At 40.4% G+C, this 288,358-nt stretch overlaps 6 protein-coding genes and 1 non-coding gene across 12 annotated transcripts; 3 read left to right on the top strand and 4 right to left on the bottom strand.

Moving 5' to 3' along the window:
- The first annotated feature begins 2,753 nt into the window (after positions 1-2,753).
- CEP97 (centrosomal protein 97) lies at positions 2,754-28,416 on the top strand. 2 transcript variants are annotated; one of them, XR_006265824.1, is made up of 12 exons: positions 2,754-2,874; positions 5,111-5,253; positions 5,993-6,151; positions 7,061-7,162; positions 8,562-8,675; positions 9,226-9,392; positions 15,805-15,969; positions 16,856-16,980; positions 17,647-18,421; positions 21,742-21,817; positions 23,477-24,739; positions 26,096-28,416. XR_006265824.1 is itself a non-coding variant. In XM_043448919.1 (11 exons), the coding sequence occupies exons 1-11, from the start codon at positions 2,832-2,834 to the stop codon at positions 24,179-24,181; spliced, it is 2,574 nt and encodes an 857-aa protein (XP_043304854.1). In that variant the 5' UTR covers positions 2,754-2,831; the 3' UTR covers positions 24,182-28,416. The 2 variants fall into 2 exon arrangements, 1 of the variants encoding a protein (XP_043304854.1); XM_043448919.1 differs by having other exon boundaries at positions 23,477-28,416.
- An 8,680-nt stretch (positions 28,417-37,096) lies between these two features.
- On the top strand, positions 37,097-96,732 carry NXPE3 (neurexophilin and PC-esterase domain family member 3). 5 transcript variants are annotated; one of them, XM_043448858.1, is made up of 8 exons: positions 37,097-37,226; positions 41,534-41,711; positions 44,555-44,773; positions 45,565-45,771; positions 75,697-76,451; positions 79,580-79,653; positions 91,935-92,141; positions 95,218-96,732. In XM_043448858.1, the coding sequence occupies exons 4-8, from the start codon at positions 45,679-45,681 to the stop codon at positions 95,766-95,768; spliced, it is 1,680 nt and encodes a 559-aa protein (XP_043304793.1). In that variant the 5' UTR covers positions 37,097-37,226; positions 41,534-41,711; positions 44,555-44,773; positions 45,565-45,678; the 3' UTR covers positions 95,769-96,732. The 5 variants fall into 5 exon arrangements, with proteins under 5 accessions (XP_043304793.1, XP_043304791.1, XP_043304794.1 ...); XM_043448856.1 differs by lacking the exon at positions 44,555-44,773; XM_043448859.1 differs by lacking the exon at positions 44,555-44,773 and having other exon boundaries at positions 45,601-45,771.
- Positions 47,319-47,679, bottom strand: LOC122428762 (non-histone chromosomal protein HMG-14-like). The gene has a single exon (XM_043448863.1). It carries the CDS (start codon positions 47,677-47,679, stop codon positions 47,374-47,376), a length of 306 nt encoding a protein of 101 aa, XP_043304798.1. The 3' UTR covers positions 47,319-47,373.
- LOC122428761 (ubiquitin-like) lies at positions 63,986-64,417 on the bottom strand. The gene has a single exon (XM_043448862.1). The coding sequence runs from the start codon at positions 64,415-64,417 to the stop codon at positions 63,986-63,988; it is 432 nt and encodes a 143-aa protein (XP_043304797.1).
- Positions 83,872-84,388, bottom strand: LOC122428763 (signal peptidase complex subunit 1-like). Its single transcript, XM_043448864.1, has one exon. The coding sequence runs from the start codon at positions 84,275-84,277 to the stop codon at positions 83,999-84,001; it is 279 nt and encodes a 92-aa protein (XP_043304799.1). The 5' UTR covers positions 84,278-84,388; the 3' UTR covers positions 83,872-83,998.
- Positions 96,733-121,625: 24,893 nt separating the features above from the next.
- NFKBIZ (NFKB inhibitor zeta) lies at positions 121,626-132,864 on the top strand. The gene is made up of 12 exons (XM_043448875.1): positions 121,626-122,055; positions 124,235-124,374; positions 124,867-124,897; positions 125,013-125,122; positions 125,218-125,993; positions 126,813-126,918; positions 127,417-127,563; positions 127,759-127,822; positions 128,112-128,281; positions 129,196-129,306; positions 129,434-129,601; positions 131,472-132,864. Exons 1-12 carry the CDS (start codon positions 121,767-121,769, stop codon positions 131,523-131,525), a joined length of 2,166 nt encoding a protein of 721 aa, XP_043304810.1. The 5' UTR covers positions 121,626-121,766; the 3' UTR covers positions 131,526-132,864.
- A 9,253-nt stretch (positions 132,865-142,117) lies between these two features.
- On the bottom strand, positions 142,118-142,222 carry LOC122429026. The gene has a single exon (XR_006265895.1). It is a non-coding gene; the product is annotated as a U6 spliceosomal RNA (small nuclear RNA).
- Positions 142,223-288,358: the final 146,136 nt, after the last annotated feature.

The raw sequence follows: 288,358 nt of genomic DNA on the forward strand, positions 1-288,358 counted from the left end.
TGGCGTGCTGCAGTCCGTGGGGTCACAAAGAGTCAGACACGACTGAGTGACTGAACAACAAACCTTCACATAAATCACAAAAAATCACATTAAAAAAACATAAATCAGATTAAAAGCTTTTTATTGTAAAAAAGGCACATTTTCAAAATTTTTACAGTGTCAAAATTCTTTAGATTAATAACATCTTAGTTTTAAAACTTTGAAGTTGTTATACTCACTTCTTTCAAATATAAGTTCTCACCCTAATTAGAAAATCTTTTTTGTCAAGAGAAATGGCACTATCCAAAATGTTGTTCCAGTTTTCTGTCTGCCTAGTCTCTTAACTTTGTGTTATCTAAACTTGTACATAATACTCTCCTGAAACTACTCTGGAAAAGGTTACCATCTACTATTCCAACAGTCTCCTTCCTACCACTACTCTGCCTTTCAATTCATCCTTGTCATATGAGCAGTTTAACCTTTCTGAAACACAAGTTTCATTTTGCCAGTCCCTCAATCAAAAGCACCAAGTGAAAACTAGTGGCATGAATAGTGGGAAGAAGGGTCAGGCCAGGTTATGGTTGCCCTAGAAAGTTACATTTCGAGAGGGAAGTTTTTGAGGAGGGGATCAATATGATAAAAGGTGTTGTTTTACTTAGATCATGCTAGTAGCAATGGGCAGATGAATGAGAGATGGGGAAGATGAGTCAAGGCAATCAGCTGTTGCAGAGATCAAGTATACTGCGCTCATAGGAGGGAAAGTCTCTCTTGTGGGGTCTGAGCCGGCCAAAAAATGCTGCCTTGTTGAGAAGTTCATGGAGTTGTTCAGTAGAATTCTCCAAATTGCCTGGAGAGTGCAGTGCAGGGTTTAAGGAATACACAAAATGAAGCAATTTAGTTAAAGTGCAGCAATTTGATTTTGGATGCAAAGGCTGAAGTACAGAAGTGTCTGTGGTATGATTATAAAGTGTTGCTGGTTCACTTGGGCATGTGAGACTATGCCCAGGGACTATGGCCGCTCTCTTTAAGACCTAGGACTATACTCAGTTAACCCCATAAAGTGAGTTCTTTGGCCCTTTTCTCAGGAAACCAGGTCAGACAAACCAAACAAAACTCTGGTTCTGCTATTTCTGTAAACTAGCAGAAACCTGCAGTCCTCAAGTACCTTCTGGGCTTCCAGGAACCCCCTCCCAAGTCATTACCCTGCAAAGTTGGAGAGAATTGTAAACCCTTTCTCGTTCCCTCCCTAGAGACTCGCCTCAGACTTCACCAACTGTTCCAGGGAACAAAGGTTAGTAGGAGAAAGAATTCAGGCTTACATTTTTCTTATACCTGTATCGTAAGACTGTGCTTTCTACATAAGGGGGTTCTTGATTAGAAGGAAAAAAATTCCTAGTCTTAATTCCCTCTTGAGAGCTAGGAAATTTGTCTTCAGACTAACACAGTGGGAAACAGGGTTTATTTTATTTATTTAAAGTTAAAGCAGCTGTAATCAGAGAGAAGGAGGATCCAGGAAGGAGGGAATGCTCACAGAGTCAATTGTCTGGAAACCTAGAAGCATGAGTGACGGGGATTTTTTTCAAACAGAAATTATCAGAGATGTTGGACACGGCTGTCTCAGAAAGAAGAAATTCAGAATAAAGATTGCAAGAGGGGGTGAAAGAGTGGGTAGTGGGAATTGGAAGCGCCACATTGTCGGGCGCTATCAGATTAGCTTCATTACCACCTGTCTGCACCTGCAGTCTGTGCTGTCTTTTCATCTTCTACTTCAGAACTGTTTCGAGTCTACCCATCTTTTAAGCCTTAGCTCCATTTCACTTCCTCCTTCAAGTCTTCTCTGAAGATTATAGTTTCTGTTTCTTTCTCCATTCCCTGAAAGCTTATTGAGTTCATAGTTACAGTCACACTAGTTAGCATGTTAATAGTCATATCAAAAGTGTAAGCCTACTCCCCTACAGTAAGGCGGTGTAATTTTTTTAGTTTGGAGACTGTACTGTAAATTTCTTTTGTATACTGCTTGGAAACATTCTGGGTTTTATGCTTATTAAAACGGGCTTCCATGGTGGCTCAGACGATAAAGCGTCTGCCTACAATGCCAGAGACCCAGGTTCAATCCCTGGGTCAGGAAAATCCCCTGGAGAAGGAACCCACTCCAGTACTCCTGCCTAAAAAATTCCATGAACAGAGGAGCCTGGTGGGCTACAGTCCATGGGGTCACAAAGAGTCGGACACGACTGAGTGACTTCACACTCACTCACTCAATACTTATTAAATACACTTCTAGGTCTAAAGTTCTGTCAACTATTCAAGAACAACTACTTAAATATTTGATACTGTATAAAAGCTTCTATCCCAACATGCTTTAACTAAATTTTCAAATAAGATGTATCGATTTTGACTATCTCAACAAAATCGCCTGTAGCAGAGTTGAACACTTTGAATTTATTCAGAAATGTCAAATAAAGGGGGCAGCACCTCCCTCCGCCCCCCCCCCACCCCCCATTGCTAGACTTCTAGCAATAAGTCCTCAAATTCGGTCTGCATTGAGTAGGGACCTTATAATCATTCCGATGATAAAAGTGTCAAATTCCGAAAACATCTAGAAAAGAGAGTGAAATGATCTTTTAATAATAGTTTGCCTCCCTGCCAAATTAGGGAGTTGACCAGGTTTCCCAAACTCACTGCGGCTCAGATTCTAACCCGGGTTTCGCATCATTAGTTGCAGGCAGCCAATTGGGCCGTTTGGGTGCCGTGCATCCTGGGAGCTGTAGTCTCAAGTTCGCCCCTCCCGACCACTAGCTCCACCGAGCAGCCGGAGGACGGTTGCCTGGTATCATCAGCAAGCGGGAAGTATGGCGGCGGCGCGTGCCGCCGCGGCTTTACCTACGGGAGAAGGTAAGGCGATCCCCATCCTTGGGTGCCAAGGTTTACTCCAAAGAACTGAATTAAATAGTTGCCAGGTGGCGAGAAGAAGACTAGGTTTTTTGTTTTTTTTTTTTTTTAGAAGACTAGGTTTAATGGATTCAGTTCTGGACCAGTTCTTTTGATGCACAGTTGTGGGCTTCGCAGAGGCGCGCTGCCCTCTGGGAGTTGTAGTCCCTTAGGCGCTGCCTCGCTCTGCGGCGTCGCGGCGCGGTCCAAGCAAGGGACTACAAGCCCCCAGAGACCTTAGCGCTACGCGGCGCCGCGAGTCCCGCGCTCCTGAGGATACCTGGTCTGCGGGTTTCTGGCTGCGGTGACCGTTCTTGGATGTTTACGTTGAGTTCTGGGTGCCCAGGTGAAAACTGTAGGATCTCCCCCTTTCTCTCAGTTCCTAGAACGTTCAAGAAGCCCTCTATCTAACAGTTCCCTAGATTGACGTTGGACCCTTTCTTGGAAGTGTCCCAATGGCCGAGATAAAATCTGGGGATTATTCAGATCCCACAGTTCACCACCCCTTGTTACGCAGACGGGATTCTGGGATCTAGTTTGGGCGCTGCCCAGCGGAGCGCGGGGCGTGGGTGCTTCCGTGGGTGCTGTGTGAGCGGAGCGCCTTTGTTTTGGTTACGGCTCGGAAGCTCTGGGTCACAGGCAGGGCGGGGAGGGTCGAGGCCCTTTTCCACCGCTTAGATCTGGCTCATTATGTGGGAGAGAGGGTCGAAGAGGTGTTTTGATCCCTTTGAATTGTGTGCAGAGGCTCTGCATTTTCCTGGGACGGTATATAGCTTTCATCAAACTCTTAAATACAATGACCACCTGTCCTGCCAAATGCTAGAAGCCTTTAGACAATGGAAAAACGTTGATATCCTTCTGGAGAGCTATCTTGCATAATTATTTCCCACAGTAATCTTAATCTGGGTAGAAATTTGAAATTGGCAGTTTCTCTGGCCCCTCCTCCCTCAGATATCTGCTACTCTTAAACTCCACCTCCCCAGTCCACCGAGGCAGTGAATGTACTGATGATAATAGCAGTTAACATTTATAGAGCACTTTTTATATGAGCCAGATTATGTTCTGAGTGTCTTTTTTTTTTTGAACATTATCTCATTTTCTCTGTAACAACATTATAAGGCAGGTATTATTATCATTCCTATCTTAGTAGAAAAGTGAGCCCCAAAGAGATCGATAACTTGCCCAATAAACCACTGTGTTTAGTGGAGCCAGAATTTGAACGTCTGTTAAGGATACCAAATCATGTTATTGAATGCTGTGTGCCAGGAATGCGGTTGAGTGCTGTTCATAGGGTTTCGGTTTTCATCTCCATATCAATGTAATGAAGTAGGTATATTATTCCCATCTTGTAGATAAGTCAACATAACTATACTTTGATTTTCAAAATAGTTTGGGCACTTTATGGTATACTGGTAGTTAGATTGTAAGCAGGTTGATCTCTATCAAAAGATTAGTTACATCTAAAAAAAATACTGTCATTACTTAGGCATAAAATATGGAATAATAGTTCACATTTAAATGTGAAGAAGCCCAGAGTATTTAATAGCATGCAAACTTGAGTTGTTATTCTTCACTTGCTCAGTCGTGTCCCTCTCTTTGTGACCCCATGGACTGCAGCATGCCAGGCCTCCCTGTCCTTCACCATCTCCCAGAGCTTGCTCAAACTCATGTCCATTGAGTCGATGATAGCATCCAACCATCTCCTCCTCTGTCCTCCCCTGCTCCTGCCTTCAGTCTTTCCCAGCATCAGGGTCTTTTCCAAGAGTCAGTTCTTCCCATCAGGTGGCTAAAGTATTGGAGTTTCAGCTTCAGCATCAGTCCTTCCAGTGAATATTCAGGACTGATTTCCTTTAGTTTGATCTCTTTGGTTTGATCTCTTTGCAGTCCAAGGGACTCTCAAGAGACTTCAACACCACAGTTCAAAAGCATCAATTCTTTGGCGCTCAGCCTTCTTTATGGTCCAACTCTCACATCCATACGTGAATATTGCAAGTCTAGGTATAATTTGATACTTCTAAGGGAAAGGGAATAATTCATTCTGTAGTCACTTAAAAATTGATTGCTTTAGTTTTAAAATCTTGATATTTATTATGCCCTAGTGTTTTCTAATTCTAAATGTTTAAGATTTTATGAGTATGATTTTATCTCTATGCTCAGCATTGTATTTGTGTTTTCTAATAATTCCCCTTCTCTTTTCAAGGGTCAGTGGTCAATTGGTCAGGGCAAGGGCTACAGAAATTAAGCCCAAACTTACCCTGTGAAGCTGATATTCATACTTTGATTCTGGATAAAAATCAGATTATTAAATTGGAAAATCTTGAGAAATGCAAACGATTAGTACAGGTAGGTATTGCTATGTGGGGGAAATAGTTATATAAGACCAGTTTATTATTATACAAAATAAAGCAGTAAGATAACAAATGTAACTCTGTAAGCCTAGAAAGTAGTAGGTATTGGCTTAAATTAAAAAGAATTAATAGCTACAGTAAATTTAAAAATAAAATAAGTTAGTAAAAAATTTAAAAATTAATTTTTACAGGATGACTATTAAATGATAATTTTAAAATTTCTCCGGAAGATTAACATATTTTTGCCACCTTTAAAGTAGACTATACAAAGAGCATTTGTTAAAAAAGAAAACATTTTATGTTGGCTAAATAACATAACGTTTTATGTTACACATGGTGGAGGTAAAGAGTTGATTCATTCGTTCTTTCATCATTTATTCGACCCTTCTTATGTGTCTGACATTTTGTTCTAGATTTTGATGGAGACAGTGTAAGGACTCCATTGTTGTGGAGTTTACATTCTCAAGTAGTTGCTGTGTTGAAGATATTTTCTTTTAGTACTTGGAGGAGGTGTGGGATTGTTCAACTTTATCTGTATTTTCTATTGCTTAGGAGTGACAGCAATAATAAATAGTTACACTGCAGAATATTTAGACAATATATGTGAAAAGTACAAGCTGAGTTTATATATTTGGGAATATTTGACCATATAAACAAATCTTTTTAACCACCCTAATAAGAAAGTAATATTTATATTTTACTCCTAAGAATAATGATATGTTTTCTTTCCTCAGTTGTCAGTGGCTAATAATAGGCTGGTGCGGATGATGGGTGTGGCCAAACTGACCCAACTCAGGGTGTTAAATTTGCCTCATAATAGCATTGGCTATGTGGAAGGCCTAAAGGAACTAGTTCATTTGGAATGGCTGAATTTGGCAGGAAATAATCTCAAGGTGAATTCTTTCTTTCTTTTTTAGCAGTTTTTTTTTTTTTAACTTCATAAAAGTATTTGCTATGAAAAAGGAATTTAAGCAGTAGAGAATTCAGTAAAATACAAAATGAGAGTATCTACTCCCATTCCCCAGAGACAATTTCAGTTACCATAAACTAAAAAAAAAACACAAAAAACTCATTTTGAAAATTCATGCAGAATTAAGCTCTGTGTGCGTGTTTAATGGTACAGTGAGGAATATACTGTTTAAAAGTCAGGAGCTCTCAATTCTGGGCCTGCTTCCACCACTTAGTAACTATCATTTTGGGTAAGTTAATCAGTATTTCTGTGTCTTTTTTTTTTCTTTGTATTTTTTGTTTTCTGTGTCTTATTTTTTGATACTGTAGACAAGGGAACTGTATTAAATGAAGAGAACTGACTTATCAAGCATGTAAGGTTTGCCCTTCTAACCACCTTCCCTGTTTTAAGTCACTCATGACAGCCTATAAAGCAGGTACAATCTTTATGTGTGCTATATAGATGAAGAAGCTGAAGTGCAGAGAAGTTAAGTAACTTGCCTAAGCTCACACAATCAAGAAGTTGCTGAGCCAGGGTTTGAATCCAGACAGTTTAGCCCCAGCGTTAACTTGTAAACTCTATGCTATATCAGGGGTCATGTGTCATCCCTGCTTCTTCAAGCTGTAAGTATCTAGCATGATAGGGCCTGCTCTAGAGGGGTAATGAAGGTAGAAACTTGCTCTGTGACAGTATGCCAAATTCTGCTGTCACTGCCTTGTCTTCCTCTTGCTAAGCCCTGCTCCTCTGCTTCTGACAATAAGAAAGAAGGAAGAGGGTCAGCTACAAGGAAGTAGGGAAGACTTTCATTTTTTGATTTTGTGTGCATGAAATAAATTTCCTTTTCTTGTCATAGGCCATGGAACAAATCAACACCTGCACCTCTCTACAACATCTCGATTTATCAGACAATAACATACCCCAGATAGGTGATCTGTCTAAATTGGTATCACTGAAGGTAAGTGTGTTTTCTATGTCATTTCTGAAATTTTATACTAACGTACCAAGAGAAAGTGACCTAATTGATCTGTATATAGATCTGCAAGAATAAATTGTGTTCATTATGATAAAAATTCTATTAGTATACCAGAAATTAAGTATGAAACTTTTTGTTGTTAATTTCTATTACTGATTTACTTTAACTGAAACTGGTCATTGTAGTTAAAGTTAATGCTTATTTACTGTTCAACAAACATGATGAAATTCCCTTCATGCCTAGTCTATCAACATTAGTAGCTTTAGTTTTATAGCATCAATAGTGCATAACATGTTGGTGGGGTTGAGAGTAATCAGTCCTGTTTGACACTGAAGATGGCTGTTTCCTTTTAGTGGTAGATATTATTAAATTATCAAAATCTAACCTCACTTTAGAAAATTATAGCCTATTGCACTTTTTATGGAGGGGAATGCAGTAAAATAAATATGTAACAGTTGGAATCAACAGCTTCATAAAACGTGAGTAGGCTGTTTCCATATTTTTACTCCTTTGGATATCATTAGCATGAGATGAATTCATTAAGCCTCAGAAATAGTATTATTAGCTCAACTTTTGCCATTTTTTTTAAGCAGAAATCATTTTTAGCAACAATTACTCTAAACAGTTTGATGTAGTCAGATACTGAGAGAATTCAAATGAACTAAAAATGATTGAAAGTTTTTTGTTTTTTTTTTTCCTGCAATGGAGGCATGATTACTTTATCAGAATCCTGGTGTTGAGCGTCTTCCGTTTAGTTTTCATTGTTGCTGTCTTAATTTGAATTTGAGTCAGGTTTATCCAGTACATTCTACCTTCCTCAAGAGAATATAGTTGCAAATCATAGTTTCTGGGTTATCTCTCGCTTGTGGAAAATTTGCTTTCTACCTGATTGTTTCTCTTTTTGTTGTTGTTTTGGCGGCACTCATTATATCTTATTTCCCTAACCAGGGATGGAACAGGTACCCTCTGCAGTGGAAGCCAGAGTCCTAACCACAGGACCACCAGGGAATTCCCTGTAGCTTTTTGTTTCAATGAATGTTTTCTTTCACTTTTCTCACCCTCTATTTTAATGTTTTAAAAGGAAATGAACAAGTATGTTGAAAGTTGCTCAAGTTTAAATAACTTGCAACATGCCTTTTGCTAAACTAAGCATATGTTCTTTGGCAAATCTTTAAACTTTCTTGAACTTAGAATAAGGATGTGAAAAGAGAGCTGGACCAAATGGCCACCTAGGACCCTTTTAGCATTAACAGTCTTTGATTTATGTGTGATGAGAAGTTATAATAAAATCACTTTCCTTTTGTATACATAATTTTGGTTTTATCAAAATAGACTAGTTTGTCTATTTCCGTTTGTAATTCATTGCATTTTTACTTTCAAGACCCTGCTTTTACATGGAAATATCATCACCTCTCTTAGAATGGCACCTGCTTATCTACCCAGATGTCTTGCTATACTTTCTTTGGCGGAAAATGAAATCCGGGACTTAAATGAGGTAAGATTTGAGGGTATCTTATGGGATCCCGGGAGCTGGAAACTCAGGAGAGATGCAGGAAAAGGTGGTGAGCTCGCTTTAGATGAGCATCTTGGAGGAAACTGCTATCAGGATGAAACACTTGGCTCCAGAAGACTATTATTTTTCTTTCCACTTTTATTTAATGTCAGTAGGTTATTAAGGCTTAATTTCATTTGTAATGCTGTGGTCTTCACTCCACTGGGAAGTGATTGTTGGTGGAGGGACATCTACATTAAAGGGGTTAATAAGGCATAGTCTGTACCTTTTTCTGGCTTCTATTATGTTTTCAAAATAGGGTTCTCTTTGCTAGGAAGCAGTGCTTTCTAAAGGACTTTGTGTAGCAAGAACAGATGGCCATATTGTTGGAATTTTTGGAGTCAGTGGATAATATAAGAGTGTTACTTGTCACTTTTCAAAACAAGAGGGAAATTGTTGCATTCTCAAACTGCCAGAGATGTGTAATCAGCGGAAGCCCTGTGCTTGCCACTGAGCAGTCCGTTTCATTCAACAAAGATGTTCTTTGTTGCAGGTCTCTTTTCTGGCATCCTTAACTGAACTGGAACAGTTGTCAATCATGAACAATCCATGTGTGATGGCAACACCTTCCATCCCAGGGTTTGACTATCGGCCATACATCGTCAGCTGGTGCCTAAGCCTCCGAGTCCTAGATGGATATGTGATTTCTCAGAAGGAAAGGTGAGTGTGACCCCTTTAACGTCACATTTATCATGGAAATTAACTGAAAAGCTCATTTCTAGCTTACTACAAATTAAGAAGCTGAATATTGCTTGAAATATGAATTTAGAAATTAGTCATTAGGGCAGTTATATAGTAGACTCTGTGCTGTTCATGTAGGATTTTCTCTCTTTTCTAAAAAAGGATAATAAGTAAGTATCAGTCTTAGAGGTTGGGTCTAGTGAGTTTAATTTCATGCCCCAGATACAATAAATTGAGTTCTAAAGATTCTTTTGTTATTCAGTTGTTTGGGGCTTGGAGCATTTCTCTGTAGAAACCATGTTATGGGTGCTGTGTAGGATTTTAGATCAGTCCCACAAAAACTTGCATCCATCATATTGTAAAGGCACTATTAATAACACCTTGGGACCCAACTACTCTTTTTTTTTTTTTTTCTGTGAACAGTCCGTTTTATTTTATTTTATTTTTTAATTTTTTTTTTTTATTAGTTGGAGGCTAATTACTTCACAACATTTCAGTGGGTTTTGTCATACATTGATATGAATCAGCCATAGATTTACACGTATTCCCCATCCCGATCCCCCCTCCCACCTCCCTCTCCACCTGATTCCTCTGGGTCTTCCCAGTGCACCAGGCCCGAGCACTTGTCTCATGCACCCACTGCTGGTGATCTGTTTCAACGTAGATAATATACATGCTGTTCCTTTTCGAAACACCCACCCTCACATTCTCCCACAAAGTTCAAAAGTCTGTTCTGTATTTCTGTGTCTCTTTTTCTGTTTTGCATATAGGGTTATCGTTATCACCTTTCTAAATTCATATATATGTGTTAGTATGCTGTAATGTTCTTTATCTTTCTGGCTTACTTCACTCTGTATAATGGGCTCCAGCTTCATCCATCTCATTAGGACTGGTTCAAATGAATTCTTTTTAATGGCTGAGTAATATTCATGGTGTATATGTACCACAGCTTCCTTATCCATTCATCTGCTGATGGGCATCTAGGTTGCTTCCATGTCCTGGCTATTATAAACAGTGCTGCGATGAACATTGGGGTGCACGTGTCTCTTTCAGATCTGGTTTCCTCAGTGTGTATGCCCAGAAGTGGATTGCTGGGTCATATGGCAGTTCTATTTCCAGTTTTTTAAGAAATCTCACACGTTCTCCCAATAGTGGGCTCTGTACTTAGTTTGCATTCCCACAACAGTGTAAGAGGGTTCCCTTTTCTCCCACACCTCTCAGCATATTTATTGCCTATAGACTTTTGGATAGCAGCCATCCTGACTGGCGTGTAATGGTACCTCATTGTGGTTTTGATTTGCATTTCTCTGATAATGAGTGATGTTGAGCATCTTTTCATGTGTTTGTTAGCCATCTGTATGTCTTCTTTGGAGAAATGTCTGTTTAGTTCTTTGGCCTATTTTTTGATTGGGTCATTTATTTTTCTGGAATTGAGCTGCAGGAGTTGCTTGTATATTTTTGAGATTAATCCTTTGTCTGTTTATGCAGTTCATTTTATATCAATTATATTTCAATAAAGAACTTTTTAATGTTAAGGTATATCATTTTTTACTATTTCTTGCTCAAATCAATTCTTAATTAACCAACTATATCATTGTGTTTAAGATGCCAACAGAAATCCCTTGCATTCCTATATACTAACAATGAAAAAACAGAAAGAGAAATTAAGGAAACAATACCATTCACCATTGCAACAAAAAGAATAAAATACTTAGGAGTATATCTACCTAAAGAAACAAAAGACCTATACATAGAAAACTATAAAACACTGATGAAAGAAATCAAAGAGGACACAAACAGATGGAGAAACATACCGTGTTCATGGATTGGAAGAATCAATATTGTCAAAATGGCTATTCTACCCAAAGCAATCTATAGATTCAATGCAATCCCTATCAAGCTACCAACGGTATTTTTCACAGAACTAGACCAAAGAATTTCACAATTTGTATGGAAATACAAAAAACCTCGAATAGCCAAAGTAATCTTGAGAAAGAAGAATGGAACTGGAGGAATCAACCTGCCTGACTTCAGACTCTACTACAAAGCCACAGTCATCAAGACAGTATGGTACTTGCACAAAGACAGAAATATAGATCAATGGAACAGAATAGAAAGCCCAGAGATAAATCCACGAACCTATGGACACCTTATCTTTGACAAAGGAGGCAAGGATATACAATGGAAAAAAGACAACCTCTTTAACAAGTGGTGCTGGGAAAACTGGTCAACCACTTGTAAAAGAATGAAACTAGAACACTTTCTAACACCATACACAAAAATAAACTCAAAATGGATTAAAGATCTAAATGTAAGACCAGAAACTATAAAACTCCTAGAGGAGAACATAGGCAAAACACTCTCTGACATAAATCACAGCAAGATCCTCTATGACCCACCTCCCAGAATATTGGAAATAAAAGCAAAAATAAACAAATGGGACCTAATGAAACTTAAAAGCTTTTGCACAACAAAGGAAACTATAAGTAAGGTGAAAAGACAGCCCTCAGATTGGGAGAAAATAATAGCAAATGAAGAAACAGACAAAGGATTAATCTCAAAAATATACAAGCAACTCCTGCAGCTCAATTCCAGAAAAATAAATGACCCAATCAAAAAATGGGCCAAAGAACTAAACAGACCCAACTACTCTTTATGAAAGTGACTGTGGGAAAATGCATGCAGAGTTCCAGTTTGGAACTGGTAGCAGACATACTGATTGGTCCTCACCTTCTAGCTATGAAGCAGCGAAAGTGGGAATCCCCTTTCTTTAGATCATTGATGATTTCTTCAGCTCAGAACTGGGACCCCTGCATGATGGGGTTTCTGGAAGCTGGCACATGACCAGTGGGATCAGAGCTATGGGGGAGGTAAGGATCAAGGTTGTAGACAAGAAGCGGTGGAGTTAGAGAGGATAGTGAGAATTGAGATGACTTTATCCTCATCACTGCCTCCTTCCACCTCCTCTTTTCACTGCATGTGTATGTGCATTCATGGGCTCAACACACGTCGTACTCTTCCTCACCGTATTGTCCTTCTGTTGCAGAGACTGATAGTCACTTGGCGAGGGTTTCCGATGGGAGGAGGAGTGGTAGATACTGACAGGGTTTTCCTTGTCTTTCTCCCTTCTGTTTTCATCTCGTTGTGAACAGGGTGGGGCAGTGAGGAATGGCAGGCAGGAGCTACACCGTGGAGGTGCTGGGGAAGGCTGACGTATGTCAGCTCTAGTTTGCCTGCAAACAAGTGTGGCTTTTCATTTTTCTTTCAGTGACTGCTGCTGTGTTCTCAAACACCTTGTTTTGTTTCAAACTTGGTTAATTCTAGAGCTGGAATATGGATTTACTTGGACTTTCTTTTTGGATTTTCTTTTAAGAGAAAGACGTTACCAGATTTTTCTAGGGGAATAGGACTGGTAACATTTTCATATGTGGGAGGTATCAGGGTGAGATGGGTCGAGAGAGTAGGACTGGTAACATTTTCATATGTGGGAAGTACCACGGTGAGATGGGCCAAGATAAGGGTTTGGCATAAAAAGAGACCTGGGAGGAGAAATGAGACCTGGTCAGGAGAGACAAGAGAAGGCTTCGCATCTTTCCCTACCACCCGTTAGCTGTGTGGCCTGGGCAAGTGCCTTAACTTCTTTGATCTTTAGTTTTCTCATCTGTAAAATCTGGTACCTAACTTTCAAGTATGCCCTGAGGATTAAAGATTGAGGATTAAGGATAAGGATGCTTTAAGGATAAGGATTGAGGATTAAGGATAAGGATGCTTTCCCAGCATCAGGGTCTTTTCAAATGAGTCAGTTCTTCCCATCAGGTGGCCAGAGTATTGGAGCTTCAGCTTCAGCATCAGTCCTTCCAATGAATATTCAGAACTGATTTTCTTTAGGATTGACTGGTTTGTTCTCCTCTGTGCAAGGGACTCTCAAGAGTCTTTTTCCAACACCAGAGTTCAAAAGCATCAATTCTTCAGCGCTCAGCTTTCTTTATAGTCCCAACTCTCACATCCATACATGACTACTGGAAAAACCATAGCTTTGACTAGATGGACCTTTGTTGGCAAAGTAATGTCTCTGCTTTTTAATATGCTATCTAGGTTGGTCATAACTTTTCTTCCAAGGAGCAAGCGTCTTTTAATTTCATGGCTGCAATCACCATCTGCAGCTATTTTGGAGCCCAGAACAATAAAGTCTGCCACTGTTTCCACTGTTTCCCCATCTATTTGTCATGAAGTGATGGGACCAGATGCCGTGATCTTAGTTTTCTGAATGTTGAACTTTAAGCCAATTTTTTCACTCTCCTCTTTCACTTTCATCAAGAGGCTCTTTAGTTCTTCTTCACTTTCTGCCGTAAGGGTGGTGTGATCTGCCTATCTGAGGTTATTGATATTTCTCCCAGCAATCTTGATTCCTGCTTGTGCTTCATCCAGCCCAGCATTTCTCATGATGTACTCTGCATATAAGTTAGATAAGCAGGGTGACAATATACAGCCTTGACTTAGTCCTTTCCCTATTTGGAGCCAGTCTGTTGTTCCATGTCCAGTTCTAACTGTTGCTTCCTGACCTGCATAAAGATTTCTCAGGAGGCATGTCAGGTGGTCTGGTATTCCCGTCTCTTTAAGAATTTTCCAGTTTGTTGTGACAGCATGTAATTTAGAAATAGTTTAAATGTAGTATTTTAGAATATCTGTATAATCACCATTGAAAAGAAGACTAGAATGTAACCAGCACTGCAGAGGTCTTCTTTGTCCCACTCATCATAACTCCCCTCCCCACTATAGTGACTTTTTGATAATTTAGAAAGATTATTTTTTTTCCTTGTTACTATGGAGCTCCTGCCAGAGTAGCTAAAATTAGAAGAGCAATATGTTTAGTTTTGATGGATATGTAGAGCAATTGGCACTCTCATTAACTGTACTAGAAGTATAAATCATGCAGCCACTTTGATAAACTAACAATATTTACTGAATTTAAACGTATAAATACCCTATGACTCAACACTTTGACTCTGCTATATACCCTAGAGAAATAGGAGCTTATGTATGCCAAAAAAAAATGCATAAGCATGTTCATAGCAGCCTTATTCATAATCACTCCAAACATAATCACTCCAGCCTTATTCCCAATCACTCCAATTTGGGAGCTATGTGGGACATTTGGGAAATGTCAGTCTGTAAAGAAATAACTACAGTAGTGTTATCACATCTCAAAAAATTTAACAATAATTCCTTAATAACACCAAATATTAAGTGCTTACATTTAGTCCTCATAAATGCAGTTTTTAAATAGAGTTTTGGAAACTGGTTCCAAATAAGGCCATACATTGTAATTGCTTGACGTATTTAAAATATTTCTTTCTTGCTCTCTTTTTCAGTATCTTAAAAGTTTACTGTTTATTGCATGCTGCATGGGTTGGCTGTGCTGATTTGGTCCTTCTCCCTTGGGGTCTTGCGGTGTGATCACAGTCAGGGCTGGAGTCATTTGAAAGGTCAGCTTGGCTAGAGGTCCGAGACGATGCTTTCAGATCTCCCTATGGGCCCCCTGTCTCTTTGCTTTGCTTTCTTTTCTCTTTTTGGTTATTGAAGAAATCAGGTTATTTGTCCTACAGAGTTTCCTACTGTGCTTACTTTGCCATTTGCTGCGTCCCCACGTGCTTTGACGTACTCTCCCCTTTTGTGTTTTCTGTAAATCGATAGTTGGAGGTGGAGGTTTGATCAGATTTTTGTGGGGGCGAGGACAACTTTTTGGGTCCTGTTGCGAGGCACATGGTATCTGCTTGTCTCTTATGTTGTGAGTATCTATTAACGATCAATCCCTAAATCCATTAATTCATTGAGAGTTGCAAAATGGTGAAATTTTAATTCTATCATTCATTTTTAAATAAGCTGGAATACTTCTGTGACGTAAGTATTTGGTTACTCATTGATATAGTTTGTATAGGAAAGATGGAATTAGTAATATTTAATTCTCCCCCCTTATCAGTTTTTAAAAATAATGAGATGGTAGCTCACTAGCATCCTTCAACTGTGACCAGTTGGCTTTAAAAAAATTACCATTATGAACTAATGGATTTAAACACAATTTATGTATTTGGTACTTCAGTTTGACGGTGAATGGAGGGAATAGTTATTGCTTCTTTGAATGTAATTTAAAAATATTTGGAACCATTTAGTTCAAATCATTGGAAGTGCCCCTAAGCAAGAAAGAACGTTTAAAACATTACAGGAGTAAGGAGAGTGAAGCAGAGGATAATTTTTCTTTTTAACTTGAATGTTATTCATGAAAAACATCTAGTGATGCTGGAAAGGCAAATTAAGAAGTTAGATCATTATTGCTTGAAAATGTATCTTGTCTACCCCAGTGCCAGCCCTTCTTTCTGTCCCCCAATTCCAGTTTAAAAGCTGAATGGCTGTATAGTCAAGGCAAGGGGCGAGCGTATCGGCCTGGCCAGCACATCCAGCTTGTCCAGTACCTGGCTACAGTCTGTCCTCTCACTTCTACACTGGGCCTTCAAACTGCAGAGGATGCCAAGCTAGAGAAGATTCTGAGCAAGCAGAGGTAAGCGTGTTTATCCGTAGTGGCTGATGAGACCTTCCTGCAGAGTTAGTAGGATTGGAGCGAGTGCTGCAGCCGCGTTTCTGGATCCCGGGGGCCCTGGTCACCGCAGCAGTCCTGCGGAGGAGCCAAACCATGCAGTGCCATCTGGCTTCCTCCCCAGCAGCTGCATTGCTTGCTAGTCATTTCCTGAGTGGGGGAGAGCCTAGCAGCCTGGCAGCCTGGGATTTAAAATAACTTCACTTGTTCTTTTAATGTGGGTGTTTCACATGGGCTTTAAAACACTCACGTTGTAGAGACTTCGCTGGTGGTCCGGTGGTTAAGTGTCCGCCTGGCAATGCAGGAGACACAGGTTTGATTCCTGGGCCCGGGAGATGGCACATGCGGTGGAGTGCTCAGCCTGTGCCCACCACTGCTGAGCCCGAGCTCTGCAACAGGAGAGGCCGCGTGCAGCCAGCAGCCTGCGCCCCAGGGCAGAGAGTGGCCCCCGCTCACCACAACCGGAGGAAGCCCGTGCGCAGCCACAAAGCCCCAGTGCAGCCAAAAATAAACGATAACTAAAACTCTTAGAAAAACCTTAAAAGAAAACACTAACGTTATATAGCTAGAAGCATTTTTAGTAGTCATTTCTTTCATCAGAGATCCTGTCTTTGAAGGTTTGTGTGTGTGTGTGTATGCTTATGATGGTGTCTGACTATGTGATTTAAAAATAAACTTAACATTTCTCCCCATGAGACTTTGTAATTTCAAGGTCATTAAAGGTATGTACTTTGAAAACCTTGTAAACTTCTCCCTTCTTGACATTGTTTTACCTGTCGAACAACTGAAGGAAGCAGAGAAGCTTTCCTTTTTGATTTGTGTTAAATCACATGAGGTATTCTGATTTTAGATTTCACCAGAGGCAGTTAATGAGCCAGAGCCACAATGAAGAGTCGTCTCCTGTTGAATCAAGGGCATCCCTTGTGCCAGAGCATTCCAGCCCCATTCCAGATGGCCAGGTAGTCCCAGAAAGCGGTAAGAAGTTAACTGATCTCCGGTCCCTTTTTGTTTGATCTATTTGGTATCATAAAACAGGAAACAGTACATATTTTCAGAATGTTTTATTTGTTAGCTCAAGTGAACATTTGGATCTTTTATTTTATATATAAAGGTATAATACACAAACGGCAGCTTCCCTTTTGGCTCAGTGATAAAGAATCCGCCTGCCAATGCAGGAGACGTGGGTTCAACCCCGGGTCGGGAAGATCCCCTGGAGAAGGAAGTGGCAACCCACTCCAGTAGTCTTGCCTGGAAAATTTCATGGACAGAGAAGCCTGGCAGGCTATACAGTCCATGGGGTCATGTCACAAAAGAGTCAAACACGACTTAGTGGCTAAACAACAACAATATACACAGACATATATAACTATTAAATGTCTTAATTTTTGAAAACATTCAGAGGACTGCTACCTTTTGACTTGACGTAGTACTTTGATTATTTTTATGATTATTGCAAGAATTAAGTTTCTTAAAAATATTTGGTTTGATATTTTAAGGCATTTTGGAAGAAATTACTGAAAGGATTTCACTGCCTTTTACTATATTTCAGGGATTAGATTTTATTAAAGGGATACAACTGAAAAAAAAAAATCCCTCGTTAAATACTTAATGTTTCCAATGATATTCTGTTGATTGTTTTAGAACCCGTCATCCAAGTCAATTCTTGGGTTGGGACAAGCAGTCATGATGACCAGTCACATGCTGTTAATAATTTTCCAACCTCTGTACACACTGCAAGATACTCTCGAAATGACCTGCACCTGGAAGACATCCAGACCGATGAGGACAAGTTAAATTGCAGTCTCCTCTCTTCAGAGTCTACTTTTATGCCAGTTGCGTCAGGACTCTCTCCAGTATCCCCTACAGTGGAGCTGAGGCTGCAAGGCATTAACTTGAGCCTAGAAGATGCTGCTGCTGCAGGTGAATCTGTGAAAGGGCCGGAAAACCAGGGCTTATCAAACAAGGAAGAGGAAAAGGCGTTGGGGGCTGCAAATGAGAATTCTGTTCAGATGACAAAAAGCGCAGTTGGTACAGAGGTAAATGAGAAAGATGGACTGTTGCCGTATCCTGAGCCAGCGGTCACCAGTGCCGGCTTGAAGGATCCCACCCACAGTCTTACGACTTTTTCTGAGTCAGTTGGACACAGTGTCTTCCATATGCAGCCAGGCAGTGAAGAAGCCAGGTCTCAAACAGCTTCAGAGAAACTTCCCTGCAGGGTGTTAACCCAGAAATCTGTTCCTCTGGGACAGGATAAAGTTGCCCTCCAGAAATTGAATGAAGCAGCCACCAAGCTTCAGGCCTGTTGGCGGGGCTTTTATGCCAGGAACTACAACCCACAAGCTAGAGACGTGCGCTATGAAATCCGTCTTCGTAGGATGCAAGAGCACATTGTCTGCCTAACCAGTGAAATAAGGAGGTGGGTGAGAAGTTTGTTTTAAGGCTTTTACTGTGAAGGTGCTGTTCCGTTGGTCTGGGGGCGTCAGACTCTCAGCGTTGATTCAGAACACTGAATCACCGCTGTTGTGGCTGGGACACTTCCCATAGCATGCTGCCGCTCTAGGTTTGTCTCTGACACGGTACTGAAAGCAGCTTGAGAGCAAGCACTGCAATATGTGCCTGCGTATCTAGTGCCGAAACTGGAACATGAATGCAGCGTAGCAGTAAATGTCGGATGAAATCCATGCCTTCTGGACATCTATGTACCTAAACACAAAAGCTACAGAAAATGTAGGAAAACTGAATGAGTATAAAAATGAGAAGATGAGGACGTCTCCATAGAACCCAGTAGATGACATAAGAGTTAAGGAAAGTAGTAGGAACTTAGAAGGGGTTAAAATTTGGGGGCTATGGTGGAAGTTATGTGTTCATTCTGTGGCTTACAAGCTGTCAGGACTGTCCCCCAGGGAAATGAGGATTTCCTAGATTTATTCTGAGTATCAGCACTGCACCTGTCAGTACTGACTGATGTTATAAGTGGGAAAGGAGGAAGAGTCAAAGAGACTGAGAAGGGACAGCCGGGGTGGGAGGAGAACTCGGGGAGAGTGTCCCAGCTCCAGCAGGGCCCTGTTTCAGGAGAGAGGAGAGGTGCTGGAAGAGGACCGAGAACTGTTACGCTAGATTCAGCAACCCGCGGTGACTGTGTGTGGAGGTCCCCCAACACGATCCCCAGGTTTGATTTGCAAAAAGGACTCTTGACTCAAAAAAGCTATTCTTTATGTTCCTGTGTATTATGGTTGATTGGAGTGAAAGGAAATAGATGACAGTCAGCACAGGAAGGAGACACACAGGGCAAAGTTCAAGAGACCAAGCAGAAGCTTCTAGCTGTCTCCTTCCAGTGCCGTTTTACATGTGGGCTCAGTTCTCGAAGCAACAGTGCGTGAAAACACATATGAAGTATCGCCAACCAGGGAACTCGCTCCAGCCTCGGCATCTGGGGTTTTTATTGGCAGCCAGTCACCTGGGTCAGTCCATATTACTGACCTTAACTCCTCAGACCTCAGCCTCCACTCAAGGTCAAGCTGATGCCATTGTAGCCCAGGGTCTCAGGTGAACCAAGCTGGTATTCCCCATAAAGCACATGGCTGGCATAAACCAACGGTCTCAGAGGTACAAAGGTGCTCTAATCAGGCAGGCTATTCCAAAGGTGTAAAGGTTATCTCATCTCATAAGCTGGTCAAGGCCAATCCTGTCTTTAGGATGTTTGCACATTTCTGTCCTGCTCACTTAACCCTTTCCTGCCCAGTGAGCTTGCTAAGAGCAGCTTCAGCGGGTTAGTGGGATGCAGTCAGTTTGGAAAGGACTGAATAATGAAAGAGAGGTGAACAGTGAGCACGACCCGCTTCGGACGAGGGCTGCCGTGAGGAGGAGAAGGGAGCAGGTGGTTGCCAGAGGAGAATCTGGAGTTACGAAGATTATTTTTTAAAGATGGGAGACACAGAGGAGGTTTATGTGTTGGTGCAAATGACTCAATAAGGAAGGAAGAACTGATGGTGCAGGGCAATGAAAGAAGCGCAGGACGGAAGTTTCTTGGGAAGATGAGAGAAGAAGAGGTTCGGTGCACGAGCGGAGGGGGTGGCCTGAGGCAGGGGCAGGTAAGGTGGGAGGTATCGACAGTGGGGGATGCGGAAGTCCTGTCGGATGGGCGCGCCTCTTTTCTCAGTAATAGACAAGACGCGGTCAGCACTTGGAAATGAGGGGGTGAGGATGTGAGGGGTTGAAGGAGAGAGGTGTGAAGTATGGAGTATTTATCTTAAAGTGAACTTACACAGGGAATGGAGAATTGCTGGATAGTATGAGGAAAAACTTAAAAGTGTAAAGCAGTGAGTCAAACTGTGTGATTTTTATCAGCAACTCTCAGCTGTTCTATTCTCACTTTGGACCCGGTTCAGCCGGGAGTGGGTTTTTTCCCCAGGTGAACATGGTAGGGGAGAGAGGGAAGATCAAGGGAGCTGAAGACATTTTGAAGGGAGATGATGATAGTGATAGATCTTGGAATTTGAATGAGGTAAAAGGAAAGACAGGAGAAAGACGTCGTTTGTATGGTGGTCATAGATGAGGACTGGACGTCCAGGTTGTTGCAGATTGTGGCAAGAACAAGTGAACTGAGAGGTTTGTGCTGGTGCTTGAGATCGTGTTTTTAAGTGGTGTAGTCAAAATACTTGAGTCTAGAGTGGGACTGACATGACTTAGCAACTACACCGCCACCCCTACCAGAGTGGGACTGAAGATGATTGTTAAATAGAGCGTCTGTGTGAATGTCAAGGGCTCCAGAAATGACCAGGGGAACAGGGCAGAGAAGAATACTAGTGCTGAGGCTTCAGTGGATGGAGGCCGATAGTGGGGGGAGCTCAGTGCTTGAAAAAGAGTTTGGGGAAATTTAGCAGGATGGCTGGAGTGCTTGGAGGAGGAAGGTTAAGAATCATTTGTAAACAGCAGTGGGAAGCAGTGTTCCGACCCTGATGTATAAGTGAAAAAAATAGCTGCCACTTGAGAGGGCTACAGTGCCCTTGGAAGTGCGTCTGATTTGGTCAAGGAAAAGTTCAAAGAAGAAGCTGAGTGTATATACAGGGGTTTGCTGATTTTAATTCAGGAGTCCCACATGGCGCAGTAAGAAGTCTTGAGGGGCTGGAGAAAGTAGGTCAGAGGTTCAGAACAAAATGGGGTGACTTTGAGAGATACTGGACAGCTAAGGGAACCCTAGGTTTGTGGTAAGTTTTAAGTATGGAGGCGGGGACAGTGGGCCCACAGTGAAACTTTAATGAATGAGGGGAAGTTATGCACAGGAAAGTCTGTTGGTGATAGCAAGGAGTGTGTCAGGGCCTGGAGCAAACAGGGGTGTGAAATTTGATGGGATTAGTCCTGCTGGTCTCTTCAAAGAGGAGGCCAGTTCTCTTCTCTTTGAAGCTGTGATCCTGATCCTTTCTGCTGCTCTTGCTCCTTCTGTGTGTTTGGCTGCGAAATTGAGGCCAGATAAAAAAGAGCCATTTAATATTTTATTTTTCAGTACTGGCTGGCAATACTTTGTAGAATCAGTATAATGTGAATTTCAGTCACATCTCATTTGGCTTCTATGTTGGGTCATAGTTTAAAAGTAAAGTTTCACTTAGATATTCTAAAAGTGGAAAGCACTTATTAGATTATTAATCTGTTTACACTGTATATGTTTATTTGTCATAATAAGAAATATAATTCAAAGCCCCCTTTCTTGTGTCAGTAATGGACTTTGAATTATTGTAGATTAAGAAAAGAAAGAGATGAAGAACGGATTCAAAAGTTTGTTCAAGAAGAGGCTGTCAGATTCCTTTGGAACCAGGTGAGCCCCTTCCTGCTGACTCACCTACTGTGTAAATGAAGAAAAATTCTAGATTTACTGAGATAATCATAGAACAGTTACAGGTAAGGTAGCACCCTTTCTCAAGGTTAAGGATGTGGTTTGTGTTCACTGCCACTAACTCTGAACTAGGACAGTGAATTTTGTTACATTTTATTTAATCTGAACAAAAATATTTTCATAATTTTGACCAGAAAGATAAAGAACTATAACACTGACGGAAAGTGCTAAATTGAAGGATATTGGACAACTATCCAATAGATATAAAAGGCCCAATTTAAGTTTCAAGTAGCTGTCTTGTTTTATCTTTTAAGACTATTTGAATGAAAGATGATTGAAACAGTGTGTGATGGCTACAACATGCATGTCCTAAAAAGTCCACATGACTTCCAGGTAGAGAGTTTGAATCCTGAAATAGCATGCTATGGGGACAGTTCAGACATTGGTTTTACTACTATTGTATTGTTCTCGATGATTATTCCTTGGAAGTATTTTTAGAAAAGGATTTGTTATAATAGGATTTTACCTATACTGTTATTTTTGAAAATACATAGTAAAAGGTCTGGGAAGATACATATCAAACTACTATCAAGGATTACCTTGAAGGATAGTCTAAGGGAAACTAAAAAATTCTCTGTATTGCTTTCTTGTTGCAGACGTTACAGTAAAACTCTGAGGTTCTAAGTATACTTTAAAAATGTAAAGGTCCGGGAATCCCCTGGCAGTCCAGTGGTTAGAACTGCACCCTTCCACTGCAGGGCCGCATGTGTTTGATCCCTAGTCAGGGAACTAGGATCTCACAAGCTGTGTGGTGTGGCCCAAAAAAAAATAAGAAAAAGAGGTAAAGGTCGTATTATCAAGAACTCCAAGAATTTTTAGGTATTTTAGAGTTGTGTATACTTCATTGTTAGGTTTTCTTTCCCTCTCTTTTTAAAATAATTAGTTTTTGGTGGTGCTGGGGCTTCCTTGCTGCAAGAGGGCTTTCTGTAGTTACAGGAAATGGGGGCTGCTCTTCATGGCGGTGCCCAGGCTTCTCATTGACGTGGCTTCTCTTGTCGCAGAGCACAGGCTCTAGGCACCCCAGTTCCAGGAGTTGTGGCACACGGCCTCTGTGGGGTGTAGAATCTTCCCAGACCAAGGATTGAACCTGTGTTGCCTGCATGGGCCGAGGGATTCTCATCCACTGTACCACCAGGGGAAATCCTACGTTGTTTGTTTTTAAAAACTCTTATCTGAAATGGGTATCTAGCATGAGACTTCCATTTTCGAGAATCTGCTCATATTAACAGGTTCTATTGTTATCTTGTTAAATAGGCTTCAGTGTATTGAGAACCTTATTGACCCCTTAGTCAGCTGTATGTGCGTTATTGTGCTTCTGATTATCTTTGTAGTAGGAGCAAGTGAATTGCTTTGGCCCATCCCTGCTTTCCTGCTTTCCAATAATGTGAACCACTTTTGCCAACCAGGTCTAAGCTAGGGGGGCTGTGGAAAGGATCGGGGGAGTCAGGACATTTCTGACTCCAGTTTTGCCATCTGCCGTTTACCAACTTCCTGAGTGTAGGGGGAAAAAAACCTCAAAGGACAGTTGTAAAGTAGGCATGATTTATATTTTGTAGTGAAACTGTATCCTTTGGTTTGCAGGTGAGGTCTCTACAAGCTTGGCAACAGACTGTGGACCAGCGTCTAAGTTCCTGCCATATTGACGTTCCCCCTATATCAAGTACTCTGGTGCCATCAAAGCCTCCTTTATTCACCCAAAGTCAGGAGCCATCTTCTGATCAGAATTCTGATTGGTTCATTGCTCCTGATGAAGCTCCTCAAGAGAAATCCTTACCAGAATTTCCAGACTCTGGTTTTCATTCCTCCTTAACTGAACAAGTTAACTGTTTACAGGATTCTTTGGATTTTGAAAAAAGTTCCACAGAAGGTAGTGAAAGTTCCATAATGGGGAATTCCATTGACACTGTCAAGTACGGCAAAGAGTCAGACGTAGGGGACGTTAGTGAAGAACATGGTGAGTGGAGTAAGGAAGGCTCCAACAACGAGCAGGATAACAGTCTGCTTGAACAGTATCTAACTTCAGTTCAGCAGCTAGATGATGCTGATGAGAGGAGACATCTTGATGAAGGGATGGGAGATAGTAAGCTTCACCTACCTCGTTCCCCTGAAAAGCTGGACGTCTTATCTGATAGCGCTTCTGCAGATGTCGCTCGTGGCGTATCTCCTGCTTTGCAATGTGAAGTCAGCCAGACACCAGAGAACTGTGAATTGAATGCGGAAGTACAGGGGCAGCAATCAGAATGTGATTCTGCATTCCAGGTGTTGCATGTTGGTGTTATTGTGTAGCATGTCTGGTTGCTTGAAAAGCAGAAGTCTGTTTAATTAAAGAATATTTTCAGTTGGCTTTTTTGAGGGGGGGGAGAAGAATATTTCTCCCAATTTTGTTACTATTTCCACCCCCCCCCCCCCCCCCCCCCCCCCCCCCGCAACCTAGGTACTGAGCTAAATCTTCGTTTTTATTTTGTTAACTTTTTATTTAGCTATAATGTATCAAACAATATTTATATTGAAAGCCACATGCACTTTATTAACAACTAAATTGCATCAACAGTGTTCCTATGTTTTGATGTATTCATTTCCTTTCAGAAATAAACTAGAATACCTTAAAGGAGATAGAAATATTACCTTAAAGATACCAATAAGAGAATTTTAATTCTTCTGTATGTGAGAAAGTTAATTATGTAGTGAGGAATGCAATTTGCTACAGTAAATATAAATGACAAATACGAGGATTGTGAACTGTTGAAATTTGCCAGCCTCTTTGGAGAAAGAACATGTGTTTTTAAGCCTTTTTCCTCCCTATGAATCCACGAAAGACTTCTTGTAAGCAAATAGGAAGAAAAGGTAAGATGGTAGGATTTTTCAGTGGGGATAATTGTTTCATGGAAAACTTTAATGTTATGTATCAATTTTAACATATGAAGCAGAGTTTTCTGTCCAGAATTAAAGTGAAGCTTGTTTTAAAGGCAACACAAGAATTTCTGTTAGGTATAGACTCCATTCACTTGGGATAATATCCCAGCAAACATTTATTATCTTTTCATTTAGTGATTTTTTTCACCCCATAGATAAGCATTTCCTGGTGGCTCAGTTGGTAAAGAATTCACCTGCAATGTGGGAGACCTGGGTTCAATCCCTGGGTTGGGATGATCCCCTGGAGGAGGGCATGGCAACCCACTCCAGTATTCTTGCCTGGAGAATCCCCATGGGCAGAGGAATCTGGCAGGCCACAGTCCTTGGGGTCACAGAGTCAGACGCGAGTGAGTGACTAAGCCCGTGCCCAGATAAGCATTTATGTGCCAATATATTGCCAGAAATTAATGTACACTTTCTTTGTTCATGCTTTATATTTGCTTATATATTTCAGCAGAGGCCCATGGTCATTTACTTCACTCTTGACCTCATAGAAAAGAACATTTAAAATAATACCAGTGGTAGAATAGGAATGACATTTTTTATAAGGACTATTTTCCATCTAAATCTGAAAAAGTGCCACATTTGGAAGACAACTTAATGGTGGTAAAGAAAAAATAAACCTCATTTATTTCTTTATTCATTAAAAAGAATACATATCTGTAACGCCAGGAAGAAACGATAATATTGTGTTTGAATGTTAATAAATGCATTTGCAAATCAAGGATAATTTTTGGAAGCTTGAGATTCTAATCTTTGAGAATGTTCTGATATCACTGAACACACATATCTGACCTCCCCCCAGTCTGTGTGTGCAATGATTTAAAACTATGGCAATAATTAAGTGCTCTCTAAATTTAGGTGCTAATTATGTATTCATTATTCAGTTACAGTCACTAGGTCCCCTTCTTTGAAGTTACATAAAATAAAAGCTGATCCTTCCAAGAATAAAGTCAGGGATCACATATTATACTATGTTGAGAGTTAGAAACATTTCTTCACTGTGGGTAAGATGTACTTTTCTCGGTTTTTAAATATGTAGCACTCAGGTTGAGAAGACTTGGATTTCATTCTCAGAAATCCAGAATCTCTTGCAAAGGAAAGATTTTCTGTCTCTTATACACAAGTAGCAGTCTTACATTCAAAAGATTTTCCCTAGTGAAGCATGTGTAACATTGATGTGTGTTAAATAAAAACAGAATTTTTAACTTTGTGAATAATGCTGATTATCTTTTGTGAATGATTTTTAATTTCTTCTTAAATCTCCCCTATTTTTCTATTTTATAGTTAAGAGCCTCATTTGCTGCCCGTAGTTGGACAAGGGAAAACCAACTTGCACTGCACTAGTACCAAAGTGCTGCTTCATGGTGCATTAACTACTTGTTAATTTCTCATAAAAGCTCCTGAAATGCTGTGGTTCAGTATTACCTAGTAGGTTTCTGCCACTGTCTCCGCCCTCTTCTTTTTTGTTGAGAAATGGCAAAACACAACTGAATTCATTTGAGCATTAGCATTTACAAGCAAGATTCCCTTTTTTTACCATTGCCTTGTTTTTCTAGCCCATAAATGGTATTCAGCATACTTTTCATTTGAAATTGGCAGAATATGATAATGACTAATATCCTACTCTTCATTCTGTTTAACTTTACTAGTGTTTTGAAGTGCAAGAATATTAAGTAGCCCCCAACCTTAACTGTACAGATTATCTTGAATGTAAATAGCATGAAAATAATGTATATTTGAATGCAGGAAAACTGTGGCATAGATAATATATTTTAATAGGTTTACAGTGTAATTTAAAATAATTTATTTAACCAAACTTATTTGGTTTTAACTCTGTGGGCTTTTCATTGGTCTGGCTGAAGAGGGAACGGGCCTCGTATGGTTTGGGGAGTTGAGCTTTACCACAGCATTTGTGTTTTTCTAATAGGTGTTTAGTTCAGCTGCGCTATTTTAATTCAACTCTCTTGATTTATGGCCAATTCAGTATATCAATTAAATATTTCTTCAGAAGCACAGAATCATACCATGTGAGAATTTAAAGGACCTTAGAGATTGTCTGTTCTAATCTCTTTGTTTTAAAGATAAAACTAAAGCACAGAGAACTTAAATGACTTCTCTGAGGTTATAGCTAGTTTATAGGAAAGGAAACTGTGGGAACTTAAAAGTTACTGTGTTCCAGAACTTTATTATACACGTTCTATTATTCCTTATTTTTAGTAAGTCAGTAGAAAGTCTACATATTTTTCATTTTCTTTGAAAGCGAAAAACTACTTCTAAGAGAGCTAGAGCTCTACCACTCAAGGCAGAGTTGCTTGTAGAAAACAACTGATTTGTTCAGAACCCTGAGTGAATTTTCTCCAAGAAATGTGATTTGATTAAAGTGGTTTTTAAAGAGTAATGCAGTAGAAACTAACATTTGGAAAGAATAATTACATCTTGGAGTCTATTTCATTGAAGACAAGAAGTATAACAGATTGCTGAGATATATAAAATTTTCTAGTGAAAAGCTAGTTTGATTATATTTCATCTTCAGTTTCTCAGAACAACAGATGTTAAAGTTTAACTCTCCTGATATGCAAAAAGCTTCAGTCATGACAGTTGATACATAAATAATATAGTTTGGTTTTATAAATTCAATTATAAAAGGCTTTATAATATGCATGTTTTTAGGAAAATATTTAGCCACACAGTTGTTAGTATATATGGAGAACACTTTATTCTTGAATATGTGGGTGCCATTCTTGAGCGTGTATTTATCTTTTGTTTTGGATTATTTTAAATGTATAAACACCATAACAGTGTATTTTCTTGTTAATCTACTTAAGATAGGTCTAGCTCCACTTTTAATAAGTATTTTCAGAAACAACATGGACTTAAGATATAACTGTCTCCCTTTAGTTAGTTAGTTTTTTTGGCACCAATTCTTCGACTTGGATTTATAACAATAATATAGAATATAAAAAAATTTTTTTTCTGGAGAATTAAGACATAGTAAAAAGGGAAAATATAAAAAAAGAGTCTGGTCAGTTTCCCACTTGCAAGTGAAAAGTGAAAGACTTGATTATTTATTTTGCCACATAGTTATTGTAATATTATAACTTTTAAATATATGACCTCCTGATTTATGAAATAAAACAAAAATGGTCTGTAAGGGACATTCTAAGCATTTTTAGTGATACTGTTTTCATTGATCACACCTATTGTGCCATATTAAATTTAAAAGTCAAGTAAACAGAGTAATCCTCACAGCCCTGGAAAGAAACAGATAATTAGTTGTCTTTTAAAAATGAGGTGCTTTTTATTTGTGAATGAGTAGAAATCACACTATAATTTAATTTCTTAATTGATTTTAGTGGATCGCAGGAGTCACTCTGGAGAGGCTTTGTTCATTTTCTGATTAAGTTTGAGTGTTTTGTAATCATTTTACTGTTAACAATATGAGTTTAAAAATAACTTGACTTTTCACTATTTTTAGGTTTCTCTTTAATTTTATTGTAGAAATAGTAGATGATTTAAAGTGGTTGTGGATTGTTTAATGAAGGTTTAATTTATATTGTACTTAATTTGTATTTGAGTTTCTAATTCTAAATAAAAATTTGCATATGTGTTTGAGTGATTCATTTGTTTATTATAATGATTAGTTGTGTGGTTGTAAGAAGAGGAAGAGACTCGAGATTTTTTTCTTTTGGGCATGTCCAGCAGAAAGGCCATTTGAAGACACAGTAAAAAGGCGGCCATCTGCGAGCCAGGAGGAGAGGTCTCATCAAACACCAATCCTGCTGGCACCCTGATCTTGGACTTCTAGCCTCCAGAAATATGAGGAAACAAATTTAAGTCACTCAACCAGTGGAATTTGTTTAAGTCACTCAGTCAGTGGAATTTTGTTATGGCATCTTAAACACAATGATATAGTTGGTTAATTAAGAATTGATTTGAGCAAGAAATAGTAAAAAATGATATACCTTAACATTAAAAAGTTCTTTATTGAAATATAATTGATATAAAATGAACTGCATAAACAGACAAAGGATTAATCTCAAAAATATACAAGCAACTCCTGCAGCTCAATTCCAGAAAAATAAATGACCCAATCAAAAAATAGGCCAAAGAACTAAACAGACATTTCTCCAAAGAAGACATACAGATGGCTAACAAACACATGAAAAGATGCTCAACATCACTCATTATCAGAGAAATGCAAATCAAAACCACAATGAGGTACCATTACATCAGGATGGCTGCTATCCAAAAGTCTACAAGCAATAAATGCTGGAGAGGGTGTGGAAAAGGGAACCCTCTTACACTGTTGGTGGGAATGCAAACTAGTACAGCCACTATGGAGAACAATGTGGAGATTTCTTAAAAAACTGGAAATAGAACTGCCATATGACCCAGCAATCCCACTTCTGGGCATACACACTGAGGAAACCAGATCTGAAAGAGACACGTGCACCCCAATGTTCATCGCAGCACTGTCTATAATAGCCAGGACATGGAAGCAACCTAGATGCCCATCAGCAGATGAATGGATAAGGAAGCTGTGGTACATACACACCATGGAATATTACTCAGCCATTAAAAAGAATTCATTTGAATCAGTTCTAATGAGATGGATGAAACTGGAGCCCATTATACAGAGTGAAGTAAGCCAGAAAGATAAAGAACATTACAGCATACTAACACATATATATGGAATTTAGAAAGATGGTAATGATAACCCTATATGCAAAACAGAAAAAGAGACACAGATGTACTGAACAGACTTTTGGACTCTGTGGGAGAAGGCGAGGGTGGGATGTTTCCAGAGAACAGGATCAAAACATGTATATTATCTATGTTGAAACAGATCACCAGCCCAGGTTGGATGCATGAGACAAGTGCTCGGGCCTGGTGCACTGGGAAGACCCAGAGGGATCGGGTGGAGAGGGAGGTGGGAGGGGGGATCGGGATAGGGAACACATGTAAATCCATGGCTGATTCATGTCAATGTATGACAAAAACCACTACAATATTGTAAAGTAATTAGCCTCCAACTAATAAAAATAAATGAAAAAAAAATGAACTGCATATATTTAAAGAAACAATTTGATGCATTTTGTCACATGCCCATAAAACCATCACAACAGTCAAGAAAATGAACATACTCACCACCCCTGAAAAATTCCTCATATCCTTCATAACTCATCCTTCTGCTTTGGTTTCTTTTACTCAGCATAATTATTTAGAGATTCACCTGATAGTTCATTCCTTTTTATTGCTGAGTTGTATTCCATTGTATGTATTTGCTGTGATTTGTTTTTGAGTTCTTCCAACCTTAAAAGTTTTCCTCCAGCTTTATTGAGAACTAGTTGACAGAACATTGTGTGAGTCTAAGGTGTACAATGTTTTCACAGTGAGGTTAGTTAACATATCCAGAACTTCACAGTTAGAATTTTGTGTGTGTGTGTGTATGTGTTGAGAACTTTTGAGATCTATTCTCCTGGACTTTCCTGGGGTGCATTGGTTAAGAATCTGCCTGCCAATGCAGGGGACATGGGTGTGATCCTTGGTCCAGGAAGATCACACATGTTGCAGGGCACTAGACCAGTGTGCTGACAACTACTGAGCCCAAGCACCCTGGGGTCTACTCTGCAACAAAATAAGCCACCTCAGTGAGAAGCCCCAACAGTGCAACTGGAGCGTAGCCCCTGCTTGCTGGAACCAGAGAAAGCCTGCATGCAGCAATGAAGACCCAGCAGAGCCATGAAAGTGAAAGTCGCTCAGTCGTGTCCGACTCTTTGCAGCGCCATGGGCTACACAATCCATGGAATGCTCCAGGCCAGAGTTCTAGAGTGGGTAGCCTTATCCCTTCTCCAGGGGATCTTCCCAACCCAGGGATTGAACCCAGGTCTCCCACATGGCAGGTGGTTTTTTTTTTTTTTAACCAGGTGACCCACGTGGGAAGCCCAGCATAACCATAAATAAATAAATAAATAAGATCTGTTAGCAAGTTTCAAAGAGTTTTATGGTATCATGTTTTAACGTTTGAGCTAATTTCAAGTTAAGTCATTTCGAGTTAATTTTTGTGAGTGGTGTAAGATAGGGCTTTGATTTCATTTTTTGGCAAGTGGATATCCAGTTTCCCAACATCATTTATAGAAGAGACTGACATTTCCCTATTGAGTACTCTTGGTTCTCATCAAATCTTAGTTGACTGTATATGCATAGGTTTATTTCTGGCCTCTCAATTCTGTTCCATTGTTCCATATGTCTTTTTATGCCAGTGACATACTGTTTTGACTACCACTGCTCTGTAATCAGGAAGCATGATGCCTCCTCCTTTGGTCTTTTTTTCCTCAGTTTTGGCTTTTGGGGTTCTTTTGTCGGTCCATGTGACTTTGGGGATCTTTTTTTTCCTATTTTTGTAAAATAACACCATTGGAATCTCATTAAGGATTGCAATCTGGATGGCTTTGGGTAATTTATCATTTTTAATATTTATTTTTCTTTCTTTGTTCGGCTGTGCCAGATCTTAGTAGCAGCATGCAGCATTTTCGATCTTTGTTACGGCATTCGGCATCTTCAGTGGCGGCCTGTGAACTCTTAGCTGCAGCATGTGAGATCTAGTTCCCCAACCAGAGATCAAACCCAGGTCCCCAGCATTGACTGCGTGGAGTCAACCACTGGACCACCAGGGAAACCCCGGGGATACATTTTTAATATTGTATATCCAATGAGAAATTTTCCTAGTTATGGTCTTTATTTTTTTCTTACAAAGCATTTAGTTTCTGGCATATTGTAAGAATTGACATTTCAAAATTAAATTATTCCATGGAACTTTTCTGGTGGTTCACTGGTTAAGAATTTGCCTGTCAATGCAGGGGAAAAGGGTTCAGGGCAACGAGGCCCATGCGCCACAACTACTGAACCTGAGCTGTCGGGCCCCAGAGCCACACCTACTGATGCCCACACGCCCTAGAGCTCATGCCCCACAACAAGAGAAGCTACCACAATGAGAAGCCTGCCCATAGCAACTAGAGAGTAGCCCCTACTCACCACTACTAGAGAAAGCCTTCACACAGCAATGAAAGCCCAGAGCAGCTATAAATAAAATAAAAAATAAAGAAACCCAAACCTATACTGCACCATTTCAATTTTTATTTCTCTAAAGTGGAGACCTTAAAAAGCTCTTATAAAACCATTCAAGTACAAAATACGTCTGAATAATTTCTCCCTGTAATCTTTGATAATTTTCTTATCCATACCTAACTCAATAGCAGTTTTTTGTTTTATTCTTTTAAGTAATTCAATTCTGAGTCTTTCTAAAGCACTCAACTATTTGTTTTCCAAAGATATTTTCTTTTTACACTTGATTTCAAAGGTTCATATAATAGACCTCTATATCATATCATTACATTGCATATATTTTAACATTTTAAGTGTCATAAACTGGTTGAGAAACCGAACTCAAGTTGCTGAAAGTGGAAGCACATGCTCTGGAGAGAGGACTGAAAGCAAACAGCAGAATAAGATTCTTCCAGATTTAGATTAACTAACAGGGCTGACAGGATATCCTTTCAAAATGCAGTAAATTGAAACTGACTCTCAATTTGGTGATTAGGTGGACATCGGTAATTGTTTTAGATATATCTGAATCAATAAGAGTGTTGTTGTTCCATTTCTAAGTCATATCTGACTGTGACCCCATGGACTGCAGTGGTTTCCAAACTTTCTGATAATCAAAATGTTGGGGGGGGCAGTTCATATTGCATGATTCTACATATATGACATTCTGAAAGAGGTAGCATTATAGGGAAAGAAAACAGGATTTGTGATAGCCAAGAGTGTGGGGGGAGAGGGAGGCTGCAAGTGGGAATTTTTAGATGATGAAATTATTCTGTACGGTACTGTGGTTGTGGATACATGATTCTAGATATTTGTTAAGACCTCTACAGTAGTACACAAAGAATGAAGTTCCACTATGTGCATTTTTTTTCACTATATGCATATTTTACTCCCCAAATCTCAACTAGGATATCGGGGAAGGGGGTGTCTCAGGATGAAGTGAGGACTAGGATGTAAAAATCTAACTGTACTATAGATGAATGACATAAACTCCCTGAGAGAGAAAGAGGGAAATGACGTAAGTAACTTTGGAAAATTGTTTTGTGTAGTGTAAATATCTTAGTCTGTTTGGGCTGCTATAACAGAATACCACAGACTGAGGACCTTATAAACAACAGAAATTTATTTTTCACAGTTCTGGAGGCTGGAAATACAAAAACAAGGCATTTAGTGTCTGGTGGGGGCTAGCTTCGTGTTTCACAAATGGCTATTTTCTCACTATCATCACATGGTGGAAGGGGTAGAGGAACTCTTTGGAAAGAGTGGAATAAAGGAATGGATGTTGAGTCTGAAAAAGGGAAAAAATATTCCCAAACAAGGCAAAAAATTCAGCTGAAGCTGTGAGCTTTTATTTCTTGGAAAGGAAGTGTTCCAAGCCAAAGCTTCATGTGTGAAAGACTGCCCTTCCCAACAAGAAGTAATTAAGGTTAAATGAGGTCATAATGACGGGGCCCTAACCTGAAGAGAATGGTGTCTTTATAAGAGAAGACGACACCAAAGAGTTCTCATTCTCTCCGCCATGTAAGGACACAGGTGTTTATTGTGTTTATCCATAAGCCAGGAAGGGAACTCTGACCAGGAACTGAATCAGCTGCATCTTGAACTGGGGCTTCTAGCCTCCAGAATTGTGAGAAAGTAAACTTCTGTTGTTTAGGCCACTCAGCCATGGTATTTTACTGTGGCAGCCTGAGCAGATTCATACAGGTACCAAACACCTCTTCTAGTCTCCTACCCGTGGCAACATCCTCTCACTGTCCATGGTGTTTTGGAATAGGGTGGATGGTATCCAATGTGACAGCAGTCACTTATTTTGAACAATGGCTTGGTGGCTCTTGATGCCCAAATTTCATGCACTTGTTCAAAAGGAGGAAGCACAACAACTGAATTAGGAGCTGACATGGGCTCAGGAGGACTTATGCTGCAAGTTTCTAACATTGCGTTTCCAACTCTTTGTGACCCTATGGGCTGTAGCCCACAAGCATCCTCTTTCCATGCAATTTTCCAGGCAGGAACACTGGAGTGGGTTGGCATGCCCTCCTCCAGGGGATCTCCCCTACCCAGGGATCGAACCTGCACCTCTTACATCTACCTCACTGGCAGGCGAGTTCTTTACCACTAACACCATCTGGGAAGCCCCAGATTTGCTGGTGAATATCAGCAAATCTTGAGGGATCTCAAGTTAGCTGCATCAGAAACAGCCTTAACTTGCTTTTGTTTACTAAATTTAGGCTCCACTCTTTGTTTCACTTAGAGAAATAAAGTTTAGTAACTAGCATCTAAACTGTTTCTGTATGTAGGTCAGAAATGACTAGGTCCTTTGCTTTCATATCAAAAATACAAACCTTATGTTCTCATTTTTTTCACAGCTCAAAGTTAGATTATCATAAATTCGACATTTTGAAATTCCTTATGCTAGGTCATAACCTGAGATTAGGGAATTCAAGAGGAAGAGATTTGGGATACTCTCCTAGGTACTTTTCATTTGTTTTCTCACTTATTTCTAAGAGCACATAGTATTGCGCCTAATTTACAGTTGAGGAAAGAAACTGAGAGAAATTAAGTAATTTGTTTGGCATGGCAATGCTGGTAAGAGACAAAGCTGTGAATTAGACTCATTCAGGCTAGGATCCAAAGTGCGTGTTTTTTGGTACAGTGGGATTCTGCCTTACACCCAACTAAACGCAGAGTTCCAAAGAAGAACAAGGAGAGACAAGAAGGCCTTCTTCAATGAACAGTGCATAAAAATAGAGGAAAACAACAGAAGGGGAAAGACTAGAGGTCTCGTCAGGAAAATTGGAAATATCAAGGGAAACTTTTGCCCAAAGATGGGCATAATGAAAGATGGAAACAGTAGAGATCTTGTAGAAGCAGAAGAGATCAAAAAGAGATGGGAAGAAAGCATGGAAGAACTGTACAAAAAAGATCTTAATGAACCGGATAACCACAATGATGTAGTCAGTCACCCAGAGCCAGACATTCTGGAGTGTGAAGTCAAGTGGAACTTAGGAAGCATTGCTCTCAATAAAACTAGTGGATGCGATGGAATTTCAGTAAAGCTATTCAAAACCCTAAAAGATGATGCTATCAGAGTGCTGCATTCAATATGTCAGAAATTCTGGAAGACCCAGCAGTAGCCACAAGACTGGAAAGCATCAAGCCTCATCCCAATTCCCAAGAAGGGAAGCACTAAAGAATGTTCAAGCCATCGGACAATTGCACCCATCTCCCATGCTAGTGAGGTCATGCTTAAAATCATGCATGCTAGGCTTCAGCATTATGTGAACTAAGAACTTCCAGATATCCAAGCTGGGTTTAGAAAAGGTAGAGGAACCAGAGATCAAATTGCCAATATTTGCTGGATCATAGAGAAAGCAAGGGAATTCCAGAAAAACATCTACCTGTGTTTCATTGACTACGCTAAAGCCTTTGACTGTGTGGATCATAACAAACTATGGAAAGCTCTTAGAAGAGATGGGAATACCAGACCATCTTACCTGTCTCCTGAAAAACCTGTGTGCTGGCCAAGAAGCAACAGTTAGAACCCTGTATAGAACAATTGATTGATTCAGGACTGAGAAAGGAGTACAACGGGGCAACTGAACAACAGTTCACCAGTTCTACATTGGGAGTATGGTGACTTTGCCGTCAGAGATCTTTTAAGAATCTAGTAGTGACCGACAGGCATCTCTGGTCCTTCCCACTCTTTCTCGTGTCTGTAATAACTGTAAAATACCGTTGTTTTTAGCTGCTCAGTCGTGTCTCTTTGCGACCTCTTGGACAGCAGCACTCCAGGCTTCCCTGTCCTTCATTATCTCCAGGAATTGCTCAAACTCGTGTCCATTGAGTTGGTGATGCCATCCAACCATCTCATCCTCTGTCATCCCCTTCTCTTCCTGCCCTCAATCTTTCCCAGCATCAGGGTCTTCTTTTTCAATGAGTTGGCTCTTTGTGTCAGGTGGCCAAAGTATTGGAGTTTCAGTTTCAGAACCAGTCCGTTTTTCCATGTCTGATTCTCAGACTGTAAAATATAAGATAACTCAAATGCCTTGGGGTTATGAGTGCCTATGTGACTGGGGGTTAATAAAGATCACTAAGGTGGTCCCAAACCATCTAGAAGTCAGTATGTCCTGTTTAAGTATTAATATTTGCCACTTGCCAGATAGCCAGACTGGGAAATACAGGCGTCAGGGAGTCCATGTATGGAACACAGGACTTAATCAGAGCAGAAATCTATCACTTTGGGCTGTGGATCCTTAGGCACAGAGGAAACGGAAATCACCTTTTATGAGTACGAAAGGCTGATCCTCGAGAAAGAAGAAAGAAATGGTTACTCCAGAAGAGGTTGCCTCATGTAGAACCTCCTTTTATTTCAGTCACACGGGTCACTCATGCATACAGGCCTGCCTTGAAAACTTTTGAATGAGCACATAGAGTCCATTGTGGTCAGAAAATGTCAAATATTTTGACCTTGAGACAACAGTCTGGGCAGTCCGCTTTTGGAGCCTGCCTTTTTCTGGGCTGAACTTGGTTAACCCCACAGCCCTGTTCTTCTAGCCCTGAGGAATACAGCGCAGCCCCGCCATCCCTTCAGGTTTCTTGAGCAATTGCTTCTGTCTTCGAAGCACTCCTTTCAGTTCCTGAGTTTCACATAGTTGCTGCGGACGTTTTATGGCTTAGAAGAAAGTCCAAAATAGGATTACGTGGTTTTTCGGTGGGGGTGGTAGTGGTGGTGGTTAGTATTCAGGCCTTTTCGCTAGGTCACGTACAAGGAGAGTAAAAGCAACGCGGTTGTTTTCAAGGAAAAGAAAATACGTCGACTAATTTCAAGTAAGGGAAGATTCAAGGACCAGCCTGCTCTGTGCCCGAGCTTGGCAAACCCGTGAAGGGAACAAAACATTGCGCCGCTGAGCGCAAAGACGGCCCAAGTAGGGGCATCTCTAGTTGCACTCTGGGACACTCTGATGTCCGAAGGCGACAGGAGCCGGGTCCCGATAGTGGGCAGAGCTCAGATCAAAGGCGACAGCAGCAGGACGCCCTCGCGAGGGACGAAAGTTGCACGGGGCTCCGCGGAGGTCACCTCTGCGTCCCGGCTCTGGGGGACGCTCCGCGCTCCGAGGCCGCGGCTGTCAGTCAGCACCCTCGGCCCCGCCCCTCCCAGAGCTGGACCAATCGCAGCCGGGGGTCGGGGGTGAGGCGACGCCGCGGGGCCAGGAAGCCAGGGCCGGGCGGCCTGGTGCTGCGGCTATTGAGCCGGGTGTCCGGGTCCGGGGCAGCTGGAGAGCGCGCGGCGGGAGGCCGGACCTGGATGGAGGTGAGTGACGGCCTGCGGCTTGTGCTCCAGCGCCGGGATGGGCCCCTGCCGCCCGAGCGAACCACTGCCTGGCTCCTCCCGGACGCCTCTCGGCTGCTTTTCTCCGCGCTTTGGCTCCCGAGCTCCCGGCCCGATGCAGACGAGCTGCAGCCCCTGGGGTCTTGGCTGGGGTACCTGAGCCTGGAACGCGAGCCTCCGGCCCAAGGCACGGCAGACTTGGGGCTGGCCCGGAGTAGCTCGAGCAGCAGCCGGTCCCGGGGCGGGGCAGGGCGCTAGCATCTCCATCCTCGGCTTTCTGGACTTGCCGCAATACCCGCGGGAGCAGCCGCAGCGCGGCGGAGCCCAGACTTGGGGGCAGCTGGAGACCCTTTCCCCTGACACCTTTTCTGAGCGAGTACCGAACACTTGGAGACGGCTCCCTTCTCAGCCCCTGACTCCAGTCTCATCGCTGCTTTGAGCCCCAGCTGCCTTTTGGCTGGGTGTCTTCTCAGGCGTTGGATTGTTCTGGTTTTACTGTCGTTTTGGGACATCAGATTTATTTAGGTCGCTTGGGTAGAGTGTGACTTTTACAAGGTGTGATGTGGAGGCTCAGCCTGGCGTCTGCACCTGATCAAAGACCACCAGGGTGGTGGTAAGAGGGATTCTCAGGCAGGATTCATATAAAATTTGTAATTATAAAATTTCCCTTGTTTTCGTTATTTATTCTAACGGAGGATTGTTGCCGCATTTCCTAAAAATAAAGGAGCACACTGTTCTGATGGGTCCCCCTCCTTACTGGGGTTAATTATCTGTTGGAACATCAGCGTGTGTTGAAGCTGGCGGCTCTCCCAGACCGTGATAATCAATTGTCTCAATCCACGCAGTAAAACAACACAGTGTTCCTCCATAGCGTTTGGGCTCCGCTTTCCTTTGACTGTGTTTAATACCTTCTTTGTGCCTGTTATCCTCACGGTCTCTCTGGGCCTAATGCAGTGCTATTATTTGTTTCTGAGAAAGAAAATGAAGGGACATATCACTGAAGTTGGGTTGGCTGTCCCCTCTGCCCCAAAATCGAATTGTCCTGGAGGGACAATGTAAGTTACAATCGAAACATCATTTCAGAAAGGCCATCCCGGACAGTTTGTACAAATGGCACCCTCTGGCCACTCTATACCAGTGATTCCCCTACCTGGCTGTGTATTGTAATTATCTGCAGATCCTAAATAAAAAGCTGTTTCTCTGGCCCTACTCCCGTGGATTCTGATCCAGTTGATGGAGTGTTGTGCAAGCATTGATATTTGTATAAGCTTCCAGATAATATTAATGGGCATGCAAGATTAAGGACTACCATGTTTTAATAGGGCATTAAAAACATGCCCTATTTTCTTCTTACAGCATATATAGCTTTGTGACTTATTTGATTTGGGTACTTCTCTGTCCTGTGGTTACCCCCACCACCACCACCCCTCCCTCCCAGAGAATTATGAAAGCATTAGTGCTGCTTTAAAAGGAGAAGAGAAGGCCTAGGTGAATCAGCATTTTGGACATGTGAAGTGGGGGTACGTGGGAGAGAAGGGGTCCGTGGAATGAAATCAGAAAGCAAGTCCTGTAGATGTCTGTCCTTGTGCAGACTTCTGTCTCTGCTTCATTTTTTTCAAGGACGATCTCATTTGGTTGACCCATCATTTTCATGGTCTTGGATGAGTCTCCAGTTTTTTCTCTAGACATCGCCCTGTTAAGTTTCAAAGTCTTACTCAATACCCTATGAAATACAGCTGCTCTTTGGAGAGTTTGAACTAGGAGAATTCAAATATAGGTATATTCCGTGTAAGTTGTCTTTTGTATGGGCGTCCTTGTATTCCAAATTCTATTTCCAGATATCTTGCTCTGATAAGTACATTTATGTGGCTAGCAGGTCAGAGTATTTAGGATGAGGACTGTCCCAGAAACTGGATGTGTGGTTGTTCAGTAATACACTGTTTTTGTGAAATGGTTGTCTAAGAACATTTGCCCTCTAGAGTGTGGGGTTGCTGCCTCATTTTCTTTTTAGTACCAAACTCAAGTATTTCATTTGTGTGACTGACGATTGTAATTCCAAGTGAGATGGGAGTAGGAAGTCAGATGTCATTGTTGTTCAGTTGCCAAGTCATGTCTGACTCTGGGACCCATGGACTGCAGCACGCCAGGCTTCCCTGTCCTTCACCATCTCTCTGAGTTTGCTCAGATTCATGTCCTTTGAGGCAGTGATGCCATCCAACCATCCCATCCTCTGTCGTCCTCTTCTCCTGCCTTCAATCTTTCCCAGCATCAAGGTCTTTTCCAATGAATCAGCTTTTCCCATCAGGGGGCCAGATTACTGGAGCTTCAGCTTCCGAATCAGCCCTTCCAATGACTATTCAGGGTTGATTTCCTTTAGGTTTGACTGGTTTGATCTCCTTGCAGTCCAAGGGACTCTCAAGAATCTTTTCCAGCACAGTTTGAAAGCATCAGTTCTCTGGCGCTCTGCCTTCTTTATGGCCTAACTCTCACATCCGTACATGACTCCTGGAAAGACGATGCTGCTGCTGCTGCTGCTAAGGCGCTTCACTCGTGTCCGACTCTGTGCGACCCCGTAGACGGCAGCCCACCAGGCTCCCCCGTCCCTGGGATTCTCCAGGCAAGAACTCTGGAGTGGGTTGCCATTTCCTTCTCCAGTGCATGCATGCATGCATGCTAAATCGCTTCAGTCGTGTCTGACTCTGGCGACACCATGGGCAGCAGCCCACCAGGCTCCTCTGTCCACGGGATTCTCTAGGCAAGAATACTGGAGTGGGTTGCCATTTCCTTCTCCCAGAAAGACCATAGCCATGACTATATGGACCTTTCTTGGTAAAGTAATGTCTCTGCTTTTTAATATACTGTCTAGATTTGGAGAAGGAAATGGCAACCCACTCCAGTGTTCTTGCCTGGAGAATCCCAGGGACAGCGGAGCCTGGTGGGCCTCCGTCTATGAGGTCGCACAGAGTCGGACACGACTGAAGCGACTTAGCAGCAGCAGCAGGTTCGTCATAGCTTTCCTTGCAAGAAGCAATCATCTTCTAAATTCTTGGCCTCAGTCACCATCTGCAATAATTTTAGAGCCCAAGGAGAGGAAATCTGTTACTGCTTACACCTTTTCTCCTTCTATTTGCTGTGAAGTGATGACGCCAGATACCTTGACCTTGGTTTTTTTAATATTGAGTTTTAAGCCGGCTTTTCATTAGGTTGGGCTTCCCTTGTGGCTCAGCTGGTAGAGAATCCGCCTGCAGTGCTGGAGACCTGGGTTTGATCTCTGGGTTGGGAAGATCCCCTGGAGAAGGGAAAGGCAACCCACTCTAGTATTCTGGCCTGGAGAATTCCATGGACAGTCCACGGGGTTGCAAAGACAGGACTGAGCGACTTTCACTTTCACTTTTCATGAGGTATCTGACTTCCTAAAGCAGAAGTGGAAGGAAGTCCAGTGCCTCCGACTAATGGCAGCCAGTATAGGTTTGCCACAGGTCATAAGGAATTTAGTTTGGCACATAAACAGTCTTAATCAAAATTTGACAAAACAAACCCAGCAGATCGTGGATTTCACTTTTTGCTTGTTCTTTGAACATATGTATGAAGCGTGAATAACTGTGTTCTAACACTTCAGAGAGATTTGGGAACAGAAGTGCTCAAGTTGAGAGTCCTCATGGAGTGATCACAACTTTTAGATGTGTCCAGTACCTCTTGTTTTCTCTAGTGGTAGGATGGAGCACTGAAGTACATGATTATTCTACTCTTTAAGAAAAGTAAGGACCTGCTGTGTAGCACAGGGAACTCAGTACTCTGTGATGAGTAAAGCCTATATGGGAATGTAAAGCCTATATGTAATGTAAAGCCTTTATGGGAAAAGAATCTTAAAAGGGGTGGGTGTATGTATATGTATAATTGACTCACTTTGGTGTATACCCGAAACTAACATGACATGGTACATCAACTATACTTCAATAAAATTAAAAAAAAAAAAAACACAGAAACATACGAAGGTTTTATCTGTGATTTATATTTTTTCCAATTATATTGCTATTGATAAGGTTTTGACCTTCAGCTCAGATCTGAGAGTGGTTTGCTCTGTGTAAGTTTGTGAATATAAATAGCCAGGTCTTTTTTTTTTAGTGCTAGGAAAGGAAATGTTCCTATCCTTACTCTACCCACTACTTTGTACTGAAGTTGTTGTACATCTCTTGCTTTAAAATTGTATCCTTGATTTCAAATATATTTTACTTTACTTCATTTTCAGTATCTTCAACCTGTGTTTCATGTACTTATCTCTGTTGCAGCAGGAAGAATGGTATAGAAATGAAAAACATCAACACGTGCTTTGAATGTGACAAGAAAAGAATAAAGGCTCTCATGATTGTTTGAGTTCAGACTTTACACTGGAAGGAAAGTAAACCTTAATTTCTTAGTTTCAATAAGTAGCTCTTCTTGGGAACTGGAAACTTCCAAAAAAAAAAGGTAAATTAAAGTCAATGATATATTTTTATTTTGGATTTGATCTTGGAAACTTTTTAGAGTCATTCCTATCTAACAGTATTGTTCTTACTCAATTCTAAGGCAATTTGAGATACCAAATAATGTTTCCCTGCTCTCTTTGCAAATAGATTTCTTGTTATAATGCCTAGGTTTTATATTTATAGGGAAACCCCAAAAATCTGTTAGAGATTTCTTTTTTCACTTTGGAATCTTTCATTTTAAATTTGTTTTCTTGTATCTGATTTAATGCTTTATTTCTCCTTATGGCTGCTTTTTAATTATTGCTTTTAGAAACCAGCTTGATTCTTTGTATTTGTGATTTCTGTTTCCTGGTGGAGATGAAGGAGAGAAACAAAACCTGCCCAAAGATGATAACTATCAACATTTTAGTATATGTCTTTTTAAAGAGCGGTCTGGCTAGTGCACTGTAGGCTGTATCTGCTTAGGTGTACAGATGGATCTTTCAGTGTCAGGATTCCACCTACTTGTAGCAGGAAGTAGGTCTTTTCCTGGCAGGACCCTCCATGAGGATTTTCATCAGAAGTCCCTGCCCGTGAGGGGCTTCTTGCATATTTGCATGGCTGCCTGTAAGGCCTTTTGTCCCTTTAGCTCTGAGGTCTCCAGGCCCCACCATCCTTCTGCGCCATTGCTGTGCTGCTTCTGACCAGCTTGAGCCATGCTGACATCCTCTGGCCTCCTGGCCCTCGTGCAGTACATGGAACACGGCTGCAGTGGTACGGCTGAGCTTCTCTGCAGTATCATCCTTGGTCTTCTCCCTCTGGCCATCAGGGGAACCTGTGGTTCTTACGGCCAACTCCTTGAGAAGGGTTTCTGCAGAGGAGCAGCTGGGGCCCTGGTGACAGAGTTATTTCCTTTATTTCACAGTCATTTCCTTCCTAGAATCTTCGGGCATTTCAGGGTGGGTAGGTAGCTGAGTTTTGGAGAGGGGCCGGTGTTGGGAGGCCATGAAATGCTTAAGTACAGTCTTTCACATTACCTGGCGTCTCTGTGGAGGTGGCCAGGAGTGGGAGATTTATTTCTCTTTAATTTAGGAGGGAAAGGCCTTTTACCTAATATGAGTGTAAGCTTTGCCAGGAGGATTTCTGGCACTTGGTACAGTGTGCAATACACAGCTGTTGTTTAGTTGCTCAGTTGTGTCCGACTCTTTGTGACCTCGTGGCCTGTAGCCACCAGGTTCCACCGTCCATGGGACTTCCCAGGCAAGAAAACTGGAGTGGGCTGCCATTTCCTTCTCCAGGAGATCTTCCTGACCCATGGATCAAACCCGTGACTCTTGCATTGGCAGGTGGATTCTTTACCACTGAGCTGCCAGGGAAGCCCTCGGCCTCCATAATTATTCATTGTGTGGATTGTTGAATCAACATATATCCTGCAAAGAGCTGAGTACTGGGAAGGAATCAAAATGTATGGTACATTGTTATCCTTAAGTTGCTTTTCTTTGATATATAGTTTTTGTTTTTTTAAATATAGTCTTTATTGGTATAGTGTAGTTGGGGAGACTAGAAAGACATACAAATATAGACATCAGATGAGAAGTGGAAAAAGTAAGTGCTGTGGGAATTCTGAGGATGGAAAGCATATTGGAATAGCTTAACCTCATTTCCTTTATGACGCTGGGGTGAGGAAGGGTTGTTGTCTGTCCTTGTGGTGTGGGAATGGGAACAGATTAGATCAGAGGAGTAGGGGAGTGAGGGAAGAGGGGGCTTGCCAGGTCCAACACAAAAGGGGGGAGTGTTGGTACAACTGAGGTATCCTGAGGCCCTCTGCACTGCGATTATGCACCCTCTTCACCTTGACCTCTTTACCCTGCTTTCCACGGAAATCATCGCTGGGAACAAAATACTAGCGTCTTCACTGCTTACCTATACCATAATAGCAACTGGGGAGAGAGTTTTAGAAATGATTACATGGAAGAATATTTAGGAGCAGCCTGCTCTCAAATCCTCTGCCTTCAGCAGGTGTGATGAAGGATTAGGGTGACCTGTTACTCCTCACGCTTAGCTTTCATCTCCTCCATCTTTAGGGCGGTGTCTTTCCTTTTGTGCCTTGTTGCTCAACTGAGGGGGCATCAGAGCTGCCTATGGGGCAGGGGAGCCAGAAACCAAAGGGTGTTTGCTGTCTCTTGCCATCCAGAGGGATGGCATTCCTGTTTTCCAGAGGTTGTCAGAATGGTTTGCACCTAATCCCAGAACTCCTTATAAAATCACAGGTTTTCCTCTTGTTGTTGTTTAGTCATTAAGTGACGTCCAACTCTTGGCATCCTCACGGACTGTAGCCCGCCAGGCTCCTCTGTCCATGGGATTTCCCAGATAAGAACACTGGAGTGGGTTGCCATTTCCTTCTCCAGGCGATCTTCCCAACCCAGGGATTGAACCCAGATCTCCTGCATTAGTAGGCGGGTTCTTTACCACTGAGCCACGAGGGAAGCCCATAATTACTGTAGTAATGTAATAAAATATAAACTGGAAGGGAAGGGAAGTGATTTTATTCATTTAGACCTCTTTAGAAAATTAACACGTGAATTTTGTAATCTCTAAGAATCTGAAGATGTTCTTTGCTCTCTTAAAAGTTAAAACATAAATAGGAAGCAGGAGAAATATCTCTATTTACATGAAAACCTGGAGCTGGGTTTGAGTAAATTGTCCAGATGTGGAGTAGTTCCTACTGTGCTCTGGCTCTTTGCTTTCTCTTACGACTCTGGGCCTTGGGTAAGGTTAGGGAAAAGGAAATACAGTGTCTTTCCTTTTACTCCACCCTAAGCTGTCATAACTGGTGATCTGTTTGCTCATCTCTCCTCTTTGAAGGAATCCTTTGGAGAAAAATGTGCTTTTTAAATCCACACCAGTTGCTCTTCTATACAAAGAACTCTTAAAGAGACGAAACAGAAAAGAAGCAGATCAGACTGAAAGCTCATCTTCAACTCAGAAAAGCAAAGACATGGTTTTTTAAAATTTTTTATTGAAGGATAATTGCTTACAGAATTTTGTTGTTTTCTGTCAAACCTCAACATGAATCAGCCATAGGTATACGTATATTCCCTCCCTTTTGAACCTCCCTCCCATCTCTCCCCCATCCCACCCCTCTACGTTGATACAGAGCCCCTGTGTGAGTTTCCTGAGACATAGAGCAAGTTCCCCTTGGCTATCTAATTTACATATGGTAATGCAAGTTTACATGTTACTCCTTCCATACATCTCACCCTCTCCTCCCCTCTCCCCATGTCCATAAGTCTGTTCTCCATGTCTGTTTCTCCACTGCTGCCCTGTAAATAAATTGTTCAGTACCATTTTTCTAGATTCTGTATATATGCATTAGAATACGATATTTGTCTTTCTCTTTCTGACTTACTTCACTCTGTATAATAGGTTCTAGGTTCATCCACCTCATTAGAACTGACTCAAATGCATTCCTTTTTATGGCTGAGTAATACCCATTGTGTATATGTACCATGACTACTTCATCCATTCATCTGTCAGTGGACATCTAGGTTGCTTCCATGTTCTAGCTATTGTAAATAGTGCTGTAATGAACAATGGGATACATGCGGCTTTTTCAGTTTTGGTTTCCTCAGGGTATAAGCCTAGGAGTGGGGTTGCTGGGTCATATGGTGGTTTTATTCCTAGTGTTTTAAGGAATCTCCATACCGTCTTCCATAGTGGCTGTATCAATTTACATCCCCACCAACAGTGCAAGAGCATCCCCTTTTCTCCACACCCTCTCCAGCGTTTATTGTTTGTAGACGTTTTGATGAGGGCCATTCTGACCGGTGTGAGGCGATATCTCACTGTAGTTTTGATTTGCGTTTCTCTAACAGTGAGCGATGTTGAGCATCTTTTCCCGTGTTTGTTAGCCATCTGTGAAGACATGGAGTTTTGAGGAGTGAGAGAAGCCATGGGTCGGCCATGGGTGATCAGGACACAGCCCGACAATGTGGATCAACTTCTTCAGACTGCGGCTGTTCTGCTGTCTGCTCGCAGCGCTGATGGTGGTGGCGCTGGTCGTCAATGTCACTCAGGTGGAGGTGAGTCCTCAGCACGCTCCTTCGTAAGTAAGGGAGCCACGTCGGGGGCTCTGGGGCTAATGAGTCTGGAAAACATTGATCATCGGGAAGCTAATCCTGGTCACAGTTCTTGTTTTCATTTATTCAGTAAGTATTTGAGTGCCTTCCATGGTTATACACTGTGCTAGTCACCAAGGGTGCAGTGATTTCTTCACTGTTGTTCTAATAGCTCATATTCTAAATGCATGGGAGAAAATATGAGTTATAAGTAAGCATGGAATATAATAACAAATGATAATTAGAAATTGTGAGACATACCGTAGAGAAAAGAAAGTGGGTTACTGTCTCCCACTCTTTGTGACCCCATGGACCGCAGCACACCAGGCTTCTCTGGCCTTCAGCATCTCCCAGAGCTTGCTTAAACTCATGTCCATTGAGTCATTGATGCCATTCAACCATCTCATCCTCTGTTGTCCCCTTCTCCTCCTGCCTTCAATCTTTCCCAGCATCAAGGTCTTTTCTAATTAGTCGGCTCTTCACATCAGGTGGCCAGAGTATTGGAGCTTCAGCTTCAGCATCAGTCCTTCCAATGAATATTCAGGATTGATTTCCTTTAGGATGGACTGGTTGGATCTCCTTGCAGTCCAAGGGACTCTCAGTAGCCTTCTCTAACACTACAGTTCAGTAGCTTTAGAGTGATGAAAGAAAGCCTTTCAAGGAGGGGACGTTTCATCTGACTCCTGGAAAAAAAATGAAGGAGATTTTCGGGGGAGGGAGTTCATGATGAGTGTTTTATTTATATATTTATTTTTTTCTTTTATAACTGAGATTTTATTGGTTGTTTTGAGGATCACTACACAGACATTTCAATTTGTACACAATTCTTCACATACATACCAGAAATCTAAAATATCATGTAGTTGTGATTCTTAACAGTTATTCCAGTGACTTTGCAGCTTAAAATTTGGAGCAAACTTTCCTTAATAGGATATCCAGTACCAATATCTTCAAATATTGATATGTTGTTACATCATAAGTCCCACTGATCCACAATTTAATATCATATACACTATATACCCAAACTGTCAATCGTTCACAGCACATTAACCAAGTTACTGGGAAAACTGGACTACCAAGACCAAAGATGTTATAGTATAGTGCACAAAACTCTGACCAGGAGAGCCAATATCAAAAAGTGGTTTGCTGAGGGAAATAATTCTACCAAAACAATATGGGAAGAGAAGTAATTTAAAGTGTTCAAGACATTAAATGCACAACTGACTCCAAACTGCCATTTAGTATGCTTTTGTATTATAGGATATAAAAGCTACCCCCCATCTATGGAATGTTAAGCTGACACCCAAGACAATCAAAGCCTGCCATATCCAATATCCCACTATTTTCTGGTTGTACAAAAAAAATAAACGACCAGCAAATTATTTCACCTCTTAAAAAAAAAGCATTTATGCTTAAAAAATGAGATGAGGTGGGATTCCCTCCTTTTTAAAAATGTTTCTAGAGCTACTAAAAAAACGTGCATTTACAAAATAGTTGATAAAAATATTCCCCTGGATTGTACAAGAAGGGAGACAGGGGCCACTGACAGGACTGAGTGTGTGGTTATTAATCAGACTTGGCTTCTTTCTCTTCTGCTTCATCAGAGGCTGGGCTCTCCTCGTTTTTAGTCTCTTCATTTTCTGCAGGCAAGTCTTCTTTAGTCTCGTGGTTGGCCACTTCCGCCTGTTTTCCCTTTGCTCCTCTTTTCCCTTTTGTTTGCACTTTTTTGTCTGAAGATTTGTCCTTTCCCGCCGCCTCTTTTGGCTTCGTTTCCACTTTTGCAGGAGCCGGTTTAGCTGACCACCTCGCCGATCTCCTCTTGGGCCCCTCCTTCGCCGCCCCCTCGGCGGAGCTGACCTTCGTCCCGGGCATCGTGGCGGCGGGGCGGGCGAGAGCCGGGTGCCCGAGGGCCGCGGCCGCTCCTCCGCCGCCCGAGCTGCTGGGACCCGCGGCGGCGGTGGAGGATGATGAATGTCTCAAAGACTCTGTGTGGCTCAAGGTGGGGACCACATATTATGGAACCCTTACAGCGCCTGGTGCCGAGAAGGTATTTAGTAACAGTCCCCTTTCCCCTTCTCTGCTAAAAATTCCCTTCATGAACTCACGTATCACCAAAATTTGTGGAGTGTTTCCTATCTAAAATGATGCTGTTCTTTTAATTTTGTTGGTTTGCGGTACTTCTCAGGTGACAGGTCCGAGTTAATTCTGGTATCTCTTTGCTCTTTGGATTCTGCTCTGCACCGACTGTTTGTCCAACATCCCGGCCCTGTGGGAGTTCAGGTTACTGGTCTCTTATCCTTTCAGGAGTTTCTTTCCCCGGCCTCCGGCAGTTTGCTTACACACATAGGGCTCTCTGCAGATCTCCTGAGCTCTCTGTGTGTGTAGCTCTCTTCCCCTGTTACTTTCCTAAGGATTCTAATCAGCTTGAAGACTCTCAGCGCCATCTCCTCAATTTAGGGGGTTCACCAGGCTCCTGCTGGGTTCTGTCCTGCTGCTGCAGGCTGGAGATGCTCTCAAGGCTGTCAGCAGAGGGCAAACACTCACAGGAATCATCTCCTATATTTCCCATCTTTCAGGTTGTCAGCAAAGGGCAATCAATCATAGGAATCATTTCCTTTATTCCCCATCTTTCAGGCATCATTTCTTTTGTTGTCTAACGTATTGTGTCTGGGGAACCACTGTTTCAGGTGGAAGAGTAAATCTCACCATTTCTCTCTCTTGGTTGCAAGCAGAAGTCTGGGGGACTTGAAACTGAAGGGAAAGACTTAAGCTGGAGAGATTTCATGGACCAAGGGGAGCTGGAGAGGATGGGGCCCAGAGCACAGATGGAGCACATACGGTGATGTAGGATGAGGGACACGCTTGATAGTGTGTGTTCTTGTTATCATTTTATTATCAGCTGTGTACGGGGAGGTGTGTTCCTTCCCCTGACGTAAGAGGGAAGATCGTCATAATGGGTGGCAATGTGGATACATCTGTTGCTGGAAGGTGAGACACTGAGGGAGTTCTTGTCTAGAAGGGAGGTGGAAGGTGGGAGGAGGGTGGTGCCCAGAAGACTGGCACAGATGGGCTTGAAAGAATGGGAGTTGGGGATGGAGCTTGATCCTGCAGGATGATAGAGGGACGGTGACTTCCAAGGTCACACGTGTGCGTGGTGCTTATCTGCATTGGTTTTGTGAGGGTGTGTGTTTTACCGCATTCAACAGCCTGGGTGTAAGAATAGAGAAGATGGTTGTGTATGTCCAGGAGGTCTCGGATGCCTAGGGGGTAGGAAAAGGGAGAAGGAGAGACTTGAGAGGGTAAGCCATTCATTCGTGGGTGCTCAGGCCTGTCCGACTCTTTGTGACCCCATGGACTGCAACCCACCAGGCCTCTCTGTCCATGGAATTTTCCAGGCCAGAATACTGGAGTGGGTTGCCATTTCCTACTCCATGGATAAGCCATAGTCCACATCATTAATGTTACTGCAGTCAGAAAGGAATATTAGGAATTATTGTTAGAAACCCTTTTAATAGTCCTGCTGTGGTTCCTAGAAACTTTTGGAGAATGTCCACTCACAGCTCCAACTGTCTGCATGAAGACAAACCAAACAATAATGGAGAAGGGAGGTGGCAAGTAAGAAATGATGTAGGATGGTTTTGATGTTAAAAATTATATAAACAGATCTTTTTTGTGGAGTGTGGTGCAACACTTTGCCTTGTCTAAAGATGTCATCTTGTCCAGGCTGAGAATGTTGTCATGACTTTTAAACCATTCAGTTTATTACTGTGACGTTAATAGTTAAGCCTGGGGTGTGGGGTGGGGAGTGGGAAAGGCTTGGCTGTCTGCCATCCCTTAATCCCTAGTCCATCCTAGGCTTCTGATCGTGACTGTACTTTGCTTGCAATTAGAGTATCTGAGCATTTTCTAAAAAGTACAGACTCAATTTTAATTAAAAATATCACATAAGAAAATTAGCCATTACGGTGATGAGGGGAGAAAAAGTGTCTTCAAGTGTGCCACATTCAGAGCTGGTTAAGATATATGAAACACACAAATACTGAATGCAGCAAATAATCTTTCCATCGGTAACAGGTCTCCTCATGTTTTGTTTCACTCTCAAGTTAGTCTTCTTTATATTGTATATGGGGAGTGTTTTGCAATTTAAGAAATAAATATTTCCTTTGTCACGATTATATTTTTACTTAGTTTTCCAACATAAAATGTGATTAGATACTTTAAGCTCTTCCACTTCTGAAACATTAATAAATATTTATTGAATGAAAGTTGAATATATTAAAAATAATTCATGGGGCTTTTGAAAAATGCAAATCCTAAGACTTCTTGCCTGCTCCATCTCAGCTGTATCATAACACAATCCCCACATTTCCTAAGATTTGGTTCAAATTCGGTTATATAAGTATAGGGACAAATAAAACCCACAATCAAGCAAAACCCCTCTAGTGAAGTGATTGTGTATAGAACAACTACTATAGTAAATTCACAGATTTCTGAATTTCTAAGTCTCTGAATGTCATGTTGGTATAAATGGTAGGCTGAATAAGGCCCCCAAAGATGTCAGTGTTTGAATTTCCAGAAACTATGAATATGTTGTCTAGTAAAAGGGACTTTGCAGATAAGTTGAATTTAAGGACCTTGAGGTAAGGATATTATTTAGGATTATTTGGGTGGGCCCAATATAATCATGTGGGTCTTTACAAGAAAGTGGCAGAAAGGTAGATATGATATGATAGGTAGATATATAATCTACCTGGATATTAGATATTAGAGTGGATATTAGAGTGATGTAGGTAGAAACCATCCTCTCATATCATATATGAGAGGGAAGTATATGTTTCGATATCTAGCAGAAGGTTGTAGGGAGAATTCCTTGTTATTTTTCCGATAAACTCTTATTGAGCATTGCCTGTATTTGTTTTTTCCTTATTTATTGATATTTTAAATATATACGTTTTCTGATTATGAAAACAGTACCAGTGTTTTAGGGCTTTTGGCTGCAAGTAAAGAAGGCTGGTTCAATCTGGCTTTAATATTAAGGAATAATATTCACTTAGAATAGAAGTCAGGAGGTAGGTTGGGCATAGTTTAGGCTCCATTTCTCTGTAAGTCTCTCAGCTGTGCCCTCCTTCGTGCATTATCTGTGGCATCCACTTTCATGGTTGGATTTTACCTTTCTGCACAGCAGCAGGTAGTTGCTTTCTTACACACGTCCAGCTTGAGATACAATTTTTTTCATTGGCAAGTAAAATCAGAGAGCTGTTCCCAGAGTACTGGTGATGTCTGGATTTGGGTGCATGCATCCTTCAGAATCCTCCAGCAGCTTTTCATAGAATACAACTGGGTCACAGGCCCATTGCTGAACCAGTCACTTGGGATTATTCTTTGCACAGTCAGGCCCACCCCTGAACTGAACTGACAGGTCAGTAAATAGCAGTGAAACGAATGTGGGACAGGCAAGCATCGGGTTCACTCCAGTCCACGCCTTAGAGTGGCTCCAGGAATGACTGCTGGTGTTTCCTCTGGGCTCTGAATTTTAAAATATGGCAGACCTTGATGTTGTCCTTGCCACTGACCTAGAGTAGAGTTATCATTTAGGAAAATTAAGCAAGTTGACCTTTTTGCATCCTTTTGTATTCATCATTTTGGCTGCACTGGGTCGTAGTTGAGGCTTGAGGGATCTTCAATCTTCGTTGTGGCCTGTGGTATCTTTAGTTGTAGTTTGTGGGATCTAGTTCCCCGATGAGGGATTGAGTCTGTCCCCCTCTGCATTGGGAGCTTGGGGCCTTAGCCCCTGAACCACTAGAGAAGTCCCTCGTTTTAAGTAAAATCCAGGTGACTTGGGCTTCCCTGACGGCTCAGACAGTAAGGAGTCTGCCTGCAATGCAGGAGACCCAGGTGTGATCCCTGGGTCAGGAAGATCCCCTGGAGAAGGAAATGGCCACCCACTCCAGTATTCTTGCCTCGAGAATCCTGTGGACAGAGGAGCCTGGCAGGCTACAGTCCATGAGGTCACAAGAGTTGGACACGACTGAGTGACTAAGACTCTCACATTTCAGGTGAGTGGCACCAAGTGTATGGTGATTCTTGGACTGGGCTGCATGGGTCAGTCTTCTGGTCTTGAATTGGCAGCTTGTGGCTCCCCAAGGAACGAGAGTGACTGTGGGAGAGGAAAGGGGGAGAAACAAAGGAGAAGGGGGCATGTTGTGAGCACGCAGCACGTGGTTTGGTCCTCAGTGTCTTCTCATGGCCTCACAAGAACTGCAAAGGAGAGGGAGGCTGCGGTATTTCCTAAAAGGTAATCAAAAGGCAAGGGAACCTTTCCTGTTTTTAAAAAGTTGAGATATAATTGGCAGACGAATGGATAAGAAAGCTGTGGTACATAGACACAATGGAATATTACTCAGCTATTAAAAAGAATGCATTTGAATTAATTCTAATGAGGTGGATGAAACTGGAGCCTATTATACAGAGTGAAGTAAGTAAAAAAGAAAAATACCAATACAGTATATTAAATCATATATCTGAAATTTAGAAAGATGGTAACAATGACCCTCTATGCGAGACAGCAAGAGAGACACAGATGTAAAGAACAGTCATTTGGACTCTGTGGGAGAAGGCAAGGGTGGGATGGTTTGAGAGAATAGCACTGAAGCATGAATATTATCATGTGTGAAATAGATCACCAGTCCGGGTTCAATGCATGAGACAGGGTGCTCGGGGCTGGTGCACTGGGATGACCCTGAGGGATGGGATGGGGAGGGAGGTGGGAGGGGGGTTCAGTATGGGGAACACATGTACACCCATGGCTGATTCATGTCAGTGTATGGCAAAAACCACTACAATATTGTAAAGTAATTAGCCTCCAATTAAAATAAATAAATTAATTAAGAAAAAGAATAAAAGATCTGCAATTAAAAAAATTGAGATATAATTTACATATAATGTGTAAGTTTTAGGTGTGCAATGTGTTGATTTGATACATTTGTATATTGCAATATGATTACCACTACAGTGTCAGCTAGCTCTTCTTTCTTATCACTTAATTACCGTTTCTTTTATGGTGAGAACAGTTAAGATCTTGTCTCTTAGTAGCTTTGCAGTTTATTACATAAACTTATTTATAGTGATACAATAATACAGTTTTGTTGACTATCCTCACTATACTGTGCCTTCCATCTCCAGGATTTATTTATAGACCCATTGCAAATTTGTACCCTTAAACACTATCTCCCCAATTTCCCCATTCCCTAGCTTCTGGTAGTCACCATTCTATTCTATGTTTTTATGAGTTCAGCTTTTATTAAAAACACTTGATTCCATCTCCCACCCCTACCCCCACCCCCCGCCCCACCCCGGCCACACTGCCTTACAGGATCTTAGTTCCCCAAGCAGGAATCAAACCCAGGTTTCTGTTTAGAAATTCACTGAGAGACAAATGGGCATTCTTTTATAGATTACAATATTTTTTCCTTTGGCTGCTTTTTTAGGATTTTCTTTTTATACTTGTTTTTTGACAGTTTCATTATAATGTGTCTTGGAGAAGATCTTTTTGCATAGAGATAATAGGTTCATCTATTAGATTTTTGAATTTGGTTGTCCAAGTATATCCCTAGGTTTGGGAAGTTCTCAACTATTGTTTCTTTATATAATCTCTCTGCCCCCCCCTTTTCCCTCTCTCAAACCATGATTATTCTAATATTTGTACACATGATGGCATCCCATAGAACATGTAGGCTTTCTGTGCTTTTTTTCATTCTTTTTTCTCTTGTGTTCTCTTATGATTGGGCCATTACAGAGTTCCTGCTCCCTCACTCAGTCTTCCATTTGATCTCTTCTGTTATAGATGATCTTTATTGCATTTTTCATTTTATTCATTGAATTTTTCAGCTCCAGAATTTCCATTTGCTGCTTCTTTATGATTTCTTCCTCTGTAAATTTCAGATTTTATTCATGTATTTTTTTAAAAAGTTGTCTTTGTTGTAATATAGCCCATTGAGTTTCCCTGAACAGCTATTTTGAATTCTTTTTTTTTTTAATTTTATTGATTTATTCTTGGCTGTGCTGGCCTTTGCTGCTGTGAGGGGCTTTTCTCTCGTCGGGGAGAGTGGGGCCACTCTAGTTGTGGTGCGTGAGCTTCTCATTGCAGGGACTTCTCTCGTTGCGGAGCACCCAGCTCTTGGCTTGCAGATTTCAGTAGTTGTAGCTCCTGGGCTCTAGAGGGCGGGCTCAGAGGTTCTAGTGCACGGGCTTAGTTGTTCTGCGGCATGTGGGATCTTCCCGGATCAGGGATCAAACCTGCATCTCCTGCATTGGCAGACAGACTCCACTGAGCTACCAGGGAAGCCCAGCTATTTTGAATTCTTCATCAAAGGCTAAATTCTGTGCCTTTGAGCTTGGTTATTGGAGGATGATTGTTACCTTTTTGTGATGATGTGTTTCCTTGATTCCTTATGTTCCTTGTACATTTGCATTGCTGCTTTCACACTTGAAGTAGCAGACACCTTCTCCTGTCTTACTGGTTCCCTTCAGATGGGGTAAAATGTTCATCAGTCCTGTTTTAGCTGTGTGTTTTGCTTGCTCTCACATGGGTGCACACTTACTTTCCACATCTTGCTTCTTGTGACACAATTCTTAAGCTTTTCTTAAGACCCACCAGGCTAGCCGCTGTTAACCTTTTGTTTCCCAGAAAGAGGCAGTATAGCTTAAATTTGTGTTTCTCTCTTGCCCAAAGAAACTGGTCTGTTTTTGTGATAGAGTTCTGTTTACAGAGTCTCACTTGCGGCCTCATTTGGCAGCATACACAAGGAGCCGCTGGCTGCAGGGTGTGCGGAGGTGTGGGTTTAGCACACAGAGCGTTGGGGTTGCCGGTGGGCTCTGTTGCAAGATTATTGGCTGAGGCATTAGGCTTGTGGGCGGACTTCCTGCCCAAGTCCTGAGCACACTTAGCAGGAACTGTGTCCCTTCGGTGCCCTTTGATGTTCTTACCTGCCTCTTCCCTGAAGCCCTCCCTCCCTGGGGTCCTGGAGGTCCCCCTTTAGTCCTCGGGGTGCTGCTGAGTTAAATGGGTTTCTCTCACAGCAGGGGTCAGTGGGCACGCACTGGCCACTCTCCTCATCCCCCCTGGACGCGGATGCTACTGGGTGCTATAGCCTCGGGCTTGTTGTGTTGGGGGAGGGGCAGTGCTGGCAAAGTTCCTCTTACCCTTTCAGTTTCATCCAGACTTGTATTTTTTCTTTCTTTCTGGAATTCCTCCTTGGGAAGGCTGAATTTCTACAGATTCTTTCTCATCCCTTGGTATTCTCCTGGGTCACCACTCTCCAGGGTCTCCCTGACTGTGGCCAAGAGGGGCTGGGACAGGTTCGCTGGCTGTGCTGACAGCCCCAAGGTTTATCTGCCTGTTACTAGATACGCATGTGGGCGAGACTCCAGCCAGGGCCCTGCGTGTGGTGCGGGATCCCACAGTTCCCACAGAGGCAGTTTTGGTTTTGGGTGGGTGCCACATTTGTTGTTAAAAAGGGGGACAGAAATGGAGGAAATGTCTTATGCCACATCATGATGCTGATATCAACTCTGCTAGGGAAACATTTTCAAAGTCATTATTATCCTTTTTAATAAACAGATAATACTGGGTATTCTTTTAAAATGGAGGAGCCTAATGAAATTTCTTCCAGTTGAGAGCGTCTGCATGTACACATAGAATGAAAGAGAAGTACAGGATCTAAGAACATCATTAAAAACCCGTCGATATTTTGGGATTACTTTTTACCTTGTTTGAGATTACGTTGACCGTGCGTAGCCTTTTGAAGTGGTTTGTCACAGATGGGGAGCCTGAGGGCTTGTTTAAGTGGTTTGTAATGGGTAATAGGTTGAGAGTAATTGTTGATTTTGTTTTCCTTTTGTTTTCTCGTGCAATTTAACGTATTGCATAATGTAAGAAGCAGTTTCCTGGGTTAGGTAACTAAAAAGGTTCTGCATCCAGTTTCCAGTGTGTGTTGGGTACACCAGGCAACTCTTGGACACCAGCAGCGTGACCTATAGTTCTACTCAGTTCTGACGCTGTAACTGAGCAGGACCCTTTGGGGCCTTCCTCGCAGACCCCGCCACCTCATGGCCTCTGCCTGCTTCCTGTCTGCAGAAAAGCTGTAGTCTTCCCGGCCTTCGCTGAGTCACAGAAGTCTGGCCCAAGAATTAATGATTGAAAGGATGTGAACACATAGTGATAGATGTAATTGCTGGGCCAGGAGAACTGATAACAGTCTAAGCAGTAAATCGGCCAGGTAGCAGTCACAGAAGTTTTAGTTCCTCCCTGAAATACGTGGATAACATGTATAACAATCCGATAGGCATTCCTGAGCTGTTTTACAGATTGCTTAAAACCCCCTCCAAATGGAAGAAGTTGACTATTTGATGACCGTGGGCTTACTGGAGCCTGAAGGTTGATAATGTTAACTGCTGTGACACCACCCTGCTATCATACCATCAACCAAGCGGAGAATTGTGTATGAGCTGATAACATCCCCTGTGACTCCCTTCCCCCACTTTGCCTTTAAATATTCTTCCCCGAAATCCGTCTGGGAGTTGGGGTGTTTTTGATTATCAGCTGCCCTGGACTCCTAGTCTGGCGCCGTAACAATAAACACTGCAGTTTCCTTCCCTGCAATCTGATGACAGTAGATTGGCTTTACTGTGAGTGGGCGAGCCTGAAGATAGCATCCAATCCCACAAGTTAAGGTCTTAGTCCTACAAGACTCCCCCTCCACCCCCTACTTAAGATGCCAGTCACCAGACTAGGTTGTGACCTGTGCTTCTAAATGACTAGCTGTAGATTGGAAATTCCAACAACTCCTGCCTTGGCTTCAGTTAATTTTGCTAGGACAGGTCACAGAAATCCGAGAAACATTTTTTTAAATTATTTATTTTAATTGGAGGATAATTTCATGACAGTATTGTGGTGGTTTTGCCACACATCGACAGAATCAGCCATGGGTGCACATGTGTTTCCCCATCCTGAGCCCCCCTCCCCACCCCACCCCACCCCACCCTACCCCACCCACTGGGTTGTCCAGAGCACCGGCTCTGAGTGCCCTGCTTCATGCATCGAACTTGCACTGGTCATCTGTTTCACATATGGTAATATACATGTGTCAGTGCTAGTCTCTCAAATCGTCCCACTCTTGCCTTCTCCCACAGAGTCCAAAAGTCTGTTCTTTACATCTGTGTCTCTTTTGCTGCCTTGCATATAGGGTCATCGTCAACATCTTTCTAAATTCCATATATATGCATTAATATACTGTATTGGTGTTTCTCTTTCTGACTTACTTCACTCTGTATTATAGGCTCCCGTTTCATCTACCTCATTAGAACTGACTTAAATGTGTTCTTCTTTTATAGTTGAGTAATGTTCCACTGTATATATGTACCACATGCTTATCCATTCATTTGCGATGGACATCTAGGTTGCTTCCATGTCCTGGCTATTGTAAACAGTGCTGTGATGAACATTGGGGTACATGTCTCTCTTTAAATTCTGGTTTCCTCGGTGTGTATGCCCAGCAGTGGGATTGCTGGCTCAAATGGCAGTTCTATTTCCAGTTTTTTAAGGAATCTCCACACTGTGGTCCATAATGGCTGTACCAGTTTGCATTCCCACCAGAAGTGTAAGAGGGTTCCCTTTTCTCCACACCCTCTCCAGCATTTATTGCTTGTAGACTTTTTGATGGTGGCCATTCTGACTGGCATGAGATGATACCTCTTTGTGGTTTTGATTTGCATTTCTCTAGTAATGAGTGATGTTGAGCATGTTTTTATGTGTTTATTAGCCATCTGTATATCTTCTTTGGAGAAATGTCTGTTTAGTTCTTTGGCCCACTTTTTGATTGGGTTGTTTGTTTTTGGGGTACTGAGCTGCATAAGCTGCTTGTATATTTTGAAAATTAATTCTTTGCCAGTTGTTTTGTTTGCTATTATTTTTTCCCATTCTGAAGGCTGCTTTTTCACCTTGCTTATAGTTTCCTTCATTGTGCAAAAACTTTTAAGTTTAATAAGGTCCCATTTATTTATTTTTGTTTTTATTCCCATTACTCTGGGAGGTGTGTCATAGAGGATCTTGCTGTGATTTATGTCAGAGTGTTCTGCCTATATTTTCCTCTAAGAGTTTTATAGTTTCTGGTCTTACATTTACGTCTTTAATCCATTTTGAGTTTATTTTTGTGTATGGTGCTAGAAAGTGTTCTAGTTTCATTCTTTTACATGTGGTTGACCAGTTTCTGAGAAACACTTTACTCATTTTACTTACAGGATTACTGGTCTATTAAAGTAGATGAGTAGTTATGGATGGGAATATAGGTTTGTGAAAATGTGGATTGACTGCTAATGTGTATAGAGTTTCTTTTCAGGGTATGAAAATACTATAACTGTGGTGATGGCTAATCCAAATTATGAATACACAAAAATCTCATAAATTGTTCACTTAAATAGGTGAATTGTATAGTATGTGAATTATACCTCAATTAAACTTAAAAATAGAAGAGAAAAAGATTTCTGGTCTGTTACAAAAAGCTGTAATTCAGAAACAGCCAGAGAAAGAGCTATACAGGGCAAGGTGTAGGGGAAGGGCATAAGGGTGCCATCATGGCCTGAATGTACCATTCTCCTTGAATCTCCAAGTGTTCACCAAGCTGGAAGCTCTCCAAACCCCATCCTTTTGGGTTTTTATGAAGCTTCATTCCATAGGCATGTTTGATTCATCTGTGACTGATTCAGCCTGCAGCCACACTCCCTTTCCTGGAGGTCTGGGGTGGAACTGAAAGTCCCAACCCTCTTAGCACGGTCAGTTCTGACAACCAGCTCCCATCCCGAGGTATTTTCCAAAAGCCACCTCAGTAACATAAGCTCCATTGTGGTGGAAAGGGGCTCATTAGGAGTAACAGGACACACATTTCTCTTTTATGACTCGAAAGAGTTTTCAGAAACTGGACACAAAACCAAATATTATAGCAAAAGATTTCTCATTTCTCTTATCATTAAAAGTCTAAGGATTTTGGGAGCTGTGGGCCAGGAACTGTGGATGAAGACCAAATGTATATTCCTTACAGATCACAATATTGGAGGTACATAATTATTTTCCCTGTCCATTTGTTCAACCACCTTCTATTTATCAGGGAAATAATTAATGAAAAGTATAAAACACTCGAAAGACTAGAGAGTACATAAGTACTTAAGTACACAATTGAAATTCCTCCCCAGTCTTCAGAGTGAGTGTAATTTCTTGGATGTAACTGCTTGTTTGTAATTATGTGGGTGGTTAGCACTGATTACACATTGCATAGTTACATCTTGATTTGTCAGCTTTACACTGTACCTGCTGACCTTTCCACATCAGGCAGTGCAGTGTGGGTGGTTAAATAAAAACACAGACTGAAGTCAGATTCCTTGGGTTCTGGTTCAGGTTTGCTGTTTATAACCAGTGTGACCTTGGGCAAATTATCAAGCCATTCTTTGCCTCAGTTTCCTTGTCTATCAGATGGCCTAATGTCAAGACTTACCACATGGGATAATTTAAATGTTGTATTAAAAGATTTTTATAAAGTCTTTAGAAAAGAGTGTCTGGCGCTTAGGTGCTTAGTAGATATTGGTCGATGTTGCTGTCCCTATTAAAGATAATGAAAGATGAGGTCTTCTGCTGACTCACACTTTCTGTCACTCTCTTTCTAAAATTTGTAAAATATATTTTCTTCTGTGTATCAAATAATGTACTTAGGCCTTTTCTTTCCCGAATAGTGTTAGATAGTACATCTTAACTTCCTCCTGTAAGTGAAGAAGAAGGGCACTTCTACATTATGTTACATTTGACTCCTGTTAGCTATCATATTACTTCTGCATCATCAGGCTTTGTAATCTTTAGTTTTATTGCTCTAACTATAATTCAGGATAACATACATTCTTTATGGATTGATTCTTATTCTTAAAAAAAATACGGCATTCTTATGATCATGCAAATGTTACCCAGGATAGAACATGATCCTTTGAGACCAAACCTTTATCTCTTGATGGAGAATGTCCCAAGCATCAAGGTCAGATGGATCCTTTTTACCCAGTTCATCAGTTGCTTATTCATGCTGCATTTTAATTTGCTTTATATTTTAACCATGACTTTCTTATACCTCTTCTTGCTTTTTCTGGAGGGATAATTGCCTTTTTTTTTTTTTTTCCTGATGAGAGGAAATACCACCTTCTATAGCATATCATGAGGATCTTCCTTCATATAATTTGTTGAATCCATTTGCTTCTTCAGGGCATTTTTTTTCCCCCTCTCAGAGCCCTCTGTCTTCCTGTTTCAATGTTCACTGATTATTATCTTGACCTGTTGCCCAGCTGTTGTTCTGAGTTTGGTTTTCATTAAGTTCCTGGCTCATGTCTTTCACTTCCTTGGATTTTTCTTTCCAATTTACTGGACTAAATCTTCAAATAATGTTTTTCTGAAAGGGCACATGGGAACTAAGCTTAGATGTCTGAAATGGTCTTTATTTTGCCCTCTTCTTTGATTTATATCTGGGTTTAGAATGCTGTATTCAAAACCCTTTTCCCTTAGAACCTTACAACTTTGCTCCACAGTCTTCTAGCATCCTGTGGGGTAAAAGACAAGGCTAATGCCAATCTAATTTTTGTTTTTTTATTTAAAAGTATTTTTTATTGGTAATGTTCTTCTTTCTGAAAGACAGAAGAACTTTTTTTCTTTACCTCTGAAATTTTACAAGGCTCTAATGTGAGGTCTTTTTTTGGGTATAGAACTTTATTGTTAAACAGGCAGATCTGTTTACTAATAAGAAAACAGTTTAAACATCTGAATTTTAGAGACAGAGCATAAAATTTTGAGATACAAAATACTAGAAAGCCATTGTATTGTACGGTGTGTAGAGCAAAATGTCACAATATAAATGACAATTAATGTCCAAACTAGAAAAGACTGACGTGCTTTTAAGGTCTTGTCTTCTAAGCAGGAAGGCCAAAGTGAGGATTAAGAACCATTTCTAAGAAAGTGTAAATCATGGTCTTCAGGAAGCCCTGGAATTCTATTAAAGTACTTTCATATATACTTGGGATAAATCCTATTTGGTCATGGTGTATAATTCATTGTACACATTGTTGGATTTGATTTGTTAATATTTTGTCAATGATTTTGCATCTATGTTTATGAGGGAAATTTGTAGTTTTCTTATAGCGTCTTTGTCTAGTTTTTGTGTTAGGGTAACGCTGGAAAGAGTTAGGAAGTACTCCCTCTGCTTCTGTATTCTGACCGAGACTATAGAGAATGGCTACAATTTCTTTCTTAAATATTTGATGGAATTTATCAATGAACCCATTCTGGGCCTGGTGGTGTCTATTTTGAAAGGTCTTTAATTATTGATCCAATTTCTTTATTAGAGATAATAGGCCTGTTCGGATGATCTGTTTCTCCTTGCATGAATTTTAGCAGATTGTGTCTTTCAAGGAACTAGTCCATTTCATCTCAGTTATCAAATTCGTGAGTGTAGAGTTGTTTATAGTATTCCTTTGATTATCCTTCTAATGTGTATGGGATCTGTGGTGATGTCTCTTCTTTCATGTCTGATAATAATGATTTGTGTCCTGTCTTTTTTCCTTAGCCTTACTTCAGGCTTATCAATTTTATTGATCTTTTCAAGAAACTGGCTTTTGGTCTCATTGTCTTTTCTCTATTGATTACCTGTTTTCAGTTTCATTGATTTCTGCTCTAATTTGTAATTTCTTTTCTTCTGCTTACTTTGGACTTGATTTGCTTTTCTGGCTTCCTAAGGTGGATGTTTAAGTGATTGATTTTAGATCTTCATTTCTAATAATGTGTATTCAGGGCTGTAAATTTCCCTCTAAGGCCTACTTTCACTGCATCCACAAATACTGAAAAGCTGTTTTTCCATTTTATTTTAGTTAAAAAGATTTTAATTTTTTTATTGATGTTTCTTCTTTTGACCCTTGTGTTATTTAGAAACGTGTTGTTTAATCTCCGGGTATTTTGGAATTTTCCAGCTGTCTTTCTGTTATCAATTCCATCTTTCTTGTTTAATCCCATTGCAGCCTGAAGGCAGACATTATATGATTTCTGTATGATTTCTTTTCAGTTTTTTATAGTATATTTTATAGACCCAGAATATGATCTATTTTGGTGAATGTTTCATGTGAGCTTGAAAAGAATGTGTCTTCTGTTGTTGGATAAGTGGTTTATAGATGTCCATCATATCTAGTTGGTGGTTGTGCTGTTGAGTTCATCTAAGTCTTTACTGACTTTCTGCTTTTTGGCTCTATCCATTTCTATTTTTTGTTTGTTTTTTTGGTCATGCTGTGTGGCATGTGGGTTCTTAGCTCCCCAACCAGGGGATCGAACCCATGTTCCCTACAGTGGAGGTGCAGCGTCTCAACCACTGAACCACCAGGGAAGTCCCAGATCTGTACATTTCTGATAGTGGGGTATTGAAATCTTCAATTGCAACTCTGAATTCATCAGTTTTTTTCTTTCAGTTCTATTAGTGTTTACCCTACATATTTTGACTTTCTCTTGTTAGGTATATACATGTTAAAGATTGTTATGTCTTCTTGGAGAATTAACCCTTCTATTATTATGTAAAATACCTTTTTTTTTTTTAAATTTATTTTTTGGTTGCACTGGGTCTTTGTTGCTGTGTGTGAGCTTTCTCTAGTTGTGGTGAGGCACTCTTCATTTCTGTGTGCAGGCTTCTCACTGGTGGCTTCTTTTGTGGAGCACAGGCTCTCGGCCTCAGCTGCTCTGTGGCATGCGGAATCTTCCGGGATCAGGGATTGACCCGCTGCATTGGGCAGGCAGATTCTTACCCCACCATATCACCAAGGAAGACCCTGTGATACCCTTGTTAATCTCCGACTTTCCTTGTTCTGAACCCTACTCTGAGGTGAATGTAATTCTTCTGATCTCTTTTGATTAGTGCTGGCATGGTCTATCTTTATCCATCCATTTTCTTTTAATCTATATATGTCTTTCTATTTGAAGTAGATTTCTTGTAGGCAACATATAGTTGAGTCTGACAATCTCTGTCTCCCAATTGATGCATTTAGATCATTGATGTTTAAGGTGATTATTGATATAGTTGGATTCATAGCTGTCATACTTGTTACTGTTTTCTATTCATTGCCCTTGTTATTTGTTCCTGTTTTTACCTTCAGCTCTTTTTCTGACTTTTGTGGTTTTAATTTAGCATTGTATAGATTCCATTCTGTCTCCTTTCTTAGTCTGTCAATAACGCTTCTCGTTTTAAGTGGTTGCATTAGAGTTTGAAATATGCACTTATAACTAGCCCAAGTCCACTATCGAATAATACTGTACTGCTTCATGGGTAGTGCAGGTACCTTATTAATAATAAAATGTTATTAATTCCTCCCTCCTGTCCCTTGTATAATTGCTGTCATTTATTTCACTTATAAATAAGCACACATGTACACACACACACACACATATAAATGTACATGGTCAAATACACTGTTGCTGTTATTACTTTGAACAAAGTTGTTATCTGTTACAGTTAAAAATGAGAAAATAGAAGTTTTTTATTTTACCTTCAGTTATTCCTTCCCTGATGCTCTTCCCATCTTTGTGTAGATCTGAGTTTCTGACCTATATAATTTCCTTACTTCTGAAGAGCTTCTTTTAACATTTCTTGCTAGACAAGTCTACTGGCAACAGAGTCTCTTAATTTTTGTTTGCCTGAGAAAGACTTTCTCTTTCACTTTTGAAGGATGATTTTTCTGGGTACAAGATTCTAGGTTGATGACTTTTTTCTTTCAATGTGTGAAGTATTTCACTCTACCCTGTTCTTGCTTGCATGGTTTCTGAGAAGTCGGATGTGATTCTTATATTTGCTTTGCTAAAAGTAAGATGTTTTTTTTTTTTTTCCCTTTTGGTTTCTTTCAAGATATTTTTTTTTTTTTTTCTTTCAAGATATTTTATCTTTGATTTTCTACAGTTTGAATGTAATATGCCTGGATATAGTTATATTTTGTATTTATCCTGGTTTATGTTCTCTTTGCTTCCTGGATTGTTGGTTTCGTATCTGAATTCTTTTTTTTAATGTTAGCTCATGTCTTTATTCACCAGTATACAATTACTCGTCTTCTGGCTTGTTGAAACAGTAGGTCAGACAACACTTGCCACAATAATGGCTGTCAAAATGATGGCCATAAAAACTCCAGTACCGCATTCATCTGAGGGACACTCCCGGTGAAGGTGACTGATTTTGCCACGCTCATCCACCTTATAGTATTTCAGAACAGCCAGTTTAACCTTCTTCCTCTTACGCTTGTTCTTCTTGTGAGTGGTGTAAGACTTCTTCCTCTTCTTAGCACCACCGCAAAGTCTCAACACAAGATGCAGAGTGGGCTCCTTTTGAATGTTGTAGGTCAAAGTACATCTATCTTCCAGTTGCTTGCCAGCAAAGATCAGTCTTTGCTGGTCAGGAGGAACTCCTTCCTTATCCTGGATCTTGGCCTTTACATTTTCTATTGTATCCGAGGGCTCTACCTCAAGAGTGATGGTCTTCACTGTCAGGGTCTTCATGAAAATCTGCATCTTGGCGGTGGTTCCACTGCAGATAGCGGATCCGAAAGGGTGTCTGACTTTAATTTGGGGAAATTTTCAGTCATTATTACTGCAAATATTTCTTCTGTTATGTTTTTCTGATCCTTTTGATATTCCTATTTGTCATATCCCACCGCTCTTGAATATTCTGTTCTCATTAAAATTTTTTTTTTTCTCTTTGCTTTTTAGTTTTGGAAAATTTCCTCAAATTCAGAGATTCTCTCCTTAGCTGTGTCCATTCTGCTAGTGAGCCTTTCAAAGACATTCTTCATTTCTGTTACCATGGTTTTACTATCTTGATTTCTTTCTTTGCTTTTTTTTTTTCCCCAGTATGTCCTTTTCTTTCTTTCTTTTCTTTTATTGAGGGGAGGGCCTTGCTGTGTGTCTTCTTAAATCTTAGTTCCCCAACTAGGGATTGAACCCGGGCCTTCAGCAGTGAAAGTGTGGGGTCATAACCATTAGACATCCAGGTAATTCCCTTGAATTTCTTTCAATTTCTATTTTTCAAAGAAAAGTTTTATATTTACAACAAAATTGAGAGGAAGTGTTTTATATCTGGATCAGCCTATGAATAACCAGTGTTGTTACTGAACTGGCCCTTGTGGCTCTTATGATTGCAGGGTGCCCTGAGCATTAACCATCAGGAAACTGGGGGGAAAAAAGAGCAAGGTGTATTACTCTTAGGTCCTGGAGGATACATGGCATGCCTGGGGCCACACACCTAGGTCATGGTAGAGAAAAAGAGAGAGAACATGGGCCTGAGGTTGTTTTTATTGGGCTCAAGGATGGGCGCCTAGAGTCTCATGGGTTTTTTCTTTATTGATGAACTTAAAACACAATTAGGAATATAAAGCATGGGAAGAGAAAAACAAGTGGCCCAAAGGGTCATTTGTCTCAGTCAACCAAGATCCCTAAAACAAAGAAGCCTTGGGGGCAGGGGAAGAGCATGGCTCTTTACATCTCATCATGTGAATGTCTTGACAATCAAAGTTGAAGTCAGACACTTGCATTACAAAAGAGAAAATACAACTCTTGGGGCTTACACTGCAGAAGATTACAGGTAGTTACCATACACTCTGTCTTGATGTATGCATGGCCTCCCCTCTCATTATCATCACTCACTGGAATGGCACTTCTTTTTAAATTTTAACCAAGGCTGAACCTACACTGACACATCATAATCACCCAAGGTCCATAGTTTACTTTAGGATTCACTCTTCAGTTCAGTTCAGTCGCTCGTGTCTGACTCTGCAACCCCATGGACTGCAGCACACCAGGCCTCTCTGTCCATCACCAGCTCCTGGAGCTTACTCAAACTGATGTCCACTGAGTCAGTGATGCCATCCAACCATCTCATCCTCTATCGTCCCCTTCTCCTCCTACCTTCAATCTTTCCCAGCATCAGGATCTTTTCAAATGAGTCAGTTCTTCACATCAGGTGGCCAAAGTATTGGAGTTTCACCTTCAGCATCAGTCCTTCCAATGAATATTTAGGACTGATTGCCTTTAGGATGGACTGGTTGGATCTCCTTGCAGTCCAAGGGACTCTCAAGAGTCTTCTCCAACACCACACTTCAAAAGCATCAATTCTTTGGTGCTCAATTTTCTTTATAGTCCAACTCTCACATCCATACGTGACTACTGGAAAAATAGTTTTGACTAGTGGACCTTTGTTGGCAAAGTAATGTCTCTGCTTTATAATATGCTGTCTAGGTTGGTCACAGCTTTTCTTCCAAGGAGCAAGGGTCTTTGAATTTCATGGCTGTAGTCACCATCTGCAGTGATTTTGGAGCCCCCCAAAATAAAGTCTGTCACTGTTTCCATTGTTTCCCCATCTATTTGCCATGAAGTGATGGGACCAGATGCCATGATCTGGTCCCAATTTTCTGAATGTTGAGTTTTAAGCCAACATTTTCACTCTCTTATTTCACTTTCATCAAGAGGCTCTTTAGTTCTTCACTTTCTGCCATAAGGGTGGTGTCATCTGCATATATGAGGTTATTGATATTTCTCCCGACCATCTTGATTCTAGCTTGTGCTTCCTCCAGCCCAGCGATTCTCATGATGGACTCTACATAAAAGTTAAATAAGCAGGGTGACAAAATACAGCTTTGTTGTATTCCTTTCCCAATTTGGAACTGGTCTGTTCCATGTCCAGTTCTAACTGTTGCTTCCTGACCTGCATACAGATTTCTCAGGAGGCAGGTCACGTGGTCTGGTATTCCCATCTCTTTAAGAATTTTCCACAGTTTGTTGTGATCCACACAGTCAAAGGCTTTGGTGTAGTCAATAAAGCAGAAATAGATGTTTTCTGGAACTCTCTTGTTTTTTCAATGATCCAGCGGATATTGGCAATTTGATCTCTGGTTCCTCTGCCTTTTCTAAATCCAGCTTGAGCATCTGGAAGTTCACAGTTCACGTACTGTTGAAGCCTGGCTTGGAGAATTTTGAGCATTACTTTACTAGCGTGTGAGATGAGTGCAGTTGTGCGGTAGTTTGAGCATTCTTTGGCCTTGCCTTTCTTTGGAATTGGAATGAAAACTGACCTTTTCCAGTCCTGTGGCCACTGCTGAGTTTTCCAAATTTGCTGGTATATTGAGTGCAGCACTTTCACAGCATCATCTTTGAGGATTTGAAATAGCTCAACTGGAATTCCATCACCTCCACTAGCTTTGTTCATGGTGATGCTTTCTAAGGCCCACCTGACTTCACATTCCAGGATGTCTGGCTCTAGGTGACATCCATCATGATTATCTGGGTCATGAAGATCTTTTTTGTATAGTTCTTCTGTGTATTCTTGCCACCTCTTCTTAATATCTTCTGGATTCACTCCTTATGTTATACATTCTATCAGTTTGGACAAATGTATAAGGATGTCTGCCAATCATTATAATTTCAGCTAGAGTATTTTTCCTTACTTAAAAAATCCTGTCTGCTCTGTCTGGCTTTTTTTTTTTGGTTTTTGATTCCTTCTTGGGGTTTTCACCTCTTTCTTTACCTTGCCCATTATTTCTTGCACGTTGTTTGCTTTTTCCATTAGAGCCCCTTAGCATATTAATCATAGTTGTTTCAAATTCATGGTCTGATAATTCCAACATTCTTGCCATTTTTCAGTCTGGTTCTGATGCTTGATCTGTGTTTTCACACTGTGTTTTTTTTTTTTCCTTTTAGTATGTCTTGTAATTTTTTTGCTGAAAGCTGGATAGGAGGTACTGCCTAAAAGGAACTCCAGTAAACAGACTCTTCATGATGTGGAGATGAAATGTGGGGGAGGTGAAGCATCTTATAATCCTGTGATCTTCAGTCCTTTAATGAGTCTGTGAACTTCAGAGCTGCTTCTTAGTCTCAGCCCCCCACCCCCCCACCAACTCTTAAATTGGATGGAATGTTTAGAATGGACTGGTGTTGGGTATGTCCTTTACCTCAGTTTGGTTAGGCTCTGATAAAACCCCAGTAGGTTAGGCTCTGGTAAAATAGTTTTTCTTGGGGGCAGGCCTTGTTAAAAAAAAAAAGAATAGAATCCTCTGACATCTAGTAGTTCCCCATCCACAGTGTCACCTTCTGTGGTTTCAGTTACCCCTGGTTAACTGTGATCCGAAAATATTAAATGGAAGAATTCCAGAAATAAACAACTTACCCATTTGAAATTGTGCTGAGCTGCATGATAAGCTCTTGTGCCGTCCTGCTCTCTCCCACCCAGCATCCTCAACCACTGACATCATCCTGGCTGAGTACAGGATCACCTGAAGCAGATGACCCTGCTTCTGACATTATTACCGTCAGAAGGTCAGTAGTAGCCTGACGCTGCGTCTCGCTGCTTTTGTCCTTCACCTTGCCTCCTCTCATCACATAGGGATTTTAACCTTTTACCTCATCATGAGAAGATGGAAAAGTACACCACGATTGGATATTTTGAGAGAGAGAGAGAAACCACATTCATGTAACATTTTTTTTTTCCCCTGGGTGATGATTTTTTTTTAAAATTTTTTTTCATTTATTTTTATTAGTTGGAGGCTAATTACTTCACAACATTGCAGTGGGTTTTGTCATACATTGACATGAATCAGCCATGGAGTTACATGTGTTCCCCATCCCGATCCCCCCTCCCACCTCCCTCTCCACCCGATTCCTCTGGGTCTTCCCAGTGCACCAGGCCCGAGCACTTGTCTCATGCATCCCACCTGGGCTGGTGATCTGTTTCCCTATAGATAATATACATGCTATTCTCTCGAAACATCCCACCCTCGCCTTCTCCCACAGAGTCCAAAAGTCTGTTCAGTACACCTGTGTCTCTTTTTCTGTTTTGCATATAGGGTTATCATTACCATCTTTCTAAATTCCATATATATGTGTTAGTATGCTGTAATGATCTTTGTCTTTCTGGCTTACTTCACTCTGTATAATGGGCTTCAGTTTCATCCATCTCATTAGAACTGATTCAAATGAATTCTTTTTAATGGCTGAGTAATATTCCATGGTGTATATGTACCACAGCTTCCTTATCCATTCATCTGCTGATGGGCATCTAGGTTGCTTCCATGTCCTGGCTATTATAAACAGTGCTGCGATGAACATTGGGGTGCACGTGTCTCTTTCAGATCTGGTTTCCTCAGTGTGTATGCCCAGAAGTGGGATTGCTGGGTCATATGGCAGTTCTATTTCCAGTTTTTTAAGAAGTCTCCACACTGTTTTCCATAGTGGCTGTACTAGTTTGCATTCCCACCAACAGTGTAAGAGGGTTCCCTTTTCTCCACACCCTCTCCAGCATTTATTGCTTGTAGACTTTTGGATAGCAGCCATCCTGACTGGCGTGTAATGGTACCTCATTGTGGTTTTGATTTGCATTTCTCTGATAATGAGTGATGTTGAGCATCTTTTCATGTGTTTGTTAGCCATCTGTATGTCTTCTTTGGAGAAATGTCTGTTTAGTTCTCTGGCCCATGTTTTGATTGGGTCATTTATTTTTCTGGGATTGAGCTGCAGGAGTTGCTTGTATATTTTTGAGATTAATCCTTTGTCTGTTTCTTCATTTGCTATTATTTTCTCCCAATCTGAGGGCTGTCTTTTCACCTTACTTATAGTTTCCTTTGTAGTGCAAAAGCTTTTAAGTTTCATTAGGTCCCATTTGTTTAGTTTTGCTTTTATTTCCAATATTCTGGGAGGTGGGTCATAGAGGATCTTGCTGTGATTTATGTCAGAGAGTGTTTTGCCTATGTTCTCCTCTAGGAGTTTTATAGTTTCTGGTCTTACATTTAGATCTTTAATCCATTTTGAGTTTATTTTTGTGTATGGTGTTAGAAAGTGTTCTAGTTTCATTCTTTTACAAGTGGTTGACCAGTTTTCCCAGCACCACTTGTTAAAGAGGTTGTCTTTTTTCCATTGTATATCCTTGCCTCCTTTGTCAAAGATAAGGTGTCCATAGGTTTGTGGATTTATCTCTGGGCTTTCTATTCTGTTCCATTGATCTATATTTCTGTCTTTGTGCCAGTACCATACTGTCTTGATGACTGTGGCTTTGTAGTAGAGTCTGAAGTCAGGCAGGTTGATTCCTCCAGTTCCATTCTTCTTTCTCAAGATTACTTTGGCTATTCGAGGTTTTTTGTATTTCCATACAAATTGTGAAATTCTTTGGTCTAGTTCTGTGAAAAATACTTGATAGGGATTGCATTGAATCTATAGATTGCTTTGGGTAGAATAGCCATTTTGACAATATTGATTCTTCCAATCCATGAACACGGTATGTTTCTCCATCTGTTTGTGTCCTCTTTGATTTCTTTCATCAGTGTTTTATAGTTTTCTATGTATAGGTCTTTTGTTTCTTTAGGTAGATATACTCCTAAGTATTTTATTCTTTTTGTTGCAATGGTGAATGGTATTGTTTCCTTAATTTCTCTTTCTGTTTTTCATTGTTAGTATATAGGAATGCAAGGGATTTCTGTGTGTTAATTTTATATCCTGCAACTTTACTATATTCATTGATTAGCTCTAGTAATTTTCTGGTAGAGTCTTTAGGGTTTTCTATGTAGAGGATCATGTCATCTGCAAACAGTGAGAGTTTCACTTCTTCTTTTCCTATCTGGATTCCTTTTACTTCTTTTTCTGCTCTGATTGCTGTGGCCAACACTTCCAACACTATGTTGAATAGTAGTGGTGAGAGTGGGCACCCTTGTCTTGTTCCTGATTTCAGGGGAAATGCTTTCAATTTTTCACCATTGAGGATGATGCTTGCTGTGGGTTTGTCATATATAGCTTTTATTATGTTGAGGTATGTTCCTTCTATTCCTGCTTTCTGGAGAGAGAGTTTTAATCATAAATGAGTGTTGAATTTGTCAAAGGCTTTTCTCTGCATCTATTGAGATAATCATATGGTTTTTATCTTTTCAATTTGTTAATGTGGTGTATTACATTGATTGATTTGCGGATATTAAAGAATCCTTGCATTCCTGGGATAAAGCCCACTTGGTCATGGTATATGATTTTTTTAATATGTTGTTGGATTCTGTTTGCTAGAATTTTGTTAAGGATTTTGCATCTATGTTCATCAGTGATATTGGCCTGTAGTTTTCCTTTTTTTGTGGCATCTTTGTCTGGTTTTGGAATTAGGGTGATGGTGGCCTCATAGAATGAGTTTGGAAGTTTACCTTCTTCTGCAATTTTCTGGAAGAGTTTGAGTAAGATAGGTGTTAGCTCTTCTCTAAATTTTTGGTAGAATTCAGCTGTGAAGCCATCTGGTCCTGGGCTTTTTTTGCTGGAAGATTTCTGATTACAGTTTCTGATTTCCTTGCTTGTGATGGCTCTGTTAAGATCTTCTTTTCTTCTGGTTCAGTTTTGGAAAGTTATACTTTTCTAAGAATTTGTCATTTCATCCAAGTTGTCCATTTTATTGGCATAGAGCTGCTGGTAGTAGTCTCTTATGATCCTTTGTATTTCAGTGTTGTCTGTTGTGATCTCTCCATTTTCATTTCTAATTTTGTTAATTTGGTTCTTCTCTCTTTGTTTCTTAATGAGTCTTGCTAATGGTTTGTCAATTTTGTTTATTTTTTCAAAAAACCAGCTTTTAGCTTTGTTGATTTTTGCTATGGTCTCTTTAGTTTCTTTTGCATTTATTTCTGCCCTAATTTTTAAGATTTCTTTCCTTCTGCTAACCCTGGGGTTCTTCATTTCTTCCTTCTCTAATTGCTTTAGGTGTAGAGTTAGGTTATTTATTTGGCTTTTTTCTTGTTTCTTGATGTAAGCCTGTAATGCTATGAACCTTCCCCTTAGCACTGCTTTTACAGTGTCCCATAGGTTTTGGGTTGTTGTGTTTTCATTTTCATTCATTTCTATACATATTTTGATTTCTTTTTTGATTTCTTCTATGATTTGTTGGTTATTCAGAAGCGTGTTATTTAGCCTCCATATGTTTGAATTTTTAACAATTTTTTTCCTGTAATTGAGATCTAATCTTACTGCACTGTGGTCAGAAAAGATGACTGGAATGATTTCAATTTTTTTGAATTTTCCAAGACCAGATTTATGGCCCAGGATGTGATCTATTCTGGAGAAGGTTCCGTGTGCACTTGAGAAAAAGGTGAAGTTGATTGTTTTGGGGTGAAATGTCCTATAGATATCAATTAGGTCTAACTGGTCCATTGCGTCATTTAAAGTTTGTGTTTCCTTGTTAATTTTCTGTTTAGTTGATCTATCCATAGTTGTGAGTGGGGTATTAAAGTCTCCCACTATTATTGTGTTACTATTAATTTCCTCTTTCATACTCGTTAGCGTTTGCTGTACATATTGTGGTGCTCCTATGTTGGGTGCATATATATTTATAATTGTTATATCTTCTTCTTTGGATTGATCCTTTGATCATTATGTAGTGTCCTTCTTTGTCTCTTTTCACATCCTTTATTTGAAAGTCTATTTTATCTGATATGAGTATGGCGACTCCTGCTTTCTTTTGTTCTCCATTTGCGTGAAATATTTTTTTCCAGCCCTTCACTTTTAGTCTGTATGTGTCTCTTGTTTTGAGGTGAGTCTCTTGTAGACAGCATATATAGGGGTCTTGTTTTTGTATCCATTCAGCCAATCTTTGTCTTTTGGTTGGGGCATTCAACCCATTTACATTTAAGGTAATTGTTGATAGGTGTGGTCCCATTGCCATTTACTTTGCTGTTTTGGGTTCACGTTTATACAACCTTTCTGTGTTTCCTGTCTAGAGAAGATCCTTTAGCATTTGTTGAAGAGCTGGTTTGGTGGTGCTGAATTCTCTCAGCTTTTGCTTGTCTGTAAAGCTTTTGAATTCTCCTTCATATCTGAATGAGATCCTTGCTGGGTACAGTAATCTAGGTTGTAGGTTATTTTCTTTCATTACTTTCAGTATGTCCTGCCATTCCCTTCTGGCCTGGAGGGTTTCTATTGATAGATCAGCTGTTATCCTTATGGGAATCCCTTTGTGTGTTATTTGTTGTTTCTCCCTTGCTGCTTTTAATATTTGTTCTTTGTGTTTGATCTTTGTTAGTTTGATTAATATGTGTCTTGGGGTGTTTCGCCTTGGGTTTATCCTGTTTGGGACTCTCTGGGTTTCTTGGACTTGGGTGGCTATTTCCTTCCCCATTTTAGGGAAGTTTTCAGCTATTATCTCCTCGAGTATTTTCTCATGGCCTTTCTTTTTGTCTTCTTCTTCTGGGACTCCTATGATTCGAATGTTGGGGCATTTCACATTGTCCCAGAGGTCCCTGAGGTTGTCCTCATTTCTTTTGATCCTTTTTTCTTTTTTCCTCTCTGCTTCATTTATTTCCACCGTTTTACCTTCTACCTCACTTATCCTATCTTCTGCCTCCGTATTCTACTCCTGGTTCCCTCCAGAGTGTTTTTGATCTCATTCATTGCATTATTCATTTTTAATTGACTCTTTTTTATTTCTTCTATGTCTTTATTAAACATTTCTTGCATCTTGTCAATCTTTGTCTCCAGGCTATTTATCTGTAACTCCATTTTGTTTTCAAGATTTTGGGTCATTTTTATTATCTTTATTCTAAATTCTTTTTCAGGTAGATTCCCTATCTCCTCCTCTTTTGTTTGACTTGGTGGGCATTTTTCATGTTCCTTTACCTGTTGGGTATTTGTCTGCCTTTTCATCTTGTTTAGATTGCTGTGTCTGGACTGGGCTTTCTGTATTCTGGAGGTCTGTAGTTCCTTTTTATTGTGGAGGTTTTACCCAGTGGGTGGGGTTAGATGATTGGCTTGTCAAGGTTTCCTGGTTAGGGAAGCTTGCGTCAGTGTTCTGGTGCGTGGAACTTGATTTCTTCTCTTTGGAGAGCAATGGAGTGCCCAGTAATGAGTTTTGAGATGGGTCTATGTGTTAGGTGTGACCTTGGGCAGCCTGTATGTTGACGTTTAGGGCTATGTTCCTGCGTTGCTGGAGAATTTGTGTGGTATGTCTCGCTCTAAAACTTATTGGCTCTTGGGTGGTGGTTGGTTTCAGTGTAGGTATGGAGGCTTTTGGACGGTCTCTTATTACTTAAAGTTCCATGTAGTCAGGAGTTTTCTGGTGTTCTCAGGTTTTGGGCTTAAGTCTCCTGCCTCTGGATTTCAGTTTTATTCTTCCAGTAGCCTCAAGACTTCTCCAACTATACAGCACTGATAATAAAACTTCTAGGTTAATGGCGAAAAGATTCTCCCCCGTGAGGGACACCCAGAGAGGTTCACAGAGTTACATGAAGAAGAGGAGAGGGAGGAGGGAGATAGAGATGAGCAGGAGGAGAAAAAGGGGGACTCAAGAGGAGAGAGACAGATCTACGCAGTTGTCTGTTCCCAGAGTGTTCTCCGTAGCCCAGACACCCACAGAGATTCACAGAATTGGATTGGGAAGAGAAGGGGAAAGGAGGAAATAGAGGTGTTCTGAGGTAGAAAACGGAGAGTCAAGATTGGGAGAGAATAATCAACACACTCCTGAATAAAAATGGGAACTGAATATTGGATTCTTAAATGTCCACAATTTATATCATATACTGAAAAACAAAGATTAAAAATCTAGAGCAGAGGTTAGACTCTTAAAAATACTATATTAAAAACAAAAACCAAAACACACACAAAAAATTTTAGAAATATATATGAAGTTCGGTTTAAAAATAGGACTTCTCTTTTTTTTTTTTTTGTAAGGTTATAGTGTAATGAAAATGAAAATTAAAGAGTAGTAGAGGAGTAATAGAGGACTTTAAAAGGAAATAGAGAAAAAGGAAAATAGAAAATAGAAGAGAAACAGGAAAAAAAAAACAAGAAAAACAATTTTTTTTCCTAATTAAAAAAATTGTAAAAATCTATGAAAATGAAAGTTAAGGAGTAATGGGGGAGTAATAGGGAATTTTAAAAGAAAATAAAAGAGAAAAAATAAAAAAGAAAAAAAAAAGGTAAAAATATATCTAGGAATTTCTCTGGAGCTGTTGCGGTCAGTGTGGGTTCGGTTCAGTTTCAGATAGCTCCTCGTTCCAGCTTACACTTCTCGATATCTACAGGCCCCTTCCGGTGTAGTCGGTGTTACCTCCTTTCGAAGACAATGGGTTGCTTTTCTGGGCGCCTGATGACCTCAGCTAGCAATCAGAAGTTGTTTTGTGAAGTTTGCTCTGCGTTCAGTTATTCTTTTGATGAATTTGTAGGAGAGAAAGTGGTCTCCCCGTCCTACTCCTCCGCCATCTTGGCTCCTTCCCCACATTCATGTAACTTTTATTACAGCAAATTATTATAATTATTAGTTTTATAATTATTATTAGTTATCATTGTTCAGAGCTTCCCTAGGGACTCAGATGGTAAAGAATCTGCCTGCCATGTGGGAGACCCAGGTTCAATCCCTGGATTGGGAAGATCTACTGCAGAAGGGAATAGCTACCCACTCTTACTGTGCCTAATTTATAAATTAAGCTTTATCATAGGTATATATGTATAGGAAAAAGCAGTATATACGGAGTTTAGTATGACCCACAGTTTCAGCCATCCATTGGGGAGGCCTTGGACATATCCCCTGAGGATAAAGGAAAACTACTGTACTTCAGAGTGATTCCTTTCCCCCATCTCCTTCTGGAAGCACCAAAGGGATTTTTCTCTGATATTTGCTGTGAAACCCTTATAAAACTGGTGAGCTGTGGTTTTTTTTTTTAAACAATGTCATCCCAATAAAGTTTTTTTTTCCAAGTAAGTTTTATTAAAATTTAAACTGAAGCAGGGATTTATTTGGTTGGCGTAGGGAGATTTGTCATAGCTGTGGTTTCTGTTGTTTGTGTTTTTCTCTGCAGTACTTGGACCACGAGACCGCTTCAGCCACGTTCATAGACAGTGGTGGACAGTTCGTGTCCTCCCAGGTGGTGAGAAGCAGCCGGAATCCTTACTGCGGCTATGAGCGCCAGATCCTGTCCAGCCGGGAGCGCCTGGAGGAGGACTCCTTGTTGGCCGCCCTGCAGTGGCAGGAGCCGGACGTAGGCCCAGTCCCCTTTCTGAAGAGCACCGATCCTTCTTCCAGCTATTTTGTCATCTTGAACTCTGCAGCCTTCTTCAGGGTGGGAAGCCAGCTAGAGGTGCTGGTTCATGTGCAGGATTTTCAAAGAAAGCCCAAGAAATATGGCGGGGACTACCTGCAGGCCAGAATCCACTCCCCTAGGCTCCAGGCAGGGGCCGTGGGCAGAGTGGTGGACTACCAGAACGGGTTTTACAAGGTCTTTTTCACTCTGCTCTGGCCAGGTCAAGTTAAAGTGTCCATATCTCTGGTCCACCCCAGTGAAGGCATCCGAGTTCTTCAGAACCTGCAGGAAAAGAAACCAGATAGGGTCTATTTCAAGAGCCTTTTCCGGTCAGGGAGGATTTCTGAAACTACGGAGTGTAACGTGTGTCTTCCTGGGAGTCTTCCCCTTTGCAACTTCACAGACCTCTACACTGGGGAACCCTGGTTCTGCGTCAAACCAAAGAAGCTCCCTTGCAGCAGCAGAATTAACCATTTCAAAGGCGGATACCTGAAGGGCCTCCTCACTGCTCCAGAGAATGCTTTCTTCCAGAGGTATGTGCTCCTTGTCCTAGGTGGGGATTGAAGAGTCCCTTTCCACTGTCTTTGTCCCACTTAGGAGACTTTCTTATTTTGGTTATGTGCTTCTTACATCTCTCTCAAACTTGGCCCAATTCAGGAGAGGTGGTAAGAAAATAAAGGTTGATATTTTGTGATTAGTATGTTTATTTCAGGGACTTGCCTGGTGGCTCAGATGGTAAGGAATCCGCCTGCAATGCAGGAGACCTGGGTTCAATCCCTGGGTTGGGAAGATCCCTTGGAGAAGAGAATGGCTACCCACTCCAGTATTCTTGCCTGGAGAATCACATGGACAGAGGAGCCTGGCGGGCTACAGTCCATGGGGTTGCAAAGAGACATGACTGAGTGACTAATACACATACACACATATGCTTATTTCAGTTCAAATTAAATACCTTAAATTTTTGTTCTTTTACCTTAACATCTTTTGCTTCAGAACTACATAGCATGTCTGTAGCTGTATAAGCAAGATCACTTATTCACAGAACAGATAAAAAAATCATCTAAGAACAGGGCTACTAGAGGTCTTAACAGTCAAGCTAACATTTTAGCTTCATGTCTCAGAAACTGAAAAAAGTCTTAAGTGTCACATTATTTGTTATTAAAATCATATAAACATTTATTGATAGGAAAAGGTAGGAATATGGTAACATTGCTGGATTGATTTAATGATAAGCATGAAGATTGAAGGCAGGAGGAGAAAGGGATGACCTAGGATGAGACATTTGGATGGCATCACCGACTCAATGGACATGAGTTTGAGCAAGTTCCAGGAGTCGGTGATGAACAGGGAAGCCTGGTGTGCTGCAGTCCATGGGGTCAAAAAGAGCTGGACATGACTGAACTACTGAACTGAACTGAACTGATGGGAAACCAGGAATATCACAGCGAATTGTATTTTTCAAGGTAATAGCTATTGAAATTTTTGCATTATTGAGCGCATATTCCTATTTTTGAACATAGGTATGAAACTTTTTCAGTATAATGATCAATATATGGCATAATATGCAGAAGGAAGTATATAGAACCAGTATGGGGTAAAATTTCCATTTTCTTCAACATTACATGCGTGTGTGTGTGCATGCTCTGTCGCCTCAGTCGTGTCCGACTCTTTGCGACCCTATAGACAGGACTGTAGCCCCCCAGGCTCCTCTGTCCATGGGATTCTCCAGGCAAGAATACTGGAGTGCGTTGCCATGCCCTCCTTCAGGAGATCTTCCCGACCCAGGGATCGAACTTGAGTCTCTTACGTCTCCTGCATTGACAGGCTGGTTCTTTATCACTAGTGCCTAAAATAAAATAACATTCCTAAGAAATAAAAAAGGTAGAAAAATTGCATAGTCAGAAAGTATAATTATTTGAAAGAATGTAAACTGCTTTTTATTTTTAAATGATATATATACTTTAAAAATATTCCCTTGTAGAGGTGGTTGTTGTTGTTTTAGTTGCTAAGTGGTATCCATCTATTTTGTGACCCCGTGAACTGTAGCCTGCCAGGTTCCTCTGTCCATGGGACTCTAGGCAAGAATACTGGAGTTGATTGCCATGCCCTCCGGGGGATCTTCCCGACCAGGAATCAAACCCACATCTCCTGTATCTCCTGCATTGGCAGGCAGATTCTTTACCACTGAGCCACCTGGGAAGTCCATGTAGTCTGTAGCAGCTTCAAAAATAAAGTTCTGATTTTTTGTTTTTCCCACGGTCAGGTTTTGGTGGCAGAAGTTTAAATACATTATTTGCTAGACCCATGCCATGCTTTCAGAAGCCCAGCAGAGGGCGCACTGCTCCCGGTATATTTACTGTACTAGTCTTCCTAGGGTTTTTTTGTGTGTGTGTGTGTAGCTCAGTACAAAAGGTCTTTGGTTTTATTTTTTAATTAGGCACATTATTTATCAATAGGAGTGGTAAGGAACCCACCCACTAACGCAGGAGACATAAGAGATGTAGGTTTGATCCCTGGGTTGGGAACATCTCCTGAAGGAGGATGTGACAACCCACTCCAGTATTCTTGCCGGGAGAATCCCATGGAAGGAGGAGCCTGGTGGGCTACAGTTTATAGAATTGCACAGAGTCAGACTTAGCATTTACACACACCATGAGCAGATTATTTTATTTCTGTGTACTTTTTGCCTCTGTATAAAGAGTGTCCAGTTACCCCCTTTTAGGAGCATGTTGTCAATCTACCTAGGGGCTTAGCAGAGTGGAAGAAGCATAGCTTGTAATTTACTGAAATGTCATGTGGAAAAAAAGTGGGGAAGAGTTTAGAGAACTAAGTTAGTGTAAAAATTTTCTAATGTTCCTAACACCAAATCCTGTTATTAAAACCAGAAAACACCCGTGAATCCAGAAGGATAAAATAATGTCTGTCTTTGCCTTTACTTGCATATCCTGGATGAGGCTGGCTGATATAGTAGAACCAGCCAGATCTGTAGTAGAATCACATAAAAAATTCTACTTACTTAGAAGTTTGCTGGGAAAGTGTTTGAAGTGGCATAGGTTTTTTAAAACAAAACATTTGACAGAATCCTGATATAGATTTTAATTTTTGCAATTTTACTCTGTTAAAAATCCGAAATTTTGCATTATGCTAACTAAAAAGAAAAAGAGAAAGATTGACATTGATCGTTTGAGGGATGGATGAGTCCCCAGTTAGGATTCCTCTCTAGGCAAGGCCTAAGGGATCTGACTTAATGCTCCATAATCTTGTAGCCTGAAAACCAAGTAGTGACAAAGTAGGCATGGTCATCGGTGTGAGCCGTTCTCTGAGCCCAAGGGATTAAGTGATTCAAATAGAATCTGTTATTTTGGAGTTTGCAACCTAAGGGTGAAGCAGTGAAAAATTAAGAACCTGTTTAATTCTTATTCAGTTTATGTGTCCGTATAACCTGCTTATTATAAGATACCTAATTTATTAATTATCAGTTGTATGAATTAGCATTTATAAGGATATTTCATCTTTAGAAAGCTCTTTGAAATCCCATCTATTTAAAAATTTGCAAATAAAGATGCATGTTGAAAAATAAATGTTCCTAAATTTAAATAAATAAATTAATTCCTTAAATTAAATAAATTTGAGCTTGTACTCTTTTTATTCCTCTTTCAAGTGGTGTCAATATCAAAATGCCAATCAACTCCAGTGGACCTGATTGGGTGACTGTGATCCCCAGGAATGTAAAAGGTAAAGAGGAGCGAATATGATGATTTGTTGTTTTCTTGCTCGGTGTGTTGAGTCTCTGTAGTTTCCCTGAAGATATAAAGCCCCCCTTTAATTTGCCCTGGTTACTACTGGGCGTGGTTTGTGTTCTAACAAAACAACCCTTCCAGGTGATTCTGATCCACCTGGATCAGATATTAATTAAGATATTATTAAGAGTAAGAGGATGAAATGTAGAAGATGAAATATATGTGTTTTGTTTTTTGCAGAATAGTTATAATGAGCTATAGTCACTTGTATAAAAGAAGGATGAGCATTATTTTTTAAAAAATTTATTTATTTGGCTTTTGTCGGGTCTTAACTGAGGCATGTGAACTCTTAGTTGTGGCATGTGGGATCTAGTGCTCTGACCAGGGATCGATCCTGGGCCCCTTGCATTGGGAGCGCAGAGTCTTAGCCCCTGGACCACCAGGGAAGTCCCAGGGATGAACATTATTAAGGAGCTTACGTATTGGAAGGTGGTCACCCCTTTGGCTCCGATCAGGTGCAGAGGGAAGGTGAGGTCCTTTTAGCTGTTGAAAGCTTGTATGTGGTATCCCACAAAGCAGAGAGTGCAAGCGCTAGTGCCACAAGGATGAGGTGTGGAATACACGTGAACCTACAGTGTGAGTATCGGCCACACACACAGCTTGTGTAAGTGGTGGGGAGGAACTGCGGAGCCGGGACCGTCTAGAGGCGGCAGCCTCTCGGTTCCTACACGTGGCCGATAGGCAACGGTGTGGACCCAACACAGCCGGGTCAGAAGATTTTTTTTTCCATCAAAAACCTGAAGTCTTAATTTTTGAATGTGCATCTCCAGATTTCAAAACATTGGCATCCTGTTAAAAACTTTAAAAAAAAAATATTGTGTGGGCTAAATAAAACTTGTGGTCTCGATGCAGGCAGGACCCTGCCAGTCTGTATTTCTGGTGTTCGCTGTCAGTTGCCACAAGAAATCCCCATCTTTTCCTCATGAAGAGCTGTATTCGATTTACTTGAACCCAATGAGTTCCTAATTTTAGAGGATGCAAATGTGAAACATCATGAATGGAAATTGCTTTCCTTTTATCGGCCAGGCCTTCCATTCCACAGTCGAGATGTCAGTAAACATGATATCCCCCAGAGTACTGTATCCCTTACACACTCACATCTGTCACTTCTGGAGGCTCTGACCCACCAACACGTCTGACCCTCTGTTCCACAGCCCTGGTTGTCTAGCTCACTAGTTTCAGTCACTAGTGAGGCTTTTGATGGGTTTTTAGAAGATGAAAGAAGTCATGAATCAGTAGGAGCAGGGTACCCTGGCTTGGATGGGTGCCCTGTGACCCTGTGATGTCCCCAGTGGTCCAGTGGGATGGTCAATGGGAGGAGCTTTTAGATGGTTTGCTTGCACCTGACTGGTCTTAGAGTTCAGCCAGGAAGTGGTCGTGGCTTTGTGCAAGGAGAAATAGGAAGGCCTTCTTAAATGAACAGTGCAAAGAAGTAGGGAAAAACAATAGGATGGGAAAGACTAGAGATCTCTTCAAGAAAACTGGAGAGATCAAGGGAATATTCCATGGGCAAAATAAAGGACAGAAATGGTAAGTACCTAACAGAAGCAAACAGATTAAGAAGAGATGGCAAGAATACACAAAAGAACTGTACAAAAAAGATCTTAATGACCTGGATAACTGCAATGGTGTGGTCACTTGCCTAGTGAAGTGAGTGTGAAGGCAAGTGGGCCTTTGGAAGTATCACTACAGACAGAGCTAGTGGAGGTGATGGAATTCCAGCTGAGCTATTTCAAATCCTAAAAGATGATGCTGTGAAAGTGCCGCACTCAATGTGTCAGCAAATTTGGAAAACTCAACAGTCGCCACAGGACTGGAAAAGTTCAGTTTTCATTCCAGTCCCAAAGAAAGGCAATGCCAAAGAATGCTCAAACTACTATATGATTGCCCTCAGTCTGCTTGCTGATAAGGTTATGCTCAAAATCCTTCAAGCCAGGCTTCTAACAGTACATGAACCGAGGACTTCCACGTGTACATCTTGATTTAGAAAAGGCAGAAGAACCAGAGATCAAATTGCCAACATTTCTTGGATCATAGAGAAAGCAAGGGAATTCCAGAAAAAATCTACTTCTGCCTCATTGACTATGCCAAAGCCTTTGACTGTGTGGATCACAACAAATCGGAAAATTCTTAGAGATGGGAATACCAGACCACCTTATCTGTTTCCCGAGAAACCTGTATGTAGGTCAAGAAGCAACGGAACTGGACCTGGAACAATGGACTGGTTCAAAGTTGAGAAAGGAATAAGAGAAAGCTTTGTATTGTTACTCTGTTTATTTAACTTATATGCAGAGTACATCATGTAAAATGCACGGCTGGATGAAGCACAAGCTGGAATCAAGATTGTGGGCAGAAATATCAACAACCTCAGATATGCAGATGGTACTGCTCTAATGACAGAAAGTAAAGAGGAACTAAAGAGTGTCTTCATGAAGGTGAAAAAGGAGAGTGAACAAGCTGGCTTAAAGCTCAACATTCAGAAAACTAAGATCATGGCATCTGGTCCCATCACTTCATGGCAAATAGAAGGGGAAAAAGTGGAAGCAGTGACAGATTTTCTTTTCTTGTGCTCTGAAATCACCACAGATGGTGACTACAGCCATGACATTAAAAGACACTTTTAATTTCATATTAAAAGGCAGAGACATCACTTTGCCAACAAAGGTGCATATAGTCAAAGCTATGGTTTTTCCAGTGGTCATGTATAGATGTGAACTTGGACCATAAAGAAGGTTGAAGAATTGATGCATTTGAATTGTGGTGCTGGAGAAGACTCGAGAATCACTTGGACTGCAAGGGGATCAAACCAGTCAGCCTTAAAGGAAATCAACCCTGAATATTCATTGGAAGGACTGATGCTGAAACTGAAGCTCCAATCCTTTGGCCGCCTGATGTGAAGAGCCAATTCATTGGAAAAGACCCTGATGCTGGGAAAGATTGAAGGAAGGAGAAGAGGGGGATGACGGAGGATGAGATGATTGGATAGCATCACTGACTCAGTGAATTTGAGCAAACTCTGGGAGATAGTGAAGGGCAAGGAAGCCTGGCATGCTGCAGTCTGTAGGGTTGCAAAGAGTCTGACACAACTGAGCCACTGAAGCAACTAAGATTTTGTTTAGAGAAAAGAAAGATTCAGTAACCAGTAAGGCTTTGATGGGTTTTTAGAGGAAGAAAGAAACCATAAATCAGTAGGAGCAGGGTACCCTGGCTTTGAGAAAAGTGTTTCAGAGCAGGTCAACAACTGGAAAGAAAAGAGAAGGACAGTTACTTTGTGTAATAAATAACAAAGTCCAGCATGGGGGAATGTCATCGATGTTCAGCCTAGTGACCAGCAGAGGGCGCTCAAAGATCCTCAATGAAGGGCTCCCAGTCTTACTCGTTTCATTGCTTTTCCCTCCGTCCTTGCCTTCCTCCCTAATTCCGCCATTCCCTTTGTCCTCTTTTTAAAATGTCTTGTTTTCTGTTTGTTTGAGACTTAGATAAGAGTCGTGGAAATAGTACCAAGTTCCTGTGTAGACGTCACCCAGTTTCTCCTTATCGCTGACTTCTTAAGAAATCACAGCTGTGCCTGGTCGCTTAGTCACGTCTGACTCTGCGTTCCCATGGACTGTCGCCCTCCAGGCTTCTCTGTCCATGAGGATTCTCCAGGCAAGAATACTGGAGTGGGTTGCCATTTACTTTTCCAGGGGATCTTCCTGACCCAGGGATTGAACCCAGGTCTCCTGCATTGCAGGCAGATTCCTTACCGTCTGAGCCACCAGGGAATCCCAAGAATACTGGAGTGGGCATCCTATCCCTTCTCCGAGGGATTTTCCTGACCCAGGAATCGAACCTGGGCCTCCTGCGTTGCAGGCGGATTCTTTGCCAGCTGAGCTACCAGGGAAGCCCAAGAAATCACACAACACTTAGCGAAAATAAGAATGGAACATCCGTGTAACATTATTGATTAAACTATTGGGTTTTATTTGGATTTCATCAGTTTTCCGACAGATGTCTGTTTTTTGGTTCCAGAATGCAGTGCAGACCCCACATTGCATTTAGTTGTACGTTTCCTTAATCTCCTCACTGGGGCAGATCCTCAGACTCTTGTCTTCCATGACCTTGACACTTCTGAGGAGCACTGGTCAGATATTTCTTTTTTTTTTTTTTTAGGTGGTTTTTAGCTTATGTTTTATATATGAAAACAATTTAGCTCATGTCACACAAAACAAAAGCAGGTACAACAGTGAAGATGAATCGTGAAAACCAGATCAATTATTTTTAGCATGTCTCTTAACTTTTCATTCCCCTGGCTTCTTGTCTTCTGTGTTTGAGTCTTGAACAGGTAACCACTTGAGGGGGTGCCGGCAATAAATGGGCCATGGAGGAAGTGTCAGTGAACACGAAAAAGCAAATCCAGCCATAACTATATAGACAGTCCACCCGAACTGTTCAGCCAGATACCCGTAGATAAATCCAACTATTGCAGAAAAAAGAATAATTCCCTGAAACATCTGTTCAGCTAGCTTCTGGCCCTTGTAATCCATTTGCGTGGGCAGTGAGCTCAGATGCTCCAACATGTCTGGTTCTGAAGGCGGGCGGCAGAGCACGGGCAGCCGGGACTCAGGGATCCTAGGGTCCGGGATCAGCTTCTGCTGACAGGTCCAGTTCCGTGGGCCTGACGAATGGAGGGTTCCAGATATTTCTTAGACTCTGCCTGAACTTGATTTTGTTTCATGTTTTCTTATGAGTGGGATGAGGTTATGCATTTTTGGAAAGAATAGGACAGGCATGATGCTGTATCCTTCTGCAGAGGTACATGATGTCCATATTGCTAACGATACCTTGATCACCTGGTCTCAGTGGTGTCTACCAGGTTTTCCACTGTAAACTAATTATTTTCATCTTTGTATTTACATGATATTCTGGGGAGATACTTTGAGGCTGTGGGAGGCTAAATAATGGCCCCTAAAGACATTGTTGTTCAGTTGCTCAGTCATGTCTGACTCTTGGCGACCCCATGTCCATCGAATCAGTGATGCCATCCAACCCTCTCATCTCTTCGGTCGTCCCCTTCTCCTCTGCCCTCAATCTTTCCCAGCATCAGGATCTTTTCCAATGAGTCGACTCTTTACATTAGGTGGCCAGAGTATTGGAGCTTCAGCTTCAGCATCAGTCCTTCCGGTGAATATTCAGGGTTGATTTCCTTGAGGATGGACTGTTTTGATCTCCTTGCAGCCCAAGGGACTCTCAAAATGTCCAGATCTTAATCCCTCAAATTTGTGGATGTTATATGTCATATGGCTAAAGAATATGTTATATGGCTAAAGAAACTTTGCCAGTGTGATTAAGTGAAGGTTTTTGAGCTGGGGAGAGAGTATCTGGATTATCTGAGTGGGCCCTAAACGCAGTTGCAAGTGTCATTTTAAGAGGGAGGCTTCCTACAGAAGACAGAAGGCCATGTGAAGATGGAAGCAGAGAGAGATTTGAAGATGTCATGACCTTGGCTTTAGTAATGGAGAAGGGGACCATGAGCCACAAAATGCAGCTCTAGAAAAGGCAAGGAAACGGATTCTTCCCTAGAGCCTCCAGAGAGAGTGTGGCTCTGCCCACAGCCCGGTGATACTGAATTTGGAGTTCTGGCCGTCAGTTCTGTAAGACAATACATTTGTGCTGTTCTCAGCCCCTAAATTTGTGGTAATTTGTTACAGCAACCACAGGAAATTAACAATACAGAAGCTCTGTAAAACATTCTGTGCTTGTTTAAACTTTCATCTCCTGACTTTAGCATTCATCACCCCGTCGTCCCTGTAGCAGTTACTTCAGTTCTAATGATGACCTGTGCTCTCTCTCATTCTTAAGACCTTTATTAATTGGAATTTTTTGTAAGGAAGAGTTGTCCCTTCTTTATCATTTATTAATTTCATCAATATAGGCTCATGACTATTTCAACTATTTCTTTGAGTTATAATCCAATTCAATTGTTGTTCAGATTGTTCCAGTTTTGGTAATCAGGAACTTTTTTAGCTTGACTCTGTGCCCTTTTGACAATGCTTTCATTCTTTTAATTAATTATTTCTTTTTTTTGAGTGCTTCCTTACTCTCCGAAGGCACTGCAAGATATTTCAGGCCCATTTTGTATTTTCTTTGCCTAGGCCATGGAAGGGCTCATAGTCTTTCTACTTTTATTATGTCCACCTATGAATCCTATACTTTGAAGATTTTATTTTCCCTGTGACATGTTGATATTTATTTATTAATTATTACTATTATTTCGACTGTGCTACAAGGCTTGTGGGATCTTTTTTTCCCCCTCTTTTGGTCTCGCTGCACTGTGTGCAGAATCTTAGTTCCTGCCCCAGAGTTCAAACCCTGGTGACAGAGTGGAAGGATCCTCGCCACTGGACGGCCAGGGAATTTCCTTCTCTGTGTGTGGAATTAACAGTCCCTTAGTTAATTGATTTTCCTCCTCAAGCAGTCCCGTGGATTACCAGTGCCACGCCCCTGCACGGACCTGGTTCCAGCACGGAAACAGAACTTTCAGTCAGACTAGACTACCTTATAAGCCCAGCGTCTGATTTCTGACAGGCTTTCCCAGGGTCAGAATTGTTGCTGGATTTTTACAAGCACCAGCATTGTGGTCCTCAGACCGCTAGCCTAATGTCTCCGACACTGTGATGGCTTCTAACCTCATCAACAACTTAACTAGAGCTCATGTGTTAGGGGGAGCGTAATGCAAGTTTAGTATATAACTAGATCTAATAACAATAGAATAAATATCAACATCTTTATAGCTTTCTACTGTTTTTCTCTATTGAAATGTGTCTTACAGGCAATAGGGCACACAGATATGAGGCATATAGCACAGTGGAGTTTACATCTGTGCGTATCTTTGTAGGGTGACTCCCAGTGATCCGTGCCCTTCAGTTGTATGACAAAGTTGACTTAAAAAAATGGGAGAGAGATTATCCTGGGTGGATCTGACCTAACCATATAGGTCCTTAACAGTGACCTGGTTCTTCTAGAAGAAAGAAATTGAAAGCGTGAGAAGGATTTCAGGCGACAGAGATTCTTCATTGCTGGTTTTAAAGATGAAGGAGGCTACCGGGCAAGGAAGGCAGGCAGCTTCTAGGAGCTGAAGGTCATTCCCTGGTGGACAACCAGCAAGGAAAAGAGAAACTCAGTCTGACAACCGAAAGGAACTGAATTTAGCTAACAGTTTGAGTGAACTTGATAGCAGACTCTTCTCCAGAGCCTTCAGAAAGGAGTCCAGCCCTGCTGGCATCCTGATTTCCATCTGTGAGATCCTCAGCAGAGAACCCCGCCATACGCACAGCCCAGACTCCTGACCTGCAGAGCTGTGGGAAGATAAAGGATCCTTGTTGTGAAATGTAATTATTAAACTTTTGTGCTGGGTCTTCGCTGGTGTGCACGGGCTTTCTCCAGTTGTGAGCAGGGGCTTCTCTTGTTGCAGTGCTCGGGCCTCTCGTTGCAGAGCCCTGGCTGTCGGCGTGCGTGCTCGGCAGCTGTGACGCATCGGCTTAGTTGCTCCACGGCACATGGAATCGTCCCAAGAGAACCTGTGTCCCCTGCACTTGCAGGGTTCTCATCCACTGTACCACCAGGGAAGTCTGCCCCTTCTTTTTAAGCCATTAGGTTTGTGTTGACTTCTTGCATACATAGCAATAGAAAATGAATTAATCAACTACTACCCAGATCAAGATATAGAGTGTTTATAGAACGTCCAGCATATTTCTAGCACTCTAGTATAGCCCCTTACGGTGAAAAATGCGTTTCCGCACATCGTAGTATTGAATTTTCACAACAACCCAGTAAACCAAGGTCCTCAGATATATAGATGACACCACCCTTATGGCAGAAAGTGAAGAGGAACCAAAGAGCCTCTTTAAAGTGAAAGAAGAGAGTGAAAAAGCTGGCTTAAGCCTCAACATTCAAAAAACGAAGTTCATGGCATCCAGTCCCATCACTTCATGGCAAATAGATGGGGAAACAATGGGAACAGTGACGGACTTTATTTTCTTGGGCTCAAATTCACTGCCAATGGTGACTGTGGCCATGAAATTACAAGATGCTCTGCTTGCTCCTTGGAAGGAAAGCTATGGCCAACCTAGACAGCATATTAAAAAGCAGAGACACTACTTTGCTGGCAAAGGTCTGTCTAGTCAAAATGGTTTTTCCAGTAGTCATGTATGGATGTGAGAGTTGGACCATAAAGAAAGTTGAGTGATGAAGAATTGATACTTTTTAACTGTGGTGTTGGAGAACTCTTGAGAGTCCCTTGGACTGCAAGAAGATCAAACCAGTCAATCCTAAAGGAAATCAGTCCTGAATATTCATTGAAGGACTGATGCTGAAGCTGAAGCTCCAATACTTTGGCCACCTGATGCAAAGAACTGACTCATTGGAAAATACCCTGATGCTGGGAAAGATTGAAGGCAGGAAGAGAAGGGGATGACAGAGGGTGAGATGGTTGGATGGCATTACTGACTTGATAGATGTGAGTTTGAGCAAGCTCCGTGAGTTGGTGATGGACAGGGAAACCTGACATGCTACAGTCCATGGGGTCACAAAGAGTCAGACATGACTGAGCGACTGAACTGAACTGAAACCAAGGTCCAGGTCCATTGAACTTAGGAAATCAAAGGACTCGTATCCTACACATTGTTGTTGTTTAGTCTCAAAGTTGTGTCTGATTCTCTTGCAACCCCATGGACCCTATCCTGCCAGGCTCCTCTGTCCACGGGAATTCCCAGGCAAGACATAACACCCAGCAGACCTGCTATCATTCGGGAAACAGAAGCCCACTCCTACCACCGTTTCAGTAACGAAATGTAGGTCTCTATAAATGGTGCCACCTCTGCCATCTCCCATCTCCTCAGCTCCCTAAGAAACCTTGGCAGGTCACTCTGACTTGCTTTGTTTACCTTCAAGAGATATTTGGACTAGCATTCTCTGAGGTCCCTTTCAACACCTGAATCTACAGGTATTTCTACCTCAGATGGCATTCTTAGCCTTCCTGTGTAAGATGCTTAGCTTTTAGGGAAAAGAAAGAAAAATCAAATTCTCAAGGTTTTGTAGGGAGAATTCAAGGTCCAGTAAAACCTTTAACCACCGGAATCAGTAAGGAGCTAAGCCCTCCTGAGTTCCCAGCCCCGGACAGGATGTGGCCGGACAGCTGGCCTCACCTCCCGGAGGCGGCTCTCCTAGAGTTCCTAGGCGGGAATCGATTGCCTCCATTTCTTCTTCATCTTGTCCTTCTTTCCCCTCCTTAGTTCCAGTTCCCTGCCAGGAAAATAAAGGGACCTGTGTTTGTACCTACGCGTCCCCACCCTGACTTCACACAGCGTGCCTCTCATACTGCTCTTTCTAAATGGTTTAGGGAAATGTATGTCTGCCCATATTTCTCATTTGGTCCCATTTGTGGCCCAAATAGCCCTTATTATGGCTAATGAATGATATGGAATGATGCTCTTTGGAGGAAAATTTAAGCTATGGGCTTTTAAAGAGAAGCCAAGACATTTTAGAGAAGTAGGGACCTTACTTGCAAATAATCAAAACCATCCCTTCTGATTTTGCATAAAAATCTTTTATGTCTTATAGCCACCTCCGTATAAATTGCCTTCATCAATGTTCAAGATAAACATAAAGTTGAGCAATAACTTGTTTATGTTTTTTAATTATTTTTATTCCACTTTTACAGTACATTAAGGGTTATATTATGAATTTAAGGGGCTTTTATATCTCAGATAGCTTACGTGAAAATTCTTTCTGAGCTCCAAGGAACGCTGACTTTTTACACAGTTCAGACTGCTTGAAATCGTTAGTCAGGAAATGTTTTTGTCCCAGTTGGCCATAAGAGGGCAATGTAGGTACACACATTTCTCTTTAAAATTACCTTTTGTTATCTAGTGCTGCATGTTTAAAGAATTAATGTGAGGTTCAGTAATTGATTTGCTTTGCTTGACTTAACTGTGATAGTAAATATAATTAACATTTGAATGGAAATGGTAATTTTTTCCGGTGTGATATACATGTTTCTTTGTACACTTACTTGGCACAGAATGGCTGAGTGTAACCTGGCGAAAATTGTGACTTTAAAATCACTTTTGATTCCCTTTCCAGTAGATATTTTCTTTGGGCCCCAGGTGTGTGCCCTGGCCTGTGTAACCTTGATGTGTTGATATAATGAGGAGCTTTGAGCAAGATGTGATGACATGGTAATCATCAACATGTAGCATGTTGAGAAATGGCTTTTGAATAAGCCAAACAGATGTTTACCCTACCCCCCAGTTTTCTTTGATAATCACATTTGCCAAAAAAGCATTCACAATGCTGTTTGCTTTTCAATTTAGACCTTGAGCCTGCAAAGAATTTGCAGATGCCTAAGAAAAAGGATTAAATATGCACCCCCCTGTCAGTAGGGCATCTTCTTTGAAGGGAATAAAACCAAAATAACTTTGAGTAATATAGATACTATCAAGAAGTCAAAGAAGGGGGGTGGCTCACCATGAAAGAGCCCACGTATGCAGGAGACGTGGGTTCAGCCCCTGTCCTGGGAGGATCCCACATGCCACGGGGCGGCTGAGCCTGTGTGTGCCAGAACTATGGAGCATGTGGTCTAGGGTCCAGGAGCCAAGCTAGAGAAAAGCCCGTGCAGCGGCGAAGACCCAGCACTGCCATAAATAAGTAAATAAAATAACAAATGAACTGGAGCAAGCAGACAGGCATTGGAAGGAGGTAGAATTTTTTTTTTTTAATAAAAAAATCAAAGAAGCTGAAAATAGTCACTAGCAGGAGACTTACTTAAATTTCCATTTCTAAGTCATATGAGCACTTGGATTTTGAATTGTGGTTTAACAGGTCAGACTATAGAATTGCTGGATTATGATCAAGATTTGAACCTTGGGGTGTGTAAGGGAGTGATATAAAATGATTGGTGGTTTTTGGAAGATTATAAACTTGAATGATAAGTGTTAGAAATGAATAAATGGACACTTTCCGGGAAAAAAACCTAAAAGAAAATGGCCGGTATCCACAGACACCTTATTTTGGGAGGTGATGTAGCACAGTGGTTAAGAGCGTGGGCGTGGGGGCTCACCGGCTTGGATTAGATCCTGACTTTGCTACTTGCTGGCTCTGGAACTGAGGTCAAGTTACTTAACTGTTTTGAAAGGTAGGGCCTATCTTGAAGGGTTCTCATGAGCGTCCTATGAGATAATACATTTAATTGCTCAGAACAGTGTCTGGTGCAGAGTAAACTTGCAGGAAATATTAGGCATCCCTGTGGAAGCATGTAAAGTGCTCTGTTTCCACTGAAAAATTCCAGTGGCATTTTCTGAGGGAGGTGTTTGGTAAGAAGGGTGTTGGCTGTCACTGTGAAAGGTGTCCTGGTGCTTGTGTGATCGTGTGTAACTATGCTACAACCATGAGGACACACTGCTGATGCAGTTTCTTTTTTTTTTTTAATTTGGCCACACTGGATCTTAGTTGAGGCATGTGAGATCTAGATCTAGTTCCCTGACCAGGGATGGAACCCCAGCCCTCTGCATTGGGAGCACGGAGTCTTAGCCACTGGACCCCCAGAGAAGTCCCTGATGCAATTTTATTTTATTTTATTTTTGCAATTTTAATATTATTCATCGTGCATAAGGACTTTTGAACCTTTTGTGTGGTGGAGAGTAATTCTTTGGACCTTGTGTCATTGGTTTGTTTTCTGTGTTCAGCGATGGTTTTCTGAGTTAATATTTGATTGTGGGAGCCATTGATTGAAACTTCTGAATGAGCTGAGAAACAGTAAGGTCTAATACTGCCATGCATATGTAAAATATGAATTTAAGTTATTACTTGCCTCACAGGCATTTGAGTGAGCCATAACTCCAGGCAGTGCTTAGATCTACACATTTCCTTGGTTTTTGCCTGCTTTTATTTTGAGAAAAACATGCTTCATCAGAGGGAATGCTCAATGTCTCCTTTCCCCTTCTGCCCACAAACATCCTCACACCCATTTTAGATCTTCCTGTTTTTGTGCAAAGGAGAACTTTTTGTAGGAGAGGGAAAGTCTGGGATTTCTTTGAGATGTGACAGCCGGAAATGTCGCCCATAACCAGCAGGCTAACAAACATAAGAGCATAATTGTGTTTTAACTTGAAATATTTTTTATGTGTGATTTGTTGGAAGGGAATTTCAGAATATCTTCTTTTTTTTCTTTTTTTCCAGAAACCAACAGCCTAGGACTATCTCAAGGTTTAGGAACTTTTCCTTCTGGTTATTATTACAAAGATCAGTGGAGGCCCAGGAGGTTTAAGATGCGCCAGTTTAATGACCCTGACAACATTACCGAATGCTTACAGAGAAAAGTGGTACATTTCTTTGGTGACTCGACAATCAGACAGTGGTTTGAATACCTCACTACATTTGTTCCAGGTTGGTACTTTGCTTTTTGTTTCGTAACTCCCACACATATAAGATCCAGCTCTGAAATAAGCAGAACCAGCCCGGTCCCTGCAGAAAGGCATCAGGTGAGGGAAAACTGCCTTCTCCGAAGGACTGAAGGCGGGTCCTAATGCTGGAGAGATGAGAGAGAGTTCCTGACCCGTGGCGGGGCTGGCGTGCATCCACGCAAGCCCTGGCTGCCTGTTGCAGTTCACACCGCTGACGAGCCGTGTGACCCCGGACGAGTCATCTGCTTCTCAGGGCGTCGTTCAAGCGTGCGATGCGGCGCCGGACACTCACCTCTCAGGTGTCGTCCCTTCTGACCTTCTAGGCTGTGAGATGGGAGCGAACATTTCCAGTTGTTTCTCTCCTAGTTCTGTTTGGTCCTGCTCCAAGTTTATAATCGATTTAAGTGGAAGGAGGCAGACAAACTGTAGTCCGATTTACTGTACCCAGGCAACAGAGTGCCCCTGTGTCCCCACTGGGCGGTCCACGTGTGACCCTGGGATGAGCTGCCTCTCACCAGGGGAGTCTGGCCAGTCCAGCCTTCCTAGCTTCCTGGTCTCGCTGCTGGGCTCTGGGCAGCTCTTCAGACTTGGAATAAACCCTGCTTGTTGGAGGGCCGTCCCTTCCTCTCAGGAGGCCTTTTCCTCTTCCCAGAAAGGGTGTGGATAGAGCGAGGAGGGGCGGATCCAGGGCAGCAGGACTGAAAATCCTGCTCGGAGTTTACAGAGCTGACGAACAACTTTGTGGGAACTGTTTTTTTTTTCATTTTAAATTAATTTTTATTAGAATGGAGTTGATTTACAATGTTTCTACTGTACAACAAAGTGAATCAGCTATAATGGACACACAGCCTCTCCTTTTTTAGATTTTTTTCCCATTTAGGTCCCCACAGAGCACTTCGAGTTCCGTGTGTTATACACTAGTTATCTATTTTATTATCTATTGAATTTACTATTTTATTATCTATTGTCACTAATTATCTGTTTTACACAGGTAGTGTATGTCAATATATATATATTTGTCAATCCCAGTTTCCCAGTTCATCCCACTCCCCCATCCCTCCTCAATAGCTGTAAGTTTGTTCTCTGACATCTGTGTGTCTGTTTCTACTTTGCAAATAAGTTCATCTGTACCATTTTGTGAGAACTATTTTTGATGGCTGTTTGTGGACAGGACGTTTCACAAAACAAAATCCCACAGTTGTGAGTGGTTGTGTGTGGTGTTTTTCATTTTTCTCTTCTGTTTATTACATCAACCTAGTTTCAAGTTTCCTTTGAAGGAAAGGAGGAAGTAGATATGACCCCCAAAAGTAGAAAATGAATTATGATTTTGCTTTGCTTTAAAAAAAAAAATTGAAACAGACATAGCAGAGTTCTAGTTGATAAAGGACCAGTTAAGCAGAAGGGAAACCGTTTGTATGGCGTGATGCTAGGCACAGTTTGGTGCTGACCAGGCGGGGCCCCCCAGCAGCTGGTATTTAATGCTTGGTTCTTAAGTTCTGATGAGCTCAGTATTTCCTTTAATAGCAGTGATCACATTGAGTGTCTTGATCATTTTCCACTGTAGCCTTTGCAGACAGATTTTTGCCTGATAAAGCCTTGTGTCAGGGCTTGATCTTAATCTGAAGAAAGAATGGTAAATTGAGCTTTTATGCAGTTTAATTGGGGCCAAGTGCTAAGTAGTAATGAGAATGAGAATTAGGTATGAGAATCTGGAAGAAGAGCCTGGGTGGGACCTCATGGGAAAAAAAGTGAAACCTTAACTTTAACCCTTAAAAGTAAATAATAGGGGACAATTATTGTTTGATGTTACTTCCTCAGAATTGACTGTAAACTCCTTGAGGGCAAGGACTGCGACTTACCCATCTGAGCATTGCTGACTTTTTTTTGTTAAGCTAGGAAACTTATTTATTATTTTACTTTTTTTTCCTTTTTTTTCTTTTTGGCCATGCCATGCAACATGTGGATGTCAGTTCCGCCACCAGGGATAGAACTCCTGTCTCCTTCGGTGGAAGAGTGGAGTCTTAACCACTGGACCACCAGGGAAGTCCTGCCTTGCTGGCTTATAACACATTAGTGCTGGTACAGAACAGATGCTTAGGCAATATTAATTCAGTTGGGTTGCCAATGGCTGCTTAATCTGGTCTGTGTAAGGCACTTGTAGGACTCTTTAGGGATATGACACAGATCCTCTTTCCTCATGGGGCCAATGTTCAGCTGTGAATTATACAGCCTTTTTTAGGGGTAATAAGGGAGGATCATCACTGATTCCTGGAATCATCAGAGGACCTGGACTTGGAAACCCAACTTAGATAAAGGGGAGGGAGTGAAGGGAATTCTCACTTGTGCTTCTGTCTTTGTTATGACACAGAGAGAAGTTTTCTAAGACATTAACAGAGTTTTCCATGCATAGGGTGAAATTGAAAGTCAGAAGAAGCAAGGTTGCTTCTTTTTTTTTGCTTATTATAAAAAGAGGTATTTGGTTACTGTTATGTGTTTGTTAAAAAGCCAAAAGTAATAGTTTTTGACCTGGAAGAAATATTTATCTGTTAGAACAATAATGTGTAAATGTCAAATTGATGTTTAGATATTCAACAGTCAGTCAATGCAAACAGGAAGATTTCTTGGCCTAACAGTTAGAGGTAAACAGGTTATTTTGCTTCTGGGGTCTAGAATCTGTTGCTAATGATATTACTTGTAATTTCATGCTTATGGAGCGACTTAATAAATACGTTAGAATAAAGGTCCACTGAAGCCAAGGGGGGGGCACCAAGGTGAAGTGAAATAAGTGTTTACATTTGTATTGCACCTTTTTGTTGTTTTACTTTAAAAAAAAATTCTTTTTTAATTGAAGGATAATTGCTTTATAGAATTCTGTTGGTTTCTGCCAAACATCAACATGAATGAGCCATAGGTATACACATGTCCCCTCCCATCTCTCTCCCCATTGTTGTTTTACTTTTATTTAAAAAGATTGTTCTTTGAAGCCACTAACTAAAGAATAATAAAAGTATATGGCTTTGTTTAACCGTTCTTATGCGTCTGGTTTTTCCTTGTTTCAGATTTAGTGGAGTTTAACTTGGGTAGCCCCAAGAATGTGGGTCCTTTCCTGGCGGTGGACCAGAAGCACAATATCCTGCTCAAATACCGCTGCCACGGCCCACCCATCCGCTTCACGACCGTCTTCAGCAGTGACCTCCGTTACGTGGCCAACGAGCTGAGTGGCATCGTGGGAGGGAAGGACACCGTGGTCGCCATAGCCGTGTGGTCTCATTTCAGCACCTTCCCCTTGGAGGTGTATATCCGGCGGCTCAGGAACATCCGTCGGGCTGTGGTCCAGCTCCTGGACCGAAGCCCCAAGACTGTGGTGGTCATCCGGACAGCCAATGTCCAAGAGCTGGGGCCTGAGATTAGCCTTTTCAACAGCGACTGGTATAACTTTCAGCTGGACACCATCCTTCGGAAGATGTTCTCAGGGGTTGGAGTATATCTTGTTGATGCCTGGGAGATGACCCTGGCCCATTATCTACCCCACAAGTTACATCCAGATGAAGTTATTGTGAAGAACCAAGTGGACATGTTCTTGTCCTTTGTGTGCCCCTTGGAGACCTAGCCTGCCAGAGGGGACTGGAGGAATCACGTTCAGTGACCTTCTCTCTCACCTACACTACAAAAAGATAAACTTTTTTACACAGGTGGCCCTGTGGAGAGATGGCTTCTATATGTATTTAAAATTTAGAAAGGAGCTGGACTTCATATAATCATTGTAAGGAGCTTAGAAAATGCAGATTACACTTATATCTACCTATAGGATTTTTTTCCTATCTTGACTTAGCCACGGGTGAGCCATTATTAACAGCATATACACACTATACTGCCCTTGTAACCAAAGATACTAATGAGTGTGTCTGAACTAGCTTCTCTTGGCAGGGGATATTACTGTGCTATGAAGTGTGAAAAATGTTCTGACCTAAGTGGAAGGGGCAAGTTTGGTTGGCAGTGGACTGTAGTTTATTTGGTAAAGGAGCATATTTGCATGAATAGCATAATTGGCCCACCTTCAGCGGAGGTGAACTTAACCCCAGGCGTGCAGTCAGCGGCTCCTGTGATACATTGAAGACAGCTGTGTCTCAAGAGTTTCTTTTGATGATCCAGTTTTTTTTTCTGAATTACTTGAAAAGGCCAGTATCCTTGGTCAGAACTTTCTAATAAGAATATTTACAGTGTCCAACTTTAATCTGGAAAAGAAGCAAAAGGGAAAGCTGAAAGCAGTGTATATAAAATTGATATTTGCATTGGGTGACTGTTACTTACTTGATTCAGCTAAGGATGAATACTTATTCTAAAATAACCACTTTTGGAACTGAAAGGGAAAATATATAAAGGCAGCTTTATTTTTGTGTTCTGAAGTTTGAGGGTTTTAAGAATTGACTTATGTAAAGATTGCTATTGTTTATTATAAAGTTGTGCAAAGTATTTCCAGCAATACCGAGTGTTTCTTTTTTGGTTGTTATTTTGAATTGCATACCCAAATTAGAAATTAAAATCTAATTAAAAATTAAATTTAGGTATTGAAACCTGTGAAGGGTTGATTTGGGCATAACGTAATGCTTATGCTTGGAAGTAAAAGGTGCTATTCTTACTGGCTACCTTAAAATAATTGAATTATCAATTTTATCTGACTGTCTTTATCTTATTAATTTTAAATAAGTTTAAGTTAATGTGTGGCCACTTAGTCCTCTTTTCTTTTTGAAAAGAGTCTAGTTTTATTTATCCCTAAAGGAATGTGTGATGGACATGGATTTGGGTAAATTCCGGGAGATGGTGAGGGACAGGGAAGTCTGGTGTGCTGCAGTCCATGGGGTTGTGAAGAGTTAAACACGACTTGCAACAAAGGAACATATGAAGAAACTGGGGAGGCTTCAGAAGTGAAGAAAAATGCCTAATGCATGAAAAAATACACTCAGAGAATGGGTCAAAAAATCTGAGTTTTTAACTTAAAACAGAGATACTGAGATCTTCCTTTCCTAGCCTTGAGGGCCAGCTTCCAGTTTATAAAATAAATAAATATAATTTTAAATTATTTTCTGAGTCTGAAGTAGGCCAGGTAGTTAAATATATTAATATAGTTGAATTTTAATGGTCTTTAAGCTTTAGAGTGTTTAATGATCATTTATTTGATCAAAATGCAGAATTAGGGAAATTGTGGAGTCAGCCTTAGTGGCAGACATCTGAGGATTCTGATGCAATGGTGGTATTCTACATTTTGAGAAACACTGAGGGAAGATAGAACTAAGGAAATAATATTTTTTTGTCTTATTTTAGGGGCTTTTCCCATAACATTTAGTTCTGATCAGGATCTAATACTGCAGGTAATATTAGCTCCCTTTTATAGATGAAGAACTTGATTTTGGATTTGAACTAAGGTGCATGAGAGTCCATAGCCCTTTTCAAAAGGAACTTTTTGGACTTTGTAAACTTTTATTTTTCATGAAAGAACTTTGGAGCATTTTCTCAACTGTCACTGGAAAAGGCTGAGTCATGTCTTCCTAGGAGAATTTCAATTTCCACTGCCCCTGCAGAGCTTTGGAGTGATGCTACTTATTTGTATAAATGATTTCATGTGATCTCATCTAGTTATTTTTTGATTTAGTGACATTATGTCCTAAAGATTTGATGACACAGTTTCTTAAAGTATGCTCATTCATTCTGTCCTTCTAATTTGTCTTTATACACTCATGTGGAAATTTAAAAAAATGTCTAAGTGGGAAAAAAAAAATGTCCAAGTGGGGAGTTTGGAATATTACCTAGGCCATTTCTAGATACAATATTTTAATTTCTTCTGAAAAGTTTAACTTAAGCCAATACCACAGAGTTGTGACTGTTAGCATGCCAATCAAATAATATAGTTTATTTTAAATATATATTTTCCATTGTAAGTATAAAGGATGTTAAATATTGAGTTGGCCATGGAAAAACCTGAACGAACTTTTTAGCTAACCCAATATAAAAAATTATGAAATCTAGAAGAAAAAAAACCTATGGATAGGGTCCATAATTCTATCGTCTGAATGCAATGAGCGTTAGCAATTCGGTTTGATGTCTTCTAGTTTTTTTAAGTCACAGAGCTGTAATCACAGAGAACATGTACTTTGTATCTCTTTTTAAATTTCACATATAAATAGTTTCCATGTTGTCATGACTTAATTATAAAAGTCTACCTAACAGTGTAGCTGAGTGATATCATTATATACCTAGCTTGGCCATTCAGGTTTATAATAAAATATTAAAACAGTGGTTTATATATAGTTTATGTATGTATGTGTGCTTAGCCGCTCAGTCTGTCTGACTCTTGGCGACCCCAAGAACAGTAGCCCGCCAGCCTCCTCTGTCCATGAGGATTCTCCAGGCAGGAATGCTGGAGTGGGTTGACATGCCCTCCTCCTCCAGATACATATGTGGCTTATATATATAAATGGGGCTTATATATAAACAGTGGGTTAAAATGCTGATTTTTATTTTGGAATGACAGTGTTAACTTCACTTGTTGGGTCTTCTAATACTCTAGAACTCAAATGATTGATTCCATGCTACTTGTGAAGGGGAGACTCCATAATAAAGCCCTTCTGTGCAAATTATATCCTATGGAAGTTAAGAGTAACTTTTCTTTAGCAAATATGTTTGGTGTTCCAATATGATCCATTTTTTTTTTACCATTCTGAACAACCATCATTTTATTAAATACCAATTGACTGATCCTTCCCAGCTTCAGGTTTTAAGTGCTGCATCAGGGTGCTTGAGAAGCACGTGGAAGGGAAGCCTCTATATCTGTGTGTTACATGCCAGAGGTGAGTCTGTTTCCTGGCTATATTAAAGGAAATAGCAGTTACCCAGAAAGTATTCGGAAATAAATACCCAAGGGAAACAACAGAAGTAAGACCTGCCCCTTCTGAGCCTGCGGTCCTCCCTGCCCCCCTAAAAGCTGCTCAGCATTAGCATTATCTTCATAGATCTAGCTTGTTGCTCAGGCCATAAGTCCACCTGAAGTGTATTCTTTCCCTTGTGTTAAGCAGTATTCTCTCCAGGGTTTATGCCTACAGTGGAGTGCATTTGTCTGCTCAGTATGCAGTAAAGAAATAAGATATGGAAGGTGCTTTTTTTCTCTTTGAAAGTGAAACTACAGCCCCAGAGTTCAAGGGGTGCCTAGGAACCCTGGGGGAGGTGGGGGGTGGTAGAAAGCAAGAGGGTGGTCCAGGGCAGCAGTTTGTGGGATACAGAAGGTACAAGGGCACAAGATACACTTCAATTTCACTTTGTCTCCAAAGTGCACTTACAGTCTAACTTTCTAGAGAAAGTGTGAACTTAAGTGTGTTATATTTTGCTTTTTATTCCCAGTAGTAGAGTCCCCCTGCGGATGCAGCAGACAGTTTGATCCTTGAGTGGGAAAGATCACCTGGAGGAAGAAATGGCAACCCACACCAGTACTCTTGCCTGGGAAATCCCATGGACAGAGGAACCTGGAAAGCTAAAGTCCATGGGGTCACAAAGAGTCTGACACGGCTGAGCGACTGAGTGCGCACATGTGCACACACACACTCTCTCTCACACATTCTTCCTGAGATGAGAGGAAGTCGGGCTTCTTTCAAGCTCTGCTGTCTTATTAAAGTTTTGAGGACCTTCTGGGGTTTAGGTCTAGATGCCCATTCCTGTTGGAGAACCAGACATTTCCTGTCTAATTCTAAAGCTGGATTGTAACAGGGCGTTGTGGGGTTGGGGGTGAGGTTGACCATACCCAGATGACAGTAGAAAGTATCCCTCAAGAAAAAAAAGCCACAGTGAAACCAAACGTCCAAGAAGAAATCCTTTCAGAGTTGCCTAATAGCTCATTCTCTGTTTAAATTCATTCCGCATGAAAATGTTCCCGTTAGAGGAACACTGTTTTACTTACATCTCAGGTTCCTTGTCCTTTAATGTGTCGATGAAGGCGGCAATAGGGACACTGCTTTCCGATTGCCCTGTTTGAAAAGCTCGGTTGTATAAAGCACCCCCCTTCTCCCCCACCCCCGGCCCATTCAGGGGGCTGTTCAGAAAAAGCCAAAGAAAAAGAGAAGGTGGATTTAAGGAGGTAACTCTAATGCCCGGCTGTAACTTCACTGAGACGTTTTCAAAAGGCATCCCCAAGACAAACGTTTTATTCACAGATCTGTTTCTGATTCCCCTGCGCAGTTCCAGTCCAGGTCTTGGAGCCTGCCCTCGAGGGGAATGTCCGTGACTTGGGTCAGTACCTTTCTGGCCTGGGAATTTCCAGGGTGCAGAAAAAAAGTCCACGAACTGAGTCCTTGCTGCTCCCTTCCTGCCTCCTCTGCCCCTCCTCTGTGCCCACGCAGCCCCTTTTGAATGAGCGTCTGACCGTGTTCTGTAGTTCAGAAAACTGGTCCTTCGCTTCCCCCGCCCCCAGCCCTTTCTAGAGCAGTGAGCGGCAAGCCAGCGCTATAAAGGGGGCCGGGAGAGGGGCTGGCCGCCTCCAGCCAAGAGGTCAGCCACCGGGTCCTTAGAGAAAAAGACTGCTTTAGCTGCTGCTGCTGCTTATCATGTAACCTCAAAAGGAAACTGATCATCTTTCTCATGCTCTCACGTACTTGGGTTATTATCGCTGATTACAGCTGGAAACAGTTGATTTGCCTTTACGTATTTGTATGCCTTGACTCTTCAAACACAAAGGTATATTTTTATTATTTGATATTTAATATGAAAAAGTCTCTTAAATGATGATTTTTTTTTTTTTTTATTCTTTTCCCCATATCCAGATTCTTTACTTTGGAGTCACTTTCTGATACTTGTTTGGGGGCAAGATATTAGGGGGCAGGTATTTTGGGGAAGGACAACCTGGAATGTCTTTTTAGTTTGGTGATGACTATGAATTGTGTCTGTTCGTCTTGAAGTCAGGAAAGACTAAGATGCTGATGGAGGAGGTGGATAGAATGGGTGATGAAAGTACCATAAATCTAATGTACAATCATTTAGTTAGCCAGTGAAATACAACTATGATACTCCAGGGTAGCAATCTCCCAGGAGGTTTGAGTGTGGGTTTAGTGGTCTATTTCTCACCAAGGGTAGGCATAGAGCTGTATCTTTATGGAAAAAATATTCTGAATAGATCAGAATGTTATATAGTATGTAATTCTTACGTTACCTTTGTAAATTGAAAGACACGCATTTCCCATTTTATGAATGAAGGAAACCTTGAAGTTTGATAACTTGGCGGTTCCTCCAGATCTATTACACTCTGGGAATTTATATGAATAAAAATGCATTTCTAGGTAGGATGGATTGAGAGTCTCTTCATGAGGATTAGTGAACTGGCCATTATGGGGTGGGGGTGTCTCAGAGGATGACATTTATTACATAAATTTTAAGCACTTGGAAATATATATATTCCCTCACTTTAATCTGGCATCTAAAAAAATACATTATTGATCAGGTGGGATCAATTTTTGTTTGGGTTTTTTTGTTTGTTTTTGCCTCTCTTGTCAGTAAGTTGTTTAGACAGTAAAAGGAGAGAAAAATTTCTGAGGCTTATTCACCACCCTCCACAATCCTTGATAGAGGCGATCAGCCACACAGATCATCTAAATGTTCAGATAACCCTAAAGTCTTTTTATTTGGCTTCAGAGCACAGTGTCTGGTCCGCCACCCCCCTCCATTATAGTATCATTTTGCTTTGGCTAAAGATGCAGTTGGTTAGGGTACAGACGCTGTAGAAGAGACAGTCTGGGAAGAGTTAGCACAAGAAGTGGGCCCACAGGGGTTCTCTAGTGGCCTGGCGGTTAGGATTCCAGGCTTTTATTATTGCGGGGGGGTGGGGGTGGGCCTCAATTCAATCCCTGGTGGAGGAACTGAGATCCTGCAAGGTGCACAACACAGCGGAAAAAGGGAGAAAAAAGAAGTGGGCGCACAGCAGAACATCATGTTCAGCGATCAGCGCTGTCCATCCTGGCAGGGAGGTGATGACCATGCTCGGCACAAGTTAGTGGTCCAACTTCCGACCTTTCCTCATTGAGGCAAGCCTCTGTCATTCTGTTTTGTCCTGAAAGGAGTCCAGAAACAACAACAAAAAAAAGTCCTCTGAGACGTTAAGGACCTGCTGAGAGCCCTGCTGAGGGGGAAGATTTTCGAATGATTCTGAGATCCAGGGTGAACTGCTCCTGAAACAGCCATTTCCCTTTGGCTCTAAGATGACACTGATCTGGTGGCCTCTTGATTTTCTCCCCAGGTTAACAGGAAGATCAGGAGGCTGGCTTCACCTTTTGGCTTTCTTGACCTGATGATGAACTCCTGATGGTGAGAAAGGTGGATATTCCTCATTCCAGATGTTACCTGGGTCTTGACTGATGTAGTCAAAGTGGGCAGTGGGATGTTTTCTAAAGTCTCTGTGATTCTTGGATTTTTGAGCTTGCCTCAAAGTTATTATGAACTTTTTAGGCGTTTTACTGTGATTTCTTGTGAACTAAGATTTTTTTTTTCTTTTTTGGTGGTTCAGCATCTTTTTAATCAATTTAAATTTCCACTATTTTCCACGAGAGGAGGACGCATGCATATATCTAAGAGGGGAATTCAGCTCTCTGATGACTGGCAGTTTCGGGGTTATGTAATCTCACAGACTCAGAGAGTACCATGCTCCATACGGTTTTGGTGAAGCCCGTCATTAGAGCTAGCATGCGTGGTTTCTGATTAAAGCACTTCCTGTTCCTTTAATTTGGGACGCACTATGAGGTAAAACACTTTCCTTCCAAACTAAGTGAATGAAAGTATTTTACTGCTGCTTTCGGGGAGTTCGTGGATGGGGAATTAACATTTATCAAACACTCATTTAGGGAGAGGACCAACAAGGTCTCATTGAGCTGGCACAATGGCATCAGTAGCCTTATTTTATAGGTGAGGAAAGTGAGGCTCAGAGGGATGGACCTTGGGTTCAGGGTCACCCAGATCCTAAATGGCAGAGCTTGAGTTCAATCTGAGGGGCCTTGTCCCCACAGCCAATGCACCAGGCCCCTGGGATATTAGCGGAGGAGTAATGGAAAGGTGTCAGCCTCTTTCCAGAGTCCTGACTTCCAAGGGTCCTTCCTTTTCCTTCACTCATACCTGGCTACAGTCCACTCCCTGTCCAGATCTAACTGCTCATTAGTTATGGTAGTTGATAAGCGCCATGACCCTTTATGTTTTAAGAAGACCACAGGAAAGTCTTTCAGACCTCAAAGAGCAAAGCAATAGGGTGGAACTGATGGGAGTGGTTGGACTACAACTTGGAGAGAGGCAGCGTCTTACTTATCGAGCCGTTTTTGGACACAGCAGCTGGAACTGTAAAGGAAGTGGAATCCAGCTGCCTGTTCACGGGGCTCCTCTCAGGATGTTTCCTGCCCTGCTGGAAAGCTAAGGCCTGGAGGAGCATTCCGAGTCACACTTCTGGTGAAGGGCCCTCTGCTGCTGCTTCTGAAGACAGAAGCTGCGGGCACCTGGCGAATCCATTCACCTTCCCTGCTATCACAGAGCGAGTTAACTACCTGATCTGACTTCTTTGTATGTGGGGATAACCCCCAGGGTGGAAAATTCCATGCTTTGTATCTGCTTTTTCTTTTCTAATTTTTTTGCATGACTCTTTTCTAGTTTGCTTTCTCTATAGGGTCCATAGCATAGGATGCTTCGTTGTGTCTGACTCTTTGCAGCCCTTTGGACTGTAGCCCACCAGGCTCCTCTGTCCATGGGGTTCCCCAGGCAAGAATACTGTTGTGGGTTGCCATGCCCTCCTCCAAGGGATCTTCCCGAACCAGGGATCAAACCCGTGTCTCTTGTGTCTCCTGCATTGGCAGGTGGGGTCTTTGCCACTAGTGCCACCTGGGAAGCTATAAGTATAGGATGAGTGGAGTCATAAATAAATCTACTTGGATGGTTAAAAAATAAAATGCTGTGATGAATTGAGGAAGAATTTCAATAGCTGTCTTTTAAGGCAGTGTTTCTCAAAATGTAACGTGCGTAAGAATTACCTGGCGATCTCACTGAACTATAGATTCTGTTTCGGGAGGTCCGGGGTGGAGCTGGTAATGCTGCCTTTTTTAAAAGCGTGGAGTACAGTTTTTACAACGTGTGTTAGTTTCTATCGTACAGAAAAGTGAGTCAGTCACATGTATATATATGTCTCCTCTTCATTGTATTTCCTTCCCATTTAAGTCACTACAGAGAACTGGGTAGAGTTCCCTGTGCTATAAGGCAGGTTCTCGTTAGTTACCTGTTATATACATAGTAGTGTATATATGCTAATCCTAATCTCCCAATCCCCCCTCCCCCTCCCCCCCTCCCCCCTTGGTGTCCACATGTGTGTTCTCTATGTATGTGCCTAATTCTGCATTTTAATAAACTTCCACGTGATGCTGAGGTTGCCGGTTCCACACTCTGAGTTGCAAAATTATAAGTCTCCTTAAATTATAGGTAATAGAAAAATTATAGAGTTTGTCTGTAAAATCCACCTATGTCATTTTACCATGTATAAAAATAAATTATTTCCTGGTTATGTTAAACAACAATGGTAATGCTACCTACTCTGTGCATGATACCCAATATCTGAATTAAACTTCCTCAAAATCCTGTTAATCAATTAGATGTTATATCATCTATACAATGGCAACTTCTAGATACTCGAAGACATTGAAAATGAATTTCTCACTTTTTGCTTAGACGTTTAGTAGCACGGGTGAGCCTGTTGCACTCCCAGCCCTCTGACTATTTCAGTCAAATTTGCTGGTTATCATGGCACCCATTTTTTAGAGTGGCTAATACTGCAATTATGCCTCTTCAAAGAGGGTGATGTTGTATACAAGAGGGCAAAATAGATTTTTGTGGGGAATATTTCAGGTAGCACAGTGGTTTGTGACCACTGTACATAAACCGACCGAGAGTATACTTGTGGTTTTAAACTTTCATCAGGAGATAATTAGGGCAAAAATATCTGTAGAGTTCCGTAGTGGGTGTGATGATGAAAGAAAGGTTGCGACACATAGCTGCTAATGGTCTTACACATACTTATTCAATTGAGGTAAAAAAAGCTTTCCCCTGACCTGTTGTCTCTTTGTGTCTGCGCCAGTGCCATGGAGGGTTAAAGCACCAGCTTCCAGAAAAGAGAGGATTCCTTTTATTTTTCCATATTTATTTATTTTAAGAGCCTTTTCTTTTATCATGAAATGTTTTTAATATTTTAAGAAATCGTGATAAAATATGCATAACATAAAGTTTATAATCTTAACCATTTTTAAGAGTACAATTCAATGGCATTAAGTACCCTTACACTGTTATACAATACAAATTTTTCATCTTCTCAAACGGAAACTTCACATCCGTCAAACCATGGCTCCCCATTTGCCATCCCTCCCCCAGCCCTTGGCAACCTCCATTCTACTTTCTGTCTCTATGAAATTAACAACCTTAGATACTTAATATAAGTGGAATCATACAATATTTGTCCTTTTGTGACTTGCTAATTTCACTTCCTGATATCCTTACGGTTCATCCAAATTGCAGCCAGAAATTCCTTTTAGGCTGAATGATGTTCAATTTTATGTACATACGCTATTTTGTGTATCCATTCTTCCCTGATGGATACTTGGGTTATTTCCACATTTTGGTTACTCTGAATAATGCTGCAGTGATAGGCATATAAATAATCTGCTTTTAGTCTCTGCTTTCAATTCTTTTGGGTGCATACCCAGAAGTGAAATTATTGGATCATATGCTAATTCTGTTTAATATGACCATTTTCTATAGCAACAGTACCAGGATGATTTTTAACTCATGTTGTGCAGTGTTTGGCCAAGTGCGGTGAATATGACAGAAAGGGATATGAAGTTCAGAGTAAATAATCTTCAGAATAATTCAGCACCATGACTATTACATCAGCCTCTCCAACACACTCACCCTTACATGTTCACATATTACAGTGTGTGTGCTTACAAACAAGTGCACGGCTGGGGATTTAACACACATGGATCAGATCTTTTTGCAAATGTGGACCACTTGAGTGGAATCCTACATTTAAAAGAAATCTCGGAAGGCTTGTGGGAGATTTAAAAGGATCAGAGCTACAAAGGCAGTCTACAGATGTGAATGGAGACTAACCCGACCGAGGGTAGGAATTACAGGAGTTTGGATTTTCATTCTCCTTCCCTTCTTCCATCCCCTTCTCTCACCTCTGCAGCATATATGTGCAGTCACTCCATGAATTTTGGTTTAACAAATAAACCAGAATGGAAAGAAAAATGAGAGAATCATTTGTTTTCTAACCTTTGAAAAACTATTTTGAAGGCTGTAAGAACTTGCTATCTTATATCTCTGTCCAGGGTAAAGGAGGTGGGTTTAATTAGGGGTGGAAGACAAGGGTTGGAGATATGGAAAATGAGCCCTAGGCAAGGCTGCTGAATTTACCCTTGGCATCTCCAGTGTCAGGACAGAGGAATAGAACTATCTGAAGGATGGCACATGCTGATGTACCTAATGTCAGAATCTAGGGATGGCCCCAGATCGCAGCCAAAATGTTTGTAGCAGGAGGAGGTAGAAGGTGTGATGACAATAGTTGCTAAAGAACATGCTCTCTTCATCCCGATCCTCACTTGTGTGTTTGTCAATTATCTGGGTTTCATGTCATTCATCTTGTGGGAGAGCTTTCTTAAAATGAAGATAGCCTTTTTAAGAAAGGTGACTGTTTATATCTTAGTGTAAATTAATTTTGAAATCCCTTCTTGAAATTTTACTGGAGGAGGAGGGCACCGAGACTGCCCTGATCAGATTGCAGACACGGGGTGAGATGCAGCGGCAGGAGAGCAATAACTCCCACGTTCTCAGGTGCCATCCTGTCCTCTAGGCTAGGGCTCCAAGTGTGACTCCATGAGTCTCCTCCTCCATATTCTCTTCAAGTTGTGCTGCTGGTACAAACAGGCCACCAGCCTATCATTGATTGAATGATAACCAATCAACGGAGCTTTGGAGCTTTGAAAATGGAGCTTTGAAAAATGGGTATCAACTACAACTATCACAACTGAATGTATGCTATGCGCCAAGAGTTGTGCTAGACATGTCATATATACTACCTCATTTAACCTACATGCTGACTGAATTCAGTGATGTACCCATTTTATGGATGAGAAAACAGAGTCGTAGAGAAGTTCATTAAAGCTTCATGGCTATTAGGTAAATGAAGCTGGGATTTGAACCCAGGTTTGTTTGCGTTATGCTTTTAAGCAAGGGGTGAAGAATATCACAGGCAAGAGTTCTAGCTTGGATAAAAGTCTGGGATGAATTAGTGTGCTGTTTTCCAGCATCATTTTTAAGGACTGCATGTTGAGTAGTAGATAGATTATGAACAGATAGTGCATTAGTCTGCTCGGGCTGCCGTAACAATACTACATCCTGGGCAGCTTAAATAACAGAAATTTATTTGCTCACAGTTCTGGAGGCTAGAAGTCCAAGACCAACGTGCCAGCAGGTTTCTCCTGAAGCCTCTCTCCTCGGCTGGCAGAGGGCTGCCTTCTCACGTGTGCATATGTGGCCTTTCCTCTGCACACACATCCCTGGCTTCTCTTTCTCTTTTAACAAGGACTTCAGTCAAATTGGATTAAGGCACATCCTAATGGCTTCATTTTAACTTAATTATCCCTTTCAGGGCCCTTATCTCCAAATACAATCACTCTAAGGTCCTGGGGTGGGGGCTTCAGCATAAGAATTTGGGGAGTACATAATTCAGCCCATAACAGATCTGCTGCAGCTGGATTTTTGATGAAAACCAGGCCTAGGGATTTGGTTTTGATGTGGGAGGTCATGGGGTCCAATTGTGGTTGAGCAGGGCTTTCCCAGACAAATTTCCAGCTGCTCTTCAACGTGATACTTGTGAGAATGAGGACTATAGGATATGTGGGGAACATTTGAAGAATGAGTACCAATAGGTACTTTTTTTTTTTTTTTTTTAACAGTGGAATGAAGGAGCAGAAAGAGTGGAAACATTAAGTCCTCTAGATGTTTCCAGAAAACTGATGAGAGTCTTGGTGAGGGCTAAAGGAGTCCAGGGGGAGTTAGGTTGGTTTTAGTTTTGTTGATTTTACTCTTGTCATCATGGATTTAGAACTCAGAGAAGAAGTTGGAGCTGGAGTTAGGAATCTGGAGTTTTTAATACAAGTCAGTGTTGACCTGTGGAGTGGGGAAGCTTGCTCAGAGTTCAAGACAGGAGACAAGAACTCTCAGATCGTAAACTGCTTTGCTGTCACATAGATTTGGAGGATAATACAGAAGTTTTCCAGGACCTCTTTGCCTAAAATAGCATCTCTGGCTCTCTACCTTTGCCTTGCTATGTTTTTCCTCATAGCACATTATCACAGCCTGGCTTATTTTTCAATTTTTTCTTTTTTGGTTGTGCCACATGGCTTGTGGGATCTTAGTTCCCTGACCAGGATAGAACCCTGGCCCCCAGCAATGGAAGTTTGGAGTCCTAACCACTGGACAGCCAGGGAATTCCCCTTTACATTGATATAGCTGTTTTATTATTATCTGTCTTTTCCAGTAGAATGTAAGCTCCATGAGAGCATAAGCTATTTTTGTCCAGGACTGAATTCTCAGTACTTGGAAGAGGGTTCAGAACATTGTAGGTGCCCAATAAATATCTGCTGAAAGAAGCTATAACTAAGTTAAATTTCATGTCTAATAGAATTTAAATTGATGACAGGTTGCTAAATATTGTCTTTTTTATCTTTTCTTAAAATATTTTTCCTTAACAAGTATCTTTAGATAAATATACACACTGGCACATATATTTGAGAATCTTGAAATATATAGTTTAAAATTTTAGTTTTCTTTGTGTTTATCCTTAAATTCTACTCTCCCCGGATCATGATCACGTAGTCCCTTCTCTGCAGTGGCATCCCTTTATGAGAAAGTAGGAGTGACTTTTTAAAAAAAATCCAAGTGTTTCAGCAGTCTGGTTCCTCTTATCAGATTATCTGCTTGCATCTACTCTCTCTGCTGTAATTTTCATAGAAGGTTCCTGTGGAGTCTTTGGCTTCTGTCATCATCTCTTTTCCTTTTACTCATCACACCTGTATTTACAGATTCATCTCTCGGTGGACCTATGTAGGTGCCAACAGTCTGTTCAGACTTCAGTCTATTGCCTTTCTCTACAATTTTCTCCAGAAGGGCTGCTGTTCACGGTACTGTGTCTCATAAAATATAGGTCGGCGCGGCATTTAAACCAAGTCCAGCCTACTTCTCTTTTCTAAGAAATCATAAATCAAAGGTACCTGAATCTGCTTGTATTTTATACAGATGAAGTCTTATTAAATCTAATTCCTCTTTTTTAGGTAGTCTGAGTGGTATAAATGGCACTAGAATTATTGGGTAAAGTAATTTAGAGTGATAGTTCTCCAACAGATCAGGAATTCTTCCTTAATGGTCTATCAAGTCACTGGGGAGGTGTTTTCAAGGGCCATGCAACCCTATTTTGAAGACTAGTTTTCAGAGAACATGTTACTAGTGGGAGTATATCCTACCTCTCAGGTGTGCTGGGGAAGGAAGGGGTTGAGAATCAAAGATTCTGAGGGTGAAAACATTCAATAATAGTAGTTACTCTTAATCTTATCAGTATATATAAGTATTACTATATTGGGTCTATTATTATTTTTTATTTTCAAGGGTAATGATGTCTTTCCCTGACACAATCTAGGTTAAAGTCTCCTTCTCAGTTCTTAAACATTTTTATAATTAATCTTTCTATCTGGTACATACTATTGTCCTTATTATAGAAATTCAAAATAAATCCCTGTGAAAAAACCAAGCCCCCAACTATTTTCCCTCCCCAGAGCCCCCAAACTTTAAGTTTTAAATTCTGAATCAAGAGTTCTATAAGTAAAATTCTTCTTGATAAAATTCTTCCTCATAGAAGACCCCAATCTAATTTGACAGATATGTGTCACCTGTGTTTAAAAGGGAAGAGAAGATTATGGCCATGAAAATTTTAAAAAAGATAAGTCAACATATAAATCCATCCTGTCAACATGTTTATTAAACAGCTGTGTACTAAGCACTTAGAAGTATGGTATCCTATTTCTCTATTAACAAGGCATTATTAAGCTCAAATTAACTCACCTTTCAAATTTAACCTTTTCTTCTAGGAAAAGAGAAGGTTCAAATCATTACCTAAAAGAAAGTGGAATAATGTTTGGGAGTCTCTTAGCTTCACATCTTTGCAGATGCACAGGGGCCAATACCTTACACAAAGGAAGAGTGAAGGGTTTTTCTCTCAAAAGTCTTTTTTGCTTAATGACTTCAGATTCCAAAAGTCAACGATGAAATGTTCAGTTCTTTGGGCTGCATTGTCTTCAGATCTTTTTTTCTCTTTAAAAACTAATTATTCCCCTGAAAAGAAACAAAGTTATTTATTTATATTACAATGTGAATGAGTTTATCAGGATATTTTAAAATTTTTACTTTATATTGAAGTATCACTGGTAGCTCAGATGGTAAAGAATTGGCTTGCAATGCGGGAGACCTGGGTTCAATCCCTGGGTTGGGAAGATCCCCTGAAGAAGGGAGTGGCTACCCACTCCAGTATTATTGCCTGGAGAATTCCATAGACAGAGGAGCTTGGCAGGCTACAGTCCGTGGGGTCGCAAAGAGTCAGACATGAGTGAGCGCATCTCACTTCACTTCATCATTGATGAACAACGTTGTGTTAGTTTCAGGTGTATAGCAAAGTGATTCAGTTATCAGCATCTTCTTTAAAAAATTTTATTTATTTTGTTTTTGGCTGTCATGAGTCCTTATTGCCTCCTGGGCTTTCCTCTGGTTGCAGAAAGTGGAGGGCACTCTGTAGCTGCAGGGTGGGCGTCCCACTGTGCTGGCCTCCCCTGTCTGCAGCGTGGGGTCCAGGGCATGCGAGCCTCTGTCTTGCAGCGTGCGGGCTCGGCAGCTGCAGGCTCCAGGGCGCGGGCTCAGTAGGAGCTGCACAAGGGCTCAGACACTCCTGGGCGTGTGGGGTCCTCCCGGACCAGGGATTGAAACCACGTGTCCTGCATTGGCAGGTGGACTCTCTTCTACTGAGCCACCAGGGAAGTCCAGTGTTTTGTTCTTAAAAGCTGAGCTAACTTCCCAGAACATGAAAGTTTTTTTTTTTTTTTATAGTAGGAGGTTATATAGGGGAGGATAATTCTGGACTATGTGTTACTTTCTGGAATCTATAGATTTGTGCAGGAAAAGAGTAGCAAGAAGGAAAATGGAGAGAAAAAGGGGAGTTTGGTGAAGACTTCTTTCTTCATCATTCTGTTTTAGGCAGCTCAGATTTTAGTAACTTTCAAGCAGGCAAGAATGGACAATAGTCCTACATCCACTATGTATGATGGTGGTTTCTTTCATATATGTGGAAATGAAATATCTGAGTTGTCGACAAGGCAGAGAAAGCAGAGGCAACCACAGAACTGGTAGTTCTCTGTCCTTTTAGACAGAGCATACCTTATATTTCTATTTTGGATAAAGTTCTATTTTGTGTGTCTATTTTGGATAAAGTTCATTATTATAAATAGAAACCAGGAAACACCCTCATGAACTAAGAACAATTTATGGGTGAATTTCAGGAGAGTGCCCTTGCATTATGTGAGTCTGGATCATTACTTATTAGATACTATAGTATATCGGCTGAGCCCTTCAGGCCAACACTGATCATTACTCCATTGTACACAGCAGATAATTTAGCACGAATCATACACACATTTATAGCATGTGAATATCTCCTCAAAGTCAATGGAAAAACATTTCATTTCTCTGGAAATGAAGTATTCAAGGGGAAGACAAATTTGTTTCATCTTCCAGTTTACATACTGGAATTTCACCCGTTGCTGGCCTGGAAGGCATTTCAGGGCATTGTAGCACTGCTGTGATTTAGCCTCTGTCACCGGTGTCTAAATTGGCTGAGATGTTTAGCTGTGTGACCTGGCTTTGCAGAGCAGCCTCTTCTGCCCATCTCTCAGACACCAGGCCTCGGGTACTCACGGGAAAGCAGTAGAGTTACTTTACATCACGGACATCGCAAGTGCTCAGAAGATATTTGTGAGACCAAGTGGAACATGGCACCTTCTATATATACTTTATGTAAGAGAAAGCCCCAGGGAGATGTCTCCAGGGACACTCCAGCATTAATTTTTCCTGGACACAATCAGTGCATAATATGCAAAGTTGCGCATACTGCACATACGGTACTTAAAGGTGTTCCAAATTCATTCCGTCAGCATTGAGGAGTGTTTCAAGATGTGCAAATGTTTCACTAATTCATCCTCATGATGATTAGGTTACTAGACAGGTAGGTTTGCCTGCTTTGAGAAGTTTCCTCAAAGGAAATATAAAGGTGTACTATGCTTTGCTATCAGATGTTAATAATTTGCTGCAAACAGGACCCAGGAAATTATCTTCAGAGCCAATTTTTTCGTCTTCCCAGGCCAAAAGACACAAAATAGTGTTACGTCATTTGTAAGGAAGCAGCTTGTGGCTCTCCATAACTCTAGCTCTCTGGGCCATAGCCTGGTAAGTCAGATGCCATATGGGTGATCTATTGGGAAGTATTATGAGTCTCAGTAGAACTGAGAATATGTATCTCAGTAATAGTATCTTGAGTATATGATACTACCAGATAGAATGTTCATGTTTCTGGATATAAGCTCCATCAAGACAGGACTTTTTGTTTGAAGCACCTAGTGCCTAGAAAAGTGCCTTCCATTTAGAAGGCAGTATCATATTGAAGAATAAATGAAAATTTAAAATATATGGTCTAATTTATTCCTCTGCATCAAAAAATCTATTGAATACCCAGAAATTTAGATGTTTCTTGAGATGTTCAAAAGTGTTTTACATTGATACAGAAATAATACATTGCTATTTTTCAGAGAAATCATAAAAAAATCACCGTATTAGATAATATGATATCTGTTTTGAAAACTCCTGAAAACATTTTATATTCTTTACAAAGTTGATATGAACCAAAGAATCCTGGGCTAAGACAGCTGAGTTTTTTTAATTTGGAAGATACATGAAATAGTTTTATAGTAACCCAGGTGCTGAGAATGAAGGGGCCAAAGCATCTATTTTGATGTCTGTGATGTTGCACAAAAGTAATTTTGGAAGCACTTACATTTGTTTCTACCGATCAATTAATGTACTATGTAACAGGTTGTTGGCTGCTTACAAGGGATACATGCCCTGGGAATGTATAGTGGAACAGAAGGGACAGACTCACCCAAATGGATGATTTCAGCGCAGCTTAAGAGCTGTGATGGAGCTCTGTGCCGGGATGCAGAATAGGGGTCTTTATGCCAGTCTGGGAGTGAGAGTGAGGGTGGGAAGGAGGGAAAGTCAAGGAAGGCTCCAGGGGTGTTGGATATTGATCTGAGTGTTGGCAAAGATGAGTATGAGTTGGCCAGGTGAGGAAGAGTAGAGAATTTTGTGCAGAAGGAACAGCGGAAGCAACGTCCCAGATCTGTGAGTGACTATATTCAGTTTGGGGCTTCCCAGGTTGGCTCAGTGGTCAAGAATCCGCCTGCCAATGCAAGAGCGTTAGACGCTCAGTTGTGTCTGACTCTTTGTGACTCCATGGACTGTAGCCCACCAAGCTCCTCTGTCCATGGGGTTCTCCAAGCAAGAATACTGGAGTGGCCAGTGCAGGAGACACAGGTTCAATCCCTGGGTTGAGAAGATCCCCTGGGGTAGGAAATGGCAACCCACACCAGTATTCTTGCCTTGGAAATCCCATGAGGAAATCCCAGACAGAGGAGCTTGGTGGGTTACAGTCCATGGGGTCACAAAAGAGTTGGACACAACTTTGCAACTAAACAACAACAACAACAAATATTCAGTTTGAGGATGCTGCAAGTAATGAGGAAGACGAGACTTGTAAGCAAGGCAGGGCTTGGACAGCTGCCATCCTAAGAAGACTCAACTCAATGCTAAAGATGACTGGGAGCCATTTGAAGCATCCTTAGTGGAATAAAGACCTTTTTAGATTTGGGTGCTATATGGCATGCTGATGGCAGTCTGGAGGATGGATTTTAGGTGGACAAGGCTAGATGGGTAATCATTTGGCTCAGGTGAGAGACAAAGTCCTGTCTTGGACAGTTTAAATAGAGATGAAGAAGAGAGGAATGTTCCAGAGTCAGGGGTTCAACAATTATTTGTTCAATATGGAACCATTAGTTTGAATGATATATTGCCTACATCCTACTAATAAAACAAAAAATCTTTACTTGCTAATTTATGTTAAAAACTATAATTTCTATACTAGAAAAATAGTATTTTTAAAAATTATTGATTGATTGACTGATTTGACTTTTGGTTGTACTGGGTCTTCCCTGCAGTACACGGGCTTCTCATTAGGGGGGCCTCTCGTTGCGGAGCATGGGCTCCAGGGTGTGTGGGCTCAGTATTTGTAGCTTGTGGGCTCTAGAGCACCAGCTCAATAGTGGTGGCACAGGGGCTTTGTGCCCCAAGGCATGTGGGATCTTCCTGGACCAGGGATCGAACCCATGTCTCCTGCATTGGCAGGGGGATTCTTAGCTACTGGGCCACCAGTAGTTGGGAATTCCCAGAAGAGCAGTATTGTTTTCCATTTTTGTAAATCTCTTAAGGTCTGACTTTACAGAAGACAGAGTCTCATAGCTTTCTGCAGTTATAGAAAGGAAATTTGTCCTCATACAGCTATGCATTTGGAAAAGGAAGAAATGTTTTAATAGTCATTTCAGGTAATTGTAGATATTCTTTTTTAATATTATACCAAAATAAGTGGTAACTCCTTAAATGATAAATGCAATGTGGAATCTGAAACCATATCATGAACCATATTTTGTACTCTGATACAATTAATATCCATTGGTCTTTCTTTCCCCTTGAATGGATCTTTTACCCATGTGTGATTTTCTAAGTTTTGTAATGACAACTTCCATTGTTCATTTGGAAAATATTAGTGAATTGAGTTACACAAATTTTGTAATGTTGCCACCTTTCATTATGTAATACATAAAAAATTGTATTTGTTAATAACATATCACTATTGACCTCATCAAAAATGTCTTCAAATATTGGGAAGTTCTCAGGCTCAGGTTGTTAGAAGTTTCCCAAGTTCTAATTTTCATTTGAAGGCTTGAATTTTATCACTGGGAAAAAATACTGTCAGTTGTTTCTCGACAGTCTTGCTTTGTTCATAACGAAAAAAATCTGACAAATACCCAAATCTGAATAACCTGTTTGTCAGTCAAGTAAAATTGGTGTTCCATGTGAAACAGTGACCAATTAGCTCTCAACTCAAACAGTATTTGATTAGAACGAATGGCAACGTCATATCATTTCATTCAACCTAACAGACCAAATGCCTTTTAGACAACTGTCATAAAATATTAAGGATACATGTATTTCAAGGGTCAAGTTTTTTTTTCCCATGATCTTTTTTTAATTTAACATACATAGTACATGATGTAAACAACTAGCATAAAATTCATAAAAATCCAATTACCCTATGCATTATCAGTTTACTCCTGATACATTCTTTCATTTTCTCCTTAGTATCATTGTTCTATTTTAACACTACATTGTTTCTGTTAAGCACTTAAGAGGCTTATCTTTTTATTTAGGAACACTGCCCCAGTCTTTTTTTTTCTTTCCTAATGTCATAGCAATAGCTATTTTTATCACTGTCTTGCCCATCCTAACCTTCCTCACACTAAAGCAAAAATATTTTTAAATGCTAAAAATGCATAAAATACTGAGCTCTAATACTGTCTGTCATGTATATTGAACCTACTACTATTCTGTGTTGCCATAAAAGATACTTATAACCTACTGCACCAGCTGCTACAGATGTGACCAAGGCCAAGTGTGCAGTGTAGCCCAGGGCATCTGTTCTAAACTGACGGGCCTAAAACATAATCATAGCTTGCTGGTGGAGCTACATGAGTAACTACTGCTATGAAAGGAGTCTTCTGAAAACAACAAAAACAAACTAATTTGACTACTTTTATCTTTTCCCAGCATATAAAACAGTTATAACACTATTTTAAAGTTTTTCCTATGTGAAATTTCAAATAATTACATGTAAACTTACTGGGAAGGGAATTATTTAAAGGTGGGAAAAATAGAGGCTAAGTTTAAAAGTAAAATTTGAAAAAGTAGTAACTGCTGGATGTACAAAACACATTTATGGGCGAAACAATGGTAAATAAAGCAGAGCACACACTTCCCCTCTTCCCGCCCAAGTTTTAATAAAGTTAGTATTTATTACTGTTTCATCTATGACTCCTTAAGTGAAACTGGCTTCTCCCCCCTCCCTTTTTTCTTCTTTTTCTCTGCAAATGGGTAGCGGTGAAGAATACAGTGATGACTAGCTCATTTTGTTGTAAGGCACCATTAATTTTACCCACCATTGCTTTTGTACCATCAGTCCCAATGTCAACACAAATGTTCCAGGATAAATGATGAAATTAAAACAATTATCATATACTTCAAATGACTTAGTGCCTCATGTTTGTTGTCATCATGTGTTCATATGAAAGATCTTTGATGATTAACTGGTGCTGATTCCCGATGAATATATTCGAGATAGCAAGTCCAGACAGTTGGCAGATCTGTCCATTTCTGAGACAAAAATGCAATTCTGCAGAAAAGGATCAGTCTGCAGCCAGATCTTTAATTTGATGTCACTATAACATTGGCAAGTGGCCGAGCCATGGTTTCTTTTGCTGACTTCTCATCTAGAAGGTACCCAGCAAGCTAAACTCCACCAGGCTTTATTGTTCTCTCGCTTCTTCAGCTGGTGCAGTTACAATAACTTACTCTGCAAGATACTTCACTGGCTTTTTCCCTCCAGGTTTGAAGAGCTGCACCAAATAATTTTTTGGCTTTTCAAAAGTTTATTACATCTACATTTAAAAAGTCACTGCCTCTTTTTAAAACCCTGAATGTCTGGTCTAAAAATAGTAGTAAAAAAAAAATAGTAGTACCACTTAACTGGCACCACATTACTATGCAAAATGCTCTATCGTATAAGACACAATCAGGTAAATTATTAACATCTATCAAAGAAAAGACAGCACCATCAAGTTTTTCCTTTTTTTTTTTTTTACCTTACAGATCCTTCCAGTTGCTTTGGAATAGATTTCTTCCTTCCATGAGAAAGGGAACTCTCTGATCGGTCATTTTCACCTTTTTCTGTATCTTCAGATATAGACAGTGCATCTGAGCCTTGAGGAAATGTCTTCTGATCTCCCTTTCTAAAGCAAAAGATTGGGCTCCAGACTCAGACAGATAAGGATTTTGATTTCTTCTCCACCTATGATGAATGGCATAAACTAAGCAAATTCTCAAGGGCTCATTTTTCAAATATTGTTTCTGTGGTCAGGAATCTGGGAGTGGCTTTGAAAGAGGGGTTTCTAACTTGAGGTTACTCATACAACTACCTTCAAGATGTTGGTCAGTGCTGTGGTCATCTGAAAACCAGACATAGAGCTAGAAGATCTGCTTTTAGAATGGCTCACTCATATAGCTAGCAAGTTAGTGCTGGCTGCTGGCCTCAGCGGACTTTCCCAGAAAGTCCTCGTATGTATCATGGTTGGCTGTCTTCACAGAGTGCATGTTCCACTGTATTTGATCAGAACAGTGGCAGTGTCATATAACTCAGCCTAATAGACTAGAGTTTATATTTCAACATTTAAATAAGCATTTAAAGTTAATTTTTGTAGTGATGTTAACAAATAACCATTCTTGATTGTGTGTTGGAGGTTGTGGTCTTTTAAAAAATTTATTGTATTATTTAATTTTTTATTATTAATATTTATTTGGCTGCACTGGGTCTTCGTTGCCGTGTCTGTGCTCTGTCTAGTTGTGGTGAGTGGGGGCCACTCTGTCGCCCTGCATGGGCTTCTCTTGTTGTGGAATGTTGGTCCTTTAATGGACCGGAGCCTGGTGGTGTGGAGTCGACGATGAGAAAGTGAAAGAAGGAAAGAGGCTAATATTCCCTGGGTTATGCAGCCAGCTTTCTTTCGTGTTCCAGGGAATCAGCCAGAAAGAGAGAGAGAGAAAGAAAGAAAGAAAGACACGGGGACCCAAGCTCTGGTGGAGCAAAGGTGTTTTAATCAACATGGTGTGGGCATATATACTGTCTTACAAGGTAGTTATTCTCAGCAAAGATAAAGATTAAAATTGCAGGCTTACAAAACATAAGGCGATCCCTATTAAAGAGAGAGGGTTGTAAACAATCACTTTTACTGTAATGGTTCATAAGAAGGAAGAGGGTACTTATCACCGTATTGAAAAACTAATGAAGGAAATGCCTGGATTCCTCAGCCCCGGGAAAGGCTGTGCCTCTCCTCTTAATTCCTGAATATTCAGGAATTAATAAGGAACAGAGGATTCATGTCAGATCCAAAACAGCACACAGGAAGCCTCCTGTGAAATGCTTCCTGAGAGTGGGACACAGGCTCTAGGGAGCGTGGGCTTCAGTAGCTCTGGTCCAGGGGCTTAGCTGCACCAAAGCCTGTGGAATCCTCCTGAACCAGGCATCGAACCGGGGTGGTGGTCTCTTTAAGCAGTATGATTGCTTTGATGTTTCATAGAAAACTTTGAACGTTTATTTTGAAACATTAGTCTACTGACCATATTTATCTATATTAATTTCCCCCAGAGGCCATGATTTTGAAGCTTGAATTTTTATATATCAAGTGAAATGGGAAATGAATTTAAGGGGAGAAACAATTTTGTAAAAAAAAAATTGCCATGCATTTATTTGGATGGCCATTTATGGCCTTTATGATACATAAAATTTTAGTTGGAAGGAAAAAAAAGGAAACATTTTATTGAGAAAGTCTGATATCTCAGTTGAAACATCCTTTAAGTGATTTTGGTTTCTGAGGAACTGCAGTTACTGAAGCCTTGTATTTTCTTTTTTTTCATGGCAATTAAGCATAGTTGATTTTATTTTTTTACTTTTTTCCATTTATTTTTATTAGTTGGAGGCTAATTACAGTATTGTAGTGGTGCCTTGTATTTTCTGCAGCTACATTTAAGGGAGTTGTTTCCTTTGATTTTTTAAAAAAATTTACCAAAACCCCAAAATTGGCAGGAGAGAAAGGCAGCAAGAAGTTCCTGGGACAATGCAACATCCGGGAGAAACAAGGAAATGTTTACTTTGGAGCCCCCCCCCCCGTCTTACAACAATTCAACAATTGAGTTCAACAATTCAAGCCCAGTGTCTCCCTCCTCCCCCGCCTCCGTTACTTCTTCCTCCTGGGACCCTAACATCCGACTTTCCCTGACTCCCCTGTGATCTGAAGCTGGCGTTCCTCTTCACATGATCATCTGGCCCCAAACCGCAGCCTGACGGGGGCCCCTCCATTGCTGCCCGTCTCCAAACAGCTCCACCCCTGCCTCCCGCCCTAGTAGCCCGTCTCCAAACAGCTCCACCCCTGCCTCCCGCCCTAGTAACAAGGCCTTGCTCTCTGTTTTCTTTCCATCTACTTTCTTCTTTCTCGCTGCCTCTGCTCTAGGGTCAGGCTGGCTCTCTCTTGGGCCATTACAGCGGTTTCTAATCGCCTCTGGGCCCCTGAATCTCACCTCCTCTGACCTGCTCCTGGATTAATTTTGCCCGCCCCAAATTCTTTCATGTTCACTCAATGTTTATTAAATAAAGACCAAGTGTGCCGGTCTGTCACTGGAGGTGCAGCACCCAAAGGCACCAACCGCTTACATTTAATGTTAGCATCTTCCCTTGACTATCCGAAAAGGGACTCTCTTTTTTCATCCGACTTCTTTTCTTAATTCTTTGCTCATGTTGTTTCCTCTTCCAAGAAATGCTGTGAGTTGAAACCTCACTCATTTTTGGGGGTCTATCTCAGATGTCACCTTCTTTTGCAAAGATTTTCCTGAGGACCTTACTTTTCCCTTCACTAGATATTGTCTTTCTTTTTAGGATATTCACTGAACTTAACTTTGTATCCCTCATATTTAACCATAATCAGTTTTTTTTTTAATATAGTGTGTACTTACCTTATCATTCTTTCAGGATTATAATGTACTTGAAAGGTCAGACACACTCATTCATCTTTTGTTTCCACTAACGCCTAGCCACGGTTTTAGCAAGTAATTGGACTTCAATTAAAAAAAAAAAATTGGGCTTCCTCGGTGGCTCAGTCGGTACAGAATCTGCCTGAGATGAGGGAGACCTGGGTTCAGTTCCTGGGTTGGGAAGATTCCCATGGAGGAGGAATAGATTACCCACTCGAGTATTCTTGGGCTTCCTGGGCGGCTCAGTTGGTAAAGAATCCACCTGTAATGAGGGAGACCTGGGTTCGATCCCTGGGTTGGGAAGAGCCACTGGAGAAGGGAACGGCTGCCCACTCCAGCATTCTTGCCTGGGGAATTCCCATGGACAGAGGCGCATGGTGGGATGCAGTCCATAGAGTCCCAAAGAGTCATCCACGACTGAGTGCCTCAGAGCAGCACACACAAAAAAAGCTGTGTAACTCCACTGAAGTATTTTTAAGACAGGAAACAGCAAAGTTCCTGTGTTTATCCGACACAGTGGACACTTAGGCAGCATAAATGTAAATACAGACAGATACAGGCGTGTATATTTATCACTCTGCTAAGACGTCTGTGTCTCAGGATTGAAGGATACAGGGGTGTAGGCCAATGCTTTTTATTCCCAGTCGGCACCAAAAATGTTGCCCAGATTATAATTTGAGGACAGAAAAATGGCTTCAACATCTCTTTCCGTTTGGGATTGGAGACCCGGCCAAAAGGCATGTTGGCAAACGCTTACTAAGTTGGGCAGAGGCGGGCCCGTGTGCACCTCCCGGCGGCGCCGGGGTTGGGGCTGGCGCGGGGTTGGCGCGGGGTCGGGCGCTGGGCGGCGGGAGGGCTGCGTGGCGCGTTTCTGCCGGCACTTCCTACTCCGCGGAACCGGGCCGACCAGTTCCCAACGCCGCCTCCTGCCTCTTAGCCCGCCTTTGCGGGCCAGGCCCACGTCGCGCGCCCTCTTCCCCGGCGCCGAGGCCGGGCTGGGGGCGCGCCGAGGCAGAGCCGGTCCGGGCATCTCTCGGCGGGCGGCCCGGGCGGGGGGCCCCAGGGCAGGGGACGCGGGCCGGAAGGCGGGAGACGGCCCCCCGGCCGGGTTTCTAGGTGAAGGGCAGGAAAACAACCGGCCGGGCTGGGCGGGGCCGGGCGGGCGGGGCGAGGGCGGAGGGCACACATTGCTTCATCCTGTACATTTTACTGGAAACCGGGCGCATCCGGAGGAGGGGCCGGGAGGCGGTCCCGACGCCGCCAATAGCCCCGCGGGACGCGGGAGGCCGGCGAGGCGGGGACCCCCGTCTCTCCGCCCCTGGGCTCGAACGCCGGTTAAATAGTGGGGCGCTCCGGGTCCGCGCCCGTGCCCGCGCCGTCCTCTCGCCGACATCCCGACCCCGTCGGAGCTAGTGCCATAGCCACAAGCGGGAGGCAGCCGCGCGCAGCGAGCCAGGGGCGCAGCTGTTTGGGGTCCCCGAGCGCCGAGCCCGGGAGCATGATCGTGGACAAGCTGCTGGACGACAGCCGCGGCGGAGAGGGGCTGCTGGACGCGGCCGGCGACTGCGGCCTCATGACCAGCCCGCTCAACCTGGCCTACTTCTGCGGCCCGTCGCCGCCCGCCGCCGCCCCCGGCGCCTGCGACGGGGGCTGCTCGGCGTCTGGGCCCTCGGCGCCAGGCTCGCCCGGCTCTGACTCCTCCGACTTCTCCTCCGCCTCGTCCGTGTCCTCCTGCGGGGCGGTCGAGTCCCGGCCGAGAGGCGGCGCCCGCGCCGAGCGGCTGCAAGGTACCCACCGGCCCCGGCGGGGCGACCCCCGGACCCCGTCGGCCCACGCCCGGGGAGGGGGGTGGTCTGGGCTGCCCGGCTGTGAAGTACCCCGGCCAGAGTTTAGCGGGGGTTCTGCGCCTGCCTTAGCGGCGGTACATGATCACACTGGTCGTCATTCTTAGGCCACGACTGGATGCCTTGCCCTGTGCTGGGCGTTTAATATCCCTCGATGCCCTTTGACCGTCTGTGAAATCCGGCTGCCATCGGCTGGCCTGTTAGCTGGAAACACACGGCTCTGATATGGGGGGTGTAGAAATGGGCCACGTTGGCTTTTCTCTTTGTTTTCTTCTTTTAAAAAACACCTTTATTAAGCTATAATCCACATACTCTGGCGAGGTTTTGGAGCCGATGTAGGTGTACCTTTTTCTCATGGCTGTTTTAGTGAAAGGCTGTAGCGGGCGATAAGGGTTTGAGTGCAAGGTTGAAGGTCTTGATTTATTTCTTACTACGTACGTTATTTGTGAAAATTTTTACGTAGAAGGACTTTATAAAGAAAAGAAACGGATATTATCAAGATGTGAGACGAAGCTGGGCTGAAAACCAACGTACACCTCGAGTTTGATTTTCCGAAGCCTGCCCCGAATTTCTGCGGTCTTGTTTTTGTTTTCTGTGCTTTAGAGTGGTTGAGTTGTATGTAGCAGAGAAAGGCGTAATGTTTCCGGTCGTCCGCTGTGAATTGTTCGTTTCTTTTCTTAATGAACGGAGTTGCATAATTTGGGGGAAAACAGGATGCCACTGTGGGTAAACCAAAGAACGTCTAGATAAATCTCACATTTTGGAAAATGTAATCAGCATGTTTTAAAGAACGTTCCCTTTCAGGTGTTCCCCGCTGCTAGCCATTCCTGTTTTGGTTGCGTTTTAAAGTGTGATTTGTCATTTTCATTTAAAAAAGTGATTCAAACCACTCGACTTTATAAATGCTTTCTGTATTTTGAGTGTGCAGTAAATGCTAAAATTGTATGTTTATGTAAACCTTTTCCCCCCTCCTCATTTGGCCTTCATCTGGCTGAAACTATTTTACTAGTTCTTTGGTTTACCATAGGGGATTTCTGAAACTGAATTTTTCTCCTTGTGACGTTGAATTTTTAACTGTGTCATTCCAGAGAGATGCTGTGTTAGATTCTGGCAAAGTATTTCCGGACTTAAACGTAAAGCTGGCTGTTTAATTTACCCTATCATTGAGTTGTTTCTCTCATATGTTTGATTACACACACATATATATATGTTTAAATTATGCCTTGTTTTTTGTCCCATTTTATTTTTTCTGCTCTCGGTGTAATTGCTGAATTATTCATTTCCTGATCTGTGTGTGTTTACTCTGTTCAGCTCATCCCAAGAGGTTGTGACATGGTAGAGGTCAGAGTGGAATGCTCTACTCATGTGCTACGTTTTAAAGTGTATTTGAAGCTTAAATATGAAATGAGATTATTTCCTTTTTACTTAGAAGGCCTCTGTGAGCAATTCCGTAAACAGTCGGTGAGGGGAAATCCTGTGTGTGTATATGAAAATGTGTTTAAGCTTAGTGAATTTAAAGCAGCTTTCTTGGCATAGCTGAACTGAGGGAAGTAATAAACTAAGACATTATTAATTGTTAGGCTTTGGTAAATTGTTTTGTGCCTTCTTAGGTGAGTGGAATTGATAGACTTTTAAAATTTCTGTGTGGACAGAAACCCTTTGGTTTGGAAAGCTAAAAATTCATCATTTAGCCATTGCTCTCCCAGGTTTTTTTTTTCTTTTCTTTTCTTTTTTTTGCTCTTCCAGGTTTTTAAAAAATCTAGAATAATTACAGATTTACGAGAGTCAGGGTGGCAAAATCTGCAGTCCTCTCTCATGCGTATTTAGGGCTGAGAGACAGAGAACTAATTTGGGTTTATCCCTTGTTTCTGGGGACCCCTGAAATGACATTTTTATGAGCTTTAATTCCTTAGGGTGCCTGGTGGGGAAAGGTATCAGGCAACGTAGAATCCTTCAGTAGGGCTGGGGGCTGACATTTCAAGGTCATTGGCCGGGGTGAATTGAAGAGGCTTTGTGGTCTGTCAGTTGGGAACTTTATCACGTTGGACAGCTGTGCGTTTGAAGTTACTAATATTCATGTCTTTGAAGACACTCACTTGGGATATGTTTTTGTTTTTATCAGTTGAGCCCCATATGGGGGTTGTAAGGCAGCAGAGAGGACCCTTTCAAGGTGTTCGTGTGAAGAACTCGGTGAAGGAACTCCTGTTGCACATCCGAAGTCATAAACAGAAGGCTTCCGGACAAGCTGTCGATGATTTTAAGGTGGCACCTAATCTTATTTGTTTTGGGTTGGGTGGCAGGGGGTCAGTCTGTTAGGGTTATTACTTTCATAGACCACAGAGCACAAAGGACAGAGAGCATGTTTGTCCTGCTCTCTGCTAGATTCCTGTCGCTGGGCCCAGCGCTGGGCACTTGGCATGTGTGCAAGAGAGATTTAATGAATGTGTAAATGAAGGCAAGTTAGGGGCAAGGAAATTAATGTGGTTCAGTTAAATGGAACATTTTGATTAGAAAGGGAAAACTTAAGTGGCCTTATTAATTTTATCTTGACCCAAGTTGAATGAGGTGAAAATGCAAATGGGGGAAGTTGTAAGGTCGGATGGAAATTAACATAGAAAAGAAATACTGTTAGAATGATGTAGCATAGGTTCATGGCAAACCACAAAGAGTGGTAGAGATATCTGTTTATTGATACATGTTAATCAGGAAACCATTTATCACACACTAAATTGGAAACGTTTTTTTCCCTTATAGAACCAAGGTGTGAACAGAGAGCAATTCACAGGTAAGGGTTACCTCTATTTATAATATTATGGAGGCTCTAGGGTAAAATAGTACACTGTGATAGGGGCAAAATTTTGTGAAGTAAAATGGTCACAGATTCCATGTTCCTTTCTCAGGTACAGAAGTGAAGAACACAGTATCATATAGTGGGAAAAGGAAAGGCTCTGATCCTCTGTCTGATGGACCAGCTTGCAAAAGATCAGCCTTGTTACATACCCAGTTTTTGGTATGTCTCACTGTTTTCCTCTGAATACCCTTCAGAAATTATTTTTGGAATAATTTTGGAAGAGAATGTGCAACTTCCTTTTTCTTGCTTTCCAGACACCGCCTCAAACACCCACACCCGCGGAGAGCATGGAAGATGTCCATCACAGCGATTCCAAGCAGGACAGCTGTGCCGATCTGCTTCAGAACATTATCAACATCAAGAACGAATGCAGCCCGGTCTCCCTAAACACTGTCCAAGTTAGCTGGATGAGCCCCGTGGAGGTCCCTCAGGGGTCCCCCCACGAGCAGTGTCAGGAGCTCCACAGAGGGCCGGTCTTCTCTCCACCTCAGAAATACCAGCCCTTCCAAGTCGGCAGCTCCCCACACGTGATGGATCAGGCTCCCGTGTACCAGTATTCACCACAGAACCCGAGCGTGCAGCCGCCGGCCCAGCACTACGCCCACGGTCCAGCCCTGGAATACAGCCCTTATTCCAGAACTGCCCAGTCCCCCAGCTATGAGCCACACTTGTTTGGTCGGGAACCACAGTTCTGCCTGGACCAGAGTTTTGCACCCCTCCTAAGTGATCCCCGGGAATCTGAGAATATTGCCATTCCCCCTCAGACTGTTCCCAGCGTTCAGCAGCCAATTGACACCCACCTACAGAATTTCAACCTGATGCCACCAGGCGCCTGTGAGGCCCTGGCAAGGCCGGATGCAGGCTCTGCCCCTTTAAGCACGCCGCTGCCCTTCCCGAACCTTGGCGGAAATCCAATGAACACCACACAGTTAGGGAAATCATTTTTTCAGTGGCAAGTAGAGCAGGAAGAAAACAAATTGGCGAATATCTCCCAAGACCAGTTTCTTTCAAAGGATGCAGATGGTGACACGTAAGTGTATCCTTTTATGTCACTGACCTAATTTGGTAAGCCTTGGTTGTTGGCCAAGGTGGGCACAGGGGTATGCCAACTTAGGTCTGAGTAAGTGATTGGCTAATCTAGTTGACTAGTGGAGGCAGAACGATAGCTCATATTTCAATGAAGAGTTTTCTTTATGGATTGTTTTTTTTTTTTTTTTCCTGGTTGAACAAATTACCTGTTCCAAATTAATAAAAATGTATTTGGCCTCTTTGATTTTGAAAGATTAGCACAGATTATGTCTGTAGAGCAGTCAGTTAGATCATAGTTGGTTGGTCATGATCAACCGTGAGTTGATTTGTAGGTTGATTACGGATCTGTCCTCACATCTTTGTGAACCTGGGCAAATTGTTTAAGCTCTCTGTACTTTAGTTTCTGGGCATGTAAAATGGTACTATCTTCCCCATTGGGATTTTATGAACATTAAAAATGTTGGATTTAATGCAATCAACATGGTACTTGGCGTACTTCTTTCTGGTAACCTACTTCATCTTGTAACACAGATGGGTATTGTCAGCATAGCAGAAAAGACAAATTATGCTCTGTACTGTTTCGTTTTTCATGCTGTTTATGGGGTTCAGGAGATAGTGAAGGATAGATAAGCCCGGCAAGCTGCTGTCCATGGGGTCACAAAGAGTCGGACACAATTTAGCAACGGGACAGCAATAGTAGCAGCTGTTTCATTTGAGTATACCAGCACATCAAGAAAGGGGCTAAAGGAAGAATTTTTTTTAAAAGATGAGCTCAGTGAAATCAGAAATAATTTACCTCTTTTCCTTTTCTTTCCCCCAGGTTCCTGCATATTGCTGTTGCCCAAGGGAGAAGGGCTCTTTCCTATGTCCTTGCAAGAAAGATGAATGCGCTTCACATGCTAGATATTAAAGAGCACAATGGACAGGTGAGGATGTTTTCTTTTTTAATTAATTTTTTAACTGGAGGAAAATTGCTTTCAATGTACTGAAGTCTTTACAGGAGGCTTCAGTACTTCTTGAGCCTTCCTCCCCTCCCCCAGGTAAGGATCTCAACAGAGGGACATGGCAAAGGTGTGGTCAAGATGATAGCTGGTTTCATATTCCAGTGTAGATTATTTCAGAGTTCCAGACCAAAAGAGTTGAGTTAATATTAACTTTGGGATGTTGACTTTGTCACTGCCAACCTTGAAGTTATTAACGTTAACTTTGTAGTCATTTGACCAGAGACTTAAGGAGGTGTAATAAAGCCTCACCCTAAGCTTATTTTAGTTTCCTTGTATTACAGTATCCTACAGCTTATTAATAGGATTTATTTTTTCTATGTGGGTCTTTTCCCCTTCAGTCCTAGTTTAGGTTCATATTCCTTGTTGTGATAGTTTTATAATTTTCAAAACATCTATTTTTTTCCCTCTGCACGTCCGCAGAGTGCCTTCCAGGTGGGAGTGGCCGCCAATCAACACCTCATTGTGCAGGATCTTGTGACCCTCGGGGCGCAGGTGAACACCACCGACTGCTGGGGGAGGACGCCCCTCCACGTGTGTGCCGAGAAGGGCCACTCCCAGGTGCTTCAGGTAAGAGGCAGCAAGCCAGGCCCCCGTGACCACAGGGCCACAGAGGCAGGGCTTAGAAACCAGAAGCTGGGTGCAGGTTGCCTGTTGCAATACTGTCTTCTGAGTGGACCTGTTCCTTTCTTGGGACACTTGTAGATAAGTATTTGGGAGCACTTGTCTTGTGCTGAGTTAAAAGTCTACTTTTAAATCCTGCAGGCAATTCAGAAGGGAGCAGCAGGGAGCAACCAGTTTGTGGATCTGGAGGCAACTAACTATGATGGTAAGCAGTGGGCATGTTACTGGGTGAAGAAGCATTCAGAGAGCGGGGCCCTGTAGTTCCAAGGGCATTAAGTTCAATACCAAGAAGGAAGGGAGTTAATGAAAGCCCGGATATTCTACAGATAAAGTTAGCGCTAAGACCCAATGGAGGAAATCCTCAGATTTCCCTAGTGGTTCTTGTGGAGCCCATACACAGGTCACATAGATGCTACCCCCAAGGTGAGTAATTACAGAACAACTAAAAGAGTTGATGGGAGGCTTGACCTCTGCTTTCTTAAACTTTTTTCTAGGCCTGACCCCTCTACACTGCGCAGTCTTAGCCCACAATGCTGTGGTGCATGAACTCCAGAGAAATCAACAGCCCCACTCACCTGAAGTTCAGGAGCTTTTGCTGAAGAATAAAAGTCTAGTTGATACAATTAAGTGTCTGATTCAAATGGGAGCAGCAGTGGAAGCTAAGGTAAATTCACAGAAGAGTTTAGACATGGATGTGGGAGAGAAGTGGTTATAGCAGAAGAGCTTGTTCCCAAGTAGAGATTAAAACTTTTTCCTCTTTTTATTTTCTCCCCCCACCTTTTTAAAAAATTAATGGAGTGAGTAGCAATGTATGGATAGTTAAGGAGCTTAGATTTTAAAAGGTCACCTCATTTGCTTTCTTGATTTGTGTTTAATCTATGGCTTCTCATTCAGAAAATCATTCAGCTGTGCAATGAATTTGTTTTTATTTGAAAGGAAAAGAATATGCTTGAAACTGATACTTTCATCTTGGCTTCAGTTGTCATACACAGATAATAAAGGCATTGCATTTCGTAGGGGTTTCGTCATTGTTGTGGAATCTGGACTTAATCTTCTGTTGTTTTAAACTGGAAAATATTTTGTTATCTTTAAATCTGAGGTTTTTTTACTGAATATCTGCTGTGTGCAAGACACAGAGTTAGGGGCTCTACGGGAAGATGCCTAAATCATAAGCCCCTTGGGTCCTTGGGGAGCTTACTGTCTAGTAGAAATGGTGAGAGAGATAGCTAACTATAAGTCTACAGGATGGCCACCTGGAAACACAGGCAGATAACGCAGTAAATGGTTTCTTGTACTATATTACTGCACTCGATAAAACAGTGTAGTCTGTTTCTACATTTTATGGCACCTGGTGTAGAAGGGTAGATGTGATAAGAGGCATGTAGGCAAATGCAAGGGAATTTCAAAGGAGAAATGAGATTTCCTGGAGCTTGGGATGAAAGAAGGGTTTGTGCAGAAGGGCTGACTTCAAGGGAGTCTCCACGGGTGAGTCAGACGTAGGCGAGACTGGGTGAGAAGCGCGTGTCTAGGGTGTGGTGTCAAGATGTTCATTTTCTTCCGCCTCTTGTCTTTGACAAGGACCGTAAAAGTGGCCGTACAGCCCTGCATCTGGCAGCTGAAGAAGCAAACCTGGAACTCATTCGCCTGTTTTTGGAACTGCCCAGCTGCCTGTCTTTTGTGAATGCAAAGGTACTTTTAGGAATACTCGAGAGCTGCACGAGAGTTGGAATGACCTTCTTTATACATTCTTCAGGCTTTTGAGCTGCTTTTGTGAAAGTCTCCCATCCTCACGGGTGTCCTTTCTCTTGGTCTTCAGGCTTACAATGGGAACACCGCCCTCCATGTCGCCGCCAGCCTGCAGTATCGGGTGACGCAGCTGGATGCAGTCCGCCTGTTGATGCGGAAGGGAGCAGACCCAAGTACTCGGAACTTGGAGAACGAACAGCCAGTGCATTTGGTTCCTGATGGCCCTGTGGGAGAGCAGGTGAGGGCCCAGAAGGGAAAGACGTACTTGCAGGCGCTGTCCTGAAGCGTAAGGGCGGTGGGCCAGCTGGCAGTCTTCAGGTGGCCTCTGTCGGCACGTGCGTCTCAGCAGTTGTCGTCGTTGCCCTTTGGAGTCAACTGCTTTGTTTCCAAAGGAAGAGTAAGACGTTTAAGGGCGTATCCGTGGACCCCAAATGCTTAGGAGTCAGGCAGTCTTTCCTTTTCTTCCAAGATACAAACTTAGGTTTGAACTAAGTCAGAATGGTTTGACGTCTGGCAGTTGATGAAAGAGGAGGAAGCAAGGTTCCTGTAGACACTAAGGAGATAGAAACTAGTTTTGTGAGTAAGTGATGAACCTTCAAATAGTGTGGGTATTAGATGAGTCAGTATCTGTAGAGTGTTCAGAATACTTCCAGACACCTGAGTGCTCAGTAAACATTAGCTGTTAACAATGATTTCTGTCTGCTAACTGATCCTAAGTAAAAAGTGGGAAAGTTATTTATGTAATTTTGAACCTAGAAATAGTTTATACTTTAAATAGAATTATGCTTTACTTATCATATGATTCTATATTACATTTGGAGATTGAACAGTTTCATATGACTTAACTTTTCCTGATAATAAGAGCTGACTCTTTAAGAACTTAAAAGGTTTTTGATGAGACTTTTCCCCTGGAGGAAATGAGGTGATTGTGGCTGTAGGTCATAATATATTGTAATAATCACAAAATAAAATACATGGAATGCAATTTAGCCTTTTCTTTGATTTACAGCTCTCATTGTGGCCACAATGTTTTGGTAACTCATATTTGTAGATTTCTTGATAGCTGAAAACAAATCTCTTGATAACTTGTAGAGTTATCTCTTGATAACTTGTAGTGGTATATCATACCACCTAATAGTTAGGAAAACTTTGCAGGATGAAGGTTAAACTGGAAAGAATGAGATTCAGAGTGGTTCCAGGCACAGGAACCATCCTTAAATAGTAAATGACAGAGTCCTAAGTGTTACCTTCTGCTTCACTGTTTGTGATGTGCATTCATAGAGTGATGTTCTAAGGGAGTATCGAGCATGCAAAGTTGCTTAACTCTTTGCTAAATACATGTTCTCAGATGATTATTCTTTCTGCTTTTGTATTTTTGTTTCTCTCTGTTTGGAGAGAGGATCTTTTCCTTTGCTTTTATTGTCAGACTACAGTCATTGTGTCTCCTTTTGGTAGCTATCAATTGCATCCCTCACTCCAATCTTCTTTCTTTTGATTTGTTGCTTCTGATCTCCTGTGGGCTGAGAGACATGATAAAATTTGTCAGGCTGGGGTATAAAATCAATGATTAGACTCTCAGTGAGCCTAGGGGCTTTCCTGTGATCCATATAGTCATGCTCAGATGCTTTCATTCTTGGCTATCTTGATAGCTATCTTGACTCGAAGGACATTATAATTTACTTATTTCTGTAAGAAAGACTCTGGGTTCTTAGTTGAGGCTGACATCAAGGTAGGTGAGATATTATAATCATGATTACTGCCTTGTTTTACATGTTCTCACAAATAACAGAAGATTAGGAAAGGAATATAGGTCTTTGTTAAAAACAGTTGGAGATGTTCAGCTTCAGATAATTTTTTTCATGGAGATGCTTTACTTTCTGGTACTCAAAGATCACTATAGGAGACCTGTAGTAAACCTTAAAAGAAGTTGTAGTATTTTTTTTTTTCAAGTCCCCTTAAAATCTTGACACATACTGTTGGGTATTTCTTCATACACTTACTTATAAGTAGGCAGGAGTTACATATAGAAGAAAGGAAAGAAACTCTGAAGAGGTGGTACTTTGATTGTAAAAAAGAAACCTCACAAATCCTGTTGGTTTCCTTTCCAGATCCGACGTATCCTGAAGGGAAAGTCCATTCAGCAGAGAGCTCCACCGTATTAGCTCCGTGGGCTTGGAGCCTGGTCGGCAATACTCACTGTCAGTTAGGCAGTCCTATTGTATCTGTACATAGACCATTTGCTTTGTATTGGCAAATGTAAGTTGTTTCTATGAAACAAACATATTTAGTTCACTATTATATAGTGGGTTATGTTAAAAGAAAAGGAGAAAAATACCTAATTCCTCTTGGCAGATTTTAATATTTCATGCCCAGGTATCTGGGATCTGGACATCTGAATTTAATTATGGTAAAATCGACTTCAATTAACAGTAGCTTTTTGGCCCTGATTTGTGGTATCAGGTACTACTCATGTAGCTATCGCCAGTTTAAAAGGAGAATCGTTAACTTTTTTTTTGAAGAAAAATGAAAGCATTTGAAAGTTAAAAGGTAAATCTGGACATAGCCTTGAGGCTTCGTTTGGCCTGATACATACAGTACCTGATGGTTACCGGTGTTGGAAAGTCTCTGTAGTAACTGGACTGGATGAAAGGTACCATGGTTAAAGTTTGATCTTTGAAGACTGTATATAATTGTTATTTTTGTCTTTTAAAATATTTTACATATATGGTCATTAACATGACCACATTTGAAATGTGTAAATCAATAAAATAGAAAAAAAACAAGTGGATTTTCACTGTTTTTAAAAATTATTTGCCTTCAAAGGAGCTGTGTGAGCACCACCTCTGTAGATGAAACGGAGAATTGTTCGCTTAGTGGCTGGCAGAACTCTGGCTTGTAAACATGCTTTCAGATGAGATATATTATTTGTAGGGAACTGCATGCTGTTAAAGAGAACACCTCTTTAAGACTCACTTTCTAGAATTTTGACTTCCTGCTCTGTTGGAATTTTTGTTTTGACTTTATAAGAACAACAGAAAGTCAATGTTGAAACATGTTTTACTGGTTTTCTGTTGTCAGATAATGATAATGCACCAAGATGTTCTATATTACCATTCAGAAAAAAATGTTTTTCAGTAACTTGAATTATATTAATATTATTTTGCTTATCTCTTGCATACTCTGAGTAACATATTTGGCTTTGATTGCACATTAATTCTTTGTAATAAATTTGATTTATGAAAAACCTCTATCTTTTTTTCTTTTAAATGAGAAGTGTCATAAGCAATTGACTGACTAATCATCTTTGTAGTTAAGTACTTAAATCCTTTTAAAATAGATAACCTTTGGATCGATCACATTGTTTGACCCAGTATGTCTTGTGGACAAAAGTTAGTTATGGTTATTTGGTATCTGAAAGTATGGCTGTTATGTGAATCTGTCCATTCACAATGGAAATACTCATGCATTGCTTTAAATAAACATTAATTGAATAATACTGTTCTTAAGGATGTGAATTTTCTTTTCCTAGACCTTATATATATTTCCCAAGGTTGAAAAGAGCTGTTAATCACTAATCTTAAACCTTTAAATGAGCCAATATATATTAATTTGGGTTTTTTTTTCAGAGTGTGTTTCCTACTTATATAATCTTTAACATGAAAAAGCTCTTTGTCAAGTTCATTAGTAGAGATTTACTAGGTTCTGAAAATATCATGGATGTTTACTAGATACTATTGATCATTTAGAAGTTTATGTGTTAAAAAATATTAAGTCTTTATGACTGTTTTTCATACTTTATTTTGTGGGAACATAGAAAAAACGATCTGGAGATTACCAGGATCATTCTGGGAGATGTAAATGTGGGGACAGCAGTAAATGGGCTCCCTCCCTTTCCCAACATGTCATTTTGATCAGTGAGAACAAACGCATCAATGTCTGTCAACATCAGTCAATCACTGCACATACATTCTAGATCTAGTACCCTCCTTTGAGAATGTGATGTGCATATAAACACAAATTAATTAACTGAAACAGTACTTAGCAAGCATGTGATAGTGTGTGTATCTGTGCGTGCAACGCTGTCTGATAGATAATAGGAGGTATTCAAAGACATATTTCTTAATTAAGATACGTATGTAGGAGACATGACATGTACTTGATTAGCAAAAAGAGGAAGAAATATAAAGATTCAAAGAGAAAAACTTCATATCTGAATGGGGAGAACTAGGGAGACTTCAAGGTAGAGCATTTGAGCTGTATTTTCAGAAGAGCTGAATTTGAATGTTCATGCAAGCGGAGAGGGAGGAGAATGAAACAGAAAACGACATGAACCAAGGCAGTGTTTGGGGGAACCACAAGGGATTCAGTGTAGCTTGACTAGCCAAGCTATTTGGATGGCCAAGAAGTTTCATCTTGTGTTCTACCTCTAACTGGTAATATGAACAGCATATTGAGAAAGATCTTCAGGCAGTCTAGGGGCTTTGGCAGGAGAGGGTGCTGTAACTGATTATCAAATATCGGCTCTATGGGTATAGAGGGTGGTTCTTGATGGAATGTTCCTCAAAGAGTGACCCCCATGGAAGCCAAGACTACGAGCTCGTTGCTGCAACCTCAGTGCCCAGCCAAGTGCCTGGCATAGAGTAGGAACTTACACTGGTTAAATGAGTGAATGATGGTATGTCAATCCTGCTTGGGATTCATGGGTTTTGGGGGGAACTGGTGTTTCAAGCCAGACATAAAGTACTAACATAAAATACTAATGAGTTAACGACTATCACACTTCTAACTTAACTCAGCCGTGTAACATAACAATGATGTTGATACGTTAATGAAAAATGGCATACCTGGCACTCTTAAAAAAAAAAATCAGTCCTGTGCAAGGGATTAATTCTAATACTGTAGTTTGGTGTTTCACTAAGGAATTCCCTGAAGTATCAAAGACCAAATCTTCCAGCTCTATTTGTTAATCAAATCAGTCACATTTAAAATCCTTTCTGTATTTTTACTTAATCAGGAGTGGAGAATTTCCTCAAATTCCTCTCAGCTCAGTTCAGTTCAGTTGCTCAGTTGTGTCTGACTCTTTGCGACCCCATGAATCACCAGATGGTCAACACCGAAATCAAATTCCTTTAACCATTGGTAAATGTCAACTTCTTGAACTCAGTACCACTGACTCATTTTCTGATAACATCAGCTCTGTATTGAACGTGACTCCAGGGGAGAAACCGACTTCAGTGACTAAGTTCTTGTTGGTCTCTCTGAGATATGGCCCAGGTACGAGGCTTTATGCATTAGTTGCAACCAGATGACTGGGTGTTTGGTTTTCCTGCTAGTGCCCAGGATTTGTCCTTGACGGGAGGGGAGGGGCCATCTTACTCCTTATCAGAAGCTCCACACCCAGCACAGTATCTGACACGTCGGACACGTTCAAAAAACCTCGAATAGCCAAAGTAATCTTGAGAAAGAAGAATGGAACTGGAGGAATCAACCTGCCTGACTTCAGACTCTACTACAAAGCCACAGTCATCAAGACAGTATGGTACTGGCACAAAGACAGAAATATAGATCAATGGAACAGAATAGAAAGCCCAGAGATAAATCCATGAACCTATGGACACCTTATCTTTGACAAAGGAGGCAAGGATATACAATGGAAAAAAGACAACCTCTTTAACAAGTGGTGCTGGGAAAACTGGTCAACCACTTGTAAAAGAATGAAACTAGAACACTTTCTAACACCATACACAAAAATAAACTCAAAATGGATTAAAGATCTAAATGTAAGACCAGAAACTATAAAACTCCTAGAGGAGAACATAGGCAAAACACTCTCCGACATAAATCACAGCAAGATCCTCTATGACCCACCTCCCAGAATATTGGAAATAAAAGCAAAACTAAACAAATGGGACCTAATGAAACTTAAAAGCTTTTGCACTAAAGGAAACTATAAGTAAGGTGAAAAGACAGCCCTCAGATTGGGAGAAAATAATAGCAAATGAAAAACAGACAAAGGATTAATCTCAAAAATATACAAGCAACTCCTGCAGCTCAATTCCAGAAAAATAAATGACCCAATCAAAAAATGGGCCAAAGAACTAAACAGACATTTCTCCAAAGAAGACATACAGATGGCTAACAAACACATGAAAAGATGCTCAACATCACTCATTATCAGAGAAATGCAAATCAAAACCACAATGAGGTACCATTACACGCCAGTCAGGATGGCTGCTATCCAAAAGTCTACAAGCAATAAATGCTGGAGAGGGTGTGGAGAAAAGGGAACCCTCTTACACTGTTGGTGGGAATGCAAACTAGTACAGCCGCTATGGAGAACAGTGTGGAGATTTCTTAAAAAACTGGAAATAGAACTGCCATATGCCCCAGCAATCCCACTTCTGGGCATACACACTGAGGAAACCAGATCTGAAAGAGACACGTGCACCCCAATGTTCATCGCAGCACTGTTTATAATAGCCAGGACATGGAAGCAACCTAGATGCCCATCAGCAGACGAATGGATAAGGAAGCTGTGGTACATATACACCATGGAATATTACTCAGCCATTAAAAAGAATTCATTTGAATCAGTTCTAATGAGATGGATGAAACTGGAGCCCATTATACAGAGTGAAGTGAGCCAGAAAGATAAAGAACATTACAGCATACTAACACATATATATGGAATTTAGAAAGATGGTAATGATAACCCTATATGCAAAACAGAAAAAGAGACACAGATGTACAGAACAGAGTTTTGGACTCTGTGGGAGAAGGCGAGGGTGGGATGTTTCGAGAGAATAGCATGTATATTATCTATAGGGAAACAGATCACCAGCCCAGGTGGGATGCATGAGACAAGTGCTCGGGCCTGGTGCACTGGGAAGACCCAGAGGAATCGGGTGGAGAGGGAGGTGGGAGGGGGGATCCGGATGGGGAATACGTGTAAATCCATGGATGATTCATATCAATGTATGACAAAACCCACTGAAATGTGAAGTAATTAGCCTCCAACTAATTTAAAAATAAATAAATAAATACTTCTTAAATCGAATTTAATTTCATGACTTCCTTTTTAGTTTATATTTTCTCTATATTTTATACCTCAGTGTACAGACATTTTTTCATATGGCATTTATGATTTAATTCTGAAAGACGTTTTTCTTCAGCTGTGCACCAAGTCTGGTTTAGCTTTATCTTCTCAGCCCCCTCGTTCCACCCTTGGTGTCTGGGTAGACTCAGAGACATCGCATGGATGGCACATTTCCTGGAGGACTAAGTGGAGATCACTCTCAAAGTGTGTCTAGCTTTCTTACACGTGTCCTTTGTCCTCCAACCCCTTATCCCCTGGTCCCTCCATCACACTATTCTCCTTGTCTATAAGCCCAAGAAGATTTGGGGATACGAGTACCAGGCAGCTAGCCCAGCTGCTAAATGCCCTAGGTTCAGGGTTTCAGTCTTTTTTTGTTTTTAAACTTTTAGTTTTGTATTGGGGTGCAGCCGGTTAACAAACAGCGTTGTGATAGTTTCAGGTGAACGGCAAAGAGACAAAGCAGCCACACATATACGTACGTATCCATTCTCCCCCAGACTCCCCTCCCATCCAGGCTGCCACATAACACTGAGCAGAATTCCCTGAGATATGCAGTAAGTCCAGGTTGATTATCCACTTTAAATACGGCAGGGTTTACATGTCCATCCCAAACTCCCTATCCTGTACCCACATCCTTCCCCCTAGCAACCATAAATTTGTTTTCTGTGAGTCTCTGTTTTGTAAGTAATTTCATTTGTATCATTTCTTTTTAGATTCCATAAGTAAGGGCTGCATACAATATTTCTCCTCTGTCTGACTTACTTCACTCAGTATGACATCTCTAGATCCATCCAAGTTGTTGCAAATGTCATTATTTCATTCTTTTTAATGGATGAGTGATCATCCATTGTGTCTGCCAATGCAGGATATGCAAGAAATGTGGGTTTGATCCCTGCATCAGTAAGATCCCCTGGAGGAGGAAATGGCAACTCGCTCCAGTATTCTTGCCTGGAAAAATTCCATAGAGGATCCTGGCAAGTTACAGTCCGTGGGTTTGCAAAGAGTCAGACACGACTGAGTACACACACAGCATTCCATTGTATATATGTACTGCATTTTCTTTATCCATTCCTCTGTTGATGGGCAGTGAGGCTGTCAAGCTTTCAGTCTTTGCCTCCCAAGACATCAGCATCTTTTATGACGCTTGTTAATCACGCACATACCTCAGCCCCGCTCCAGACACACTTGAACAGAATCTCCAGGGTTTTTAAGGCTTCCAGCAGGTACGAGTGAAGATGATTCTAGTGCCCAGTTTAGTCTAAATTAATTAGGAAATGCAGATTTTGGAGAGTAGCTGTGACTGGGCGATAGTTATATGGTGGTAACAGAATGGGTTGCTGAAATGCCTATGGGGATGAGGTGGCAAATTGATGAATGCTTGCTATGTGTCAGACGTGTTGGATCCTGTGTTATAGAAACTAGCTTTGAAGGAGCGATTGGGAGTCCGCTAAACTGGTTTTTTTTTTTTGCTCTCAGAAAACACTTTTCTGAGGTCATCTGGCTTTTAATTCTTAGGTGTATTTGTTTCCTAGGACTGTGTAACAAAGTACAAACTTGGTGGCTTAAGTCACCAGAACAGAGAAATTTATTCTCTTACCGTTCTGGTGGCCAGGCATCTGAAATCAAGGTTTCTCAGAACCACGCTCTTTCCAAAGGCTGTAGGGCAGAGTCCTTCTTCACCTCTTTCAGCTTCTGGCAGCCCCGCACGTTCCTTGGTGGGTGGCAGGGTAACTCCAATCCCCGCCTCCGTCTTCACAGGGACTTCTCCTCCCCTCCCTGCGCTCTCCACTGGGTGTCTCTTATAAGGACACTTGTCATTGGATTTAAGGCCCAGATAGATAATCCGTAATGACCTCATTTTGAGATTCTTTAATTACATGTGCTAAGACTTTTTCCAGTTGAGATCATAGTCATAGGTTCTGAGGTTTATGATGTTTATATCTTTCTTGGGGGTGGGGTGCTAAGTTTAACCTATCGAAAGAAGGTTTATATTCTTCTCTGTTAGCTATTATTTCTCTCAAAGTGATTAAGATGAATATCTCTTTTTGAGCAATCCTGTAGTTTGTCTTCAGAATCTGTGAGGATCTCTTCCACATAATTATTGATTTAATGGATGATACATCATCTCCATTTTATTTATTACCTATAACGCCTGGCATTGATCAGGAACCTCATTTACCATTGATAAACTTTAATAGAAACCATAAAATAATTACCGAGATAAAATTCTAAAAATTATTGTAATGATTTAAAGAACTTTCATTGTTTGAAACTTACAATAAATCTTCTCTGACGATCATTAGTCATTCTACCCTCTGGCACATGTATGAATAAACCTGCTACTCTCCACCTCGGATCACACTACCTAGAGTTGCCCATGTGAGAAACAACATAATCACAAAATGCCTGTATTTTAGATCAACTGACCTTATAATGATAATACCAGAGTAGGCACTCATTGGAAACTGCAGACCTGAAAGTGAAGACTCAACTCAAGGAAAGCCATGGTTTCAGAAAATAAATATTGATCCATTTGGCCAAGTTCCGCTGAAATGTACTTTTTTAGGCCTATTATTTTTTTTTAAGTGAAAAGGATTCTGCCTATTAATCTGAAGAAAGATTTCAGTAGCTCTGTGGACTTGGTAATTAGATCCAGCATGCATTTCTTGTTGGAACAGCTTAGTATCTCTGGGCTTGACGATAGGTACAAATTTCAGGTTGTGAAATTCTACTAGATGTCTTAACTTAATTGATTTGGGGCGTAAGTTTGAAATTGCTGTTTATTTTCTTAATTCGTGGTATCTTAATTCACACGGCCTTCTCTCTATGTGTGCAGCCAGTGTCTCTTCTCAGGCAGGATTTTAGCTTTAAGTACTTGCGTGAAAGTGTGGGATCCCTCTTGACTGGCTCTCCTGAAAGCCTCAGGTACCCCACTGCCCTGCAGGTGAAGCGCTCCTCACTCTGCACTTAAGTTTCTTCAGTTCAGGCGATTATCCCAGTGCGAGCCTGCCCACTGAGATCTGTCTTTTCAGATTGGCTCCAAATGTTTTTTTACATTGGATATCACTTTCATTCATTTTTTAAAAAGTCTATCTCCCCCACTATTCCCAAGAAGTATTCCTTCCAGAGTTACTTTAAAATTGTCAAAAAATTATCCTTTTTAAAAGGCTCTTGCATATATGGAAGTGAGAATTATTAATCTTAAGGACAGCAATTTTGTCTGGTGTAATTTCTTATGTCTATCTGAATAAAATTTTAAATACATTACTTGGGAAAACAAGCAAGCATTTGAACCTTTTGGGTTCTATGCAAATCTTTCCAGACTTCTGGAAAACTTTTTAAAAAGGTAGATTTCTGGACTCAGCTTGTAGGGAGTTGAAAAATAATATACTATATTACTTTAAGAATAAAAATAACTGAATGAAACTCGTCTAGGTTCTCACAAAATGATTTTTTTGTATAGAGCAAATAGGGCTATATTAGACAGGTAGATTTTTCCAAACAGACCCTCTAAATTTGGTAAAAATCTGTCCAGTTTTTTCCTGTGGTGCAGAAGACAGAGAAAGAGACCTATAGACAGAAATTTAACTTACATTGTTTATTAATTTCCATGCATACTCCAATCATACAAGTCGGAGAAGTGCATTGTTTAAAGCTCAGGAATTTATAGACAGTTACAAGTTCTCTTTTATGCCATTATTCTGTTTCCAAAGCTATAGAATGAGTCAGTTCTGTTTCGTCCCTCAATGGTTATATCAAATCTGTTATCAAGGTCAAATGTATATTGAATTAGTCAATTTTTTTCTATCTTCCCTGCCACCACCCATGTTTAGATTTTCCCGGATTACTACAATAGACTTAAAAAATAATTTTACTATGAAAAATTCAAATATGCTCAAAAGTAGAGAGAATATTATATTGAACACTCATGTCTGGCAGAAAGCTTCACCAATTGTAAGTATTTTGCCATTCTTCCCCCTTATTTTTTTTCTGGAGTATGTTAAAGCCGACTACACTCATCATAGAAAGTCAGTGTGTATATCTAATAGATCAGCAATTTTTGTCCCTGATAGCTTTGTAATTATTCTTTCTCTGATCTCATTTTTCTCACCAGTCCCCAAATTTTCAACCATTTAGTATACTCTTACAGAAACTTAAAAAGTTTTCAAAGGCTCAGCGTTGTTCACTAAATCAGGTGCAAACTCTTGTCCTGGTTCACAAAGCCATCTTACTTTAACTTCCCTCAACTGTCTAACCTTATCTTCTGTTATTCTCCAAAAGCTATCAGGTGGGTCTCCTTGCTGTTCATCAGAGGCTTTGTTTATTCCTGTCTGTAGTCATGCTCTTGCCTACCCAAATTCTGTGCATCCTTGAAAGCTCCGCTTAACTGCCACTTCCTTTATGAAACTTTCCCCAGGTCATACTGACTTCTCTCATGTCTGAACTCTTGGAATTTACACTGAGTTCCTATAACCTTAAATCTGATATGTTTAATGTTATCCCAGTCTTCATAATTGTAACCTGGAAAGTAGACTCTGAATCGCTGACTAGCAGCATTTGTTTTTAAAGACATCTTTAAAATGTTTGAATGAATGCTATCATTAGGGATACAATGAAGGTAAGTAATGCCGGACAAGTGAAGCATCAGTATGGTAGACAGAATTCTGGATGCCCATGACCTCTGCCCCTGGCGTTACTCCTGTGATTATATTATGTTAGATGGCAAAACTAACTTTTCAGTTGTAATTAAGGTTGCTAATCAGTTGACCTTAAACTAGGGAGACTGTTCACCTAGTGCTCCTGAACACTTTAAAAGCGTAGAGTTTTCTTTGGCTGGTCGCAGAAGAGGGAGTCAGAGAGATTCTAAGTCTAAGAAGGATTCAACCCACAGGTATTTACTTTGAAGACAGAGGAAGGTGCCTACAAGCTAGGAAATTCAGGTAGTTCCTAGATATCCAGAAAGAAAGCGGGATCTCAGTTCACATGCCCAAGGACGTGGATTTTGCCAACAACCTGAATAAGCCTGGAAGCAGATTCTTCTTCAGAGCCTTCGGATAAGCGCTCATCCCAGTTGACTATTGAGTTTGTCCTTGTGAAGCTCCGTACAGAGAATATAGCCAAGCCCACCCAGAATTTTGACCTGTGGAACTGTGCGCTTGTAGTAAGCTTTTACACATTTCCTGCTGTTCTTCCTCTCTCTCTCTCTCTCTCTTTTTTTTTTTGTTTTAGTTTCATTGGGGTATAATTGGCATACAGCACTATATAAGTTTAAAGTGTACAGAATAATGACTAGACATATGTAAGTTGCGAAATGACTCTCACAGTAGGTTTACTTAACATCCATCGCCTCATATGGTTATAAAGTTTTTGGTTTCCCTGGGAAACCAAAAGTTTTTGGTTTCTCAAAACCAAGTTCTTATCTGGAGATAAGAACTTTGGGGATGTATGCGCTTAGCAACATTCAAGTAGACAGTAGTGTTAACAACAATCATCATGATGTACGTTACATCCTTACTACTTATTTATCTTTTAGCTGAAAGTTTGTAGCTTTGACCGATTTCACCCAGTTCTCCTACCTCCCATTTCTTGCCTCTGGTAACCACACATCTGTTCTCTTTTTATATGAGTTTTTTTTTTTTTTTTTAATATTCCACATGTAAATACATAGAACACTACATGAATTTGTGTCATCCTTGTGCAAGGACCATGAAAATCGTTTCTGTATTGTTCCAGTTTTTGTGTATGTACTGCTGAAGTGAGCATCCTGCTATTCTTACTGAGGCTCCAAATTAGTAAGGGAGGTGTTCCAGTAAGCTGAAGCACTCGTTTTAACGCACATGGTCACTGCACAGGCTTAGCAGTGCCCTTTCTCCTGTCCATCAATTTCCCACTTCCTGTAGGAAAATTTTAAGGAAAAGAAAGTCCATCTTGCCTATTGCCTATGTTTTCAAAGTAGTCTATAAGAGATCCTTGAGCAAAAAAGTCTATAAGAGGGTCCTACAGGAGGGTGCTTGAGGAGGGTGATTAGGACAGTCTCTCTGACTGTTAGTAGCATTGGTTCACTGTAAATACTCTCTCTATGTTTGCTGCAAGACTGCTGTTTTGTAGGAAGTATTCTCCTAAACTGCAGCAGCCAAGATATTAGATGGTAGGAGAACTTGTTTATAAAATAAATCCAGACACTCACTTTAGGAACTGGTCAACAAATAGTTACTGAGGATGCTTAGAAATTTGAGACCTGAAGTTACAGTTTCTTCTGCAGCTTAGAATCAGAGATGATGGGCAGGAGTTTTATGATTATTAGTTTAACAAGCTTAAGTTTCTCCTGCCGCGCATATGTAACAAAAATGAATGGTTACATATTCATTTGGGGTGCTTGTGAATGATTCAAAAAGAACTTGTTCCTTACAAAATTTATTGCTGAATGACTCATTACAGGATAACGATGAAAACAAGCCTTCTAATTTAAAGAGTTATGCAAGTATTATTTTAAAAGTCAACTTTGTGGGGTATAATTTCCATACAATAAAATGCATATATTTTAAGTGTCTAGTTAAGTAAATGTATACACTTATATCATCATCATAATTAAGATATACTCATTTTCTCACACCTCCTCATACACAACCTCTGCAGTCACTCTCTCCTCTCAACTATTGTTCCAGGCAACCATTGATTTCACTTTTGTTACTATAGATGAGTTTTGCCTCTTCTAGGATTCATACAAATGGAATCAGACAGTACACATATCTTTTGTATTGAGCTCCTTTCATTCAGCCTGATGTTTTTGAGACTCATTCACAAGGTTGTATTTATTAGTAATTTATATTTTTTATTGCTGAGTAGTATTTAATTGTATTAATAACACAATTTGTTAGCCAAGTGGTGGGTATTTGAATTGTCTCAGTTTTGGGCTATTATGAATAAAATTGCTATGAACACTCTTTGGGTGGAAGTAGGTTATTTCATTTTGGTAAATACTTAGGGATGGTGTAGCTGGTTGATGTGATAAGTATGTTTAACTTAAAGAGACTGTCAAGCTGTTTTTCTAAGGTGATTGCACCATTTTCCATCCTCAATAGCGAGAGAAGATACTATTCTCAGTCTTCCTCAATACTTGGTATTGTCAGCTTTTTGAAAGGGTGTGTATCTTTCCAATATCTTTCCAATGGATATGTAGTGGTATCTGATTATAGCTTTAATTTGCAATTTCCTGATAACTATGATGTTTAACATCTCTTCTTGTGCTCATCCCCACACAGGTATCTTTGGTTAAGTGTCTGTTCAAGTTCTTTTGCTCATCAAAAAATAATTAAACTGTATCATTATTATCAAGTTATAAAAAGTTTGAACTATATTTTGGATATAAGCCTACTGTCACATATGTACTATTGAAACTTCTCTCAACTAGTAACTTGCCTTTCTGTCATTTCTTTAAGAAGTCTGTTTTGCCTCATTTTTCACCTTCTTCTTCTTCAGGGCCTCTAATTACACATATTTAGGCCATTTTCTGCTGTCCTACGGGTCTGTAAAGATCTGTTTATTCTTCAAAATATTTTCTCTTTATTCATTAGCTTGGATAATTGCTATAGATTTGCCTTCCTATGTTCAAGTTCATCGGTGACTGTTTCCCTCTCCTTTCTGACCTACTGTGATTTTTTTTTGTCATTGTAATTATTAAGTTCTAAAATTTCCATTTAGCTCTTCTTTATAGTTTACATTTCTCAGCAGAGTCCTTACCTTTTAACTCATGATGTCCCTATCTGCTTAATTTTTTGAACATATTTAAGCAGTTGCTTAAAAAACCCTTATTTTCTAAAAACGTCAACTCAGTAATTTTGGGACTGATGTTTTCCCCTTAACTGTGGGTCACTTGGCTGTTTTTCGCGTGTCTAGTAATTTTTAAAATTATGTGCTGCCGGTTGTTGGTGGTGCCTTGTGCAGGTTCTGGACTTTTGTTATCTCCCTTGAGAAGTGTTACTGTCTCTTCTATTATGCAGCTCATTTACTTATTGATTACCCAGCACCCTGTACACTTGTTTTCATTCTCTGCTAGAGGACACCTGTTGGAAAACTCAATATGTTTCCCAAGCCCCTCAATTATTGTGGGTCTCAACCTCTCAATTCAGTTTTCACTGCAGATCTTTTAAAGGCTTGGTTTTAGACTTCGTTGGGGTGGATTTTGGGTGGACCTTGCCAGCGCTTCCATGTCTTCTAGCTCTGTTTGGTATCTGGTATGTCTATTCTGTTCTTGTCTCCATGGTGACTGCTCTCCATAGTTACCACATGCCGCAGGCATGTGTATCTTAGCTTTGAGCCAAGGACTCGCAGAGAAACTTCTGCACAAGCTCTGGCTCTCTCCCTTCTCTCTATCCCCAGCACACCTCCTTCACTTTCTGGTGCCCTGCCCTACAGATTCTGATTGCTTCAGCGTTCCTGAGCTCTGACCGCTGCCTCTTCAGCTCAGCAGGACCGTTGTGCTCTGTTGGATCCCAGTTTGCTGTCATGGTTGGGCAACGTGCCCTGGTAAAGATCCGGGGAAATCACGGTGCTCACTTCATGCAGTTCTCCTCACTCAAGGCTCATAGTGTTGTGCTTCCTATTGTCTAAAGACAGTGTTTTAAAAAAAATGTCCATTGTCTAAAAACAACGGCTTTATGTGCTAGCTCCAACTTTATTGCTTCTAACAGAAGGGCTATTCCAACATCAACTGCTCCACATCTGGAGGTGAAAGTTTATAAGATGTGCTCTTAAGGATTAAATAAGGTAAAGATGAATGGATTTAACCCCAAAGAGACCCCAAAGCTTCTTTTTGAACTGAAAAGGCTTTAATAGTCATGAGTCCCAAACTATGGCTCAAGACACAGGCCCTACACATAGGAAGTTAGTGTGATGGGGTCGGGTGTAGTTCCTCTAGGTCCAAGAGCCATCTCTTCTCTCTAAGAAATAAAAGGAGGGTCTCTAAAAATAATTGTATAGTAGTAGTGATAGTAATAACAAATTACTATTATTGAGTACTTAATGCTTTAGGTGTTCTTATTAAGGCTTTATTTTTATTAACCAATTTATTCTTTATAATAACCCAGTCTTCAAGTACTAATTACTAACCTGAATATTATAATGACTAATTAATAATCCTGTTTAGAGATGAGGAAATTGTGGTATTGATAGATTAAAAAAACTTTCTTGAGGTGACACATCTGGTAAGTGGTAGATAGAAAGCCTTTTCCAGTTTCTATCATAGAAGTGTTACACAGCATAAAGGATCTTAGAAGCACAGAGTGTATTCATCTGTGAATGAGTAGGTGAGTTTGTGATGGTATTGGTGAGCACATGTGAGCATGTGAGAGTGTGTGTGGGTATGTGAGGGCTCCTATCTCAGGGTCTTCTCAGATGGTGTTCTCTTGATTGCCCATCCCTCTTCATCTTAAATCAACTCAATCTTATCTTTCAGGATTTATTGTCAATATCACTATTTCAAGGATACCTCTTGGGTGTTTTCATAATGTGTTCTTATTTATTTCTTGCTATCACAATTGAATTTACAGAAATATTTATTTAATGGATGTCCTTTCCACTAGACTGTAGGCTCCATGGGGCCTGTTTCCCACCACATCTCCAACATGTAGCACAGTTTCTGGCATGGAGTATGTGCTCAATGTGTATTTGTTAAATGAATGAATGACTGTCCAAGAGCAAGTGACTCTTCTCATGTTGCTATAAACTGATTTACTTTTGAGGATTGCAAAAGTTTTTTTCTTGCCTTTTCCTCCAATTAAAAAAATTACATATAGTAAAATTTATGCTTTTTGGTATACTTTTTGCAAAAGTAAGGAGTTATGTGCAACTGACAAAGGCAATTTCCAAAATATACAAACGGCTCATACATCTCAATAACAGCAACAAAAAAACCTGACCAAAAAATGGGCAGAAGACCTAAATAGACAGTTATCCAAAAAAGACATACAGATGGCCTATAGGCACATGAAAAGATGTTCAACATTGCTGATTATTAGAGAAAGGCAAGTCAAAACTACAGTGGTCAAAATGGTGTCACCAAGAAAAGTCTACAAATAACAAAGGCTGGATAGGGTGTAGAGGAAAGGGAACCCTCTTACACTTTTGGTGAAGATGTAAATTGGTACAGCTTCTATGGAAAACAGTGTGGAGGTTCCTTAAAAAGCTGAAAATAGCACTGCCAGACGATTCAGCAATTCTATTCCTCTTGATAACCCTTTGTAGTCAAACTCTACCCACAACCCTTCCTCTCTGGCAACCACTGAGCATTGCTTATTTTACATTAACCTGGCTCTTTCCTTTTGCATCCTTCCTTGTCTAATTTCAGTTATCTTACTGCTCCTTAACAGTCCTGAATATTTTATCAGAGAAATAAAATTACTTCTAGACTGTTGCCGTACCCATTATGTCCCACATGGAGTTATTTAAACCACTAACTTGACTACTTGGGAGAGGAGGAAGAGAGACACTAGGCCAGTTGGCATTTTTGGCAGTGGCATGTTATTTCTACTCTCTTGGCAGCTCCGGCATCTGTATGCATCTCTACTTCACTGGAAGTGAAAGTGTTTGTTGTGCAGTGGTCTCTGACTCTCTGCGACCCCATGGACTATTGCCTACCAAAGTGCTCTGTCCACGGAATTCTCCAGGCAAGGATACTGGAGTGGGTAGCCATTCCCTTCTCCAGGATTCTTCCTGATGCAGTGATCAAACCTGGATCTCCCTCATTGCAGGCAGATTTCTTTACTGTCTGAGCCACCAGGGAAACCTATTAGTCAATGAAAAATGACCCCTGCCCCCCTGATTTGTCCAGATTAGTGCAACGGCCTCTATACGAGTTTCCATGCTTCCAGGACTCCTTTCAGCATCGCATCTTTTTGCTTTTTCATACTGTTCATGGGGTTCTCAAGGCAAGAATGCTGAAGTGGTTGGCTATTCCCTTCTCCAGTGGACCACATTTTGTTGGAGAGGACTCTTGAGAGTCCCGTGGACTGCAAGGAGATCAAACCGGTCAATCCTAAAGGAAATCAACCCTGAATATTCATTGGAAGGACTGATGCTGAAGCTGAAGCTCCAATACTTTGGCCACCTGATGCGAAGTGCCAACTCATTAGAAAAGACCCTGATGCTGGGAAAGTTTGAGGACAGGGAAAAGAAGGGGATGACAGAGGATGAGATGGTTAGATGGCATCACTGACTCAGTGGACATGAGTTTGAGCAAGCTCTGGGAGTTGGTGATGGGCAGGGAAGCCTGGCGTGCTGCAGACCATGGGGTCACAAAGAGTTGGGCACAACTGAGTGACTGAACAGCAACAAAATAATCCTTTTCTTATGTTTAATCTCTACCTTTTCTCCAGAGCAAACTTCTTGAGCCTCTGAAGACCTAAAACTCTTCATTGGCACCTTAATGAGCCTCAGCAAAACATTCACAGCTCTTCATGGGGTCCCCTGCTTACTTCTGCAGAATTATTCCTATTGGATCTTGTACCTTGTATTCTGTGATGTTCCAGTGGTCGCAAACTATTTGGCATTTTCCAAATGTGAAATAGGTTTTATGTCCTTATGCTTTTGTTCACATTTCCCAGGAAGACTTTCCTCACTGTATCTACTCATTATCAAAGACCCAATACAGGCTGGCTCTTGCTTTCTTCTCAAAGACCAGTTAACTGTTCTTTATTCCCTCTTTTTGTCGCTACAGTCAGCTATCCACCCACTTGCCATAACACCCATAATTCCTTATTGCAAACCCATGCTCACATATTTATCTCCCATTTCCTAGAAACAAAGCTCTTTGAGGTCAAGTCTGTCTCTTACTCGCCTTTGACTCCTCAGGGCTTGGCATAGAGCCTCCCATATAGCAGGTGCTCAACGCACATTTGTTGAATACAACAATGAATACAGTTTTTACTGTATTATTATATTTGCACTTTAATAACTTACTTTAAACCTGTTTTAAATTTATCTAGTTTTTGGAATATTTTTGACCAAGTACTCTCCCATTTCACGAGACACTGCTGATCCTATTTGTGTGGCCACATGAGGTTCTCTCTGGTTTTTGTTCAGTCACTAGGCATCTTTCTCTGTATGACCTGGTCAGTTGACATTATTTCAACTGGGCTTACCCATGGCTGTCTGCTTGCGTGTAGAAACTCAACTTGCAGTTGTAGCAGTAAAAAAAAGGGAAAAACAGGGGATGTCAAAAGTGAACATGAACTTCCCATTAGTGGCTAACTGTCTTTGAACTTCCTCTCCACTGAGGCTTAGAGTAAAGTCAGAGCTATCACTGAGCTCAGGTCTGAACTGGCTACAGGTCACACTGTTCCTCAGCTCTTCATCTGTTGCATTCAGTGTCATATTAACTTCATGAACTTCTACCCTAAGAATCTTAGTCCTCAGGTGTTTGCGTTCAACATATTTGCCATTGAAGTAGAGTGAGGACATTAAATCCTCTAAAAAATTCTGTACAACCAGAGCTATCATTTAATTTTAAAAAAACAAACACTGACACAGGATATGATTCTTATCAATAAAGAACCCACATTTGTAACCAGCCAGCTGTTGGTCAGGAGTGAGAGCAGGTGAGAGAAGGGAGGAATATTCTGTATTTTCATCTCATCAAACCAGGTTTATGGTCTAGGTGGGTATTTGCCTCATTCCCGTTGCATGCCCACAAGTATAAACTTGGAACCTTCTGGAAAGGCAACTGTCACCTGTTAGGACAATTGCATAGTCTAGGACAAATTCAAGTTGTAAAGAAATGATTAGCACCGTGGTTTCAAATGTTCATATGACCAATTTAGGCCCCACCAATGTTTCTCAAATCTGCATTTTTCAGTAGAATCAGCTAGGCTACTTTCTAGAAAGATATCCCTGGTTTCTACCCCTGGAGACTGCAGTTCAGTAAACTTGGAGTGGACCCTTGGAAGCTATATTTTAAATAATCTCTCTGGATGATTCTGATGCACAAAGATGAAAAACTCTTTTTCTTGGATGGTTGGAGCTGAACTGGATGTTATCCTTCTGAAAGGCATCCTCGGCATTCTAAGTTTGTTGACAGACTAATGTACCTTTATTGAAACAGATTCCAAAACACTGGCACTTTTTGCCCCAAACCTAATCTGTTTTCAATGTCTGGAAGTACATTTGATTTTGTGGAAAATACCCATGAGCAGAAAGCAAAGATGGAAACCGAGAAGGACTCAGGCTGAATATTATCTATGGTGAAACAGATCACCAGCCCAGGTGGGATGCATGAGACAAGTGCTCGGGCCTGGTGCACTGGGAAGACCCAGAGGGATCGGGTGGAGAGGGAGGTGGGAGGGGGGATCGGGATGGGGAATACGTGTAACTCTATGGCTGATTCATATCAATGTATGACAAAACCCACTGAAATGTTGTGAAGTAATTAGCCTCCAACTAACAAAAAAAAAAAAAAAAAAAAAAGAGAAGCATCAGGAGTGACCCAGAAGTCCTGAGCTCAAATTCTGCTGGAATAAGCATCCTCTGAACAGAGTTTGTGGAGCACCTCTGGAGTACCATGCATCACCACTGCACAGCTGATTCACTGTGCAGTGAACTGAGATTGCATCATCGCACCCTCCTGCTTTGACTTACCTCATCGTTAACAGTCTAGTGCCCACCTAAGGTTTCCAGGGTCTCCATGTGTGTGGCACTTTTCTATATAAGCTCTGGACTTAGGAGTGTGCGTGGGAGGCAGAAGAGTGGGGTAGCTGAGGATTTTCACTTAAGTTTCACTGAATAATAAAAAAACAAGAAAAAAAAAGAAACAAAAAAACAAGTGCTATGCTTGAGAAGCATGAAATTTTAACAGAGACTTTAAAGAAAGAATTTTATTTATTTATTTGGCTGTACCGGGTCTTAGTTTTGGCATGTAGGGTCTTTGGTTGCGGCATGTGGGATCTAGTTCCCTGACCAGGGATTGAATCTGGCCCCTGGCACGGGAGCACAGAGTCTTAGCCAAAGGGCCACCAGGGAAGCTCCTCACAGAGACTTTTGAAGCAACCGCTTTCCAGCGCTATTTTGATCTTGGGAGATCAGGAAACGGGGACAGCACACCTGAACCTTGCAGCAGAAGGTGGAAGCCCTTCAGCACATCTCAGGAAACTGAGTGTTAGCTATCACGAAGACAGGGGATTGCTGTGGTTTCTTTTTGAAATGATTTCATGAAACAAACGAGCAATTTTTAGTCTTCTACATTCTCATTTCTGGTAGAAGGAATTAGTAGAAATTTTACTGTTCTGAAAATAATGAGACATAATTATCTTTAAGTTTGGAAAACTAGAAATGGATGCTAAAATCAGGGACTTCTTCCAAGAAGGAAGGAACGAACCTTAGAGACACCAGGTTTAGCCCCTGGAATCACCTTTATCCTTCTCTCTCAAGTGGTTATCTGGCTTCATTTTGAGAGACAAGGATATCCAGTGATCTTTTCCTTAATAAGTCACTGAAGTTCAAAGGTAAAGATGGGAGAGCACCTCTGACTTGCTTCTGCCTCTCTTGAGTGCAATGCATCAACACCAGCTATCACCAAGTCCAGATAGTTTACTCAAGTTTTTGGCCGAGGAATCACTCGGGTAGAACAGAAAGTCCTGCATAGCCTCTCTTGTCTGCCACAACAGTGCTGGCGTTGGAGCCATTCACACTACAGTGAGAATTTCCTGGCTGTTTGACTTTGGATATGTCATTCAACCTTTCAAATCTTTGTGTTCTCCCTATAAAATGTAACTTGCATGGCCTGAATGATAATACATGTGGAACATAGATGATATACAATGGAGACAATAAATTATATACCTTTGCTTGGGCAAGTAGCCCTTTTTATGATGACATTAAAATTACTTTGTGTTACTGATTGTGTTCTTCCAAAGTAGGACAGACACGCGACTGGACTTAACACTGAGAAGGAAAAACAAATCTAATTTGGAGGAGTAGATAAAGGTGAGTCTGTTAAAAGCAAACAACCTGAGGCATCTCTCTTCATAGATAGCATTCTATCTGTTTCGACTTTGGCAAAAGCATGTGTGGGCAAACAACTACATTATTTGATATTGTCTTAAAAAGGCCAAGCTCCACTGACAATGTTTGCATCTATGGCAAACATTCTTAAAAGGATAAGTTCATTTAAAGCATGCAGACAGAAATCTTTATGTTTTGTGAAAATTCATTTTAAGTAACTACACTTTACTTGCTTTTTCTCTTTCACACCAACTTTTGGTGGTCGACATTATTGTCTCCCTGGCATTTCTTTCCGAAGTCTAACTTTCACCTTCCCTTTCTGGCCCGTCATTTCCACGGCTTGACCACTGCTTTCCTGGCTTTCTCCAGCTCCCAGTCTCCTGCCCCATGAATATTTCATGGGAAGGGTACCTAGACTTGGCAACTTCTTCTTATAATCAGGACAATAGCACAGATGAACTTTTTACTAGATAATTTTGTAGGCATGGATTGGTTTACCTAATAGCCCTGTCTAGCAGGTTATCTCAGTTTTAAGAATGAAGGAATGAGGTCAGGAGAAATGGTAGAGTAAATAATATCAGATGTTGACATGGTTCATCTTATCTTTTATTAATGCCCTGCTTTATCTATCATACACTATTGCCTCCTTTTCAGAGAAAGGTCTTGTATTGACTGGTAACCTGCAATCTGAAAGTCTTGATTCTAGGCATTGTGTTAATGAGGGCAGTACTTTATAGAGTCTCTTAAACGGTTACATGTATGCCTCTGTTAGGTTGATCAGAAAAGGGAAATTGTCTTAGTAGTAAAGAAACTGCTGAATATCTAAAAAAAAAAAGAAAAAGAGAAGGAAATATACTATACAATACAAAAAAGAGAACATTGGAGCTACCAGAACAAAAGATGATTTGAATAACTACAAGCTTGCAATCCACAGGAGTCTGTAATCTTGCTAGTGGGATTCCCTGAAGGCTATTTTATAACCTTGCTGCGCAACTTGTGGAAAAAAAAAATTGTTGACAAAACAAAGGCTATTCTGTCAGTTCCTTGTTGTGGTTGTGAGGTGAATTTATGTAATAAAGTGCTATTTAAAGCATGGGCTATGGTTTTATGCAGCTGACTTTACTTAATTCTAAAAAAAAGCTCATTGAACACTGTGGCTCAAACTGATGGAGCTGTAGCTTTCGCTACATAAATTACTGAAATTCCACAACATTCCTGAAAGATTGGTAAATATTTTTCTCTTTTTGTCACAGAAGAGGCTAAGATAATAATAATAATGACAATAATACTAATAAAAACTATGGTACTCTATAAAATTTGAAAATCAGTCTTTATATTAATAGGATTGGGAAGTATTGTGGGAAAAGGCAGGTCCTATTGTGCTTCATGATTATTTTGCAAGTTAAATCATTACTCTGGTTTGGGTTGGTGGCTGAATGACAAATACTCTTTTAAGTAACAGTAAGAGACTATCGGTGTCAATTGAGAGCTATATAAAAACTCTAGCACTCAATGTATTGTTTTTCCATTCTGTCATTCTCTTTTGTCACAGATTCAAACACACTTTATATATACCCATCATTGACACTACAGTGTATGACTCTTTTGATTTTTAAATTTTGGGGGGTAAATTTTAACATATGTGTACAATATCATTTCAACGTTGAGATACCCTAATTTTTTTTAGTAAGGCTTCAAAATTTAATGTGCATTTTACTAACAAGTCAACTTGAACTAGCCATATTTTAGGTATATGATAGCCACATATGGCTCGTAGCCATACTTTGGCCTCCTGGGTCTGAAGAAGAACAGTAAACAACATAGGCATGATCATTATCTGTAATATTACTTTCTTTTTTGGCACACATACCTGTATTTATATATCCAAATGCAGCCAATTTCCTTCAAAATGAAAGCATGTTTCTACATTACTGACAGCTTTTAGATTTTGGAATTTCACTTTTTCAGAACCTTTTAAATACTGTCAAGGGTGTTAAGTTTTGCTCCTTAGAGTGGAGTTGATTTATGGAAAGGCTGAAAGTCATTTGAAGCCAAGTGAAGTAGATGACCGGACTGAGTAACATCGTTGTGCTAAAACATGAATCAAGACTATGAGCAACTCTCCCATCTCGTGTTTCTTGCTTTATAAAGAGCATTTAATAACAAAAAGTGAATTTCTGATCCCAGTGCTGCCTTTGGCAGAGTCAAAAGTTCAATGCTGCCTGGTTGAGCTCCATCTAACTTTACAGATGTACTTCCCATGATACTGCAAGAACTCTGGTGACAAGAACGCCATGACCTTCCCTCCATCCTTACTAGCGCTAGGCTTTTGCTCACATTGTTCCTTATTCTCATCGACTTGTACTTATTACCCTTCATTCCAGAGAAGTTTTAATGTGGCCCTCTTTATTCGTGTTGAATTCTATCCATCTTTAAGGATCTATATAATTACAATTCCAATAGCTTCCCAACTGGAAACAAATCTTTGAGTGTACCTGTTTTCCCATGTCGCCTTATATTTTGTGGTTTAGCTATTAGATTCTAAGCTTTCTGCTTAAGTGCCTTCAGTACTGTAGGACTAGCATCTAGCCCAGCTTCTTCTCCTATTAAATGGGAATAATAAATCTAAATAATAAATATTAAGACCTATATTCTTTCTTTTTCTGCACCCTTGCATTTCATTTGCTTATTCACTTGTTTAAGGATGATTTATAGATCACTCAGGTTCAATTTCTGGTTTGCGAAGATCTCCTGGAGAAGGGAATGGCTACCCACTACAGTTTTCTTGCCTGAAGAACTCTGTGGACAGAGGAGCCTGGCAGGCTACAGTCCATGGAGTTGCAAAGAGTTGGACACGGCTGAGTGACTAACACACTTATAAATCAACAACACTGCACTGTGCAAGCAATGAGTGTGTAAAGATCAATATGATTACTTTCTTCTTATGGAATTCATGGCTTACTAGGGGAGCCAGTGACATAATGAAGTTATTGCAAAACAATACAATAAATGTTATTACAGAAATAAATGTAGGGTTAAGATGTGACCCAGAAGACAGAGTAATCAATTCTGTCTTTGAGTGGTGGGGAACGACTCCATAGAACAGGAGATGCTAGGTCTGTTTCTCAAAGGAAAAATACATGCCATCAAGTAGACAAAGAACAAAAGGGCATCCCAGAGAGGGGAAAATATATGAAGGCACAATATATAAGAAAATATTATATCTTCAGTCAATTGCAAAACGTTGAGATTTGGTAGGTAAGAAATGAGATTAGAGACGGAAGGGGGCAGATTTTGGAGAGTCTTGTGTACTTTGCAAAGGAGTCTGAACTCTGTATAATTGAAAGGGAACTTCCAAAGTAATTAAATCACAGATAACAGGATTGGGTTGTTATTTAGAAAGGTCCGGAGCAGTAGAGAGTAAACTTTGAGTTTAAAGGGGAGTGGTGAGAGGGAGGAAAAAGAAAAATAGGATGCAGGCTGTTTGTCTGGTTAGGATGCTAATATAAGGTGATGAGATAACAAGTACATAAGGTAATGAGTTCAGGTGAGGATTAATAAGGGCCAGAACTAAGGCAGAGGCAGAGGAGAAAGGGAGGGATTGGTCAAGTTTGAGAGATATTTAGGGGATAGAATAGATATATTTGTGGCTATACTACATTTGGGCTGATGCAAGAATCAGATGTAATAACATATGCTCAAGAATCAAATATGATAGACTCTAGAAAGATGAAGAATTATCAAGTAACTGGTAATGGAATTGGTAATATAAAACACCTTGTTTTGTTCAGTCACTAAGTTGTGCCCAACTCTTTGTGACGCCATGGTCTATAGCCTGCTAGGATCTCTGTCCATGGGATTCTCCAGGCAAGAATACTGGAGTGGGTTGCCATTTACTTCTCCAGGGGATCTTCCCAACCCAGGCTTCAAACCTATGTCTCCCGCATTGGCAGGCGGGTTCTTTACCACTGAGCTACCAGGGAAGCCCTCACCCAAACACCTTACTTATTATCAAAGAAAATGTATTAGGAAGGTCTGCTGGATAAAGCCATGTATTTTCTCCAGTGTCTTAAAAATATTTGTGATCTAAAAGGAAATACTTGAAGAAATGAAAGTTCAAACTAACTTGATTATTTTCTGCTAAATCTTTGATTCAGATTCAGTGACCACGAAAGGCTAAACTTGGTAGAAATGGTGGGGGTGAGATGAAGAGAAGAGGGGAGGAGAAAGACTGAGAGGAAGGGGGACCCTCACAGCTCCAAGCCACATGATCTGCAAGTGTCTTCAATAGAGCGTGGGCCTGTGCTTCCTCGAACTTTCTGGAAAGACTGTGGTCTTTTCTCTCCCCTCAGGAGCACTAAGGAAAAACACTGCCTTAAGTCTCCCTTCATCATCTTCGTTGTGAGCAAAAGAGGGCCAACCACAATGGCCTAGAGAGAGGCGTTGCTTTGCTAATTCCCCACAAAAAGTGAGATCTGAAGGAGCGAGGTGTGCTGTTTGCTTATGACAACATCAAAATGGGCAAGAACCTGCCAGTTCCTGCTGGCTTCGTTCACGTACTGCCCCAGGGAACTGGCACTGCTCTAACTCAGGAAAAACCCAGGACTGACCACGCTTTAGACAGTATGGGTTTGCTGCTGCCGCCGCTGCTAAGCCGCTTCAGTCGTGTCCGACTCTATGCGACCCCATAGACGGCAGCCCATCAGGCTCCCCATCCTTGGGATTCTCCAGGCAAGAACACTGGAGGGGGTTGCCATTGCCTTCTCCAACAGTAGGGTTTATCAGGTGGTAAAACATAGGAAAGAGAGAAAGATACACAAAAGGTCGAGATATGACACAGAATTTCATGTTGACCTATTTGCAAGTCTGAGACGTGGACCAGGGAGAAATGAAACTGGGGAATGAGGCAAGGGCTGGATCTTGGAGGGCCTTGGATTCTGTTAAAGGAGTGGGTGTAGGAGGGAGGGATCCCCGGAAAAAACTTCATCAGGGAAGAACCAGGATCAGGTTGTAACATAGAAAGACCTGAAGGCAGTGTTCAGGATGGACTGTGGCACACAGCAGCTCTGGGGAGGCTGAGATTTAAGGTTCCTGTTTGCCCAGCAAGAACACATGGGATCTGAAAAGGCTGTTTGCATTTTGCTGCTCTTCAAGTCCAGGGGAACTTAACTTAGGGATCCCACTGTAAGCCAGGTATCAGGTCTTTATTACCCTGTCATCTTCCATCACATATAAACCTTCTTCACACTGGCCTCTCAGCTCTAGCCTGAGAATCATTGGTTCTTGCCTCAGGTGGGAGGCGGAGCAGAGAACGGGAGGTTTCAGTGGAGCTCCTGTAATCACCAAGGAGAGGCAGATGGCTACAAAACCCAAACAGAATGTGAGCTGGCTGTCTAAAAGTGTGGCTGAAACCTAGCAAACACCTCACTCTAATTTTTCCCTCCCTACCCTTGGGTGAAAATGAGTCAAGCAAGGGAGGACCCAGGGACAACGCTGGGATAGTCTGGTTCTTGACAAAGAACGAGGCCCCATGATCATTATTAGGGAGAAAGGAAGATTACAGAGGTGCTAGAATTTCTCTGATTTTTCCATTTTTTTTTTTGTATTTATTTTTTTCCAATTTTTACCCCTGCTTAGATGATACCATTTTTTGCTATCTCTCTAATCTAGTTCTCCAGCATAATACATTTTCTCTCTTCAGAAAACCTATCTTCATTCTGAGTACTTAATAGTTTCTTAAAATTTGCCAGTGAACTTACTTTGTTTTAAAAGGTTTAATTGATATTAGGGCAACATTTAGATGTAATAGATTTGTTGATTACTAGGGGTGGAAAGACAATTTCAATAATCTGTGTCGCTGCCATCATCGAGTCTCTGTTCCAAAAGGCATCTTCAAGACTTAGTGGCTCTAACTTGATCCACTTGCAATCTGAGTGGCAGTTACCCTGCCTGTGAAGATGAAGGTCTAGCCCAGGCGGAACCAGTGGTCAAGAACCTGCCTGCCAATACACAAGACTGAGATCTGGGTTCGATTCCTGGGTTGGAAAGATCCTCTGGAGAAGGGCATGGCAACCCAGTCCAGTATTCTTGCCTGGAGAATCCCAAGACAGAGGAAACTGGCGGGCTATGGTCCATGGTCTCACAAAGTCAGACACAACCGAAGCGACTTAGCATTCACGTGAAGATGAAGAGGGTGGGGATCTCATCACCTTCTCAGGCAGTCCTTCCGACAGAACTGAAATCTTCTTCCCATAATGGTCGTCCACTCCTTGTAGTTCCACTTTCCCATGCAGTATCACTTTTTACCCTTTTCTCATAGTAGAGAAGGGGGACAAAAATCATAAGCACAGCAACTTTTGCCTCCAGCGAACACCAAGACTAGCACCATGTGTTTTGCAATAATCACTCCTTGATTCAATTTGCTTCCCTTTGCAAATAGTTATGTCCTCCCCTCTGCCTCTCTTTTTTTTCTTTAGTTCACTCTTTTAATATATAGAATAGGAATCTTACCAACAGTAGCGTAAATTCTTTTTAAATTTTTAAATATTTTTATTTATTTTCTTGTAAAAGTTTATGTATTTTCAAATTTTATTTGCCTGGTTTTAAAATCTTTCACTTATTTCTTAATCTTTGTCTTAACCATTGCATTGTTTTTTTTTTTTAAAATTTCTAATTGAAGGATAATTGTTTTACAGAGTTTTGTTGGTTTCTAGTACAACAACTGTGAGTCAGCTCTAAGTTTACATACGTTCTCTCCTTCCTAAACTTCCCTCCCAGCATAAATTCTTGGTCCTTAAGCCAAGAATTCACAATATGGAGCACCCAAACAATTCTATCTAGAGTTTTAGATCAAGGCCTGAGTGTCCATAAATTTAACTTTGGTGGATTTTTTCCTTTTTTTTTTTTTTAACTGGTGAGACCCTGTAGCTCTGCTGAGAAGAATCTGGTTTAGAGGGAATATCCAGCCTCCTGAGCAAAGTGGCAGATGAAATTCTCAGAATCTCCCACAATCACGGGGACAGACCTTTTGAACTTAGTTCTTTTGCTACTAAGGTGACTGCTGAAATTATCTTAAAATAACAGGTTAGTCACAATTCAAGATGCAGTGTTGAAATCTTACCTCTCTTTGTGACCTCTCTTCCTCCCTCTCTAGAATAAGTGGGTGGGCGGGTAGATGTGTGTGCAGCAAAATATGAGAGGAAGAAGTGGGCCGGGTGGATAGAATGGTTTCTTAGTGTGGTTGGGTCTCACAGCTTTTTATGGTTGTTTTGTTCCTACCCTTCTAGCCCCCTTTTGACCACCTCCTTCCCCATCTCTTCACCCTAAACCCCCAAAGCCCACAACCTGCAGTCAAGTAATTAAACTCACGGAACAAAGAAAACTGCCTGTGTGAATATGCCTCTCTGGTCACGCCATCCCCGAGAGACGCCTCCATTGTCAACAGTCACAGGCAGAATTTCTCAAGGGAGCCAGGCAGGCAGCAGACTCTGCACCCTCCAGGCAGGAGGCAGAGGGAAGGCCGAGCTTTTGGAAGGGTTTGGACCTGTTGGTTCCTGTAAACCAGGGGGAGGGTGGGGCAAAGGCACGCCCAAGCGTCCTGGCAGACTCAGAAGGGAGAGGAAGAAAAGAAAATCTCTCATGTTCAGAGTCCCTTGTTCATTTGACAAAACCTGGGGTTTGGTTGGTCCCCTGGGCTTCTGGCTGAGTATGGGTGAGAGACGTCTCCTGGGTTTGTAGATCTGGCATGATTGTGGATGAGCTGATTTCAAACAACTTTCTAATGTAAACTTAAAGTTCACTCCCTCAGAATTCTAAAATAAAATGGAAAGTTTTAGTTGCTCAGTTGTGTCCGACTCTTTGTGACCCATGGAATGTAGCCCGCCAGTCTGCTTTGTCCATGGGAATTCCCAGGCAGGAATACTGAAGTATTCGCCAGGGGATCCTCCTGACCCAGGGAGCGAACCCGGGTTTCCTGCATTTCAGGCAGATTCTTTACTGTTCTCTAAAGCTCCACCTCATGTAAATCCATGGCTGACTCATATCAATGTATGGCAAAAACCACTACAATATTGTAAAGTAATAAGCCTCCAACTAATATAAATAAATGAAAAAAAAATAAAAAAAAATAAGAGAAACAGGAAAGGGACCATAAAAGGATATTTTTTGATGGAATAAAAAAGTAAAGCTCCACCTCAAATCTAAATAAACGGTTAAGTTTTAAAATGATAGTTATGCATTTTGCAAATTTTCTGTCCTTAGAGTCCTAGCATGGGATGATAAGTTTGCTGCTGACCACTAAACTCCACCTGGGACGCTTTCAGAAAATGCTGTCACCTGGAGCTCACCCGGGACCGATTGGATCAGAAAAATGATCATTTGGGTTATTAATATCCCTGTAAAAGTTTCCAGTAGATTGAATGAGCAGCCAGGGTTGAGAGCCACTTCTCCGTTTGAACCAATCTTTCAACCAGTATTTCTAGAGGTTTACTCAGTATTCACATCGTGCTCCATTTTGAGACTAGAGATAAAGAGGTGATGAGGGCCTTAAGTGAGAGGAAATGACAGTAGCTATTGGAGTGTGAGGAGGGCTCAGTCTGAGAAAGGAGGAAAACCAGGAGGGGAGAGAGTCCAGGAAGGTAAAGGAGGACAATATTTCAAGTTCAGGCTGATCAACGGAGTCTGTGTTGCTGAGTAGTCCCTAATGTGATAATTTGAAACGTCTCAATATTGGATAATAGCAAGATTGCTGGTGACTTTGATGTGATCAGTTACACTGCAGTTTCAGTTGGCTGAGGAGATAAGGAGATGAAGATAAATACAGAGAGAAGTGCTAAGAATTCTGATTATGAAGTGACAGAGTCTTAAACGGGCATACAGGGTCTAGGAATTTTTTTTCTTCCAATTTTATTGAGATATAATGACATATAACAATTAGTATTAGTTTAAGGTATACAATGGAATGATTTGTTATTTGTATTGACTGGGAAATGATCACCACAGTAAGTTTACCATCCAGCACCTCACGTAGTTAGAATTTTTTTCTTGTAAAGGGTCCTTTTAAGATCTGCTCTCTTAGCAACTTTCAAATATACAATGCAATATTAACTATAGCCACCCTGTTGTGTGTTACATCACTAGAACTGATTTATCTTGAGGCTGGAAGTCTGTACATTCTGACTACCTTACTCATTTCTCCCAGTCCCCACCCTTCACCTTTGGCAGCCACCAATCTGTTCTGTTTCTATAAGTTTGGTTTTTAAAAAAATATTCCACATATAAGTGAGATTGTACAGTTTTTGTCTTTGTCTGACTTATTTCACTTAGCATAATGTCCTCAAGGTCTATCAATGTGGCAGCAAATGGAGAGATTTTCTTTCTTTTTTAGGGCTAATATTTGATTATGTATCTATATATAAACTTATCATCTCACAGTTAATGCATATATCAAATCATTCTGTTATATATCTTAAACTAATATAATGTTATATTTAAATTATTTCTCAATAAAACTGAAAGTGCAAAAAATTATTAGACCCTATATGTCCATTTAAGACTGTCACTTCATAATCAGAATTCTTAGCACTTCTGTCCATATTTATCTTCATTTCCTTATACATATATTTTTTCACACCATATTTTGAATTTTAAAAAGTTTAGTAAAGAATAAGTTAGATCATTTGTACATGCTAAAGGGAGAGGAGTGGATGATGATACAGGAGAGGGAATAACAGATGAAACATGATTCCTAAGAGTTCAGAAGGGATGGGATCCAGAGCATGGGTCAAAGGTCCAGACTTAGACTGAAAGTGAAGAGAGACTCTGTACCCATTGTAATGGTGGGGAGGATGGAATTACTGGCAGGGATGCAGATGAAGTTTCAGGCACGGCCATGGGTGGCAATGTGAGATGTTTATATGCCGGCCTCTTAATTCACTGTGATGTGGAGGTGAGGTTGGGGGCAAGGTTTCTTAGTAAGCCATTCCTCTTGGAGACTTCTGGAACTATCGAGGTTGAGTGACAGCCATAGTTGGGCACATCTCATTTCTCACTCCCCTCCCCTTCTCCCTGACACATGGATGTGTGTGTGTGTGTGTGTGTGTGTGCGCGCGCGCGTGTACCGTGTCTGAACGGTGCTGAGTTAGGGAAGTATGCAGGATACTTTGTCCCCTCTCTCTGTGTCTCAACACCCTTGCCTCTCATTCCCCCTGCCTCCTGCAAAACCATTCTGTCTTTTCACTGTTCTTTATTCCACTGTCCTTCCATAAGGCTAGCTGGTTGATACAGTGTGTTGGAAGGCGCTATATACTCTTGGTCTTCCCTCACAGCTCCGCTGGTAAAGAATCTGCCTGCAATGCAGGAGACCCAGGTTCGATTCCTGCGTTGGGAAGATCTCCTGGAGAAGGGAAAGGCTGCCCACTCCATTATTTTTGGACTTCCCTTATGGCTCAGTTGGTAATGCAATGCCTGCAATGTGGGAGACCTGGGTTTGATCCCTGGGTTGGGAAGACCCCCTGGAGAAGGGAAAGGCTACCCACTCCAGTATTCTGGCCTGGAGAATTTCATAGACTGTATAGTCCATGGGGTCTCAAAGAGTCGGACGTGACTGAGCGACTTTCACTGTGCACTATGCTATATAATATACTCTTAGGAATGTTTCTAACCTTCTGAAAAACAGAGGCCCAAGTCACATGGCAAGAAGAAACAAAGCCTTTACGAGAAGCCAGGTTTCTGGGTCTGTGATCTTTCATTCTCATCTTCCTGTTTCTGTCTTTACTCTCAAAGTTTAGGCCTTGGAAAGAGGTGGCAGAGGCCCTGAAAGGAGGGCTCAAAATATAACATGCCACAGCTCCTAAGGGGGCTTCCCTGGTGGCTCAGAAGTAAAGAATCCGCCTGCCAATGCAGGAGACGTGGGTTTGATCCCTGGGTCAGGAAGACCTCCTAGAGGAGGAAATGGCAAGCCACTCCAGTATTCTTGCCTGGGAAATCCCATGGATAGAGGAGCCTGGTTTGATACAGTCCATGGAGTTGGAAAGAGTCAGACGTATCTCAGCAACTAAGCAACAACAACAACTGCTTCCAAAGGACAACTTGATAATAGTTTTCTTAACGAAACCACAGGTCTGGTTGAGTTGATTTAAATCCTGCTTGAATCATTCAGCCTTTGGATTCAGCCCTATGATTGGTTGTTGGCATGGTGATTCACTTAATGGAGAAATTAAGAACATTAAGTGAATTTTAAAATTGTGATAAAATACATGTGACATAAAATTTTAGCCATTTAAGTGGTTATTTTAACCATTTTAAGTGTATTGTTCAGTAGTGTTGTTCTCAGTGCTCACTTGTGTCCAACTCTTTGGTGATCCCATCTATTGTAACTTGCTAGGCTTCTCTGTCCATGGGATTCTCCAGGCAAGAATACTGGAGTATTTCCTCCTCCAGGGGATCTTCCTGACCCAGGGCTCAAACTCCTGAGTCTCCTGCCTTGCAGGCGATTCTTTACCTGCTGAGCCTTCAGGGAAGCCCTCAGTAGTATTAAATATATTCAAATTGTTGTGCAACCAATCTACAGAAATTTTTCATTTTGCAAAAGTTAAACTATATAACCATGAAAAACAACTCCTTGTTCTCCCCTGTCCCCAGATCCAGGCAACCTCCATTCTACTTTCCGTTTCTACAAAGATGACTGCTCTAAGTACCTCATACTAGTGGAATCATATAATATTTGTCCTTTGTGAGTGGCTTATCTCACTTAGCATAATGTCTTCAAGGTTCATCCATGTTGTAGCATTTGTCAGAATTCCCTTCCTTTTTAAGGCTGAATAATACTATATGTATATATTACATTTTGTCTATCCAGTTGTCTATTCATGGGCAGTTGCCTGCTTCCATCTTTTGGCTAATTGTGAATAATGCTGCTATATACATGTGTGTACAAGTATCTATTTGAGTCCCTAGTTTCAATTCTTTTGGGTACATACCCATAAGTGGAATTGCTGGATCATAGGGTAATCTTATTTTTAATTTTTCGAGGACCTGTCATACTGCCTTCCAAAGAGATTATACCATTTTACTGATACATTCCCACCAGTAGTGCACAAAGATTTCAGTTTTTCCACATCCATATAAACACTTGCTATTTTGTTTTTTTTTGATAGTAGTCTACTTAATGGATGTGAGGTAGTAGCTCATCATGGTTTTGACTTGCATTTCTCTAATGATGGGTCACTTGTGATCTTCTTTGGAGAAATGTCTAGTCAAGTCCTCTGGCCATTATTTAATCTGGTTGTTTTTTGTTGTTGAGATCAAGAACATTTAAAGATTTTTTTGCAGTGTGTATCTAGAGTGACACGGTGGCTTTATTTAAGTCCAAGTTCTTAGACTTTTTCCCAGTGACTCTGTCACAGTCCCTGTTGTGAAACACAATGAGTTCCTCGAGGTAAATTCCAAGTTTAGGCAGCCTTTGATGTGGCTGTATCCAGTTTTTAATTTTAATTTATGATAATAGGATCAGGATTTTAGATAAACCGGGTACTACGTCTCTTGATAAAGCAACGAGGAAGGTATCCCTTATTTCTGTGCTGATGGCATTGTCCTGTGCTGTTCACTAGGAGGAACAACTCAGTGTCAAGCATACCATGTTTAAAGTGTGTTCCCATGAGGTCTAATGAAGGGCTAAGTCTCGTAATGTTCCAGGGGTCCTGGGGTGGTGCTGTGTATTTTGGGACCAACACAACCCACTGGAACACAGGAGATTTACTTCTGCTCCACAGGAAAGATGCCACAGGAGCCACACTGAAGTTCATGAGTGGCAGATACGGTTAGTTGCTAGCTTCTCTCTTAAAAATATTTCAGGCCAATCTTAAGAACTATAGGGACAGAAATTTAGGAGTTTGCTGTACTTTTTAGTGTCTTCAGGGCAGATCCAGAGGTGTTTTTTTTTTTTTTTTGAGAAAAGTCGTATTTACCTGTGGACATTCTCAGCCCACTCTGTGTTAAGGCCTTATTACCACACAAGAGCATGAAGCGGATCCTCTGCTTTCCTCGCTGTCTGCACATCTGGGGTCTGAGAGGACAAGAGTCCTCTCAGCCAACTCATCAGTAAACTCCATTTTGGATTGTCTTCCATAGAAGCCTTGTGGAAGCCCCGATGAGAAAAATGGTTATGTGAGATGTAGCCAAAGAGATATACTAAACATTTGTCCCTGTAGCTTCTCTGAGTGACTTTTGGTATTAAGCTGCAGTACCCCAAACCTGGCTCTGTGGTATATTGTTCTGCCTTCACACAGGAAACTCAGAGTCCAAACTAAGACACAACGGCATTCCTTCAACTTTTATTGAGCCCCTCTAGAACACATAGCATATATAGAACGTCTTACATTCTTTTGTCTTTTCCTTTTTTAAATTAAAACCACAGTAAGCACTATCCTGTTATTATATGTAAGGCTATTCATAGTAAATTATTTTCAGAGCCAGAAAAAGAAAAAAAGACTTTTCCGAAAGCAATTTTTCTTTTTTTTAATTAAACTTTTTATTTTCTATTGGAGTATAACCGATGTTGTGATAGTTTCAGGAGGACAGCAAGGGGACTCCGCCATACATACAGGTGTATCCATTCTCCCCCAAACTCCCCTTCCTCCAGACTGCCACATAACATTGAACAGAGCTCCTTGTGCTACACAACAAAAATAAAATTATGCAGTTCTGTGAATTTCTTTGCTTTTGGCCTGTCAGGAAGATTCATTTTGACCTCAATGTTTTTTTAATCTAGTCTTTTTTGATCTCAGTATTTGCTGACCTTGCTTTTTTGTGTGTATTTTCTCTCTCTTTTCAAGGTGCTTGCAGGGCTGACGTCTGCGGCTTCTCTCCTTGGCTTGTAATGGCCAGTTTGTCCCTCTGTGCTCACATGGCCTTTCTTATGTGTTGTTTATTCTTTTAAAACAGATTCGCTTAGGTATACTTTAACATAAAAACAAGCCATTTACACTGTACAATTTCATGACTTTTAGTAAGCTTATACAGTTGTGCAACTATCATCACAACCTAATTTTAGAATATTTTCATCATTTCCCAAAGATCCCTTCCCTTAGCCCTAGGCAACCACTAACCTACTTTCTGCCTCTATAGACCTGTCTACTTTGGATATTTCATGTCAATGGAGTCATACAATATGTAGTTTTTGTGACTGACTTCTTTCATTGAGCATAATGTTTTCCAAGTTCATTCACATTGTAGCATAAATCTGTATGTCATTCCTTTTTATTGCTGAATAATATTACATTGTATGGATATACCATTCTTTGCTTATTTATAGTTGATGGGCACTTGTTTCCAGGTTTTGGTTATTATGAATAATGTTACTGTGAACATTCACTTATTGGTCTTTGTATAGATGTATATTTTTATTTCTCTTTGGTAGATACATAGGAGTAGAATAGATGAGTCTTATGGGTAATTTATGTTTAGAAATTTATGTTTAGAAACTACCCAACTGTTCTCCAAAGTAATGGTACCACCATATGAAGGTTTAGTTTAGCAATTCCACCAACATATGAAGGTTTAGTTTCTCCATGTTCTCCCCAACACTTGATATTGTATGCTTTTTGGATTACAGTCGTTTCAGTGGATGTGACTGTGAAGTGGTATCTCATTGCAACTTTAATTTGGATTTAGTGGATTTCCCTAGTGATACATGATGTTAAGTACTTTTTCATACACTTATTGGTTATTCATGTACCTTTTTCCTGGTGAAATGTTTATTCCAATCTTTTGTTTGTATTTTAATTCAGTTATTTAATTCAATTCTTATCATTGAATTGTAACAGTTCTTTATACATTTTGGATGTGAGTCTTTTATCAGATGTGTGACTTGCAAATATTTTCTCCCAGTTTGTGGTCTGCCTTTCTATTTTCTTAAGTGTCTTTTTGAAGTGCAAAACTTTAAAATTTTGCAGAAGTCCAATTTATCAATTTTTTTCTTTATAATGTTTAAAAAATTTTTTTTCATTTATTTTTATTAGTTGGAGGCTAATCACTTTACCATATTGTAGTGGTTTTTGCCATACATTGACATGAATCAGCCATGGATTTACATGTGTTCCCCATCCTGAACCCCCCTCCCACCTCCCTCCCCATCCCATCCCTCTGGGTCATCCCAGTGAAACAGCCCTGAGCACTTGTCTCATGCATCCAACCTGGACTGGTGATAAGCAAATATTTTTAGATATGATATCAAAAACATTATAAATATATGCATTATATAAATATATGTTTTTGGTATCATATCTAAAAATATTTGCCTAACCTAAGGTCATGGAGATTTTCTCCTATATTTTCTTCTTAAAAGTTGTATAGTTTCAGTTCTTACGTATAGTAAGAGATGTTAGGTTTGTGATTCATTTTGAGTTAATTTTTGTTGTTTGGTGTGAAGGGTCCAAATTCATCCTTTTCCTTGTGAATATCTAGTTTTCCTAGCATCACTTGTTGAAAAGATGGTTTTTGTTAATTGTTGACTCTGTTTTTATTGCATTTATGCCTTTCAAGAAAAGGTGAAGTAGGTAGGGCATAAAGAAATAATATCTGAACAAAGATGAAGAGAGTCTTCTGTGTTGGAGTTTTAAGTACTTACATGAGAGAATGAGCATCTGGCTGATGTTTTAAAGAATAAATTGAACCAAGATTTTGTTTTGTTTCCTTCATCTCCCCTGTTCCCCCCGACTGGACATCTGCTTCCCTCCTATGAGAGGAAGTGAAAGAGGCATAAACACAAGCTATCTTTACTGTGTTGTTCCCTTTTAAGAAAAAACCCTACTCTGCAGGGTCAGTTTAGTACTGAATTACCCTACACCAAGAGCTCTATTGCAGTTTTTGGAAGCTGACTTTCCCCAGGAAGCAGAACTGCTATTCCTGGTTCTGTGTTATGTAATAAATATAACTGGTCACTTTTAAGGATGCTGACAGGAGTCAAGAGAGACCACTGAACTCTTTATATATTTGACTTACTGATGAATTTCTCACAAGATATGTCCTAGGAGATATCGCCAGGGTTGGGAACCCACCACATTCAGATCCTACATGTATCCTATGAGCAATGGGTAGAGGTAACTGCAAATAGGAATGCGTTCAGTTGCTTTCTGGGGTTGACCGATACAAGTAGCAAAACCAGCATCCTTGGGGAAGTCTGTCCCTGGAAAAATACCATCCATCTGCTCTCCTAAGTCCTGAAAAGAATAGGATGAGTACGTCTTCCTTTATGGAAATTTACTGAGTTCTCTGTTTCATGGTGCTGACCTAGCAGCGATAACTTGGGAAATTTTCTACTACAGCTTTGCCTAAGATTCCTAACAATCAGGCCTGTGGCATCATCATCAACATAACAATGTAATATGAATATTATCTACAATATAAGTCTTTGCCTGCCCTTTAAAACTGGCATTGTTGAAGGCAGTATGTAGGTACAATTGAGGTGGCATTTGGAGTATGTCACTTCCGTCTCATTAAATAGCTCTGACCAGGGAAAAGTCTTGAAATGATGCCTGACGGATAAAGTTGAACAGCAGGATCCTCTTTTCAGTCCTGTATTTTTCTTTTTACAGACATAGAACTCATCTGAGCAGTTCATCACCTGCTTTGGTTAGACTTATTCTTCTGACATCTTTCTAACAGGAGCTCCAGAATCTCCATCCTCCTCCATCTCTAGGCACCTTCTTTAGTAGCCTGGCACTCAAGACCTATGTGAGTCTGGTCGTTGGCAGGCTGGGTCCCTCTTGCTGCCTTCTGGCTCTGTGTTCCACTGTGGCAGCCACTTGCTGGGAAGGGGGCAGCTTCAGCATCCAGGAGAAGTTCCCCTAAAATTCTGACCCAGTGTTGATCAGAACGAGGAACTCCACTTAGTTTAAAATTTATTTAGCATGCACACCATCTGGCTTCCTTGAAACTTTTTGCTAGGTTTTGTTGTCATTTTGCATTTTAGAATGATATTCAGGAGCAAGTGCTTTGTTGGGGGAAGAAGAGGAGAGGAGAGATTCTGAGGGCACAGGCCATCTGAAAGAGCAAGGCCGGTCAGGGAAGGGAGGAAAGGTTGGAGAACCTTTGTCAACTTCAAAATTTTGCTGAATGCCTTGCTCTGACAGCGGGGGCGATATGCAGGCAGGTAGGCCCTGCATCGCTGCTTGCAAATCACACCAGCATTGCATTAGTGGCCTTCTACAGTCTGTGCACCCACCTTTGTCGTCTGACACAGGGGAATGACACAAATGGTAGGAATGCCGAGCAAAATACGAGAGCAGTTTATTACACACGGGAGTTAAGAACGAGTTTTGGACAGGTGGCACCTGGTGGGCACCAGGGAAAAGATGCCTTAGGTGGCTTCCCTTTCACTCATGCATTCAGAACAAACTTACTAAACTGGGAACATGACCAAAATGTCCTTAACGTTGCCCTCAGCTTGACTAAGCTTCAGACAGGTTTTCTTTCTTCCTGACTATAAGGTCACGGTCACCTTACAGAGCATTTACTTTAGCAAACTTGCAATCGTAAATTCTTTTTCCATTTGAGATGTAAATGTCTTCCTAGCCTCTTGACAGTTTTACAATCCAGGACCACCTTTGTTAAGGACCTGTGAGCCATCCTTTGAAATACTGATGTAATCAGCAAGAAAGATGGCACCCAGGTCTCCTAACTTCCTTGGGAGCCTAGGAATCGCTTAAACTTGATAAACAGAAGTGTCAATTAGCAGACACAGCTTAATCACAATGACCAACCTCCCTCCTAACACCCTTTAGTACTTTCCCAGTAGCACACCCCAGCACTTAAAAACCCTCTTGATTTTTGTTTCTAAGGAAGTTGAGTTGTGTCTCCTGCAGTGCAAGAGACTTGACCCTTATTGCAATAGTGAATAAAATATTCTTCCTTGCCAGTAAACTCCATTCACTGCAATTTTTCTCTGATATGTAGAAACTTGAACAGTATTTTATCTGAACTGACTGAGTTTGGAGAGCCGTTGACCAAGAGGACAGGATAACTTCATCACCGTTCACTGTTATTTGGGCTCATTACTAGGGGTTTGACACATAAAACATTTCATGTGCTATTAATCACCTACAATAAATTCCGAATCAAAGCCAGAATGCATCTCATTTTTCTTTGCCATATACATATGTTTGGGCTAGCTTATACACATGTATGTACGCATGCATGAATGCATGCCCAGTTGCTTCAGTCACATTTGACTCTTTGTGACCCTATGGACTGTAGCCCTCCAGTCTCCTCCGTCCACGGGATTCTCCAGGCAAGAATACTGTACTGGGTTGCCATGCCCACCTCCAGGGGATCGTCCTGACCCAGAGATCGAATCTGCATCTTCTGCATTGCAGGTGGATTCTTTGCCCAGTGAGCCACCTGGAAAGCCCATATATATGTATACACACACACACACAATTGTATATGTACACAGACACAAACAATTAGTAATAGCTGTCATTTTTTGTAGGCCTACATTGTGCCAGGCACTCTGTACTTTGTATATGCAGTACTTTACAAGCATCTCCTTATTTAATCCGTACAGCATTTCTATGAGTTAGGTACCATTGTTTATTTCACAGTAGAGAAACTGAGGCTGAGAGTGTTAAGTAACAACCTCAGATAACTCTCAGAGTGGGATTTGAACACAGTCCATCAATCTACAAATCATGGCATCAAGGTTTTAATGATTGCCCTTCAAGGGGTCACTGAGTTATCTCATTAGGATTCCGGCCCAGAGGAAAACTTGTATTTCCAGAAGGGGTTAAGGAAGAGCTTCTTTTAAATTGTACCTCCATCTCAACCCCCAGAGGCATGGTAGAAGATTTTGTTATTCTTTCAGTTCAATTCAGTTCAGTCGCTCAGTCGTGTCTGACTCTGCGAACCCATGGACTGCAGTATGCCAGGCTTCCCTGTCTATCACAAATTCCTGGAGCTTACTCAAACTCATGTCATTGCATTGGTGATGCCATCCAACCATCTGATCCTCTGTTTTCCCCTTCTCCTCCTGCCTTCACTCTTTTCCAGATCAGGGTTTTTTCCAATGAGTCAGTTCTTTGCATCAGGTGGCCAAAGTATGGAGTTTCAGCTTCAACATCAGTCCTTCCAATGAATATTCAGGACTGATTTCCTTTAGGACAGACTGGTTGGATCTCCTTGCAGTCCAAGGGACTCTCAAGAATGTTCTCTAACACCACAGTTCAAAAGCATCAATTCTTCAGCACTCAGCTTTCTTTATAGTCCAACTCTCACATCCATATGTGACTATTGGAAAAACCATAGCTTTGACTAGATGGACCTTTGTTGGCAAAGTAATATCTCTGCTTTTTAATATGCTGTCTAGGTTGGTCATAACTTTTCTTCCAAGGGGCTAGAGTCTTTTAATTTCATGGCTGCAGTCACCATCTGCAGTGATTTTGGAGCCCCCCAAAATAAAGTCTGTCACTATTTCCATTGTTTCCCCATCTAGTTGCCATGAAGTAATGGGATCAGATGCCATGGTCTTAGTTTTCTGAAGGATGAGTTTTAAGCCAGCTTTTTCATTCTCCTCTTTCAGTTTCATCAAGAGGCTCTTTAGTTGCTCACTTCCTGCCATAAGGGTGGTATCATCTGCATATCTGAGGTTATTGATATTTCTCCTGGCAATCTTGGTTCCAGCTTGTGCTTCCTCCAGCCCAGCATTTCTCATGATGTACTCTGCATATAAGTTAAATAAGCAGGGTGACAACATACATCCTTAACATACTCCTTTCCTGACTTGGAATCAGTCTGTTGTTCCATATCCAGTTCTAACTGTTGCTTCCTGACCTGCATACAGATTTCTCAGGAGGCAGGTCAGCTGGTCTGGTATTCCCATCTCTTTAAGAATTTTCCATAGTTTGTTGTGAGCCACACAGTCAAAGGCTTTGGTATAGTCAATAAAGCAGAAATAGATGTTTTTCTGGAACTCTTTTGCTTTTTCAATGATCCAACCGATGTTGGCAATTTGATCTCTGGTTCCTCTGCCTTTTCTATAAATCCAGCTTGAACATCTGGAAGTTCATTGTTCATGTAAGGGAACCCCATCTCAAAGTATGCCCCAGCCCCCCATCCCCCTCTACCAGCTCCCCGAGTTTCTGCTTTGTGGTCTGGCCCGATCTCTTGGCGCAGCCATTCTGATCTCCATTTCAGCGTTGCTCTGACAAGGACAGCTGCGTTCTCCCCTGGTGCTTCCAGCACACACTGTGTATTCCCTCGGTGGGCCTTGAGGATAGTAGCAATTTCCTCTCTGACTCATGCCTAGGAGCAGGCTCCAACATTTTCTCTGTCATTCTTCCAATGGTCTGTCTTCTAAGCAGCACTTGGGTGATGAATACAACTCAAACAATGCACTGTGATGTCACCAGCCCACAAGTGATGATGTCAGAGGCACAAGAGTAACCGGAGCATCAAGAAGCTGACAGCAATGGCTTCTACTTATTTCAAAATATCAGCAATGCCAGGGAAATAAGTCCCTGTTAAGAAAACCTAAGTCTTTCTAGTTTCTAATTTTTTAATGAGATGGAAGGAAAAAGGTTTAGCTAGAACTAACTTCAGCACTGTTTGTATCAGTGTCTGGGCTTAAAAGAATCACAAAATTTCCATACATCTCACCCTCTCCTCCCCTATAAAAAAATAAATATTTTTAAAAAAAGATCACAAAATTTCAGAAGCATCCCACTGCCTAGAAAAAGTATCTCCAATAATAAATGGTTGTTACCGAAAATTCAAGTCCATGTGCCTGACGCACATGTGAGGCCAAACAATACCAAAACATCAGGCTTTGGAATGGAGAAGGTTTATTGATGGCCATGCAAGGAGATGGGTGCCTCATGCCTTAAAAACCCCAAACTCCCCGAAAGCTTTCAGCAAAACCCTTTTCTAGGAAAGGTGAGGGAGGGGTGCGGTTAGTTGTTGCAGACTTCTTGGTCTCAGATTCTTTGTTCTTGAGGTCAGGTAACGGTCAGGTAACGGTGCTCTTGTAATTCTCTACCAAATGATTGTTATTCTCTGTTCTAACGAGAAAGGGCAAGGTCCCAAGGCACAGCTTTTACCCTCCAAAGTCTTGGTCCTGGCTAAGAGGAGGCAGATCTCAGTTGGCAGCTTCCTCAGGACCATGTCTCCAGGCCCTGCCCAGGTGTCATCACCGAGGGAGCCAGGCACGCAACCCAGCTGGCCCTCAGGCTCCTCAGATTGCCCAAACAGGGGCAAGAGGGGTGCGGCGGGTGGAGCTGGGTACCGCAGACTGTGAGCCAGGCCGATGGCCCCGGCTCTTAGGTCACAGAGGCGGGTTGGGGAGAGGTTCACCGCTGCCTGAAGGCCAAGGCCAAGGCCAGTAGGTGGCCGTGGTGGCGCCCCCCCCCCCCCCAGTTTATCCACTGGCCTAAGGCCAGGGAGAAGGCTGGGATCTGCCTGTTACCTTACTCTCCACCTGAGGACCAGGACATCACACACTTAGCTGAATCCCTCACTAACCGCCCCTGATTGACAGCTGGTTGCTTGTGGGCGGGACCCGCTGCGGTGCTGACCAATGGCTGAACAGGCCCACTAACGGTGGTTCAGTGACAGCTGGTTGCTTAGGGACAGGGCCCCTTGTGGCGCCGCCAGCAGGCTGAGCTGGGGGCGTTGCCTGGTGATGGTGTGGTGATGAGGCTCAGCAATGTCTGTGTGCCAAGGGCTGCACTCCCCGGGCTCTGGCCCAGGACTATGAATGACACTGAGGCAGGTGTAAGTCAGGTTTTCACTTCACAAACCACCCCGCCCATGTGGAGCACAGTGAGGTTTTATTCTGGGAACCTGTGGGAAGCACCTTGCAGGTTTGTGAATCGGGGCCATTTGGATTGAGGGGACCAATGGTGAGGTCGCGGAAAGGTTTTGCCTCCAGGTTTTCTCCTTCCTCCCTGTTGCAGTGGCTCTCCTGTCAGTTCAGTTCAGCTCAGTCGCTCAGTCATGTCTGACTCTCTGTGACCCCCATGGACTGCAGAAGGCCAGGCCTCCCTGTCCATCACCAACTCCTAGAGTTTACTCAAACTCATGTCCATCATGTCACGAACCTCTATCCATAGTTCTTCAGGCACTCTAAGAGATCTAATCCCTTGAATCTATTTCTCACTTCCACTGTATAATCGTAAGTGATTTGATTTAGGTTGTACCTGAATGGTCTAGTGGTTTTCTCTATTTTCTTCAATTTGAGTCTGAATTTGGCAATAAGGAGTTCATGATCTGAGCTACAGTCAACTCCTGGTCTTGTTTTTGCTGACTGTATAAAGCTTCTCCATCTTTGATTGCAATGAATATGATCAATCTGATTTTGGTATTGACCATCTGGTGATGTCCATGTGTAGAGTCTTCTCTTGTGTTGTTGGAAGATGGGGTTTGCTACGGCCAGAAAAGGGATTGTCAGAGAAGGGAATGGCAAACCACTTCAGTATTCTTGCCTTGAGAACCCCATGAACAGTATGAAAAGTCAAAAAGATAGGACATTGAAAGATGTACTCCCCAGGTCGGTAGGTACCCAGTATGCTACTGGAGATCGAGAAATAACTTCAGAAGGAATGAAAAGATGGAGCCAAAGCAAAAATAACATCTGGTATGGATGTGACTGGTGATGGAAGCAAGGTCCGATGCTGTAAGGAGCAATATTTGCATAGGAACCTGGAATGTTAGGTCCATGAATCAAGGCAAATTGGAAGTCATCAAACAGGAGATGGCAAGAGTGAACATTGACATTTTAGGAATCAGCAAACTAAAATGGACTGGAATGGGTGAATTTAACTCAGGTGACCATTGTATCTACTACTGTGGGCAAGAATTCCTTAGAGGAAATGAGTAGCCTTCACAGTCAACAAAAGAGTCCAAAATCCAGTACTTGGATGCAATCTCAAAAATGACAGAATGATCTCTGTTTGTTTCCAAGGCAAACCATTCAATATCACAGGAATCTAAGTCTGTGCCCCAACCAGTAATGTTGAAGAAGCTGAAGTTGAATGGTTCTATGAAGACCTACAAGACCTTCTAGAGCTAACACCCAAAAAAGATATCATTTTCATTATAGGGAACTGGAATGCAGAAGTAGGAAGTCAAGAGATACCTGGAGTAACAGGCAAATTTGGCCTTATGAAGGAAGGGCAAAGGCTCTTCTCTCACGAGGCCTGTAACACATTCAGCACTTGCTTCAGATTTAATGTAAGAATTTTATTTGTATTTATTATTGTTCCAGATATTTTTCAGTGTTGAAGAAATGTTTGCAAAAATCAACATATAGTATCCTAGATGAGGTAAGTTAAAATGCCTAAAAGTAATAATTTTCCCTAATTGTAAGCACTTTGTGGAAAATTTGAAGTGTAGGAAGTTACTGATAATCCCATTAACCCAGAAGCAACCATTGCTAGTATGTTTTTTTTCTTTCTTTAAGTCTTTCATTCTGAAGCTCTGTTTGCAAATGAAAAGACATGGCCCCTGCCTGATAGGAACTTATAACTTTAAAGGTAATACAAATGAGAAAAATTTAGACAAAAGAAGGTAAAAAACCAGATTACATATAAAATAAGGATGATGATGATGCTAGGAGATAGAAACCTTATGCTTATGTTTTTCTATAAGCATATCTGTTCAATTTTTATACTAATATGAGAAACTTGTAAGAATCCATATACAGAGCCAATTTAGGAAACAGGTGAGTTTTTCTCTGAAACTAGTCAATTAGTAACTCTAAAACAGTAAGTGAATGAGCATCATGGAAACAGCTAATGAGTAAATTGGGGATTAAGTCGGAGACTAGCAGGGCTTTCCAGGTGGCTCAGTGGTAGAGGATCCACTCGCCAATGTAGGAGACGAAGAGACGTGGGTTCGATCCCTGGGTCAGGAAGCCTCCCTGAGTGGGAAATGGCAACCCGCTCTAGTATTCTTGCCTGGGACATCCCATGGATAGAGGAACCTGGTGGGCTACAGTCTATGGGGTCACAAAGAGTTGGTCACAGCTGAGTGACTGAGCGCGCACACACACTCAGGAGCCTAGCAAGTCAGAAAACAAATCTAAGATATTTAGTACATACTGTATCTTTGATAGGCTCACTGATTTCTGCGGTGTCACTGAGACCCACACGGCCTGGAATCAGCCACTTTCTGCCTGGAATCAGCCACTTTCTGCCTTACCTGCTATTTATGTTTGCAGGAAAGTTGCTTCTCCTCTCTGGTGTTTCCTCATTTAAAAAAAAATAGGAAAGATAGCTTGTTGTGAGTATTAAGTGAGATAATTTATATTAATGTATTTAATACAGTCCCTGGTACCTAGTTAGTGCTCAAGAAATATTAAGCCTTGTTAAAGGCGCTGTAAGGAAGTGGATGAAAGGTCAAATTCTGGTCAGATTGCCTTGTCACTCTTTTGGCTTTTTTCTACTTGCTTGTAGGATCAAATCATCAACAACAATCTCTATTTAACAACTTTTTGTCCCAAGAGTTTGAGAATGATCCAGTTTTTTTTCTTTGAATTGTTTTAAGATAATCATGAATTTATCAAAGTAAGCATTCATGGTTTGCTTCTGGGAAGTCCAGAGTTTTCTAAGGAAGACTTTTACATCACAAAGCCCCTGATAAAATAGTAGTTATTTACTATTAATGAAATCACATGCATTTTCACCATTAAGATGGAAAAACCTCCTAAAAGAATTATCTTAGAAACAGTAATGTTGGATATATTTGAAGTCCATTACAACTTGGCATTTTGCAGCCCTCAGAGATGCCCCTATGGTGAGATGATGGAGAAAAGAAACAGACCAAATGTGAACATATGTTACACTCCATAAATATTATATATTTATGGAAAAGTAAAAAAACTTTTATCTACTATTCAGTGTTTAGCATGAGATTAGGATAATTTTTTAAAACATACATTTTATTTCATTTTTAACTTTTATTGGAATATAGTTGATTAACAATGTTACGTCAGTTTCAGATGTATAGCGGAGAGATTCAGTTATATGATACATATACGTGTATCTATTCTTTTGAAAATTCTTTTCCCATTTAGGTTACTACAGAGTATTGAGCAGAGTTCCCTGTGCTATATACAGTAGGTCCTTGTTGGTTATCTAGTTTAAATATAGTGGTGTGTACATGTCAACCCCAAACTTCCAATTTATCCCTCCCCATACCTTTCCCCCTAGTAACGATAGGTTTGTTCTCTACGTCTGTGAGTCTGAAAAACATACATTTTAAAAACTAACATTTATTGTTTTCATATTATAAAATTAAGCTACGTTTATTCTAGAAAATTTAGAAAGTAAGAACAAGAAAAATTTTAACATTTTTATATACTTCTGCCAGTTTCTATATAAATAGGTATCAATGTATTCATCATTATAATATGAAGCTTTTAATTTCTAAATTCATAAAGAACCAATAAGTCAACTGACTTACTTTGGTTTGCTGGGCACTGGCTTTTATCAGAAAACCCTGTTGTGTATGTTGGAGAAGACTAGTTGTTTGAAATTACTGTTTGATTTCTTTTGAGTTTTTGTAGTGTAGGATCTTGTTACAGTGTGGTCTGGGAGCCCATAGCAACAGCATCAACTGGGAGCATATTAGAAATGAAAAATTTTCAGCTTTACCCCAGACCTAGTGAATCCCAACTGTATAATATGATTCCTGGGTGATCTGTATGCACATTAAATTTTGAGTAACATTACTAAGGAACAACTTGACAAAGTATTCAATATTTTTTTTTTCTCTAACAAGACAGTCATTTAAAGCCTGATTAGTCCTTATTCCCAGAACAACTTCTCCAACCAGACGGTGAGCTGCTTCCTGGGTTCTCACTTCCACAAATGCAGTGTTGGAACGTGCCTAATAAGAGATTCACCAAAGAGCCTTCAGGGAAAAGTTTTGCTAGCTCTCCCAGCCAGGAGATGAAAGGCACAGAATGAAACTGGGACCTACCAACATGCCATTAAAACTCCACAAATTTGAAGTCCTTGTTGTGTAGCATGTTACTACTTCATGCTGTTCCGGGACTCAGTGTTGAATGACTGGTAAATGGTGTTGAGCCAACTGATAAACCAATTAATGAAGTTTAACGATACCGTTTTCATCAGTGGAGGTTTTGATGCAGAGGTCTATTGACCTGGAGAACTGAGTCTGGCTTAAAGACCAAAGAGAAAGAGAACACTCCAAAACAACACAACCTGTCAGTGGAGGAGCTTTTAAGATGGGAATAAAGGCGTGCTTTCTCACCCTCCGATTCCTTATTTGCTGGGGTAGGAGTGCATTGACAAAGCAGAGCTATGGCATTTCCCGGTAGGCATGACTAATAATTATAGCCTACATTTGACAGCATTTTATGATTCGCAAAGTACAATGCTTCTCAGACTTTAATGTGCATATAAATTACTTGAAGATTTTGCTAAGATGAGGATATTGATGCCTAGCAGGCCCCGCGTGGGGCCTGAATTTGCCATTCTAACAAATTTGCAGGTGGTACTAATATTGCTGGTCCATAAAGTGTATTTTGAGTAGCAAGTTCTTACCATGATCTCTTTTGAGAGTCACAGAAATTCTGGGAGGTAGGTAGAGCAAGCATTTTTTTCCCCTTCTTCACCAGAATATTGGCTCTATGAGGGTGTGGATTTGGATATGTTGCTCATTGCTATATCCCAAGTGCCTATAATAGTAGGCACACGGTACATTTTTATTGGATGGATGAATGGCTGAATCTTAATTTTATAGAGGAATTTAAATAATGCTTTAACCAAAGTCACATTCTATTAAGTGATGAAGCTGGCATTTGAGGCTGAGAATCTCCCTAAATCTGAATTCAGTACAAAATGAACCTGTTTAGTGAATTGACTTTGTTTTTGGTAACAGAAAAATTTTTTTGAAGGAACTTTTAAAATTGAAGTATAAAGGAATGGCCAAACCATAAATGTATAATTAATTAGTTTATGCAGAGGAGCATACACAACCGTCTCTCAGATCAAGGAATTACCAGTTCACCAGAAATGTGCCTCCCACTTGCTTCCAGTCATGATCCTCTCCTTTAGAGGTGGGTGCTGTTATGACATCTATCACTGCAGAATAGTTTGAATTTGATAGAAGTAATATTTTATGATAGATACTATTTAGTATTTGCTTCTTTCACTCAATATTATATTTGTGTTCTTGAAGAAAGCAATAATTGACTCATTTTCATTTTATAGTATTCCATTGTGTGTATTATGTTTGCTCCACAAACATACCAAAATTTGTCATATATTTCATTGTTGATTGGCATTAGAGTTGATTCCTGTTTTAGGCTAATATGAATTAGGGCTGCTATGGATATTTCTGTACATAATTTTTGGTGAACATATGTACATATTTCTATTGGATGTATTAGTATATTAGAAATGCAACGTTTCTGATGTGGAGTATATCAGTTCTTCTTTCTCTTAATTTGTTTATTTGGTTGCATTGGGTCTTAGTTGTAGCACACAGGATCCTCATTGCATCATGTGGGGTCTTTTGTTGCTTGGCATGGGCTTAGCTGCTCTATAGCATGTGGGATCTAAGTTTCGCAACCAGGGATTGAACCTGTGTTCCCTGCCTTGCAAGGTGGAGTCTTAACCATTGGACCAACAGGGGAGTGCCTATTTCAGTTCTGGTAGACATCACCAATTTTTCAAAGAGATTATATCAGTTAATTGTTTTGTTTTTTCTGTGATTTTTAAAAATTCTGATTAAATTCAGAGGAAAGACTACTTAAGAAGTCATCATTAGTTTTCTCTTAGCTGTTAAAAGGTTAGCATTCATGAAATAAGAACAGGTTATTTTAAAAAAAGGACAGTTAGAAGTTGAAAATATGATAACAGAAATGAAAAGCTCAACAGAACAGTGGAAATCTCTAAGAAATTTGAAGAAACAGGAAAAGATATGGAAAATATAAAATATATATATATAAAAATTAAAGGACCAGATCATGAGGTTTAATACCTTTAAAGTCCAAAGGGAGAAAAAGGAAAGAGGGAAAAGAGAAAGGAGGAAATCATTACTCAATAGTCAGAGAAAAATTCCTTCAACATTGCTTTTTTCCTCTGTGTTTGTTTTGACCTCTATGTTTCATGGGCAAAGTCTTACCACGTTTATCTCTGACCTTGCTTGCCTCACATTTAAGAGTATGGCCCTGAAAGAACTGATTGGAAGTTCTGAGCCTGTGGGTGAGGATTACTACAAGCTTCACTGTACTTGTTGATCCAGTTGGACTATTGAAATAAAGGTTAGAGTTTCCAAGTTGAAAGGATCCATAGATTTCTCAGCAGAGTTAAAAATAATTAAAAAAGACTCACTCCATAACACATAATTTTGTACTTTCTCAAGTTCTACAAATTTCCAGGAAAAAGTCACACATAAAAGATAAAAATCAGATTGCCAAGGAATTGTCAACAGCAACAACAGAGGCTAGAATATAATGAAACATTGCTCCTAAATTTTTGAGGAAAAGTGATTCTTAGAATTCTACATTCAGTGAAATTCATAAGCAAATGTGAGGATGGAATAAAAACATTCAGATTTTTCAGACTCATGCTTTGAAAAATTTAATCTCCTATGAGCTTTTTCTCAGAGATATGATCTATTAAAATGAGAGAGTAAACTAAGAAAAAGACATGGGAGATCAGAAACAGGAGATTTAATATTAGAGATTACAAAGGACTCTTCAGAATGAATGAAGGGAGAGCTAGGCATCGGGCATAGAGACAACAGGCATTAATGTCTAGAAGTAAGTTAGAATAAATTTTATTCTAATTTTACCACTGATAGCTATTTAACTTTCTTGAGGTTTATTTTGCATACATCTATTGGGCTTCCCTGGTGGCTCAGATGTTAAAGAATTTGCCTGTAATATGGGAGACTTGGATTTGATCCCTGGGTTGGGAAGATCTCTTGGAGGAGGGCATGGCAACCTATTCTAGTATTCTTGCCTGGAGAACCCCATGGACAGAGGAGCCTGATAGGCCACAGTCCATAGGGTCGCAGAGAGTCAGACACAGCTAAGTGACTAACACACACACATATGCAAATATATATATATATATATATATATAAAATATAAGTTTTAATCTATACTTAGGGCTTCCCAGGTGGTGTGGCAGTAAAGAATCCACCTGCCAATGCAGGAGATGCCAGAGATGCAGGTTTGGTCCCTGGGTCAGGAAGATCCCCTGGAGAAGGAAATGGCAACCTGCTCCAGTATTCTTGCCTGGAGAATCCTATGGACAGAGGAGCCTGGCGGGCTACAGTCCCTGGAATTGCAAAGAATCTGGCACAACTGAGTGAGCACGCACAATCCATGATTAAAATGTGTATTATTTTGGCCAGTTCCTGTGTCTATTCCTAGTGAATCTTTTGCTGATATCCTGAGAATCTTACTTGAAAGCATCTTCAATTATTTCTCCTGTGTATGCAAAGATACTGGGAAACAGTGGAGAGGACGAAAGAGAGGAAGCAGGAAGAAGGAAAACTTGAATATTCCCACAAATGCATGATTAGTCTATGAATTAAGGAGAGTCTTTGTCCCTGGATAATTCAGGACGAACACACTTCCCCTTCACCCAGAGCGAGAGCAGCAAGCTTACTCTGGGAGGCTTACATGGTGACCAGTGCAGAAAAGGAATCCTGTAATATAATTAAAGAACCAGGGCTCTATAATTGACACAGATGTTAGGTGTGAGTCACTGGAAAATGATTGTCATTCTCCCTCTGACATGAGACTGGTCCAGGTGAGGCTAGTCCGGCAGAGGAAAGCCCAGCGTGGTGCAATGTGCTCAGGTAAGGCAGTGGGTGTATTCTGAACACCAAATTGCCTCTGGCTCAAATTCCCTTAGGTTTAAGTCCCATACCTTGCTTGTGAACCCTCTGTTACTTGCTGCTGTTACTAAAAGCTGTTCTCACACTTGAGGGAGCCTCCGAATAACCTGGAGGGCTGATTAAGACACAAATTCATGAGTCCTACCTCCAGAGATTCTAGTTCAGTGAGAGACTTGGAATTTTCATATTTGACAAGTTCCCATGTGAGTCACACTTTTTGTGGCACCAAGAACAGAATTTTGAGGGGTTCAGATAAGCAACAGATGAGTCCAATGGGAAAGAGTCAGTGCGTCAGGTACTCCCAGCAATTGTTTTTGTTTTTATAATGAAATATAGCCAATAAACAGAAGAGTGTAGAAAATGTAGCAAATATGTATTTGTTCAGTTTAAAGGACAATGTTTTAAAAAACCCAGGTACTCACCAGTCAGGTCAAGGAATATAACTTTCTAGCACATTGGAACATCCTTGGGGTGACTTGGTTAGCTTTTATTTTCCTTGCTTTTTGCCATATATGTTCATGACTGCGACTGGCCTGTAATTTTCTTTTGTGTGTGTTGCCTTTGTTGGCTTTTGGAATCAAGGTTATGCGTATAAACAGCGCTTAGTGTTTTTTTCTCTTTTATATTCTGGAATAGTTTGTGTTAAATTAGAATTCAATTATATTTAAGTACAAATTTTTATGCATTCAACAGTCAAATATTCCTGCCCTGTATGAAGAAAAATATGTCACAGAAGCCAACATAAGTGACTAAAGTGCTGACTCAGTATCTTTTTAAAAAATTAGTTTTTTATTGGTGTACACCTGATTTACATCTGTGTCAGTTTCTGCTTTACGGCAAATAAACTGCCACACATATACACATACATACATCCACCGTCTTCCCAACTCCATTCCTGTGTAGATCATTCAGTTCAGTCACTCAGTCGTGTCCGACTCTTTGCGACTCTATGGACTGCAGCACGCCAGGCTTCCCTGTCCATCACCGACTCCTGGAGCTTGCTCAAATTCATGTCCATTGAGTCAGTGACGCCATCCAACCACCTCATCCTCTGTCGTCCCCTTCTCCTCCCGCCTTCAATCTTTCCCAGCATCAGGGCCTTTTCAAATGAGTCAGCTCTTCGCATCGGGTGGCCAAAGTACTGGAGTTTCAGCTTCAACATCAGTCCTTCCAATGAACACTCAGGACTTCGTTTTCTGCCATAAGAGTGGTGTCATATCTGGGCTTGTTGATATTTCTCCCAGCAATCTTGATTCCAGCTTGGGTTTCGTCTAGCCTGGCATTTCTCATGATGTACTCTGCATATAAGTTAAGTAAGCAGGGTGACGATACACAGCCTTGACGTACTCCTTTTCCTATTTGGAACCAGTCTGTTGTTCCATGTCCAGTTCTAACTGTTGCTTCCTGACCTGCATACAGATTTATCAAGAGGCAGGTCAGGTGTTCTGTTATTCCCATCTTTTTAAGAATTTCCCACATTTTATTGTGATCCACACAGTCAAAGGCTTTGGCATAATCAATAACGCAGAAATAGATGTTTTTCTGGAACTCTCTTGCTTCTTCAGTGATCCAGTGGATGTTGGCAATCTGATCTCTGCCTTTTCTAAATCCAGCTTGAACATCTGGAAGTTCATGGATCATGTATTGTTGAAGCCTGGCTTGGAGACTTTTGAGCATTACTTTGCTAGCATGGGAGATGAGAGCAATTGTGTGGTAGTTTGAGCATTCTTTGGCATTTCCTTTCTTTGGGATTGGAATGAAAACGGACCTTTTCCAGTCCTGTGGCCACTGCTGAGTTACAGAGCACCAAATAGAGTTCCTTGTGCTCTACAGCAGGTTCGTATAAGTTATCTTTTATATATAGTAGCGTGATTCAGTATCTTTAATGATAATAGAACTATTACATTTTCCCAGTTCTTTAATCAGATTTTGTAAGTTGATATTTTTCTGAGATTTTTCTATCTCACCAAAGTTTTCAAAGGTATTTTCCTTTTAAAATTTCCTCTTGGGGATATAGTTGATATATAACTTTGTGTAAGTTTAAGGTATATAATGTATTTATTTGATACATTTATATATTGCAATATGATTCCCACTGTAGCTTTATATCACCTCTATCATGTCACATAATTACCACTTCTTTTTTGTGATGAGAGCTTTTAAAACTTGATCTTTTAGCAATTTTGTATGTGCGCATGCTAAGTTGCTTCAGTCCTGTCCGACTCTGTGTGACCCCATGAACTATAACCCGCCAGGATCCTCTGTCCATGGGATTCTCCAGGCAAGAATATTGGAGTGGGTTGCCCTGACCTCCTCTGGGGGATCTTCCTGATTCAGGGATTGAACCTGCATCTCTCACGTCTCCTGCATTGGCAGGCGGGCTCTTTACCACTAGCGCCACCTGTGAAGCCCCATAAAACAGTACTGTTGACTATAATCACTGTGCTGTGCATCAGATCTGCAGAATTTATTCTCATCTAGTTGCAAGTTTGTATCTTAAACATCTTCTCAATTCTTCCACCTCCCAGTCCCTCCTAACCATCATTTTGCCATCCATTTCTGTGACTTTGATTTTTCAAGATTTCAAGATAAGTGATATACAATATTGGTCTTTCTCTGTCTAACTATCTCACTGAGCATAATGTCATCAAGCTTCATCCATGTTGTTGCAAGTGGCAGGATTTCTTTTTTTCTCATGGATGAATAATGTTCTATCGTATACATATGTCCAACACAGTGTCTTCATCCATTTATCCACTGACAGATACTTAAGTTGCTCCCATATCTTGGCTGTTATGAATAATACTGCAATAAACACGAGGGGGCAGGTATCTTTTCCATATTCTGTTTTCATTTTCTTTGGATATATACCGAGGAGTGGGATTCCTGGGTTATATTATTTAAAAATTTTTTAGCCACCTCCACACTGTGTTCTGTAGTGGCCAAATCGACTTACATCCCACCCACAGCGCACAGGAGTTCTCTTTTTTTCTCATTCTCGCCATCACATCTCTTGTCATCTTGGTGACAGCTACTCTGACAGGTTTTTGGAGGAGGTCATGGAGAGGATGTGACCCCCAGTTGACCCAAGAGCTGAGTCACACAAGCGGGGGCTCCTTCCCACCTCCAGGTCCTTGGAATGTATCCTCCGCCCACTCTTCCCACAGCCTTGAGGAATGCAGACTTGGGAAAGCAAGGTGTGGCTGAGACCATTTGGACAGTGTACATGACTGAATCTAGCTAAGGCCTGGGTATGAACTGCAAGATTCTGTCTGGTGGGTGCAGAGATCTACTTGTTCTGTGGCTGCCCACAGCTAGTCTCTTGGGTAAGTTCCTTTGTTCACTACGCCTGCCACTTTCCAATCTGAAGTGGTCTGCCTCTTTCTTAAGGCTCTCTTTGCTCTCTCTGTATAGGCGCAAGTTTAGGAGCCAACACAGGTGTGAGATGATATCTCGTGGTGGTTTTTCATTTCCCTGATGGTTAGTAATGTTGACCATCTTTTCATGTGCCTGTTGGCCTTTTGTATGTCTTTGGGAAAATATCTGTTCCATCCCTCTACCCAGGTTGACGCTTAGAACTTTAATTTTTATAACTTTCTTCTTTTCTAATACAGGCTTTTAAGATACCAATTTCTATCTAGTGTCTGCTTTAGCTGTATTTCCCCAAGTTTTGTTTGTGGTGCTTTTATTGTTATTCAGTTATAATTTTTTCTATTTTCCAACTTAATTTGCTTTTTGATTCAAGACCTGTTTAGAAGTTTGTTGAATTTTAACATGGAATTTTTCTGGACATCTTTCTATTAGTGATGTCAAGTTTAACAATACTGTGGTGTAGTCAGAGACTATGCTTTGAATGAAACCAATATTTTGGTTTGTTTTTGAAATTCACTCTAAGGATCCATGTGGGTCAATCTTTGTGCTTCAAGTGTTCTTGAAAGGGAAGTATATTCTGCAGTTGGGGCTAATTGTTCTACTATGTATATATTTTAAATCGTAATTATGCTTTTAACTTTTATAATTATGTAATTAAATACCTTCTACATTCTTGCTGCTTTTTTAATATTCTTCTTTCCTTTTTAAAATTTTTATTGAATTAAAGCTGATTTACAATGTTGTGTCAATTTCTGCGGTGCAGCAAAGGAACTCAGTTATACATGTATATTGCTGTTGTTCAGTCACTCACTTGTGTCTGAATCTTTGTGACCCCGTGGACTGCAGCACGGCAGGCTTCCCTGTCCTTCCCCATCTTCCGGATCTTACTCAAACTCATGTCCCATTGAGTCGGTGATGCCATCTGACCATCTCATCCTCTTCTCCTCCTGCCTCAATCTTTCCCACAACCAGGGTCTTTTCTAGTGATACATATATATATTTATTCTTTTTCATATTCCTTTCCATTATGACTTATTATGGGGTTTTGAATATCATTCCCTGTGCTACACGGTAGGTCCTTGTTGTTTATCCATCCTATATATCATAGTTTACATCTCCTAATACCAGACTCCCAATCCTTCCTCCCTTCCCTCTCCTCCTTGGCAACCACAAGTGTATATTCTCTATGTCTCTGAGCCTGTCTCTGTCTTATAGATACGTTCGTTTGTGTTAGAAGTGATATCATATAACATTTGTCTCTCTCTTTCTGACTCACTTTGCTTCATATAACAGTCTCTAGGTTCATCCATGTTTTTGCAAATAGCATCATTTCATTCTTTTTAATAGCTGAGTAATATTTCAGTTTATATATGTACACACACACACATCAGATCTTCTTTATCCACTTCTCTGTCGATGGACGTTTAGGTTGTCTCCATGTGTTGGCTATTGTAGATAGTGCTCTATGAACATAGGCATGCATATGTCTTCTAGAATCATAGTTTTGTCTGTTTTTTTATATTCTCAGTCTATCAGGTATAGAAACATTTATTACACTATCACTGTATAATATTGCATTTATCTATTTTTTTCTGCTAACTTTTCCTTAAGTATTCTGAGGCTATGTCAAAAGTTGCACATAGAAATTTAAAATTATTTTTGTTACATGAAATGTACCTTTTGTCATTATGAAGTGACACTCTATCTCTAGTAAAGTTTTATGCCTTAGAGTTTATTTCATTTGATATTAATATAGTTGTGTAAATATATAATTAGTCTTGATGGCTTGCTGATCAATGCCTGGCCCTGTACACTGCTCACCTCCATCTCCCTTCCCTGCTGCTCCCTGGCCCCACTGGGTGTGACATGAGCAACTGGAAGATGACTTAGGGGGTGAATGGTAACAGGAATCCTTCTTTGTCTTCCCCTCCCCCAGCCATTCTTCCCCACCCGGAGGAGTCAGGATAGGTACCCAGGACAGGGGTCAAATTGCTCCATACATTCAACACGGGGATGACTATTCAGCTCTGGTGATTTTCTGGCTCCTTATTTCTGCGGTGATGTGTAAGGACTGGGTGGGAAGAAATCACGGCAGCCCCATGGTGTTGATAACAGAGTCACATATGACGCATTGTTACTCCAAAGGGTCGTGGAGTCCTCAGGAAGGTCTTGAAGAATGCATGTTAAGAAGCTTAGTTCCAAGTAGCAAAGCTACTACGTGGAAATTAGACCCGGAGTTTTCCTGGAAGTGCTCCAGTGAGAAGATCACACTTGTAAGGACTGTCCTCTCATTTAACTCACATGTACCTATGGGTTCCTTTCCCCTATTCCCCACTCCACCCTCTGCTCCTAAATACACTCTGCTTCTCTGTTGATAGTGACATCTTATGTGGAAGGCAACTGGGACAGTTTAACCAGCTTGCAATTTTTTGACATTCCTCCCAGCAGGAGGTGGGGTCCGTGTCTCCTTTGCTCACATCTGGCTGGCTTTGACCAACAGAGCACCCTGAGTCATGCTGGCTGGCCTCTGAGGCTGGATCAAAAAGGCCATGCAGCTTCCTCCTTGCTCATTGGAATGCTTGTCCTCTGAGCCCTGAGCCCGCATGTCATGATTCAGATTACCCTAAGACCGCCAAGTTTGGGAGGACACGTGTAGGCACTCTGGTGGACAGTCCCAGCTGAGCTTGTCCTTCACCAATCCCAGGACAAGTGCCAGACATTTGATTAAAGAAACCATATTGAAAGTGGATTCTCCTGACCCTCTATTCCAGCCATACCTCTTGAGTCACCTCACAGCCTGTGGAGTCATCATCGCTGAGGCCCCAACCACCCCTGAGCAGAAATGAGTCATCCCTCTGTGTTCTGTTAAAGTTCCTGACCCCCAGAATGGGACAACATAATAGTATGTTTGTTGTTTTATGCAGCGCACTATATTTCAGAGTCACAGGGCTTCCCCAGTGGCTCAGATGGTAACGAATCCACCTGCAATGCAAGACACCTGGGTTTGACCCCTGGGTTGGGAAGATCCCCTGGAGGAGGGCATGGCAACCCACTCCAGTATTCTTGCCTGGAGAATTCCCATGGACAGAGGAGCCTGGTGGGCTATAGTCCATGGGGTTGCAAAGAACTGGATACAAATGAGCAGCTGAGCACAAATTTCAGAGTGGTTTCTTATCTTATCAGAGCTGATAGATAACTGAAACAATAGTGCCAACAAACAGGCAGTTGAGAGCTCAGTTTTCTCAGTCTATTATTATTTCTCTATTTATTCACAGTTACTTATTTGCAAAGATCAGAAAATCAGGATTATATGGTTGGATATAGAAATGTGTACATAGGAACAACTGCCTTCACTTTGGTGCTTGGCTTAAGATCTTTGTAAATTAGTTGCCAGAGAGCAGAATCACCCATTTTAAGGAGTAAAATGTGTCAAGGCTTTTCACTTGAAACACTTGGGAGGAGATGATTTCTCTCCATCAATGGGCAGGGAAGCCTGGCATGCTGCAGTTTATAGGGCCGCAAAGAGTCGGGCACGACTAAATGACTGAACACCAACAACATAAGGGCTTATTCGTCACAAGTAGATTTCCTCGACTTGTGGTTAAATGTCTCAGATCATAATCTGAGGCAATTTGGTGTCTCTAGCCTAATCCTGATTTTATTCTGAAAAGCAAACAAAATAGCACTTCAAGGCTTCTTCCCTCTGACATGGACTATTTGTTTTAAAATGTGGCTCTGAGGCAGTCTGTCCTGTTTTTTGAGGACATCCCAGGAGAAAGACAGCTTTATAGATTAGCTAAACATTATACCTGCCAAATTTCAGATGGTGCCAAAACTTTAGCCTTTTCTTTTTCCATTGAAGTATTGGGAAGTATTGTAATACTTCATTGAGAGTGATGGATGGGGTCTATTTAATAAGGACTTTAGTACTTTTATTTTATCCTCATTGCTTTATAAAGCAGACCTTTATTTTTCATACTTTTTCTGGATGAGTTTCCCCTTCTTTATTACCCCTAAAACCCAGGTACCCAAATCCTTGACTAAACTCATTGGCAATATTTATTCTACTTATGTATAAGCAAATAAAGGAAGGTACTCTGGTACAGCTCTCTGAACTTGGATCACATTCAGAGTTTAAAAGTATTATAAACACGGGGAAAACCTTGGAGTTTATTAATTCAGAGTTGATCAGAAAACTGGACAGTGAAATGGCTGAGAGAAGCCAGTTGACTCTATTCCTGACATGTCCCTTAAGTTTCTTTCAGCTTTACCATTTCCTTCTTAGACTGTTACAGAAGGCTGCTGCTGACTTTTTGTCCTTAACCTTGGCTCCTTACCAGCTACTTTCCATGTGGCAGTTACATTGGAGGGGCGCAGTCAGTTGATCAGTGAGTTCAGTCACTCAGTTGTATCCAACTCTTTGCGACCCCATGGACTGTAGCACGCCAGGTTTTCCTGTCCATCACCAACTCCTGGAGCCTACTCAAACTCATGTCCATCGAGTCGGTGATGTCATCCAACCGTCTCATTCTCTATCATCCCCTTTACCTCCTGCCTTCAATCTTTCCCAGTATCAAGATCTTTTCCCGTGAGTCAGTTCTTCGAATCAGGTGGCCCAAGTATTGGAGCTTCAGCTTCAGCAACAGTCCATCCTGGAGGGACACAGGCTACATCTTATTTGTGGTTGTCTGCTTCCCTGGTAGCTCAGACGGTAAAGCTTCTGCCTACAATGTGGGAGATCCAGGTTCGATCCCTGGGTCGGGAAGATCCCCTGGAGAAGGAAATGGCAACCCACTCCAGTATTCTTGCCTGGAAAATCCCATGGACTGAGGATCCTGGTAGGCTACAGTTCCTGGGGTCGCAAAGAGTCGGACACGACTGAGCGACTTCACTACGCATTGCCTAGCACAGTGCCTATTTCATGGTTGGTCTACAACAAATGTTGGAATAAACATTGAAAAATTATATTACTTGTATTCTGTGAAATATTCAGTGGACCCATATGGCTTAAAAAATAGAGTCTACTTTCCTTGGCATGACACTAGCAGCCAATAGACAGGCATCTGAGTGCCACTCAGTGATCAGAACAGGGGTATGATGGCAGTGAGAGGAGCTAAGCGCTGGGTTTCCAGAAGATTTAAATACAAATACCCCAGGAAAAAGTGATAAAAATTTACATAAATGTGTACCTATATGTGTATGTGTGTCTATATACATACACGTGTGTGTATATATATATACACATACACATATATATATACACACACATACACATATATGTATATAAATGAGAAATGGAGAGTTCAGTGATAATAATTTGCTCTCTACATTGTGTTTTGCACTAAATCAGGTGCCCCTTTTCATTTTTAATTAAAAAAACCGTACAATTCATCTCTAAATAAGTCTAAGGTAAAGTTAAAAAATTAAACCCTTCTTACGGGTTTAAAACTCAATCTGTTACATTTACAGATTTTTTTCACTGCACTGAAAGCTACTGTACACATATTAAGGGCTTCAGAAGCACATTTACCGCCTGTGTTAAAATGCACATTGCTTTATTAGTATAAACACTTTTTTTTTGTTTCAAGCTATTATGATATTTGATAAAGCTGCCAGAATCTCTGTGTAAAAAAGACCGTGAACAGGTAGAATCCTGTATTAGGAAGAGGGTGGTTTTCAGTGACTCTCTGTGGCTTCCAGGGCCCTGAAGGGGCCTGTGAGCCAGGGAACTTTGCTCTCATGGCAGGTTCGAAGCAGGCTTGACAGGGAGTCAGACCTCGAGAGCAGGAGACGAGGGCTGTGTGAAAGTCACACAGTTTGGTGAAAACACCAGAAACCACTTAACTAGAAATCTTTTCTCACTTGCTTTTCCTGACAGGAAAGGCAAATACCGAGAACCACTAGTTTGAGATACTAGGCGGTGCTCAGGGGTTAGGGGAGCTTCCCAGGCTCCTGACTTTCTCCCTACAGGCCCCTCCCCACAGCTCTCCACAGAACATGGAGAAATCCTTCTGAAAAACGCCTCAGTCAGGTCACGCTGCGCTGTGCTTAGTCATTCCGTTGTGTCCAACTCTTCATGACCCCGTGGGCTGTACCCCGCCAGGCTCCTCTGTCTATGGGAATTCTCCAAGCTAGAGTACTGGAGTGGGTAGCTGTTCCCCTCTCCAGGGAATCTTCCCAACCCAGGGATCAAACCCCTGTCTCCAGTATTTCAGGAGGATTCTTTACCGTCTGAGCCACCAGGGAAGCCCAAGAATACTGGAGTAGGTGGCCTATCTCTTCTCCAGGGGATCTTCCCAACCCAGGAATAGAACTGGGGTCTCCTGCATTACAGACGGATTCTTAACCAGCCGAGCTACCAGGGAAGCCCGGGTCATGCTACCTCCCTACAAAAAGATCTGCGGATTAGGGCTCTGCATAACACCCACAGATAAAGGCCAAAGTCCTGGATTCTGGCCAAATCAAAAACTCATCTCATACTTATCAAAAACTTATCTCATACTTTGAGCTTTTGGCTTCACCCATCCTGGAAGTTTCCTGGTTGTTTCTGGAAATCTCCAGCGCCAAGCTCTTTTCAAGGCCTGTACACTTACTGCTTTCTCTGTTGCTAACATGGTTCCCCCAGATATCCACATGGCTTGTTTCCTTGCTTACTAGGGTCTTTGCTCAAATGCCACTTTTTTAGAAGCCTTGTCTGACTACCTGATCCCCCATATTTAGCACTCAGTCCTTCCTGACAGTGTCTTAGGGATATGCCTACTTGCTGCCTACCCCACCAGAAAGTGAGTTCCTTGAGAGCAGCTGTTGTGAACATTAATGAAACCCCTGTGCTCGGAATAATGTTTGGTGTGTAGCTGGTGCATAGTGAATACTTGAGGAACGGGTGAGTGAATGAGTATAGGAGAGCAATACAAAGTAATAGGTTTGGTGGAAGAAAGTCAGGCAAATGGGTTTATAAGTATTTCTTGAGAATATTTCCTCGTTATAGTAGATTTTCCTGATAGGAACAATTGATTTATCTCAGCTGAACTTTGTGGAGATAAAAGGAGAGAGGAAAGGAGAGAAATGACAGGATAGAGGTGGGAGACAAAAAGGTGGGGTAAAGGTTGGGATGAGTGCTGGTGTGGTTCTCTGCTCATTCTACTCAGCAGATTCAATCAAGCCTGAAATATTAATAGTCAACACCTTTGGTAGGAATTCACGGAAAGATTGTCCTGAATAATTGTAAGGGTTTCACTGACCAATAATAAAGACGTAAAACAGATTTTCAAGGAACTTGGTAAGTGGATAGTGAAGGTTAATTGATGTGCTCAATGTAGGAATTGAAAAATTAATCAAAAGCCCCAGAGGAACATTAGAGAACTGATAATATCACCTCCTGAGGACATTGAATGCTATAGGGCACTTAAGGCTTTTTCAAGGGTAATTTGAACTACAAGAGATTTTCGCTTTATTGGCTGAGCCACCTAACCCTGGAGCAAGATGTGACTCTGTTGTGAAGAGAGAAGGAAAGACCGGGATCTGATCTGGGTGTGCACTAAAATTGGTAAGGCTGAAAGTGGAAGATGTGTCACAATGGAAGTGGTTCTGTGTATCTGGTTTTCTAGCTGATAAGTATTTAAGAAAGGCCTTGATTTTGACCAAACTCAAACTATTAGGAGTTGTGAAATCCAAGTACTTCTTTCTAGTTTATTGTCACTTCCCTGTGACACAGAGTAGCCAGGTTGGATATGGGCTGACAGTTTCCTTGTTTGTAACACAGTTGGTGATTCATTAGGATTTTCCAGTGAGCACTACATTCAATTAATGAAGCTTCTTGTCTTGGTGCATGACAAAGGCATTGGAAACCATTACATGCTTTGCCTGTGATCAGTAGCCTTGGGGCTGGCCTCTGCGAGGGTTTTACAATTCCACTTAGTCATCTGTGCATTTTTCACGTAACCTCACACGGCAGGGCTGAAGTAGGAAGACAGGTACACCACTCTGGGGTTAGTGACAAGCAGGGTGAAGAGGAGTGCAGAGGTCTAGATGATGCACAGTTACTTGTAAGCTTTGATATACTCCGGGCTACACAAGAATACTTTTTGAAAATCAGATAGAAGTTGAGATCTGCATTACTGACATACACTTTCATCTCCCTCTCCTTTTGCCTTATATGGATTTTTTTTCGTGTGTAGCAGTGAAGCTTCTTGGGTGGTTGGTTCACATCGACCTGTGTTCTAACCCTGAGAAATTGCTGAGTTTTTTTTTTTTTCCAAGAGGAGAATGGGAAATAGATAAACAACTGTGATGTCACCAGGGTTTAGGAAGCTTCCTCAGTCATACAGAACTGTGTTATTGACCTGGACCTGCTCTTTTTGCTTTTTTACTGTCAGAGGTCCTAGCTGGTTTTGTTTGTGTGTTTGTTTTCATGGAATCACTTTCTGAAGTGAAAAGATACAGCCTTTTGTTAACTCCTGAGGGGCACCCAATGGAATGAAAATAATAGAACAAGTTTAGGCTGTGAGGGTAGTCTTTGTGGTAAAATTATGAGATCAAATCTCTAATTTCCTCCATTATCTAGGTCTGTAAGGAAAATAGTTCTCTCACTTTATTTCTTCTGTTTCAAAGTCACTTTTATTGGTGTGGAGAATTGCAGATTTTATTGCTGGCACAAAGATGAACTATTTTGGCGATCATCTTCTAAATTAAAATGGGTGATAAAGAAGTTCTGGTGGAGAAATACACAATGCAACTTGATGATGGAAAAGACCCAGCCAGTTTTTAAAACACTGGGATTGAAATTTTATGGTTTCTGAAGATGACTCACTGCTTAGCTGTGTCATGAGTTTCATTTTGAAATGAAAGACACTGTGCGGTTTCATTTGAGGCTTCATGTTGATGCAAAAAGGAAATGAACCCATATTGGGAAGTTAGCTTGAAATACATATAATTAATGATTTTAAAAAAAAGTGTCAAACTGTTCTTCAGCCATCCTCCCCAACTCTTTTCTGGCATCACCAGGCTGTTCTACAATTATAAAATACCTGATGCCTTCTCCTCTTGTCTGAGAACTCCTAAAGTGCAGGAACCAGCTTAAGCAATGAAGCTGTTGAGTGAACAAGTGAATATCAGCTCTAAGGGCGTGAAAACCTCAGCTCAAATCTTTCTGGGTCTTTGATGATGAGAAGGCTCTCTGTATCCTCTATGCATTCACACACTTGACTTAAGCACAGTCTTGTTTAGAGAAGCTGTTTTACAGGGTTATTTTCACAATAATATTCACATTCTCGCACTTGGATATTCTCTTGAAACCCATATGGGGAAAGGGGTGGTGAATGTAGGAAGTGTGGGGGAAACAAAGCAGATATGATGAAGAACAAATCAGCTTAATTATTTTAAAGTTGATTTAACTTATTTCAATTTGCTTCCACATAGTCTAAAGAGGTACAGTATTCTGGACTCTCTTCCAATAATAATAAACTCCTGTGATGAGGAGGGAGGCAGAAAGGAAATGTCTTAGATAACCAAAGGAGTTAGAGAAGAAGAATATCTGTAAGAAAAACTGAATTGTGAGTTGGTACAATTTAATTTTAGATGTATGAGCTCTTAAGTCAGACCAGGACTGAAGCTGGTTCTCCTGTTATTAGCTCTGAGAACTTAGAGAAGTTAAGAAGTTAACTGAGTCTAATGCTCAGTTAAGTTTTTTTGCAAAATGGGAATAATAATAAAAATTTACTATGAGGTTATCATGAGGATTAAATGATACATTCGTGTATATCATACACCCAACTTGGATTACCAGATCAATCAGTGTGAGTGCTTAGTGATTAAACAGCAGAATTGAAAGGGCTAGGAAGATAGCTCTAGTAACTGAGTTTATTTTAAAGTTTCTGTAAGATCCAGCATTTTGTTATGAGATGGCATTTATTACAGGTAGACCAATCAAAATCAGCATGTACTTAATAGCCTTTGAAAATAAACATTGATGTCAGTACTTGCTTCCCCCAGCTTTACTGAAGTAAATTTATCTTGAAACTTCTCCTCTAAAGAACACAGATGAGACTACGAACTGCTTCATTTCTGACAACCAAAAAGGCTATCTTCATTGTCCAAATTATAACCAGGCAGTTCAAGGAAGTTATATGCTCTTTTTGGAGAATGGCAGTTTACATTCTGGAAAAAATAGAATAAATGCTACAGAGAGTAGCTGAAGAAATTGTTGAAGTCTGGTAACTTTTCAAAACTGAATTTCCATTTTCTGACCTATGAACACATTTCTCTTTCTTTTAAAATGTGGGACTCCACAAACTTGTGGGGGAGAGTTTTTTTTTTTTTTTTTTTCCTGTTTAGCACTCTTACATTTTATTGAGAATGAGGCCATTCCATATGAAATCTCTCATCATCTCCTGGTGGGTAGTCTCTGCTCCCTTTTTCTACCTCAGAAGGAGGTATCTTGTTTTTTTTCTTGCCAAGAACACTGCTTTTGATTCTGTTACTGCTCCCTTCTACTCAGCTTGGCTCCATCCTTTAGGTACCATCTTTCTTCCATCTTTAATTTTTATTCCTCTGCCTATGAGTAGGGTGAGGGCCCTTCCTATCCTAAAATAACCCTCCTCTGACGCTGCTACTTGAGCAAGCTTCTACTTATCTCTCTTCCGCTCACCACCAAACTTCTAAAAGAGTTTGAATTCTGCTTTCACTTCTTACTCATGCATTCACTTCTTAACCCTTTGCAATATGGTTTCCACCTCTAGCCCTCTATGAAACTGCCTTCTGGAAGGTCACCCGATTGATCTTTCATATGCAACATAATAAGCCTTTCTTAGTCCTCTTTCTCCTTGTCGTCCCTGCAGAAATTTCCCCTCTTGGAACATTCGCCTCCTATGGCCTCTTGATACTGTAGTCTGCTGGTTCTTTAAACTTTCTGAGAACCTTTTTTCTGCCTCCCTCACTGGCTGCTTTTTCTTCCTACTTCTGCTCCATAATGAAGATATTCTCTTCCCCACAGGTAATGCCTCATCCTCACTGTGCTTTACATACTGAATCTCTTCAATCTCTTTCCCCTTCATCTCAAAATCTCTCTCCTGATGATTTCAAAATCAGCAATTTCAAACTGTTGTTAGGATTCCCTTACTCAGACAATCAGCCAGGTTTCAAGCTCAGCATATTTAAAACTGAAGTTATTTACTTATATTCATTAAACTCCAAACTCAGATTGTCTTCATTTTGTTTTTATTAGTGACACCACTATTTTATTTATTTATTTTCTAATTGATGGAAAGTTGCTTTACAATGTTGTGTTGGTTTCTGATGTACAACATGAATCATTCATAATTATATATATATATATATATATATATATATATATATATATATACTCCTCCCCTCTTAATCCTCTCTCCCCTCCCTCCATCCCAGCCCTCTAGGTCATCACAGAGTGCCAAGCTGGGCTCCCTATGTTATATAGCAACTAATGACACCACTATTAATGTCTGATCTTTCCAAACTCCTCTCTCCTCTCCTCTCCTTCCCTCTCCCATCCTCCTTCCCTCCCTTCCTTCCTTTCTCTCTTTCTTTCTCATTTATCATCCTACATGCCTAATACATTATTGTGTATTGAAGATCCCATAGGTTTTGTGGTACAGAGCGTAGGGAGAAGAATCTATTTTGGAGTGACATAAGTCTGGGTTAATGTCATGGTTTTACCCCTTAATACCCTTTTGGCCTTGAGCAAATTACTTAAGCTCATGGAATCTTGGTATCCTTATTTATAGAATGGGGAGAATAACATCGCCTCCATGGCCAGTTGAGAGCGTTTGAAAAGAGCTGCACATTTTCTACTTCTTACCACATAGCCATTTAATTCTTTTCCCTGGCCCTGGTTCTCTCATAGCCACTTTCCATTTCCATTAAATGCAATAATACTTGTAGAGGTGCTTCAAGAGGTTCCTGGCAAGTAGGTGTTCGTCACATGTTTTTTTCCCTTTCCTTCCTTCCGTTGCACTTCCTCCGTTCAGACCTACATTGTTACTTGTCTGAACAATTGGTGGGGCTCCTCCGTGACCCTGGCTCCTGCTGGACATTTGGGGTCACCCTCCCCCACACCACTGCTCGTAGGTTGAGCTTCCTCAGGCTTCCTCAGATGAGGCCACTCCCCCGCTCAGAAACCTTTGCAGCTTCATTATTTTCCAGAAAATGAAACAGGAAAGCACAAGGTCCAAGTTATTTTCACAGACCTCTATGTCACGGTTTTTATACGTGGTCTGCATGCCTCTGATACGTCCTTACTTTTCTCTCCTGGTGCCTTTCCTCCTGGGTCTGGAATGACATCAAACTGGACTCTGTCTACCACATGTGCTTCTACTATGCTCACCCAAACGCCTTCCCTCATCACCCAAACACTTGGAACTTCTCTCTCCTTTGACTCCACAAAGACTCTGCACTTCTCATCCTCAACGTATTCCCATTTCAGTGGTTATTTACTCATTTACACTTTCCAACTTCTCCCTCCCTGAGACCATAACTCTAAGGCTGTAGCCAGTTACTGTATCTCTGTTTTGAGGTAGCCGGTCTACTGGGCTCTCAATATGTTTTGGCTTAATGAGAATAATAAACCTTTGATATACAGACCCACTTGTGAAAGTCTTTTAGACGACAGAACCACTGTTTATGAGAGGAGAAAGAGAAATAGAGAGAGAAGAGGGATGAAAATAAGAAAGAGAAGAAGAAAAAAGAAAGGCAGTTCATTTGAGGGGAACAAAGCTGTCATTTTCTGATTGGGTCAGAAAAGTAGGAAATGCAAAGAAATAAAAGTCCCCTCAAAAGTCACAAAACTAAGATTATGCTGACAGAGCAAGGGAGTTTTGAAAGCAGTCTTCCATTCTAATCCCATTCTAATTCTTGGCATGGTATAATGATTAACATCCCTGACAGAAGACAGGCTGGCAAATTGCCCTGTATCTGAAAATAAAGGAAATGCCCTGGAAAGAATGAGATGTGGTAAAGAGAGGAAATGACAACATTGTAAAAAGTCTAGCTCTTACTCATCGCAGGAGCACCCCAAATCTCGGCATTTGTTGAGTAGCCTGAGGGGATCCTAGCGTCCCTCTTGTCACTGTGTAAAGGCAGTCACTACGACATAAGCAGAGATAAAACACCCTAGGTCCACGGAGGTGGTCTAAGATTTTGGGAGAGTAAGTATACAGTATATAAGATTTTGGGGCTGAGTATACAAATGATACTCAATAAAAGCCTGTTGATTGATGTACCACAGTTTGTGACAGAACTTGTCAGCCATCTTAGGGTGACAGAACTTCTCTGGGATCTGATCCAAGAGTGAGGGAAGCAGCTCAGAAAATGCTGGGGTTTGCCACATCGGTCAGTAACATCAGGACAAGTAGGACTTTCTTGGCTAAGATATGATAAGAGTCATATGTTCTCTTGTTTTATAAGCTTAAATCATAGGTGAGAACTTGATGAATTTCAAGAAGGTTTTTGGGGAGCCAAATTTAGGATGATTTTAAAAGTTAAGATGAGAATTAGCTTTTCCCTGGCGAGGCTTTTCTTCTAGCTAAGAGAATTTACGTCTGTGTGGTTGATAAACTTCCAGTTCATCGTGAGTTTTTCAAATATAAAGAATATTTAAAACATATTTTTAAGCCTGATTTGAAATGTTAATTGTCCCCTTGGATACATTTGGAATACCAGCACAAGTCTCTGAGGAAGTGTGTTTTTGGTGAACTTTGAGGAGATTGCTTGAGCATTCAGAGTTTGCTATGTCTCAGGCCCCTTCGTTTGTGGGTCTTAGATTTGAACATATGCCAGTAACTTAGTGAAAATTTATTTATTTCATCATTTTGCCATCAAATACACCATTATAAATATAGTAAGCAAAGACCAAGGAAAGGGCCATATTATTAATATTTGGGGTTTTAACTCTAATGCAAGTTTAGAAAAAAACATTGACTTCAGTTTCCCGAAACAGTCGTTTATGCTTTTTGAGCCATAGAAATGAGTTATTTGACATGATGATTTTTCACTTGCTTTCCTCTCTTCCTCTCCAGTTTCTACTAGTATGAAGGCTTCCCTTTCTCAGGGTGTTCTAAAACTGCCTTTGAGGGAAACTTCAAGTTAGCCTCTTTGATTGTACTTTTTTCATTGAATTCTGGTGCTTGTCCTTAAAATTTGCAAGATTGGTTCTTAAAGAATTCTGCTAGCGTGATGGTCTCAGGCAGTCATTATTCCAGGATTTCTTGAATAAAGATAAGCAAAACTTCATTAAATTTCCAAAATACTAAGGAAGACACTTTAAAGTCACACGTGAGAACAGCCTGTGATTGCTTTCTGCTGATTTATTACTTGTTTGACAGGATATTGCAATCATGCTTTCCACCACCAGGTCGTGTGGGAAATCTTAGGAATGGCTCCATAACTGTCACTTCACATCTGTGGACAATTTCAGGTTTCTCTGAATTTCCCTCATTATCTTTTGTATTTTCACTGGTTTCAAGTTTGCTCATCAAACTTCCTGTTTTTAACCACTGATCCATGCTCCCAGTTGAAAATGTAATTTGAAACTATTCACTTGAAACAGTTAAGTATAACTTTACAACACAAAAAACCCCTCAGAATTTGGGGTTATTTTGTGTTATGAGAGAATTCAGTTTGGAAAAAGGCCTAAACATGGATATATATTTATAAAAAAGTATTTAAATGTCATAATTATAGCAGTCATTTAACTGGTCTATGGGAAGTGTGTGTGTAAGTATGTGTATGCGGAAGTTAGAAAAGCCCCACTGATTCTAAACAGGACAAGCGCATTAAAAAATATATTGACCGTAAAGACAGGACTTGCCTAGAGATTATATAACCTGATAGACTACCACTGTTCTTCTCATTAGGTAGTGAAACTGTCATAAGTGTGATCTCATCTAAGACATGTTTTCAGCTTTCCTTACTGGAGGAGCCATATTTGTGTTACATGAAGTTGGCCAGTTTGATTGGAACAGAGGTGGTAACTTGACTAGTCTGGACCAATCAAAGACTCTTTTCTATAATAAGTGAGTTGGGACGAAAACTTTCCAGTTTAATCTAATTCCGTTTTCTTGTGGTCAGAATTCTAAGATGACTTCAATCTCTCTTTAGGTAGATGTAGTGCTAACCTGCAGTGACTCTTGGAAAAGAGCTACTGGCTGACAGTACCCAATGATATCCTGAGTTATGCAGAACAATTGGCTCCTTTGAAAAATGAGCAGAGACCACTATGTATTTTTGAGTTCTTATATTTACTTTTTATGCTTTTTTGATTCTTCTCTCAGGCTTTTAGTTGTCATTTCTTTTTGAAGTTTTGTTGCCTATACGAGAAGAGAAAAATAGTTATGCTGTTACCCAATTCTGCCCCCTCTGGGTCAAGATTTTCTATACTGGCCCTTCTGAACTTTTTAGTTGAAGATGTACCACAAAGACATCTGATCATTGAGAACATACTGATTTCCCAGCATGTCTTGGCAGAGTTGTAGCCTTTTTCCTTTTGGTTCAGCTGTGATAATGTTGGACTCTTGCAAAAGGAACTCTGGCAAAAGCTAAAGGTGGAGTATGGTGGGAGTGGAAGGGTGGGATTGTGGGAGAGCATAGACATCAATGAATTTGCATAGTTCACAGTTCTGATCTGTCTCATATACAGCCAATATCTAGTATGGTTAACATAGTAAATCATTTCTCTCATAAAGAATTTGTGTTCAGTATATAAAGAGTACTTCTAACAAAAAGACAAATTATACACTTATAAGTGAGAAAAGGAATTGGATAAACATTTTCCCAAACGACATATAAATGGTCAACAAGCACATGAAAAGATGCTCAATCTCATTAGTCGTTAGGGCAATGAAAATCAAAACCACAATGAGATACCACTTATTATCCAATAGGATGGCTAAATTAGAATAAAAATCAACCAGGCAAGGACAAGTATATGTGCACATGTGTGTAAGTGTGTGTGTGTGAATATGCATGTGTGTACTTTTTGCTGGACTGCTGTTTCTTCATAATACTCTGCATACTACTGGGTCACATTGAACTATATTAGCTATATTCGGGATTTGCTGTTACAGCATTTTATGGTTTAGTTTGATGTTTACCATATGTTATTGACCTCATTTAATCCTTGCAACTATATAAGGTTGGCAGAGTAGATCATTATTTCCTCTTTTTTGAAGATAAAGAAGTTCAGGCTCAGAGATGAAGTGGGTCCTGTAAATGGCATATATGCTCAGTTGCTTCAGCCATGTTCGACTCTTTGCGACCGCATGGACCGTAGCCCGCCAGGCTCCTCTGGAGAATCCTGGAGTGAGTCGCCATGCCCTCCTCCAGGGGATCTTCTTGAGCCAGGGATCTAACCTGCATCTCTCCATCTCCTGCTTTAGCAGGGGAGTTTGTTTGTTTGTTTTTTTTTTTACCACTACTGCCTCCTAGGAAACCCATAAATGGTTAAATTGGGTCTTAACTTCAGGTCCTTCTTATGGGATCCCATGCTGCTACTGCCTTACATTTCATTGCAGTGTTTAGATAACTTTAAAACAGTGCATTCACCTATATTACTTTTTTTTTCTTGGCTGTACTGCATAGCTTGTGGGGTCCTAGTTCTTGGACTAGGGATCAAACCTGGAATCTTCAGCAGCGAAATTGCAGAGTCCTAACCACTGGACAGGGAATTCCCTATATGACTTCACTTTAAACTTTACAACCAGTCAGTGGCCTAAATAGGCCATGTAACATCTAAATAAATTACATTTATTGAAGATGGAAAAACATGACACTCAAAATGATCGTAAGTTGTATTTCAAGCATTGCCACTCACCTTGGACAAATTGTTTAACTTTTCTTGTTCTAAGCTTTGTGACATGTCAGTTGAAGGCTCATATTACATGATATCAAAGGTCCTTTTGAAGCCTACTACTTTATGATTCTATCATTTAGAATGTCCCTCCATTAGTAGTGTTAAGCTCTAAGCAATTAAACTACTCACAAAGTCCATAGTATTTTAATAATTTCATCTAATTGGACAACAAGATTCCAACACATCACAGTTAACCTTTTATGGTAAATACTGTATCAAGCTTTTTCTTTTTTAAGCAAAAAAGTTTCTGCTGTAACAGCACTTTGCAACCTGGCTGTGGAAAAAAATACCCTTAATACTTACCTCAGCAGGAAGAGTGCATCAGAAGAAATTATTTTATTTCCTATTTACTTGCTGTACTATATATCATCTGTTTTAATTTCTTTGTAATAATGCATTGATAATGTATTTAAAAGATGTTAAAAATGCTTCTCATACTTTTACATTTTCTTGGCACCTGAAAATAAAAGTAGTGAATTAATTGTTTTCAGAATGCTTCTCAAGAATTCTGTGACCTTTACTTCATGATAACTTAAAGGTAAATTTCAGCTCTTTCCAGGATATTGGTTTAGGAGAATTGGTGGGTGTGAATGTTACTTAACAGTTTCAAAGTTATCTGTATAATCTTTTGATAACAATCAATTAAGTTTCATAGTCTGTCAAAATTTCCTCTACAACCCAAGAAATTAGTGATCTTACGGAGCAGCTATAGCACTTTAAAAAAAGTCTCCATCCCCTCTGTTTTTTAAAAATTATTTTTCTTTTTGTCCTGTTCAAACAGGCTATAAACACACATAGTGCTTTCTGTTCATTGACCGTATGGGAAATTATCATCTTTTCATTTCCCCCAAATTGAAAGAAGTTCACTAAAAGAGGAAGACTTTCAGTGACAGGCTGAGTTAAACACAAAAAGTCAAAATACATGGGAAAATCTTGAGAAATGGGAGAGTCAGCTTCAGGACAGCTTAATTTCAGTCACGTTCCTTTTGATATTTTTATAAAGGCCACCAAGATTCCAGAATAGTGTCTCCCACCAAACAATAGTTCAGAGATAAAGCCCACCAGGAGATCTATGAGTACAGAGATTTATTTGAAAAGTATAATAAACTATTAAATGTGTTATACTAAATTCCCTACTCAGTCTTATAGAGCCAAAAATTAACTTTAGTTCTTGCGTAAGAAATGGCTGTTTGGCATACTAACACATATATATGGAATTTAGAAAGATGGTAACGATAACCCTATATGCAAAACAGAAAAAGAGACACAGATGCACAGAACAGACTTTTGAACTCTGTGGGAGAAGGTGAGGGTGGGATGTTTCGAAAGAACAGCATGTATACTGTCTATGGTGAAACAGATCACCAGCCCAGGTGGGATGCATGAGACAAGTGCTCGGGCCTGGTGCACTGGGAAGACCCAGAGGAATCGGGTGGAGAGGGAGGTGGGAGGGGGGATCGGGATGGGGAATACGTGTAAATCTATGGCTGATTCATATCAATGTATGACAAAACCCACTGAAATGTTGTGAAGTAATTAGCCTCCAACTAATAAAAAAAAAAAATTAGGTCTCATTTGTTTATTTTTGCTATTCTTTCCTTCACTTTAGAAGATGGATCAAAAAATATTACCATGCTTTTATCAAAGCGTGTTCTGCCTATGTTTTCCTCTAGGAGTTTTATGGTTTCAGGTCATGCTTATGGTTTAGGTCTTTAATCCATTTTCATTATTTTTGTATATGGTGTCAGGGAATGTTTTAACTTCATTCTTTTACAGCTGCCCAGTTTTCTCAGCACCATTTATTAAAGAAAACGTCTTTTCTCAGTGGAATATTCTTGCCTCCTTTGTCATCGATTAATTGGCCAGAAGTGCATGGATTTATTTCTGGGCTCTCTGTTCTGCTCCATTGCTCCACATGTCTGCCTCATGCCCGTCCCATACTGATTACCTTAGTTCTGTAGCATAACTTGAAATCAGAGAGCCTGGTCCCTTCAGCTCTCTTCTTCTTTTTCAAGATTGTTTTGGCTGGGCAGGGTCTTTTGTGTTTTTTTCATACAGATTTTAAAATTATTTGTTCTGGTTCAGTGAAAAATACCATTGGTATTTTGATAGGAATTGCACTGAATCCATAGATCGCCTTGGGTAATGGAGTCATTTTCACAATATTGAGTCTTCCAATCCAAGGACATAGGACATCTTTTCCTCTCTTTTGTGTCACCTTCAATTGCTTGCATCAGTGTCTTACAGTTTTTGGAATATAGGTCTTTTGACTCCTTGGGTAGATTTATTCCTACATAATTTTATTCTTTTTGATGTGGTGATAAATGGTATTGTTTCCTTAATTTATCTTTCTGATAGTTCATAGTTTATAAAAATGCAACAGATTTCTGTATATTATTTTTGTATCCTGCAATTTTACCAAATTCATTGATGGGTACTAGTAGTTTTCTGGTGGCAACTTTAGGATTTTCTGTGTACAGTATCATGTCATCTATAAACAGTGACAGATTTAGTTCTTCCTTTTCAGCTTGGGTTCCTTTTATTTCTTCAGATTGCTATGGCTAGGATGTCCAAAACTATGTTGAATAAAAGTGGTGATGGTAGCATCTTTCTCTTGTTTCTGATCTTAGAGGAAATGCTTTCAGCTTTTTGCCATTAAATGTGATGTTAGCTATGGTAATGGCCTTTATTACATTGAGATATGTTCCCTCTCTGCCTGCTTTCTGAAGAGTTTTTTTTATCATAAATGGATGTTGAATTTTGTAAAAACCTTTTCCTGAATCTACTGAGGTAATCATATGGTTTTTATTCTTCAATTTTTTAATGTAATATATCACATTGATCAGATTTGTGGATATAGAAAAATCCTTGCATCTCAAGAATAAATCTCACTTGCTCATGGTGTATGATTATTTTAATGTATTATTTGGCTCGATTTGCTAGTATTTTATTGAAAGTTTTTGCCTCTATGTTCATCAGTGACATTGGCCTGTAATTTTCTTTTTTGTGTGAGATCTTTGTTTAATTTTGGTATCACAGTGATGCTGACCTCGGACTGAATTTGAAAGTGTTCCTTCTTATGAGGTTTTTTTGGGATAGTTTGAGAAGAGTAGGTGTTTGGTAAAATTCACTTGTGAAGACATCTGGTCCTGGACTTCTGTTTGTTGGATGTTTTAAAATTACTGATTCAATTTCATTACTGGTCATTGATCTGTTCATATTTTCTATTTCTTCCTAGTTCAGTCCTGGGAGATTATGCATTTACAAGAATTTGTCCATTACTTCTAGGTTGGCTAGGACCTATATTCCTAACTAAAGCCCTATTTTACCTCATTCTAGTATTAGCAATAGGTCATAAATCTGAATAAAGAGTATACCTGTTTTTATCAATCTCTTTGGGAAAACAATGAATCCAAGCGTTTTCCCCCTTAATTTCATTTAACTAAATCACCATGAGAGGTTGATATTTCCTTTATAACTAGATTTTTGGAGAAGAATTGATAGAAATTATATTTTTGATGTCACATTTTCTCAATAATCTTCCAAAACAATATTTAAAAATGTCCATGATTTTGTGATTTAACTTTCTTGGTTAAATAGTAGCGTTGATTTATTTATATTTACATTCACTTCATTGCCCATCTGTGTGGATTGCTTTGTAGATTAGCTTGTGTAGGGGATACTGTGGTGCAACATCTAGATTTCCCACTTCAAGACTGAGGCACGCCTTTCCTCATTTCCCCGAGTATTGGCTGCAGCCAGCTTTCACACAAGTCCCTATCTGGGAATTGTTTCCAGTCTAAGGGAGCGTCTTTGCCCAAGTCTGTACTTACTGTTTAGACTGGAAGTAGCCTGCATCCAAGTGGTATGCAAAATGTTCTAGGTTCCCTTGCTTTCATTTGTAACAACTCTTGATGTTTTTTTATTGCACCTTAGGTCCCCATGGTACTTTGCAAGAACTCTGATGTTTCTTTCTTTCTTTTTAAATATATATATATTATTGAAGTATAGTTGACTTACAGTGTTTCAAGTGCACAGCAAGGTGATTCAGTTATAAAATCACATATACATTTTTCAAATTATTTTCCATCATCAGTTATTACAAGATAGTGACTACAGTTCTCTATGCTATACAGTAAACCTTTGTTGCTTGTTGCATATCTACATTTAAATTAGAAATCTAGCATTCTATTCATACTAAGTCAAACAAGTGGAATCAAAAAGTCATAATTTTTTTAGACAAAAATTCATGTTTTCTAAAATAAATATTATACATATGTATACAAAAGCTTTTCTACTACATTTGATAGAGACTTAAGAATATAAAAAAAAGGAAGAGATGGAGAAATTGGAGAACATAAACTGAATTAAATGGGATCACTGAGTATGAAATAGAAAAAGTGAAACAAACTAGATAAAAGTAAAAGATCATCATATAGTTCAGTTGTTTTTAAACATGACTTCTCATTAGAGACATATCTGGAGCTCTGGAGAAAAAAAGCAATACTTGAGCATTTGTATTTTTCAAAAAATTTCAAGATAATTCTGATATGCATCTGGATTTTAAAAAGTGATTACAGATTTTTCTATTTGATCCTAGTTTGGTGATATATAATTCTATTATTTTTCTGTTGATCAATCATGATACAATGGTATTAAGTGAATAATAGTTACATAATCACAATAGTAAAAGATGTTTATCAGTTTTCACAATCCATAGCCAGACAAAAAAAAAAAAAGATAATTACAGTTGCAACCCTTAATGGGAGCATGATTAACTTAGCAATATAAAATAGTTACATACAATTTGGGGGGATCAAGCTCCAAAATCACTGCAGATGGTGACTGCAGCCATGAAATTAAAAGACACTTACTCCTTGGAAGGAAAGTTATGACCAACCTAGACAGCGTATTAAAAAGCAGAGACATTACTTTGCCAACAAAGGTCCATCTAGTCAAGGCTATGGTTTTTCCAGTAGTCATGTATGGATGTGAGAGTTGGACTATAAAGAAAGCTGGCTGAGTGCCGAAGAATTGATGCTTTTGAACTGTGGTGTTGGAGTCCCTTGGACTGCAAGGAGATCCCTTGGACTGCAAGGAGAGTCCCTTGGACTGCAAGGAGATCCAACCAGTCCATCCAAAAGGAGATCAGTCCTGGGTGTTCATTGGGAGGACTGATGTTGAAGCTGAAACTCCAATATTTTGGCCACCTGATGTGAAGACCTGACTCATTTGAAAAGACCCTGATGCTGGGAAAGATTGAGGGCAGGAGGAGAAGGGGACGATAGAGGATGAGATGGTTGGATGGCATCACCAACTTACTGGACATGAGTTTGGGTGGACTCCAGCAGTTGGTGAGGACAGGGAAGCCTGGTGTCCTGCAGTCCATGGGTCCGCAAAAAGTCAGACACAACTGAGCGACTGAACTGAACTGAACTGAAGCAGAGTGACGTGGTAAGTGGAAGAATATACATGCACATGTTTTCATCAGTCTATGTCTTTTGATTGGTGCATTTCATCCATTTACATTTAAGGTAATTATCAACATGTATAATCCTATTAATGTTTTCTGAATTGTCTTTGTTGGGTTTACTTTCTGTAGGTCTTTTCCTTCTCTTGTGTTTCCTGCCTGGAGAAGTTCCTCTAGCATTTGTTGTAAAGCTGGTTTGGTGGTGCTGAATTCTCTTAACTTTTGCTTGTCTGGAAAGCTTTTAATTTCTCCATCAGGTTGTAGGTTCTTCTCTTTCATTGCTTTAAATATATAATGCCATTCTGTTCTGACTTGTAGAGTTTCTGTTGAGAAATCAGCTGATAGCCTGATGGAAGTTCCTTTGTATGTTATTTATTGTTTTTCTCTTGTTGCTTTTAGTATTTTATCTCTGTCTTTAATTTTTGTCAGTTTGATTACTATGTGTCTTGATGTGTTCCTCTTTGGGTTCATTCTTCCTGGGACTCTCTGTACTTCCTGGACTTGGTTGACTATTTCCTTTCCCGTGTTTCAGGAATTCTCAGCTATTAGCTCTTCAAATATTTTCTCAGGTCCATTCTGTCTCTCCTCTCCTTCTGGGACCCCTATAATGCAAATGTTGGTGCATTTAATGTTGCCCCAGAGGTCTCTTCAGCTGTCTTCATTTCTTTCCATTCTATATTCTGTTTTGCGGCAATGATTTACACCACTCTGTCCTCTAGGTCATTTATTCGTTCTTCTGCCTCAGTTATTCTACTATTGATTCTTTCTAGTGTATTATTCATCTGTTTGTTCTTTAGTTCTTCTAGGTCTTTGGTAAACATTTCTTACATCGTTTCAACCTTTGCCTCTATTCTTTTCCTGAGATCTTGGATCATCTTCACAATCATTATTCTGAATTCTTTTTCTGGAAGGTTGCTTATCTTCACTTCATTTAGTGTTTTTCTGGGATTTTATCTTGTCCCTTCATCTGGGACATAACTTTCTGCTTTTTCATCATGATTTATTTTCTGTAATATGGGTTTTGTTTTGGCCAATGTGAGATTGTGCTTCTTCTTGCTTCTTCTGTCTGCCCTCTGATGGATAAGGCTAAGGTGCTTGTGTAAGCTTCTTAATAGGAGGGACTGTAGTAGTTAGTTGCTCAGTTATGTCCCAGCTCTTTGGGATCCCATGGATCATAGCCTCTGTCAGGCTCCTCTGTCCTTGGGATTGTTCAGGCAAGAATATTGGAGTGGATTGCCATTCCCTTCTCCAGAGGATCTTTTCAACCCAGGGATTGAACCTGGGTCTCTTGCATTGCAGGCAGATTCTTTACTGTCCAAGCTTCTTGATGTGAGGGACTGGTGATGGGAAAAACTCTGTATTGCTCTGGTGGGCAGGGCCTTGCTCAGTAAAGTTTAAATCCAATTGTTTACTGATGGGTGGGGTTGCACTCCCTCCCTGCAAGTTGCTTGGCCTGAGGCCACCCAGCCCTGGGGTCTGTAGGCTATATGGTAGGGTTAATGGTGAATTTCCAGATGTTCAAGCTGATTTTAGAAAAGGCCGAGGAACCAGAGATCAAATTGCCAACATCTGCTGGATCATCAAATAAGCAAGAGAATTTCAGAAAAACATCTATTTCTGCTTTATTGACTATGCCAAAGCCTTTGACTGTGTGGATCACAATAAACTGTGGAAAATTCTGAAAGAGATGGGAATACCAGACCACCTGACCTGCCTCTTGAGAAAGCTGTATGCAGGTCAGGAAGCAACAGTTAGAACTGGACATGGAACAACAGACTGGTTCCAAATAGGAAAAGGAGTACGTCAGGCTGTATATTGTCACCCTGCTTATTTAACTTATATACAGAGTACATCATGAGAAACGCTGGGCTGGAGGAAGCACAACCTGGAATCAAGATTGCTGGGAGAAATATCAATAACCTCAGATATGCAGATGACACCACCCTTATGGCAGAAAGTGAAGAAGAACTAAAGAGCCTCTTGATGAAAGTGAAAGAGGAGAGTGAAAATGTTGGCTTAAAGCTCAACATTCAGAAAACTAAGATCAGGGCATCTGGCCCCATCACTTTAAGGCAAATAGATAGGGAAACAGTGGAAACAGTGGCTGACTTTATTTTTCTGGGCTCCAAAATCTCTGCAGATGGTGATTGCAGCCATGAAATTAAAAGACACTTACTCCTTGGAAGGAAAGTTATGACCAACCTAGATAGCATATTAAAAAGCAGAGACATTACTTTGTCAACAAAGGTCTGTCTAGTCAAGGCTATGGTTTTTCCAGTAGTCATGTATGGATGTGAGAGTTGGACGGTGAAGGAAGCTGAGCACCAAAGAATTGATGCTTTTGAACTGTGGTGTTGGAGAAGACTCTTGAGAGTCTCTTGGACTGCAAGGAGATCCAACCAGTCCATCCAAAAGGAGATCAGTCCTGAGTGTTCATTGGAAGGACTGATGTTGACGCTGAAAGTCCAATACTTTGGCCACCTGCCAAAGTCATGCGAAGAGCTGACTCATTTGAAAAGATCCTGATGCTGGGAAAGATTGAGGGCAGGAGGAGAAGGGGATGACAGAGGATGAGATGGTTGGATGGCATCACCGACTCAATGGATATGGGTTTGGGTAGACTCCGGGAGTTGGTGATCGACAGGGAGGCCTGGAGTGCTGCGGTTCATGGGGCCACAAAGTGTCAGACATGACGGAGCTAGTGAACTGAACTTAACTGAATGGTGAACTCCAAGAGAGTCTGCGCTAAGGGGAACCTTCTGGTGCCCTGTCCCTGGGGCGAGCCCCTGCCAACCCACAGCTCCCCAGGCAGCCCTCCAACACTAGCGGGTAGTTCTGGTTCAGCCACCTGTGGGTTCACTGCTTCTGTCCTCTAGATCTTGGTGTGCAGGACATGTTGGTTGTGCCCTCCAAGACTGGAGTCTCTGTTTCCCCCAGTCCTCTGGAAGGCTTATAATCAGATCCAACTGGGATTCCCAGTCCCCTTTTTGAATCTCCAGGCTGGGAAGCCTAATGTGGTGTTCAGAATCTTCACAATAGTGTGAGAACTTCTGGTATTATTGTTCTCCAGTCTGTGGGTCACCCACCCAGAAGGTATGGGATTTGATTTTTTTTTTTTTTTTCATAATTGTGCCCCTCCTACCATCTCACTGTGGCTTCCTCTTTGTTTTTGGACGTGGGGTATCTCTTTTTGGTGGGTCCTTGTGTCCTCCTATCGATGATTGTTCAGCAGCTAGTTGCAATTTTGGTGCTCTCACAGGAGGAGATGAGTACACATCCTTCTACTCTGCCCTCTTGAACCAGAAAGTCTGATGTTTCTGTATCACAGTTCAATCTCTCCTTTAACTAATCCTTCATTCTTCTCCCCATGACAGATGTACCTGAGATGAATGAAATTTTGATGCAATCTCCACCACAGTCTTTTCCCTAGGGAACATGACCTAAAATAGGTAGGGAAGAGTTTCAATTCCAAAATGATTTCTTCTTGCTAGTAATTCAACATTCTTCTGGTATATCTTCCTCCTTCTAACAATTGTGTATCCTGGGAAATCAAGCATTTTGATAATTAGCATAAGTACAATATAAATCAGAAGGTGAGTCCATTAAAAATAAAATTTAACAGAAATCTGGATTCTTGCCAATCCTTCCCCTGTGTTAAGATGCTTAAGATCTTTCCACATAATGGCATGTGTGGAAATTTGAAATTTCCGAAAATTGAAGCCATTGCTTCAGTTAACATTTCAGGTGTCCACTATACAAAAGGCATTTTGAAAAATTAAAAAAATAAGACATGGTTCCTGCCCTCAGGAAAAAAAACAAACAAAATATAAAATAGAGGAAGAGAATGGCAACATTAGTGTTTCTAAGGAAGTGTTATGACTTCTGATTAGTAAGGAATTAATCAGTTTTATCTGGGGTAATCAGAGCAGCCATCTGAAAAATGTGATATTAAGAGGGCATTGCAGAAGGACTCAGTGTGATCAAGGACAAGATCTTAGTCAACGCAGTGTTTTAAATCAGTTAACTGCCTTTTTAAGAACTCTTGACTCTCTGATACTTTGTTAAATCTTGATGGCCCAATATGAGTCTGTGCAGAGTTAATAGATTTTTCCAGAGAACTCAAGCCAGCTAACCTTTATGTGACTTCAAACTCCCATTTCATTCTTTTCATAATCCAGCCATAAGATCAAGTGACCTCAGTAACTTAGCTTTTCAAGCTTTGCCAAAAGTGTTTTCACTGGTTCCTTATAACTCTGTATGGGATAAATCATGAGAAAATTTAACAAGGGCTTGTGTATCCACTTATGTTGATGAATCATTTGCTTCTAGTCCTGGATTCTTCTACCTCTTCCTGCCTCATTAACTCTAATTGCTTCTATTCTGTTAACAAATGGTTTGATCTGCATTTATGTTGGAAGCAAAAGATCCTGTGAAGGTGGAATCTGTCATGAGTAAAAATTATGTCAGTTGAAGTGAAAACCCAAATTGGTGAATATAGTTTAACCTCTTTTCCTTTAAATTTAGACTTGAAATTATCATTTCAACATAAGGATTCATTAATCTGAGTTGGAACCAGTTCTGAGTTAATGCTGTACTGAGGGATGTCCCATTCCTAAACAGAGCAGGGGATTTAATGGCAATCTGTCAGCTAAATTATAATCTTTGAAAATCTCCCCAAAATGCTTTTTTCTAGTTTCCTTACCTACTTCTCAGGATATATTTGTACCCAAAGCAGCCTAACGAGCCTGACAAAACTAGATTTGCCATTTCCATTGATTTGTGGCCATTAAATAGAAACCCCTGAATCTACTAGCGGATGTGAGTCAGCTGCTGGGATTTGCTCATGAAGAGCCTCTCTACCTGCTCATCTGTCTTGGCTAGGGGCAGCTCTGAAGATAGTCCTGAGAAGTCCAGTGTTACAGAGCTATCTTCTAGGGCCTCAAGTTGAATCTTGTGGTTGTGATTGCCTGAGGGTCTAGGCTTGTACTATAAATTCGTCTAGAGGGGAAACTGACTCAAAATCACTTTATTACATGTTGGCTCTGTGATAATTATGGAGATGATACAATATGTAAAAATGCATACAGAAAGTGAACAAGCTGGACCCCAATTGAAGTTCTGATTATGATGGGAAGTTCTTTTTGAATTTTACAAGTCTTTGGAATTAAGTGAATTATGGTAAATTAAACCTTTATCAGTGTTTGGGACATAGTAGGTGCCAAGTACATGTTTTTCTCCCTTGTCTTCCCTTCCTTTCCCTGTGAATGTAAAAGCAATGATCGTGTAAACTGACAAACATACCAGTCGATTAATTACTAAGCAAATCATTTTTAGGTACCTTACAGTTTGTCTGGTGTTACAGGATTCGTGTAGGACTCCAGAGATGTTACACAATGGCCAGATCCTTAAAATATGTTATTATTAATTATTTTTAATGTTTTAAAATGTATATCACATAAAAATGACTATTTTAAAATTACTTTAACAAAAATTTTAACCAAACTAAGTGTATAATTCTGTGGCATTTAATATATTCATAATGTGGTGCAATAATCACCCCTATCTCCTGAACTATCTTATTTTTCTCAAGCTGTAACTTTGTATCCATTAAACAATTATACCCCATTTCTTCCTCCCCTAGCCTCTGGTAATCACCATTCATTTTACTTTCTGTTTTTATAAGTTTGAGTCTTCTGGTATCTCAAATAAGTACAACCATGCAGTAGTTATCTTTTTGTGACTGGCTTATTTCACTTAGCATAATGTCCTTAAAGTTCATCCATGTTGTAGCAGGTATCAGAATTTCCTTCATTTTTAGGGTTGAATAACATATCATTGTATTTATGTAGCCCATTTTGTTTATTCATTCATCTGTTGATGGACATTGGCTATAGTGAACAATGCTGCTATGAGCTGCTGCTGCTAAGTCGCTTCAGTCGTGTCTGACTCTGTATGATCCCATAGACCGCAGCCCACCAGGCTCCCCCGTCCCTGGGATTCTCCAGGCAAGAACACTGGAGTGGGTTGCCATTTCCTTCTCCAGTGCGTGAAAGTGAAAAGTGAGTGAAGTCGCTCAGTCGTGTCTGACTCGTAACGACTCCGTGGACTGCAGCCTACCAGGCTCCTCCGTCCATGGGATTTTCCAGGCAAGAGTACTGGAGTGGGGTGCCATTGCCTTCTCTGGCTGCTATGAACAGAGGGGTACAAATGTATGTTTGAATGCCTACTTTCAGTTCTTTGGGGTATATATCTGGAATGGAATTGCTGGATCAAATGGTAACTCTATTTTTAATTTTTTGAGAAAATGCCAAATTGTTTTATGCAGTGGCTGTGCCATTTTACATTCCTACCAGCAATGCACAAGAGTTCCAATTTCTCCATATTCTCATCATACTGTTATTTTCCACTTTTAAGAAATAATAGCCATCCTAATGAGTGAAAGATTATCTTTTTGTGGTGTTGCTTTGCGGTTTTTCTAATGACTAGAGGTGTTGACATTTTTTTCATGTGCTTTTTGACCATTTGTATATCATTTTTGGAGAAATTCCTTGTCAAGTCCCTTTTCCACTTTTGAATTGGGTTGCTTATATTTTCATGTTGAGTTGTAAAAGTTCTTTAAATATTCTGGATATTACTCTCTTACCAGATACCTGATTGCAAATATTTTCTCCCATTCTGTGAGTTGTCTTTTTACTCTCTTGATAGTGTTCTTTGATGCACAAAAGTTTTAAATTATGATGCAGTCCCATTTATCTGTATTTTGTTTTCTGTGTTTTTGGTGTTATTTAAAGAAATCATTGTAATTCCTATATAAAGATTTTCCCTTATTAAGAAACATGCTTTTTTTTTTTTTTTTTGTAAAGAAAAGTCTTAATGGAACTAGACCAGTGGATAATCATTTCTAATTGAAGAGGGTAGAAACTAAGTATATAGTTGTTCAGAAAAGGAGAGAACAATCCAAGTTCCTGAAAGAATCTTAATTTTACATTAATTTACTTCCAGCAAGAAGAGACAAATTGGAAAAACAGAAGATGCAGTGTTTGCCCAATCAAAAGAGAGCTCTAGGATGAAGACAAACACTTGAAGCAATGTTTTGTAAGCAAGTAAATCTAATTTTGCAATCCAATCTGGGAGATCCTTCACTTGTCACTGAAAATTTCCATTTGTATGGTTTTGTTTCATTGATGAAAAGAAAATATTTGCATCCATGTGTCCGAAATTTTCCAGGGCACTTGCAATTTTAAATTATTTTGTACTAAGACAAGAGACCTTGGTTTTTGATTTAGAGAGGAAGGATTTCCAACATATCTAGTTAATATTTTTTGATGTCATGACAATCATCCTATGAAATACCTTTCACATCACAGTATGAATTTACAATAAAATACTGAGTAGTTCCTTAAGATTGTATGGGTCTGTTAAAAATTCCAAACTGAATTTTATTGCACCCTAATAGTTCAAGGCTAACTCTCATTTCTGTTTGTTATATAATTTTTTGTTGGACTGGTATTCAAACATACAATTCCTTTATCCTATTCCTTTATTTCTTGGGGGCTGAATTTTCTTCTCAGAACTAATTGATCCCCAGCTTTGGGAGGGGCCAAATCATGCAGGGTCCTGTGTGTCTAGACCAGATGTATGCATTTTATCTGGCATGGACTGGGCTGCCATTGAGGAGACAGGATTATATAGGTTTGTAGGAAGGCTTGCTCTGGCAGCATTATGGAAAAGGGACTCAAAGCGGGTAGGATGGGGCTGATGGTTTAATTCTTCCCTTTTCCTTGCATATCCCAACCTCACTGGGGAAAGGATCCTTATATTGGGTATCATAATCCCATGCTGAAAGAAGGAGAAAGGGGCTTTCAAAACAGAAATGCAACCAACACCCAAACACAAATATATTCCTATGGGTTTCTACTGTCAGAATCCTGAGATGTCTTTTATAATGTTCACCAGGCAGCCGGCCTCTCAGCGAGGCTCACTGGCACTGAGGCTTCACTTTCCTTTTTTTGTAAGCTGGCAGGTTTGTTCACTTGCAGTTTGCTTATCTTCTCTACAGAGCAACTGCTCAGATGCTGAACCTTGGCTATTGGGACATGCAATTTATATTCTGAAATGAAGGCTCTATATTTGTAATTTCCCCTTGAAAAATTTCAAATATATACAACAAGAGAGATGACATTATAATCTCTCCCATACCATCATCCGTGTTCAGTGATTAGGAATATTTTGCCATAATAAACACATTTTTTGCCAAATTATCTTAAAGCTAACTCCAGACCTCATGTCATTTCACTCCTACATACTTCTGTGGGCACCTTGTAAAAATATAAACATTTTCTTATGTAACTACAATTCCATCATCATATTGAATGATATTAAGAAGAATTCCTCGGTATTCTCTAGTATACAGCCTACATTCAAATGTCCCTGATTGTCTAAAAATATCTTTCCATAGTTGGTTTGCTGAACTAAGATCCAAATAAGATCAAATATATTTTATAAACATTCCGTCGTACTCCAGATTTTAGGCTTCCCCCCCCCGCCCCGCCCCCAACAACTTCCTTAATCCTAGCCTTTTCAGTTTGCGTTTGGGTAAACTACATTTTTGGAAGCCATTCAAATTCATTTCATTAAAATAGTTACTGTGGGTTTTAGGCTGAATAATGGCCCCTGATAATAAGTTCAGTTCAGTCACTCAGTCGTGTCCGACTCTTTGTGACCCCATGAACCACAGCACGCCAGGCCTCCCTGTCCCTCACCAACTCCCAGAGTTTACCCAAACTCATGTCCATAGAGTCGGTGACGCCATCCAACCATCTCATCCTCTGTCATCCCCTTCTCCTCCTGCCCTCAATCTTTCCCAGCATCAGGGTCTTTTCAAATGAGTCAGCTGTTCACATCAGGTGGCCAAAGTATTGGAGTTTTAGCTTCAACATCAGTCCTTCCAATGAACACCCAGGACTGATCTCCTTTAGGATGGACTGGTTGGATCTCCTTGCAGTCCAAGGGATTCTCAAGAGTCTTCTCCCAACACCACAGTTCAAAAGCACCAACTCTTTGGTGCTCAGCTTTCTTTATAGTCCAACTCTCACATCCATACATGGCCACTGGAAAAACCATAGCCTTGACTAGATGGACTTCTGTTGGTAAAGTAATGTCTCTGCTTTTTAATATGCTGCCTGGTAATAAAACGGGTCCTAATCTCAGGAAGCTGTGAATGTTACCTTCTACTGCAAAAGAATCTTTGCAGATGTGATTAAATTAAGGCTCTCTCCATGAGGAGAGCATCCTGGATTAACAGGTGGGCAATAAACATAATCACAAGTGTCCTTTTGAGAGGGAGGCAGAGGGAGATTTGATACAGATTGGAAGACCATGTGATGGAAGCAGAAGGAAACAGAACTGTAGAGAGGAGATACTATACTACTGACTTTGAAAATGGAGGAAGAGGTCACAGGACAAGGAATTCGGGTGGCTATTAGAGACAAGAAAAGGAAAAGAATTCCTCCCTAGAAACTTTAGGGAAGGGGCATGACCCTCCTGGCATCTTGATTCTGTCCAGGTGAAACTGATTTCAAGTTTCTGGCCTCCAGAATTATAAGAGAATACATTTGTGTTGTTTTAAGGAACTAAGTGGACACTAATTTGTTACAGAAGCCACAGGAATCTAATATACTATAGTTCAAAGGTATTTACTAAGAAAGAATTTCAATCTCTGTAGAAGATGAAATAACTCAGAGGCCAGAGCTTCCGGAGAGGCAACATTTAGTAGAGGGAAGGGTAGTGACCTGGGAACTGAATTCTTCATTCCATCCTGCCAGGTTTTTGGCCAAGTCACTTTTCTGAGATTCTGTTCCCACCTATATAATGATCGAGGGAACGAATGGCATAAATAACACCCGAGGGCCCTTTATTCTCCCTAGCCTGTTTCACCAGATGAAACCAGTAAGGGCAGAGGAAAACAACAGAGTTCTCATAAAAGGCCTTGAGGCTGTAGGCGATGCGGGGAAGGGAGAGAGGAAGGAAACATCACTTGGCAACAAAAGCTACGTTACATCCATGTTTGCCAATGTTTGCGCAGACCTGGGGTGTGTTTATGTGCTGTGGATGGGGTTGCCTTGGGTCTCATTGAGAGCAGGGCACTGGCTGGTCCGCATTTCCTGCCCCGAGTCACAGCATAGCCACAGCAGCCTGATCTTCGAATGAGGGGTGGAAGGGGCTCCAAACCTAGAAGCTAAAGACAATATCTTTTGAGATGTCTCATCCCAGAGAAGTCTCTGAATGCAGAACTTGGGGGCCTCTGAGCTTTTTTTTAATGTAACAGCTTTCCTAATAAACCTGGAAGAGCTTTCTTCATAAATAAACTTTTAGTAAGCATGTAATGGTCCCTCTACTGGGTTAAAAGGGTTTTATGTAAAACCATTCAGTCTTCACAAATGTCTCTATGAAGGAGTTATCAGCACCTCTGTTGTGCTGGCAAAGAAACTGAGGCTTGGAGAGCATATGACTTTCCCCATGGTGAAAATAGCTGGTAAGTGGCCAAGTCTGAAATTGGTTGCAGGCCACCTGGAACCAATGGCCAGGTATGGGAGACGCTTTTCTCCTTGAAAGGTAACTCGAGGTGATGCGGATGGGCACATCTAGCTGTGTGTCAGGCTCCCGGTCTGCCTTTTCTCTAAACTGTTGCTTCTCAGCGCTGTCTTGTTAGATGAAAGAACAATGAGAAAACTTTGTGCCTGGGCTTAGAAACTGCCATAAAAGGAGGACAGTCACTTCTCACCCACCACCTGGAATCACTTTATTAGTGTGTAAGAATTTGGAAAAATCTGAACTTGTGTTGCACTGGTATTCTCTAAGATACACTTTACTATTTACCTAAATACTTGATTCTTTTTTCTTGGATATTGTTCTTAAGTCTTCCTTAGATTATATGTTCTTTCAGTCCAAGAATGATTTTATTTTTTTTTCTGTACCCTCCCATTTCTCCAGAGTGTTGCTGAGCATATGAAATAAGTTTTAAAGATTATTTACTTTCAGTGGATCATAGAAAGGTGCATGGAAGAATATATTTTTTTCCCCTGTCTTAAAGTGGAGATAATGATATTCACCTGAATAAAAAGAAATTTTATTTTGACCACATTGTTTTCCTAATACAAAGACTTTGGTTTCTTCTGAAATCAGTCTCTGAACATCCCTTTTGGGATCCATGAGAATCTTTTCTTTTAAAAGGAGTCAATACATTTCCTGATGTTGAAACCAATTTAGCTTTTCCTGTGTTCAGGATAACTTAGCTCACTCTATAATTGATCAGGGCTTCCCTGATGGCTCAGATGGTGAAGAATCTGCCTGCAGTGCGGGAGCCCTGGGTTCTATCCCTGGGTTGGGAAGATCCCCTGGAGGAGGGCATGGCAACCCACTCCAGTATTCTTGCCTGGAGAATCCCCATGGACAGAGGAGCCTGGCGGGCTAGAGTCCATGGGGTCACAAAGAGTTGGACATGACTGAGTGACTAAGCACAGGATAATTGATCGAGGTGGATCTGTGTACACACATATCCTACCTGTACATAATATTATTTTCAGAACCAATTGAGAGTAAGTGGCAGATTTAATATCTATTTTACCACTAAATATTTCAATGTATATTTCCTAAAAAGAACTTTATCTTATGTAAATACTGTATAATTATTAAAATCAATGGATTTTTACGTAGAATCATTCATTTAATTATTGATACAAAACTATTTTATAAACAACAGACCTTATTCAGATTTTTCCAAATGTTTTACTAATGCCATTCATAGTGAATGAAGCAAAAGAGTTTTTTCCTGGTTCAGGATCCGATTCAGAATAACAGGCTGCATTTAATTGTTGTGTCTTTTTTGTCTCCTTTAATCTGGAATTGCTTGTTAGTTTTGCTTTGTCTTTCATGACCTTGACCCTTTATTTTTAAAGGCATAGACCATTTATTTTGTAAAATTGCCCTCAATTTGGATTTGTTAAATTTCATCTCTATGATTCAATTAAAGTTATGTATTTCTGGCTGGAATACCATTGAAGTATTTTTCTGTCCTGCTAAGATTGTGGGTTAGTCTGTTTCTTTTTTAGTTTTGTAAATTTTTTTTTTTGCCTTATATTCTAATGCTGTATTATTAGGGGTATATGAATTTGTTATATATTTCTTCGTGGGTTGAAACTTTTATAAGGTGTCCCTGTTTACCTCTAGCAGTGCTTTTTGCTTTGAAGTCTATTTTAAATATGTATCAGATCCTGTCAGTACCCTCATTTTTCCTTGACTCTCGCCATTTTTGCACACAGTGGTGCCTAACTGCGATCATCTGTGGCTCTCCATCTGAGGCTTTCTCTGGTTAACCAGGCTTGTGTGTAGGGCAAACAGGCCGTTAGTTCTGGGAAGTTAATGCCCCAGTAGCAGTCCTTATCTTAGGATAGATGGGAACTGGAGGATAAATACCTTAGCTTTGTCATTCACTGAGTAGCGTGACTCTGAGGAGTATTCTACATCTCTTGGAGATCCTTGGTGGGTTTGAGTCCCAGTTTCCTATAAGGTAATCTGATCACTAATACATCCAGTATTGTTTTCTCTTTCTTTTATCACTTGTCATCCTTCCCAGTTCTCCTTCTGGAGCTTCCTGGAATCACTTCCCAAGTAAACTATGTGTTTTCAAATATTTGTCTTAGATCAGTTTCAGAGGGAACTCAACCAAAGACAGTTTTAAGTGATTTATTGTTTGCATGACGTATCTCTTTTAGTCTTTTTGTATCCTTTTTTTGTATATATCTGGAGGAGGGCATGGCAACCCACTCCAGTATTTTTGCCTGCAGAATGCCCACGGACAGAGGAGCCTGAGAGTCAGACACAACTGAGTGACTAAACACAGCACATTATGTATATATTTCAAGGAAGCAGTACATAGTATTTTGCTTTCTTTATTTAATAATACAGTCATTTGTGTTTTAATTGAATTATTTAGTTTATTTTCATTTAATGTAATTACAGATGTATTTGGGTTGAAATTTTAACTTGCTTTCTATTTCCCCTTTTAAGCTATTTGCCTCTTCTTCACTTGTTTTAGATTGATTTAATATTTTTCATTATTCTATTTTGGTCTGTGTTAGCTTGATATTTGCACACCGCCTGATAGCTTAGTTGGTAAAGAACCCACCTACAATGTAGGAGACCCCAGTTTGATTCCTGGGTCTGGAAGACCCACTGGGGAAGGGATAGGCTACCCACACCAGTATTCTTGGGTTTCCCTTGTGGCTCAGCTGGTAAAGAATCTGCCTGCAGTGCAGGAGACCTGGGTTCAATCCCTGGGTTGGGAAGAGCCTCTGGAGAAGGGAAAGGCTATGGACTCCAGTATTCTGGCCTGGAGAATTCCATGGAATATATAGTTCATGGGGTCGCAAAGAGTCGGACGTGACTTTCACTTTCTTTCACGTTACTACTATTGGTTAGAAATCGCCACATCTATCCTCAGCTTATGAATATCAACTTTGCTAATTGAAACTGTGACTCATTGTTCACAGCTGACATTCATAGTTGTGTGGTTTTATTGCTATCAGTAGCTTCTGTCAATTCTTTCCTAGCTTTCAGTACTCTTTTCTTTTTCCTTGGGCAGAGCTGACCAATAATCTTACAGAGAGCTTACAAGCAGGAGGGAGTAATGGTGAGAATGGTGAGGTTAGAGATGAGGGGAGGTATCATCATGGAACCAAAGAAACTATTTTTGATTTTTGGGGTTTTAATGACATCGTCTTTTCCTTTGCTCCGGTGACGTTTCCTTTAGAATTTTTCAGCCTCTGATTCTTTGCCGCTAATCTTCCCATAGCCGTCCTTCCAACTCTGTCCTTCCTGCTGTCTCCTCCTGTTCCTTTCTCTAACTCTGTATTAGTTTACTAAATCTACTGTTACAGAGTACCGCAAACTTGATGACTTAAAAACAAATTTATTGTCTCACTGGTTTGGAAGCCAGAAGTCCGAAATCAAGGTGGTGGCAGGGCCATGCTTCTTCAGAAGGCTCTAGGGAAGGGTCCTTCCTTGTCTCGTTCTAGCTTCTTGTGGTGGCCAGCAATCCGTGGCATTTCTTGACTTGCAGAAATATCATGCCAATCTTTGCCTCCAAGTTTATATGTTTTGCTCTGTAGTTTCACATGGCAGTCTCCCCTTTGTGAATGCTCAAAATCTCCCTCTTCTTTTCCAGATACCAGTTATTGGTCTAGGGCCCACCCTGATCCAGTATGACCTCATCTTAACTTGCTTACTTTTGTAAAGACCATATTACCAAGTGAAAGTCACATTCTGAGGTTCCAGAGAGATGTGAATTTTGGAGGAACACCATTCAACCCAGTAAAAACTTTTGTGCAGTAAAAGTAGCACTGGCCTAGAAATTGGAATAGTCCTAGGTACTAATTCTGCCTGTGCTACTAATTTTATGGGTGGAGACTTTAGAATTCACAAGCAGAGGTTCAAATCTCAGCTGTCACCTAAACTCACTGAGCCTCAGTGTTTTCATCTGTAAACCAAGGATAATTATACCTATGTTTTAGGTTGGACTAAATAAGATCACACTTTTTAAGTGCTTGGCATAATGCTTAGCACATTGTGGGTGTTTAACAAATGCTGGTTTTCTACCCACATTCCTTAGTTTCTCCTTGGTAAAATGGTGAGGTTATTTTCAAGATTTTTCCAGCTTCAAAGTTATGATAGCTCCTTTAAACTGTTTTTTCTTCATTCCCTTCCTGACCCATTTCTCTCTCACCTTTTCTTTGTGACAAGTTAGCCTCTTCATTCCACTGTTTTGTGCTTTTCCCCCTTCATTCTCTTCCTAATTCTCTTCTTCCCACTTTTATTCCTTGTGGATATTCATCTGCTTTGGCCAGTAACAGTCCCAGTTTATGCCTGTTGTAGCAATGTAATTATTGATATTCATTCATAGTACTCTGACTTGGATCATGAGTTATATGGTCACCAGTTTAGAATGTTTTCATAGTACTTGGACCTTCCTGTATCATTGCATGATCTACAATACATCATGTGTATTTTACTTTGTTCTGTGGGTCTGTTTCTTTCCCAGAAGTGAGGGAAGCAATTGGGAATGTTTTTCCATGTTTCCCCAAAGTCTAGCAGGTTTCTGGCTCATGGGAGCTGGTACTCAGCAATGTTTGTTAGACATGTGAATGTCCTTGAAACCTTGCTTCTTTCTGTGTATAGCAGGTGCTCACTAAATAATCTTAAAATTGAAGTAGATTGCTGCCCTTTATGAAAGTGAAAAATGAACCCAAAAGGAACACTATTCTTCTTTCTGCCTTCCTTTATTTGTTGTCATTAGCTTAGAGATCTCATTTTACTTCCAGATTTGTGACTCAAAACAGCTAGCCTCACCCCTAGCGGTTTTGATTCTTTGAAAACTGAAATGATCCTTTTCACGACTCCAGTGGGTGCTGGGGTGACCTGCTTTCCAGTTACTGCGTGCTTTAGGCAAGTGTGGTGGGGGTGGTTTAGTTGCTAAGTCGTGTCTGACTCTTGTGACAATGTGAACTATAGCCCGCCAGGCTCTTCTGTCCATGGGATTTTCCAGGCAAGAATTCTGGAGTGGGTTGCCATTTCCTTCTCCAGGGGATCTTCCCCACCCAGGGATTGAACCAGGGTCATTGCAGGCAGATTCTTTACCAACCGAGCTACCAGGGAATTCCCTTAGCCGAGTGTACCTCCATAATTAAAATCTTCCCACCAGCCTTTCTCTACTTTATTTATTTTTTAGAGGCTTTCTCTACTCTATTGTCTGTTTCAGAAGCACTTTATCTGCCATCTTATTTCTAGCTTTGAGGCCACACCCTCTGCTGATTGCTTCATCTTGTGGCTGTGTCTGTATAGGTGAAATTAAGTGGATAATAAAATCAACAACGGGTTTAATTCAGCCTCAAAGCCACTTTGCCTGACACTTCTGTTGCTCAGTTCAGCACCCCACCCCACTTTTTTAATTTGTGGGCTGGGATTTTTCTATGCCATGGGAACATTTTCTGGGCCTTGGCATTTAGTTCAAATGGTGGAATACATTTCTTCTCTTCAGGAATTATGAAACCAAATCCACCTGGATTGAGTAAATGGTTTGCTCTTTTGTCTAATGGCTGAAAATCAGCACTTACTCAGTTTTCAAGAAACAATTATGGAGAATTTACTAAGTATAGTTAATGATGCCAATGATTTTTGACTTTGGGAGTTCTGTAGAGACTGTGGAGGTATGCTGCTCAAATCAACCTTCATGAGAACCTCCTGTTAGGAGTGTGGTTTGTCCATTGTCTCCAGCTGCAGCCTCTTTGGGACCATCTCCTGCTCTCACACTGCCAGACCCTACTCCTCCTGGGGTCTTCTCAGCTAGTGACTGAGTGTGGCCATTTCTGCCCAACACAGGACCACCCTGCCATGGGGAATCTTTGCCTCGGGACTCCCAGTTGGCCTGACTTAGACTTTCTCAAAGCTGTACTTTAGTCTGACCTTCCTATTATCCTGTCTTTTTTTCTTGTCTCTTCTTCTTTCCTAAGAGTCAGAGCTGCATTGTGGTCTGCATCTGAAGACTCCCCAAAATAAAATACTTCTAATCCTTAAAAAAAAAAAAAAAAGACTGATGCCTCTTCTCTTAATTCTTCACAGGCGTTTCTCCAAGAAATATCCTGCCTGACTCATTTCATCTTGACACCCTGCTTCTTGGAAGAATCAAGCCAACACAAAATCTCATCCAGTAATGTAGATGAAATGTGTGCACAAGTAATGCAGAATACTCATCATTCCATTCCTCTCCAACACTAAGTGGTAGGATTAAAGTATAATAGGGACATACAACCTTAGATTAAAAAAAATGTACATTTCCCATAGTATGTCATTTCCTCGAGGGCAAGGATGATGACCAATGTAATTCTTTGTTCAGTTTACAGGACACATGACATGGGTGATTAAGAAAAGCATTTAACAGGAGAAAAATAATAGAAGAAGTAGCAATAATAATTTGAAGGCTCTCTTTATACCAGGCATTAGGTGCTTCATATAATTATTTTTAGTCCTCATAACAACCTCACAAAGAATATATTGTTGTCATGCTCATTTTGTACATGAGAAAAATGAAAATATAGTAGTTAGATAAATGGTTCAAGGTCAACCTGGAGCTAGTGAATGACTTCTCCAGGGTTTGGATTCAGGGTCCTTTGAAGCCCTTAGGTTTCTCGTGATATCCTGCTCAGTCTTAGGGGTGATCTTTATACTTCGGCCAGACCTAAATCAACCTGGTAAGTCTGAGCAGTATTCCTTCCTATGGTCTAGAGATAGGTTAGACTAGAGTCTTGGTCTATGAGTTGTTTATTCTAAACATTTAGTGTGGTTATTTTAAAGGAATTAAAAAAAATTTTAAGATGTCTTTCTCCTTTCTTATTATGTCTGTGATCCAGAGTCGTGGAGCAAGAGAGTAGCCACACAGAAAGAAACCAGACACAAAAGCTCATGTTATATGACTTCATCTGTATAAAAATGTCCAGGATAGGCAAATCTACAGACATAATAGATCAGTGGTTGTCAGGAGCTGAGGGGAGACCAATCAGGGAAGTGATTACGAATGAGCTGGAGTTTCTTTTTTGGGTGATGGAATGTTCTGAAATTAGATGGTAATGATAGTTGCACAACCCTTTGAATATATTAAAAACCATTGAATTATATGTATACTTTGAAAGGGAAAATTTTTATGATGTGAAATATCTCTAAAAAACTATACATACACACAGAAGACTCTCAGATTCTTCAAAAACTCACAACTATTGAGTTAGATGAAGCTTCTCACGTTATGAATGTTTTTTTTTCCTTAATTTCTCTTTCTGATAGTGAATAACACTTTGTTATTAGTGTATAGAAATGCAACAGATTTATGTTTAATGATTTTACATCTTACTTCACTGAACTCATTTATTCTGATAGTTTTTTTGGTGGAATCTTTAGAGTTAGCCATATGTAGGAGCATGTCAGCTGCAAATAATGATAGTTTTAATTCTTCCCTTCTGACATTGTTGGCGGTGTTCAGTTGCTGAGTCATGTCCAATTCTTTGAGACCCAGTGGACTGCGGCATGCCAGGTTTCCCTGTTTATCACCAACTCCCAGATCTTGCTCAAACTCATATCCACTGAGTCGGTGATGCCATCCAACCATCTTGTCCTCTGTTGTCCCCTTCTTCTCCTGCCTTCAGTCTTTCCCAGCATCAGGTCTTTTCTAGTGAGTCAGCTCTTTGCATCAGGTGGCCAAAGTATTGGAGCTTCAGCATCAGTCCTCCCAGTGAATATTCAGGACTGGTTGGATCTCCTTGCAGTCCAAGGGACTTTCAAGAGGCTTCTCGAACACCACAGTTCAAAAGCATCAATTCTTCAGCGCTCAGTCTTCTTTATGGTCCAACTCTCACATCCATACACAACTACTGGAAAAACCGTAGATTTGACTAGATGGACTTTTGTCAGCAAAGTAATGTCTCTGTTTTTTAACATGCTCTGTAGGTTTGTCATAGCTTTTCTTCCAAGGAGCAAGTATCTTTTAATATCATGGCTGCAGTCACCATTCACAGTGATTTTGGACCCCAAGATAAGAAAATCTGTCACTGTTTCCATTGTTTCCCTATCTACTTGCCATGAGGTGATGGGACCGGATGCCACAATCTTAGATTTTTGAATTTTGAGTTTTAAGCCAGCTTTTTCTTTCTTTCTTTTCTTTTTTTTTAAGTTTTGCATTTTATTTATTTTTAAAAAATTAATTAATTAATTTATTTTACTTTACAGTATTGTATTGGTTTTGCTATACATTGACTTGAATCCACCATGAGTGTACATGTATTCCCCATCCTGAATCCCCCTCCCATCTCCCTCCCCATCACATCCCTCTGGGTCATCCCAGTGCACCAGCTCCGAGCACCCTGTATTATGCATCAAACCTGGGCTGGTGATTTGTCTCACATATGATATTTTACATGTTTCAATGCCATTCTCCCATATCATCCCGCCCTCGCCCTCTCCCACAGAATCCAAAAGACTGTTCAATACATCTTTGTCTCTTTTGCTGTCTTGCATATAGGGTTATCGTTACCTTCTTTCTAAATTCCATATATATGCGTTAGTATACTGTATTGGTGTTTTTCTTTCTGACTTCACTCTGTATAATAGGCTCTGGTTTCATCCACCTCATTAGAACTGATTCAAATGTATTCTTTTTAATGTAAGCCAGCTTTTTCACTTTCCTTTTTCATCTTCATCAAGAGGCTCTTTAGTTCCTCTTCACTTTTTGCCATAGGGTGGTGTCATCTGCATATCTGAGGTTATTGATATTTCTCCTGGCAATCTTGATTCTAGTTTGTGCTTCATCCAGCCTGGCATTTGCATCTGATGTACTCTGCATATAAGTTAAGTAAGTAGGGTGACAATATACAGCCTTGACATACTGCTTTCTCGATTTGGAACCAGTCCTTTATTCCATGTCTGGTTCTAGCTGTTGCTTCTTTACCCACATTCAGGTTTCACCAGGAGGCAGGTAAGGTGGTCTCGTATACCCATCACTTTAAGAATTTTCCACAGTTTGTTGTGATTCACACAGTCAAAGGTGTTAGTATGGTCAATGAAGCAGAAATAGATGTTTTTCTGGAATTCTCTTGCTTTTTCTATATCTAAGGGATGTTGGCAATTTAATCTCTGGTTCCTCTGCCTTTTCTAAATCCAACTTGAACATTTGGAACTTCTTGGTTCATGTACTATTGAAGCCTATCTTGGAGAATTTTGAGCCTTACTTTGCTAGCGTGTGAGATGAGTGCAGTTGTGCGGTAGTTTGAATATTCTATTTCTTGTCTGATTGCTGTAGTTAAGACTTCTAATTCATTTTTGAATAACAGTGGTGATAGTATCCTTGTATTTTTCCTGGTCTTAGAGGAAAAGTTTTAATTTTTCACCATTGAGTATGATGCTAGCTGTGGACTTATTACATACGGCCTTTATTATGTTGAGCTACATTTCCTCTATATCCACTTTGCTTAAGGATTTTAATAACAAAGCGATGTTGGATTTTGTCAAGTGCTTTTTCTTAATCTATTGAAATGATCATGTGATTTTTATCCTTCATATTGGGTAAACCGTATCCTTCAGATATCCTTCATGTTTTCAATATGGTATATCACATTGATTTTGTAGATATTGAACTATCTTTATTTCTTGGAATATGTTCCATATGATCATTATATATTATGTATTGTTAATTTTTGTTTGCTAATATTTTCTGTTTATCAAGTATGTAGTATATAATCTCATTTTTTTAAAAATAGTGTCTTTGTCTGGTTTTGATATCGGGGTGATACTGGCTTTTAGAATGAATTTGGAAGTGTTCCTTCCACTCCAATTTTTTGGAGCAGTTTAAGAAGGAAGGGTATTAACTCAACTTTAAATGTGTAGCAGAATTCTCCTGTGAAGCTGTCTGGTCTTGGACTTTTGTTTGTTGGAATTTTTTTTCATTACTTGTAGTCAATCAGTTCAGATTTTCTATTTCTTTCTGATTCAGTATTGGAAGATTGTATGTTTCTAGGAATGTATGTATCCATCCATTCCTTCTAGGTTGTTCAATTTGTTGGCATATAATTGTTTATAGTAGTCTCTTATGATTCTTTGTATTTCTGTGGCATTGGTTGAAATGTCTGTCTTCTCATTTTTGATTTTACTGACTTGGGACCTCTCTTTTCTTGATGACTAAAGGTTGTCAGCTTTATCTCCTCAAAGAGCCAGCTCTTTGTTTCATTGACCTTTCGTATGGTTTTCAGTCTCTATTTCATTTATTTATGCTCTGATTTTTATTATTTCTTTCCTTTTACCAACATTGGGCTTTTCTTGTTCTTTTTCTAGTTTCTTTAGGTATAAGTTTTTAGGTTATTTATTTGAAAATATTCTTGTATTTTGAGATAGGCCTATATCACTATGAGCTTTCCTTTTAGAACTGCTTTGCTGCATCCAAGGGATTTCAAAAAATTGTGTTTCCATTTTCATTTAGCTCCAAGTATTTTTTGATTTAGGGTTTCCCCAGTGGCTCAGTGGTAAAGAATCAGCCTGCAGTGCAAGAGCTGCAAGTTTGATCCCTTGATCAGCGAGATCCCCTGGAGGAGGGCATGGCAACCCGCTATAGTATTCTTGCCTGGAGAATCCCATGGACAAAGGAGCCTGGCAAGCTACAGTCCATAGGGTCACAAAGGGTCAGACATGACTGAAGTGATTTAGCATCCATGAACACATTTTTTGATTTCTTCACTGATCCACTGCTTGTTCAGTATATTGTTTAGCCTCCATGTGTTTGAGTGTTTTTCTTGTTGACTTCCAGTCTTATAATGTTATGGTAGGAAAAGATGTTTGATATGATTTCAGTCTTCTTAAGGTTTCCGAGAGTTGTTTTATGGCTAGTATGTGGTCTATCCCATGGAAGGTTCCATGTGCACTTGAAAAGAATGTATGTGCCTCTGCTTTTGGATGGAATGTTCTCTACATATCTGTTAAAGTTCTTGCATCTAAGGTGTTGTTTCAGGTTAATATTTCCTTGTTGGTTTTCTGTCCATTGATGTAAGTGGGCTATTAAAATCCTCACTAGTGTTATTGTCAATTTCTCCCTTTATGTATGTTAATGTGTGTTTTATGTATTTAGGTTCTCCTATGTTGGCTAAATATGTATTTTTGAGTGTTGCATCCTCTTCTTGGATTGATCTCTGATCATTATGTCCTTCTTTGTTTCTTGTTATAGTCTTTAAATTCTATTTTGTCTGACATGAGAATTACTACTCCAGCTTTCTCTTTCTTTCCAATTGCATGGAATACTTTTTCCATCTGTTTACTTTCAGCCTTTGTGTGTCTTTTAGATCTTGTAGGCTGCATATATATAGGTCTTGTTTTTTTGCATCCATTCAGCCACTCTATATCTTTTGATTGGGGCATTAGGTCCATTTACATTTAAAGTAATTATTGATAGGTTTGTTGGTTTGCCATTCTGTTACTTGTCTTCTGGTTGTTTTTCTAGTTCTTCTCTTTTCCTTTCTTCTTTAAGTCTCTTCCCTATAGTTTAAAAATTTTCTTAAGTATTACATTTACATTTCTTTATCTTTTTTGGAGAGTACTTATTATAGGTTTTTGGTTTCTGGTTACCATGGGATTCATATCTATCTATCTATCTATATGACTCTATATATTCTCTCTAGTGCTTGTTTAAGTTGATAGTCACTTAGGTTCAAATACATTCTAGAAGGACTTCATTTTCCCTCCTCAAGCCCTAGGTTTCTTGTTTTTGATGTTATGTTTTACATCTTTTTACTTTGTGTATCCTTTAACTACTTACTGTAGTTAAAGTTGATTTATGAGTTTGTCTTTTAATCTTCATATTGGCTTTTTAATTGGTTGATCCACTGTCTTTACCATACATTTGTTTTTACCAGTGAGATTTTTTGCTCTCATACATTTTTGCATTTCTGGTTATGATCTTTTCTTTTCCCTTTAACATCCTGTAAGACCAGTAATGCAGTTTTATCATTTTTGTTTGTTTCGGAAACTCTTTCTCTCTCTCTCAATTTGGAATGATAGCCTTACTCAGTTGTAACTTTTTTGCATTTCAGCACTTTAGATACATTATGCTATTCCCTTATGGCATGCAGTTTCTACTCTGAAAGCAGTTGATAGCCTTACAAAGCTTCCTTTGTATATGAATCACTTTTCTTCTCTTGCTGCCTTTCATATTTTCTCTTTAAAGTTTTCCATTTTAATTCTGAAATGCCTTGGTGTGGGTTTCTTTGGGTTCATTTTGTTTGGTATTCTCTTTGAGTTCTGGACCTGGATATTTGTTTCCTTCTTCAGTTTAGGGTAGTTTTCAGCCAGTTTTTTTTGGGCTGCACCACATGGCTTGTGTGACCTTAGTTCCCCTACCAGGGATTGAACCTGGGCCACATAAAAGTGAAAGTGCTAAGTCCTCATCACTGGACGACCAGGGAATGCTCATCAGCCACTATATCTTAAAATAATTTTCCGGCCCTTTCTGTCTTCTCTTTCTGGGACTCCTATAATAAATATTAGCATGCTTGATATTGTCACGGGTTTCTGAAAGTATATTCTTTTAAAATGTTTTTCTTTTTATTGTTTTGATTGGATGATTTCCATCATTCTATCTTCCAGGTCACATACATTCTTATGTAGCATATAATCTCCTGTCAATTCCCTCTAGTGTGTGTGTGTGTGTGTGTGTATATATATATATAAATATTTTTTTTTTTAATTACATTTCTGTATTCTTCAGCTCTGGTTGGTTCTTTTCTCTATTTTATAATTCTCTGTTTTCACTGTGTACTTTCATTCTTCTCCCAAGTTCTGTAGCTCTTTATGACTATGGCTTTGAAGTCTTTATCATGTAAATTACTTACCTCTGTTTCATTAGGCACTTTTTCCCCTGGGCATTTTTGTCTATTCTTTTAGAATAAACTCCTCTGTCTCCTCATTTTGTTTGATTTTCTGTGGTTGCTTCTATGAATTAGGTGAAATAGTTACCTCCTCTGGTCTTGAAGATGTAGCCTTGGGTTGGAGCATTCCCTATGTAGACTGCGTGTGCTGGGGTCACTTTGGCAGGCCAGCTGGGGCTGAAGCGGGGAGAGTTGCAGGGTGCGCTAGGTTGGATCAGGGTCACCTTGGTTGAATGGCTAGAAATGGAGCAGGTTCTGGTTAGAGCTTTCCCAAGGCATGCCAAAACTACTGTCCTGCTGGGATGGCTGGACTGCAATGGGCACAGTGTATGCCTGGGCTGCTGCCTTGGAGGGACAGCTGGCATTGGGATGGATGTAGACCAGGAGCCTGGTGGGGTGGTGGCTTTGATGGACTAGCTAGAGTGCCAGCCACTTTTCAAACTCCTACCTGAGCTGGAACTCAGAGAGAATAAGTTTATGTGTGAGACCTTTAAAAGCAGAGTCCACATGAAGACAAAAGCAGAGACTGAAGTGATGTATCTACAAGCCAGGGGACACCAAGAATTGCTGGCAACCATAAGAAGCTAGGAGAGAAGCATGGAGTAGATTCTCCCTCAGGAACTTTAGTAGGTATTAATAACTGCTGAAACCTTGGTTTCAGACTTCCAAGCCCCAGAACAGTTAGAGAATAGATTTCTGCTATCTTCTGCTGTCCAATCTGTGGTAGTTTATTATGGCAGCCTTAAGAGACTAGTACTCTGAGCCACCCCCCAAAAAAAAAAAATCTTGAATAATATGCATGAAAAAAACCCTGCTTCAATAAACACAAAATCGGCTTCAAAATATTATAGTGTAAAAACACATTATCTATTTTTTATAATTAAGCTGTTTGTGACAATCATTCTTACCTTCCTCTTAGTCTTAGTTGTAGGATGAATAATCAAATACATGAATGAGTTTCAAATAATTAACACTGGAGAATGGTTTTGGGGAATTTATACAATACATATAGAAAATAAAAACAGATTATTAAAATGAACGTGCATTGCTTTTCCAATAAAATATAAATTATATAAAACAAAACAAAAAAAAGTAAAAGCAGAGTCTAGAGTTCCTTCAGCTCCCTGGCCCTCCTAGAGTTAAGCCCTATTATTTTTCAAAGCCAGTTTTATGGGCTCATCTTCCCAGTGCTTGTCCCCAGAGCTGAGGTGCCCAATGTGGGACTTGAACCCTTTGCTCCTTAGAAAGTACCTTTGCATTTGTGACATCTCCTTCTGCTTATGGGTCACTGTGCTGGGGTTTGGGTCCTGGCTAGATTATGGGTCTTCCCATCCTACCCATTGTGATATGGTTTTTCTTTGTATCCTTAATTGTAGATGAGCTTTTCTGTTTCTGTAGATGAGAGTTTCTCTAGAAGTAATTGTTTCCTAGAAGTAATTAATTGACAGTAATTCTGTCAAAGTAATTGTCTAAATGTAAACGTTTTGGTGTCTGTGGAGGAGATGAGCTCAGGGTCTTCCTATTCTGCTGTCTTGATCCTGCCTCCTGATTCTTGATTCTTACCTTGTCTTCTGAGAAGCTGAATGGACTTTAGTCTAAAATGTGTGCATATAATCCATGCTTTTAGACTTATTTTCAAGATTTCAGTGTTCTCTATTTGGATGTGGGTATCTGAACCAAATGGTCAGTCAAATTCTCAACTCTGGATTTGGTCCTGGATCTAGTTGTCAGCCTCAGATGATGCCTCAGTGACTACAACAAACAAGATGACCTAGGCAAGACTCCTGTTTTCATAGGTGGATCTTGAGCAATTTCTGTCCCCAGGTGCCTGGCAGGAACATTGATTAAGACATCCTTGCATGTCTATTTGGAACCCAGGAGGTTGTGCAGACTGCCAACACTATATACACTCATTTGGCTTCCATGGGTGTGGGAACTTCATGTTCTTGGCAGAGGGCAGAGAAGTTTTGATTTTCCCTACCAGTCCCTTCTGCCGCTAAGCGCAGGGTGCCTCTGCAGGGATGGGCTCCAGGTGGGGAGCTTTTCCTTCCATGTTGCACCTTTAACTCTGGCAGCCAGTTGTTGTAGGACTCTGACATGAGTTCTTGTCTCAATTTTTCTAGCTGTAGAGTGAGATTAATGAGAGTAGATCAGGTGTTGTGCTGATATGGGAAGAGTTTGAGAGAATCTTATGAATCATTGTGTCCCACACAGACTTAGAAACAGTAAATGATAGTTCATGGCACAGCTGGGACTAAATCCAGGTCTCTAGATTCCTAGTCTAGGATTCTTTCTGTCTTGCTTTGAGCTCTCCTAAGTAACTGTGTTCAGAAAAGTGGAAGCTAAAATAAATAGAGCATGGGTTGATTTATGACCTCAGAATCTTATGCTTTGTTCTATTATATATGCAGCAACTTTCCAAACTGGTCTTTGTGTTTCCTTCCTCTGTCTTTCTCTTTAGGCTATTTTCTAGCCATTTTGGGGATAAGTTTTCAAATATTTCTGAGGTCAAACCTCAGAATTCAGCTTATTTTAACTGTAATCTATTTCACATTTTTGAGTCTATTTTCAGCATCATGGAGGTATTTGGTGGGTAAAAGATGAATAAGACCTAGCACCTGACCTGGAAGCATGTACAGTATAGAAGAGCAAACAAGCATAAATACAGAATGATAGTTGCCATAATAGAAATCTACCTAAAGTATTCAGCAGAGAAAACGTGCTGACTGAGCAACTTCAGGGAGTGGAGCATGGAAGGCAAGGAGATGGAAACTAAGTTGGAATTTGAAGAAAACAGCAATTGGAATTGAAAAACTGACTTTTTACAAATGGAAATACAATGGATTTACAGTATTGTGTTAGTTTCAACTGTACAGCAAAGTGATTTGGTTATACGTATATATATATATAATTTAAAAAGTCTTTTTTCAAATGTTAAAAATTAAAAAAAATTTTAAATCACTTTGCTGAACACTTGAAGCTTTCATGACATTGTTACTCAACTTGACTCCAATATAAAATAAAAAGTTTTTAAGAAATTGAAGAAAAAACTCGATTAAGAATGAAAACAAATACTTTTTCATTTTAGGTTGTTATGAGATACTGAATGCATTTCCCCATGCTAAACAGTAACTCTTTGTTATCTACCTATTTCATATATGGTAATGTGTATCTGTTAATCCCATACTCCTAATTTATCCCTGCTTCCCTTTTGGTAACCATAAATTTGTTTTCTATGCCTATGAGTCTGATTCTGTTTCATAAATAAGTTTATTTGTACTATGTTTTAGTTTCCGTGTATTAGTGACATCATATGGTATTTGTTACTGACTTGCTTTTTAATTCATGCTTCTACTCGGGTACTACTTTATTTAGCATAACAAAAATTGTATTGCAAATGCTTCCACAAGATAATATCCGAACTGGTACAAGTTGGAACTTAGACTACATGCAGAGCAACTCACCAGGAAAGTTTAGGACTTGGCTCAGATACTGTTTAAGTAACACACCATTATTTTTTAAAAATTTATTTATTTTTTAATTGAAGGATAATTGCTTTACATAATTTTGTTGTTTTCTGTCAAACATCAGCATGAGTCAGCCACAGGTGTACCTATGCCCCCTCCCTCACTAACCTCCCTCCCACCTCCCTCCCCATCCCATCCCTCTAAGTTGATGGAAAGCACCTGATTGAGTTCCCTGAGACAGACAGCAGATTCCCATTGGCTATCTACTTTGCATATGGTAACAGGAGTCTCCATGTTCCTCTCTCCACACATCTCGCCCTCTCCTCCCCTCTCCCCGTGTCCGTACGTCTTTTCTCTATGTCTCTCCATTGCTGCCTTGCAAATAAATTCACCAGTACCATCTTTCTAGATATTTATCTTTCTCTTTCTGACTTCACTCTGTATAATAGGCTCTAGGTTCATCCACCTCACTAGAACTGACTCACACGCATTCTTTTGTTGGCTGAGTAATACTCCATTGTGTATATGTACCACAACTTTTTATCCATTCGTCTGTTGAGGGACATCTAGGTTGCTTCCATGTTCTAGCTACTGTAAATAACGCTGCAATGAACATTGGGGTACATGTGTCTTCTTGAATTTTGGAGTAACACACCATTATTGATGAAGCTAAAGACAAGCACTGCTGTCCCTATAGCCAGAAAACAGATAGATATGGCTCTTCAGGTTAAATCCGTAACATTTGTTAACATTTTTTGAGCATTTATTGTGTGTTGTACTTTGGGCCTGTTACAAGCACTATATTATTGAATTCTTATACTAATGATATAAAGCAGGCACCAGTACTTTTTACAGGTGAGAAAACAAAAGCTCAGAGAGGTAAAGAAGTGATTTTGCCCAAGGTCAGAGAGTAGAAAGTAGTGAGCCAGAATTTGAACTCAGGAGTGTCTCATTCCAGGGACTGAACGCTTAACTTGTGTGTGTGTGTGTGTGTGTGTGTGTGTGTGTGTGTGTGTGTGCACGCTCAGTGGTGTCCAACTCTTTGCTACCCCATAGACTGTAGTCTGCCAGACTCCTCTCTTCATGGAATTTTCCAGGCAAGAATCCTAGAGCGGGTTGCCATTCCCTTCTCCAGGAGTTCTTCCTGACCCAGAGACCAAACCTGCATCTCTTGAATCTCCTGCACTGGCAGGTGGGTCCCTGACCCCTGCACCACCTCAGGGTTGTGTCAATTTCCATCCCTCTAGCAATACATGAGATGCAACTTGCTTTATGACGATACATAGGAATTTGCTAGGTTCTTTGTCATGCCCTTCTTGGTCCCCCACAGAATGGCTGCCCCATAGTTTAAGGAATCTCTTGTTGGTTGACATTTATTTTATTTCCAGATTCTCAGTATCACAAACGATGCATCCTTGAACATTTCATGTATTGGTTTCTGAGTCTCCTTCTAGGAGACACTTACAAATGGAAACCCTGCTTCCAAGGCTATGCATGTGTACTGTTTGCCACTCTGACAGTTCGATGAAAATGAAAACAGGCTTTGAACGTTTATTTTTTGTGATACTATGTCTTCATATACTTATTGCCTGAAAGAGTAGTCATTAAGAGCAAAGTCCTGGAATGAAATTGTCTGGATGTGACCCCAATGTTCTCATTTGATGACTCTTTGGAAGGAACCAACCAAAGACAGATTACTTAACTCTCTCTGCCTCACAGGGCTGTTAGGAGAATTTCATGGGCTAATACTTGCAAGGTGCTTCTACCATAATTTATGTGATTCTCCTAATTAATTTAACTTCACTGGAGAGAATGTGTATTTAGACAGTGTATGTCCTGCTATTCAGTTATGTGGTGACGTCTCTCATCTTTTCAGCTTCTTTTTAAATGCCCTTTACTTTTCTTTATTTATACTTTACACATTTCTTTAACTTGACTCCTAAGCTTTTCTGATTACCAAAGAGAGTTGAACACACTATAGTCAAAGAAGAAATAATTTTTAATAAATTAATAAACATTCTTGATATTTAGTTGAGTCATTGTGTTGAGAGTTTATACAGTGTTACAGATTTCAGGTTACTTTTATTGTTGCATTATATCCTAGCACTGGAGCCCACTATCAGTATAATTAGGTCTGGATTCAAATCCTAGTTCTGATTTTAGTTAGTTTTTTAATGAGTTTTTTGACTATATCATTTCACCCTTCTGGGCTAAGTTTCCTTACTAGAAGTAAGGGAATTAGACTATGCTATTTTAAGCTCTCTTCTTACCCTACATTTTTATTATTCTTTATACTCAAAAGACCTAATTGCCAGAGCGCCTGACCTGTAGGTTGGGGTCAAGTTACACAGTAAAGAATCTGCCTGCAGGGTGGGAGACATGGTTTGATCCCCGGGAAATCCCGTGGACAGAGGAGCCTGGCAGTCTATGGTCCATGGGATCGCAAAGAATTGGACAGGACTGAGTGGCTAACGCTAACAGTATCACAAGCTCTTTAGCAGGAAATCCTATGACTGTAGGGTACAGTGAATAAGAGATTAAAAATTCACCTTCCCCACAATGCTCCCTAAGAGTATGTGTACTTTTTTTGGGAAAATATTTCCTTATTTTCTTCTACAAATTCATGACATACCTCAGAGAGCTAGTTCAAAGCCCTTCTCTGGAAGTGAAGTGAAAATTGCTCAGTAGTGACTCTTTGTGACCCCATGGACTATACAGTCCCTGGAATTCTCCAGGCCAGAATACTGGAGTAGGTAACTTCCCTTCTCCAGGGGATCTTTCCAACCCAGGGATCAAACCCAGGTCTCCCACATTGCAGGTGGATTCTTTGACAGCTGGGCCACAAGGAAAGCCTTCTCTGGAAGGCACTTTCTTATTGGCCTCCTTTGATGTGGCAAATGCCATACTGAGGGAAGAAATTCACTGTGCAAATTCCTATTCAATATAGTGTTGAAATTCATCGCTGTGGGGGAAGATATAGACTTTGATAGAGTTTCAGTCACAGGAAAAACTTGGAGGAGGCTGGAAATAAAATGCCACACTGTGTGAAACTTGGGCCAATGAACTTTTACTGGGGTTAGTTGGTCCAAAGCTATAAATATTAAGTTAACTCAAACTGAATTGAGCAAATGATCTTTAATAAAACTGGCATGCTGGAACATCCTCAGATTACATTTATAATTTTGTTTGGATCTGTAAATGGCTACTGTGTAGGGACTGTGGTAGAGAGGCATATAGGAGGAGGAACTCTGGAGAGTAGTGATAAGGCAAGGATGTGACCCCAAGGTATATCCCCTACTTTGGAAGAAAAACCTTTGTGTCCCTGGGGAGGAGTAGCAAAGAGTTAGTTTCCCTGAGGCTGGATGTGTTTGGTTTGGCATTTGCCAAACAGCCCAGGGGCTGTTATCTTCTCTCTCCAGAGTGGTCTTGAAGCTAGGAAGTTGAACAGATGGTAAGGACCCAGTAAGGTGTCTGAGAGACAGAGAGAATGAAAAACAGAGGTAACAGCAAATAGGACAGGCAAGATGAGTCTGGAATGATAAGCCACACCTGCCGAGATGACAGAAGAATGAGGAAATAATCAACCAGCATGTTGGGTGGGACCCACATACTTTTCAATCAACTATATAAATGCTTTTCTTGGAGTGGAGACTAGGTGTTATCTAGTTCGTCAAGTTTTAACTGCAAGCTGGGCTTTCTCACTTCTGCTTATAACTTCCCCTCAACCATTTATTAAAAAAAAAAAAAAAACACTTCACATTTATACACCATCAGCGATATATTGTTTAGTAGGAGAGAGTCTGATTTTAAAGAGTTTACAGCCATATATTCAACCAACCAGAGCACTATATACTTTTGCTTGTTCTCATCTTTCCTTTCTAAACCCCACAACCTTGTTTATTTGTTAAGCAAGTTCTCATGTGTGTGGTGCCATGTTTCAGGTAGTTTTCCAGGCATTACAGATGCCTACACATTTCATGTTCATAAAAACCCTCTGGGGTAGGGGCTGTTACTATTCTCATTTTATCTGTAAGGAAACTGCGGACATGGAAGTTAAACAACTCTCCCAAAGTCATATAGCCAGTAAGTGGCAGAGCTGAGATTTGAACCAGTGATTCTGGCTCCAGAGTCTATGGTCTTAACAATTTTACCACATTGCACAGTCTTGATTTTGAATTGGTAGTTGTTCAAAAAAAAGAAAAATATTTGAATGATGAACACAGGATCTAATTTTAACTAATTTCCTGTTGGAGAGAAAAAGAGTTCCTTTTCTTTTTTAAAATAAGAGCCAAAAAAAAAAAAAAAAAGAGAGAGAGAAAGAATCAGTTGCTTCTAAGTAGTTTTAGAACCTACATCATTTTTTCACTGTGCAAGAAATGATTTGAGAGAATAGGGTGCAATGAGGGAATGATTTAACTGTCATTAGGGTTTCTTCCAAAGCTCAGGCTATTTCTATGAAGCCAAAAGAAAAGAGGCTGTTTTTGTATTCACCAGGGCCAAAGTGATCGCCAAATCTGCTACCCTCCAGGTGGTTCTGCTCTTTTACTTATTAAACAGCTGCTGATGGGATTCTATTTATGTGCTGTTACTGGGCCGGATGAGATGGACATCCACGGAAATACACACGTGGCATCTGCCATTAATGAGCTTAAAATTTAAAGAAGGAGACTAAACACACACATACCATCTTTAAATAACCTTCACAAATCTAGTAGCATGTGAGCAAGCCCTCAAATAAAGATTTCAGGGGTGAAGATCAGTGGGGAAAATTTATGGAAAGGCTGACTTTGAATAGATGGGGAGATGGCATATTGAACCTATACACCTCTGCAGATTCTCTTAGTCTTATCTGGTTCAAGAGCTTTGACCTCTTCCATCCATCTGCTCTGCCTTAGTTGGGAGCTGACAAAGTCTGTGGTCTTTGACATTCTACTACCCAAGACTGGCCAGCTCCATGCCTGGACTCTCTGGTTCCTTCCGTACTTTGAGACTTGTATGATACATCATACTATTAAGCATGGGCTCTATCTGCCTAAGCAGCTCTTCAGGGGTCCAGAAGACACAACCCAGAAGAGAGTTGACTTGGGCAAAGAGCAATAAGAGCTGGAAAGAATTTGGGCAGATAAGTACTCTTTCCTTTTCATCCTTCAATGGACTCATCCAAGACAGTTTCCCTGGCCAGCCTGTCTGGAGACATTCTGGGTAGCTGAGTAGATGACCTGATAAGTGACTGAGATTCTTTAAGCTTATAGTGAAGTAGAGGCCATTGCTGTTATGTTACCTTTTATTGCTTGTCATCATCCCCTGTGTCCCTTTCTTTCCCCTTCACTCTTGTCCCAGGACTGCATTTCCCTAAAGAAGTATCTCATAATTTTTGCTACAGTTTCTGTTTTCTAGAAGTTTTGGAGTAAGACAGAAGAGATGAAAATCTTTGTAGAGTATAGGATATACAAAGGAATGATCTGGATTGAGAACATTTATGTTGGGAATAGCCATGGTCAAATTTTAGGGGGCCATGATGAGAGACATATAGATTCTTGGAAAGCTTTTGAACATAGGAGTGCCATAGTGGAAGCTGGGGTTTAGGAAGGTAGATCAGTTCAATTCAGTCACCCAGTCATGTCCAACTCTTTGTGACCCATGGACTGCAGCACATCAGGCCTCCCTGTCCATCACCAACTCCTAGAGTTTACTCAGACTCATGTCCATTGAGTCAGTGATGTCATCCAACCATCTCATCGTCTGTCATCTGCTTCTCCTCCTGCCTTCAATCTTTCCCAGCATCAGGGTCTTCTCCAATGAGTCAGTTCTTCATATCAGGTGGCTAAAGTATTGGAGTTTCAGCTTCAGCATCAGTTCTTCCAATGACTATTCAGGACTGATCTCCTTGAGGATGGACTGGTTGGATCTCCTTGCAGTCCAACAGACTCTCAAGAGTCTTCTCCAACACCATGGCTCAAAGACATCAGTTCTTCAGTGCTCAGCTTTCTTTATAGTCCAATTCTCACATCCCTACCTGACTACTGGAAAAAACCATGAAGGTAGATCAGGTTGAAATAAAAACTGGGGTGGTGGAGGTGGGGAGAACTGGAGGCAGGAAGACTATTTATGATTTAAATGTGAGGCTCGATATAAGACCATGCTGTAGAAATTAAATGGTGGATGAGGAACCTTAAGAAGGCTTTAAGCTATCTTAGTAAAATAAGAAGTCATTCACTAGACATGAGTAAGAGGAAGGTACAATGAGAAGATTAAAGGACGGGGGAGTTCCAGTGAGTATTAATTACACTCCTGAGGTCATGCTACTGAGCAGCCACGGTTCAGACTGGGTCACAGTGCTTTATGCTGAGCCTGGCTATGTGGCTGTAGTTCTTCCTACTCTCTATCAATATGCTTCTAGGGCACATACAGGAATTCCCATTTCATGATGAGTTTGTGGACTATGAAAAAAAATTGCCAAAGTACTGATGAGATACTTACATGGTCTATTCAGTTTTGTTAATTCTGTAAATTAATTTGTTAACAGGTTAATATTCATATGTTAAAATTTCGCTAGTTAAAATTACTGCTATGGAAATTGTTATTCACAGTATGTTTTAAAGAACAAAGAGATGAACCCTGTGGTTGTGTATCCGTCGGCTCTTGTAAAGCCAGAGCAACCACACAGCACTCCTGTAGTCATGACTTTTGTCCAGATCTTGCTGTTCATGAGAAGGCAGAAGTGGGTGGAGCAAGCCATGTATTCATTCTGGATCTGGAATGCAAATGCGTAAGCTCCATCTTGTTAATTTTGTGTAACCCTCAGCTACATTTAAAAACACTTCTGAATACTTTTTGAGTTGTCACGTACTTTATACATTGGCCAGTTATTGAACATTTGAGTTTGTGTTGAAGTTCCCCATGTCCAGGATTGTTTGTTTGCCTGGAAGAGAGAATAATTAATAATCCAAAGCATTACTTGAGTACAGTTTATATGCTGAGGCAGGTAGGCAGAGGTAAACTATAAACCAAGGGAGATAATAACCCAGACTCTGAGGTAAGGCTAGCAAAGAATCTTTAAGTTAAAACAAACAAAAAAAACTGGAAACATGAAGTTTTTGATTTGTTGTGCATGATATCATGGTTTCCAGGGACTTGAAGTGTTGTCTGGCTGGTGACTCAGAAGTCTGCTTTTGACTCAGCGAGTCGGTCTTTTCGTGGTGGCGCAGGTACCAAAGCGCGCCCTTTTTCAAGGGGTGGTATTTCAGTGGAGGTGCCCATTTGGCTTTATGTTGATGTGGTGATCATCATGCTTATGATAGGAGCTCATTTCCTTTGAGCCCTCAAAATCTGTCTTGCAGAGATCAAGCCTGATCCAGAAGTGAGTGTCTCAGCTGCTTTCTTGTCTGAGTTTATTGGTAGAGTCAGCTGCCTGTTGGCAGTAGGCAACTGGTTTCAGTTTCATCACAGGAAGACGTGAGCCAGAAACTGCATGTAGAAATCAACCAAAGGCTTGTGGGAGTCTGATCGGTGTCATCAGTAGAAGGCTGAACAGTGCTGAGGGAGTTTCAGAAATGGGGGGAGTTTAAAAAGTGGAGGGAGTGTCACATCTTGAAGGGATGGGGGAAGGGGCAAAAAGACCCAAACCACCTCAGCAAGGAAGTGTGAGTCCAAGGAACACATGGAGGAAAGCTGAAGAAGACACAGATTTAAAACAACAACAACTGTTATCCTTAGGGGGAAGTGTGTGCTGTGAGTTAGCTCTATTAACCACCAAGATCCTTATACCAGAAGATTTGAGCACTGCTTAAAACATTGCTATGAGGTCATGGAAACTCTCTTGGCTTACTTTCTGTCCAGTCATTTCCAGTCTTTCTACACATGAACTTACCTCGGTCCCCAGATGTTCTTGACTGTCTTGCCTTGTCTGGGCTCGGTGGCATTTTGCTTGGGTCTGTTTATCGTGGTTCTGACCTGTTAGCCTCACACAATGTTGCCTGCAGTAAATGTCGGCATCCTGTGTCTTGTTCATAGGTCTGATGTTTCCTATATATGAGCTGTCCACTCCTCAGGACACAGATGTCCACGATTTATTGCTCTATCTGGTCTGTTAAGAAAATTCTCTCTCTATGAAAAAAAACATAAAAACAAAACAGAACTTGACCAACAAACTCATTAATCAGCCCATCCCCCCAAATCCCCAAAGATTCTCATGTCTGGAGAGTAATTTCAGGGACCCCAAAGCAAGCTGTCTGGATTCCCAAGGCAAATGCCCAGTGAAGAGTCTCCCAGGCTGTAGCCACTGATCCCAACTTCAGCTGCGGGTTAGAAAGTGTGGCTGAGCCAGCAGGCTGCTTCACAAATGCTCAGCTGGCCTCAGAGCCTTGCTGATGCCAGCTTTTCCCATGACCTGATTATGTCTCTAAATGTACAGAACTGATATTTGAAGGTTGTCTGAGTTGCTCTGCAAAGTGCTGGCATTTGCTTTGGGTTCAAGGATTTGCTCTTCTGTGTCTTTTTTAAATATGGGAGAATGAGACACGAAGAAATGGAGCTTCCACCAGCACCTCTTGACAGACAATCCGTCTTGTCCTTGCCAAATCCAAAGGTGTTTAAATTCTTTTCTAAGCTCCTTCACTTCATCTTTCTATACTTTATTCCTTGGAGACTAGGTTAATTTTGATTCCAGCTTTCACTTCTCTGAAGAGAATGCTTGCCTCCATTTATTGAGCTCCAGATTTTCATCTGAACTCTAATACTCATATATAGCTGCCTTCTAGATGCCTTCAGTGTTATGAGATCATTTGGAAATCATTATGTTCCAGGCTAAACTTACTTTCTTTAAAGTTTCCCCACAGAGAAAGACAAATATATTTCTTATATGTGGAATCTAAAAAAAAATGATACAAATGGACTTATTTACAAAACAGATATAGACTCATAGATATAGAAAACAAACTTATGGTTACCAAATGGGAAGAGGGCAAGAGAGATAAATTAGGAGTTTGGGATACACACTACTACATATAAAACAGATAACCAACAAAGACCTACTGTTATGTTGGTGCAAAAGTATTTGCGGTTTTGCATTATTGAACTTTGCTGTTTGATATTGGAATGCATTCTTAGATAAGTGTGGGTTATGTTATACACCATTTTAATGTGCATTTCTCACTTTATGTTTTTCTGTTAATGACTTATTATTTGCTGTTTATTTTATATTTATTTTAGACTAGGGAAATGATGTTAGACAAAAAGCAAATTAGAGCAGTTTTCTTATTCAAGTTCAAATTGGTCGTAAAGTAGTGGAGACAACTCACAAGATCAACAACACATTTGGCTTATGAACTGCTAGTAAATGTACAGTGCAATGGTGGCTCAAGAAATTTTGCAAAGGAGATGAGAACTTTGAAGATAAAAAGTGTAGTGGCTAGCCATTGGAGGTTGACAATGACCAATTGAGAGCCATCAGCGAAGCTGATCCTCTTACAACTACATGAGGATTTGTTAAAGAACTCAATGTTGACCATTCTACAGCCGTTCAGCATTTGAAGCAAATTGGAAAGGTAAAAAAAGCTCAAAAAGTGGGTGCCTCATGAGCTGACCACAAATTAAAAAAAATTGTTGTTTTGAACTGTCATTTCTCTTATTCTATGCAACAACAATGAACCATTTATTGATTGGGATTGTGACCTGCAATGAAAAGTGGATTTTTATACAACTGGTGATGACCAGCTCAGTGATCGGACTTAGAAGAAGCTCTAAAGCACTTCCCAAAGCCAAACTTGCACTGAATAAAGGTCATGGTCACTGTTTGATAGCCTGCCGCTGGTATGACCCACTCCAGCTTTCCCGGTGAAACCACTGCATCTGAGAAGCATGCTCAGCACATCGGTGAGATGCACTGAAAACTTCAATGCCTGCAGCTGGCATTGGTCAACAGAAAGGGCCCACTTTCCCTCCAGACAATGCTCGACTGCACATCGCACAAACAGTGCTTCAAAAGTTGAATGAATTGGGCTATGAAGTTTTGCCTCACTCGCCATATTCACCTGACTTCTCACCAACTGACTATACCACTTATTCAAGCATCTCAGCAACTTTTTGCAGGGAAAACACTTCCACAAAGAGAAGGAAGCATAAAACGTGTTCCAAGTGTTCATCAAATCCCGAAGCATGGATTTTTATGCTACAGGAATAAACCAACTTATATCTCATTGGCAAAAATGTGCTGATTGTAATGGTTTTTATTTTGATTAATAAAGATGTGTTTGAGAAGAAATGGTATTGACCTAACAGATGCAGAAGATATTAAGAAGAGGTGGCAAGAATACACAGAAAAACTAAACAAAAAATATCTTCATGATCCAGATAACCATGGAGGTGTGATCACTCACCTAGAGCCAGATATCCTGGAGTGCAAAGTCAAGTGGGCCTTAGGAAACATCACTATGAACAAATCTAGTGGAGGTGATAGAATTACAGCTGAGGTATTTCAAATCCTAAAAGACGATGCTGTGAAAGTGCTGCGCTCAATATGGCAGCAAATCTGGAAAACTCAGCAGTGGCCACAGGACTGGAAAAGGTCAGTTTTCATCCCAATCCCAAAGAAAGGCAATGCCAAAGAATGTTCAAATTACCGCACAATTGCATTCAGCTCACATGCTAGCAAAGTAATGCTCAAAATTCTCCAAACTAGGCTTCAACAGTACATGAACCGAGAACTTCCAGATGTTCAAGCTAGTTTTAGAAAAGGTAGAGGAATTGGAGATCAAATTGCTGACATCTGCTGGATCATAGAAAAAGAGAATTCCAGAAAAACATCTGCTTCATTGACTGCACTAAAGTATTTGACTGTGTGGATCACAATAAACTGTGGAAAAATTGTTAAGAGATGGGAATACCAGACCACCTTACCTGCCTCCTGAAAAATCTGTATGCAGGTTAAGAAGCAACATTTAGAACCAGACATGGAACAATGGACTGGTTCCAAATTGAGAAAGGAGTATGTCAAGGCTGTATATTGTCACCTTGGTTATTTAACTTATATGCAGAGTACATCATGTGATGTGCCAGGCTGGATAAAGCACAAGTTGGAATCAAGATTGCTGGAAGAAATATCAATAACCTCAGATATGCAGATGACACGACTCTTATGGCAGAAAGTGAAGAGGAACTAAAGAGCCTCTTGATGAAAGTGAAAGAGGAGAGTGAAAAAACTGACTTAAAACTCAGCATTCAAAAAATGAAGATCATGGCTTCCAGTCCAATCACTTCAAGGCAAATAGATGGGGAAATACTGGAAACAGTGACAGATTTTCTTTTCTTGGGCTCCAAAATCACTGTGAATGGTGACTACAGTCATGAAATTAAAAGACGCTTACTCCTTGGAAGAAAAGCTGTGACAAACCTACACAGCATATCAAAAAGCTGAGACATCACTTTGCTGACATGGTCGGTCTAGTCAAGGCTTTGGTTTTTCCAGTAGTCGTGTATGGATGTGAGTGTTGGACCATAAAGAAAGCTGAGTGCTGAAGAATTGATGCTTTAGAACCATGGTGTTGGAGAAGACTCTTGAGAGTCCCTTGGACTGTAAGAACATCAAACCAGTCAATCCTAAAGGAAATCAGTCCTGAATACTCATTGGAAGGACTGATGCTAAAGCTGAAACTCCAATACTTTGGCCACCTGATGTGAAGAACTGACTCATTAGAAAAGACCCTGATGTTGGAAAAGATTGAAGACAGGAGGAGAAGGGGACAACAGAGGATGAGATGGTTGGATGGCATCACCAACTCATTAAACATGAGTTTGAGCAAGCTCCAGGAGTTGGTGATGAACAGAGAAGCCTGGTGTGCTGCAGTCCATGGGGGTGCAAAGAGTGGGACATGACTGAGTTGACTGAACTGAACTGATAATGATTTAACATTTAGAGTCCAAAACCGCAATTATGTTTGCAGCAACCTAATATATAGCAAAAAGAACTATATTCAATATTTTGTAATAACATATAATGGAAAATAATCTGAAAAATGTATGTAACTAAATCACTTTGCTTACCTCTGAACCTAACACAGCATTGCCAATCAGCTATATGTCAATTAAAGAAAAAAATCTTTCTCAATTTGCTCCCAATTTTATATTTCTAAGTCTGGAATTGATAGATTATCTTTTAGTCCCTATATACATTTAATACCTTGTTATATAAAACCCTATTTTATATAGTTCTTTACTTTGTTATCTTTCTCTTTAATTTCATTGCCACCCTCCAAGTCTCATGTTCTTAAATAATAGCCTCGACTAATCTTCCTACTGCTAGATGTATCCTCTTCAAATGTCATCTTTACTGTGAAACAAAGCAAGAACTCCTAGCTGAGTCTGCTCTTATGTCATCTACATACTTAACCTTAACTTTTCCTACTGGGTTTGGGAGAATCTGAATTCTGGGTAGGCTCACAGAGAGGTGGACTTGATAAGGAGAAGATAAAAGCAGCTGTCAGGTCACCGGTGCAGGTTTCTCAAATTCCATATTGAGTTGGCTCACTGTCCTATCAATGTTGGGCATGAGAAATGAATTAGATACCTAGGTGAAGCAGCCTGGTGCAAATTTCAGATAAATACTTGATCTCTCTTGTGCTGATGCCAAATGAAATGAGAAGCCAGAAAATGGAAATGGGATTATGGTATAGCAGGCTGGATTTGAGTTAGGCAAAGAAGAGAAAAGTTACAGTAAATATTTGAATGCATTTAACTCTAGTAGAACTTTTCTGATGAGGATTGTATGTGCCGTAAACCAATGAAGGACTAAATATATTTGCAAATATAAATTCATACCTGAAGTATTGTGGAGAATTATATGCTTTCTATTTAACAGTAGACTTAAAAAATTATAAGCTGACCACAGAGACTTGGGAGTAGAATGTGAAAGAGAGTTCTGGGGCAGCTACTTTGAAAACCAGAGGAATGTGGTATCACTTTTACTTCTTTCCTGTGGTAATTGCATTAGGTGTGACAAGTAAAGACTGACTTCCACAGGGAGGTGGAGCTTTCCCAAAATCTAAGGAGGTCAGTCGCACAATGATCCAGTATAGGTTGATGTTCTTCCTCCCTTTATTCAGCTTTTAGAAAACGGCTTATAACTTTTGCCTTCAGAGATGTAATGTTTGCTTTCCATGAGCAATAACCCACTAGGCCAGGTTTGGCTTAACGTTCTGAAAGATTCCAGCTATAGCAGAGGTAGAATAATCCACCACCTAAGGTCACTTGAGGCTGCATCAGATTTGAAGAATAGAAGTCAGGAACAATCAACGGGCATGTAGACACTGGGGCACAGTGCTGATTTGGAAACCAATTTATATGTAGGTGTTCCTGGCCTGGTATAAAGATAGGCCTCCTGGGACAAATTTCATCTTTTTATCTTTGAAATAGACTATGACAGAGGCTCTGTGGGTAGCTTCCTTTCCAGACAAAGAGAAGCTGGTAGAAGTTGGGTAGATGACTCTCATGGCCAAAGAGGCCAACAATTCTGGGTACATGAGTGATGTGAGATAATGAAAAGCAGGTGCTTCATACACCGAACATCTTAACTCTCAGCGTGGGATCAGTAGCTACCTTTGAACCTTTGTCTCTTCCAAATCAAATACTGGCAATTTCACTTTGATTACAGGGACAATTACTTTCTCTTACTATAATCTTTTAAGTATTCAACTAGATTATATAAAACTGCCATTAATAATCTGTGAGGTCAATTTGCTGATGCTCAAAGTCTATATATGTGTTCTAGTTTCTAGTTGTTGGATAAGTTGGAACTTATGATAAACTATAAACTGAAATAAACTATCTTCATCCCAACTGACATTTTAAAGATGTCTATTTATCACTCCTACATTATTAAAGTAAGTAGTTTAATGAGAGGGCAAGATGGGGTCCACAGTAATGCATAGTTTTTTGACTAAGGAAGAAGCCAGCAGTTGATTTCCTCTCATATTTTTATCCTTATGGTATATGATGAAGCAATAAATGTTGTGAAATTGATATGATAAAAAACTGGGGCACTGTAACATATTCTGAGTGTCTTATATGGATCTGGGTCTAACCCAGGCACAATTTGAAGCAAAGATAATAATGTTGTATTCTTACTCACCCCAACCCCCAACCATTCCTTTTTGTTGTGAACGGAGATTTTTTTTAATCCCAAAGCAGGAGTCACTTAAATGAGTTAATATATGATATTTGTTTTTCTCTTTCTGACTTCACTCTGTATGGTAGTCTCTAGATCCATTCACATCTCTTCAAACAACACACTGTCGTTCCTTTTTACGGCTGGATAATATCCCATTGTATATATATACCACATTTACTTTTATCCATTCCTCTATATTCATGGAATGTGGAAAAATGATATAGATGAGCTTATTTGCAAAGCAGAAATAGAGACATAGATGTAGAGAACAAATGTATGGATACCAAGGGAGGAAGAAGAGTGGGATGGATTGGGAGATTGGGATTTGCATATATACAGTGCTATACGTAAAACATAACTAATTCAGTTCAGTTCAGTTCAGTCGCTCAGTCATGTCCAACTCTTTGTGACCCCATGAATCACAGCACACCAGGCCTCCCTGTCCATCACCAACTCCTGGAGTTTGCTCAAACTCATGTCCATCGAGTCGGTGATGCCATCCGACCATCTCATCCTCTGTCGTCCCCTTCTCCTCCTGCCCCCAGTCCCTCCCAGCATCAGGGTCTTCTCCAATGAGTCAACTCTTTGCATGAGGTAACTAATTAGAACCTCCTATATAGCCTAAGAACTGCCCATTGCTCTGTGGTGACCTAAATGGGAAGGGAATACAAGGAAGAGGGGATGTGTGTATACGTGTGGTGGATTCACTTTGCTTACAGCAGAAGCTGACATGACATTGAAAAGCAGCTATACTCCAATTAAAGAAGTAGGGTTCCCTTGCTTGAATCTGGAATCCTAGGTCAAACTATACCCACTATGTTTTCCATAGAGCAGTCCCTGGGCAGCTGTGCCAAACAAATTCATTTGTTTTACCAAGAATGGAAATGACCCAGAATTGACCAAAGTTTGGACTTGCCACTCTAGAGGAAGGCCAATCTCTCAGTTAATGCAGAATCTCGAGTCTCTTCGGCATTACTGGTTCTAGGAGGTTGAGAGAATTTATGAATCTGAAAAAGGACTTATGTTATCCTAGAAAGAATTGAAGTTGTTCTTACCTTGCCTCGTTAGTATTCCATTCATCAGAGGGTTACATATTTCTCCAAGGCAGGGTGGGGAAAGCTTTCTGAAGGCAGGGTGAGAAAGAACCTAGGCGAATGAAGGATGTAGGGTTTGTAGAGGTAAAAGGAGAAGGACTAACTTGTGAGCTGTCTTCAAGAGGAATGAATGCAAAGCATTAGCTTTCTCTGTTGTTTGTGTTTGTCCTTGCAGATACCTTGAATATGAATATTGGTTTCAATAAGGAAGCAAAACGAACCCTGACAGGAAGGTTGGGAGCCGTGACTGGCAGGAGAAAAATGAAGCCAAACGGCACGGAGGTGTGTCACTGTTAGTCACTACTGGGTTTTACCTTGATCTACACTCAGTTATCAACATCTTTTCAAAATGCTTGGCACTCATTCGTGAAATAGCATACATGTCCTGACATTGAAGTAATGGATAAGTTTTCAGGTACATTGTATTGAAACAAGCCTCTCTCCTTTTCTTTCCACACTGTGAATTCATTAGTATATCTATCCATTCTAGAGTCATCCACTGAGAGCTCATTATGTGATAGGCGCCGTGGTAAGCACTGTAGATTATCAAACACTTAGTTCCTAGAAATGTTATAACAGTAAACAATTTGCTTTTTTTAAAAATGTGCTTTTATTCTAAAATTTGCTTTTGGTTTTATGACTCATGCTAAAGGTTTCAAACCAAGAATCCCCAAATGAATAAAGAAGGTGGAGATATTTGTGATGATTTATAGATTTTTAGATCTGCATTGTGTTGAACTCATAAAGGCTCTACCTTATTCATTGTTTAAAGTATTGCAAGCCAATTATGAGTAAGATAGGCTCCTGACTGACTCCAGAGGTGCCCTAGTTGTTGCTCAGAAGTCAAAGTACCAGCCTTTTTTGTTCTCTTCTCTCTGTGTTACCCTGTATGACATTTACAGCAAATGAACCCTTGTATTTGTCAGTATGAATTTTATGCCTATTACTATTTATGGTGTAATGCTACAGTAATACCTGCATAAACTCACAAGAATGGATTTAGGAAATGTGAAGGGAAAAGGAGACCATGAACCAAAAAAGAAGTCTTGAAATAACACAGAAAGAAACTGACAAAAACAAGACATACACATCCTTCGGTGGGAGGATGGAAGAGAAACAAAATCGTAATTATCATTTAAAGGACTCATGCATAAGGTACCCTTTCCATGGTCACAGTGAAGGAAATACAGGTGATGAGGGCTTCCAGTAGAAAGGAAGAATGGCAAGAAGGGTTAGTAGGTGACTTGTCTCCCTCCTGAGAAGGAAAAAAAAGTGAAAACCTGAGCAATGGCAGTCAACGTCAGTGTTAGTAGAGAGGAGAGATGGTGGTATGGCTATAAGGCTTGGGGAGGATTCTCCGACCACCTTCAAGGCTGAGTGTATGCCATGCAGGAGGGTATTTTATGGAAAGAGTGGGCCAGCTACCAGTGAAGATGTGGCAAACACAGGAGTGGGAGGTGTTGGGGAACCAGACTTAATGTCTCATTTCTGTGACAGTTTGGAATTTTAATTAAACACCTTAGCAAAACTTCCTGGTAGGAAGATTTGTCCCATATTTCAAATGTCTCTCAAGTGCTGGGAAATGGAAGTTTCCAACTGGCAGCATTTCATAATTCTGATAACCTGAGGAAATTAGTATAGCAAGTGTAGGTTTCATTCTTGAATCACACCCTCCCCTTCCCCTGAAAATATCAGTTTAATCATATGGTTACTTGAGGTGTTAGTTTCAGAGAAGGTTGAGCATAGCCTGTATAGGAACCATGCATTTTGAAGAAATCTAATGTGTGCTCCTACACTGAAGTCTCAGAGAATCAAAATAAGGACCTCTTCATTTGTAATAAATAATCAAATCTCAAATGAAGTCTGTAGCTGTTTGAAAAACATTCTGCTGTCCTTTCTTCAGAGGGTCATGCTAATAGATGCCTTGGACCCTCTCTCGACTATGAATGACTAATGGTCTTGGAATGAATGGTAATAATAACTCAGCCAATCAGTGCTTGTCTGAACAGTCTCCTGAGAACAGGTTCTGTGAAATACAGAAAGCGAGGAAGACTGGGTTGTGAAGAAGGATGAATTTACTGTCAGGAGTAGTTGGATTTGGACAAATACAAGACAAAAAAGAAAGGTCATTCACCCATTCCAATGATGGGAGAAGAGAAAAGCAAAGTGGGGAAGTGAGGGGGAAAAAACCCCATTACCAAATTGACCAAAAAAAAAAAAAAACCCATCTAACAAAAACTAGATAGATGAATGACCTTTAGCTGTGGAAAGATACTATTATGTTGAAACATGAACTGAAAGGATTTCTTTTGAGGGCTAATTTACATTTTTTCTTTTTCAGTCTTCAGCTTATTTGAGTAGATGTGTGGTTCTGCATGGTTAGTATGTTTGTCTCTCTGAAAAAAAAAAAATGGATCAGCTTGATATAGCTTGATGTAAGCAGTCAGTCAGGTGATCCCTGTGAGAGACATGACTAAAGCCAGATTAAGTCTCGTTAGAAGAGGGGACATTTGGGGGCTTGCCGTGAGATGGTATTTTATTGATATAATTTATGGAGGGATTTTCCTTCCCAGCTGAGTATGGCTGACATTGTTTCAGGGAAACAGGACCCTTCTAAGAGGTGCTGAGGGCATAGGCCCAATATAGTCCAGTGGTACTTGAAGACATTTGTGGTGGGCAAAAAAATCTCCCCAAAGATAACCTTATCTGAAAAACTGTGGATTATATTACTTTACCCACTGCATATGTGGTTAAGGTAAGGATCTTGACATGAGAGATTAAGCTAGATTATCTAGGAGGTCCAATCTAATCACACATGTCTTTAAAAGTTGAGAAACTTTCATAGTTGGGTCAGAGAGAGATGTGATGATAGAACAAGGATCAGACTGATATACTGTGAGAAGGACCCATCCCACTGTTGCTGGCTTTGAAAACGGAGGAAGAGGGCTGCAAGCCAGGGGATGTGGGTGGCCTTTGGAAACTGGAAGGTCCAAGGAAATGGAGCTTCCAGAAAGAAACATGGCTGACCTCTAGAACGGTAAGGTAATAAATTTATGTTGTTTTAAGGCACTGAGTTCACAGTAATTTATTATAGCAGCAAAAGAAAGCCATCTCTTTGTTGTCTCTTGCTAGTTCATTTCACGGATTCTGTCTAAATAATAAAGCGCCATGTTAGGCTAGCTCCCTAAGGAGAATTTTGACCATAGAATATGATTTTGAAAGCTGAATTAGGAGATAGGTCTTCCAGTAGATACTTTAACAAGGTAATATAGACACTCTTTTTACTCATAGATACTTTTTGAGCCCTAATTATCAGCCAAGCATTTTATTAGGTTCTGGGAGTAAAATCTGAGTAAAGATAGACTCTATCCTGCTCTTGAGGAGGAGCTTTTTATGGATTTGTTGGGGAAGACTGACTATCAAACCAGAAATTCCAATGTGTGGAGTGGATAAACTTGCCTTTCTTTGTTGTCCTCACTATGGGAATTTAGAATTCACCTTCCTTTACTAAGTTAAACTAGTCACCACTCCTTCATCCAATTTTCATCTTCCACAAATTTGTTTAAATCAGGTTTATTGCCATTTCTCTGGTTATTTTTATCTGTTTTTAAGGGGTTATGAGGTTTATATCTTGTGTGTATTATTGACCTTGATTTTTCCCTCAGGAACTGGTGCAGCATGACCTTGCATTATCCCTCTGGAAAAATAAACCATAAAACAATCAATCCCTCCTTGCACCAGTGCTGAAGTAGGGGAATAAAAGAAAAAAACAAATAAGGCTACAGTCTCGATTTCAGGAGGTGAGCAAGGTACACACAGAACTTGCAAATAATTTAGCATTTCTTTCTGCTGAGCTGGTTCAGAATAAGTTGGAACAAATGATGAGCAGGAGTTATTTTATTAGTAAAATAATTCAGGTCATAGTTGTTTGTTGCTACCAATTATTTTCTAAAATTAGAAGTCCTAAAGGTGTTGGCACTTTCTTCTGGTGAAGGCATATGAAGCCACTGGTGATCAGCTCCCTAATTCTGACAGATACATCTGCCCAGGCAAATACCTGGACCAAGAATAACTAGGTTAGTTTTTCTTCTTGCCTCCCATGCCCCTCCTTTTCTTGACTCTACCAACAAAGGGACGATATCAGGCAAAGGGAACGATACATCTATTACTAAGCAAAAATGTTTGGAAGGCTTCCAGCTGTAGAGTTCTCTGCCTGTTAACATCTAGTCAGATATTTTCATCTGAAAGGATGGTCTTTAATCCCCTTTCTGTGTTTTAAGGTGATGCCCTTTTGAAAACATGGCCCTGATTCATACAGATTAAATAGTGTTCGAATTGGCCAGAAAAAGAAAATAATAAATGGATGTTCTTATTTGTTTCTGTTGATCCTTTATTCATATTTCAGACATGGTGCTTCTGTGACAAGTCTAGTCTCTGGCCTCTGCAGGAAGGGTACAGTGACTCTGGAAGGGAGTATGCAGAAGTGGCAGACGAATAAGAGAGAAATTATGTTGAGTTCAGTCCTTCCAGGGAGGTGGTCTGTGACTGTGTGATAAAATGTACAGAGGTTAAGTCTTCCTCTTCTCACATGGTTGCCTTGCTGTCCAGTCCCGCCTGTATGTGCCTGCAGAGAGCAAACGACAGATGTTTCAAGTTGGCGGGACAGAGAGGGTGTAGTGTGAGAACGAAGGTGCTGGGAGGGGGCTTGTGACAGATGGAGGGAAGAGCGGGGGACAAGCCTGGGCAGAGACAAGAGGCAACATTCCGGCTGTGCTGTGCTTACTCACGCGGTTCTGTCTGACTGTTTGCGGCTAAATGAGGCAGGTAACCAGAGCCTGAGAATATCGCAAAGCTTCGGAGTCAAGGCTGTGAACTGATAAGGGATTTCTCCGTCTTCCATCTTACACATGAAGAAATCATCTTACCTATTCTGTAGATTCAGATGTCTAACCAAAAATTCCATTTGGGAGGGAAAAATGCCAGAATTCTTCCCCACCCTCTAACACATTTGTTCACAGCAATTTTTATACCAAGGCAATGTAGCAGGTTAGGCGCAGATTGGGGGGGTGAGAAACTATTCCCATGATCCAGCCATGACTGACACACTCAGAATTTAGATATATAGAGGGGATAGGAGCCTGCATAGCATATTTAACAGGCAAAGACAGTGGAGTCAAAGAAAAATCATGAAAACAGTGGTCTCATAAAAGCCAAGGAAGAGAGTTTCATGGAGTGAACTGTGGACTTATGGGGAAAATAGCATAAAGTGTGAAAAGATGTGTCTCCTGGATTTGGAAACATGAAATGGAAGGAAGTCAGGCTAGAATGGGTTTTTCATTAACTAATTCTTGATGTCCACACACATTTTTTTGAGGACTTACTATGTAACAGACATTATTCACTGGGTGTTTGAGGATTGATGGATAAGAAAACAGACCTGATGTCTACTTTCATGGTAACTTATGAGGGAGGCAAATAAAAAATAAAGCAACAATTACAAAGGCAGGAATGATCCTGGAATATTGGAGGAAGAGAAAAAAGATCATTTCATCTGAGGCATAGTGATTGAATAGGCTTCCTTGGTAGCTCAGCTGGTAAAGAGTCTGCTTGCAATGCAGGAGACCCCAGTTCAGTTCCTGGATCAGGAAGATCCCCTGGAGAAGGGATAGGCTACCCACTCCAGTATTCTTGGTCTTCCCTGGTGGTTCAGATGGTAAAGAATCTGCCTGTAATGTGGGAGGCCTGCGTTTGATCCCTGGGTTGGGAAGATCCCCTGGAGGATGGCAATGGCAACCCACTCCAGTTTTCTTGCCTGGAGAATTCCATGGACAGAGGAGCCTGGCAGGCTACTGTCCACGGAGTCACAAAGAGTCAGACACAACTAAGCGACTAAGCACAGCACAGCACACGGTGATTTAACAGAAGGGAAGGATTAAGAGAGAACATGAAATGACCAGGGGCCAGATCACAAGGGAAAGTCTGCTAGATTATGTCATAATGGATTAAAAGTTTATCACACATGCAATGGGAAGACTTTAGAGAAGTTTTTACATGGGCCTAATGCTATTTGATTTTAAGAGTGAATGAGAGGTGAGAAAGTGAAGACTATAAGTAAAGTCAACTTCTTAAAGATATCCCGCTGGGTAGAGTAGTGACTAACACTTATTTAGTGCTTGTCATGAACCAGTCAATATTTTAACTATTTTTATCATCATTAATTAATTAATTAATTTATTTTTTTCTATCATCACTAATTTAATACTACCTACTCCTATGATGTACAAAGCTAGTGGAGGTGATTGAATTCTAGTTGAGCTATTTCAAATCCTGAAAGATGATGCTGTGAAAGTGCTGCACTCAATATGCCAGCAAATCTGGAAAACTCAGCAGTGGCCACAGGACTGGAAAAGGTCAGTTTTCATTCCAATTTGAAAGAAAGGAAATGCCAAAGAATGTTCAAACTACCACACAATTGCACTCATCTCACATGCTAGAAAAGTGTAATGCTCAAAATTCTCCAAGCTGGGCTTCAACAATACGTGAACCGTGAACTTCCAGATGTTCAAGCTGGTTTTAGAAAAGGCAGAGGAACCAAAGATCAGATTGCCAACATCTGTTAGATCATTGAAAAAGCAAGAGAGCTCCAGAAAAACATCTATTTTTGCTTTATTGACTATGCCAAAGCCTTTGAGTGTGTGGATGACAACAAACTGTGGAAAATTTTTCAAGAGATGGGAATACCAGGCCACCTGACCTGCCTCCTGAGAAATCTGTATGTAGGTCAGGAAGCAACAGTTAGAACTGGATATGGAACAACAGACTGGTTCTAAATTGGGTAAGGGATACATCAAAGCTGTATATTGTCACCCTGCTTATTTAACTTGTATGCAGAGTACATCATGCGAAATGCTGGGCTGGATGAAACACAAGCTGGAGTCAAGATTGCGGGAGAAATATCAATAACCTCAGATATGCAGATGACACCACCCATAAGGCAGAAAGCGAAGAACTAATGAGCCTCTTGATGAAAGTGAAAGAGGAGAGTGAAAAAGTTGGCTTAAAACTCAACATTCAGAAAACTAAGATCACGGCATCTGGCTCCATCACTTCATGGCAAATAGAAGGGGAAACAGTGGAAACAGTGACAGACTTTATTTTTTAGGGCTCCAAAATCACTGCAGATGGTGACTGCAGCCATGAAATTCAAAGACACTTGCTCCTTGGAAGAAAAGTTATGACCAACCTAGACAGCATATTAAAAAGCAGAGACATTACTTTGCCAACAAAGGTCTGTTTAGTCAAGGCTATGGTTTCTCCAGTGGTCATGTATGGATGTGAGAGTTGGACTATAAAGAAATCTGAGTGCCAAAGAATTGATGCTTTTGAGCTGTGGTGTTGGAGAAGACTCTTGAGAGTCCCTTGGACTGCAAGGAGATCCAACTAGTCCATCCTGAAGGAGATCAGTCCTGAATATTCTTTGGAAGGACTGATGTTGCAGTTGAAACTCCAGTACTTTAGCCACCTAATGCGAAGAACCAACTCATTGGAAAAGACCCTGACGCTGGGGAAGATTGAAGGCGGGAGGAGAAGGGGATGACAGAGGATGAGATGGCTGGATGGCATCACTGACTCGATGGACATGAGTTTGAGCAAGCTCCGGGAGTTGGTGATGGACAGGGAGGCCTGGCATGCTGCAGTCCATGGGGTTGTAAAGAGTCAGACATGACTGAGCAACTGAACTGAACTGAACTGAACTCCTATGATGAAGCAGGAGCTATTACTAGTCTTACTTTGCTTACAGGTGAGGAAACTGAAGCATAAAGAGCAGACTTGGAATAAAAGTGAAGTTTTCATTTTTACTTGCTTGTCTTTCTTTTGAGAGGACAGAGGTAGAGCTTTTATTTTAATGAGAGAGAAAATGGAAAGTGTGAGCATAAATTCAGGTAGTTTTATTGTTCAACAGATGTTATGAGTCTTCCCCGTTATGGTGTCAATTTTCTCAGTGTTCATCAGCTGAGGAAGGAGTTTCCAGGAGGTGCAGGGAGAAAAGTGACCAGGCAGGAGAGGAGGATGTCAATGTGCTGGGAAGTGTTTAACAATTTATTTTCTTATTTTCCTCTAAAAGCTTATCCTTTACACTGAGATCAATAATCCGTGTAGTTAACTTTTTAGTGTGACATGAGGTAAGGATCAAAATGCACTAGTTTTCAGATGGCAATCCAGTTTACCCAGTGCTGTTTATTAAAATGACTATCCTTATTTCTTTACTAAATTGCAGTATCACCTTGTCAATTAGTTGATCTTATATGTCTGGATCTGCTTCTGGACCCTTAAATCTCCCAACTCCACTGGTCAGTTGAAAACCTGTATTTTTTGTCACCAACATTTTCAGTCTCTACAATGAAGGCTTAACATCCACCCTATGGATGGGGGGTGTAACGTGCATACAGGGAAGAGAGGAACTGATGGTGGCCACATTGGAGACAAACTAGCTCAGTCTCATTAAGAGTCCTGTAACAGCGATTTAGGGTTGACAGGCAGGAGATCTAGCAGTAGCGGCAGCTGGATCAACTTTGATAAGTGGAAGTCCATGCTTTTCAGCTCATACAAGGCCTCCATTTCTGCCGCCATGTCTACTTTGTCCATGTGTTCAATGTAAGGAATGGCCAGTGCAAACTAACGTATGTCAACTGTCAAATAATTTTGTCTACCTGTGCATTTAGTGATTTTTCTAACATAGATTCTCTTTAGGGATTATATGCAATACAAAACCTTTAGACTTTGAATCCATTTCCATATGTCAGCCCACATCTCATGTTCCTACTCTGATTTTCTTGACCCCAGTCTTTCAGTATTTCTCCTTCTAAAACCTTGATCAGCTGTGCTAAGTCATTTTGCACTGGTCACTTTTTTTTTTTAATTGCAAACAGATACATATCTCCCAAAGCTTGGCCCAATGGGAAGACTTCCTCTCACCATTCTCTTTCACAGTCACCAATGAATAGGAGTATAATTCAAGCACTGTCTTCTTAGGCTTACACCCACATACTAAGCTGGCCAATCCATGGACCAAGCTTAATCATTTTGCCTTCACAAATATAGTCAACGTTCTCCAGAGAAACAAAACCAGTAGGGGATATATATATGTGTATTTAGGCCAGAAGTTGCTGTAGAACCAGGAAAAGTGGATGCCTTAGCTTGAAGACCAACAAGCAGGAGCATTCTGCTATTCAGGGGAGGATCGACCTTTTGTTCTATTCTGATCTTGGTTGGTTGCATGAGGCCCACCCATATTCTGGTTGGCAATCTGCTTTACTCACTCTACCAATTTAAATGTTAATCTCATCTAAAACTACCCTCACAGAAATACACAAATAATGGTTAATCAAATATCTGGGCACCCTGTGGTCCACTCAAATTGCCACATAAACTAACCATCATGGTAAGCTAGTCTTAAAGTAATTGCCATGTGGCCGTATGTTTGAACTGGTGAAATCGTGGTTGATGACAATGACATGCTGATCTAGCTACCTGCTCATGGAGCTTGCTGGAACCCTCCAGCCCTTTTCATGCTCAATCTCAGATGTTCCAGTTGCATCTCATGATGGCCTACTGTTGGGCCTTCATACCTGATTGTGATTTTGCAGGTCTGACAGCTTTATGATCAGCAGTTCTAGCTGGTGGTTCACTTGACGTTCCAGGAACTAGCTGTCTATCTCTACTATGGTTCAGTAGAACAGCAGAATTTGTTGTTCATCAGATATATGATTTTCCATTGCAGGGGATGTGGCCATATGATTCAAGAATCAGGGCCACTTGTACCACAGGTTGGGTCTGCTAGCTTTCTCTTTCCTGCTTTGGGCCCTACAGAAGCCCAAGAATACTGAAGTGGGTAGCCTATCCCTTCTCCAGGGGATATTCCTGAACCAGGAATTGAACCAGGGTCTCCTGTATTGCGGGTGGGTTCTTTACCAGCTGAGCCACCAGGGAAGCCTGGTAATATCCCAGGTATGGAATATACTCCCTTCAGAACTTGAAGAAGCCCTTATGTGTTGTATTTCTTCTTCTTCTTCTTATTTGTGTGTGTGTGTGTGTGTGTGTGTGTGTGTTGTACTTCTTGATGAGAGATACAAAGTAAAATAATCGATCCTTTACTTTGGAGGAAATGTCCAACATGCTCTAGACCACTAAGCCTCTAAAAATTTAATTGATATGTCAGTCCCCTGAATATTTGTAGAATTTATCTCCCACTTTCTTCTGTTCTGAGAGATGCCCAGGTGGTCCAGGCAAATACATATGGTTAACAACTACTGTTGTCCATTTCTGGGTGAATGTGAATTGTTTCTTATTTATTTATTTTTTGGGGTAAGATTGGAAAATAATGTATTTGCCAGATCAGTTGTCCCAACAACATTTGTGGGATAGTCCTTAATTTTACTGCTTATTAAAAATGCTAGTTCAAAAAAAAAATGCTAGTTCATATATGCACGAGTTGGATTGGGATGTCCAACTCTGTGACACCATGGACAGTAGCCAGCCAGGCTATCCTGTCCATGGAATTCTCCAGGCAAGAGCACTGTAGCCATTCCCTTCTCCAGGGGATCTTCCCAACCCAAGGATCTTCCCAACCCAAACTCAGGTCTCCTATATTGCAGACAGATTCTTTACCATCTGAGCCACAAGGGAAGCCCATAGGTCCTTGCAGTTTTAAGTTGAAAATTTGATTAAAAAAACTCCAAATGTAAGATATTCAGATTTTCTGTTTGTTTTGTTAGTTTTCAAAAAGCTTTTTCCTTAAAAAGTTTTTTTTTTTCTTTTTTTTGCTATACCACACAGCACATGGAATCTTAATTCCCCAACTGAGGATCCAATCTGTGCCCCAGTGGAAGAGCAGAGTACTAATCACTGGACCACCAGTGAATTCATTTGTTTTGTCAGTTTTGATAAGCTATGTTGTTGTGTTCTCCCAACTTATTGATGGTAATGTTCTTGCCTGGGAGTCCCTAAGGCACTTGCCCAGCCCTACAACCTTATAGAACCCTCCCCTATCCTTACTAATATCATGGCTGGCGTGGCCCTTGTGGTTCTATTAGGATTGCACAAGGCATTTCAGCAAGAAAGAATCAGGGAACTTTTAATAACAAGATTTATTACTCATAGGTCCAAGAGTGTACACAGCATGGCTGAAAGCCACATAGCAAGGTCTTAGAGACACACAGAGAGAAAACCTGGAGCTCTGCCTTTATTAGGGTCCAAGAGTAAGGTGTCTAGGGCATTGTGAGTTCACTGTTTATTGGTGAATTTAAAGCATAAGTGTGGGAATTCAAATAAATGCGGGAGTCACTAAAGTGGTCAGTTATTTAGGTTACCCAGGACTTTATAAAAGGAGAATTTCATGCGTAGGAGTGAACTAGTTCTTTATCTAGTTGTTTTGTTCTGTCATATAGCTGGCAATATGTTTATTTGAGATGGATATCTTTGAAATGGATGCCTCAGCAATCAAAAGCTCAATGTCACGCACTTACATTGTAATTAAAACTTAAGGTCAGGCCTGTTCATGACATGTTTTTCAAGATATGTGTATATTTCATGTAAGTTCTATTTATTTACAAAAAGTTGTTCAAAATAGCACTTTTTAAAATTACTTTTAATATCTATAGGATCTTTTATCCATGTCATTAAGAACTTTTTTGTACAGTTCTGTATATTCTTGCCACCTCCTCAGTCTGCTTCTGTTAGGTTCCTGTGTTTCTGTCCTTCTTTGTGCCCATCTTTACATGAAATGTTCCCTTGGTATCTTTAATTTTCTTGAAGAGATCTCTAGTCTTTACCATTCTATTGTTTTTCTCTATTTCTTTGCACTGATCACCGAGGAAGTCTTTCGTATCTCTCTTTGCTAGTCTCTGGAACTCTGCATTCATTTGGGTGTATCTTTCCCTTTCTTCTTTGCCTTTCATGCCTCTTCTTTTCTCAGCTATTTGTAAGGACTCCTCAGACAACCACTTTGCCTTCTTGAATTTGTTTTTCCGGGGGATGGTTTTGGTCACCACCTCCTGTACAATGCTACAAACCTCCATCCATAGTTCTTCAGGCATTCTGTCTACTAGATCTAATCCCTTCAATCTATTCATCACCTCCACTGCGTAATAATGAGGAATTTGACTTAGGTCATACCTGAATGGTCCCTGGATTTTCTCTATTTTCTTCAATTTGAGCCTGAATTTTGCAATAAGGAGCTGATGATCTGAGTCACAGCCAGCTCCAGGTCTTGTTTTTGCTGACTGTATAGAGCTTCTCCATCTTCAGCTACAAAGATTATAATCAATCTGATTTCAGTATTGACCATTTCGTGATGTCCATGTGTAGAGTCATTTCTTATGTTGTTGGAAGAGAGTGTTTGCTATGACCAGTATGTTCTCTTGGCAAAACTCTGTTAGATTTTGTCTTGCTTCATTTTATAGTCCAAGGCCAAACTTGTCTGTTACTCCAGGTAGCTCTTGACTTCCTACTTTTGCATTTCAGGCCCCTATGATGAAAAGGACACCTTTTTGGTGTTAGTTCTAGAAGGTCTTGTAGGTCTTCATAGAATCATTCAACTTCAGCTTCTTCAACATTAGTGGTAAGGGCATAGACTTGGATTATTATGATGCTGAATGGTTTGCCTTGGAAGCAAACCGAGATCATTCTGTCATTTTTGAGATTGCATCCAAGTACTGCATTTCAGATTCTTTTGTTGACTATGAGGACTACTCCATTCCTTCTAAGGGATTCTTGCCCTCAGTAGTAGACATAATTGTCATACGAATTAAATTCGCCCATTCTTGTCCATTTTAATTCAGTCAGTTCAGTTGCTCAGTCGTGTCCAACTCTTTGCGATCCCATGAACCGCGGCACGCCAGGCTTCCTTATCCATCACCAACTTGCAGAGTCCACCTAAACCCATGTCCATGGAGTCAGTGATGCCATCCAACCATCTCATCCTCTGCCGTCCCCTTCTCCTCCTCCCGCCCTCAATCTTTCCCAGCATCAGGGTCTTTTCAAATGAGTCAGCTCTTCGCATCAAGTGGCCAAAGTATCGGAGTTTCAGTTTCAGCACCAGTCCTTCCAATGAACATTCAGGACTGATTTCCTTTAGGATGGACTGGTTGGATCTCCTTGCAGTCCAAGGGACTCTCAAGAGTCTTCTCCAACACCACAGGTCAAAAGCATTAATTCTTTGGTGTTCAGCTTTCTTTATAGTCCAACTCTCACATCCATACATGACCACTGGGAAAAATCATAGCCTTGACTAGATGGACCTTTGTTGACAAAGTAATGTCTCTGCTTTTCAATATGCTGTCTAGGTTGGGCATAACTTTCCTTCCAAGGAATAAGCGTCTTTTAACTTCATGGCTGCAATCACCATCTGAAGTGATTTTGGAGCCCAGAAAAATAAAGTCAGCCACTGTTTCCCCATCTATTTGCCATGAAGTGATGGGACCAGATGCCATGATCTTAGTTTTCTGAATGCTGAGCTTTAAGCCAACTTTTTCACTCTCCTCTTTCACTTTCATCAAGAGGCTCTTTAGTTCTTCTTCCCTTTCTGCCATAAGGGTGGTGTCATCTGCTTATCTGAGGTTATTGATATTTCTCTGATTATTTCACTGATTCCTGAAATGTCGATGTTCACTCTTGCCATTTCCTGTTTGACCACTTCCAATTTACCTTGATTCATGGACCTAACATTACAGGTTCCTATGCAATATTGTTCTTTACAGCATCAGGCTTTACTTTCACCACGAGACACATTCACAACTGGGTGTTCTTTCCTTTTCAGTTCAGCCTCTTCATTCTTTCTGGAGCTATTTCTTTTCTCTTCCCCAGTAGCTTATTGGACACCTACCAACCTGGGGGGCTCTTCTTTCAGTGTAATATATATATATATATTTGCCTTTTTATAATGTTCATGGGGTTCTCAAGGCAAGAATACTGAAGTGGTTTGCCATTCCCTTCTCCAGTGGACCATGTTTTGTCAGGCCCTGACTAGCAGGGACATTCCCTTCAGCTGCTAAACATAGCCAGAGGACATGTTCAGTACCCTGGTTGTCCCACTGCTTGTCCTCTTGAGTGTGTAGAACCTTTAGTAGCTGCTAGGTGTTGGTCAACATGCTGCCTGGGGGCCTGGGAAAAGGCCCTGATGGATAACCATGATGGTGTGGTCACTCACCTAGAGCCAGACATCCTGGAATGTGAAGTCAAGTGTGCCTAGGAAAGCATTACTACAAACAAAGCTAGTGGGGGTGATGGAATTCCAGCTGAGGTATTTCAAATCTTAAAAAGTGATGCTGTGAAAGTGCTGCACTCAATATGCCAGCAAATCTGGAAACTCAGCAGTGGCCACAGGACTGGAAAAGGTCAGTTTTCATTCTAATCTCAAAGAAAGGCAATGCCAAATAATATTCAGATTGCCATACAATTGCACTCATTTCACACGCTAGCAAGATTATGCTCAAAATGCTTCAAGCGAGGCTTTAGCAGTATGTAAACCTAGAGCTTCCAGATGTCCAAGCTGGATTTAGAAAAGGCAGAGGAACCAGGGATCAAATTGCCAACATCCACTGGATCATAGAAAAAGCAAGGGAATTAAAAAAAATCTACTTCTGCTTCATTGACTACACTAAGGCCCTTTCCCATGTGGATCACAACAAACTGTGGAAAATTCTTAAAGAGATAGGAATACCCGACCACCTTATCTGCCTCCCGAGAAACATGTATGCAGGTCAAGAAGCAACAGTTAGAACCAGACATGGAACAATGGATTGGTTCAGAATTGGGAAAGGAGTATGTCAAGGCTGTATATTGTTACTCTGCTTACTTAACTTCTATGCAGAGTACATCATGTGAAATGCCAGGCTGGATAAAGCCCAAGCTAGAATCAAGATATCTGGAGAAATATCAATAATCTCAGATATACAGATGACACCACCCTTAAGGCAGAAAGCAAAGAGGAACTGAAGAGCTTCTAGATGAAGGTGAAAGAGGAGAGTGAAATAGCTGGCTTAAAACTCAACATTCAAGAAACTAAGATCATGGCATCTGGTCCCATCACTTCATGGCCAATAGATGGAAAAAGTGGAAACAGTGACAGATTTTATTTCCTTGGGTTCCAAAATCACTGTGAATGGTGACTGCAGCCATGAAATTAAAAGACATTTGCTCCTTGGAAGAAAAACTATGACAAACCTAGACAGCATGTTAAAAGCAGAGACATCACTTTGCTGACAAAGGTCCATATACTCAATTGTATGGTTTTCCAGTAGGCATGTACGAATGTGAGAGTTGGACCATAAAGAAGACTGAGCATAAAAGAATTGATGCTTTCAAACTGTGGTGCTGGAGAAGACTCTTGAGAATTGCTTGAACAGCAAGGAGATTAAACCAGTCAATCCTAAAGGAAATCAACCCTAAATATTCATTGGCAGCACTGATGCTAAAGTTGAAGCTCCAATACCTTGGCCACCAGACCCTGATGCTGGGAAAGACAGAGGGCAAGAGGAGAAGGGAGTGACAGATGACAAGATGGTTGGATGGCATGTCCAACTCTATGGACATGAGTTTAAGCAAATTCAGGGAGGTAGTGAAGGATGGGGAAGCCTGGTGTGGTGGAGTTCCTGGGGTCTCAGAGAGTTGGACATGACTTGGCAACCGAACAACAGCAACAATATACCTCGTTTCTTTTCTAGTATTTGGACATTATATCTTCTTCCTTTTTCTTAATTTCTCTTGCTGGAGATTTATCAATTTTATTAATCTTGACTTGTTATTTTTTCTATTGTTTTGCCATTTTCTGCCTTTTCCCCCCTACTCTTATTTCTTATTTCTTTTCTTCTAGTTATTTTGAATTTTCTTTTTTCTCTTTTTTTAAACTAGCATCTTTGGGCTTCCCTGCTGGCTCAGACAGTAAAGAATCCACCTGCAATTCAGAAGACCAGGGTTCGATCCCTGGGCTGGGAAGATCCCCTGGAGGAGGGCATGGTAACCCACTCCAGTGTTCTTGCATGGAGAATCTCCATAGACAGAGGAGCCTAGTGGGCTACAGTTCATAGGGGTCGCAGAGTCAGGCATGACTGAGTGACTAAGCACAGCACAGCCTCCTAGGGTGGATATAGATTTTTATACCTTCCTTCTTTTCTGTATAGTACTGAAAATAGCACAGTTTAAATTAAGGTTCAGTGAAAAAGTTGGCTTAAAACTCAATATTCAGAAAACGAAGATCATGCCATCTGGTCCCATTATGTCATGGCAAATAGAGGGGGAAACAGTGAAAATAGTGACAGACTTTTTTTTTTTGGGCTCCAAAATCACTGCAGATGGTGATTGCAGCCATGAAGTTAAAAGACACTTGCTCCTTGGAAGAAAAGTTATGACCAACCTAGACAGCATATTAAAAAGCAGAGATACTACTTTGACAACAAAGGTCTGTCTAGTCAAAGGTATGGTTTTTCCAGTAGTTACATATGGATGTGAGAGTTGGACTATAAAGAAAGCTGAGTGCTGAAGAATTGATGCTTTTGAACTGTGGTGTTGGAGAAGACTCTTCAGAGTCCCTTGGACTGCGAGGAGATCCAGTCAGTCCATCCTAAAGGAAATCAGTCCTGAATGTTCATTGGAAGGACTGATGCTGAAACCCTAAAACTTTGGCCACCTGATGCGAAGAACTGACTCATTTGAAAAGACCCTGATTCTGGGAAAGATTGAAGGCAGGAGGAGAACGGGATGACAGAGGATGAGATGGTTCGATGGTATCACCAACTTGATAGACATGAGTTTGAGTAAGCTCTGGGAGTTGGTGATGGCAGGGAAGCCTGGCGTGCTGCAATCCATGGAGTCCCAAAGAGGTGGACACAACTGAGCAACTGAACTGAACTGAATTAAGGTTCCAAGTTTATTTACTGTTAATATCATTATAAAACTGTTAGGCTTAATGCTATCAACTTGTGTTTGTGTTCTATTTTCCTCTTATGATCTATTTTCTTCTTTCCCTTTTAAAATTTCTTCTCCTAAATTGAATATCTTTAGTAGTCCATTTTGCCTCACTATTGACTTTAATATATTACTGCTGACTTTCAAAAAATGTTCTTCTACCTCTCAAATTTTCTTAAAACCTTATAGTTTTCACTCCTGCTTTTTTTTGCTTTTGTATTATATATTTTATTTATACATAGACACTAAAGGCTACAATAGCATATTATTTTCAACAAGCCTATTAAAGAGATTTAAAAATATCTGTATGAATAATCTTTTAAAAAGTCATGTTTTCTGAAGTTTTTACTTTTTTTGGTGTTTCTCATTCCTTCTTGCTGAACTGGATTTCTATTTGGAATCATTTGTTTTCAGTCTAGAAACTTCTTTTAGCATATCTTGTAATTCAGGTGTGCGGGTGAAACATTCAAGTTTTGTGTGTCAAAAAATGTCTTTGTCTTTATTTCACTTTCACTTTTGATGAATAGTTTTTCTGGTTATAGAATGCTAAATTAACTTACTTCTTTTAACATTTAAAAAAAAATTCCATTGTCCTGTGGTTTCCATTATTTTGGGTGGAAAATCACCATTATTGATTATCTGCCCTCCTAGCCTGAATATTGATAATTACTTTCAGTTTAGTGATTTTTTTTTTCTGGTATGTCCATCCTGCTGATAAGCCTATTGAAAAATCTTTATTTTTCTAATTTTATTTTTTATTTATAGCATTTCCACTAGCTTTTAAAAATTGTTTTTAATTAGAGTATAGTTGATTTACAATCTTGTGTTAGTTTCAGGTTGTAGGTCAAAAGTGTATCAGTTATACATATACATGTATCCAACAGGTCAATACAGAGGGTTGAGAGTTCCCTGTGCTATACATTAGGTCCTTATTAGTTATCTATTTGATATATAGTAATGTGTATATGTCAATCCAACTCTCCCAATTTATCTCCCCTGTCCCCACTTCCCCCCCAGTAACCATTAGTTTATTTTCTACATCTGTGACTCTGTTTTGTAAATAAGTTCATTTGTACCATAGGTTTTAACATAATTTTCATATCTCTACTGAAATTCCCTGTCTGTACATGTATGCTGTCCTCCTTTTTCTTTAGATCTTGTAATATGTTCATTATAGTTACTTTAAAGTCCCTATATGATAATTCAAATCTCTGATTTATATCTGGATCTGATTTTATGGAGTGTTTTCTCTCTATATTAGCCAGCTCAGCTGCAAACACAGGCCACAGACTGGGTGACTTAAATAGCAGACGTTCATTTTCTCATAGTTGTGGAGGCTGGAAGCCCAAGTTCACAGTGCCGGAAGAGATGGTCTCCAGTGGGTCTTCTCTTCCTTGCTTGCAGGCGGGCATCTTCTCATGATGTTCTCACATGGTGACCATCCTCTGTAAGTATGGGGAGAAAGTAAGGCATCTGGTGTCTCCCCTCTTCTTATGAGGATACCAATCTTATCAGAGTAGAGCTTGACCATTATGAACTTGTTTAACCTTATCTCCCTAAAAGCTCTCTCTCCAAATACTGATACAGTTACATTATGTTAGGGCTTCAATATGTGTTTGTTTGTTTGATTTGGGAGGAATGGGGGATGCAGTTCAATTCACAACACTTGCCTAGGGATAAGTTATATGACCTTACCTCTTTATCTGTCTAATGAATTTTGATTGAATTTTAAACTCTTCAGTGTAAAGAACACTGGGCATCCCTGGTGCGTCAGTGGTAAAGAATCCTCCTGCCGATGCAGAAGATGTGAGTTCAGTCACTGGGTTGGGAAGATCCCCTGGAAAAGGAAATGGCAACCCACTCCAGTATTCTTGCCTGGGAAATCCCGTGGACGGAGGAGCCTGGTGGGTTACAGTCCATGGACTTGCAAAGAATCAGACACGACTTAGCAACTAAAAACACACACACACCAAGAGTATTAGATCTTGAAGTAAAGAATATTTTTGCCCAGGAAAGTCATATCTCTTGTCAGGCCAACAGGAGACTGAGTTAATCTTCTTTGGGATTTAGTGGTTATGTTAGCTGGATTCAGTTCACAAAGGCTTTAAAGTATTTGAAGCTGAGATAAGGATCTTTTCTGTAGCAAGCTTGGGATCTATGTGCCTGGATCTTTCCTTGTTCTTCGCTTTAGCAGCCCACTCGCCTGCCTGTCAGGGAGTCTCATTTATATTGTTTTCCCAAAGACAGGTCGCTGCTGCCGAGGCCCAGAGTGACCAGAGTGTTTTTCTCAGTTCCTTAGCCCTGACATCAAACTTGATCAGACCCCTTGTATCTGAATGTCAAAGGAGCCTCTGTCGGTTGTTCTGTCCATTCTTCAGTGATAACACTTTCATTGCCTTGCACTCAGTGTTAGGAAAATTTCTTTTAGTTTTCCTATTCTCAGACTTCACATGCTCACTTCACGGCAGCTCTCACGTGCTTGCACGGCTGGGTTCCCTCGGGTCTTTTGCCACAGTCCAGCTACAGGCGACCCTGTCTTCATACTTAATGAAGGCCTGGAGTGCCTGGAGGATTTCTGTTAGTTATTCTGCTTTTCCTTCAGACACCAGTGTCCCTTCTGCCTAAGCCTCAGCAGTCTTTCTCAGTGCTTGTGGTCTGATTCTAGTTTTTGCTGTGAACGTGTAGAGAAGGCCTATGGACAAATATTGGTAGATGGGTGGAGATTCTCTTTGTGTCTGGGCATTTTAGAGATTAAAGCTTTATTTAAATAAAGTTCAGCTGTTTTTTTTTTTTTCCTCCCATGTCAAAGGAAGCCTCCTTTTTCTTCTGCTCTGCCAGGGATGACAGCAGACATCAGACCATTCATTTCTAGGAGTGTGAGCTAAAACAAAGAATCGGATTGTCAAACAGGCTTACAAGAATCAGAAATTATTAGCCAGTATCAAATTTTACTAATGATTTCAGTTAGAAATGATAGTGTCTCAGACAAAGCAGCCAGAGATCTGAGATGCTAAGGGTGGCTATCAGGTTTTCCCTTCTGCATCAAACACATGCTGTCTCATTCAGAGTAGACAAGATCTCTGAGTGATGTATTGGGACATTATCTCCTAGAGTTGGAAGTATTTAGTCTAAAATACACCTCCATTTAATACCCTGGTTTATGTGACATTTCCTAGAGGGCATGGCTCATAAATCTATAGGTTCTAGGTTTATTATTTTTATTTTGTGGACATAACTGACACATAGCATTATATTAGATTCAGATATACAGCATAATGCTTCAATGTATGTAGACATTGTGAAATAATCATTATCCTGTCTAGTTGACAGTAATTATCATCCTTTGTTATAATTTTTCCCCTTGTGATTAGAACTTTAAAGATTTATCCCCTGCCTGTAGCAACCACTAATCACTTCTCTGTATCTGTGAGGTTTTGTTTTGTTTTGTTTTGTTTTTGTATTCTAGATATAAGTGAGGTCAGGTAGTATTTGCTTTTTTTGTCCGACTCATTTCACTTCGCACAATGCCCTCAAGGTCCATCCATGTTGTCATAAGTGGCAGAATTTACTTTTTTAATGACAATAATATTTTATTATATATCATATTATTTATCTATTCATCCATCTATAGACCCTTAAGTGAGCATGCAGTGAATAAAAGGGGGCAAATATTTTTTTGAGCTAGTATTTCTATTTTCTTTAGCCAAATACCCAGAAGTGGGATTGCTGGATCATATGGTAGTTCTATTTTAGATTTTTGAGGAACCTCCGTACTGTTTTCCAGTGGCTAGACCAATGTGTAGTCCCAACAATAGTGCAGGAATGTTCCCTTTTCTCCACATCCTCGCCTACGCTTGTTATTTTTTGTCTTCTTGATGATAGCCATTCTGACAGGTGTGAGGTACTATCTCATTGCATTTTTGACTTGCATTTCCCTGATGGTTAATATTCCATCCAGCTTGCTGACTCCATTTCCCAAAGAATTACGTTGTGCCGCCTAAACAATCTGGCAGGCTCCAGATGGGCATTCTCCGGACCTCGTATAATCCCTCTGTTATATAGCTCCCTCTCAGCAGTCATTAAAACCCATGAAACTGCTATGAAGAAAGTATTCATTTGTTATTTTAGGGGGAAAGAGGATATTGATTATGAAACTCGCCCTTGCTATATGATATATTTGATTTTCCACTTGATAACTATGTCAGCTTTTTTGGGCAGGCTCATCTGCCATCTTTTAAAAATATAGCTGTTATATAAAAGAGAGTATTGACAGTAATAGAAAACAGCTTCTAAAGAGGAAATGATTACAGGAAAGAGGAAGTTCATGGGCATCAAATAATGGTGTCAGCAGTTTCATGCAAGAGTAGTATAATTAATGTCTTAAGCTTCTGAAGTCACAAAGAATTCAAGAGAGAAAATCCCTTATCTATTCTTCTTCCTCTTCCCCAGCTGGACAAAAAATAATTTGGGAGCATTACACCATAGTTTTGTGGCTTAGGTTAGAGGTTGGGGTAGGGTACAGACTCTCAGTTATCATTTACTGTAACCATGTTCAGAAAAAAAATTCTAAACAGTATTTCTGCCTCTGAAACTGCTAAAATTTCTGAGTTAAATAAAGTCTGATTATTTCAGGGATTTATTCTACCCACAAATTAAAATATACCTAAGAAAATAATTCTGGTATTTTCCTTCCTGGAGAAAATGGTAAGTTAATATCTAAATCACAAAGATCTGCTACTCTTTCCAAGGGGGAAAGTCTTTTTTCTGATGTACTTTTGCTAAAGTAAAAATAAAAATGACTAGCTTCTTTCTTTTTTTATTTTTCTAATTTATTAAAAATTTCTTTTTTTTTGAACATGGACTATTTTTTTTTTTTTAAAAGTCCTTACTGACTGGACCGCTAGGAAAGTCTCCTCCCTTCTGACCCCACGGACTGTAGCCCACCAGTCTCCTCTGTCCATGGAGTTTTCCAGGCAAGAATATTGGAGTGGGTTGCCATTTCCTACTCTAGGGGATCTTACTGACCCAGGGATGAAACCCATTTCTCTTGCATCTCTTGCATTGGCAGGCAGACTCTTTACCACTAGTGCCACCTAGGAAGCTCTTTTAATACATAGTACATTTTAAGTGACAAATCCAATAGGTGACCAAAGCAAAAAACCCAAACAGATGAAACACAAAACTTATTTAGTGAAGAAAGTGAAAGTGAAAGTTGCTCAGTCATGTCCAACTAACTCTCCAGGCCAGAATACTGAAGTGGGTAGCCATTCCATTTTTCGGTGGATCTTCCCAACCCAGGGATCGAACTGCAGGTGGATTATTTACCAGCTGAGCCACGAGGGAAGCCCAAACTTATTTAGGTTGTACCCTAAATAAGACTTCATGTCATCTGCATAACATTTTTAGCCAGGAAGAAACTAAAGGCTGGCATTTTACTGAAATGTGAATCTTCTGGGACCAGAAGCATGGCTGTTTATCTTAGAATCCTTAGAATCTTGCACAATGTTTGGAATATAGTAAGTTTTTAAATGAATGTTTGAATAAATAGATGGTTGAATAAACCAGAAGAAAATCTGGAACTGACCGTTATAAGGTAACATGCTGCCATAGGGATGGTGGAGAAGTGGGAAAACTCACATAGTCATCATGGTCAAGTGAGCATCTGATAATTTTGATTCTGGCAAAGCCCAGCTTTCATTGTTCCCAGGCAGTTGCCAGCCGCTCCACCCACCAGTGGGACAAAGATAACATAATCTAACTTTAATTTGCCCTTCCAGCTTTATCTCTCAGTATCCTGTATATGAATTCTCTCCTTGGGTCAAACTCTTCTAATCATTCTCTGAACACTTCATACTCTCCTGCTTCTCTATGCCTTTGTTCACACCGAACTTGGAATCTACTCCCCTGCATCTTTGCTTACAAAATCCTACCTAGTCTTCCAGGTCTTATCTTAAACACAAAATACTTCAAGAATACAACCCTCCCACCCTTCCCCCAGCAGTCATCCTCAGTCTAAGCAAGACTGCTTTAGAGCACCTTGTCTCTTCAACCACACACATCATTTATGTATTCCTTCACTGAAATGGGACTTCCCTGGTGGTTCAGACGGTTAAGTGTCTGTCTAAAATGCGGGAGACCTGGGTTTGATCCCTGGGTCGGGAAGATTCCTTGGAGAAGGAAATGGCAACCCACTCCAGTATTCTTGCCTAGGAAATCCCATGGACGGAGGAGCTTGGTGCAGGCTACTACCCATGGGGTTGCAAAGAGTCGGGCTCGACTGAGCAACTTCCCTTTCCCTTTCCCTGCAATTATTTGAGAGATCAAGTAATCCACTTCACAAATCATTTTCTCCCTTTATAAGGCATTAAAGTTTGATGAATTGACTGGTTAATTTGGCGTTATATACTTACTGATTGCTTACATATTTATTAAGCATTAGGGGTCAGAGGTAGAAAAAGGAGTCTAAGTAGGTAGAGAGATTGTTTTGTAGATGTGGGAGGAACACTGAAAGAATGCTGTCATAAAGACAATAGAGGAGGAGGCTTTAGGAAAGAATGATTTATGTTAAATGTTGCAGAGTTATAAAGGTGAAAGAGGGTTTGGTTTGTTACTACATGATCAGATAATGATGTCTGAGACAGTCTAATTTCAAACTATACTATAGTGTGTAAATTAATACAGGGCAAAAGCCAGATGATAAGGAATTTGGAATGAGTAGAGGATGAGGAAATAGAGGTTTCAAACATTTGGAAAAGTTTGATGAGAAAGAGAGACACAGGATAGCATCTCCGGAAAGGAAGAAGATTTCCTTCCTTTCTCTTTTTTTAATTGTTGTGGTGGTGGTAGCTTTGTTTTGAGAACAAAGAAACTATTGACAGGTTTAACTGAAGGTGAAGATGGAGGAGAGGAGAGTCATTTGAACCGTGCTCTCCAAGGGTTGCCTCACTGAGAAAATTTCTATGACTATCCATCACCAAAATATCATGACAGCAAAAGTCTTTCAGACTTTTGCATTATGAAATAGATTGCTTAATAGTAGTACCTGAACATCTTGTTTGTAAAAAGAGAAATTAGAAGGTGACATCACTCACCTTGTAAAGGGATCACAGAAGGATTGTTGGGTTGTTTTAAGTGCTAATTTCTCAAGCTTTTCTTACAGGTCAGGTTAATTGCTCAACACTAAAAACTGTAGTGTTCTAAACCAATGCTGATTAAGTATCACCAGAAATTAATATTAAACATTGAAATCATGCTTTTTAGCATTATTTAAGGACATTATTACTTAGAAACACTTATAATTTCTGGTTTAAATCTTTTTACTTTACCAAAAAGGAAGCTACATTACCATTCTTCCCCGTTAAATATAAAGTACTTGGGTTTCTGATGATGGGAAAAATTGAAGGCAGGAGAAGGGGATGACAGAGGATGAGTTGGTTGGATGGCATCACTGATTCAATGGACATGAGTTTGAGCAAACTCTGGGAGATACCGAAGGACAGGGAAGCCTGGTGTGCTACAGTCCATGGGGTTGCAAAGAGTCAGACACGACTGAGCCACTGAATAACAGCAACAATCTGGGTCCCTGAATGGGATCCTTAATTGTTTTTTGTCTTGTGGGAAAGTCCTATCAGAAAAGTCATTTGAACCACTGAGGTGGGTTGGAACATGGTCAACGAATGGGCAAGGAGATGACTCATCATGCTAGGAAGTTCTGAATGCCCATGACCTTCTAGAAAACTAATGGTACACCTATCTTTAACATTTTATTATGAGAAGTGTTGTATGAGATAAAAATGAAAATTTTTATGTTCTATAACACTTTTTAGACCATCAAAGGTGATATAGCACCTACTTAGGGAAAGTACTCTGATTTTAACTACTATACACACTGATGGAAGTGCCTTAAGGATTATGGCAGTATAGTGCTGAGATATTTGACAGGGGCAAGGCAATTCTTGGGTTCCTTAGAATGAAAGTATTTTCAGACACTTGAATCCTGCAGAGCTTCAGAAGGACCTGATGAAGTATTTATGTGCGTTCTGACCAGCACTTGCATTTGAAGAATTATTCAGGGTTGAGGGGGGAAAGCACTGCAAAGGAGTAGAGGGAGCAGTGCCCAGTACTCAAATAGAGCGAGGAATAATGTGTTCCCACCAGACTGTAAGATGTCATAGTTCACAGCTGGGGTGCTTAGAGGTTCTTGCTTCTTTAGTGAGAAATAATGAGATCTAGAATAAACACAGCTCTGGTCTTGCCTAACAAATTTTAAGAGCAAGACCTAACATGATCAAACTGTTCCAGAATAATTTAACTGCATCCTAGAACAAAGCTTGGTAGTATTTTTAGAATATCAAAATACTCAGTATTCAACAAGACAAAATTCATAATGTCTGGCACCCCATCAAAAATTATCAGGCATGCAAAGGGCCAGGGAAATATGACCCACAATGGTGAGAAAAATCAATCAAAACCAATCCCTAACTGGTAGAGATGTTAGAATTAATTAGCAGATGGGCATTTAAACTGTTATTATAACTATATTATATATGTTCAATAAAATCAGAACATAGAATACATAAAGTCCCAGATTGACTTCTAGAGATTAAAATGACAATGCCTGAAGATAATAAATATAATAGATAGAATTAATGGCAGATTAGACATCACAGTTTCCTCGGGATTACTGGTTGGGGCGTAGACTTGGATTACCATGATATTGAACGGTTTGCCTTGGAGAGGGACAAAGATCATTCTGTTGTTTTTGAGATTGCATCCAAGTACTGCATTTCAGACTCTTTTGTTGACTATGATGGCTACTCCATTTCTTATAAGGGATTCTTGCCTGCAGCAGTAGATATAACAGTCATCTGAGTTAAATTCACCCATTCCAGTCCATTTTAGTTCACTGATGCCTAGAATGTCGACGTTCACTCTTGCCATCTCCTGTTTGACCACTTCCAATTTGCCTTGATTCATGGACCTAACATTCCTGGTTCCTATGCAATATTGTTCTTTACAGCATCAGACCTTGCTTCCATCACCCATTACATCCACAACTGGGTGTTTTTTTTTTTTTTTTGCCTCCGTCTCTTCATTCTTTCTGGAGTTATTTCTCCACTGATCTCCAGTAGCATAGTGGGCACCTACTGACCTGGGGAGTTCATCTTTCAGTATCCTATCATTTTGCCTTTTCATACTGTTCATGTGGTTCTCATGGCAAGAATACTGAAGTGGTTTGCCATCCTTCTCCACTGGATCATGTTTTGTCAGAACTCTCTCCCATGACCCGTCCATCTTGGGTGGCCCTACATGGCATAGCTGTTTCATTGAGTTAGACAAGGCTGTGGTCCATGTGATTAGATTGGTTAGTTTTCTTTGATTGTGGTTTCAGTCTGTCTGCCCTCTGATGGAGAAGGATAAGAGGCTTATGGAAGCTTTCTGATGGGAGAAGCTAACTGAGAGGGAAACTGGGTCTTGTTCTGATGGGTGGGGCCATCCTCAGTAGATCTTTAAACCAAACTACCACACAATTGCACTCATCTCCCACGCTAGTAAAGTAGAACTCAAAATTCTCCAAGCCAGGCTTCAACAATACAAGAATCATGAACTTCCAGATGTTCAAGCTGGTTTTAGAAAAGGCAGAGGAACCAGAGATCAAATTGCCAATATCCACTGGATCATCAGGAAAGCAAGAGGTTTCCAGAAAACAACTACTTGTGCTTTATTGACTATGTCAAAGCCTTTGGCTGTGCGGATCACAATAAACTGTGGAAAATTCTGAAAGAGATGGGAATACCAGACCACCTGACCTGCCTCTTGAGAAAGCTGTATGCAGGTCTGGAAGCAACAGTTAGAACTGGACATGGAACAACAGACTGGTTCCAAACAGGGAAAGGAGTACATCAAAGCTGTATATTGTCTCCCTGCGTATTTAACTTATATGCAGAGTACATCATGAGAAACGCTGGGCTGGAAGAAGCACAAGCTGGAATCAAGATTGCTGGGAGAAATATCAATAACCTCAGATATGCAGATGACACCACCCTTATGGCAGAAAGTGAAGAGCTAAAGAGCCTTTTGATGAAAGTGAAAGAGGAGAGTGAAAAAGTTGGCTTAAAGCTCAACATTCAGAAAATGAAAATCATGGCATCTGGTCCCATCACTTCATGGCAAATAGATGGGGAAACTGTGGATACTGTGGCTGACTTTATTTTTCTGGGCTCCAAAGTCACTGCAGATGGTGATTGCAGCCATGAAATTAAAAGACACTTACTCCTCGGAAGACAAGTTATCACCAACCTAGATAGCATATTAAAAAGCAGAGACATTACTTTGTCAACAAAGTCCATCTAGTCAATTCTATGGTTTTTCCAGTGGTCATGTATGGATGTGAGAGTTGGGCTATGAAGAAAGCTGAGTGCTGAAGATTTGATGCTTTTGAACTGTGGTGTTGGAGAAGACTCTTGAGAGTCTCTTGGACTGCAAGGAGATCCAACCAGTCCATCCTAAAGGAAATCATTCCTGAGTGTTCATTGGAAGGACTGATGTTGACGCTGAAACTCCAATACTTTGGTCACCTATGTGAAGAGCTGACTCAGCTGAAAAGACCCTGATGCTGGGGAAGATTGGGGGCAGGAGGAGAAGGGAGGCGACAGAGGATGAGATGGTTGGATGGCATTGCTGACTCAATGGACATGAGTTTGGGGAAACTCTGGGAGTTGGTGATGGACAGGGAGGTCTGTCATGCTGCAGTCCATGGGTTCACAAGGAGTTGCACATGACTGAGGGACTGAACTGAACTAGACATCACCAAAAAAATAATAAATTTGAAGACACAGCAATAGAAGCAATCCAAAATGAAATACACCCTGAAAAAAGGAATAAAAAATCAACAGCATCAGTGAGCATTCAGACAACTTGAAGCAGATTAATGTAGATGTAATACAAGTTCCTGAAAAAGGAAATACAGAAAAGTATTTGAAGAAATAATAGCTGAGTGTTTTCCAAATTTAATGAAAATTATAAACCTACAGATTAACGAAGTATATTGAAATGTAAACACAAGCAACTTGAAGAAAACAATACCAAAGCACATCATTATCAAATTGTTAGAAAATGATAGAGAAAAATCTTATAAATGGTAAAAAATGATACAGTATGTATAGAGAAACAAAGATAATGATGGTAACAGATTTTTTCATCAGAAACAATGCAACTGAGAAGACAATGACTCAATATCTTGATGTATATACTAAAAATAAAAAACTGTTACCAAGAATTGCATACCCTGTAAAGATATATTTGAGAAACATAGGTGAAATAAGAATTTTTAAACATGCAAAAGCCTAAAGAATTCATGAGCAGAGGTATACAACAAGAAATGTTGAAAAAACTTGTTCAGTCAGAAGGGAAAAGATAGCAGACAGAGATATGGATGCTCACAAAGAAATGAATAGCACTAAACATTCAGTTCAGTTGCTCAGTCGTGTCCAACTCTTAGTGACCCCATGGACTACAGCATGCAAGGCTTCCCTGTCAATCACCAACTCCTGGAGTTTACTCAAACTCATGTCCATTGAGTCGGTGATGCCATCCAACCACCTCATCCTCTGTTGTCCCCTTCTCCCGCTGCCTTCAATCTTTTCCAGCATCAGGGTCTTTTCAAATGAGTCAGTTCTTCACATCAGGTGTCAAAAGTACTGGAGTTTCAGCTTCAGCATCAGTCTTTCCAATGAATATTCAGGACTGGTCTCCTTTGATGGACTGGTTGGATCTCCTTGCAGTCCAAGGGACTCTCAAGAGTCTTCTGCAACACCACAGTTCAAAAGCATCAATTCTTCGGCACTCAGTTTTCTTTATAGTCCAACTCTCACATCCATATATGACTACTGGAAAAACTGTAGTCTTGACTAGATGGACCTTTGTTGGCAAAGTAATGTCTCTGCCTTTTAATATGCTGTCTAGGTTGGTCTTCTTCTTCTTCTTCCAAGGAGCAAGTGTCTTTTAATTTCATGGCTGCAGTCACCATCTGCAGTGATTTTGGAGCCCCCCCAAAATACAGTCTGTCAGTTTCCACTGTTTCCCCATCTATTTGCCATGAAATGATGGGATCAAATGCCATGATCTTAGTTTTCTGAATGTTGAATTTTAAGCCAGCTTTTTCACTCTCCTCTTTCACTTTCATCAAGAGGCTCTTTAGTTCTTCTTCACTTTCTGCCATAAGGGTGGTGTCATCTGCATGTCTGAGGTTATTGACATTTCTCCCGCAATCTTGAGTTCAGTTGTGCTTCATCCAATCAAGTGTTTCTCATGATGTACTCTGCATATAAGTTAAATAAGCAAGGTGACAATATACAGGCTTAATGTACTCCTTTCCCGATTTGGAACCAGTCTGTTGCTCCATATCCAGTTCTAACTGTTGCTTCCTGACCTGTATACAAATTTCTCAAGAGACAAGTCATGTGGTCTGGTATTCACATCTCCTTAAGAATTTTCCAGATATTTTTCTTATTTAAATATTTTGAAAGAAAATTAAATATTGCAAAGATAATAACAATGTGATGTGTGGTTTATAACGTATTGTGTTAAGGAGAATTTTAAAAAATTGTCCCCCAAGAACCATGCTCTAATCTCTGATACCTTTGAATACTGTAATATCATTATTGTTGTGTTATATTCTAATATTATTCCAATGTTATATTTTACAGCAGAGTTGACCTTAAGATAGGGAGATTTTCCAAGTGTACCTACCTAATCATAAGTGTAGTTTTACAAGCAAGACATTTTTCTCCATCTGGTGGTTGAGAGGAAGATGCCAAGATTGAAAGCACAAGAAGGTTTTGATGTCCTGGTGCTGGCTTTGCAGATGGTGGGGTTCTTGTACAGAGATTGGAGAGTAGTCACAAGGGGCTGAGAATGACTGCTTGTGTACCATCAACAAGGTGGTTTGGAGCTGAGGACTTCAGCTGTAAAATCACAAGGAACTGAATTGTCAGTAAGAAGAATGAGATTGGGAGGAGACCCCATACAGATAAGAGCACACTTGTCTTATATCTTGATTTCAGCCTGTAAGACCGCAAGTTGAAAATCTAGCCAGGTCATCCCAGACTTCTTATAGAATTGTGAGATAATAAATGAGTATAGTGTTAAGCCTCTAGTGCGTGAAGTCGCTTCAGTTGTGTCTGACTCCTTGCGACCCTATGGACCTTAGCCTGCTAGGCTCCGCTGCCCCTGGGATTTTCTAGTCAAGGGTACTACAGTGGTTTGCCATGCTGTCCTCCAGGGGATCTTCCCCACCCAAGGGTCAGACCTGTGTCTCTTATACCTCCTGTATTGGCAGGCAGGCTTTTTACCACTAGTCCCACCCGCCACCTGGGAGTTTATACTAATTTGTTATGCAGAAAACTAGAAAATCAATATACATATGTAGAAACTAATATACATATGTAGAAATAAAATATGTGACAAAACCCAGAAACTGAAATGGGCAAATGAATGTATACTGTTGAAACAGAAGTTTTAGTTAATACTGTTAACAAGGGAGATAAATTTCAATTATCGAAGATATTCAATTAATTTAGAAAATCAGAAAATAAAAAAAAGAACAAATATCATGAGACAGAAAAAAGAAGTGAGATGATAGGCTTAAATCTAACCATAGCTATAGTTACATTAATTGTAAGTAGACTAAACACCCCAATTAAAAGGTAGAAATTATTGCATTTGTTAAAAGGAAGCTCTAACTATATGTTGTCTACAAGAAACACACTTTAAATACAAAGATACAAGAAAATAAAAAATAAAAGGTTGAAAAATAATATGTTAACATTAGTCAAAAGAAAAGTGAAGTGGCTGTAGGCTATATTAATAACATAAAGCAGATTTCAGAGCAAAGACAATTACTTGGGATAAAGGAGGTCATTACATAATAATAAACGTGTCAATTTATCAGGAAGAAATAACATTCCTGAGGGCTCATGCTTTCAGTAAAAGAGCAGAGAGCTTTGCTTCAAAATATATGGAACAGAAACAGAACTGTAAGGAGATGTAGACAAATCCACAAATTATAATCAAATATTTTAATATAATTCTCTCAGTTGATAAAACAAGTAGACAGAAAACTAGTTAAGGTGTGTACCTTTAAAGACAATTAACCCTCATTTAAATAACTGGCATTTATAGACTCCTTCATCAATTCTAGCAGTTTATTTTCAGATGCAGACATTTATTTTCAAGTGTATATTGAATATTTACAAAGATCATATTCTGGGCCCCAGAAGTCTTGGTATCTTTAAAAAGATAGTAGTCATATAATGTGTGTTCTCTGGCCACTAAGTTAAAAATCAATAACAGAAGGATCTATGGAAAATGACCAAATAGCTGGAAACCAAATGACACATTTCTAATTAGTCAGGAGTCAAAGGAGAAATCAAAAGGGAAAAACTGTCTTTATTTACAGACAACTACTTAGAGAATTCAATGTCTTAAAAAAGCTACTAGATCTAATAAATGAGTTAGCAAGGTTGCAAGATGCTTCCCATGAAGTGCTAATTATAAAGAACTTGTCTGCCAATGCAGAAGACATCAGAGACGTGGGTTTGACCTTGGGTCAGGAAGATCCTCTGGAGAAGGAAATGGCAACTCACTCCAGTATTCTTGCCTGGAGAATCCCAAGGACGGAGGAGTCTGGTGGGGTACAGTCCATAGGGTCACAAAGAGTCAGACATGACTGAAGCGACTTAGCACATACAAAAAATTGTATAAGCTAGCAATGAACAATCAGAAATTGAAAAAAAATTAAAATAGCATAAAAAATATGAAAATACTTAAAATTATATTTGACAAAAGATAAGACCTGCATTCACTGAAATCTGCAAAACATTATTGAGAAGAACTTAATAATGAAGAGATATACAGTGTTCATAAGACAGGAGAATCAATGTTGCCATGATGTCATTTCTCCTCAAAATAAGCTAGAAATTCAATATAATCCCAATCAAAATCCCCAGAGACTTATACATATACATTGCAATATAATTATAAAATTTAGATAAAAAATGAAGACCCAAAATAACCAAGACAACTTAGAAAAGGATAAAATTGGAGGATTAACATTATCTGCTTCCAAGTCTTATTAATATAATCAAGACAGTATGCTAATGGTACACAGATGGACAAATAGGTAAATATAATAGACCAGATATTGTGAAAATAGATTCACACATATACGGACAACTAAGGGCACAAGGCTATTCAGTGGAGAAAGGCTGGGCTTTTCAACCAGTGGTGTTAGAACAATTGGATATTTATATGCAAAACAAAGGACTTTAATTCCTATCTTACACTACGTACAAAGCTTAATTCAAAATGGACCATAGACTTAAATATAAGAACTAAAACTATAAGATGTCTAAAAGAAAACGCAAGAGAAAATCTTTTTGACCTTAGATTAGGCAAAGATTTTTTTTTTAGACATGGCACCAAGGCCCAGTTTACAAAAGAAAAAAATTATAAATTGAACCTAATCAAAATGAAAAACTTCAGCATTTTGAAAGACTGTTAAGAGAACAAATAGAGAAGCCACAGACTGGTATAAAATATTTGCAAATCATATCTAATAACAGTTTCATATTCAGAATATATAAACTACTCTTAAAATTTAACAATAAAAACACAAACCCAATTTAAAAAATGGAAAAAACTTGAAAAAACCCTTCATCTAAGGAAATTTACTAATGGCAAAGAAATACATGAAAAGATGTTCAACATCATCTGTTATTCAAGATGTGTGTTTATGCTTAGGTGCTCAGTCGTGTCCGACCCTGCCACCCCATGGACTGTACCCGCCAGTCTCCTCTGTCCCTGGGGATTCTCCAGGTAACAATATTGGAGTAGGTTGCCATGCACTCCTCCAGGGGATCTTCCCAACCCAGGGATCCAACCCAGGTCTCCAGCATTGTAGGCAGATTCTTCACTGTCTGAGCCACCAGGGAAGCCCATTATTCAAGAAGTGCAAATTAAAAGGAACAATGAGATTTTAACGTGAACCTGTTAGAAGGGTTAACATTAAAATGTCTAACAAGTGTTGATAAGGATGTATAGGGTCTGTACTCCCTTATCCCACTGTTGGGGATGTAAAATAATACAACCTCTTTGGAAGACAGATTGGTAGGTTGAATAATGGCTACTCAGAGATGTTCATATCTAAATGCCCAGAACCTGTAGTAGATTTCATCATACAGAAACTTTGTAGATGTGACTAAGTGAAAGATCTTAGAGATCCAGGAGATTATCATATCCAGATGAGTACAATATAATCACAGAGGTGTGCTTATAAGAGAGAGGCAGGAGAATAAGAGTCAGTAGTAGGATATGTGATCACAGAAGTAGGAAGTTAGTGTCCGGAGAAAGAGGCCAAGAACCTAGGGAATATAGGCAGAGCAGCAATTAACAAAGGAGGGCAAATAAATTTTCCCCTGAATCTTCCGGAAGGAACAGTCTGGCTAACACTTTAACTTCGAAATTTTGACCTCTAGAGCTATGAGATAAATTTGTGCTGTTTTTAAGCCACTCTTTTTTTGTGTGTGTGTTGTAATTTGTTACAGAAGCAGTAAGATGCGCAGATCCTTTTTTAATGTTGAGCATATGTCTAACTCAGAGGTAACCTAGTCTTTCCTCCCCTAGATATTTACTCAAGAGAAATGAAAGCACATGCTCATCCAAAAACCTATATGTGAGTGTTTAAACTGCTTTCTACATGATAGGCAAAACCTGGAAAAAGGTCAAATATCAAAGGTGAATGAACAAACTGATCATGGTACATCCAGATAATGGAATGTGGAGCTAAGCAATAGAAATAAAAACAAACAGCTGTTGACAAATATCCCAAATGGATGAATCTCAGAATAATTATGATGAGTAAAAAAGCCAGAAAACAAGTGTACGTATGATAAGATGTCATTTTAAAAAATTCTGGAAAGCTCAAGCTAATCTATAATAATCAGTATTTGCTTGAATGAGTAGGAGGGAGAAAACAGGGAGGAGTGAAGGGGAGAGATTATAAAAGGTCATGAAGAAACTTTTGGACTGATGGATATTTTCATTGTCTTGGTTATGGTGAAGGTTTCAGAGGAATACATATCATTAAAACATATAAAATTATTCTTTAAATATAGCTCATTATTGTGTGGGAATTACACCTAAATCAGAGCAGCAACAGCATCAAGAAAATACACCTCAGAGGGTTCTTGTGAACCTTAAATGAGAAGCTATGCATATCACTTGCTGTAACTCCTGGCACATAGTAAGAATTCAATAAATTTTGGCCATTATTATTTTTTTACTTTAGAGGATGGAATGGTAGAGCAATAATTTTGAATTACGAAGAAGCTTTTGAAATAAATATCAAGGCCAACTTTCTCCCAATTGTTATTGGAGAGGAAAGTGAGGATGAGACTTACTAAGTATAGCATTTTATTAAACATCCTGCACAAAATTATGATGAAATCAGGATGTGGCTTGATAGTGGTCTTTCTATTTTCAAGTAAGAGCTGTGGAATACTTTCTTATTCTTGATTTATAAACTTTGCTTACTAACTGACAAAGGGTTCTATTGTCTTGTTTTATGAGGATTATAGCAGTTGCTTAACAAACATCTGTCAGATTGAACTGAATTAATCATCATCTCATCTCTGTAATTCAGGAACTTGAAATTCATGGCCATGTGTACATTGTAAGTTAATTAACCTCAACTCAATTTGGGGGATTCCTTGCCGCAGGGTACTTAGTCTTCCCTGATGTGAAATATTTAGATGACATAGACAGGAAGCAGTGACTTATGAGGAGAGCATGCTTGGGGAACTCCAGAAAGTGTCAGGGGGAGTGTCTAGGAGAGGTGGAGCTGGGCTGGGCCAGGGCTGGCCATGTACTTTCATTTCCCATGGTTTCCACATGTCCTTTCCTGAGTAGAGAAGACTCTTCAAAAAATATATTCTTGTGTTTACTTCCCTAGTTCTTGTTCTTGCTGGGTTAGGAGCTGAGTTCTTCTGGGTGGCAGGAGAATTCTTTCTTCTATATTATGTCTATCCCTCAAGTTAATCTGTCTCTAAATATGGCACTGAGCTGGTTACATGGATAGCTTCCATACAGAACTATTTTTATAAATCATCATAGTCATGAGAGTATATTACTTAGTCAAGTCCCAAAGTAGAAGAGTTTTTGACACTGGTCAAGTTTAACATCTAAGTGAGGATAGGAATTTAGATTTTAGTTTTCTTTAGGGTTGAATGAAAACCTTTTCTATATTGACAACAGCTGGCTGTGGTATAGAGTATAATTTTTTTAAAAAGGCAATTTTCTGATTATAAAGGTACTACAAGGACAGGATACAATTAGCATATGAAAGATGTCCGTTATCATTAATAATCAGGGAAATGAAAATCAAAATCACAGTGAGATACCATAGCATTGACAAATTTCAATCCAACAATTTCAAGTGTCAGTGAGGGTATAGAACAACAAGAACTTTCACACCCTGCAGGTAGGAGTGTATGTAAAGTGATGGCCATCTCTCTCTCTCTTTTTCTAATTGTCTGCAATTCAAGAGACCCAGGTTTGATCCCTGGGTTGGGAAGATCCTCTGGAGAAGGGAATGGCACCCCACTGCAGTATTCTTGCCTGCAGAATTCCATAGACAGAGGAGCCTGGTGGACTATAGTCCATGGGGTCACAAAGAGTTGGATATGACTGAGTGACTAACACTAACATAGTTGATTTACGATGTTGTGTTAATTTCAGGTGTATAGCAATGTGATTTATACACACACATATATGTGTATTCTTTTTCCAAATTTTTTTATAGGTTATTACAAAATATTGAGTATAGTTCCCTGTGCTATACAGTAGTTCCTTGTGAGTATCTATATGCAATAAATATATAGTAATGTGAAGATATGTGTACCCCAATGTTCAGTGCAGCACTATTTATAATAACAAGACATAGAAGCAAAATCGACAGATGAATGGATAAAGGAGATGTGGTACATATATACAATGGAATATTGCTCAGTAGTAAAAGAGAATGAAATAGCTCCATTTGCAGCAACCTAAGTGAACCTCGAGAATATCATACTAAGTGAAGTCAGACAGAGAAAGATAAATATCATATGATATTGTTAATATGTAGAATCTAAAAAAAAAAAGGTACAAATGAACTTACATACAAAACAGAAATATATCCACAGAAATAGAGCCACAGACGTAGAACACAAACTTATGGTAAAGGGCTATTGGGAGGCAGAGGGATAATTTAGGAGTTTGCAGCAACCACTCTGAAAACAGTTTGGTATTGTCGAGTAAAGTTGAATTTGTGTGTACTCTGTGACATAGCCATATCATTCCTAGCTTCATAATCCAGGGAAACTCTTTTTTTTTTGCATGTGTGTACCAGGATGTAATGAGAAATAGCAAACTCCCCCATTGAAAGAACCCAAATATTCATCTCAAGAAACATGGAGAAATAAATTGAAGTATGTTCAAACAGCAGAATACTACACAGCAGTGAAAATAAGTGAACTATAGTGGCATGCATCGACATGAGTAAACCTCCAAAACATAAAGTTGAGGGCAAGAAGAAGGTCATGGAAGAATACATAAGTAGAGGCGGCATTCCTTTTCTGGACATGTTAAATGTGAGGTGCTGATTGAAGGTCCTGGTGGAAATATCCAGATTATGGGTGGAAACACAGAGTTGAAGCTCTAAGATTCAGGTAAGCATGTTTAGGTGGCATTTGATGAAGTGAGAGCTGAATCCATTAGTGAGAATAACAGAGGAGAGGGCAAGGTTGGTGATGGGAACTCTTATAAAAAACTGAATATAGTGGGTGGAATAATGAAATAAAAAAGGCAGGTTAGAGATGTAGGAAAAAGAGAATGTAGTGTCTGAAGCAAAAGGAAGAGTCAAGACAAGCTACATAATTAGGAGAGTTTAGTGGAAAATGAAAATATGGGGCCCCTGTTAAAAAAGTGTTAAGAATTTAAAAACAGAGACAAAAAAGTCTGGAACTGCAAGCAGAGTCTTTCTAAGTATGGGGCACTGTGTGACTGCACAGATCGCATGTCTCAGAAGCCAGTCCTGGGAAGAGCTCTTGGGACTTGCAATCAATATGGTGAAACACATTAGAGGCCTGAGAAAGTAGAATGAGGAAAAAAAATATATATTTAAATCCTTTTTTGCCTCTCTGATTTTGAAAGTGATACTCATTAAAGCATATTTGTAAAAGCATAAAAATATGTAAAACATATCTATAATTTGACTTATTTATCAGTAACCTTAAATCTGATAACTTCTAACATTTTGGTAGTTTTTTTTCCCACTTACTTTCTGAACAGACATACACATTAACATGCTTGTCAACACTTTGTGTTAATCACTCAGTTATGTCTGATTCTTTGCAACCCCATGGACGGTAGCCCGCCAGGCTCCTCTGTCCATGAAATTCTCCAGGCAAGAATACTGGAGTGGGTTGCCAGTGCCTGCTCCAGAGGATCTTCCCAACCCATGTCAACACTTTAAATAACACAAATTGAGACCATATTCTATAATTTTGTTACTTAAAAAATTTTACCATTCTATCATGGGAATTTTCTCATGTCTTTGAATGTTTTTGAGAAAATGATTATTAATAAAAAAGATTATGTGGCTAAGCTGCTCACTGTTGACCTTGGCAAGGTTAGATGCACATAAATGAATAAGTAGAAGTTTAAGTTGGAGACATCAAGCATAGATAATTTTCCACTTGATGGTTGCAAGAAGACACAGGAAGAATGGTACCTCATGGAGATAGGATGGTTGAGGGAATTTTGTATGAGTGTGGGAGACCTGGATGTAATTGTTGGCTGAGAAGGGATGCCAGAGGTGGCTGTGATGATGAATAGAATACATTCTTGGAGGAGTTTGGAAAGGAATGCACACATGTAATGGACATAGCAGTACAGAAATGCCTTCCTGTAAAAAAGAATAGGATGGATTATACAAGCTGAAAATTTGAAGTATGGAGAAGAGAAAGCTCTTACATTTACATAATATAGAGCATTATTAAGAAAATAGAAGATGACAAAATAGGTAGACGTTGAGATTACTGATAACAATTTGATTCAGCCTAAGTAACAGAGGCTTGTTCAGAAATAAATTCCAGAACTGTGAATACAAGTGCAGGCCCAGTTGAGGCCAGATTTTGGAATGAAAAGAAGTGACTCAAGTTCAAAATTTTCTTCAGTAATATTCAGCAGCCTGATAGGAGTGTGGAGAAAGTGGATGACAGTTTGCTCAGAACTTGCCAAGGCCAGTGTCATGGAAAAAGGAAACACAAAGGATTCTGGAGTACTAATAGGGATTATATTAACTTGTTCATTATAAGAGCCACAGATGGCTAAAAAGGCAAATAAAGAAAGAACTGAGGTAAGGGAGGAATGAACAGGTTGAAAGCTGTGATGAGGGTGACTGAGCAGCAATTTCAGTAGATGTGGAAAGGGAGGAAGGATATATAACAATCAAAGAAGGGAAATCTCGACTTAAAGTCTTGTAAGCTGAAAAACAGATCCAAAGGTAAATGTGGGTGGGTGCTTCAGTGAAGGTGCAGAGGTGGTGTAGAAACACGGAGGCTGATGTGTGGAAAGCACCATTCATATGGACATTGAGATGAACAAGGTATTGCCATGAATCAGTTGAGAGAAGGCTGCAAGCCAAAGGCTAAACTATCAAGAGAGTTACTGGTGGGTCTAGAGGTTGGTGGAAAGCAGCAGCAAGGAGGAAATCAGGAGTCAACAGGAGACGCATTGCTGAGAGCTGGTGGTGTGGCAGTGGCTGGAGGAGGTCAGAATGTGTTGCTTCCTAAATTAATGCAATTCTGAGGAGTGGTGGACGGAGACACTGCTGGGGAGTTCTGACATTGGTCAGGGTCATGGGAGGAATAATCCAAGAGAAGTCTGAGGATGTAGGTGAGCTAGTTCACGATGAATTCATTTTCACAGAGCACAATCTTGAGCCTTGTCTTACATATCTGAGTGTCTACAGGGAGTCTTGTATCCATATCTATTTCCAATCTCTATCTTTACAGTACCTCCACTATATCA

The sequence above is a fragment of the Cervus canadensis genome, chromosome 27 (genome assembly GCF_019320065.1).
Source record: "Cervus canadensis isolate Bull #8, Minnesota chromosome 27, ASM1932006v1, whole genome shotgun sequence".
Taxonomy (NCBI): Eukaryota; Metazoa; Chordata; class Mammalia; order Artiodactyla; family Cervidae; genus Cervus; species Cervus canadensis.

What these genes read in the sequence shown, in the direction of transcription:
- LOC122428762 (XM_043448863.1), bottom strand. Translation starts at nt 47,679, where the DNA reads ATGCCCGGGACGAAGGTCAGCTCCGCCGAGGGGGCGGCGAAGGAGGGG.
- LOC122428763 (XM_043448864.1), bottom strand. Translation starts at nt 84,277, where the DNA reads ATGTTGGAGCATCTGAGCTCACTGCCCACGCAAATGGATTACAAGGGC.
- LOC122428761 (XM_043448862.1), bottom strand. Translation starts at nt 64,417, where the DNA reads ATGCAGATTTTCATGAAGACCCTGACAGTGAAGACCATCACTCTTGAG.
- NXPE3 (XM_043448858.1), top strand. Translation starts at nt 45,679, where the DNA reads ATGTGGATCAACTTCTTCAGACTGCGGCTGTTCTGCTGTCTGCTCGCA. An exon ending in GATCCCCAGGAATGTAAAAG is followed by an intron (nt 79,654 to 91,934) that starts GTAAAGAGGAGC and finishes CTTTTTTTCCAG; the next exon opens with AAACCAACAGCCTAGGACTA. An exon ending in CCTCACTACATTTGTTCCAG is followed by an intron (nt 92,142 to 95,217) that starts GTTGGTACTTTG and finishes TCCTTGTTTCAG; the next exon opens with ATTTAGTGGAGTTTAACTTG.
- NFKBIZ (XM_043448875.1), top strand. Translation starts at nt 121,767, where the DNA reads ATGATCGTGGACAAGCTGCTGGACGACAGCCGCGGCGGAGAGGGGCTG. An exon ending in AAGGATGCAGATGGTGACAC is followed by an intron (nt 125,994 to 126,812) that starts GTAAGTGTATCC and finishes TCTTTCCCCCAG; the next exon opens with GTTCCTGCATATTGCTGTTG. An exon ending in GCCACTCCCAGGTGCTTCAG is followed by an intron (nt 127,564 to 127,758) that starts GTAAGAGGCAGC and finishes TAAATCCTGCAG; the next exon opens with GCAATTCAGAAGGGAGCAGC.
- CEP97 (XM_043448919.1), top strand. Translation starts at nt 2,832, where the DNA reads ATGGCGGCGGCGCGTGCCGCCGCGGCTTTACCTACGGGAGAAG. An exon ending in AAATCCGGGACTTAAATGAG is followed by an intron (nt 8,676 to 9,225) that starts GTAAGATTTGAG and finishes TCTTTGTTGCAG; the next exon opens with GTCTCTTTTCTGGCATCCTT. An exon ending in TCAGATTCCTTTGGAACCAG is followed by an intron (nt 21,818 to 23,476) that starts GTGAGCCCCTTC and finishes TTTGGTTTGCAG; the next exon opens with GTGAGGTCTCTACAAGCTTG.